This window comes from Rattus rattus, chromosome 4 (assembly GCF_011064425.1).
Source record: "Rattus rattus isolate New Zealand chromosome 4, Rrattus_CSIRO_v1, whole genome shotgun sequence".
NCBI lineage: Eukaryota > Metazoa > Chordata > Mammalia > Rodentia > Muridae > Rattus > Rattus rattus.
The window spans coordinates 177,480,497-177,768,854 of NC_046157.1; the positions used below are offsets into that span (position 1 = coordinate 177,480,497).

A 288,358-nucleotide genomic window follows, 5' to 3' on the forward strand; every position below is an offset into this window, starting at 1 on the left:
CCTCCTCCCTGATGTCTCCATACCCAGTAGGAAATGTTCAATGGTTTTCTGGGCTTGCCTTCCTGGCACCTCTGTGCCTAGCGCAAGGACATTAAAGTTGCTCTTTTTACCTGAGAGCTATGAGGACATGGAAATATTCGTGTGTTTTATGTGAACGAAGTGATAGAAAATTTAACAGAGAAGCAGAAAATGTAAAAAAAATCAAGACGAAGGTTCTTTATTTTTTTTATTTTATATTCTGCTTACGTTTGGGGGCAGAGTATCACCACATGGCCCCAGATGATCTGGAGCTCACTATGTAGAGCAGACAGAGAACTGACTCTGATCCTGCTGCCTGAGAGCTGGGCTTAAAGGTGTGTGCCAACACTCCTGGACAACAAAGTTCTACAGGTTCAAGAATCACATTAAAGCATCATAAAGCTAAATATGGCCAAACCACAGGCGACGCCATACTAAGTATTGAAAGATGAAATCGCTCCTTTAAGATCTGGAGGAGACAACTGTGGAGTCCACTCCCAGTATTCCCAGTCAGTGCATGGTGGAAGTCTGAGCTTACCAGTTAGGTAGTCGAACAAGAGAAGGGGCACGTAGACAGGAAAGGAGATGTTCAAAGAATCCTGTATTGTAGAAAAGCACAAAGGTTCTACCGAAAGACTATCAAAAGGGATGAATTCAGTAATGTTGCAGGTTATGAAACCAACACGGGAACGTCAGTAGTTTTCAGGCCAGTAACAAGAATCAAGAGGGGAAAAAAGTGAAAATAATTCCATTCACAATCGATCCCAAAAAAGAGGGCGGGGGAAGAAATGGGGACTGAATTAAAATACCCACGACATCCTTCACAGAAGTAGAGGAGATAATTCTGGAAAGCATATATAGAAACACCAAAGAGTCACCAAACAATCTCTTTTTTTTTTTTTAAAGATTTTCCTTTTTTACTGATGTGTGTGTTTCTGTTTGTGGGTATCTGAACTGATCAGAAGAGGGTATCAGAGCCCTGGGAGCTGGAACTAGAGGTTAATAGTTCTGAGATGTGGGTACCAGACATTGGACTCAGGTCCTCTGCAGGAGTGGCAGGCACCTTTAACTGTGGAGCTCTCTCTCTCTAGGTCTGCAAGCTGGAGAAAAAGACCAAAGCTGAGGTCATTATAATGATTCACTTTGACATAAAAACAGAAACAAACCTACTGGTTGCATTAATTTCCACCCCCAGTAAACCTGAATAAAAACACACAACCCAGTCGTTCTATTTATAAGCTATGAGTCTAGAATGGACAGCGCTATCATCCTACCAACCTCTTCCCTAGCTGTGAGACCCTTGCTGCTTGCGATTTCTCCCAGCCACGTGGTGGTTCTGCTTCATCGTCTCTTCCTCCTCCTCTCCTTCCTCTCCTCTCTTCCCCTTTTCCTCTCTCCCAGACCTCCCGTCCCACTTTTTACGTCCACTGCCCAATCACAGGCTCTACCCTTTAGTTGACCAGTAAAAATGAGCAAAAGATTCACATGATAGCACCTGAGTATATGAGGGCAGCCCCTCTCAAGGAAGCAAATTCACATCCAGAAACATCATCAGGGCAACCCAGAACACCTACACATCCATAGCCACCATTTCTTGGTAAAAGTACCAAAAACAAAACAGTATGGGAAAATGACCCTTTCAAGAAATGGCGCCTGGAAACTACATCCACATGAAAATTACAGAACTTTGACTCTTATCTGTAATGCTGTGCAAAACCTAGCATGGACCAGATGTCTAAATGCAAGGCTTAAAAAATGGAAGTCACTTCAAGATACAGGTGTTGATAATGGATTCAAGCGTGGTGTGGAATGCACAGGAAGCAAAAGAGAAAACGCGATTACACAAACCCAAAAAGCTTCCCAAAGCAAACCACGGAGACAATGGGGGGAGGGGGTGTATTTGCCAGGCACTTACCAGACAAAGGATTACTGTCCGTGATACATAAGGTCCTCAAACAAATAATCCAATGTAAAAAACGGGGAGGGGGCAAATGATCTGAGTGGACACTTTTCGAAATAAATGCTTATGCCAGCAAGTCCATCTTAAAACGATCAGTCTCGTTAGCCAACAGGAAAGAAGCAAATCCAAGTCAGCCCAATTACAATACCTATAGCACCCCTCAAATTAGGCGAGGTGAAGTAAATACTGTCAATGAAGTGGAGAAAATAGGAATCCCCATTCCTTGTTGGTGAACCTATGAATTTGCATAGACAGCAGGACCATCCCTTTCTAGTTCCCACGCAAACTCTGTTCCAAGCACCAGACCTGCCCGCCAGCAACTTAGTCCCTCTCTCACTGGGCCCTCTCTGGGTTGGCTCCACCCTTTCTGTAATAGCCCAGACCCCAATCAGGTTTGAAGAGGGTGGAATGGAGTATCCTCCTGCTGACCCCGTCTCGGCAGGTCAGCTCCTCCCACCATAGTCCATAGGCTGAGTGCTCCTACCTGGCCCGCACCACTGGGCGTGGCCTTAGGAGATGAGCTACTACCCTACCAAACGTCCACACAACAAACTCAGAGCCAATTGATATTGATATAAACTGCCCACCTAGATAAGAAAAAATGTCCCGTAATTATCCATCCCTTATAAGATATTCATAGCTACCTGTGGCCACAAGAATCTGGGTCGTCCTTCCCTTCCTCCATGTTGGTTCTTCTCGCTTCTTCTCCTTTCTCTTGCACCTCTCAAAAACTCTGTGCCCACCTTCCTTTTACACTGCCCAATCACAGGCCTTGCCTTATCTTGTGCCTGCGCTCCCCGGCATAGACATCAACCCACACTATGTCTGTTCCTGCTCCTTGACTTTTAAATCATTTCCATCTTCAACACGGGCAGAACATTTCCCTCGACACCAAAGGAGGCTGCTACGAGGACTCCACTGAGGAAAAACCTATGGCGCCCCTCAGAGAGCTCGGATTTCTTGTGGTTGTGAGGCTTGCCGGAGAACAGAAGTCATAGATTTCCCAGGAGAACCGGACCCGCTTCTGAACCCACTGCCTGCTAATTCAAGGAGCCCTAGAGCCCCTTGTGTTTTTACAGACCACAGAGGACACTGTGCAGACGCAGCTGTAGCCCTCTTAGGGGTGGTAGCCTTTGAGACGTAGACGCCACCTTACCCAAGAAAGGTGTAGACACAGGCTGAGAGAGCGTCTGCATTTCTCCCTATTCTGATCTTCTGCCTCTCTTAAGAGAGGCGTCTCCACGGAATGTGCCCCCTTGAGAGCAAAGCATGGTGAGGCTCAACCCCATACAATTTTGTGCCCTGCTCCCTCCTTGGCTTGCACTGAGGCTCCATTGAACACCCAGCATGAACAGGGGCAGCCTATGACTTGCTCTGTCTTTGTCGTGGTGACACGATTTGCTGATGATTGTAAGACATCTCCAGTGTCATTACCTAACTGGGAAGCTAGCTGAAGAATCACATTCAGTCATAAGTGAAATGCAAGCTTCTGGTCCTCTCACATGCCCGACTGCCTGCTCCCTTAGACTGCTCTCCAGGTTACACCGCATTTGCATTTTTCTCCTGCATCAAGCTTTATTCCCATCTTAGATGGTTTGGGTTTGGCGCCCAGGCTCTGTCTTAGAGTATGTTGGAGGTGGGGTTCTAGATGCATTTAGATGTTTAAGGGACATTGGCCACGACGATGGATTCACTTGAATCCCCAGGGAAAGCCGATGTGTGATATCTTTTTATTTAATCAAATGTTGTAACAGATTGTATCAGGGGGAAATACAATCTTACTAACGACACTCCTAGTCTCACTGATAGTGATACCTCTAATATGATGCCGGGACTATCAAGCCTCACAATACACGTTGAGGAAGCATTATGTCTGTGCACACATGTGCCCCATATGCTAGGGGTTGACATTAACTGTCTTCCATTGTTGTTTTCCATCTTTCGTGTCCAGGTCTCTGATACTGAACCTGGAGCTCCCTGATTGGCTAGGCTAGCTGGCCAATGAGCTGTGGCGATCCACTTATCCACGTACCCCCATCTCCTAGTGCCACAGATTTGCCACACCCACGGCCAGGTAGACATTAAGGTCCTCTTGCTTTTGTGGCAGGCACTTACTCAGTATTCACCAAATTTTCCTCCCGGCTTCAGAAAATATCGTCCTTCATGACAGTCTACGGATCTGTACTTTTTTTCTATTGTGGGGCAGTTTCCTCCATATGTTCACTGAGACTCAGGACACTCTAACATGAAACAGGGTTAAACTCAGGAAATAGCACATAGGTCCTAGGAAGTTCCTGAAATTGACCGGATGCATGAAGTCCTCCCTTCCCTCCCTTAGACGCTGCTGAGGCCACTCACAGGAGACCAAGCTTCCGAGGAGAGACCCTAGCCTGTTACTCCTGCAAGCCATAGAGAAAGCTGCAGGATTCCAGTTTCTGTGAACCCTGCCCATACTGGGGTGCTTTCCGTGATACCCCCACTCCTGTAACCTATTCCTCATGCTCATATATGGAACGCCAATAAAACAATTTGTCCACCAAGCCTGTGCATGTTTGTTGAGTACTGTACAAATTACATCTCTCCCAGTGGGGTTTGTCCAGTGATGGAGCAAGAACTAAGCTATAAAATGACTGACAAGTTTTCTCCTGTGGGCAGGTCTTGAGGGCTGCAGGTTGTAGCCCCAATATTCTTTGGGAGACAGGGGCTGTTTGAGCTGATGGTCACTATATAAGGGTCAGCATTCTCTGGCTGGTCCTCTCCTTGACTGCATTCTTCTTGGATGCCCCACCCTGAGTGAGCTCTGGACTGATGATAACTCTGTAATAATGTACTCCAGAAATTTACCGACCACCACCCGTGTAAATCCAAATTACAGACCTTTATTTTGACTACCACCCAGAGAGACTCTTGGTGTCCAAGTTTGTGGGTACAGTGATTTTAAAGGCAAAAGACCACAATTTTATCAGCCTTAGATATCAGAGTAACCTTGCACCATCTATTTTTGGTAGAACATAATTTCCTGCATACAACAGGACAATTTTTATTTACGCCTGTTCCAGTTATTTTTATGTTTGCTTTGTATAAGCGGTTATTTTGGTTAATACATCTGGATCATGGTCAGGGACCTGGACAATCTCAGATGTGTTACCAAGGTAAACATGCTGGGTTGCAGAAGAGGGTTGAGTAACCGGACACAAAACAGAGTCAGGACAGGGTCTGTTGCCTTAGTCACTTTTACTTACCCAGCCTCCCATGCTAGTTGTGGAGCTCTGCGAGCCTGGCCACTTTGAGTTTTGGTACTCCAGGCCTGTCTTTGGTCACCTCTGATTTCCCTGCGCCCAGGACTTTCACTACCCTTACTGTTTTTTTGAACTGTGCCCTTGTTCTGGGCGAAGAGACTGAGCATGCGCTGCAGGGAAGACGCGTGGGAAAAGATGCTGCTGCCTCCAGCTGAATCTGGGATTCTGCCAAGTAGTCCATGGAAAGGCCTTAGAGGCTCTCAGCTGAAGCCTCACTAAGAGGCCCTTAGTTGTACCCTCTGCTGGAGAATTCTTAACAGCAAGAATCCCGCCTTACGCAAGCAGCTCACGGTCGAATCACATCCTCTGCTGCCCTCTCGTGGCCGCAGCTGGGAAGCACAACATGATTGAAAGTGGAAACCACTGTTGACTGTGTCCAAAGCACCTGCGCTCAACTGCCAACCTCAAAACCCTAGAACAGAGTTGTGGAAAACAAGGGAGAAGGAGCTGGTCTATAGGTACCAAGATAGAATTAGGAGGGATTAGGTTAATGATGCAGATTCAAAATAGAGAGAACGGGGGTTGATATTTTCAATCTGAAGAAATTCTTGTTTAGCGAGATAAATGTGTTAACCTGTACTGATAATCACACAATGATTGTGTGTATGTACATGGATGTACGTGAAATTGAACACCCGATGTCAATGGGGAATGAAATACAAGTAAAGAGTTCTGTTTAATCTTCTCTCACAGCTACCAGGTAACGTTTAAAACACATTGTAAAAACCGTGCCAGGGCAAGTATACTCAGTTGCATTTTCCCAGTGGACACAGCTGTTGAGCCTTTTCTTAGTGGATTGGCTGTGGTGGTTTGAATGAGAATGCCACCCCCGCCGGCATGAGTTTGAGTGTTTGAATGTGTGGTCTCCAATTGGTAGTGTTGGAGAGGATAGAGCCAGCCTTGGAGGATAGAGAGTCACAAGGGTGGGCACATGGAGTTTTCAGCAGATTCCTGCCCTCTTCGTGCTCTGCCTCCTGTTCGGTGGTTTGACATGCAAGCTCTCACCGTTCCTGCCACTATGCCCAGCTATCATGGACTCTACTTCTCTGGAACCACACCTCCAATGAACACTTTCTCTTTTACACCTTGGCCACGATGTTTTATCACAGTTACGGTAGAGTCACAAACACACGCTTTGTCCCTGAACAGTGTCTGCTCCGTTCCTTTGCCCTGTCAGTCATGGAAACGTTTGCCTGTTGGGTGTTTTATAATATTCAGATGCTACAGACCCATCCTGTCAGGGGACTACCCAGGAAAAATACTGCCACTCTGTCGATGTCTCGTCAGCCCTCTGCTCTGCATTGCGGGAAACATAATTTGATGCCAATCCCCTTATCGGTGCCTGGCTTCTCGACCTACTGCAATTCTCTTCAGAAACTGCCTGTCTGCCTCCATTTGAAGATTCCCTGCTTATCTCCAGTGTTTTCACATTCTCCCACCATACACTAAGGTTATTACTCCATTTTTAGTTGATTGTTGTTGGTTTGTTTGTTTTTGTTTTTTTAAATCAGGATGAGATAAAAGTTTCATTTCTCTGCAGGGGGAGAGCCAATCTTCTCCACACTCTGTGTTGGAAGGTATCTTTCCTCCAAGGTCCATCTTTGTCTCCCTCGTTGGAACTCAGGCAGCTGTTACTGCGTGGGTTTATTTCGGGGTCTTCTACTGCACCCCACAGCTCCATGTATCTGCTTTCGTGCCAGTATCATGGATTGTTTTGCTTTGTTGTTTTAACTTGGGTTCTATACCATAGTTTGAAATTGAGTTGTATGATCCTATCGGACAATATTCAATGTTGCTTTGCCTCACAAGCCTTGTCTCGTCCCTGACCTTAGTGGAATTGCTCTAAATTTCTCCGTTTAATTTGAGGTTGGCTACTGGCTTGCTGTGTATGGCCCTTATTGTGTTTAGGTGTGGGCCTTGCATCCCTGAGCTCTCCAAGATTTCTAACATGAAAGGGTATTGGATTTGTCAAAGGCTTTTTCAGCATCTAATGAGATGATCGTGTGGTTTTCTTTCACTTTGTTTATATGATGGATACGTTGATGGATTTTTATATATTAAACCAGCCCTGCACCACGTGGGATAAAGCATGCTTGATCATGGTGGACGATGCTTTTGATGTGTTCTTGATTTCCGTTGGCGAGTATTTTACTGAGTATTTTTTGCATCAATGTTCATACTAGAAATTTGTTTGAAATTCTTTCTTTGTCGAGCCTTTGTGTGGTTTAGCTATCAGGGTGACTGTGGCCTCATAGAATAAGTTTGGCAAAGTTCCTTTTGTAGCTATTTTGTGGAAAAATTTGAGGATTTTTTTTATTAGCTCTTCTTTGAAAGTCTGGCAGAATTCTGCACTAAAACCATCTGGCCCTCCCCTATTTTTGGTTGGGAGACTTTGAATGACTGCTTGTTTCTTTAGCAGTTATAGAACTATTTCATTTGTCTACCTGATCTTGCTTTAACTTTGGTAAATGGAATCTATGAAGAAAGTCACCAGATTTATTTAAGGTATTTCCAATTTTGTGGAGTACTGGCTTCTGAAGTAAGACCGAGTGATCGTTTGGCTTTCCTCAGTGTTTGCTGTTATGTCCCCCCTTTCAGTTCTGATTTTGTTAATTTGGATATTGTCCCCCTGTCTTTTAGTTAGTTTGCCTAAAGGTGTGTCTGTCTTATTGATTTTTTTTTTTTAAAGAACCAGCTTTGGGTTTGTTGATTCTTTGAATTGTTCTGTTTCTCATTGATCGGTTTCAGCCCTGTGTTTGATTATTTCCTGCTGTGTGCTCCTCTTGGGCGTGTTTGCTTTCTCTTGTTCTACAGCCCTCAGGCGTGCAGTTAAGCTGCTGGTATGAGATCTCTCCAGTGTCGTTATGAGGGGACTTAGTGCTATGAACTTTCCTGTTAGCACTGCTCTCATTGTGTCCCCCAATTCTGAGTATGTTGTACCTTCATTTTCATTGAACTGTAGAATGTCTTTGATTTCTTTATTTCTCCTTTGACCCAGTAGTCATTGAGAAGAGAGTTGTTGGGTTTCCATGAGTCTGTGGGCTTTCTGTTGTGTCTGCTGTAGTTGAAGTCCACCCTTAATCCATGGTGATCTGATAGGATGCAATGTGTTAGCTTAGTCTTCCTGTATCTGTTGAGGCTTGCTTTGTGCCTGATTATGTGGTCAATTTTGGAGAAGGTGAGGCGAGGTGCTGAAAAGGTATATTCTTTTGTGTTTAGGTGAAAGGTTCTCTAGATATGTTAGGTCCATCATAACTTCTGCTAGTTTCATTATTTCCTTATTTAGTTGGTCTCTGTTTTGATGACCAATCCATTGGTGAGAGGGGACTGTTTAAGTCTCCCACTATTAATGTGTGTTCCTTGATGTGTAGTTTAAGCTTTAGCGATGTTTCTTTTATGAATGTGTGTGTGTGTCCTTGCATTTGGGGGGCATAGATATTCAGAATTGAGAAGTCCTCTTTGTGGAGATTTTCCTTTGATAAGTATGAAGTGTCCTTCCCCAGCTCTTTTGACTAATTTTGGTTGAAAGTCAATTTTATTAGATATTAGAATGGCTACTCCAGATTGTTTCTTGGGCCTGTTTGCTTGAAAAATCTTTTCCCGGTCCTTTACTCTGTGGCGATGTCTATTTTTGTCGCTGAAATGTGTTTCTTCTATACAGCAGAATGATAGATCGTGTTTATGCATTCACTCTTCTAGCCTGTGTCTTCATATTGGGGAATTGAGCCTACGGAGAGATGTTAATAATCAATGATTGTTAATTCCTGATATTTTTATATTGGTGGTGGTGGTAGTGTGTGTGTGTGTGTGTGTGTGTGTGTGTGTGTGTGTGTGTGTGTGCTCTTTTGGTTTTAATGGTATAAAATTATTCATTTCTTGTCTTTTCTTGAGTGTAATTAGCATCATTGGATTGGAGTTTTCCTTCTAGCATCCTCTGTAGCTGGATTAGTGGAAAGATACTGTTTAAATTTGGTTTTGTCATGGAATATCCTGGCTTCTCCATCTATGTTGATGAAAACTTTTGCAGGCTACAGTAGTTTGGGCTGACATCTGTGGTCTCTTAGGGTCTGTATGACATCTGTCCAGTCTCTTCTGGCTTTCATAGTCTCTGGTGAGAAGTCTGGTGTAATTCTGATAGGTCTGCCTTTATATGTTACTTGATCTTTTCCCCTTGTGGCTTTTAATATTCTTTTTTTGTTCTGTGCATTTAGTGTTTTGATAGGATTATCTTTTCTAGTTCAATGTATTGGGTGTTCTGTAAGCTCCTTGTATGTTTTGTAGGCATTTTCTAAAATTTACTTCTATGATTTTTGCGAAGATGTTCTCTGGACCTTTGATCTGAGTATCTTCTCCTTCTTCTATATCCTTAGGTTTGGTCTTTCCATAGTGTACCAAATCTCCTGGATGTTTTGCGTTAACGGTTTAGACTTTGCATTTTTCTTGACCAAGGTATTGCTTTCTTCCACTGCATCTTCCACACCTGAGAGCCCCTCTCTCATCTCTTGTATTCTGGTGGCCATGCTTACATCTACCGTTCCTGTTCTCTCCCCTAGGTTTTCCATCGCCAGGATCGCCTCTCCCCTTTATTGATTCTACTTCCACTTTCACTTCCTGGACAGTTTGACTCATATCCTTCGCTCATATGATTGTACTTTCCTGTATTTCTTCATACTTACCCATTTCCACTTTAAAGGCCTCTATCGTCTTTATAAGATTGGATTTAAGGTGCTCTTCATGTGCTTTGGCTGTGTTAGCATATCCAGGCCTTGCTGTAGCAGGACAGCTGGGCTCTGGTAGTGCTCCATTGCCCTGGCTCTTGTGGATTGTGTTCTTACGATGTCCTTTAGGCATCGAGTTTTCTCTGGTGTTGGCTGGATGATGCTGATGCCAGCAGGACTCTCGGGAAGGCAGGGAGAACCCTGGGTCAGACAATGGAGGTCAGGGGACCCAACTCTGCTGGCTGTGCCCCAGGAAGACCCAACTGACAAGGGATTGTTGGGACAATGTTCCAAGCTGGTTGTTCTTGCCCCACCCCGACCCCCTGATGGCCTCCATGGGGAAACTCTTAGGGTCCCCTAGGGCTCCTTGAGAAGGCCTTCATGGGGAAGCATGATGTTCTTGGGGTCCCACAAGGCTCTTTGAGATGGTAGGGTGAGTCTAGAGCCAGAAAATGGAGGTCAGGGGTCCTTCTCTTTTTATTTGGTAAGATGGCATATTCTAGATCTTTAACATCAATGCATAATTTTGTGATTAGTTTGTCAATTTCTACCAAGAATCCTACTGATGTTACAATTGGGATTATATTGAATTTATAGATGGATTTTTGAGTAATTGATATCTTGTCATTTGTCTTTCAGTCCCAAACATGGCACAATCTACATGTATTTTATATTTTAACTTTCAAAGAAACACCTTTAAAATATGTTAAAACTATTTAAAAAGTATTTTATTGATGCTATAGTAAAAAGGTTTAAAAATGATTTCTGTATGTGCTTTCTGCAAATAGGAAAGTTGATTTCATATAATGATCAATATGTCAAGACTTTGCTAAATTATTAGAATGATGATGTATGATGACTTCCTTTATCAATAATAGAAACAAATACATTGCAAATAAAGCACTTCATTTTTACTGAATAGTGAGCCAGCCCAGGGCTTCACTTATGCCAGGGAGGAGGTGTGTTTTTCTACTGACATCCACACCTTTGATTTCCTAGAATTTGTTTTCCATGTTTTCTGGTGTGTGTATGTGCATGTACCTGTGTGGTGCTGCCTGGTGTGAACATATGTGTGTATGTGTTGGTGGTGTCTGGTGATACATGTACATATGCATGCGTGTGTATGTGTATGTATATGTATGTGTGTGTGTGAAGCTATTTGGTGTGTACATATGCGTGTGTGTGTGTGTGTGTGTGTGTGTGTGTGTGTGGTATCTGGTGTATACATGGCCATGTGCATGTCGTGCTGTCTGATGTGTATATGTGCCTATGCACATGTATGTGGTGGTGTCTGGTGGGTACATGTGCATATGCATGTGTGTGTGCTGGTGTCTGGTATGTACATGTGCATATCCGTGTGTGTGTTTGTGTGTGTGTGTGTGTGTGTGTGTGGTGCTGTCATGTGTGCACACGCAAGTGTGTGTGGTCCTTTGCAGGCTTCGGTGTTGTTGCTGGGGATCCAGCCTGAGGCCCACATACGTGCCCAGCTCCCCTCCTTTACATTTTGATTGCGTTTGCCTAGGATATGTAGTGAAACATTGAAGTTTTTAAAAGGGAATGCTAACTAAACTTTATCAAAATATTTTCTGTACTTATGAAAACATTCATACATAAAAGATGCCTTTATTTTACATGACTAAAATCCTGCCTAGGCAAGAGCTAACCCAAGCAAAATTGTGAAGTAGCCGGTGCTAGACCACTGATCTCCCACCCCACTCATCCTTCTCTATGACAGTGGTAAGGAGCTTTTGGGAATGCCTGCTGTCCGTGTTGTGACGGGCTAGCCTCAGACAACTCCTGTTCTTCTACCAGCCTCACTGTGCAAGCAGGTGTAATGAGTTTTATAAGTCATTTTAGTTTTGTCTCCTTAGTTTTATGGATGGGAGTCAATGTGCACAGCCTATTTAATGAGAGCTGCTGGAACAAAGACTCAGTATTCTTATGTTGAGGAGAAAACACACAGTATAGGCATTTCCACCGATGTTTCTTCTTTCCCCTAAATAAGTTACAAAGCATTAGAAGATTTGCCTAAAAGATGGTATATTCAAATGATATGAGTGTGTAAAACTGTAATATATTTGAAAGGAACACTTTAATCCCGTGTCATATTACTTTTTATTAAATGACATATTTATGGAAAATAGTTGAAAATGCCTGTCAAGAGGAGTGTTCAATCCCCTAACGCACAGTCTTTCCAGGCAAGTCAGACATACACATGAAAAAGAGTTAAAACACACTTGCTAGAGAGAGAGACATTTTCATCTCCTCCGTTTTCAGTCAAATGAAATCCACAGACAGCGTGGGAAACACTGTCAGAAAAGAAGAACACCAGTTCCCAACAACCTGTGTCCCTGCATGGTTAGAAACACAAGCAACCCACCAGGGACACACACAGACTCTCAGAGCACAGCGCAGGGCACACTTCCCAGGGTATTTTTGTCTAAATGCTTTTGCTAAAACTAATTTACATCGTGAATGACATATGATGAAAACACACACTAAAAACTAACTGCAGTGACTTGAAGTAAGATCCAGGGACAGCGGAACAGACAAACAAAAGAAGTTAAAGTCCACTTGATTGCTTTCCCTCAGAAAGGCTGGTGAGGTAGTTTATAGTGCACATACATCGTAAGGAATCCGCATTCCAGGTTGTCCAAGCACTGGCTAGAACCACGTCCCAGCTGAGCTGTCTCAGGAAGGGCCTCTCAGGAGGTATGCTGGGTAACAAAGGCAGTTGTAGGAGTCTTCCTGAATGTGTGTCCCACAAGTCATTTCCTTTAGTACTTTCCTGAATGATACTACTTAACGACTAGTTAACATTTCGGCAGTGATAACAATGTTAAACATTGTATCGGTCTGGCTTCTCAACTTCTGTAAACCAACTCTTAAAAAGGCCAAAAGTTCTTTCAATGCTTAGGTGGCTGGCATCTTAGATTTAATTGAAAGTTTATTCTTCCAGAGTACAATTAATAAAAGAAACCCCTTAACCATGCAAACATTAGTTCACGAGTCTACTAAAACTTCTCTAGTCAATAACTATGAGATGGAGAACAAAAAGTCACAGCCAGCACTGACCTTGATATGAACACTGTCCTTCATGGGACACAGTTATTTGGAAGTTGTCACACTCCTGAATAAGCTTAAATAATTAATCCCAACTTACTGCTAAGGCTTTGCAACCGGAGCTACACAAAAGTGGGTCTGAAGCGCCCAGCCTCATGTGGCACTGCCTGCTAATGCATAGGTCCTAAGGGGTATCCAGTCAAATGAAATGGAAACTCTTGAAAGGAGTGCATCTCCGATGTAAATATGACAGGACTGGAAGACCCTAACACAAAGAAACACATGGAAGCATAACAATGTTCTAGAAGGACGGCTCTTATGCCGGGGCAGGGATTCCTGCCAGTGATGCCCTCGGACCCGGCAGCCATACAAAGTGATATGTTCCCTCACTGCTTGCATTGAAACATGATAATGTGGTTGTGGAACCCACTTCCTGGCCCACTGGGCAGGCTAGACGCTGGTCAAGCACTGGGGCACACAGAAACCTCTGCATACAGGCTTGATTGATAGTGGGCTCTTCAGGGGTTTTCAAACGAACTAGCTTTTTGGTTTCTAGAAAAGTGCAACAAACTCCTGAAGGTCGGAAATTATGACGATCTGCCCCCTGGGTATAAAGAGTGCTTTGCTTCCACAATCAGATGATCTAACCATGGGAGTGAAGACTGTTTTGTTTCAGCATCAGGCAGAGCACAGCATAGATCTCTGCACATGCGCATCCAGTGTCCTTGCATTACATCCGGACACAGGGTATGTAGGTAAGGGAACAGTTCTGCGTTTGTAACTCAGCTTTGTTCGAACTGACCGACAGCCGCACCAGTCTTAAATGTTGTAATCGCTGTTAAGTCCATCAGTGTTCAGCCTGTGGAGTCCAAGATGAGGCCCGTGGTCTTGGATGAATGAGGACTCTAACTCCAATCTCTGAGATGAAAGGCGGAGCTGTCCTGTCCCTCGGGACATTTTAGATTTGTTCCTGTTAGAACCACAAGGACTGAATGTCTCCCACTGCACATCTAGACATTGGGTGTACAAGATGCGGACATAAGGCGGTCTCCAGCTTCCACAGCCCAGGGCCAATCCACAGTGCTTGGTCGCATCTCTGGCTAATGATCAGAAAGCACAAAGAACTTTTGCAACTTATAAATTTTAGGTCTAGTGGCATTTTTCAGCACTTATGGGTAAACACACTTCTGTATTTTTTGGTTTGGGACTGCAGACATGGGTAGAGCTGTGAAATGTTAAAAAAAAAAAAAAAGACAATGCGTTTTATCTGTAAAGGAAATCCATGCTGAAGAGTGAAAGGCAATTTATTCAAGGAGCACCATAACTGAGAGGGAAAAGGAAAGACACCATGGCTGTGGATCACAGGCAAGCTCTAGATGCACAAGATGGCCTTTGCCAAACGGGGCTTGGCAATGAGTACCCGTGCCCATGAAACATGGAGTCATAAAGTAGCATCTGGACCCTCAGGGCTTGGGGAAATGTCCTTTGCACCACAGTGCGAGCACGTTCTCAGAGTGTGCTGTACAGTACGAAATGATCCACAGCGGTCTTTACACTGATGGCCCTCCTCCAATCCAGGAGCAAGTCAGAGCATAAATATTGTATGTTTCACATCAGAAGTGCAGCCTCTTCCCCAGCCGCAGGGCCAAGTCTATTTCTGCTACACAGATAGCTCCTCGGTGAGTAGCGCTGGCCTTTCCTTTGGGTCCCACCTTCTTATGGGGTAACTGTGACAGGAGGCTTGAGCTCAGGGTGGACCAGCTCCTCACTCTGTGGTTCGTATGGCAGGAGCTGGCAACAGCACCCCTCCAGGAGAACCAGGGTTACAGGAGCAAATACTTCAGGGCAGTGCTCTCCCCCACAAATGCGGGATCTTCTTGGCATATAATACAAGGCAGGAACCATCCTGGGCATATTTTAAAGGCTTGTCTAGGGCTTGATGACCCATTCTGCATGAGGATTTACATGATACACATCCAAAATATATGCATCGGGGTCTAAGCAGTGTTGTCCTGAAATAAAGATAAAATAGAAAAGCTCAAGTCAAGAAAGTGGTCGTTGTGGGAGTGGGACATGGGCTCTAGACCCAGAATCAACCTAAGAAAGAAAAAGAAAAAGAAAGAAAGAAAGAAAGAAAGAAAGAAAGAAAGAAAGGAACGAACGAACCAGGTGTGGTGGCGTAGCACTGTGTCCTTATAATCTAAGGAAAAGCAAACGACAGGAACAGACACGAAATGAGTGACATCTCATGATGAAAACAAACCCTTCGAATTAGAGGCACAGAGAGGAAGGAGGGCAGCAGCAGAGAGATTGGTGAAAGGAATGGGAAGCCATGATTATTAAAACACAAAACATCATCGGAACACTAACAGCAACACCAAAAATCAAAACCCCACTGACAACCGACAAGGATATCCAGCACAGAGTGATAACCCTACGGGTGTTGTAGAGGCACATGTCTCTTGGCAGTAGCTAACAGTTCTCTAGTCAGACTTAAGACTTGCTCCTAAGGGGCAAATCATTCCTGGTACTGAAAACTTAGTCAACTTCCCAGAGCTAGTTAAGTCATGGATCCTGGGAGAGAAGCTACAACCACCACTTGACTAAACCAGCACCATCCCTAACTTCATTCAATAATTGTCCTTAAGCCCACAGGTAAGTGCATTTCTCACACCTCATCAGCGAAATTCGTCTTTGTAACACACACACAATTGCAGAAAAACCACAGCCAATCAAAATGCAGAACTGTAGATCTCAGCCCCAGCAGATACACCTACGGAACAATTCCCCGCACCTAAACCTAAGGGAGCATTGTGGAAGAGAGGGCACAGGTAGGACTGTAAGAGCCAGGGGGTCGTGGAGTTCACCGGGAAATTGTGTCTCTTTATAGTAAGGTCAGAAGTTATATCCATAAAGTCTCACCGACATGACTGCCTGAACATGAGCTGAACCAAGTCTACAAGGTCAATGGGCAAAGTTCTTGGGGGGAAAGACCACGATTACAGGCAACAAAGGAAAGCTGAGACTGAGAGAAGGGGAGATCACAGGGATTGGATAACCAACACCAGATGTTCAGCGCTGGTGACGTACACACAAGTGACGTAATGCACTCGGCACGTCATATTTAGGTATATAGCTGTATATACATATATACATGTAATTAGAAAGAGGCCATGGATCTTTCCAGTTTGAAAGAGAGCAAGGAGAGGTTTGGAAGGGTTTGGAGGGAGGGAAGGGAAGGGGAAAACAACATAATTACAGTCTCAAAAACAAAACATTATTGTTAAAAAGAGAAAAGAAAAAGAATGGACATTTTGTTGCTTTCTGCGGAAGTAACTTAATGGGCACCATTCAGTGTCGCAAGACTTTGCCTGTGGGTGCCTAGATAGTAAGTACATATATGAAATATAAAATAAGTCTTGGTGACAGGAATATCAGAGGAAAGCGAAGCAGGAAGGGTTTGCTCGGGGAAGATGTCACTGAGAAGGTGGTGTATGCGCAAAGGTATGGAGAAGCTAGTAGGAGATGACGTCAGTTGGAGGAAGAACGTCCCAGGACAAGTCAGCCAATGGGAATGGAGCAAGGATGTCCCAGCCAATGGGAGATGCCCAGGCAGTGAAGGTGGCTGACTATAGAAGTGCAAGGTTCAGAGGGTAGACTGGGAGGCCAGTCTGAGAAATATTAGCAGGTTTTAATAGATAAAATAGATTTAAAGCTACGAGACAATTAAGTTCACCTAGGAAGCTGTTTACATACCAAGACTTCCAAGGACTACGCCCACCAGAGCTGAGAAGGAACAGAGACTCGGAGAGGTGGGAGGAAGCTCAGAAACTCATGCTGCCCCCAGCAGCAGGTGGAGACAAGTGCTTTTCTCCGCAGGGACACTGAAGCCAGGCAGTTACCTAAGAGGGAGGCAGTGCCTGTGTCTCAGTGCGAGCTTTTGGGTGCCTGGGATGAGAGTGTGATATGGGTGAAGAGTTGGGGAGGACGCTTGACTAGAGTGGTTTCAAGAGAGAGGAAACTGGAAGAAGAAATGGAGGAGAGACGGGGCTGAAGACGATGTGGTGTGAAGTAGACAAAGTGGAGCAAAGAACTGGGAGAGGATTGAAGGCATTGGGAGTTTTCTAAAAACAGACATGATTTTTTCTTTCTTTCTTTCTTTCTTTCTTTCTTTCTTTCTTTCTTTCTTTCTTTCTTTCTTTTTTTTTTTTGAGCCATGGGTCCACCGTATTTTCTAAGGTGTTCTGAAACTCACGATTCTCCGGAGTTCCAAGCTTCCCTTGTGTGAGACCGTTAGCATAGCGGTACAGTGCATGAGGCAGGTGGCGGTGTTGGCACCACAGCCTGCTTGCTAATCCCGTGCTACCGGCTGCGCTTCTCTCCATTTAAAAGAAGTTAGGTTTTATTTCTGTGTTCTGTGAGAAATGGATGTATCCCTCCTCAGCCCGTATCACAGTCCCAGTGTTCCTTGGTGCTCTGAAAACCATTTTAGGTGGACATGATGCTGATGGGAAGGAAAGGGTTATGGTGAACACAGGGGTCATGGTGAGGCACAGATAGAGCAAGGCCCTGATCGGGGAGGAAAGGAAATCCCAGAGAAGAGAGCAGCACTGACCACAAATAAGAGAGAACACAGAGACCACATCAGCCGCAGAGGACACAGACAAAGGCACAATCACCTTTTGACCTGCTCACCTGGGAGACAGAATGACCTTGGTGGGTAAGCCAGAACAGGGAGCAGATCTCCAAGTTCTCAGCTCTGTTCTGTGAGTCCAGCAAGAGGCTATTTCTAACTTTTAAGAGTCACACTAAAAAGGCCCCCAAATCTTTGACCTCACTTCGATTTTGAGAATATCAGAGAAAAATCACGTAACTACTTTTACATGGACTCACAAAACCCCCAGTCATTTGATGACCTCATTTTTATCCAGAAAACCTGTAAGAAAGAATAACAACCAGGACAGCCCACCCTTACAACAATAGCAACATATCGTGGAATGTGGGCGTAGAGATGGTTAAACGATCCTTACCTATATTTCCTCCAACTTCGTATAACCTTTGGTTCTGCATCTTAATACGGTCAGATGAACCGTGACTGAAAAAATAAACAGAGAAGGCAGCAGTTTACGTCTCTTTCTGGATCCACAGGGAATACTGACAGGTCATTGTGTCTTGATGAAACACATCCCATACAACTTTATCAGGACTGATAGCAGGACAACAGCGACAAGAACCCGAGTCTAAAGCAGCTGAGACAGCTGTCTATCAGTGGGATGCTTGGGAGGGGCGGCCGTCTAGAGTGGCTGAGACAGCTGCCAATCAGTGAGATGCCAGGGGCAGAGGGCTGTCTAGGGTGGCTGAAACAGCTGCCAATCAGTGAGATACTTGGGGGCGGGGAAGAGGGGAGCCTATGGTTACAATACACATCCCAGCCAGGAGTCAGCAGTGTAGGAGAGAGGAGGCGGTGTGGGCGTGGCTACCTGTTCAGGCCTGCCTTGTCACTGGCCATGAATCTCTCCATTTTAAAGAAGCCAGGTTGATTTCTGCGTTTGCTGAGTTTGAACGGATTCCCTCATTACCCTCGGTCACCCGCCCTAAGCTTCCCTAGTGCTTTAACAATCACACGAAGGCCATTTCTTTCCAAGTCTGCCGTATAACAAAAACCAGTCAGAGAAAGCAATTGCCCAATTCAACTTTTCCATCCTTCAAAATGTCCGTGTGGATCACGGCGAGCAGTCTCCAACTCCGTTAAGAAGAGGAAGGTTCTTGCCCCTCCTTCTTTATTACTATCTTTGTATTTTTAGCAAAATGATCTTTCTTAGAGGCAACTGTAGATTTGGGCATCATTTTTAGACATTATACACGTGGACCCCAGGTATCACTCACAGGAGCGCCTTGAGAGAACTTTGGCATTGATTCAGTCAAGATGTCGTTTCCACCTACAACACCCACTGCCGCCCTGTTAGGGTCTCACTTACCATTCCATCCTTTCTGTGCCTGAACCTGATCCCTCATTCCCCGCAAACAAGCATTAACTAGTCTGTACTTCTACAAGTTCTTTTATAAGTTAGGTACGAAGGAGAGAACAGCTAGGAAACTGTTGTCCCACTCTGCAGGAATCCCTGGAGACCCAGGAACGTCTTTTTTGTTTTTGTTGCAGAGAGTGTCCTTGGATCCGGCACCGTTTAGTCACCTATGCACTGAAGGAGTCTTAGGGGGTTTTCTGGCTTTGTTTAGCAAGGCTGTTCTGGGGTCTGTAGATACTGTCTTCAAATCTGGGGATTAAGTGTCCAGAACGATGGATGCTAGACCACATCCTCATTCGGGTTATAGCAAACCACCGAACTGCTTTAGGCCTTGCTCAATTATTTGCTATTGCCCACACAGATAGCGAGTGACTCAGCTCTATATCTTTGCAGTATCTGGTGTCACTGGAGTGCCATTTAGAATTCTCATGGGTGTGCTACAAGGTGCATTTGCGGTTGCCACTGAGGCTGTAATTCGTATTTCCTTAGCGGCTATTTCTGACCGTCTTCCCACGCGTGTGTTTCTCATCTCTATACTTCCTTTGGTCAAATGCCATTTACATGTTTCTGCTTTGATTGGGTTTGGTCTATTGCTATGTATTATAGTGCTAAATACTGGTTTGGTACCCCATGTTGGTTTGGTCTATTGCTATGTATTATAGTGCTAAATACTGGCCCTGGTCACCCCACCCCCATCCCCCTCAGGGACACGTAGATTCTCACTAGACCCAAGAGATGCTACAAAACCTTGCCCTCAAGTTATCCCTGATTGGTTGAATAAAGATGCCTACAGCCTATAGCAGGGCAGAAGAGAGGTGGGCGGAGTTTCGGTTCCCAGGGTTGGGGTCTAAGGAGAGACCAGGGGAAGGAGAGGAAGAAGGTGAGAGAGGAGAAGACACCATGTGTGTAGGTGAGCCATAAAAACATGGCCATGAGGGCTGGCCAATTGGAGTTAATAGCTGCTTCAATAGAATGTGGCAGGTTATAACAGTGTCATTGAGAAGTAGATTTTAATAGCTTAATAGGGTCCATATCCGCCCAGCTCTCGTGTTGATTAAGGCTTACTATAAATATAAAGGTTTTGTGTGCTTTTTAAAATCTGGGAACTGAATGATCAAAGGTTGACACCCCCAACTGAGATGAAATAATTATTACAACAATCCCACGAAGGTCCACATGTGGGAAGCCTGCAGACCTCTAAGAGGGGTGGTGTACAGTGCTGGCGTTCAGACCCTGGGATGCACGCCCTCAGAGGAGAGTGTGTGACCCCAGATACTACTTCTTCTCCTTCAAGGCCAGGGGGTGAGCAGTTTTGTTTCAGTGTATCGTCTCTCCATTGTGATGAACTGCCTTGCCACGGGCCCAGCAGCAGCAGGATCAACTGAAACCCCCACAGTGGAAGCAAAGGAAGCCTTTTCCTTTATAAGCAGGCTATCTTAGAGATTTGTTGCAGCCGCAGAGAGCTCCCTGTGGTAAAACGCCTGCCTGCCCGGTGCTCTCCCCTCGAACCTCCCTGACTGGCTGTTTCTGCCGAGCATCGAGAGACACAGGCCCCTTTACATTCTTCACTATACGTTCAAGTACACGGTCCATCTTGAATTAATCTTTTAATTAATGAGATTGAGTTTAAAGTCATTCCCCCCATCTCCCCGGCCTATAAGGGGTCCAGTTGCTACAGCATCATTTACTGAAAAGCTATTCTTTCTCCACTGAATGCTTTGTGGTTTTTTATTTATTTATTTTGTTTTGTTTTGTTTTGTCAGAAATTTGCTCCATGAATAGACAAACAGAGGCCATTAAACAGAAGAGTGTGCAGCAGTTGGTAGAGGCATCTTTCGTTACAACTTACAATTTTTAACCTTTACCTCTCTGAGCGTGTATTTATGTATGTGAACACACATGCACCAGGGGCACGTGCATGAAGGAGTTGGTTCTTTCCTTCTGCCATGCGTGTGCTGGTGATTGAGTTCAGGCCATCAGACGTGGTGGGGACCACGTCACCTGCTGGGCCTTTTCATCTACTCCAGATTACAACCTTTCGACTGGGGTAGTCACGGTTTTCAGTGAAAAGTTGAGGCTATGGATCTCCTGAAGTTTCCTCAGAGGATTCGAGCCCATCCTATAGTCACCCAAACTAGTTTATCTTTATTAGGAGTACAGTCTCTATAAAATTCTACATTTACTTGGGGCTTCGAAGGGATGCATGTGCCATGGAGCAAGACTGGAAATCAGAGGGCATCTTATGGTCTCTTTATAATACATGTGTCCTGGGTATTGAACTCAGGTCAAGTTTGGCTGCAAGCCTCTTTAACCCACTAAGCCCTCTTATTGGACCAGGGTATTTTCTTTCCACAAAAAACGGTCTAATTGAGGGTTTTGTAATTTCTTTTTTAAATAACTCAGGAATTTACTGGATGCCAACATCCTTGCAATGAGATTTCAAATTTTTGTATGGTCCCTTATATATGGGCTAGGCCAGCAGTAGGGTCACATGACTCTTCGGGCTTCAGTTAGCCTGTCCACTTTTCCTTTCTAATGCACCTTCTTAAGGATGTTTATTAAAATTATGTTTATGTACAGAAAACTCAGTAGCACGCATTTAACCCAGTTCAGTGGCCTCTGCCTTTCCCATCAATGGGAGCCACAGATTTAGGACCCAGGATGCTCCCTGCTCAGTGGCGGTGGATGTCATTGTGTCTGTCCTTGTAATTGGGCCTGATAGCTTCTACCAGCTTTGCCAGAGCACCACTGTCTTCCAAGTGAACCTAGGTGAAGAGACGGAGGTGTGCATCTTCCTGTAGACCAGCTGCCCCAGCCTGATCTTTGCCTTGATGATGCAATGGGGGACCCCATCTTGTTACACAGGATGGGCTGGAAGACCACTGACTCCGTGGGTGTCTACGTCACAAGTGATCAGCACCAACTGAGCCTTCCTGCTCTCCACCAAGATGGTGGCTGTACCAACCCCTGCTTCTGTCTCAGCATGGACCAGCAGCCTTTGCTTCTTCTCCTGCTGTCTCCGGCCTGTACTTGTGGGCAAGCTTAAGCAGCTGGGTATCTGTTCAACAGTCCAGGGCCTGGGTGAACTGGTTAATGGCAGGAGGTACTTTGAACCGTTTACAGAAGACGGCCCTTTGTCGCTGTAGCCTGATGTGGTGGGGCCATTTAAGGAAGCAAATGAGACTCTTTGGGGCTGATGACCTGTTCAATGCTAAAGTTCTTAGGCATTGTATCAGAAAGAGGATTCTCAGACTGGAGAGATGGCTCAGCGGTTAAGAGCACTGACTGCTCTTCCAGAGGTCCTGAGTTCAATTCCCAACACCCACATGGTGACTCACAACCATCTGTAATGGGATCCGATGCCCTCTTCTGGTGTGTGGAGACAGCTACAGACTCATATACATAAATAATATTATATTATTTAAAATAATATTATTAAATAAATACTCATATACATAAAATAAATCTTTTTAAAAAAAAAAAAAAACCTTTGTAACTTTGAAAAAAAAAGAGGACTCACCACATTTTTGGCCACATGATTTTTCATGAGGGTGGAGCCAGGGTCTCCTTCTTCCCTTTGGCTCTCTCTCCTTTGGGAGAGTTTCCTTGGGTGGACTTAAATTTTTTAACTGTGTGTGTGTGTGTGTGTGTGTGTGTGTGTGTGTGTGTGTGTGTGTGTGTTGCCTACACATAAAGCAGGTGAATCACAAGTATACAACTTGAAGGATTTAGAAAATGAACACGGCAGGTGAGCAGCCCTCATGATTAATAAAATAGCTCACTGAAAGCTAACACATGCTTTGTCAGTTTAGACCCCTCCAACCCCCCAAACCAGCCTCATGTCTACCGTTCCAGCCTGCTTCTGGCTTCTGCGTTTCTATGTCCTATCCCCCTTCACCCCCACCCAGGTAACTCTAGCTTTACGTAAAGCTGTGAGAAACAATACAAATTCTTTGTGCACATTTTCACCAGTGGCGGTGCTTTGGAAAGCTGTGACATAACACCCCAATCAGGATATCAAAATCTATTCCTTGTATTCAGAAAACACCAACATTTGTTGATCCCTGTGCTTTAAGTTCAACACACTGTCAGAGAGGCTCGTTAACGCACCTCTCCCCATCCCAGCCAAGAGTTCAAACACTACAGGCCCCTTCGTGTTGCCCTTAGGACCATGTCTACCTTCCCCAGTCATACTCACTAACTTACCTCCCATGCGTAACAAAACTGTCTTTTCAAAACTATCATACGAATGAAGGCACAGCCCTTGCAGGAGGAAGTACTCTTTGCCAAATGAGATGACCTCATTTGAGTGTGCTCCAAATGGTCAAGGATGCACATGAACTTCACTAGAAATAATGCAACGTTCCACACCCATGTTCCAGCTAATAAATTTGGGCAGGTGCTTCTCGTCATCTGTACACTGTAGGGTCAGCTGTTTCTATGTGAGTACGCATTCCTATAGGGTCGGCTAACGCTCGTTTTTATGGATACGTCTGGGAATACGTGCTAAGAGCCATGGGCATCGTTCAGACTGTTGAGTGAGGGCCTACAGGCTTTAAAAGGAGTGGTCATGGTGTCCAGGGAGCCTATGTGGTACTTCTAGAAATAGATCAAGATATGGACAAAACCAATGGCCATATTTCTTGTTTTAATGGAAGATAAGACCCATTGATTAAATCACATTTTCAAGGAAAGAGTCATGGGGCTGGAGAGGCTACTCGGCCATTAAGAAGGCTTGCCTATCTTCCAGTAAACTGAGTTCAATTCCCAGCACCCGCATTAAGTGGCTCACAACTGGGCCTCTGCGGGTACCTTCATACAAGGCAGACACATGTATGCATATATTCAAGATCAAAATAAATCTTAGTAAAAGAATCCCGTAGCTCCAACACCTTTAGAACCTGGCCTGTTGGTGATAATCCTGTTGTCTGACCATCCTCCCATCTTAACCCGTGGAATCCACACGTAAACCTGCAAGGCAACAGCTGCAGGAGTGTGGGTGGCCCACCTGGTACACGCCCATCTGCAGGCGTGGCCTGCACACTGGTGCACTTACCTGTTCTCATACTGAAACTTCGCCAGGATATCTTTGGCTTTGGTCTGACTGTTGAGCTGAATGGCCATGGACACTTTGGACAGAAGTGGAGCGTGGACCCTTATGACACCTTCTGGCACATCAGACTGTCAGGGAGGAAGGAGCAAAACTCAGTCAATCTAGGGTGAATGTCAGGTCGGTGACTGCACTCGGGAGGTGGAAATCAGGAACTTGCAGAAGAAGGAGCACACAGGACCAATACTCAGCCAGACTAGAGCTCGCCTTCCTTCTTTACCAGAGGACCAACCACCACACTGACCTGGGACTCTACTCCCGCTGCACATGTGGCATCTCTCAAATGCCTGGGGACCACAGGGAAGAAAATGTGGATTCCGACAAATATTGGAGGCTATTTATCAGTACCTTTATTGAACAATATCCTCGGAACCTTAATTTAAAATATACACACACTTATGTATAATGAAATATATATAATATCTTTATTGAATGTATATATAAACCTAATGATACTTATCAGTATCTTTATGTGTACATATCTATTAACCTCAGAACCTCAGAAAATGTGACCTGATTTGGAAATAGACTCAAATACTAAAGAGTATTAGTAAATTAGTAATTAGTGATGATGTAATCAACCCTAAATATCTTACTCTGATAAGAGCTGGGTCCTAAGGAGTGGAGGAGAGACAGAGGACTCAGCGAGGACACCACAGGCAGACAGCGGTGGAGACCAGAAAGGACAAGCACACAGGGCACTGTGGGAAGGCAATGGTGGAGACCGGAGGGGGCACGCAGTGAGAACACCATAGGAAGACGACAGTAGAGCGAATCATCGGCCAAGGACGGTTGGCATCACCAAAGGCTAGCAGAGGATCCCGGAGTAGATCTTTCCCTCACAGCTCTCAGAAGTAACCAACTGACTAACATTTTCACTTCGATTTTAAGCTCCAAAATCCGAAGAGCATAGGCCTCTCCTGTCTCGGCCATCCCCTCTGTGGTACACATCCCCTCTGTGGTACATTGTTGTGGTAGTTGTAGGAGCACAGTGTGTAACACTGGGCCAGTCCTTACACTTCTTCCTCTCTAATATCATCACCAAGAACTAAGGTAGTTGGTCACGTGGAGGGAATTGAGTTGGGGGAGCTTGGACAGAGACCACAGCTTACTGCAGTCAAGGCCACATTCCTAAAATATTGTTTCTACCATCTCAGGAGCTTCTCGTCTGAGCTCCCCAGATGTCTCTGTAACATCAGTTCATACTCACACATTATTGTGCCTCCTAACAGAACAAGCTCACACCTCTTATAATTTTGATGCCTTGGTACCTTGTATATAGGACGTGTAACTGTGCACCTGAACCATCAGCTAACGTTCCTGTATCATTGCTTCAGGTGCAGACCGGAAGGAGCAAGCTTGAAGCACAGATTAAGACCCACATCAGACAAGAATATAGTGGGAGTGGGGAGCTATGGGGGCTGGGCATGGTGGCACAAGCCTATCATCTTCATATTCAGTTCAGAGGTGAGATAGCTGTCAGTTTAAGGCTAGCCTTGGCTACATGGTGAGACCATCTCAAAGATGAAAAATGGAAAGAATGATAGAAGTCTTCCTGTTCATATCCAGCATCACACACACACACACACACACACACACACACAGGCACACCTACAAACACACACACACACACTCAAACACAAATACTCAAACACAGGCACACATACAAACACACACACACACACACACTCAAACACAAATACTCAAACACAGGCACACATACAAAAACACACACACACACTCAAACACAAATACTCAAACACTCACACAAAACACACACACACTCACATTCAGACATTCACATACATCACACACATATGCACACTCAACCCCCCCATAGTCACCTTCACACATCCTCACACAAACACACACATAAATAAACACTCACACATACACATACTCAAACATGCACCCACATAACCCTCACACAAACACATATATACAAACACATACTCACATACACATTCATACATTCACACATGCACACACTCAGAAACATACATACTCATGTTCTCTCACACAGTCTCTTTCACACATTTCTCTCTCATGTATCTCTCTCTTTCTCTCTTTTCACACACACACACACACACACACACACACACACACACACACACACACACACACACACACACTCAAAAAAAAAAAAACTTACCATTCTTCTTGAGGAAGGTGATTTTTGTGGTACCTTTGAGGTCTTGGGGTTTGAAACCTAAAGAAAACACATTTCATCTTTCAGATTGACTCCGAGAATCCCACAGTCCTTGTGGGAAATGCTTGGGCATTTATCAAATGATATGGTGCTTATGCACTTTGACCCCACAAGTCCTCATTTATAAATTCAACTTTGAACATACATCAATTTTAAAACAGTGACACACATGCTAGTTTAGTCACTGAAACTCAAATCACGGAGAACAAATCGGATGCTACGGGGCAGGGTTCAGTGATCTGGCCTAACGAAGCTATTGCACATCTGTAGAGGAATACAGAGAAGAAGCACAGGGGGTTGGGGGCACTACGATGGAGTACAGGCTACTGCCTCTTAAGCCTCTGAAGCAGGACAAGAGACAGTGTTTCCCGGAAGCAGCCAGTCACGTGAGGTAGGGGGAGTGCATGTAGTCACCACTGGGATTGGCAGAGCATTGATTCTAAAACCCACACACGCCAGAGCCCACTGGTCCTCAAGCAGAGCCTTGTAGAACATGACCCAGGTACACCTCAACCACGCACGTCCTCCTGAAATGCTTTGCCGTGTTCAGCTGGATTATCCTACCTTACGCTAGGTACTGCGGAGAGAAAAGTTGACACAGAAAGGGTCTACACATGCTCAGAACCAAAGTAGCAGTGACTTATGGATATTTCCAGTGTCCACAGGCAGAGCCGATCCATACAGAGGATTGGGCACATTCATGTTTGTTGCATGAGCAGAGAGGATCTGGCATGCACACACGTGTGAGCTTCAGTGGATGCCCTGCTCTGGGTGCTACCGTTTTCTCCAGGATGGAAGTTAGCAGTGACTAAATTTTATCTTACAGCCTTTCCAAAGTTTGATTGTATTTATTTATTTACTTCTTGGGGGGTGTATATGTTTGTGCAGGTCAGAGGACAGCTTGTGGGGTCAGTTCTCTTCTACCATGTAGGTCCCAGGGATTGAACGCAGGTTCTCAGGGCCAGGCAGAAAGCACCTGAGACGCCTCACTTCCCAGCATTTGTAATTTGATGGTTGATGGCTTGTGATCAAGATTACGCACGAAGGTGTGGCATAATGGAATGGAAATGTTTTGTCTTTAGGTGCTTACGTCTGGAGAATGTACAGCCTGGTGTTCTGTAGACCATCAAGGCATTAAGATAACCAGCATTCCTACAGCACTGTAGTTTGTAAGCAGAGTTTATGACGTGGTGTGCAGACACTGTGAGAGTCCACTCCAATGACCTGTCTGCGGAATGAACACCATGGTCTGTCCTGGAATCTGTGTGATAGGGACACTGGGGCTCCAAGCAGGCGGTGAGTTGGGCCAGGCCCTTCTAACTGCACTGGGCTCTTATAACTGTGCCATTCTTTTGCCTTTAAACCCTCCCAGAGTGAAAATGACAAGCGTACAAGCCCACAAACCATCACTATCAACCTGTCAGACCTCTGGACACTAACAGTGCAGCCAAGGAAAGCACCAGGGTGGATTCCACTGCACCCTTTTGAGATCAGCAGGCTGCAGCAGGCTGTGAGTGGAGGAAACTGACCCCACCTTCCTAAGACCGGCAGACTGGGTGGTATTTTACTGTTGCTGTTTTTTTTATTATTATTATTATTTTTTACTTTTATTTATTTTTTGGAGACACGGTCTCAGAATGTAACCAAGCCAACCCTGACCTGAGCATGTAGCTCACAGTGACTGCCACTTCACAACCCTCCCCTGACCTCAGAGCGTGTTTTCACTTCCACATCCCTGTCCTGGTTCCTCAGATCTGGAGGAGCCTATGTCTGAAGACTAACAGCCTACTCCCTATCCTGATGCCTGTCACTGCCCATGTCCTGGACGTAGGTCCTAAGGGAGCAGAATGCCGTTCGTTCTCCAAGAATCCAACTACTTGTGATCTATCTGGCTCAAATGTCCCGGCTGCATGTTACCTGTCTTGGAACTTAACAGAGCTTCAGGCACAATGCTAGGGATGTTTCTAGTATGTGCACGGTTACTGTCTACAATAGGTAAGAGGTAGGGAACACTACATCACTGAAAAGGCTGGAGCGCACACATTCCTTAGGAGTCAGAGGGCTGTCCACACATGCAGGCTAGATTACACATGTGAACAGCAGGAAGGCAAGCTAGAGGGGAGGCTCCGTTGCTTTGTTACGCCTGTGCATGCATGTATGTAAGTGTGTGTGCATGTATGTATTTGTATGTTGTGTGTGTACATGTGTGTGTGTGCTTATATGTGTTTGCTGGTGTATGTGCATGTATGTGTGCAAATGTGTATGTGCTGGTATATGTATGTCTGTGCACTTGTGTGTGCTGTATTTGTGTGTGTATGTGCTTATGTGTGTATATGTGTACATGCATTTGTATGTGTTTATATGTGCTTGCATGTGCATATGTGTATGTGCTTATATATGTGTATGTGTGTGCCTGTGCATATGCTTGTGTGTGTAGGTTGGTTTGGAAGATTAAACTTAAGTCCTCCTAAGTAAGAGACAAGCTCTCTACCACTGAGCTCTGGCCCAAGCCCCATGATCTATTTCTAAGGTGGCCACACTGGTAATATTGTAACATTCAGAATGTCTATTCTTTAATAAAGTTACTACCCAGTCAAAAAAGACCAGCTCTATCTATCCTAAGTATTGAACAAAGCTGCTTCAATAGTTTCTAAAGGAACTGTCTCTGACAAAGTCCGAATGTTGGACTTAGGCTGAAAAATCCGTCAAATTAACTGACCCACTGGTTGTGCTGAGCAGTTAGCTTGTCCTGGAGTGACAGTCCAGCTGCCTAGCAAGGCAAGGTCCTGAGTTTGATCCCAGCACAGAGGGAAAAAAACAGGTTGGTTTTCTTCAGGAAGGCATCATTTTTCATGTAATCAATAAGTGGAATACAGACATTAGTTGTGATTTTGAGTTTATCAATGAGTACTCGTCTCTGACCTCCCTGCCTTGGCAAACACTGCACCCTTTCTTCCAGTCTCCCATGATTGTCTTTTCTCTCTTCAAGAGGGAGCTTAGAACTCACCTCCTTCACTGTTATGCACAAATTCACACTGGCACCGCTATCTGTATCACTCTTGTACCCGTGGCCCTGGCTCACTGTCCCCAAAGCTGGTCTCTCGATCTTGCCTACTCCTGAGTATTCGTGGCACTTAGATCCCTTATCCCCTCAATGGCAAGCTTTGGCACTCTCAGAGTTGCATAAAAATCAATGCCTGGATTGCACGGCCACCCCCACATTTAATTAAAGCAAGGTAATTATTTTGAAAAACACTTCCATGTCTACCCCCACATAAATAAGTGTGCTCGATACGAAATCTCTGGGAGTGCTATGAGTTTAATGTTCTTTTTTAAAAAAATTGAGAAGTATCTATTGCATTTTTTGATCACCAAAGAAATCTCTTTTCCCTGCTTATTTGATATACCGTCCCAGGTACGTTCTTGCTGCTGCAGTAGAACACCCTGACTGAACCAGCTGAAGGCAGAAGGGGCTCATTCTGGCTTATGGCTCCACAGGTATGCATGCACCATGGCAGAAAGGGCAGGGCGGGACAGCAGCAGCAGGGGCCTGGCAGCTTATAGTGCAGCCTCCACTCAGAGCAGAGAGGAGGTGAGAACGGGAAATAAACCCTCAGGACCCCACCTCGGTGACCCACTTCCTGTAAGTGGGCTCCACCTCCTAAAAGTTCCACGACCTTCCCAAACGGCCACCAGCCAAGGACCAAGTGTTCTTTGGAACCTTGGGGGACACTTCACATCCAAGGCTGACAATCTGCCTTCGTGTAGACCACGGAAAGGGCGTTCTAATAAGTCATTTGCAGAGCACCAAACAGTCTTCGTGAGAGTGACATTTCAGGGACTCTGACCCCAAAGCATGTAACTCCACACGACAGAGAGACCATGGTGCTCTGTTTGTTGGGACTTTCCACGATATCTGTGTGGTGTCTGAGTGGCACCCTCCTTTGAGGAATGAAAGCCGAGACGGGTGACCTGCCAGTCCTGCTGTGGATCTACCCGTTGCCCCACCGATGCTCTCACCTCCCGCTCTAGGGTCTTTCTCCTGAGTAGCTTCCTCATACTTGGGAGCTGCTTCTTCAACAGCATGGTGGCTTCATTCATCCTTCTTACTTGGGTGATCAAGAAAGATGGGACCTGGAGAAAGAAGAGACCCTTCAGTGGAAGCACCCAGTAGGTTCAGCCTTTGGATATGGAATTGTCACTTCAGCGCTCATTGTCCTGGAACCCAGAGCTGTGACATTTGTCCCTGAGATTGGAAAAATGAGGAGGGATTTAAACATGCTTCGAACATGTCTAAAGAGTGTCCTGCTGTCCCTTGGTCTCCAAGGGGAGCTGGTTCTAGGAACCCTTTGGATTCTCAAACCCTTGGATGCTCAACCATGGTATAGCGTTTGCACATAACCTGCATGGGTCTTCCTCTATACTTAAAGTCAACTTTCAATGATTCACAATGTCTGTTCTAATGCACATGCGGTGTAAGGCACTACTTTATTATGCTTTTTAGGGACTGGTGACAAGAAAGTTTGGTACCTATAAACAATTTTGGGATGCTCTTCGGAGTTATGCTTGATCAAATCCAGAGCTGAGGAACCCATGGATGGGGAAGGCTGACTGTACGTGGACGCCACAAGCAACCGTGAATCGTTTGTCTCACATCTCTGCCTCTTTCTGTCTCCAAGAGTCACTTACTCCAGAGAGCTCTCACATCTCCCTGCAGCTGGTGTCTTTCACAGGGACACTGGACAGCCCTCGGACCCTTACTCACCTTCCACAGAATCTTCTGGTACGTCAGCATCAGGCGGATGATGTGGGCTGCAGTGTTGGCCACCAGCAGTTCCTCATAGTCGGAGTGCTTGCTTCTGCTGAAGAACAGGTTGGGCGCCATCACCGTGGAGATGTTCCACAGGCTCATGCGGTTCTTGGATTCGTTGGCGATCACTTTATTGAAGAATGTCATCAGAGCCTAACAGGAGACAGGAGAACCGCGTCACAGCCCTGTGAACCACTGACGGGCTTCTCCGACGGTGACCACACACCCTACAGCCTTCACTGTGTTGCTAGGAAGGTGCCCAAAGGCAACGGTGAGCAAACGTGTCCTACCTCCCCTTAAATTGCTTAGAGGAGGAAACATGAGCAGTTAATTCAGCTGTCTGCTTTATGAAGTAATTCCCTTCTTACGGGCATATTACTATGGAGTCTGCAGATAATAGACTTTCTTTTTAATCCTAAACAAGTTTGACAAATATTGAAATTAAACATCAACCAGGGAGAGGAAAACACTGCAGTTCAAACAAAATAAATGCAATTTTGCCGTGCAGGAAGGAAAATAATTCTTTATGTAAAAACGCCCTCAATTGAAAGCCCTGCTGTCAATAGCAATTTACTGTTTCCTTGAGGAAAAAAAAAAATTTAAGCAACAGGAGTCTCTCCTCCCTCAGCCCAAGAGCAAAGGCAGGCGAATGTCTCAAAGCATGACTTTAGACCTATCGCCTTTCTGAAGTTGTTCCTGTGCTTGTTTTGTTGTTCACACTGGCCTCCAACTTGTGATCCCCCTGCCTCAGCTTCCTAAGTGCTGGCAATACTTGCATGCGCCACAATGCCTGGCTCTTTTGACTGCTTTTTGTTAATTATAAAATCTTCACCTGGAACAGCAGATATTTACGTGCAGCTTTTGTAAGCATTAAAAGAAAAGGAAAGGAAACTTGGTAATTTTCAAAGTGCGCTAAACTCCCAAGGTGCAGACCCTTACGAGAGAACCTTTGGCACTTCACCAAGAGGCTGAAGAGCCCAGAGGGAAGCTCTTCACTTTCTCAAGTCTGGATTCTACCACTTGGTGTGTCTGTCTGTCTGTCTGTCTGTTCACGATCTGTTGATGTTCAAAAGAGTTCTAGAATCTCCATCCTTCGTGTCTGCCTCACGGCAACATGATGGGGAGTATGCAAGGCAGTGGGGGCTGCACCATGCAGAAGGCTCCGTGAGCTGTCACACTTCTGCTTCCCCCAGGTGAGCCCCACTTACCTGGGCTGTGTCCCTGTTGGCGTCAGGCAGGGCCATGACCATGAGGTGTAAGGCTTGAAACTGCACTTTGATGTCAGGTCCTCCTAACAAGAAGACAGAAATAATCACACGCTTGACGCCACCCTGATGCGTTCTGACAGCCATCGTGCGAACATCTGGTTGCACAGGAGGGCCCTGACAGCTTAGTGGGAAGGACCCAGCTTTTGAGATCAACAACGTTAATTTGTTCATTTGGACAAGAGCCCCAGTCTGTCACCTCCCTTTCAATCCCATGATGCCGGTTTACGGGCAGGGAGCCAAAAAGATCCTTTAAATCATTACAGGTTTACAGGACAGTTTCCTTTTCCCACAGACCTCACCTTACTCTATGAAACAGAGGACAAAGCTCAACTCAAGAGCAAGTAAGCATTGCGCTCAAGGACATGGCAGCCCGAGGCCACTAAGGACATATGTCCTAGAGCTAGGTTCGCACCCTGCACTTAGTGCTAAGGCATTCACCCGTTTTGCCCATATGCGGGGCTGGCATGAGGATTGCACACGTACATGACATTCAAATCAGTACCCAAAATTCATCGCTGTGCACGTGGGCACATTGCTTATATGACCAGTGCTACTTATTCCCTGTCTCACGGACATCTGGGAGGTGGTTAGTTTTAGAGGCTGTTGAGAATGTTATTCCCTAATGACACAAGATGGCGCCAGAGGGCTGGCTTCACCCTCAGGGAGTCCATCCACGCAGGATAATGTACAGCCATCCATGCTGAAAATTTAAAGTGCCTTCCGCACTTCCAAACAATCTCCTGGTGAAGAGTGTCTGCAGAAGCATGGGATCTGGAGTCCGGGGAGTTCTCAAGCTGGAGGCTACCTTTACGACCCTTCACGATCTGGCTGGAGACCATAGGTTGTTGGTAAAAGCACTGAGCAGCATAGTAAGGAAAACCTCAAGTGAGAACCTACTGCAGCAGCGTGTGTGTGTGTGTGTGTGTGTGTGTGTGTGTGTGTGTGTGTGTGTTAATGTTGTAAAGGCTAACATGCACTGATGTGAGCTTGTAATGTATAAATACCAGGACCTAGAAGAACATATCCAGTATCACGCTCAGATGAGACATTCTCTAGAATTGGAGAGCCTTGTCTCAGGTGTGATCAATCCCAGAACATCTCAGAGTGAAAGACAAGAGATGCGGGTGCAAGTGTAGGTGTGCAGGCATGCACGAGTGCAGGCGTGTAGGTGTGCAGGCATATAGGCATGCAGGCGTGTAGGTGTGCAGGCGTGTAGTCATGCAGGAGTGCAGGCGTGTAGGCATGCAGACATATAGGCATGTAGCTGTGTAGCTGTGTAGCTGTGCAGGTGTGCAGGTGTGCAGGCATGTAGGCATGTAGGCATGCAGGCGTGTAGGTGTGTAGGCGTGTAGGCATGCAGGTATGCAGGTGTGCAGGCGTGTAGGCATGCAGGTATACAGGCATGCAGGTGTGCAGGCGTGTAGGTGTGCAGGCATGTAGGCATGCAGGCATGTAGGCATGTAGGCATGCAGGCGTGTAGGCATGCAGGCATGTAGGCGTGTAGGCATGCAGGCGTGCAGGCATGCAGGCATATAGGCATGCAGGCGTGCAGACATATAGGCATGTAGCTATGTAGCTGTGTAGCCGTGCAGGAGTGCAGGTGTGGGAGCTCTTTCCATTTCAGAGAATTACGATGTCCTTGTCTCAATTAAAACTGATTTGGCAAATGTTCCATTTTCATTTTACTGATGGAGCTCGGCCATACACTGTCTCATTAACAGTTTGTGGCTAATTTATTTAATGCCTCCTAGCACAGAGCTTTCTCTCTCCTGTCTGACAAACCACCTAGTCCTTTAACTGAACCAGCAAGTTGGAGGCCAAGACCAAAAAGAGGAAGTAACTGCACATGAGTGGTAAGTACTCTGTGCCCTCTGAATTCCATGTAGTATGAAGAAGATAGTTCCAACACACACACACACACACACACACACACACACTCATACACTGAAAAACATACACTCACACCTATACACAGTTACTCTCACACACATACTTAGACATACACTTACACATTCATACACTCTCACACACTCAGACACAAATACACACTTATACACTCACCCACATTCACACAAAAAGACACACAACACACACTCATACACTCACACACACAGCACTCAGTCATATACACACACACACACTCACAAATACATACATATTCACACACACTCACATACACATTCATACACTCCTCACACACTCAAAGACACACACTCACACATATGCACTCACAAATACATACACACATACACTCATATACTCACATACCCACATATACACACAAATACATACACACTCACACACACATACATACTCGTACACTCCTCACACACTCACACATGGATACACACTCACACACACTCACACACACACAGCAAACACTCACACGGACACAAATACACACACACACAAATGCTGAGTCACTGTACTGATGATTGGTGGCAGCTTTGGTCTTACCAAGCAAATGACCTATTTAAACACCGCAGCCGAACATGTCATCCAGAACAGAATCTAAACTAACTACACGCAGGCAGGAAAGGAGGAAGAGTGTTCACCCACTCTGGAGAAGACCCAGATCATGAGATGACACAGGGGCTGGAACTAGTGGACAAGGTTTTAAAGCAGTTCTCAAAGTACGCAAACAGTGTGAAGGCAAAAGCAAGTACGTACAATGAATGGGGAGACAGGGCCTGCCAACAGGTGAATTAAACTATTGAAAGGCATCAACTGGAAATTCCAGAACTGAGAAAATTACCTTAAAAATTGAAAAAAAAACTATCCTTAAAAGAACCAAAAGGTTTCTTCCTCAGCAAATTAGAAAGTTAAGAACAACAATCTGATTTAGAGATGCAAACCCAGGACCACCATAAATGGCCTTTCACCCCCGGGTCCCACAGACGCCAGCAGTCAGCACAGTGTAACCAACCGCACTTCACGGTGCACCCCACACCTCCCACGCTGTGTCACCTCATGTCTGAGTGTATTTAATGCTATTTAACTTCTTCACTTACTTTCCATCAGAGAGATGAAGGCGGGGATATATTCAATGGGGAAGAGAGAGGTGGGCAGTTCTCTGAAGAATGCTTTCAACATGACCGCAGCTTCTCTGTGACACATTTTGTCCCATTTGAACTTATCAGTGTTGAACCTGGCATCCAGTTCTTCACGGTACTGCTGCAAAGCAAAGCAGTTGGTCAGTACTCAGGGAGGCCGAACGGCAGGGCCTCTTTCCCACCACCACTACACAAATTCTTTTTGTCTGCAACTTGACAGCTAAAGTTAACACCTGCTAACCTTAACCTTTCCACCAGACTGAACTGGAAAGCCTGTTTGTGAATTAATTTTTAAGAGCATTTCCAGAGCTATCCTGAAAAATAGTCATAATTTTGAAACAATTGGCTGATTCTGCAGATATAAAACCTCTTTACTGAGTCGTAGCTTCACTTCTGTGGTTTTGGTGGGATAGCACAGCCCCCAAATGATAAATTCTTTGCTCAGTTTTGGCAAAACTGCCATTTTCCTTTCATCATAATCTTGCTGCGTCCTCTCTTCTGTTGCTAAGTCAGGCCGTGAGCATATGCCTCCCGCTCTTTCACATGTGGAATGAGAGATGCCCCAATAAAGTAACTCTGACTTCACTGCAGGCACAATAATGACTTTCCTGGAATGGGTATGGTGGCTGTCTGCCAACACACAGACACACAGACACACAGACACACAGACACACAGACACACACACACACACACACACACGCACACACACACACACACACTCACACACACACACACGCTCACACACTCTCACATGCTCACACACACACGCTCACACACACGTCTTCCACATGTTGGTATGCCTGCCTGTCCCTTTGCTCCAATACACTATGCAAACAGCTTGTGTTAAAGCACCAGGCCTCTCTCCATAAGTTCCACTCACATTAAGTTCCTACTTGAAGAAGTCTGTATTATTGGTTCATTGTTTATCAGTGGGAACCATTCTTTAAACTTCTTTACTGTGGTCAAACTCATTTTTTTTTTTACCATGCCTTTGAATGTGAGGGTTACCTCAAACAATAGCAGTTGGAATCACCTCCGTCACTGATACTCACTGCTCTAAAGAGATACTTAGATGAGACTCCAGTAGCCTTGCGCTTTTTAGAGCCTCTGTCTCATTCTTCTGAGAAGCCTACTTTTAGCCTTGAGAAGGGACAGCCATTTTGTTCATCTCCCATCAAGAGCAGTTCACTAACATGCCAGACACAAGCACTTCCATGGCTTCCAGAGGCTGCGAAACTGAGATCTGTGTCAAGCTTGCTGAGTTGGGTGCCAAGGCAGGATACTGATTAAGTATGCAGCCAGCCTGGGTTCAAATGGTGAGATTATGTCTCAAAAAACCCAACAGACAACCAACCAACCAACCTATCAACCAACCAACCTATCAACCAACCAACCTATCAACCAACCAACCAATCCACCAAACAATCCACCAGCCAGTCCACCTACCAACCAACCAACCAACCAACTAACCAACTAACCAACCAACCAACCTACTAACTAACAAACCATCCAACCACCAACAACCATCCAACCAACCAACCAACCAACCAAACAACCAACCAACCAACCAACCAACAAACCAACCAACCAACCAACAAACCAATCCACCAAACCAATCTACCAGCCAGCCCACCTACCAACCAACCAACCAACCAACCAACCAACCAACCAACCAACCAACCAACCAACTAACCAACCAATCAGCCAATCAACCAACCAACCAGCCAATCAGCCAGCCAGCCAACCAGCCAACCAGTCAGTCAACCAGACAACCAGCTAATCAATCAATCAATCAATCAATCAATCAATCAATCAAAACCTATTTTTTGTTTACCCTTAAGGAGAGCACAGGCAGATCAAAGCCCTGTCCTTAAGTCTCCTTGGAGCAAAAACAAGTTTACATCGATTTCTGAAGCATCTTCACTAATAAAGCAAAGACCCAGCCTGAAGCTACCAGGTCCAGAAGGGAAACCAACACACAAGGTAACGTAACTCCAAAGCATCTACAGCCAAACTCGGAGCGGGCGGCAGGGGAGAGGAGAGCTTACACATCGAACAGTCTGCCTTCTTCCATAAAACATGTCCCCAGCGTTTGGCTCAAATTTCGGCGATGTTTTGAAAAGAAAATCACTGAGCATTCCAAAGCATTAAATTGGTTCCAAATGATCTGTGGGCCTCAAATTTGGGAGCTGGCTTTGCAACAATGCTCTCGTTTGGCTCTAGGTGAGCAGCTTCATCTCAGGCCTGAGTCCCTGTCAGGCCCACTAATCATGTAGAACGCAAAGCCAAGGCTGGACCATTCAATATCAGCATCCCTCACATGGCTGCTGTCATTTACTTGGCTCGAATCAAGAATAATTAGGATGGCTTTTTAAAAACTGCCTTCCCCCCAAGCTTGTTCTGTAGGAAATGTACTTCAAGGATGAGAAAAGCAAAGTAGAAAACTTGACAAGCACAGGTACTGAAGGTTTGACTGAATAAAGGAGATGTGAAGTCCTGGGCAATGTATCACGACCACTGTCTCTCTAACCGCAGCATTTCCCCAGTTTCTGCTCACTGGCCCAGATTTCTTCCATGCTTGCTTTCCTGAAGCCACAACTACGAAAACATCTGGATTGTATTTGTGGACTAACAAGAGGCAGAATAAACCGGCTGACACAACACCAAACCCCATAAGGGAAAAAGACTTTGCCCTAAATTCAGTTTGGGAATGTCTGTGTCTGTGGACACGCTGAAGGGTGATCAGCCTCTGGCTGGCAGTTTTCACAGAAAGGGTAGATGAAGAAAGGTAACTTCCACTCTAAAGTCAAACGTGGGGCACATAAGAATCTTTTCACAGTGGATTTGCATATAGAGGGACTTAGAGGTACGGAGTTTGACTCTGGTTGGAAAGCCAGACTCTTCGGCTCTCTTTGGAGACTCTGACTCAGCTGATAACTTCAGACAACCAAAGCAGGCCACGTTCCATCCCCATTACTGCGTGCTTTCCCCGGGGGCTTGCACGGGGAAATGGAAACAAACTCAATTCAGGAGCCACTGGGAAGTTATCTGCCTTCCAAATGAAACTGTGTTAGAATTTAACTGGCTCCTCGCTGAATGGAGTCATAACTCCCAACATGCCCAGCTTCAGACATCCCCTCAAATGAGAACTTGGCCACATTCATTTATAAGAGGTTCAGGTGGCTGATCCTGTCAGCTGGTCAGGCCCCAGCCCCTGTGCTAGTCTGTGGCTGAGCTGGCAGATGGTCCAGGCTGCCCCATTTAGCCCAGTGTAGGGGCCCCCTGTTGGGAGGAAGTGACAAGCTTGCACCATAGCCCATGTCCTACTGTCTCTTTCTCCATCCACCTTTGCTCTGGAGGAGCCAATAGACACAGCCTACTTTTCTTTCCACTCAAGAAATATGCTACCAAACCACTGAACTGAGAATAGGACCCCCATTGAAGGAATCAGAGAAAGAACTGGAAGAGCTTGAAGGGGCTCGAGACCCCATATGTACAACAATGCCAAGCAACCAGAGCTTCCAGGGACTAAGCCACTACCTAAAGACTATACATGGACTGACCCTGGACTCTGACCTCATAGGTAGCAATGAATATCCTAGTAAGAGCACCAGTGGAAGGGGAAGCCCTGGGTCCTGCTAAGACTGAACCCCCAGTGAACTAGACTGTTGGGGGGAGGGGAACACCCATAAAGAAGGGGGGGGGGGAGGGGATGTTTGCCCGAAACCGGAAAGGGAATAACACTCAAATGTATATAAGAAATATTCAAGTTAATAAAAAAAAAAAAAAAAAAAATGCTACCATATTTCCAAATTTCTACCTTGAGCCTTCTCATAGGAATAGACGCCCCAAAATGTGTGCTTAAGTGAATTAATGAAGGGATGCCTCCCTACCCCTGTGCCTTTTCTTTCACTGGCTTATCACAATCATTTCTTCACTACCACATGCATGTTCTTTTCAAGGCCCATCACTGGGTGTCCGCAGACTGGGGTGACCAAAAGGTAGTCATGGACTCCTCATTGTGTGTGCCCAAAAGGAAGCACAAAGATATTTTACTAGAAACTTGCCAGAAAAAGTTTTCTCTTTAAGGACCCTTTGCTTTTCTGTAGCGCTTGCCTGTATGGGTCTAAGAAGGCAGAGCAAAGGGAGTCATTGCTGCTGCGTTGGGGTTTCATGTAGATGCTGACATTACCATAAATGGAATTGGGTTTCAGAGCAGCCGAGTGTGTATTCTGGTGGTCACAGGCACTGCTATGGATTCTTAGACGAAATCCGACCCAAGGAAGAACCTAAGAATGCGTCTCAGCTGAGAGCAATTAGCAATGCACGTAAAAGCCAACGGGCCATATTCTCAAAGACTCCCAAAGGCCAAAGAAACTTGGCAAGCCGAGACGGTTGATCCCCTAAACAGGGCCAGGTGTAGACGAGCAACAGTTTGGATGGAAATGGTTCTCTATTCTAGGTTCTAAGAATCGCAGCATGGAAGAAACGTATAACCCGAAGTACCGAGGAGTATTGCGGCAAGCCAAGCGATACTATCGAAGGAACAATGACAGCCACAAAGACTAGATTTCTGATGCTCACTGGAACTGGGTTGTGGTAGCTTAAGTAAGAATGTCCCCGATAGGCTCATATATTTGAACGCTTAGTCCTCACAAAGTGGCACAGTTAGAGAAGGGTTAGGAGGTGCGGTCTTACGAAGGAGGTGTGGCCTTATAAAGGAGGTGTGGCTTTCACGAAGTAGGTGTGGTCTTGTGAAATAGGTGTGGCCTCACAGAGCAGGTGTGCCCTTATGAAGGGGGTATGGCCTCATGAAGGGGGTGTGGCCACACAAAGTGGGTGTGGCTTCACGAAGGAGGTGTGGTCTTGGTGGAGGAAGTGTGTCACTGGAGGTGGGCTTTGAGTTTTCAAAAGCCCATGCTAAGCCTATTTTTATTCCGTCTGCCTTCTGATCATGATGAAACTCATAGCAACTTGCTGCAGCATGGGAGCAAATTGCTGCTCTCATGGTCTTGCCATGTCTCCACCCTGCCCCCCCCCGCCATGATGACAACAGACTCACCCTCTGAAACTATAAGCAAGCCCCCAAACAAATAGTTTATTTTATAAATGTTTCACTGGTCCTGAGCGGCTGAACACTGACCGAGACAGCTTGTGTCTTTATCTAGGAAGAGAGAGAGCACTGAGTACCTTGACTTTGGCAGTACATCCAGACAGTCGAAAGATTCCTTCCGATTCCAGACCTGATTCCTCGACTTTCTGAAAAAACTAGAAATCAACAATAAATTACACAAATGAACTATCTCTGTAGGGTGACAAACATTCTGAATAGTGAGGGTAATAATTGGAAGTCAGCTAACTGTGCCTAGGAACCTGATACAGGAGTGATGTCTGAAACACTAATGACTACTCAACAAGGTTAACGCTGCCTCTGGCTTGCCAGCCAGTGAATTCTCCATTTAGTTCTGGGCTATAACTTCTCCACATCAAATCCTACCCATGGACGCTGTTGGGTATGTCCTCTTATCTACTGTGATCTTCTTCTGGCCTGACTCTTTCAAACATGATTATCGTTTCTCTTATGCAGATCAACCACTAGGATCAAAGGCTAAATCACACTGTGTGTCTACTACCACACTACCCTGCATGCGCTCAATCTCACCCAAATCTATCCTCATTGGCTGCAAAGGACCTGACTACGAACTTAAGGAATTCTAGAAGACTAAATAAGGACTTTCTTAAACGCTCATGGCAGTAATGGTGATGATGGTGACTGTGTTGATGGCGGTGAAGACATAATGGTGGTGGCAGTGTTGACCTTCCCTGCTATTCTCTCAACCCTGACCTGTCCTATTCTTCCCCCTTCTGAGGCAGGCTGAGGCATGAGGGAGGTTGGAGGGAGCCGCAACAGCACACCGCAGATTCCTTCAGGGATGGGGAAAGAAGACGCTCTTGTCTTGTAGCGGCTGAGGGACAGCGCCTCAGATTGCCTTAAGTGAGGCAGAGGACAACAGCCGTCAGAATGGCTGCTGGTTGCTGAGTTGAGGATGTAATATGAGTCTACACCGTTCACTTAGCATCTATAAGCACCTCACAATCAGTGCTGTTGCTACGTTCTGGGCTGGGTTTTACACCTATGCCATATAAACTTGTGCTGAATTGTCGTGGTTTTTTAAAAGTTGATTTTTCCAAATCCATCCTTGACATTTAGGACAAAGCACGTCATTTGTGCTTTAATTTCCGAGGAGGAAGGGCAGCACAGTGACAAGGACTCCGGGCTTGGCACATGAGCTCAAGGACTCTGGGCTAGGCATGCGCCGTGTTACCTCTGAAATTAGCTCATCCTTTCTGCCCCAGTTTGCAAGGAGATAAAACAAAACAAAACAAAAAAACTGCCCCTTGGGCCTCTCCATGCTGATGACACAGGATATGTATGACACCATTGGCACAGCCCTTCCCCACAGAAGGCCCCTGTGCACAGAGAGGTGCCAGCATCTTCTGGCTGTCACCGCACCCTCCCTGCTCCTTCACTGGCCAGTTGATCACAATACTCGAGGAAGCAGCTCAGGATGAAGCCCCGAGAGCCACTTCCATGAGGAGAAGAGGGAGGATGCAGAGCTGTTCGTGTGGGTAAATCAAGTCTGCTTCCCCAGCCAGGGTTTTATGTATCCTTTACAAACTAAAATCCAGCAGGGTCTGTGATAAAGACCTGGGGTGTTAAGTGTGCCACCGGGAGGCACTGTTGAGTAAATGCGGACTTAGGTAAGCATGGTTCAGTTGCAACTCGTATTTAAAAACGCACAACTTAACAGTAAATGAGTAGTGGGGCAGGAGAGACAGCTCAGTGGTTAAGAGCAGACACTGAGTCCAATTGCCAGCATCTTCAGAGGGAGGCTCACCTCTGCCTGTACGTCAGCACAAGGGATCTGATATCATCTCATCCCCTCAGGAGCTCACACACATGTGTGCTGGCACACACAGAGACAAAGACACACAGCCCTCTGTGATAAGCAATGGTCCGACCTCAAGGGGGCTCGGCCATCTTTAACTCTAAGAGAAAGCACCCACTGAGCTCACTGTCTCCCTGGTCTTTGGCACATGACTCACTTTTTGTAACACAAGGGGAACTTTCACGGCAGGGTCCTTCTTCCGGTCATTGTCCAGGAGGACTGTAAGTGGCACTCCGAAAATCCCATTGTCTGCAGTGAAAAGAACCAAGGGAGGAAGAAAACGTGAGAGTCAGGAACATGTCCTTGGGTCCCAGGGTGGCACTGAGGACGGCAGCCTGGCCTCTTAGTTACCTCGGCCTCTCACTCTCTCAGTCTTGTTTCTCTTCAGTTGTATCCGGAAAGCATCGAAGAAGGCCGTCAGCTCAATCAGAGAAAGATGGCGGATTTTCTTCATGTCTTCGGCAGACAGGTCCCCTGTCTCGGTCAACCCAAATCTCGTTTTCTGAACAATAAATTTCTAAAAGATACATTGAAAGCGTTCATTTTTTTTTTAATCAAATGAAATCAGGACACTCTAAATTTATACAACAAAACCTATTGGTTAAATACCTACGAAGAGAGTCCTGGGCCAAAGAGACAGTGAGTGAGTAGTGGTTTAAGAACACGAATAGAGCAAGGCTATGCTAATTAGAGGCAAAACAGCACCCTGAAGGGTAGATATAGTAGCTGTCATGGTTGTGGACATGGCCCAACCGCAGCTGTGACAGCAGCCTCCTCTTCTTTCTCCATAGATCTGTGCTCGAGTGTATGTGCACATTTCTGTGTGTAAGCATAGTTAGGCTCGCCGTATAACAGGAGTGTGGACGTCAGAAGCTGTGTGTATGTACACATTTCTATGTGTACGCGTAGGTGGGCTTGCCATAGCAGGTATGTAGGCGTCAGAGTCAGTCCTTGCCTCTCACCCTACTTGACACTCGGTCTCCTTAGTGTTGGCTGCTGAGATTGTAACACTAGCTGGCTTATAAACTCTGGGAACCTGAACCCTGAACTCCTCTGAACCCCTCCTCTCATCTCGGCAGGGAGCTCTGAAATTACAGATGAGCTCTACCATGTGCATGTTCGCGTGGGTGCTGGAGGGTCATGGTGCTTGCCTGGCAAGTGCTTTCACCCACTGAGCCATCCCCACGGCCCAGCAACTGCCTTCTTACAAGGCCTCTAAACGCCACTGTTCTGAAATCAGGATTATGTGAGGCGCACACACTCAAAACAACACATCAAGGCATATCCCAGAGGACGCACAGTGCTGGTGCCTGGCCTCCCCAGCTCCCTTACACATACAGAAAAGAAAAAACAGTCCACAGGTCGACACAGAAGGCATGTCGGGAAGTTATCAGACTGACCGCAGAGGCTTTACTCACAGGTAAGACATAGTCTTCTTTCTTAATGTCTGACTTCTTCCATTTATTTCTGTCTGGGGTCTCTGTCACCATTTCTGAGTAAGACACCTCAAAGGACAGCTCTTCAGCCTCTGGTGGAATGTTCTTCTCTAGATAATCATCATCTAAATGAAACAAGAGTCAAGAAATGCAATACGCCCTTGAGCCATCCTCGGAAAAGTCAACTACCAATATTTACAAGGTATGCTAGGGTACCGAGATCTGGGACACAGAGCCTGGCTCCCTAGTGACACAGTGTTGCTCCGACCTTCACGACGGACACACGTCTACCAGTGTCCGAAACAACCGTCCAATCCAATTTTTAACATTTTAAGCTCTTACGAGTAATAAATGTTTAGAAGGATTAGAGGCTAAGTCTGGAATGTATCTCTGTGTTCCTCTGAGGTTAAAAACTCCCCTCTACTCTCACAAGCACAATTGACTTTTAAGATTATCCAGTGTGAACTCCACCGCTGGGTATGCAGAGAACTTATTCTCCATTTCTATAATTTGATACCAGCCTAGCATTCGCATGACGCACATTAAGTAGCACCTGACTGGGTCACGTGACAGAAATGTCCCACAGCCGCCTTTCTCAAGCCAGGCTGTGAATTAAGGCAAATGATTTCTTGGTGCAAACCAACTGTCCAACACGAAACTGACTTCAGAGTAGGAGTCCAACAGGATATCTTGTTCCTTTGCCTGCCAAACGTTTTTACGTGCAATGTAAAAGAATCATTTGATTACAAACACCTTTTATTTCTGCTGCCTCCTTAGAACCCTGACTAAAGGTCAAGGAGATCAGAATGACAGGACGCAGAATTAATCAGTAAGATTAACAAGAGAGCTGCTTGTGTCAACATTAAAATCTGGGGGTGGGAGGGAGCTTATAAATGAACGCCTTACAGTTTTGAGTATGAACAGGAGCTAGAGCTCAGCAAAGGGCTGCAGAGGAGTTAGGAAGGGGCAGAGGGTTGGTGGGTCAGGGTTGACTTCTGCAGAGGCTTGTGCTGTGCACGGGGGAAGGAAGGCTAGAACCTTTGGAGAGCAGCGACCAAGAAGGGTGGGTGTCTGTCTCCGATGCTATGATCACAACCAGAGCCTGGGCGGTAAGTAAACAGACCGACAGGAAAGCTTTTCTGTCAAGTCTCTCCTCCTGCTTATTTTATTTTCGGTATTAGCAACATTGAAAAACAATTCGCACATCAGGCAATTCGATGAAGTCGATGGACTGTGGCAGGTCACAGCTGGGCAGCCATCGCCATGATCAATTCTGGGATGCTTTCATCACCGCCTCTTTGCAGTTGGATGTGGACGGTGAAAGTGGAAGCTGTGCTTCTCCAAAGAGAGAATGTGCCATTTCTCAAGAGAGAGGAATCCTGAAGGCATGGACTCGGGGGCCCGGCCTTGGACTAGGGGGATTCCACTGTGAGTGTCTCCAGTGTCAGAAGTTCAGAGAAGAGTCAGCACTGATAGCCTGTACATCAGATGCTGCCCAAGTTCAACACACACTTACTCCCTCAGTAACTGGGAGCCTTGGATGAGGCAGCTTCGAAGCCTCCTTGTAACACTGGATATATGGTCCTTATGGAGAGGCAGAAGTCAAGGCCAGTGCCCCAGGGATAATCTCTTACCATACTTGTTGGAAATGAAGGAAGGCTTCACTTCCCATTTATCTGGGTTAACACTGTCTGTGGTGACAAAATAGGCTGTCTGAAGTGGGTGAGGGAGGGAGTGCGGGAAGCAACAGAATCATAACACATCATGCAGAATAAAAGTGAAAATGGGGAGAGCCATGAGCACCAGCAGCAGAGCACAGTTAGATAAAACTAAAGCGTTCTGAGGCACCATTGCCAAGCATGGTGACCGACCACAACAATCACGTGCTACATGATTCAGAAACTGGCAAGAAAGGAACTTAAAAGCTTCATCAGAAAGAATGTTGTACATGGTAAGATATGCTTAGGAGTTAGATAGGCTCAGCCTGACACAAACACTATCCAGTATATGTATACAATGTATCCATCAAACATTACCCATACTTGTGTACCCTACTCAAGAATCACCAGAGGCAAGTACTATGTACACATTTATGGTGTTAGACGTAAGTACTATGTATACAGTTATGGTGTTACACATAACTACTGTGTATACATTCGTGGTGTTAACACAGTCTGTGTTAAAAGTGGATGTGTTACATTAAATACTGAAAACAAAATTAACTGCTAACTGCACTGGATGGCAGATCCAAAGGGAGAAGGCGCAGCACAGTCTCACCAGGGGACAGCACAGTCTCACCAGGGGACAGCACAGTCTCACCAGGGGACAGCACAGTCTCACCAGGGGACAGCACAGTCTCACCAGGGGACAGCACAGCCTCACCAGGGGACAGCACAGTCTCACCAGGGGACAGCCACTTACCACTCAGCGCACGCTGAACCGACTGCTCAGTATCTGCAGATCCATTGGTATGAACGGGAATATCTGGGATAGCCTCAAGTATTGACTGCCAAGCAAGGAAAGAGGAGCAGAAAACATTTATTACAAATACAGTGACCCTTAATCTTCTAAATTCTTGGTTGTAAACCTAGCTTTCAACAGCTGAGCCATCTCTCCAGCCCTCCGTTCATCTCGGTCAGATTTATGTTCTGTAAGCTGTGTGTTTTTTCACAAATATAGTTCTCATCTCACAAATGGTTTGCAATGATCACAGTTGTCTCCACAGTTGGTTTAGATGGGTGCGGCTTGCCCAAGTTTCTCAAAGGAACTCTGTAGAAGTATTCATAACTAACTCTACCTTCTTATTCATAAGCTGCTTCTGCAAAAATGTAGCAGCTAGAATGCTTGTTGATACGTATTTGATAATTACATCTGCTAATCTGGATACATTGTTCCAATTACAGTCATAGTGCTAATGTTAGCATATCAGTTCTCTCAATGTGAGATACAGAATCACAACTACTAACAAAAACGTTAACTATCATGCCAGGTGTGGTGGGTATCTGCCTGTAATCCCAGTACACAAGAGGAAAAGACACCAGCTGAAGTTATAGACCAGCCTGATCAATATAGCAGGTTCTAGGCCAGTGTGGTCTAAATACTGAGTTCCAGACCAGGCTGGTCTACAAAGTGAGTTCTACCAGCCTGATCTCTATGTATAGAGGGCTTTAAGCCATCCATCTTTACATAGAGAGTTCTAGACCAGTCTGACCTACACAGTAAGTTCCAGGGTAGCATGGTTTACGAAGTAAGATCCTGTCTCAAAATAAACATAAAACCAATAACACCAAAAGGTTTTTCCAAATTAAGAAATGATCTTTTAAATCAAATCCCCATTCTTAATCTGGCTCCTTCCACATAAAAACCCTGCCACACAGCTTGGTGCCCTGTTTGTTCCATTAGAAGCTGAGTTTTACAGAGTGAGTCTCTGCTCATGTCTGGAAGCGCGTGCCAGAGAGAAAGAGAGGGAAAGGGAGAAGGGGAGAGGGAGAGGGGGAAGGGGAGAGGGAGAGAGAGGGGGAGAGGGAGAGAGAGGGGGAGAGGGAGAGGGAGGGAGGGAGAGAGAGAGAGAGATTTTTCTACCAAAAAATTTCACTCAAAACTACGAATTCTAACGTGGAGTTATTATCTACCAACATCCAACACGTGTGACTTCAAGAAATTGCTGTTCTAGGAAGCCGTTATAAGCAATTCACACATAAAACCTGTCCTTTCCTCCCACAGACCATGATACCTCATCTTTTATTCTTATGTGTGTTTAGCAATCACTGAATGCTTGCAGAAAGATCCTGTATCACGTGCTGCAGGTGGCACAAGGGAGTCTCGGATTCTCAGCCTCCTGGTTTCTTTTGATCCCTGCTTGATTTCAAATGAGATTTAAAAATCTCTGAATGGTACAAGTCCCATGAAAGTAGGTGGCCAAGTCTTGACATGCAGATGCCTGTACACTGCAATTTCTAGATGAAAACACAGGCTCTAAAAACCTATCACTACAACATGTAGACCACCCACAGCTATAATTTAATATGCTGCATCTTCCAAATGCCCACGTCTTGGTCTTCTATTGACAGGTGATAGATACCTTGACAAGTAGAGCCTATTGGGATATTTTAGGTCGCCAGGGGCTGATGCTCAAAGAAAACTGTACAACAGAATAAAACAAAGCAATAGTCTCCTGCTACGACTGGGGGATCATCTGAGAATAATATAATTTCACCTGCCCACCAGTGATTCTTGGGCAGGGATTGGCTCCAAGAACTCTTACAGATATCAATAGCATAGCATTTGCATCTGACCAATGCACATCTCTTGAGTTGTTTAAAGCATCCTGCACTGTGTACAGTACCTCACGGTGTAAGTGCTATGTGAAAAGCTATTACACTGTGCATCTCAGCTGTCAACGCTGCTGAGAAAAGAATGACAAGAAAAAAAACATCTGTGCACATCCAGTACAGATACAATTAAAACATCTCCCATCTGCAGTTGAGGAGTCTGTCATTCAAGACATTCATTTTGATAAATACTGGGTGATCATTTGATGTAATTCAACCTACAGTCTACAATAAAGCAATTATGAGGTTTAGAAATCCAGAACAAATATTCTGCTTAATTATGAAACATTAGAAGAAAAGCGCTAATGAGCCTTTCAAGAGGAAGGCATGACGTCTCTCTGAGTTCATCTGGCAGGAAGGATTCCTCAGAAGGGAAAAGGAAGACTTGCAGGTGAACTCCATTTTGGCAAATTTCAAAGACAGACCTCTAGGGATGTGGAGGTTTACTCATGGTCATTTCAATACAGAAAATGATAAAGATCTGGGTAACAGAGTACTACTGTACCAGCAAAGGTAAATCTTCCAGAAGAGCTAATGGGAGGTCACTTTATTGCACTCCACAAAACCAATTCTAGTGGACAAGGTCTCCCCCTATGGCAAAACTTGGGGGTCTTGGTGCATTGTGAAGCAGTACAGGCATTCAAGACATCTAGGTGCTGGAGATTAGCATCTGGAACGTCAGAGACCTCAGCAGTCTCTCAGCCAAGTGTCAGAAGCCCAGCCACCCCGGAGAGACTCACAGCTGGTGATCCATGCTTCCCTACAAGGAAGAACCACAGATGACATGCGGAATATGGCTCCTCACGGTGAAGGTCCAAGAACCTTCTAGCACAATTACGGTGAACGCTGTGTTGGCATCATAGGGAACCCTAGCAACCCCCACTTTAATCGACATCTACAAATAAAGACCCTCTGAAATAACAACCCAAAGTGACAGAAGTTGAAGACTGTTGTCAGGGAGACTGTCTTAGCCCTAATACTGTCTCATTTATATCACACTGACATCCGATTTTCACCAAAATAAATAAATAATAGATAGATAAGACTTTGTAAAAAAAAAATAAAATTAAGTGAAACATTGATAGATGAGTATATTCTGCTTCTAGCTCTGTAATCACCACGTAGGATTCAGTTCTTCTCCCACATCTTCCTCAACCTTCTAAGGGATGATGTATGGCCAGTAAGGACTCCTTTGGATCGACGTCCAAAAGGAATCAATGATGAGGAGAAACCAGAAGCAAAGAAGGAAGACTGTAAACTGTACCACTCCGACGGGACCCACAAGTGTATGCTCACAGAACTGCCACGGGAAACCAAAACGCACGAGGAACGTCTGCCATCATCTCCCGTGGGATCGGAGTGAGGGATCCGTCCTACTTCACACTCACTTGGTGCACCCTTCATTGCTGCCATGAACGAGGCACTGGTTTGCCATGAACAAGGAGTGTTTGAGGGCCAATGCAGACAAGTGATCATGTAGCGGGTCTTAAGCTCTCCTGTAATTGAGAACACTTCAGAGAGCCCCACGAGAGTCAAGCAATATGTGCAGTGCATCTTGGATGCACGATGTGCAGCTGTCAACATGGCTGCCTCAGCAATGAGGAAGGTGACCAAGAGTGTCAGAACTGAAGAAGAAACTGTGACAAAGGACACAGGTACAGATAGTCCACATGCATTCACAAGATAACACCTATGGGTCCCACAGATGGATGTGAAGAGAGGTGAGGGAGGAGAAGCTGAGGCTGAAGCACAGCGATGGCTTGGGTACCTGGGTACCACCAGCAGAGAGAGCAAACAGAGATTCTTAGTGAAGGGCTGAGAACGGGACATCCGAGCCAAATGGAACAGGCAGGACTGCTGCAGGTAACGCCTGTGGTCACTGAAGTTTCCAAGTGGGATCCTATTAGAAGGGGGTAGATTTCAGGTGATCTCTAAACTAGAGACAGCCTCACTGCATGCTTGTTCGAGATCAGTTTAGACACATGTGTGTAGCAACAGTGGTTTTCCAAATGATGGGTGAACCCCAGGGTCCTACATGAACATCCCTTCTCCTGTTCCTCAAGATAGGCAGTGACTAAGAAACTGTTGCCCTGGGGAATGAACAGGAATAGGTACCACCTCTTCTGAGCACCCACTGGGCTCACCCTCCCATCAATGGAGCACCAAGATCCCATCAAATAGGGCTCTGCCATTACTACCATTTCTCTGGCAGAACCGGCTCAGTGCACACTTGCAGTAGTGTAAGTGGAGGGAAAGGACACGGACTTTTGATGAAAAAGCATAACGTTTGCTCAAGGTTGGGGGTGGGTTATGCAAAGAGAGAGCTTGAGTGGGTGAGCCTTCAGAAGCAGGCTGGGAATGAATTCAGGCAGGCAAGGTCCAGCGCCTCCAGTGTCCTGCAGGAGCTCTCTCACTTCCCCAAGAAACAAAGGGACTTGAAGGTTAATGTGGGGGAGTGAAGGGAACTCAGGGAGCCGCTGGAGACTCTCTGTGGGAACTCCGTGAAGGAGATGACCGTTAACAACTCCCTCCACCCTTGACTGGAAGGAGCTCGCTTCGATTTTTACATATTAATCCTGTTGATTGGTCGAGTCCCCTTTCAATCCATAATATTTGCCATTCTTTTTTGTGATATTGCAGGTCAAACCTAGGGTCTCTTGGATGCTGGGTAACTGTTCTACCTTTGAGCTATACTTTAACCTTTTTGCTATTTCATATTCATTATTTGTGTGTGCGAGGTATGCATGTCTGTTCATGTGTGTGTACTTGCATGTGTATGTGTGTGAGCATGGGGCAAGCCTTGGCTTACTTCTCCTCAGGAGCGAACCACATTGTTTCTTAAGACAGGGCCTCTCCCTGGGACCTGTCTCTGACTCCCTGTTGCTAAGATGACAATCTCAATCCACCACATCTGGGATTTAACATGTACACTGGGTACCAAACATAAGTCCCCATGCTCACACACAAACACTTCTGGCACCTCCCCAGTCCCCTTTTCTAACATCTTTGGCATAGGGCTTCACTAAGCTGTTCAGTCTTGAATTTATTAACACTGCTTCGGCCTCTCATGTAGCTGAGAGGACCCAGGCTTGGCAAAAGGAAGATCTATTCGTTCCTTAGTTTGAGCGTCCTTCCAACTGCCAGACGGCGGTTAGGTAGCTATGTGTAATCCTAGTTCACGTTTTCTTCACCCATTGTAAAGAAATGGCTCTTCTTCCCTTCTGATATTGCTGTCCTAACATGCGATTGTGCAGACATTGAAGACTTACCACGGATCCACTCTGGAGGGCCACAAAACCACCTTCTTCATCCTGGGCACCGTTGGATAGGGTGGTACTATTGAGAGAAGCATCGTCTGGCTAAATGGGGAAACAAAAAAACCATTCTTACTCCAGAGTTACTTTCCCGTACATCAGTGCTTCCTGCTGCCCACAGGGGATTATGTAACAGGTGTGAAGTCACGATTGTCCAGGTATACACAGCTGCATACGGCCATTCATGCCACACCATGTGAGACCCTGAATGCAAGGCCCTCTGGCGATGCTGACATCTGTAACAGACAGACCTGCTGCTACCTGCCACATGTTCTATCTTGGTGTATTACTAGGTATTAAATCAAAACCCTTCATTTTTAGGTTCATGAGGCACTAAGAGGAATCCCGTAGCAAATGTGGGTAGTAAGGCACAAGTATAACCTTACCCAAGTGTTTCTGGGGAAACTAAGGCAGATCAGTTTCCTGACCAGTAGGGACAGAATCAGATGTGGTGCTTTTAATCTTAGCACTCAAGAGGCTGAGGCAGGAGGACTGTGAATTGGATAACAACCTGGGGTACAAAGGAAGACCTGTTTTAACAAATTTACTTAGACATAGACATCATACACACACACACACACACACACACACACACACACACACACACACACACACATGCACACGTCCTCAGTCTGCTTGTGAGAAGATCACAGAAGCAGCATGGAGCTGTCAAGTGCTCTGTACAGGTAAGAACAGTGGGTCAGACTGGGACCATGCAGCTGCCCTGTCAGAACAGAACCTCCCGTTCTAAATCTGAATGTAAATTAAAGCTACCTTCCTTTTCCTTTCCTTCCCTTTCTTCTAGCAAATTATATGAGTAATTTTTTTTGTAGAATTCACCTGCAATGATACTACATTTTTATTGATAAAGCTAGAGATTTGAAGGGTTTTTTTTTTGCTACTGTATGCAATACCTGTCAAAATGAAGACGTGAACTTTCTTGCATTAAGAAATGAGATAAAGTTGAATATACTTGAGAACTACAAAAACCAAAATACTTCAAAAAAAATATTCACTTGTCATTTTACTTGACCCTGTTTTCCCCAGACGCTCTTGGTTCCTTTAACAGTGAGCAAAGCGGTCGGTGTGGTGATACACACCCGTGATCCCAGTCCTTGGTGGAGAGAGGCAGGAGGATAAGGAGTTAAAGCCCATCCTCAGCTACCTAGGGAGCTTGAAGTTAGCCTAGGCTACATAGAGAGCTTAAGCTAGCCTGGGCTATAGGAGACCTTATTGGTCATGAATAAATAATAAATCAGATAGATGGATAGATAGATGATACGTAGGTAGATGACAGATAGATGATAGATAGGCTAGATGGATTACAGACAGATAATAGATAAATGTTAAATAAAGATGATTGAATAGACACAGAATGAATAGATGGTTGGATGGATAGATGATAGATAGATAGACAGATAGACAGACAGACAGGTAGACAGAGAGAGAGAGAGAGAGAGAGAGAGAGAGAGAGAGAGAGAGGGTAATAGATACACAGATGATAGGTAGGTAGATAGATGATAGATAGAGGATAGATAGATAGACAGATAGGTAGGTTGGGGAGAGAGAGGAGAGACGGTGGTAATAGATACACAGATGATAGGTAGGTAGATAGATGATAGATAGAGGATAGAAAAACAGATATAGATAAAACAGAACTTTTAAAAGAAACAAAAGGCACTCACGAACCGTCTGAAGGACGTCAATCAAGGTGGCAAAATAACAACTATCTGTCCCTCCCCCCACTGAAACCACCACAAATGACAGACGATTTTATATGGAACCAATTTTTCACAGCCCTGGAATTAGTTCAGCAAAGAATTCCACAATAGAACAACTGACAGCATTTTCCAGATGGAAAGTAAATGGTAAAGAGAAATATCCGCAGTCCAAGTAGCACAGAGGGTTGGAAAGGCGGATTCGAGGTTATGAGTACTGGCTGCTCCTTTAGAGGGTCTGAGGTCAATTCCAGGCACCCACAAGAAGGCTCACAAACATCTGTGGCTTCAGTCCTAAGGAGTCTGATGGCCTCTTCTGGAGTCCCAGACCACCAGATACACATACAGTATGCAAACACACTGTGGCCAAACACCCATACACAGAAATATTAAAAAAAAATTAAGTATCATGAGGGTGAATTTCTCGGAAAAGACGAGAAAAACAAGATAATAATGAAGAATGAACAAATTGGGGGGGAAGGGCGGATGCAGGAAATAATTAAGAATGGTTGCAAACATAGATGGTAGACAGACTTCTCCCTTACATACACAGCCCTTAAACACAATCAGAGGAAAATACAAAGCCTATTACCTAAATAAAGTCAACAGAGTGCTTTGGGGGTGAATGCGCTATTAGCACAAGAGAGAAGAGGTCTCAGGGGTCACAGAGAAAGGCACTGGAGAGAGAACAATAGTGACCTGGCTTTCCAGGAAGTGGGACAGCACCTTCCTCTCTCTGATTTTGCATCTGGGGAGGGCTTGCCTGCTCCCACCCACTTTACACACTTTAAAGCTGACTGCCACTAACACAGAAACAATTCTGCCTCTGAGGAAACCAAATCCACTTAGCTACAAAGGAAACGAAACGATTTCCTACATGAATCAATTGAAAAGTCAATGAATTCCAGCTCTGCTCCAGACGGTGCAGGAGCAATGAGTACTGAGACCTCCCTCCTGGGAGCCTGTGTGTGTGGTAGCTTCCCCTTGCTGTGCTGAGGGCTTTGGTTCACTGGGTTGAGGGGAGTGGGGATGTGGAAGGTATGGGAGGCAGACAAGAATAAACTCTAGGACTGCAGACTTGACCAGAGGTGCTCCCATCACTGGAACTCTAGATGCCCCCAGTGGGAGTGCACCAGTTCCCTCACCAGAGGGTGTTCACTTAGGCGTGGCTAGTTCCCTGTTTGAATTCTTCAAAGTTCATGTTCTCCACACAAAACATTTACCTTTGGAAAGTTTGGGGAAAGCACTAAATGTTCATATCTTAGTAGGCACTGAAGATACTGAAAAAACCATTTATGTGGTAGTTATTTTGTTTCTCACGTGAACTCATCATCCACGCACACCAGAGCTAACTGACAGCATCTTCCACACAAGATACACATAGAAACTATCCTGGGTGTGACTTCTGACTGTAGTCTTTTTGAATTCTGACGGAATTTTGCTCTGTCGGATTTAACCTATCAAATTACTCCCTGCTGACGGCAGTGTGTGCTGATGCTGTGTGTGAGGATGCTTGTGTGTGCTTAGCGATTGGCAACAATCTGAATCACGTGGGCTCTTTATACAGACATGAGTACACACCCTTCAGCTACATGGCTGTTCATGACAGCATTACTCATAATAGCCCAGACTGGAAGCAATCCAAACGTCCATCATCAGGTAAACAGATACAGCAACAGGAGGCATTGTTATCAAATGGAATGTTATCTGCTACAACAGAATATGTAACAAATTGGATGATCTTAAAATCATAATCATGAGGGAAACAAAGCAGATACAATCTTGTATGTAAAACTCTACTTCAACGGAGATGAAAACGACCAAAGATGTCAGTCATCACAGTGTGCCCGTGAAGCAAAGAAGGAGCGTCCACTGACAAGGACGGGAGAGCCTTTGGCGTGGTGATGGCCATTTTCTACGCTTACATTGACTGTCTTTCTGGGGAGAACATTTGTTAAAACCAGTTGAATGACACAACTAAAGTGTCATGTGTGATTTGTAAGTTCTGCGTCAGTTTCAAGATGGCATAGACATAACAACTTGTATCTTCAAAGATTTAAGGGGCCATTCTCATTCAGAATATATCACTACAACGGTTAGAGGAACTTAAAGAGAAGTTTTTTCCCCTTGGAAAATACAAATATGTTTTCTGAAATCTACACAAAGAGAAGGGAACCTAAATAATCACACAATTCTGAGCAAGAAAGGAATGTACTAATTTGAAGGACAATGTTGAAAAAGTATAAAATGCATGGCCAGGAGACTGACGTGAGGTAAAAATCAGCAAGCAGTAGCGTATGATTCAAGCAAAGCAAATGCAATGCTTTAAGATGAACCGCAGGAACTGAGGAGAAAAGTCAATCCAAGATATAACAGAAGAAAATCTCCAGAGGCTAAAGAGAGAAAGCAGCCCTCAGAGGGGAAAGACTCACTGAGGGTGACCAGAATGAATGAAAAAAAAAAGCAAGATCTTTGTCAAAGTTCAGACTCGCAAGACCCACAAAATACAACCGAACATTTAAATGAGAAACCCAGATAACTCATTTTTAAGAGAATAGAGTCTAAACAACTAGAGGAAGAAGCCCTCTGTCTAGGAAGGATGCTACAGTCTGACTGTGGAGGATAAGAGAAATTCTACTGTGCAAATTTTCCTAGGTAATGGAAGATCTATGTGAACACAGTTAGGTGGCCAATGCTCCTGGGGACATCGGCTTGGTTTCCTCAGCACAGGGTTGGGATAAGGACTCAAGCCACCAGCTGAAGGAGTCGGTTCCCATGCTGTTTGCAACTGCTGATTTGGGGGGGGGGTATTAATCATCAGTTTCTTCATCTGTGATTAAAACAAACTCCTACTTGTTTAAATAAAGGTTCCATATATCTTCTTCCATAGGAAACACACGCAGATGCAACTGGTGACTCAGAACAGATGGCGTGGTCCTATTTTTCAGTGAGTTATTAGTCAATGACAGGCGCTGGATTTGATTTTTCACCCAAGACACTGGCAGTAAACTAGATTGACTACTCTGCTCTTCAGTAAACTAACCTCTCCAATAAATACTTCATCTGTGTTGACTGAGCATAAGAAAAATGTCTCCTTTCAGCTCTCTGAGAAGTGATCTCTGGACTAGGATTCCAAAGATAGCAATTAGACTGTAAATCCTTTACGAGTACCCACTCCTAATGCCATCTGTGAGTCAGTCAAAGATCAACCGTACAGAATACGGACAGCCATTAACGCTCTGTAAGCAGTGGACTGCAAAGTAAATACCTGGGTTACTAATGAACTTATAATATTTACTATGGGCTGGCTTTTAACCAGTTGTTTGAGATACAGTTGATGTATAATTAACCGTACAAATAAACTCAACGTTTATGTATATAAAACACATAATTTGATGAAATTAATTTAAAATGTTGACCAACACTCAGATCCTATGGAATCAGTCATTACTATGGTCAAGATGGTGAATGTTGCCAGCACCCTAAAATGTGTTCATGCCCTCTGGGAGATCTGTCCTTCCCTCCTTTCTTTATCCAAGTCCCCAGGAAGTCATTGATGGTCTCGCCATCACTGTGGGTTAGTGCCTACTTCTTGTATTTTTATGCTGGTCGAACGCATTGTCTGGCCTCTCTCACACAGTATTAATTTGTGATCCATCTACACATGCTATGACTGTACTGTCAGTAGACACACATATGTGAAAAGCTCCAGAAAGCCTTATACGGATTCAGGGTTCTTGGCTCTACAGAGATGGAACCTTGGCTATTGCCCCATCTCACTGGGCTCTTCCATCGTGGGTGTGAGGTGTCATGTGTGACATGGGTATAATGACAGAAGGTGGGAAGCAGGCAAGGAAAGGGGAAGAATGGAAAAGAAAGGAAATCCCACCACCGAGTGACTACTGAGTGACTGAGTTGCATGTCTGTTTTTATAGAATGTGTAGTTGTGTAGTTACCTATTAACTTGGGCTGGTTTGCCGCTGAATGTTTTTCTTAGAAACCGATGAGAAGTAGGGACTGACCAGGAATGTTAACAGATTCGGCTGTCCAATCACTTCAACCACACTGCATTGTTTTAAAGTTCTGCAAGACTGTCTTGAAGAAATGGCTTCATTCGCATCCTATCCCTCCCCCCATAACTTACCAGAGGTCTGCTTGTCTTGGTAACGCCTGGCAGATCCTTCTCTTCCTTGGTACTGTCCAACTGAGTAGCGTGCTCACAAGAATCACTAGGCTAAGGAAAGCAAGTAAAAGTCATTTTCTCATTGCTGCAAACATGGTCATGTATTTCACTGTGTATTACAGCAGAGCTAACACACACACACACACACACACACACACACACACAAGTGTGTGTGTGTGATTCATATAATTGCACAAAGACTCACAGAGTTCATGGCTACCTGTGTGTACTGCTTTTGTGTCAACTTGACACAAGCTAGAGTTATTACAGAGAAAGGAGCCTCCCTTGAGGAAATGCCTCCATGAGATCCAGCTGTAAGGCATTTTCTCAATTAGTGACCAAGGGAGGAGGACCCAGCCCGTTGTGGGTGGTGCCATCCTTAGGCTGGTGGTCTTGAGTTCTAGAAGAGAATCAGCTGAGCAAACCAGGGGAAGCAAGCCAGTAAGTAACATCCCTCCATGGCCTCTGCTTCCTGACCTGCTTGAGTTCCAGTCCTGATTTTCTTTGATGATGAACAGCAATGTGGAAGTGTAAGCTGAATAAACCCTTTCCTCCCCAACTTCCTTATTGGTCATGATGTTTTATACAGGCACAGAAACCCTAAGACACTGTGTTTATATGGCACTTACCAATTCATGAACAATCATACCTAATACCATGGACCACAACAGAATTGGTCTAAAGCCAGGCACTGCCAGCTGCCTGCCTGCATTCTCTTTTCTTCTTTTGAGTGTATGGATATCATGATTTTGACCCATGATGCCGTCCTCCTAAAGACTCAGTGTTACTGTATGACGGTTATATCCAGTGGGAAGAAAATAAAATTCTATTTGGAGGAGTGTTTAGGAAGCTTAATAGATCTTCCTACCACAGATGGAACCATACACTTATTGTAGTGACATTTTCGAGAATTCTGGAACTTTTGTCTCTTTAAAAAACACAGAAATGATAAGAATGTTCTTTCATTTTAATCCTACGTGTGGAAAATGGGGCTGCTCCAGACTGTCCTTAGCAGCTGACCACGATCTGCCTCATGCTCTAGCAGAAGCATGGTTTTGCCAGCTGCAGATAGTTTCTGCGATTGTGTGATGTTTGAAGTCTGGGAACTTTTCATACAGTACATAAATGTGAGGGCCTGGAGAGGCAGGCTGGGTGGTTATTGGCCATTTAGGGAGGTTGGTTGTGGTTTGTTAGTAGCTGTGGTCAAAGAAGAAACAAAAGGAAAGAAATTAGATTCAGGAGTCTCTCTCCCTTCTATCCCTGTTTCTCTCCTATCTAATGTTAGGGGGCAGAACTGGAGGGGATGAAGGGTAGGATAAAGAAGAACCCACAAAGTAGCAGAGACCAAACTGCACTAAGTGCTACAGTGGAAACACAGACATGCTTCCTGTATATCGCATATCCTCCGAGTCTCTGCACTCTCCTCAACGCTGAGAGGAGCAGGACTGAAAGATGAGAGCTGGCAGATTCATGTTTGGCTGCTGTGTCAGCCTTGGTCTTCCAACCTTGAGACTTTAAAGTAGAAGCTTAACCCTGCCAGGATGTAGCTAATAAAAGCATGCTGCTTCAAACCTGAGCTTACAGAAAGTACGTGATATTTGTTTTTCGAGCCTGGCCTATTTCATATAACACTGTAATCTTCATCTTCCTCTGTTTCCTGTAAAGGACACAATTCTATGTTTTTATGGCTGAATAAAGCTCAATGTATATACGCATTAGTAACAAACAAAACTGGACATATGCCTGCATCCCACAGTGGTTTATATGTTCATGTCAGGAGGAGGCACATCTTGTATTTTTATCCAATTAAGACACTGGTATTAGGCTGAGAATTTTATAAACTCATAACACTGAACAAAATATTCCATCCCCACCTATGGAATACTGGAGAGTCACTGGTTTTCATGATGCATTAAGTGTATTGGTAGCTACGGTTTCTATTTGCAAAGGCCCTGTAGAGCCCATGCATAATAACCTCTAAGACTTAGCAATGTTTCTCAGGCATCATCCCAGTATAATATAAATATTATATTCCACAGTTGAATCAGCTTTCTGAAAAATTAAACGAACTAGACATCACTAGACAAAAGCTGTTCTGTCGGATTTTAGAAACTGCTGTTTTCATTAGCCTTCCCCATCACGTACATAGCAGGTAAATAAAAAAAAAAAAAAAAACAACAACACAGCTCATAAGTGGAGATGCTGCTCACAAGGCAGTGCAGGACGCCCCCCTAGTGTCATGAATAGTCACTTGCTGATGGAACACATTTTTATAAGGACAGATCTAAGCGGGACACTAGAAATTCCTGGAAAACTAGTGGGTAGTGTTACAGGCATTCTGAGCCCAAGAATAGCATAGCACCGCTTCCAAGCAAAAGAGAGATCCATGGAAATCAGAGAAGTGAACAAGTTCACAGAGAACAGAAAGAGCAAGAGAGTGGCCCACAGGACAGTTGGCGGTGAAGTGTTTCTCTGTGGAGAGGCCACACACAACCGTTCTCTGCCCGAGTACCCACAGCTCTCTGCACGGTGCATAGTCTGAGAGGCACCCAAGTGAAGTGGGCTACCTTCTGTGGGTGGGCTCCTGGGCTGGGGCAGTTGCCCTGAGTAAGGGCCAAAGCACATTATTCATGATCACACAAAAGGGATGAATGGGAGAATAAAAGCAAAAGACTAGCTCTCCATGGAACACACATCAAATCATTCTGTTCTCCTATGCAGCACAGATGTCCCGTGGTTGGCTAACATGTACTCCTGCCACGTGCATAACACTCACGTGTGTTTCCCACCACATACACACACACTCATATGTGCCTTCCACAAACATATACACTGGCATGTGCCTCCCACCACATACATACACACTCACATGTGCCTCTACCACATACATACACACTCATGCATGCCTTCTACTACATGCATACACTCTCATGTGTGCCTCCCACCACATGCATACACGCACATGTGTGCCTCCCTCCACATGGCATTTACCCTTAGAAAACAAAAGAAACACTATAGGTCTATTGAAGAGACCTAACGTACTAATGGGTGGTGGGGGAGGCAACAAAAGTCTTGCCTTTAAGTGGAGTGTGTGGGACCGTCACATGAATACATAAACTATCTGATTGTGGGAGCATCACATGTATACATAAACTATCTGGTTATCTATGCCTGAGTTTGCATCTCTTTTCTTCATTGTTTCAAAGTAAATAGACATTCTCCCCCAACTTTGCCTGATTGGCCATAAATAAATAAATAAATAAATAAATAAATAAATAAATAAATTCCTTCTGCAAGCCTCCTGATGCCCAATTCCCTTTACCTTACCAAAGGATCTTTTGTTCCCCAAGGATAACTGATAATCATTTCTTCAGATCTGCATCCCAAAATTTTTATAAACATGACCTGGTATACCACAAAAATCATTTGAATTCTGAGGTTAAAAAATTAAAGTGCATTTTAGTACAGAAATGACCTCTGCATTCTTAGTCAGGCTCACAGAGCTGACCTGCGCAGCCAATCATGGGTGTCGTGGCTATGGATGCATAACACACTCGTGACTGCGGTTAGGCATTATTTGCCTATCAGTATTGAGATCGGGTTAAATTCTAGGGATGAAAATATGCATAGTTTTCTTTGTGGAAGGGACAGTTAGCTGTATCCCTAATCCCCAGTCTGCTGTGTCCATGAATGGTATCTTAGACTTTTCTCCCCAGGAAGTTCAATGTCTAATTAAAGAGAAAAAAAACAAAACAAAACAAAAACAAAAAACAAAAAACCAAACCAAAACAAAACAAAAAAAAACCTCCCCAAAACCAAAACCAGCATCTCAGTTTTCTTTGAAGCTAAGGATGGCGTAGCTCTGAGTCATGAGGTACCTGGAATTCTCCCAAGAGGAATTTCCAGGGAAGTTAAGATTGGAAGGACAGAGCCATTGATGCAATTCCAGGAACTGCCAGGAACGTGGATACGGTGCCTGCAGTGGCCTGTCCGACTTGTCAGCAAGTTGGCGAGGGCTGTGAGTGAAGGCGGCAGTGTAGAGGCACAAAAGGAAGCCAAGTTCCCAGCAAGGAGAGGGGCTACCTACCTCCTGCTCCACTTGAAAAGAGAAAAAGTCCTGTTAGACCAGCTCACCATTCCCTGTGCTGTTACATGCAGTCACATGCATACATAAATTATACACAGCACAGCACGCAAAAGCACACTGCGTGACCATGTCTGTAGAGACGATTACCAATTAGGAATGCCTTTAGCTAAATGCTTACCAATTATGAAATTGGGGATAGATTAGATCAACGACTTCCTCATTAAAATGTGTCGTGGAAAGAATATTTATTCCTGTTTTCCAAACCCTAGAGCAATGCCTTTGGGTACAGACCATGTGCTAATCACCTCGAGGTGGGCTTAGAATTTCTGATTTAGAATGTCATGGCTGTACTCACACAAGAGCCAAACCCTTAATCCCTTATTACAGGACACCACTGGGAAACTAATTTGCTGCCTATCTGGTGAAATCATAAAATAGATTTGGGCCTATAAAAATAGTTCTTCCTTAGCCTGCCTGACCCATGTTTTCTGTTTCCAGCAAAGATCATAGAGTTCTTTCTAAAGGGGGAGAAAAACAAATTAGGGTTTAAAGGAACTAGTGAATACTTACTAGAGAATTGGATCAAGTGAAACACACACACACACACACACAGAGACACACACACACACAAACAAAGACACAGACACAGACACACACACACACACACACACACACACACACACACACACACACTATTCTCTTCCTCTCAGCATCGGAAGATACAGTATCCTTTGAAAGCTTAGATCTGGGAAGCACTCCACATTTCATCAGCATAAAAGAAGTTATAGGAAGTTCCTGGAAGATTACAAAGGAAAAAAAGAAGTTTTGATAACGTAGGGAGAATCTCAGCCTGGACAAAGGCGCAAAAGAAAATGGAAGAGATCAACACTGAGTCCCTTATACCTGGAAAATGGCTCAGTGCTGTTGGGAGATCCTCAACCTGGAAAACAATATCATAGCCAAATGATCAGGAGTTAAGATGTTCAGCCCTCAAACCCTTGCCTTCAGAAAGAAATGAAAAAAAGTTCAGATATAACCTAATTTTAAAAACTGATGAAAAACAGAAACCCATTTTTCTTGGCACAAGGCCTTTCCCTGCTGGACTGCTGAAGAACCGTATACTCCCGCAGTCTCTGCCCTTCACTGGCAGGGCTGTTCTGATGAGGAAGCCGTGTCCTTGGACAGCAGGGCAGCTGAACTGTACCTCAGCTGGGGCTCTTTTAACAGATAGGGACAAAAGTACAAAAGGGGAAGTTAGCTCTGCCTGTAAAGGAAACAAGAGTTCTTCGGGCATCTTGTCACTCAGGCGTCGGTGTCGTCATGTGACTTAAAGCAACAGGCGGCAGGCGACTCACTTGTCCATCCACAGGACACAGATCCTTTACATTGCGACGTTTCTGTGCGAAAGCAGTCCCTTCTGACCACGTAAGAAGCACTAACTCTACTAATCACAGGCAATCAATGTAGTGTTCCATGAAGAAGCACACATCGAAAGCTGGGGATGAAAAATCAATTTAACAGTAACAATGGAAATGCAAAACAATGGCTCTAAAAGTAAACACACCACCCGGAAGGAAACGGCTCACAGAAAAGCACAGGCCTTCGTGGTTTAGGCTGGAGCTGCTGTCCTCAGACCACTAATTGGTCCCTACAGCCAAGAAGCAGGAATGGGGGAGGGAAGCCAGGGTAGAATGCTTCTCTGGCCTGTGTAAGCCCTGGGTTCAATCCCTGTGCACAAAACCAAGGACACCAAAGGACAGATTACTCTAATGAAAGAGAAATCAAGGGAAGGGAGAACCTTTGTAGAGGAATGAGTACTAAATTCTGAAGATTTGTGAAATCCCTAAGTGCAAATTCAACCATGGCCAAACTGCTGACTTTCACAGATGAGGTTTGTCAAGAATGCAAAACAAAGGCATACAGCAAACGAACAAACAAACGAACGAACAAGCCCTGGAATCAAAAGAGAATCAAGAGACACAGAGATTCGTCCAATCCCAATGACCTTCCAGCAGGTGCCCGGGAGACCACGCGCCAGCGAAAGCAGCTTATAGCTATTCAACCGTTCGTTAGTGCTCAAAGTCTTCATTTGATGCAGACAGGAATTGTGCAGAAAGGTGGAGCTGGCACAATTTCAGATCCCAAGAGGAAAATAAAAATAAACTTCTATCCAGTGAAGGAGCAGGGCTCACCGACGTAGCTGTGACACCTTCCCAGGGATGGCTCATAACAGAAGACCGAAGATTGCAATTCAGAAGGAAGGTGAATTTAAACTTGGAATTTGATGTAGGAAAACTTTAATATAGTTTGAGCATCTATTTTTTCAAACTATTCAGTTCATGTCTCCACTAGTTAAGAACAGTGATACAAGCCGCGTGTTTAAGACCAGTGCAGAATATTCCTATGAAACTGAGAGGCTCGGGGACAGTGAGCTGGCTCAGCAGGTAAAAGTGGCTGTGGCCAAGCCTGGTGACTTCGGTTCACTCCCCAGGATTCACAGGCTAGGAGAAAATCATGGGAGCTGTCCACTGACCGCTACAAGCACAGCACACTGTGGTAACTACGTCGTGGACACAAGCACACTCTCGCAAATGCACAAATAAATATACATGCATGCATGCATGCATGCAGGCATACAGACACAGACACACACACAAACACACAGACACAAACACTCATGTGCACAAACACATAAACATGCATGTGGGCACACAGACACACACACACACACATACATGCACTCAGGTGGGAGGCATATGTTTTGAAAAGAAATGTACTGAGGAAGTGAAATAGAAAATATTAGGTGAAGATTCAATTGATGTTGACACCAAAAAAAAAAAAAAAAAAGAGAGGAAAGGAAAGAGGAAGAAGGAACCAAAGTGAGAAAGAGAAAGGAAGGAATGGGAAGAGAGGAGGCAGATTCAGAAGCAGCAGAGGGAGGGAGGAGGGAAGAGAGAGCAAACCAACCAGGACAGATACGAAGCAAGGTGATAGAGGGAAATTGGTATTTATATCATTAAATTAAAACGAAAAGTTGAAAGAGTCCCAGTGCATTCCTTACAAGGTTCTGAGTTTCTTTATTCACAGAAGATGCTAAAATCTTTTAGGGAAAGCACCAGACCATGTATACCCAAAAGGTGTTCTTTCAAACGCCAGGTTTACTCGACATTTAGCTGTCTGGTAAGGAACAGCCTGGAGTTTTAAAGCAGCACATTCAATACTGGGCTCCTTGGCTCTTTTTTTTGCCTGCAGCTATCCGCCCCTTACCTCATCCCCCATTCTCATTTCTCTCTGGAACTGGGGTATACCTGAAGACTAAGGCAGAGAGAAGGAAGGGCTCAGAGGCCATGCTGTCTGTGTGTGATGAACTAGGTTCATTGGCCGCTGGGAAGTAACAGTTAAAAGCAGGTTGCACCTGAGAAAAATTTCACTGTTTGCACTGAAAGACCCAAGGTACAAGTGTTCCCTTTAAATGTTCCTTCAGAGAGGGTCAGAATCAAAGACGGAGTTGGCCACAAAGAGCTCTAGATCTATTTTGTATTATTGCTAGAAGTTCAGTCTGTGGTATTAATTACCTCTGTCTGTGAGCATATCCTAACTGTCACAGTGTAAAGAACAGTGATTTGGTCTCATGGTTTCAGCCCATCATGGAAGGAAAGGCATTGTGGAATAGTTCAGCTCTTGGTAGGAACACACAGAGAGTCTGTATGCCTCTTGGCAAACCAGGAAGGGTGTGAATAATAATCTTCAAAGGCCTGGCCCTTTGACCTACTTTCACCAACCAGCCCCAACTTCCTAAAGGTCCCTCTGACTCTCAACAGAGTACTACCAGGTGGAGAACAAGTAGCCAAGCAGGAGCCCACGGGTGGCATTTTCCATATAGAATTCAGGATAAGTCCATAGATCCATGCTACCTCAGTATGCTGGAGTAGAGTTGGAAATAGTTGTTTTTTTTTTGTTGTTGTTGTTGTTGTTTTTTTGTTTTGTTTTAAAAAAAGCGGGTAGGAAAAAATTTAAAGACTATTGTAATCCGATCCCAGAAACAACAGAAAAGCAACCCAGGGAATTGAATCATCAGGGCAAATTTTTCATTGGCAGGCATCTTTGCCAGGAAACCCACAGCCGAAGCCCTGGCTTCAAGGTACAGAAGCCATCTTTACTCTACTTCTGGAGAAGAAAACAATCCTTCCATCCTGAAAGACTTCAACGAAGCTGAAAGGTCAAATGTCACAGAACTCACAGCACCCAGCCAAGGTATCGAATTGTAACACATGACGGAAGATTCTAGAACTCACTGCCCAACACATGAGTTACAAGTCATATGTGACTGTTTTGATTTCGATCAATTAAGATTAAACAAAATTTCAGCTTCAGTTAAACTGCCTTTTCCAAATGCGCTGGAGGCTGTCACATTAGACAGAATAGAAAGCGACCATTGCTATCATTCTAGGAAGTTCTGAAAGACAGTTAATGTCATCACAGCTGTGTGTGTTAACAAGGCATATATATGCAAGCTCCCTGGCAACTACTTTTTCTGATAAATATATCTAAGAAGAAGATACAATCTGAAATGATTCTAATTGGAGACTTCGCCCATGATTGCTACCCATGGTGGCCACCAATGGTTCATATATTTGATGGCTTAGTTACCTGGCACTATTTGAGACCAATCAAAAGGATTAGGAGGTATGGCCTTGTTGGAGGGGGTGTGGCCTTGTGGGAGGAGGTGTGGCCTTGTGGGAGGAGGTGTGGCCTCATGGGAGGAAGTGTGTAGCTGGGGTGGTCTTTGAGACTTCAAAGTCCACACTAGGCCCAGCAGATCTCTCCTCCCTACCCACCCTCAGCCTGCAGATCAGAATGTAGCCCTCAGCTACTTCTCCTGGGCCATGCATGCCACCATGTTCCCCACCATGATGATAATGAACTAAACCTCTGAACCTGTAAACCAACCCCACTTAAATGCTTTCCTTTATAAGAGTTGCCTTGGTCATGGTGTCTTTTCACAGAAAGAGTAACCCTAGCTAAGACATTTGCTACCATCCTTGGTGCCTTTAAATTATGTCAAGACTGATACTGCAATATGATACACAAGAATCCTAAATCTGATGCAATAACTGAATTTCCCTCCAGCAGAATATTAAATCTCTGTGCTGTGGCACAGTACCAAATTTCATTTATTCCCTGTACTTATGAACCCAAAGTCTCATGAATCCTCTCTGCATAGCATCTGTTAAGGGATCATGCACACAGAATGCATTCAATAATTATCTGTTGGGATCGTGCATACAGAATGCATCTAATAAATATCTGTTGTACCAAGACACACTGTCATGCAACTTTGAAATGGCACAATGAGAGAAGGAAGAGTACACTGGAAAAAACCATTAGTCAAGGAAGAGTACACTGGAAAAAACCATTAGTCAAGGAAGAGTACGCTGGAAGAACCATTAGTCAGGGAAGAGTACACTGAAAGAACTATTAGTCAAGAAGAGTACACTGGAAGAACCATTAGTCAAGGAAGAGAACACTGGAAGAACCATTAGTCAAGGAAGAGTACACTGGAAGAACCATTAGTCAAGGAAGAGTACACTGGAAGAACTATTAGTCAAGGAAGAGTACACTGGAAGAACTATTAGTCAAGGAAGAGTACACTGGAAGAACTATTAGTCAAGGAAGAGTACACTGGAAGAACTATTAGTCAAGGAAGAGTACACTGGAAGAACTATTAGTCAAGCTGACATAGAAATGGGAGAGTGGGATGACTAATGGCATGAGCAGGGGCACTGAACCCACAGAACAACTATGGTCAAGGTGGAATGCCAATCAGTCATTTCTCAAAAGAACCATGACACGTCCCTCTCTTTGTTTTTAATCATTCATTTGATTGGTTCTCATGTCTTCCAGTTTTTTATCATATTGGAATTTCTAAACCTAGAGGTTCTCTATTCATCTCCCCACCACCATTTAAAACAACCCACTTGGCCTTGCTTACATGCCTTGGATATTTCCCTAGAGCCTCTGTGCCTCGCACAGAATCTCCTGAGCCTCCCAACCCTAAAGGTTCACTTCACCATCAAAGAAGTGATTCTCTAACTTCAACATAGTAGGGAGTAAACGGGGTCTGCAGGAAAAGCAGCCCTAAAGACAACTGATCACTCAAGCTCCAGAGTGTAGGATGCTGTGAGCCTGCTGTTAGTTCTAGCTCCCTCTGAGAGTTAACAAGGACCAGCACTACCTGAGGTGTTTTCCCATCTCTGCTACATGCTCCCACCCTTGGCAAACGCCTTCTGAGAACAAAACGGTTGCTACGTACAGGAGATTCGCTGACTCCGAAGACGTCTCTGACATCCCTGATGGCTTGCTTGTTCTTTTTCCTCAGAGTCTGGGTGTACGTGTTGTATCTCTTCTTCACTGCAGCTGCTTGTGTCCGAGTCAACGTGGACAGGAGGGCTTTACCGTCTTCCTCTTCGTCACCGGAGATCAGGGTCGACAATCCCACATCTTGTAGCCACTCTGCTTCAAGTTCTCCTTCTGGGGAACAGCATGAGCGAGGCAGGTTAGGGTCTTTTCTAGAGGACTGACAACACATGCCACTACATCTCTATACATCAGTCAGATGTATCAATAAATTCTATAAAGTCGTCTTTCGGTTGCAGCTTTGAGACAAGGTCTTGAACTCGAGATCTTCCTGCCTCTAGCTCCAAAGGCTAGGATTGTGCCACTCCCCACCACAGCAGCTAAGATTGTCTGTCTTTCTTCTGCATGAATTATTATGAAAGAAAGAATGAAAAGCTCGTACCCTGTTTTTTACATGAGCAAAATCATAAACAACTGCCTAGGAGCAAGGTACTGTGGCAACTATGAAAGGCAGTTTTCCTCATCAGAGGGCTGAAGACAAGCCAGATGGGGACTACCAATTTCAAAGAAAGATAAAATCTGGACATTTTGAATAAAATCGTAACAGAGAAGGCATGGGTTAGTGGGAAACAGTTCATTTTCTGGTCATATCCACCCCTCAGTAGCTGACTGACATTGATAAATGTTGTCTCCAGTCCTCAGTTTCCCTTCAGTAACTGAGCACCACACATTCCCCTTCCCTGACGCTGCTCCAGCACCCATAATGAATACAGGTTTAACTTTCTCCTATCGGAAGTCGGGCTTGGTCACCCTGATAAATTTCAGCTTTCTTTGTCTTCTCACTGCCTACGTCTTGTCTCCCGTTGACCATGTTGTGCCGGACGCCCAAAGGCAACCGAATAGACTCTCCTCGTGGGCTGTACAGGGCTCCTGCTGCTAAGCCCACCTCTGTCATATGCTGACCCCACAAAGTGGAAACTCGCTTGCTTTAAACTCAGTAGTTTGAATCCTGGACTCCAGTTAAGGCCTTGTCCCATACACATCACATACATCCCTCTGTCTAGATTCCTGTCTACTGCTTGAGTATTAAGGTCCTGGATGGCCTCCCCTCTTCCCTTTGGCCCTGGAAGATAATGGACCTTTTTTCTCTGGGATATATAGATAATACACTGCTTCTGTTAATCTGTGTGTCTGTGGTATTGCTTCCCCCTTGCATCTCCTTCCCAATGAAATAGACGGAAGTCAGCCCAGAGCACAACAGAAACACAGGTTCTTGTTCATTGCTGTAGGCACTTGGCCATCAAGCCAAGCCCTGAAGATGAAGTACCCAGAGAAAGGCACACTGAAAACATCCACTCCCACCTCCCCTGGAGCTTCATCAGGGCGAGGCCACGGTGTATAGCCACCATCCTGAGAGAGAACACAGTGCCCAACTAGAAGACTAAACCACAGTAGGGAAAGCAATAAAAATAACACGGAGCCACGAGCATGCTTTCTGAAGAGTTGATTATGAACTTGGCACAGAACCTGGAACGAAAGAGTCAAGAGATGGTCCTCTTCCGGAAACTCTGAACATGCGGCAATCTCTCCGGTTTTCAGAAACCAATTCAAGCCCCGAGGTTCCTCTGTGAACATTAGTTGTCAGTGTAGATAAAGTGGACGAAGGCTAAAGGGGTTGAGGATAATAGCCCCATACGGAAAGTCCATTGCACAGGCATCGCCGGGAGCTACGCCAAGCAGGTTTACCAGGAATGGGGCTGCTTTAAGGAGCAGAACCGACTGGTGTGTAACCAGGTCCCAAAGTCCCAGCCTATAAGTAGTGAACACTGCTTGCACTGGTGGGTCATCTGTACAGAAACAGACGCAGTGAATGCGCCCTCCGAGTCTCATTCTCTAACGTGGCGGGCGAACTTCTTATTTACAACTCTGCTTTCATTTGCTTGCTCTCTAAACTGTCCCTTTAAAAGAGGAGCTGATGATGTCAGCTTCAATGGGAAGCAATGACACTTGGGCTACAGTGAGCTCAAACCTGGAGGACTTGGCAGGGCAGGGCATAAGCCTTGGATGAGACTTTCGCGTCTCAGGATGAAGATAGAAACGCAAGTGAACACTAATGTTTTAAAAGCTGAATTGTGTTACTCTCCACTTACATGAGTATTAATGAAAGAATGGCAGTTGTGGGTGGGTGACAGAGTTGACATAAATCAGGATTACTGATGGTCTAAAACCTCAGACCCTTCCCTGGGGCAGAGCAAAGCTAGCATGTTTTCCCAGATGAGAAGTATCCACGGCAGGTGAGAATGTAGCCCATGTTAGCTGGATTCTGAGGAACTCAGGCTCACCTTCCTTCTCCCAGCTGTCACTCGTGTCAATCCAGAATACTCCATTGATTTGGGCTCCACATACACAGTGGCCTACTCTGTGTCAACTTGACTCTATCAATCATGTACTACTCAACGCATCAAAGCTCGGGTTAATAGTCCTCAGACCCTGCTCTGGTCTTCTTTCAATATGCACAGCCCACCATCAACTACTGAGGCAAGGGGAGAGATCAAGCCCAGCACACCACCAAGAATTCTTGACGCTGTTTCCCTATTACAGTTTGCTACAACCTGCTCTCTTCGTTTTGCTCTGTATGGTTTTGTCAGTGTAAGGTCACATTCTGTATTCAGTCCAGCCTAGAACTGGCCATCCTCCTGCCTCAGCCTTTTGACCACTGTATTGCAGGAATGCACCACCAATGATTCCTGTGCCTCTCTCTTTGCCTTCTATTCAGCATGGCCTTTGCCAAAGCCACCGTCATCTCTCGTTTAGACATCCACCACAGACTCCCGACCACTCTTCCTACAGCAGCCCCTTCCAAACCATTTTCTACAGCATCAGTAAACTAGTCCTTGCAAATGTACTCGAAAACACCTCTTCCTTCTGGCCTCGACAGTGCTCTGTAAGATGCACTGATACGCTATTCCTCTCAGCTGTTCTGCAGCAACACCAGGCTACTGTGGTGGTCTCAGAAGCTCTGCGATGTGTTTGAACGAGACCGTCTCCTTTGGCTCTGTCCGGTTGGCCTCAGCTCCTCTCCTCAGCTTTTCTCCTGAACCCAGGAGACAAGGTTGTGCCCTAATGCTATCAACCTCGGTTCTGCCGTTTCTTTTCCCCTCAGGTGGGTCTCGATCTCGTGTCAGTGAGCTCCTTTGCTGCCTCTGCTAGGTCAAGTCCATGAGGAAAGGGAAGCTTCCCGGTGAAGGAAGTGCCTTGGTGAGGGAAGGCCCACCCACTTTCTGAAATGATTAGTTGATGAATTTACGCTTCAAAGGAAGAATATAATTACAGATACTACTCTCACAAGTTACAGAATTAATGAGTATAAAAACGCTGACTTCTTTTGGCTGTGAGCCTAAGCCTTTAACAGCTGAGCCATCTCTCCTGCCCAAGACATTACTTTATAAAACAAGCCTACCTAGCTGGCACAGCATTTTACACAGGAAGTCTTGAATTCTCAGTGTGTGTGTGTGTGTGTGTGTGTGTGTGTGTGTGTGTGTGTGTGTGTGTGCATGTGAGTGTGTGTGTATGTGAGTGCATGTGTTTGAGTGTGTGTGTGTGAGTGCGTGTGTGTGCGTGTGAGTGTGTGTGAGTGCATGTGTGTGTGTGCGCGTGCGTGTGTGTGTGTGTGTGTGTGTGTGTGTGTGTGTGTGTGTTGGAGACACATATTAAAAAAGAGAATCAAAACTTTCACGGGAGTTGATATGACTTTTACCAAAACAGCATTACGTTATAAACTTTAGATAAAACACATAAGATAGTTATATATAGATATCTGAAAAGAATCACAAGTGGGTGAAAACCCCAGAACTTCTATTTAGACAATGTATTAGTATGCCTTTTCAGCTAAGGTCATTTTTTAAGCCCGTGGTACAGGGTGGCTGCACACACACTAGCAAAGGAAGCTAGGAGGCTAAGGAGATATGCATGAGGTCAATATTAAAAGCTACTCTATTTCTACGTATCTGAAGCACACTGAAAAGATAGGCCCAAGTGAAGAATAAGAACAGGAACTGGAGAGATGGCTCAGTGGCTAAGAACACTTGCCTGCTCCCCCAGAGGTTCTGGGCTCAGTTACCAGCACCTACGTACCAGTTCACACCAGCAGATCCAGAGGGTTCCACAACCTCTTTTAACCCTGTAAGGCACTAGCCACACCTGTATTTCACACACATACATGGAGGTAGGCGCCCAGACACATTACAGAAACATCTCTTTTTAAAAGAAGAACGTGAATCGTTAGGTCACAGCAACACTTGCAATGCATACACCGTACTGACACGCCTGGAGTGCGTTAAGAATTCATGCAAGGCAGTAATGAAAGGATGGTGTTTTAGATACGCAAAAGATTTCACGGCATGCACAAAAGGATGGCAGAAACGGAGGGCAGCTCAGCATCAGTTATCCATGCCAGGGAGTCTGAGTTCCTCCACGTATCTAGAATCCAAAGTCCGTAAAGATGCGGGAAGAGAAACTGTGTCTTAACCAGCAGGAAGGCCATGAAAGGACACAGGTACTTTGGGAGAATCCTGGCGGTTTCTTACAGTTAAACACATCTCATGAAAAAGGCAGGTATCTGCGAGAAATAAAAAATATATGTTTGCAAAATGATGTCTACGGGATTTCTAAAACCATTCATCAGTGGGGAAACTGTAGATTTAAAAAGTCCGCAAAGCCATTAGCGGGTCAGGAAAACTCATTCAGTGGACCACTGAGGAGCTGACCTTTCCCCCAACATCTCCTGAAACCAGGGCCTCAGCACTGTGAGCGCGGCCTTACTGGCGAATGGCATTTATAGACAAGTTACGGGCTGAATGGGTCCATTAAAACACGTGTATCCTAAAGATGTGCAATTCCAACTTACTTGTATATATACTTTAATATTAAAGATAAACATTAGTAATGAAAGAAAGGACAACTCCTAAAATACACACGTATACAGGCTGAGGCGAAGCTCAGGGCCAGAGCACCAGAACATCATGGACAAGTCCCTCGGCGCCATCCCAAGCATGGCAAAGCAAAACCCAAACAGACGCCTAGCCAAACCAAATTACAGTGAGACCATACTGGAACAGAGCGAGCCCTTTGTCCGTTACAACCGGCACCTTTGAAAAGGAGAGAGACACAGATAGCAGCACCTGAAGCGCAGAGAATGATACGGTATGTGGCCAAGGCACACCAATGGCTGCCAGCTTCAGCCCAGCCCAGAAAAGCAGCAGCAACAGCAGCAGCAGCAGCAGCAGGATTCTCCTGACAGCTCCAAAGAGCACAGCCCTGCTGGCTTTCAATTTCTACCTTCCGGAACCGGAGAATACATTTATGTTGCTAAAAATGACCCAACAGTGCTACCTGGCTAATGCATCCCTAAAAACAGATGGCAACTGCCAGAGACCGGAAAACAATGGATTTACTGACACACAGTCCGAACCTCATAATTACCACGCACAGTGACATGACACTATGACACACAGACATGGGAACTGGGGCTACCTTTGGCGCTAGAGAGTGTCACTGGCAGGTGTTAGACAGACGAGGATATACCAGGAATCTTCCAGCTTAAATGAAATTCTCCCTCTCCCTCCTCTTCCCCTCCCTTCTGTGTGTGTGTGTGTGTGTGTGTGTGTGTGTGTGTGTGTGTGTGTGTGTACGCATGCGCATGCACGAGTGTCTGTCTGTCTGTCTCAAGGCTGAAAACTATACAGCCCAGGTTGGCCTCAAATTAGTGGTCCTTCTGCCTCAGCTTCCAGAGTGCTGGGATTGTAGACATGTACATCTACACCTGGTGAAAATGACACTGCTCCCTTTGGGGTTAAAGAAGGTCACACTTTTGCCTTTGTCAAAGCCACTTTATCATTGTGCACTGAAAACCCTTAGAAGTACTTTCAAAGTAATGCCTGCAAATACATATTGACTCTAGTTAGTAAGTCTGCATTTTGCAGTTTAGGCTAGCAGAAGGTATGTCCCAGACCCCTGGGCTTGAACACACGAGTACTTACATGTATGGTGGGAGTGGGTAAGGGAGTTAGTTCTAAGGGGGTAGCACCAGGCAAGCCCGAGGCCTCGGTTAGAATTGGGAGGGTAACTGGGTTGCTGGCAGGAGAGGCAGGGATATGGGACAGGAGGCGCGATCCTTCCCGAGTCTGTCTGAAAAAGAGCAATACGAAAGGAAGGATGGGGGCAGCGGCACCAAGCACACTGTTCACCACAGAGGACCACTTCCTGGAGTGGATGCTCATGAGGGATGAGAGAGGGCAAGTTTGTATGGTGTGGGATTCCAACGGAAGGCATAGAAATGATCAACTGTCTCAGTGTTGGAAAGGAGTAAAAAGAGAATGAAAGGATGAGAAGGCATTGGTCTAAAGGTTAGCTTCTGATTAATGAGATCCTCCTACGTGAAGGCAAGGGCTGGGCTGGGCTTTAAATCCATGACCCTGACCTCCAAGGGCTAGGATCCATTATGCCCCTTTTCATTTGTTTCTGTCTGTTTGCTCTTGGTTTTGTCTCAAAAGGCCCTCTATGTTTAACATGATTTTTATTTTGTGGGATAGCAGGCATTCTAATATATTAATGCTCATGAATGTTTCAAAGTAACTTTCTCCTTTAAAATCCACAGGGCAACCCCCGCCCTTCCCTCTTCCTTTCCCTCCCCTAAATGTCATGTACACAGACGTAAATGTCAGGAGCATCAGCATTTCAGGTCTGTTTGAAGAAAAAAGACTCCAACCCACGGGAACACTACCCCCAGCAGGGATACCTAAGGACTCTTGCCTGGATGTTTCTGAGGACTGCCCTCCCCCTCAGCTCCAGTAGCTACCTCCACCTCTGATCACAGGCCTGGTAGGCTGACTTCTGCCCCAGCGACGATGTTGGGCGTCGGGCATCGGGATGGGGGAAACCCACAGGGTAGATCCAGCACCACCTTACCATCCACAGGTTTGACCTCAGCAGGGGCAGTGGGTGACTGCTCCTCCTGTCCCCCTATGCTGCTCTCTTTGATACTCTCGATTTCCTTCCAGAACTCCTCCACAGATGTGCTGCTGTCAACAGAGGCTTGAGAGTTGGAGCGACTAAAGGTGGGGGGATGCAGGGATTCATTGGAGAGCATCCTGTTGATTCTTCGGCAGCGAGGAATGGATTTTCTGCGGAAAGAGCAACATTCAAATGAAACTGGGTGCCTGTGTAAAGTCACAAGTGCGCACATGTGCACACATGCAAACCACTCAGTTGAAAGTCAACAGAGAGCAGTTACGGCCATAGGGTGAGATTTGAAGGAATGAGCACCATTCAGTGGGGACTCCTCACCCTGCCATATTTCATCATGAGTCTAGATGGTGATAGGAACATTAACAAGATTTTAAAATTAAAACTTAAAAATAACTTTCACACGTGATATGGGAAGTCACATCTGTGAGAAATAAAGCTTGTTTCAGAGGTCTCTGTAGACTCGTTTTTATAGCACGCGGTCATTAGTGGGCAAATGAATGTAATGGGTTAGTATGTAGAACAGTACTATACAGAGGTGGTGGCTCCAAGGCAGAGCGTTTACCTAGAATGTGTGAGGCTCTGGGTTCAATGCCCAGCTGTGAGGAATGTAACGGGAAGGACATTTTGAAACATGCTTCAATATGGATAGACCTCCATGGTGTCGCTATAAGTGAAGCGAGAGGTCACGCACGGACGCGAAGGAGAACGTGTGAGTCCATTGATATGAGGACCAAGTGCGATCACATTCGGAGTGGCAGCTGGGAGGTGAGTAGTTAGTGTTGAATGAGACTGAGTTTCAGTTTTGAAATGTGCAAAGAGCCAGAGCAGAGACCACTGTGAGGGAAAAAAAACGATGCAAAGTGCTGAGCAGGGCGGTGTGGCCCCTCCCATTAAGTGTGGGTCCAATGGCTGTGCAAGGAAGTTGGCCCCTCCCACTGAGGGTCAGTCCACTGGCTGAGCAGGACAGTATGGCTCCTGCGGTAGTTACTCATTGCCAGGCAGCAGCCCCTTTGATGAAAGGGAGCAGAACCTGAGGTCAATCACAGAGTGATGAGGTGGGTAAAACACCCAGATCACAATAGAAGTAGAAGGAAGCTTGCTTTAACAAGAGACACAGTGAGCTATAGAGATGCCAATATGCCGCCTCAGAGATGTTGATGAATTACACAAAATAAACGTTTGACTTTTATGATCTCTAACTGACAAATAACTACGTTCCCTGAGAGCAGACTGTTCATCTGAAACACCTTCTTCCCCAACCATGAAGGCTAAATTTATTTATTTAATAAAATCCTGTGCTTTTATTTGCTAGAGTTTGGGATCTTAAGTCACCCCTAAAAGCCCATGTGTTACTGGTGTGGGCCTCAGCTGGGTGCTAAGGAGGGGTCATGGTGCCTTCAAAATAAGAGGGCTAGTCGGAGGTGTCTCTGGGAGCACACCCTTGAAGGGGAGATCGTCAACTTGACCCCTTCTTATTCTTTGCTTCCTGGCCATGATGTATGAACAAACCACACACACACACACACACACACACACACACACACACACACACACACACACACACATTATACACATACAACGCACATGCACAGACACACACACACACAGGCACATGTATACCACAATAGAGAAGGGTAGACAGAGCAAAGGCACAGCAGGGGCCAACTCAGGGTGTTAGGGCTCCCAGGGCAGCTACATTTGATAATCAGGGGGGCAGTGGGCTGTCATAGACTTAGCCATGGCCTGCAGCATCAGTAAACTCCCTGATACATATGCATGAGACTGCCCCAGAGAAGCGGACACACTGCTCTACTGACAGGACCAGAAACCCCTTCTCTTGGCATTTGCCAGACTTGGGCATCTTTGAGAGAAGATTCCGTACATGTGTCACTGATTGATCGTCTTCTGGGGCCTGACCAGAAACGGTTTAGTTCTGACATTAACTGGTGGCAGAAAATTTACTTTTGAAAGCTTAAGGCGTTTTAGAAGAAAATAGGAAATACTCAACTCTAAAAGTGTGTTGTGCAATAAAAAGGAACTTTAGGCAGCTTTGTTTGATAACTTGATGATAAGTTATTCTGTGAATTCCTTACACTTGGGGAAGGCAGACACTGGAGCAGCTGAGACTCGTACAGTCTATCAGAGGAGGAGTGCTCCCCATTAAGGCTTGAACGATTGTGTTTCCCTTTTCTAACAAGACTATTTCTGAACGCCTCTAACAAATTCACAGAGTACTGTAAATAAACACAGGTTTCTTGTAATGCTCCTAGGCCACTGTGCTCCAAGTATCCTATTCCGAGAAAAGCATATGGTTATCCAAAATATAGTGAACTTATGGATTCTGCAGTCTAACTCCATCAGAAAATAAATATGCAGGCATGGGAGCATTAATGGCCTGGCAGAAGACGACAGCATAGCATGCATGGGTCCTGGGTATTAACCCAGACCCTGTGAGAATTACGTAAAATGAATGGAGACTCTTTCCCCACTCCAATTACATTACTGTGTATAACAATTCTTTAAAATTTTAAATTATTATTTATGTGCGTGGATAGTTTTGCCTACAGGCACAGCGCAGGCAGAGTCCAGAGGAGGTAATGGGACCCAGCAGAGTCCAGAGGAGGTAATGGGATCCGCTAGAACTGGGGCTACACAGTGGGAGCCACCCTGTGGGTGCTGGGGATTGAACCAGGCTCCTCTACAAGAGCAGCCGGTGCTCTTTACCACCGAGTCATCCCTTCAGCCCTACATAACAGCTTATATTTTCTTTACTCAAAAAAAAAAAAGAATAGAATAAACAATTTTTTACAAGCTATGTTTAATGGCTGCAGGTGGTAGAAAACCTCATCTTGGAATCTAAGCAGATGTGCATATGTCCCCAAGAACTGAAAAATAAAAAATCGAAATCACAATACTTGAGAAACAAGAAAACCACAAGGGGAGATAGGCTTAGGGCTAAACACCGTCAGCCTGATTATAGTAGAGCTCCCTACCCCTGAAAGGATGCATCAATGGAATCTCAAGGGGACCTTCAAGAGGCACTGCTAGCAGCAGAGAGAACGGGTGTGAGACACTGGCCTTGAACAGCTGACAAAGCCAGTCATGCAAAGAGTCCGTTCCCTGCAACCAGCAGCTATTACTTTTGGCAAAGAAGTCAGACGGCACTTTTGGGACAAACAGCCCTGGAAGTGCTTTGTGCATCTGTGGGAAGGGTTTCAAATAGTTCATCTCCATCCTGGGTGGGAACAGACCGCAGCGTCCCCTTGACACATTGTGCAATGCTGGCCCCCAGAGCCATTCAGTGGTTTGACGGGCCTCAGTGTGAGCTTCAAACCTCACCATATTAGGGCAGAACCGTGCTCCGGTTTCATCAGATGTTTGCATGTTTTCTTCTAGACCAACACAATGCCAGGAAAACCTTACACGAAATCCAGAATGTAATTGTGTCCCACAGCAACTTTAGCTAAGAAAAAAAAAAACCTACTAGGCTTCAAGGGGATCTTAAAGGCATGCAAACAGCCATATATTCAAAATGAAATTGAAACGGGAACGATTGCATTCCTCCTTGCTTTCATCCGTTCACGTCTGTAACGCCTGCCGACGGTATCTACAGCCGTACAAGTCCCCACTGGCCATACAGAAGTGGTACCCACCCCCGAGCATTCACTACCCCACGGAACCCTACTCTTCCTCCAACCTTTATATGCTTGCACACTGTTTCTCCACATTTCCATCTTAATAATTATCAGTGTTGCTTTAAAATAATCAGTGTTCGTGCTCAAGTTAGTCTTTCTATTTATCCTGTCATGGGCTGGCAATTCTCTCCTGCATGTTCATGCACAGTGCATTGGGCCAGCTTTGAGCATCTCCTCTATGTGCATCAGGCCAAGTTTGAGCATCTCCTCTATGTGCATCAAGCCAGCTTTTAGCATCTCCTCAGTGCTTTCTGTCTGGTTCCTTGGTGTCCTTTATTGGAGTTTTGCTCTAAGCATATTAGTTCACTCTTCTCTCCTGAATGTCTTTATTCCCAATTTTATATATAACTAATCTGTCTGTCTGTCTGTCTGTATATCTCCTATCTCTTATGTATGATGTATTTATCTATCTATCTATCTATCTATCTATCTATCTATCTATCTATCATCTATTTATTATCTATCTATCATCTACCTATCTATCATCTATCTATCTATGATGTGTGTTGGTACAGGCCTGTGCATACCACCGCATACATATGGATATCAGAGAATGACCCCAGGTCCTAGGGAATGAGCCTTAAACCTCATCCGAGGCAGGGTTTCCTTTCGTTGGCTGCTGCACATGCCAGGCTCCCTAGCCTTTGAGCTCCTGAAAATTCTCCTGCCTCTGCCTCCCATCTCATTGCAGGGACCCTGGGAATACAGACGCACAGCACTGAACTGGGATTTACTCATTCATTCATTCATTCATTCATTCACTCATTCATTTTTCTGTAAGACTATCTTCTTTCTCAGCAGCACAACTATTAGCCTATTTCACACTCTCCCAGATTTTCTTCATGATGTCCTTTGCTTTATATCTCCAGCCTTCTCTGCATTTATCTAAGGAATTTTTGGTATCTAGTACATGTTTTTCTCACTTCTCTCTATCTAATCCGTTGTATCTGTTGTTAGGTTCATTCAACAAGTGTTTGAATTTGCACTTGATATCTTGCACATCAAGGTATCCCATTACCTCCTTTTTTAAAGATTCCATTTCTTTGTGGACATGACTCATAATGTCACCTTTTAATATTTGTCATCTCTTCATCTAACTTCATTAATGTACTTATCATTTCAACTTGAAGAATTGCTCTCTCTCAGTGCCAACCACCTGCCTGTTGACACGCTGCTAATGGGGACTGAAAACAGGCAGTTCCTACGGGGTCCCTCTCACATGCTGTTAGGTGAAGACTATTTAAAGCTCTCCAGGAGGCTGGAATAAAGGGAGCTTTACCCTACAGAAGGCAACCACCTCTCTCTCTGGGAGCTGAGGTTAAGATTTCTTTGGACCCATCAAGGGTTGAGCTGAGTCCAGGCCAAGTTGAATTTTCTTAGTTTTAACTTTTTCCTGGCTTTTTAAATATATGAAGGGGAAATTTGTAGGCACTTCAGGCCTGTCCTGTTCAGAGGGCTTTAGAACTCTGTCCGTCTTCCTCCTCTCCTTCTCCCTCCTCCTTCCCTTCTTCTCCCCCAACCCCTGCTGTGTGTGTATGTGTGTGTGTGTGTGTGTGTGTGTGTGTGTGCATATGCATGCATGTGTATGTGTGGGTATGTGTATGTGCATGTATGTGTGTGCATATGTGCATGTGTGTGTATTTGTGTGTATGTGTGTGTGCATGTATGTGTGTGTACATGTATGTGTGTACATATGTGCATGTGTGTGTATGTGTGTGTGCTTTATAGTTTGGCCTCATCCTCTTCTGTTACTGAGGTGTCAGCAAAATTAGCCATGGAGAGAACTCTCAGTGAAAACTAGATCCACAGAGACTCCAATCTGTTGCAACAGGGCGGGCGGCCAGCACAGCTTCGATGACATCTCCCTGTCACAGAAAAGTCCCGTGACTTAGGCACAGATGACTTTCTGTCTAATAGGACACAAACTTTGGGTACACATGACCAGGAATGGCAGTGACTACTGGGTTCTACTGACCTAAGGAGACTGACTGCCTCCCATATTGGGGCTTGGCTCCCACCCATGCTTTGTATCCATTGCTCTGCGGTGGAGTTTTTAAAGGCAGGGTTCTTCCATTCCCCCTTCTCCTTAGCAGTCACCATGGTAATCACAGCCCATCCCTAATGAGTCTTCATCCCAAACGGAGACTACTGTAAACCCATCAGGCTTTAAGACAGATTGTAATGGGGCTAGGGAGATAGATGGCTCTGTCAGTAAAAAGAAAAGTGCTTGCAAAGCAGGCAGGAAGACCTGGGTATAATTGAGAGAACCCACAGCCAGCTATGGTGGTCCACATTTATGACTCCAGGGCTGGGGAGTCAAGGGCAAGCAGATTCTGGGAGCTCGCTGGCTAGTCAGCCTAACCCATGTGATGAGGTCTAAGCCAGCAAAAGAATTCTGGTCTCAAACTAAGAAGAAAGGTGGACTGTAGAAGGCATGTGAGGGTGTTCCCAGGCCACCATACGAAGCAAACTTGTGCATGCAAACACCTACAAACATGTGTACCTGTGCATACATGAACACACACACACACACACACACACACACACACACACACGCACGCACAGAGGTAATAATTGTCTATGTTTGGTATTGTTTTAACAAACCCCAAATTCTCTTGTAGAGTAAAATTCAAAAAAATATTTAAAGAACTTTTAGAAATATTTTACTATACAACACTTTGTGAGCCTTCATGTTCTTTCACAGCAGATTTTTCCAGGTGACGTTTGCTCTCACGCACACCATTGGTTTACGTCGGGCCCTTGCAGCTGTCGGCCCCAGTCTTACACATGTCCTCACATGATGAGGGCATTCCTAGGAGGCAGGCATGACATAGATTCCTGATGAATGATGGATTCCTCTCCAGACTTAAGGCCAGCCAGCTCTCTCCTAGGTTCCAGGACCCACCTCCCATCAGTCACCAGACATACCACCGCTCCTTCACTTTGCTACAAAGTCACCCTCTCTTCCCGGGGGACACAGGCTCTCTCAGTCTTTTCCACCTGGAACACTGTGTTACCTGGGCAAGCATGCCTGTGTTACCTGTATGGTGTCAGTAAATCCTAGAGACTCAGAAATACTTAGAGTGAATGAGTAGTGACCAAGGGGCAGGGGATCAGCTCAAACCTTTGAACTCTCCTCCAAATATTCCCCAAGAACAAACTTTCTTAATTCCCGAAGCCCTTGAGATAACGGCCTATCAACATGTCACAGTACGTGTTCTTGTGGTAAAGAATGAATACCATATAGTGACTTAGAGGAGGGCTTGGAGGCCAGCCCGCCAGACTTTGAATGCAGGCCCTGTGGCCTCCAAGCTCTACAACCTGGATTGAGCTTTGAACCACTGTGCCCTTCCTTCCTTTCCTAACCTGGGAAATGGGGATTTAACCGTACAGTCTCCATGGGGTTGCTGTAAGGATTAAGGGAAGTTAGGGTAAAGATCAGGAGACACAGTGAGCCCACACAGTGGTAATCATCATGTCCTAATTTACTAGTGTGCATGGAGCTGGGCTGGAAGGGAGGCAGCCACAGCACAAGCTGAAAGAGCAGCACACTGCCATGTCACTGAAACCACGATCGCCAAAACAGCATTGTCAGAGTCTCACGGTGACCTGGGTCCATTCCCCAATTTCCCTGAACTACACCTGACCCTCTGACCCAAATCGTGTAAGCATAGTCCTCTCCTGGGTTTAACTGAAATGTGCTATTATTCTGACACAGGGGCCACCCCCTTTGTCTTCTGCCTTCTGCCTTCTTTCTCCTTAGGAATGTGGACAAGAAGACCAGAGCTTACGCAACCTATGAGACAGTGCTTAGACACTCTAGGGACTGGCACTGACATGCACGCCAGATACTGCTGACCTGTGGACTTCCAGAAATGTGACGGGGAGGGGGAGAAACCCACTTTATTTTTAAAATCTACTTTATTTTTGTTATTGTTATCTGTAGCCAAAATTTTTTCCAGCTGCTGTAATTGGAAAGAACACTTGAATAAGCCATTTGGGCTAGGGCAGGATGAGATTCTCTCCCTGCTAAAGGGAATACCCAAATAATAATACTCTCCTACTTATTAATATTCTACTCAATGTACACACAATGAATACACAAAGAAGGTTCTAGGAGTGTTCCCAGACGGCAAGTCCACCGAGCTGCTGGCCTTACCTTGGTCTGAGCTTGGCCAGCCGAACCCTGAGTATCAGCTCTTCCGTAAGTGGACAGGAAATGCCTGCTCCACATTGTCCCAGACTAAGCAACTCCTCAGTTTTCGGGACAAAGTACCAGAAGCATAAATCCCTTCTTCCTCTCCCTAAGGAAAAGGAGGACCCAGTGCAGCCAGGGTCTGTTGAAGGGTCTTTAAATGACAGAGGAGGAGCACAGTGTGTACTTCTGAAGAAGTTATCTGGACACCATTTCCAGAAGGGCTGTTATAAGACAACACTGGTATCTGGGACAGACCCTGGGCACAGCCTCAAAGACACAGCATCTGCCCTCTAGCCTTTCTCAGGGGGCTGTGTAGATAAATCATACACGTTTCTATAAGTTCATGCAAATAGTCCCTAACTTCTGCTGGCTCCATTTAATGATATTTTGATTTTACTATGGTACAAACATGGGACAGTCAGCCAGCTAGGCATGGTGGTGAAGGCCTGAAGTCCTAGAGGTGGGAAGGCAAGGTTTCATTCTCAGCTGTATAGGATGGCTACACAGCTCAACTACTGGTTCAGTGCTGATCTGGGTCACATGAGATCATGTCTCAGAAAAGCAACAACACCTCCACTAACCCCCGAAAATCCCCAACAATAACAACAAATACAGCGGGTACAGTCAATACAAATGATGCTTTTGAGGTGGTCTTTGTCTATTCTAATCCTCTTGTCAGTCTGGGCCAGTGCTGTGACCATAAGAGAAACAAGCAATATTCTGCAGTATATATAAATACAGAGGCAGAAAAGTCAGGTATATCCAATTCGCTCTCAACTTAACACTACTCGATGGTAGCTGTGGGTTCGCCCAGACTTCATGGTAAGCTGAACAGTGTATGTCCAAATACGGCACATACTATACACCCTGCAACATACGAAGACATTCCTCCACTCACAGTAGAGTACATTTCCCTTCAATAAGCATCCTTACCGAGTCCAGCTTACCTCAAACAGGGCCAGAAGTCTCAGATTAGCCCACAGTTGGGCAAGGTCATCCAACAGAAAAGGGATTTGTAACAAAACGATTGACTTGCTCATGTGATATATAGAATACTGTAAGGAAAGTGGAAAATAGTCCTGACTAGTCCTGTCACGTGGGTCTATACGCCCATGCCTCTGAGAGGAAGAACAAGCTCTGGAAAGAGCACTTTGCTCTCTGCTTAGCACAAAGAGTGCGCCAACTCCAATGTGTTTCTTAAGACACTCTTATTTTGGCAAAGTGGGGGGGGGTTGGGTGGGGGTGGCAGGGATTGGCTGTCACTAACTACAAAGAAGCCGAGGGAACATAGAATAAGTAGTAAACTCCACCAATACCGCGCTCGGTGCAAACGACAAATTAACCTCAGCTGTAATTTCTCTGAACTTCAATAATTAGACGTGCTTTGAGATTGTAGACAGCTTTGAACACAAGAAGCAAGGAAAGGAGAAAGTGGACACTAAAGAGAGAAAAGGGAAGGAATGAATTCAGGAAGGAAGGAATTCAGGAAAGAAGGAATTCAGGAAGGAAGGAATTCAGGAAGGAAGGGAGGAAGGAAGGAAGGAATTCAGGAAGGAAGGAAGAAAGGAAGAAAGGAAGTTATTTCTATAAGTTACTGATCAGCTGCTCTCAGCAAAGAACGGTGTCAGAAACAGCAAATGGTTTCCCTCCCTGTTCAGTTAACTCACCTAAACCAGGGACAGACCAAGATGCAGACAAAGTAAACCATCAAGTGTGAACCCTTTATGTTCTGCCCGTGTTCAAACTAACATGCAATTTATAAGCTTGACGCGCCTAATGATTTGGGTGAGGCTCAGTCCATCTCACAAGTCACTCTAACCACATTATCCCCTAAGATAAATTAAAGCTATGTGCAGAAAATCACTTAGGTGACGCTAGTTCACTGTCTCCGAGGCTACGGTTTTTTAATCCAATTAGGAAATACTGGGGGAAGAATCTATAAAACAGAATGTGGACACAGAAAAGGTATTCTCTCGGCCTTTAATGTATTCCCCACTTTCAGTGGTGTCTGAGTCTTGGTCATCTATGGTGGGTTTTTTATTTTTTATTTGCTTCTGGAATTGTGCTTTGTAATCAAGATTTTTTTTTTAAAGCGGCCTTTTATGGCAATGGTTTATTTCTTATAATGTTTAGGTATATGTGTTTAGGTATATGGGAGTGACATCTGGCACATGCATGCAGGTATGGGTAAAAGCCAAAAGACTGTGTTGATTCTGTGGAGATGATATTCATTGAGAGTAGCCCCACGTGGGTGCTGGGAACCAAACTTTGGGTCATGTTCCTTTGGGGATTGAATGACCCTTTCATAGAGGTTGCACATCAGATATCCTGCATATCAGATATTTACATGACAATTCACAAATGTAGGAAAATGACAGTTATTAAGTACCAATGAGATAATTTTATGGTTGGGGTGAGGGGGGGGTCCTTCCATTTTAACTTCAAATGTAAGTTATGTATTTTCTCTATGGGATTGAAGCACACCGTGGTGTACATTTTTATTACGTGGTTTTGTGGGGCCTGGTGCACTGATGACATTTGAGGCTGTTCTGGCAACAGTCAAGGATTCACCTCAATTTCCAAGATCCCTGTCTGTCTCTGTGGTGCTGTGAGGTATCCGATGAGATGACATGGGGAGCCACTTCCAATACAGGCGTGGTCTGTATTTACAACCATTACCACCGCTGCTGATGCTCAATGAGTTGTGAGAAAGGTGTACCCTTGCTTTTCCTTTTCTGTGTGTCTGTTTTTCCCGTTCAGCTCCAGAAGCTTCACACTCACAGGACATCATCACGAGCGAGCTCACCAGTACCACCCCGCAGTTCCTTTGCCTGCCTTTCACATGGATGTTCTATTAGAGAGGTGATAACTAAGCTTTCTGGTCGACCTAGACAGACTTTCCCCAAGTGGGAATGGTCTCCTCCAGGAAACCCACATCAGCTCAATTTCAAACTAGAGTTTCAAACCACAAGAGCACACTTAACCCCAGCACCAGTGAGGGGGGCTTCAGGATGACAAGAGATCAGTGCTTCTTGATCAACCCTCTTCCATAGCAACCTTTTTGCACACAAGGACACACATTGTATGATGGCTTTATTTCTGGACTGTTCCCTGCGGTGATAACCATCTGTGTTCCATTGTTTTCTTTGGCTCAGACATGGCTGACCCCCGACACATGCACAGTCTGAAGCTGCAGCACTCCACAAAGAGGGTTTCTGAGGAAACCGTGATCTTAGAATTAGAGAGAGAAGGGGAAACTGTAGAGGTTTTCACATAAGCCAGCACGTTTTGCAGATAAGAAAGAAGCCCTTATAGGGTTAGGAGCAAGTTTGAGGATGCAGAGCTGTCTTGAGAACGGCACCCTCACGGTGGCCCACTGATGGCTATGTTTTGAGAACCAGAACCACACAGTGGCCCACTGATGGCAGGTCCTGCTGTTTCCTGGACTGCCTGTCTCTTGAGCTGTTTGCAATTTACAATTGTCCTTCATTTTACAAAAGAATTACAGTCTCATGTCCGCTCATTAGAAACGATCCCCTTTCTTACCTTAACATGTTCCTGGAAAACCAAAAGCACATGACAAGGTAAAGTAATATTTTTATCATAAAATAAAGAGTTATTTCCTTCATCAAAATGTGTATTAAGGAGAAACGAGAACAATATATTTAAAAAAAAAAAACAAGCAAACAAAGGAAAACTTGGTAGTTTAAATGAGCAGTGTCCCACTCAGGCGCATGTGTCTGAACGCCTGCTCCCCAGATGGCGGTGCTGTTTGATAAGGCTGTGGAAGATGGGGCCTTGCTTGAGAAGGAATTAGTCCCCGGAGGCAACCTTTGAGGTTCCACAGCCTCTCCCAGCTTCCTGTTCACTCTTCCTACTTTCTCTGTTCGGATGAACTGATGTGATATCGGACTCTACACTGTGCCTTCCCACCATGAAGACCTGGAACTGCTCTGGAGTTGTGAGCCACAACGGACCCTTCCTCGCCCAAGTTGCTTTCATTAGCGTACCTGATCAGAGCATCAGAAAGGTAACCAACACGGGGGTCAACGGAGAAAAGTACAATTCTAAAATAATTGAAACTGCTTTGAAATTAAAAATTAAGAAATTTTTATTAGAGGAAAACAAGCTTTGGCTCTGATGTTATGAAAGTAATTTAATACAGGGTCAAGATAGCAGGCCGAATACCCCAGACGTGTAGGTCGTAGGTGTGTTAAACATAGATAACAGACGACATGTGAAAACAATGTCTGTGTATCTGACCTAAAGGAACCACTTGGTGCTATTCCCTGCAAACTCTGATGGCATGAACTCTGCTCTTAGTGATAACAGTACAACTGAGGGCGTTTGGAATCCGTCCTTCCATCTTCTCCAAAATATCGGCAAGCCCTGATGAACCTCACACATTCCTACAGCAAACCAAGTGACCGTGGGCTTCACATTAGGCCTCTCATAATGCCCCTTAGGCCTAGGTGAAGGAAGCCACGGGCCAGCACACTCAGCATCTGTGGCCGATGTGGATTTTGCAAATCAAGGTACTATGAGTTCACCCAGAAGACGGTGGTGGAAGTAATGTCGTGCTAGCTAACACCGAGCACACTGGGGCCCCCTGTCACCAGAATCCCTGAGGCTCTTCCACGTCCAGGAGTCAGCTTTGGTGGTTCAGTATCCAATTCCTGACAGCAGACAGGAAACCGTAAATCCCAATCGATAGGTCATGCCATAGAGGGCGGGGTTATTTCTCTCCTGCCATCTTCACTGAAGCCTTTTCTTTCAGAGAGAAGTAGCCCACCCCAGGACACTTCCTTCCCTTTTGACTCCCTGTCTGCTCATTCTCTCGCAGCGTCACCGTCATTCTTTGCTGCTGGCAAGAACTCTTTATGAGAATCAATGATGTCTGAATGGACTCTGCATGACCAATCCATCCATTGAGCTTCAGACGCGTTTTAAAAGATTAACGATGGAAGGAGTTAGATTTCACATTTCATTGCATCTACTTTCAATTATATTAAAAAATGGCTGCCATTTAATAGTCTGACTTTGATGAATGATCCAGAAATATCATAGGGTTTGCCATTTCTGCTTTCATTTTCCTTTCTAACACTGTCTTTAAAGAAAAGAAAATTGCCTATATTTTGCTTATCAGAATATCTATCAGAATAGTAACAGGAAGCCCTACCAGGACCCTTGCTTGTTCACACAGCATCTTTGCTGTTTTGATTTCTTGAAGGCGGGGTGGGGTTTGTTTGTTTATTATCTATTGTGTGTGTGTGTGTGTGTGTGTGTGTGTGTGTGTGTGTGTGTGTGTGTGTGTGTGTGTGATTGTTCAGGTGCCTATGGAGACCAGGAGAGACCTTGGATCCCTGAACTCTTCTCTGGGAATATAAGGTGTGCCTATAGGAACAAGGATGGATCTTAGAGCCCTTCCCTCTCAGCCAACAAGCAACCTACACAATGGCGGTATACACAGACCCTGAATTCTACTGAATGATTCGCTGAAACCTGAGTAGCAGCGTACGCCTACAATTAAAGTCTTCAGGAGGCTGAGACTGAAAGACAGTAGGCTCAACTGCAGCCTAGACTCCACAGTGAGAGCTCGTCTTAATAAAACATACATGTCGGATCACTTTCATTCGTTTTTATTACAGAATAACAGCAAAGATGTATGCCTCTACAAAAACTTTTAACATCACATGCTTTGGGGGGAAAACCAGTCATATTCCTCATGTTCAGTAAATGTCCTGATACTAATTCATTGATTCGAAATTCATAATTGCTGGAAACGTTTGTGAATATTAGCTATGTCTATTTGAATAACCTTTTGAGAAATTAGCTCTTTCGTTAATTCTTTTAAAAATTGTATTATCCTTGGCACTTCAGAGATGGGTTAGTGGACTGAGGTCATGGTAGGCTGTAAGCAACTACCTGTCAATCTAGCAACAGGAGACTAGACACCATCTTCTGGTTTTTACCTGTATCTGTGCACGTGCATGCACACGTACACGATTTAAAATAAACCTGACCATTTTTATTACCCTATACAGAAGAAAAATGTAACTTTCAAAAGAACATAAAATGTAATAGAAGAGAATGGATGTGCAGTGTCAAGAACTCTGAACAAAAGGTAAATTTCCTGAGTCACACATTCCCTTGTAGCCCTGGGATGCAGGAAGCCGCAAGTTGGGTTCTGCTGTATTTGGAGACCTAGTTGTGCATACTTCATGGAGATGTAGCACATGGCATCAACACAGCAAAACCAAGGCAGTGTCTTTGGAAGGGAAGGGTGGCTAAGGACATCTGTGATGATCAGCAGTGACAACACTGGCTTGGTGACAGGCTTCTGCCCTTCCCTTCAGTCTTTTCTTCTCCCACCTCCCAAACTAGTTATCAACACTGTTCATGCCAAGGACCTTTCTGATGACTTAATTAGTAAGCCAATGAATGTTTGTTACAGTAACGTACCACAGCCTTGTAGTCACCTGGCAAAAGTTGGACCTGGTTGAAACAGCCACAAGATTCAAAATCTAGGGGCATCCATAGACACCCCAGACACTTTGACAGTGCGACTGGACTAAAGTTGTTAATGCTATATTTGACCCGACCGACTTAAAACCTTACTGAGTGGTTCATAATAAATCTCTTGCTAAAAACGTTCTTTGGGGGAGGGGGGCCTCCAGACGTTGGCCTTTGAGCCCTACTGGCTGGGATTTCACTGCAGGAGATTTGGAGAGAACTTGTATTTTCACACACACTCATTCTAGCCTCTACCTTCCCAGTCTACACAACACACTGCTTATCACCCAAGACATTCCTCGCCACTCAGAAAACCTCTAGGATCTCGTATCTGTGAGTCACAGCCGGCGAACAGATTGGTCCCCTCCCACAAGAGTTCATTCTGTCTGGGATGGACGGATGTCTGCTGTCTGCTTTGGAGCCCCCTTATTTAGTAACCCACTGCTGCTTTTACAGCTCTATGTTCTGCAGGAGGTTCTCCCAGATGCCATTGACTTTAGCAGTAACCTACATGCTGGTACCTCCCACAAGTGGGATAATAGCCCAGTAGCTCTCCCAACCCAGTCAGTAACTACTTTCCAGTTTCCAGTTCAAAGCCTGTTGCTGTCAGTCCTGTGGAGGTTGTGAAGAGGCTTCAAGACAATGGTACATTGTTCTTCAAAGCCGTACCCTGGAGAGAGGCTCAGGCTGCCTCTGTTAGTGAGATCATTCCTGTGCTTGGGACCCTCCCTCCCACTCCTCTCAGACTTAATTTAAGACTAACTCAGGGTGGTTTGTGCAAAAGGAAAGAATGCGTCACACTCATCCGCATTCCTCTGAATGTGAGTGGGTGGTGAAAATCCTTGTTGTTAACTTCAGATGTATTTACTCTGCCTGTAAGTGTATATGTGGATTACACACATGACTGGTGCCTGTTGGGGTCAGAGGAGGGAGTCAACCCCCCTGGGACAGAAGGTAGTGATGGCAGGTAGATGGTGGGAGCCAAACCGGGGTCCTCTGCGAGAACCAATGTTCTTAATCGCTGAGCTGTCTCTGCAGCTGCACGGATGGCGATTTGAAAACATTTCTATCAATGGATTTGGTGGTAATTCATGAAGGCCACAAATCAATAAAAACAAATAGTCACTTTTATGGGGACACCTTAAGATATAAAGATGCAGGATGAGACAGTCTGGTCTACTTGGCTCCAACTCTCTCAGCAAGCAGCACACTCTCTGGCTTAATAACAGCAGGAAAATGAATGGGGTTCCTGTCAGGTCTCTCCGAGGTGACTTGTGAATGAGGGTGAACTCAGACCAGATGCAAAGAGGTGAAACGCTTCAGACGAAATTACTGGCTACAACAGGATGCTGACGGCTAACGAGTATTTCAGGGGTGGTCACGAATGCCTGTGAACACCAAGTACTCAGAGACCTCAGACCCTGCTTGAGGGGTTCCTAACACATCTGTGAACAAAAGGGTCCAGACACTCCCGAACTGTCATCTTGAAGAGCAAAGAGAACCAGAGTAAATATTGCCGATGGTCACATGGGTGGATGTGTAAACTCGGCACTCGGGCTGCTTGCTGTTTCTACTCTCAGCAGAGACACAGAATCCAAGGCAACCCTCTCAAACTCGTATCAGAAAGGACTAGAAAAGGGCCAAACGGAAACAACCATTGTAAGACTTGCCATCAGGTAGCACCGGGCGACGACGGTGTGGGAAGAGCAAACCGGTGAAGTGAGCACCACAGAGGGATGTGGCTTTCTGCTGCGTCCAGGCTGGTTCCAGAACACAGTGCACAGAAGGGCACCCTGTCCAGATCCCATCCATCATCTAAATAGATGAAGACCCAGAGATCCCATCCCGGGGAAGCTAAACCAGTACGAATCTGCCAGTCAGAGCACTGCTAATGTTAGAGCACCAGAGAGAGACATCTTGCAATTGGCAGATGGATTCATGGATTCCTAGTGGGAGTTTTGGGGTCCACATGTTCACAGGATCTGGTCAGAAGAAATTCATGGGAAAAGAGCTGAAGAATAATAAAAATCTCAAGAGCTCTTGATAGAGGGTGAAGACCACGGATGCTCACGTGAGTCTTAAAATACTTGCATTTATTATCCACACTTATACACATATTACCATGTTGGTATACATATTACAATAGTGGTGTACTGATTACCACATTGGTGTATGTATTACAGTACATCGGGTACCACAAGCTTCCGCTTTCCTCCATGACTAACTAGTGGAAGTCGTGCTGATTATCGTAAAGAGATATGGCCGACCCAACACCAACAACACAGCGGGAACATGGGCGGTCACACGTGTTATTAGTAGGACATAATTTCACCTATAGAATTTCTAAAAGGTACCCTTCCACCTTCCTTAAAAAATCCTTATCTATAATTATCTGTAAAATTATCTATCAATCAGCTATAATTACATATCTATAGAAATACAGCTGTACACTCTTTAAGGAAATACTACTTACAAAACCCAACCCTTAAACACCTGAAATGTCTCAAACCCTAATACACAGCCAGAAGAAAAGGTGACCTTCTGCAGCCAAAGGGTCAATAGAAAAGACACGGGCATGGTGGGGCTACCAAAGAAGTAAAAGTTCAGATGTCCCGGTTACCTGTGGATTTAAAATACGGCAGGAACGTAGTAAGGAAAATTAGAGGTTATGAAAGATGAAATTCTCATACATAAAAATGAAATAGGAAGTAGAACGTTCTCTGGGTAAAACGAACAAAGACCAGTGAACCCGAAGACAAATTAGCAGACACAGCTACACAAAAGCACCCAGAAAACAAGTGACAGGAGCAGACCAAGGGTCTGTGACCAAGAGACCAGGTGGTCTAATAAATGCGTCTATTTCTACCCTGGATGGAGTTTGGAATCTCTCTCTCTCTCTCTCTCTCTCTCTCTCTCTCTCTCTCTCTCTCTCTCTCTCTGAGTCTCTGTCTTTATCTGTCTGTGTCTCTCTGTCACACACACACACAGACCTCGCAACACAAATTTATAAAGTGATTCTTAAGCTACTGAATGTCAGGAAACTAAAACCAGCAATCTCTCAGAGACAGGAAATGTAAGAGAGGGCCCGTAATGACCTCAGCTCAATGTGTAGAGAGAGCTGCCAGCTCACGGTACAGGAACAGAGACTGACTGGCCCAGGCTGCTGGGAAACTTGAGTTTAGAAGATGGAAGTAGGTTATCAGGAAAGCATACGTGTTCACGCTCGGTGAGCAGAGACCAGCAACTGGCTCTGGAGACCCTCTGAGGGTCCTGTCCCCTGCAGTCTTCAGCTGAAAACAGTCCTGCCACAGTGGCGAAGGTCAGTATTTGTAGGACCTGGCGCTAAACAGCACACAGGAGGGCTATGTCAATGGCAGGAAAGATCTGAGTCTAAGGTCTGCTTATGATTTGCTGTGAGGCATAGAAGAACCCAACCGTTTCAAGTACCGCATGGAAACTCAAACACGTTTACAGAAGAACAAGAGGACGAGACTAATGTGAAGAGAAAATGCAATTCAAGTAGACCTAAAACATGGCACAGAGGACGGAGCAGACAGGAGGACTAAAATCAGGTATAGGAAGGAAGGAAGGAAGGAAGGAAGGAAGGAAGGAAGGAAGGAAGGAAGGAAGGAAGACTGATGCCTTAGACATTCGGACCAAAAGTTGAAATCCCAGGCAAACCAAAGCCGCAGATGCAGACATTCAATGTGCCAATGATTTAAGACACAAAAAAATGTGTGACGGTGTACCCAGGTAAGCCTACACAATGCAGCCAGAGGCAGGATGGCCCTGAGCTTGAGGCTAGCCTGGTCTACAGGGCCACACACTGTCAGAGACTTGAGGGAGGCCGTGGAGAGGAAGCAAAATGGCAGTTGGGCCATACAAGACACATCCTAAGTGGCGATGCATTGTTTGGTCCGGTGATGAACAAGCCAGGGCATCACAGGAAAGCTCAAAACACACACGGAAACAAAGGAGGCGGGTGCCTGGCCGTCTGTTTCTGTTCAAAAACAATGGAATCCCAAAGACAATGGGACAGCATTTTTAAGTAGTTAAAAAAAAAAAAGAAAAGAGAAGAAAATCAAAGGTCAACTCAGAAGCACAAACCCAGTGAGATAGCTTTCAAAAGTGACAGGGAAAATACACATTTTTTTTTAAATATAAAAAAGGTAAAAGGTTATGCGGCAACAAGTTCTTCCCTTAAAAACCATTAACAGAAATTCTTCAAGTAGAAGAAAAAATGTGACCATGTGAAGGAACAAAAGGCAATGGTGAGGTAAAACGGAATTGTTTTCTTATGTCAACACCTTACAGCTGATTGGTCATTAAAAATTACTAATAATGAAGTGTGGTAAGACCAGGAAGACCTGCAAGGGAGATAAAGACCCTTCCTACTCTAGGGTTTTACAAGGACTGTTTTCCAATTACTTGAACATCGTAAATGACGGAGTAAGGTACATACGTCTGGGCTGTGGCTTGCTTGCTTGCTGTTCGTTTTGAGGGAGGGTCTTGCTGTTTGCACTGAGTGCAATACTCACGAGATCCCCCTGCCTCAGCTGTCTAAAGAGCTGGGCTACAGTTACACCCTTCAGCAGCCGACATCGAGTGTGGGATTTCATAGAGACATTCAATGTTTATCGATATCAGAGTAACTATCACACTGGCCACATCAAATATTCCTGATTTTTGTGTACTGGGAATATTTGAAATCCCTTATCCTAGCTACTTGGAGAGAGATAGCCACTTCACTGTGTTACAGAGCGCTAGAACTTAATTTACAGACTTTACAGATCTTTAAATAAAAGTATAAAAATATTACAGATATCCTCACACTAGGAAGTTCAATAATTTAGGCATAATTGATAAAGATCAAACCTAGGCAAGCAGAAGAAATGGATGCTTTGTAAAGCTCTACACCTAATGTGAACCTCTATACAAAATCCTTTCTCCACAGAAACCTCAAGATCCGGATGGCTTTATTAGAGACTCCAACAAACGTGTAAGGAAGAAACAACGCCAGCTCCTCACAGATTTACAGAAAAGTGGTGAGTGGGAAATACTTGTCCTATAGGCCGACATTACTCAAATTCCAAAACAAGGGAAGAAAAACACAGGCCAGTGCTCCCTGGGTGTAAAGAAGAAAACACTCTAAGGTTTTAGCAAGTCAAACCCAACAATGTATGTAACAAACACAGCACATCATAGCCAAACGTGATTAACTCTGAGGCAAGGGCGATTTAAATAATAATCAGTGGAGCGCTTGCCTAGCAAGCGCAAGGCCCTGGGTTCAGTCCCCAGCTCCAAAAAAAAGAAAAAAGAAAAAGGAAAAAAAAAATCAGTGGGACTCATCATATTAACAGATTGAAAACATTTTACGTATCAAGATTATTGAAATAGGTGCCCCAGAAAGGTACTTAACAAAATGCAGCACCTACAAGAACAACTCTTGGGCAAATTAAGGACAGACCCATTACAACCTTGACCAGTGAGGGAGTGTGCCTGGGGAAATGGCCACACTGTATCTAATGAGAAAAGATAAAATAAAAAGTTTGCTCTCACCAATTGCACTAAATATTCTGGTGCAGACAGGCAAGAAGAAGAAAAGATACCCACACTGTAAATACAAAGGCAAACTGTTTTCCTTTTTGTGGGTATCATGATCAAGTACATAGAAAATTCCTCTTAAAAAAAAAAGAGCCAAATAACCAAGACTAAATGTGAGGGCTGGGGAGATGGCTCAATGGCTGGAGCACTCACTGCCCATCCAGAGGTCCTGAGTCCAGTTTCAGGCAACCACAGGGTGGCTCACAACTGTCTATAATGAGATCTGATGCTCTCTTCTGTGGTGAAGGCGTACACATGAAAGATTGCTCATACACATAAATAAATAGGTCTTTTTGAAAAAGTGAGCTTAGCAAAATGCCAGGACATGCTAGCTGTATGTAAAAAGGAATCGTATATCTATGTGAACAGTAATCAACCAGAAAACAGAATTTAAACAAAATAGCATTCAAAATAGCACCCAAAAATGGGAGGTTGCCTACAAGAACGAGTCTGGGAAAATGGGCAAGCTTTTCATACTGAACGCTACAAACACCACTGCGAGAAGCTGAACCCCGAATTGTTGGATAGATGTACTTTTTCCCCCATTGGAGGACACGAGCATCTTAACGTGTCAATTATTTCCAAACAGATGAACAGACTCAATGCGAAACTCCCAGCAGCCTTTCTGTGCAGGAATGTGACGCTTCCTACAGTTCATAAGAAATGAGATCCCGGAACAGTCAAAGTGACTGTGAGGAGAGAACGCGTGTGTAGCAGCCACGAGGCAGGACGCCACTCCCGTATCAACAGAAGCTGCACACCCTTAGCAAAGCTGCACGGCGGGGTGAGGGGTGGGGACGCTGTCTATTCGATAAATATTGTTGAAACAACTGAATCCTCACACACAAAACCAACCTAGTAAAGCAAACCAACTAGAACCTAAGGCCTGACACCATATTAAAAAATGAATTCCAAATGGACCACAGGGGTTGGGTTGGGAAGACCCTCACTGGTTACATGCTTCCTGCACAAACAAGAAAACCTACGTTCAGGGCCTGGAGACGCAGCAAAATCTAGGCAGGTGTGGTGGCTCTGCTCTAATTCCAGCCTGGGAAACCAGAAATGGGGAAACCCGGAGCACGCTGGCCACATCGGCTCTGGGTTGACCAGGAGACCTGGCTTCAAGTGGGAAGATAGGAAGAGTGACTGTAGGGGGGCCCCTGCATCAACTTTGGGCCTCTACATGTACATACATGTATATGTATAGACAAACGCACACAAATATCTACTCATATACACAAGCACACCACACACACACACACACACACACACACACACACACACACACACAATACAGAAATGACAGAAACAGCCATAACAATGTAAACTAAAATCTTTTAAACCTCCTATGCTGGACCTGGTGGAGCATGTTTATAATTTCCACAGTCAGAAGGCTGAGGCATCTAGGATTCTAGGCCAGCCTGGAACAAAGCCGCAATAACAACAACAACAACAACAAAAAACCTACTAGAAATCAAAGTCTTTGTGACCTTGAGAGCGAAGACTTCAAACAGGTGGTAATGGGGATCCTTTCTTTAAACAGACTTTATTATTTCTATTCTTCTAAGGACACAGAGAAAAAGATTGAGAAACACTGTAAATAATCACAAGATGAAAATGTCGCTCCTGTCAAACTTGCGCAAAGAACCTCCCAAATTAAATAATAATGAAAGAGACTGAATTTTCACAAACAAGTCACAACTGTCCACATTTTCAGAATGAGATGGCGCAGCCTGGGAGCCAAGAGTAAGTACAATCTGAAAATGAAAAAAAATCTCAGCAGATATAAATGACCTGGGCCTGGTATCCCATGGACTTAAAGGCAAGTTTACCTTCAGTATTTCATCTTGAACTACTTGAAATTTGAAAGACATTTGATTGGTGGTTTTCAACATGTGGGACGGCAGCCCCTTTGAGTTGGAACCACCCTTTCACAGAGGTAACCTAAAACCATTGAAAACACAGACGTTTACATTATGATTTGAAACACTAGCCAGGCTGCCGTTATGAAGTAGCAACAAAAGTAACTTTGTGGCTGGGGGTCACGCAACATGAGGAAAGGGCTGCAGCATTAGGAAGGCTGAGAATCACTGCTCTCCAGAATCTCACCCTCCCCTGGTCTGGCCCAGGTATTAGGAGTAAATACAGTGAATTTTAAATTCTTCATGTAACTAACTTTATTTAAGGACAAAGCCTCACTTTGTAGCCCTACCTGCCTAGAATGCACGGCACTATTAACCTTCAACCTACAAAGTGCAAAGACGGCAGATGGCCACCACCATGCCCAGAGCATGAATAAATATCAAATACATGCGTGTGGCAGAATCGTATACACAGGGATGCTGTCTAAGATGGGTGTTGTACTGAAGAAAGGCTTTCAGAAAATTAGCTCATACATCTGCTAGTTTATCAGCCGTCTCTATATGTCTAAAAATTTGCATTTTATTAAGCCAAGTAAAGACCCATTTTCTTCCTCTTTCCAAACTTCATCTTTTTCCTTTCAAGTCTCACGAGAGGAAAACAAGTTGTTTTTGAAAACTTATCTAAAGTTGGCCACTCTCCTCTAATTTCCCTTCTCTCAGAAGCCTCCGAATTACAGAAATTTGTTCCAGGCAGGTTCAGCGCCAGAGAGATAAGGGAACTATGCTGTATGAAGATCAGAGAAGCAGACGTCTATGGAGGGGCCGGGTAAGTTCAGAAAACCACACCAGGAATCCGGAACCCTACATGAAGGAGCACTATCCCAGAGGCAACTGTTGGGAGCATTCAGGCCTCAGATGAAGAAGCAGATGGGCTGGCATGGAGGCACAAGAGAGCCCAAGTTAACAGCCGAATTCCCACTCCCATCTCAATCTGACAGGGAAATGAGAGAGAGAGAGAGAGAGAGAGAGAGAGAGAGAGAGAGAGAGAGAGAAGAAAAAAAGCAGTCAGATCTACCTTGTAGCAATGCAGCCCCACTGTGGTTTTGGAAAACATGCTTTACTCACATCCAGCTTCTCTCACGGTTTATATAGACCAGACCTGTGCTGACTTAGCAGGAGCTACAGTTTTCACAGAGGCAGAAACCCCGAGCCAACACAGCTGAGAGCATCAACACCAGGCTCTTTATAACTGTGCACCTGCCTGCTTAGCCACAAGGAGAAAACCCCTCCTCTTCCTCAGTGTGGAGCGACAACAGAACCAACCATACCATCCAGCTGCCTGAGCCTACAGCACAGACATGGCCTCTCCTGTCTGGGAAGCATTTCTTCTTGTGTCCTCCTGTCCTCCTGTGTCCATCCTTCCTGGGCCTTGGGAGGATGGGAGGCTTAATTAGACCCTTTCTTTTATATGCTGAGTCAGAACTTTTTTCCCCAAAGGTCCACTTGCCTAGAGAGAGAAACGAACTATGACCCACTCTTGGCTTTAGTAAGTTAGTCTCTTTTTTTAATTGAGTATTTTATTTATTTACATTTCAAAAGTTATTTCCTTCCCCAGTTTCCCTTCTGCAAACCTCCTATCCCATCGTCCTCCCCCTGCTTCTTTGAGGGTACTCTCCCACCCATCCATCCACTCCCACCTCCCCACCCTGGCATTCCCCTATGCTGGGGCATCGAGCGTACACAGGACCAAGGGCCTCTCCTCCCATTGATGCCAGACAATGCCATCCTCTGCTACGTATTCGACTGGAGCCATGGGCACCTCCATGTGTGCTCTTTGGATGGTGGTTTAGTCCCTCGGAGCTCCGGGGGTCTGGTTGGTTGATATTGTTCTTCCTATAGGGTTGCAAACCCCCTTCAACTTCTTCAGTCCTTTCTCTCACTCCTCCATTGGGGGTCTTTAAAAACAGACAAAGCAACAGAAAAGTATCTGGGGAGTGTGTGAAGCTAAAACTGTGGTCGCTCTGTGCATATATCCAGATACCCACAGAAACCGGCCTTGCCTTTCTTGTACCTGGCAGGAAATTTCCAACTGAAAAGTTGAGTTGACCACATGACTTTAGACTTCCAAATCTCACGTTCAGCTACACAAAGGGAGAGCTAGATGCGGAATAAAACCATCGGATCCCTAGAACCAATCTGACAGGGAACTCTGAAAGACAGGATCTTTGACAGCACAAGTCACAGGACACTTTAACCCAAGCGACTGGGGCTGACTTCTGTCCACCAGACACACAGAGGGATGGTGGGGACATTCTCTCCATTTTCCCGTTAGAAGCCAACAAGCCAGTTTTGCCAAGTCACCATTTCTCTTGAGTTCTGAGGCCGACAGAAACATAAATCAGGGCTCAATGCAGCTTACAGCTATGAAGGAAGGAAGCACAGGGAAGCAAAGCTGGCGGTCTGTTAAGACGCTGGCTTCTCGTGCTCACTGGTTTTCCCAATGGCAACCCAATGGACTTGGTTACTACTGTAACCACAATCAACTCCCCAAGTAATCTGTCTGGTTTACAACATCTGAAGCCAGGAACCCCACACCATTCTCATGTACCTAAAATATGTGTGTGTGTGTGTGTGTACATGCATATGTATATGTATAAATGTGTATAATACACATGTGTTTATATGTGTAAATGTATGTGTGTGCACATATGTGTGTGCATACATATACATACACACCCATGCATATAGTTTAGCACTAGAAAGACTACAGTTTAGCACTGTTTGGTACTAATATTTTTCTCTTTTTCATTAAAAACGAAAGAAGCATACACTTTATCACTAGAAAGAATTCACTAGAAAGCACTGTTCTTTATCTTTGTCTGTGTTGTGTGAATGACCTAAGGAGCCATGGCTGGGAAACTAGAGGCTCCCATATTGACAATTAAGTTTGCGTGTAAATATGCCCATCTATGGCCTGAGGAGGTATTTCAGTCTGAACCCCAGTACTGAGGAAGTAGAGACAGCAAGGTCTCTGGAGGTCCCCGGCTAGCCGGTCTAGTTGAATTGGTGAGCCCCGGGTTCATTGAAACACTTCAGTAGAATGACTGAGGAAGACATTGTATGTCAACCTCTGGCCTCCACACACATGCTCACATGTACAGGCCAGCAGGCAGACAGACCCCACACAGACACACAGACACACACAGACACACACATACACACACACACACACACAATCTCTCACACACTCTCACACATTCTCTCTCACACACACTATCTCTCATACATACACTCACACACTCACACACATTCACACACACTCACACACACTCATACACACTCTCATACACACTATCTCTCTCACACACTCACACACACTATCTCTCACACACTCACACATACTCACACACACTCTCACACTCTAACACACACATTCTCACAGACACACTGTCTCTCTCACACACTCACACACACTCTCACACTAACACACAGATTCACACACATCACACACTCAAACACTCTTACATACACTCACACACACATTCATACACTCACACACACTCTCTCTCACACACACACACATTCTCACACCCTAACACACACATTCACACACATCACACACACACTGTATCTCATATATACTCACACACATAACTCTCTCTCACACACACTCTCTAACACACTCACATACACTCATATACACATTATCACACACTCACACACACACACACTCACACACATTCACTTCCATCTATACTGTGAATTTTCTAATGCCTTTTGCTATTATTCTCCACCGAATGAATAACAAGCCTGTGTGTGACTTCAGTACATTGGAAGTCACCACATGCTCCTGACCAATGAAAGTAGGCAGGCAGACAGTGGTCTTGGCCCTCTGTCTTTTAAATGTCACCTCATCAAAATATTTCACAATCCAGTCCACCTTCAAGTTTGGGGAAGAGGAGCAGTGTGACATTTTAAAAGTTCCCAGAAGGCCAACTTCTCTTTCAAGCAGCCCATAAAGCCCCAGGATTACCACCCACAAACCTGTCCGCTCCCGTGAATAAGTGAGAGCAGAAGGGCCAAGAGACAGACAACCCGAGTGAAGTGAGATAAAGATGGAGACGATAAGGACATCCACAGCAGAAACTCACTTAAAGAGACGCTAGCCCACAGCTGGGTGTGGCAGACCACACCTTTAACCCCAGCAGAAATGGCTGGGTCTCTCTGGGCTCCAGGCCAGCCAGCTTGTCTACATAGAGAGCTCTGGGACAGACAGGGCAAAGAGACCCTGTCTCAAAAAAGACAACAACAAAAACCTTGAGCAGAGACGCTCCTCAATTTTTTCCTTAGCAAAGCCAGACCTGGCCTAGCCTAACGCCCTATCCTCCACACTCAGACTTGGGTAACCACAACATGGAACTAACACCCTCATCCCCTGGACCCTTACCCTGCCCTCAGGAGGGGGCCACCACAATAATAGCCCTTACAGTTTCAGCATTTTACAGTTTTTCATTTATCGTGTCTCATAAATTCTCTAATGAGGAAGAAACAGAAGATGAGTTTGAGCCAGGTAGACGTAAGTAGGAACTGACAGAGGATTGGAGGACAGGCGTTATTCAGTAGTGAGATGGGAGCAATGAGAGCAATGCCAAGAGGAATGGCACCCACCATGCTAGAGCACAAGGAGTTAAAGGAGAGCCTTTCTGAAAGGGGAGGGATGACAGCAATTTATGGAGTCCCAGGGGATGTCCAGGACTCCAGAGTTCCACAGAGGTCAGCCAATGCTGTTCCTATTTCCCCGAGTCTTGGGTAGCCAGAACATTGGCCACAAAGAATTAAGGAGGAACCTTTGAAGGAGTGACCTCACGCTTCTCCCCTCAACTGTTGCTCCACAGGGAGTGTTCTGGAATTCGGGGAAGAATTTTCTGCATGCCAAAATGAGAAGCATTTAACTGGTCAGGCCAGTTATGGTAGGCAGTCTGCACAAGAAAGAATGTCCCTGTGTCACGCCTGCTTTTCAAACACCTGCTGACTGGACTGCAGGAGGAAACTTGTACAGAACTATTAAAACCAACAGCTTTCCTAGGTTGGTGTGTGTCTCTCCCTGTGTGTATGTGGGGGTGTGTGGGGCATGCGCGCGCGCACACACACACACACACACACACACACACACACACACACACGCAGGCACTATTCATATGTGTGCGTGCAAGTGAGTGTGAATGCACTCGGAGGCCAGGAGTCAATTCCTCTATTGTCCTCCATCTTGGTTTTTGACATGGTGTCTCCCTTCAGCTGGAGCTCACAGACTCTACAAGGCCAGCCTGCTATTAAGCCCAGGGACCCTCTATAGTCCACCCCACCCACACCCAGTGTATGTGTGTGCCATCATGCTGGATTTGTATCTGAGCACTGGGGATCTGAACTCAGGTCCTCAAGCTTGTGCTGCAAGCACTTTACTGGCTGAGCCACTTCTTCAGTTCCTTGATTTTGGTTTTAGCTGTAAGAACAAAGTATTACATTGTTGCTCTGTTTTGTCCGGCAGTAAAAGTGTTACATTGTTGCTCTGTTTTGTCCAAGTGTTACATTGTTGCTCTGTTTTGTCGGACAGTAAAAGTGTTACATTGTTGCTCTGTTTTGTCAGGCAGTAAAAGTATTACATTGTTGCTCTGTTTTGTGGGACAGTAAAAGTGTTACATTGTTGCTCTGTTTTGTCGGCAGTAAAAGTGTTACATTGTTACTGTTTTGTCAGCCCTAACTTTCCAGCCAGGCAGTCACAGAGTAAGTGGGAAGACCACACTCTGTCTTACCAAATCAGCGGTGTCTTAATTAGGGTTTCTATTGCTGTGATGAACACCATGACCGAAAAGCAATTCAGAGAGCAAAGGGTTTGTTTGGCGCACACTTCCATATCACATTGTTCACCACCAGAAGATGTCAGGACACTCGATCAGGGCTGGAATGTGGAGGCAGGAGCTGGTGCAGAGGCCATGGAGGGTGCCGCTCACTGGCTTGCTCCATCCAGGAGGCTGGATGTCTCAGCTGTTCTATCATAGATGCTGGAATGGGAGACTAATGCCAGTGAGGGAATGGATTTGCTACCAAGGAGGGACCAAGCAGGCAAAGAGCAAATTCTCCGTTCCTCCATCTTTTATACAGACTTCTGGCAGAAGGTGCAGCCTAGATTAAAGTTGTGTTTTCTTGCCTCAAGATCTGGGTCAAAGTATGTGTCTTCCCACCTCAAAGGTCCAGACTAGAAGTGGATTCGCCCACCTTAAACCAGGCAGAGAATCTCACAGGCGCACCCTCCATTTCTGGATTGCAGTTCACTCCAGGTGTGACCAACTTGAGAGCCAAGAAAGCCATCACTGTCACCATTCTGCAAACCCAGATCTTTGGCAGCACAGCTCACATGGGCCATCTCTATTATTAGCGCCCCCACAGGGGTAGTTGCCCCTCAGAGATCCCATCTGATCCCTTCACACTACCAGTTCCTCGACTCAGTTTATACATCTAAAAATGCGTTATGTAAAATATCCATTCTTCTGGGTTTTTCCTTTGCATTGCATGAGGCTGACCGTAGCATGAGAGGATAATTTAGGAGTTTCATAATTCATACTTTTCATTCCAGCATGATGGAAGAGGACACAGGTCAGGCAGTGCTGAAAACCGATTATGCAGAGCCCTTGTTCTTTCCCAAGGAGCCTCTGAGGAGGCTCTCTCCTCAGCTGCTCTGTATGTGCACAGGAGCTGTGTGTCCCAGAACTTGCCTCCCTTCCTTCTTAACTGTTCGCCTCATCTAAGACCTTCCAGAAGTCTGCTGAGCACTGATTGGATGAACTGCTCTCAAATCTAGGCCTTGACTTTCTGGGTCTCCCTAGCACACCCTCCTTCCCACTGTGAACTGCTTGAATTTTGCAGTGTAGCATTTCAAATCCAGCAAGCAAGCGCTCAACAGAGCTCCTTCTCTGTGGATCTAGGTTTGGTATGTTCTGTTTTCCTTGGTTTGTGGTAATGCCACTTACTGGGACTGAGTCTTCTGAACTAGAAACCTGAAATCACTGTAGTCTAATTTATTATCTTTGATTCTTCTAAAGCAAATGTTTACCAAGTCCACCCAAATTATCCGTCACTGTAAATCTTGCTTGTTACAATCTAAAGCATATGCTTCATCATTTCCTGAACCCACGAGGCAGTTACAATCTTAATGACAAGTTTGATTTAACGCATTAATTTTACTTAACTATCTAGCATGGGAAAATAACTTTAAATAATTGTACGCAAATGTATTAACTAGAAAGTTACTTATAAAACTTACAATGATTTAAGGGAAGAATTGGGCACTTTTATTGTGTGTCCATTTAAAATGACTTTGAAGTCATTTATGCTAAGAGAAGAATCATTGTTACAAACAAATGGTTTTCATATGGTTAAGTTAAAACTGGGGGGCTGTGGAGATGACTCGGTGGTTAAATACTTGCCACGCAAGTGTAACGACTGGACTTCAGCTCCCACAACCACATAAGTGCCAGGTGGGCATGGAGGCGGCCTGTACCTCCAGCCTTGGAAGGTAAAGACAGAATTCCCCAGAGGAAGCTGACTAATAAGACTGGTCACATCAGCGGGATCTGAGTTTGATTGACAGACTCTGCCTCAAAGAATAAGGTAGAAAAATCAAGGTGATACCTGACACCTCTGAGCTTCCACATGCACGGGCACACAGGTGTATGTGCACCCATGCACATCCAAACAGGTACACACACACACACACACACACACACACACACACACACACACACACAAGAGAAAAGAGGAAAAAAAAACCCTAAAAATCAGACTCTGTCCTGGATCGTGTGTTAGGCCTGAGACTCCTTTCGGTCCTGTCTGTGGTTCCCACTCCACACTCCGTTGCCAGTACGTTTTGCCTTCAGACTAACCACCATGCTGCCCTGAGTCTAAACTTCCAAAGGGTGGAGCTGTTCATAGAGCCACGGACCAGCACCTTGCAGTGCCCAGGCTGAGGAAATCCAGGACAAGCCAGGAGAACACCTGGGGCCTCTTGCAAGTCTGTGTCTCAGCCTTGTCAGGCTTCCTGCCCTGCACAGGCCCTTGCTAGCACACATACCTGACTGCTGACTTTGATCTGAACTCTCATTTTTCACATTTTTATTCTTAACAGGAATGGCCTGTCTCTTGTGACAGACCTGTCCTTGAGAACCTAATTCAAAAGTCACTACCCCTGGGCAGCCTCTTCTGACTTAGCCAGTGGCTACTGGTTCCATGATGTGGAATTATTTTCACAAGGTTCTCCTGGTCAAGGACAACATCCACAGGAAATCCACTAACTGGCCAGTCCTTTATCTAGGGGATGCAGTGGTGGCTCAGTGGTTAGAGAACTGGCTGCTCTTCCAGAGAATCCAGGTCCATTTTCCAGCACCTACATAGAGACTCACAACCACATGGAACTCCAGTTCAAGGGATTGTGACATCATCTGCTGCTGTCCCTAGGCACCAGGACATACAAAGTGCACATTCACGCATGAAGGTACTCATACATACACATGAAATAAAACACTAAAGAAATAATTGTCTCAGTTGTCTTTGTATCCACAAAAAGTGGCAAACCATAGACCCTCAGAGATGCTGGAAAAGGCAACATCATGTTTTCCACTGAAAGCTACAAGAACACTAGCAGAGACATGAAGAACTAGAAACGTCACTAGCAAAGCAACACGAATATGAGTGAAGCCACGAAGACACCAGTAAACCCACATGAATGTTACCAGAGCCACAAGAACACTAGCAAAACCACATGAGTGCTAACCAAGCCATGAGAATGATAGCCAGCACCCAAAAGTCATCTCTGCCCAAAAGCCAGGAGGAAACAAAGCCCCTTAGCAGTTTCTGAGTGACAAAAGCCAGAATGAACTGGAACTCCAGGGTAGAAGCAGAGCTCCTCCACCCAGCTCAGGGGGACTGACAGTGATGCTGAGAGGCCTTGGGTAACTGTCATAGAGATGTTGAGTTACACCCTAGGAAACACTCACCTGCCTACCATGAATACAGAAGCCGTTGAGAACTGTGATGAGTATTCCGGATTAACAATTATGACCTGGGAATGTGATTCGGAGGGACAGCTCTTGCTTGGTATGAATGTGACTTTGGGGTATGATTCTCAGCACTGAGCGGATATATTAGGACTGTGGTTAAAACTGGATTTGTTGGTAGTCACATGATACTGAGGGAAACGGGAGGCCACAGGCCAGGCACCAGCACACTCAGCGCACACAACTCTTAAAAATTATGATTTTTTTTAAAAATATCTGCCTGACTCATACCCTGGAGAAGCCGCACAATGCCAAGAACTGTCGAGAGAGTGTCTCCTTCTGCCCCAGGCAGAAGCCACGTCCTCAAAGAGAGAAATCTCTTTTCGTTTCCATTGACAGGGAGACTGGAAAAGTGAAAACGTGCAAACATAAGTAAATAGATAAACAACGGTAATGAGAGATGCCTTTCAGTTGACTTTGTTTCCATTCAGAAACACTGTTAACAGCTCTTTCCGACCCGGATGTACACACATTCCCTTTCAACTCTACCATAGGTGGGAAATTCCCTCCGATCATCCCTTAAGCGTGCAGGATAACACTTTTAAGAATCTCTGTGCTTAAAAAAAGAAAAACCAAAGGAAAGGCAGGGGAAAATCAAAGAAGGCTGAGGCTGATGGGCTCTGAGGGTAACCTGGGCTACATGGTGGGTTGGAGGCTAGCTCTCAAAACACTACAAATGAAAAAGGAAAGCACGCTGGATGTTTTTATAATATAAAGGCTGCGGGGCAACAGAGCTTTCTGTGCAATTCGGCTGGTGAAGGTGAATAATTCTAGATTTATTCCCTGCTCATTCGATGTCAAAATACCGTTTTGCTCAGCTCCCCCATCCATTTAAAGATATGTATTTCTTTCCCAACTGCTGTATTTCATACAAACAAAACTTTCTCATTATTCCAAATAGGGCTTAGTTCCTAGAGAAGTGTTCCTTTTTTAAAAAAAAAAGTCTTCAACATGTATCACTTAGAAATAATACAGGGCTGGAGAGATGGATCAGTGGTTAAGAGCACTGACTGCTCTTCCAGAGGTCCTGAGTTCAATTCCCAGCAACCACATGGTACTTACAACCATCTGTAATGGGATCGGCTGCCCTCTTCCCATGTGTCTGAAGACAGTGACAGTATATTCATATTAATAAAAACAAATAAGTATTATTTTTAAAAAAGAAATAATATATATTATATGACATATACATATAGTCAGCACTCGCATATATCATGATTGTGAGAGATAAGCATCTATAATAACCTCCTTACGTGTGCTGTTCTTTGACCTAGATCCTCTTCTTTCCTAATATTAACAGAGAGCAATAAAGTCAATCTTGTGAGCGGGGCTGTGTTTAGGCACCAGGAGAACAAACTACTGATATTCCTTGTTCAGTCTCAGCTCCAATCCACACCCAGGTTCATCCCTGTTTCTCCTTGCCTTGGAGTTCTCAGACCTATGGGTTGGTTTGTCTGTTTTTCTTCCCTGGGTTACAGCATGCCAGAAACCTTAGAATAAAAAGGCCACGCATAGCAAGGGCAGTCACTTTTACAAAGGTGTACAGAAGTTTGTCTGAGTTCTAGCTGATGACAAACACGGAGAACAGAGAACAGGAAGCAGTCTGAGTTAGTGTGAGGTACCTTCAGGCCAAGGAAGGAGGAGTGGGACAGAGACGGAGAAAGGAGGCTCAAAGTTCAAGAATTCGCAGAGGTAGACACATCTCACGTCCCAGGAAGAAGTGGATGGGGTTTAATTATGACATCATCCCTGGTCTGAATGAAGAAATGATCCGACCAATGAATGAAGGCGTGAAAGAAAATGGCTTATTCTTCATGGTCCTAAGCCAAGGTTTCCTTTAATATCTTAACAATATAAAGCGTCTTTCCTTCATTTCTGCCTGGGTAATTTGGAATCTGAGTAATTTTATTTATGTGACTGACACGGGGGCTTGAAAGGGAGTGCTGTTTACAGGTACTCAAAGACCAAAGAGGGGAACTAATTGGAAACTCATGTGAACACCCTTCTGAAAGGAGGCTTAAAATATGTAACAAGCACTGAAATGAATATCAAAAATAGCTGATGAGGCTACGATCCGTTTTTATTTTTTCTTGTGTTTTTGGACAGGAGCGAGCTTTATGTCCACCCCTTCGTTTCTCTAGGTTCTAGCTTCTCCAGGCCCTCCCATCTGCCGCTGTCTTCCTACAGAGAGCTTTGACTCTGTGGGCCACTAGATATCCTGGCAGAGACGCTGTTCTCTGTCAAAAACAACACCAGAAAAACATTTAAATACTGGAACCACAATCCGAGGCTGAGTTAAGCTTCCCAAACGTGACTAATACTGGATTTTTACAGAGAGACTTCCCAACATTCACCAGGCATTAACTCTGGCCTTTGCTCCCATGACCGTCCAGCATGGACTCCTTGGGTCTTGAAACTGACTGTGAGACGTGACATCACGCTGGAAAGGGTGGGGGTGTGCCACTTTGTTCTTTGTTGTATCTTTTACACCTACAACAGCAGGTAGAGTTTCCAGCGGATGCGTTTACAGGGAATGATGAACAGGAAGAAGGGAATTTGAACCTGACTTCAGGTGCAGGAAAGATTGAGAAGAGACTAGAGGTAGAAGAGGAGACACAGATGTTTCTCAAGGTGTTTTAATACATTCCCACAGAATGAAAGTCCTGACATTCCAGTGGACAGCTTAAACCCTGTGACGCTCCTGATATTTTGTCCCAGAGAAGGGGGTCTAGCCTCAAGCTGTGCTTCCTGTCAACCTAGGAATCCTGATACACACCCTGAGTCAGGAGTCCAAGGTGTGAGACAAGACTCCAGATTCCTGACAACACTCCCAGAATGCTATGCTGTCCAAACAGGCCAGTAGCAGCAAGTCTGCTCAGGGAGCTCTGCTCTAGGTATCTGTAGTCACATTGGCTCCTTCCTGAATCCTGAGGGGAAGCAGACAGCAAACTCAGGGAGGGCAATGGAGAAGACTTTCCTGGGAGGCTCACTCAGCTCCTAGGATGTGATCGGTCTGAATCAAAGTCCACAAGGAAAAGGAAAAAAAGGAAAGGTTTAAGGATCACAGAACTGAAGACTAGGGGGTTGAGCAGCTAACACGATCAGCAGAACCAAAAAACTTCAAAGCTGGAACAGGAATAGGAGTAGCAGGACTGGTCATGGGAAAGCATGGTTAATTTAAGAGCATCTTGGGTAAAGGCCTTGCCTACCCCAGGCCCTTCCATCCACCTAGAAACCAAAGGGGCAGTGGCGGGGGGTGGGGGGGACAAAGGAGGCTGTCCAACCAAGGAACTTCAGACTCACTAGGCAATTTATTATTTCCTAGGGTTAAACATAAATATCTTTCACATAGAGAGAACCCGAACTGGTTCAAAGGGCAGCATGAGGTGAGGAAAGCGTCCGTCAGCCTGTGCGCCTGTGTTCATTTCTCCAGAGCTTAAGGAGTCAGGAACCTCCAGGGGCTTGATGAGTAAGGTCAGCTCTTAAGATGAATGCCCTAGGCAAAGGCATAGGGGAAGTGCTCAGAAACCATTAGCAGCCCAGCGCCAGCCAGTAGAGTACTGCCTCCCTTGGGTCTTTTGGAGAAACAGGACAGAAACAGGACAGGCGGGTTAGTCTGAGCCAGCTAAGGAAACCAGAGGTCATTCTCCTCTCGTGCACTTTGTGTGGAAGCCTCTAGGTTGTTGGTGGTGTTTTAGAATTTAGATGCAGTCATTGGTAGAACTTCAGGATAGGACGGGCCAACGGAAATTCAAACCAGCAAGTACTATTGCTGAGTAGATAATCGGAAACCCGGCAGACAAGTTCTGGTTAGGAAGTGAAATGTCTTCCCAAAGGGCTCGCCATCTTTTCAGGTCCACCTACCATACCAAGAAGTCAGCCCTACCACAAGGACTCTAATCTCCAATGATCGATTCACTAGTTCGATCTGAAGGAGCCATTACAAAGTGCCAGTCACTTGGAGGGGGAGGGTGTTTTTGAAAACTTTGTCCCCAGACCCTTTCCCGCCACTGCTCTGACTACTGACTACCTCGAGGTGAGCAGCCTCCCTTCTGTCGCATAACCCTCCACCTTGAAATTGTCCCTTACCACAGTTCTAAACCAATGAAATCAGCCAGCTATAGTCTGAGACCTTTGAAATCCTTAGCCAAAGTAAATCTGTCGCTCTCTCTAAGTGTTCCTTTTCAGGGTTCTCATTACAGAGATGAAAACTGAACAAAATGCCAGCATGTGTACATATCTGTGTGTGTGTGTGTGTGTGTGTGTGTGTGTGTGTGTGTGTATGTGTGTGTATGTGTGTGTGTATTAGATACATAGTTAATTATATACATATAAATTCTATGCTTTATTGATGCAAATATACATGCAATATCAGCTGCATATAAATATTATGTATAATTAACATATGGACACTATGAAGATGACTGGTTCCGGGTATTTCTGTGGGTGTTAGGGCTCTGTGGTGTTCTGAGTCCCTTACACTGAATGTCACAGCATTTTCATAGAACCTCTGCATACTCTAAGTCATCTCTAGGTTATAACTATTGCCCAGTGCAATGTCAATGAATGCGAAAAGCTGTTCAATGGTATCATTTGGGGAGACAGAAATGCCAAGACAAACGGAATGCATATATTCAGTATAGGCATGTATTTCCCAAGCATTTTCAATATCAGATGGCTGCTGGAAAGGACAGAGAATGCACAAATTGGTAGGTCTCACTGGCATGGGCTTGCACACACACTCACATTCCTACATACATACATGCATGCATGCATACATACACACATTCCTACATACATGAATGCATGCAAATATACACTCATTCATAAACACATGCATACATACCTGCATGCATGCATAAAATATACTCATTCATACAAACATGCATACTTGCATACACACATGTATCCATACATACATACATGCATGCAAGCATACATACAATCATTCATTCATATATGCACATATACATGCATACTACATACATAATTGAAAGGAATTCCTTATTGATTCTCTAATCAAAGTTCTTGTGAATTCATTGAACATGGAAGCCTGGCATGGTGGTACTCATCTGTAGCCCCAGGCAAGTACGAGGTTAGATAGCTTGAGCCTGAGAAATTGAAGTCACCATGGCAAGATCTCACCTCAAGGAAAACAACATCAATAAACATAACAGAAGGAAAGTGTTTGTTTGCTTCTTAAAACCCATCATTAGAAAGTCACCACTGTTACATAGCTAAAATCAATGCATCTTCCCCAACCACTGAGGAAGAGCCCTGCCCAGAGACCTGCTGAGCTGGGGAAGACTTTTAAGCCAGCTAAGAATTTTGAGAATGAGAAACTCTGCAAGCTGATGAGTCAGATCAGGGGCTGGCTGCCCTGGTGACAAGACAGAGTACTGATGCCAATTCATCCTTCACAGGAGTCTCTAAAGCCATGTGTAATGGCTAGTCCTTGTCAAATTGACTATATCTGGAATGAACTACAATCCAGAACTGGGGGGCTCACCTGTGATCCAGATCTTGAGGCTGGAAGACAAAAGTTTCTGACCTGGATCTTGGCATGAAGGTTTTGAGGCACAGTGGCCGTGAAAAGCTTAGGCTCAGGCAGTGTAGTACACACCTTTAATCCCAGGAGACTGAGACAAGGAGACCTGAGTTCAAGATCAGCCTGGGACAAAACAAGTCCCAGATTCAGGCATGGTGGTACATACCTCTAATCTGGGCCACACCTTCTGCTGGAGACCCACATAAGGACATTGGAAGAAGGAAGAGTCCCTCATCTCCCGCGTGCACTGACTTGCCAGCAAGGCTGTTGAAAGCTACTTCTACAGAAGAGCAGCTGAAACAACTAGCCTTGTGGGACTGAGCAACTACTAGATCCTTGGACTTGCCATTCACAACTGAACATTGTTGGAGTGGTTCGACTACAGACTCTAAGGCATCACAATAAATCCCCTCAATATAGAGAGACATCCCATAAGTTCTGTGACTCAAGACAGCCCTGACTAACACAACATGTTCTAAGAGATGAGACATGGCTGGTTCAGATTTTTGCCTCAGGAAGAATTGAGAGTAAAACGTTACACAAAGAGATAAATAAATAAACAATGAGCAAAAAAAAATCTTTATCTAAATTCTTAGTTGTGGTTGAATTGCAAGATAAAAATAGTGCTAAGGGGATATTTGGATCAAAGGTGTCAGTTTTTATACCCCTTCGCCCCACACACTGAGGGGAAGAAAGATGTGGAGGAAAAAATTAGAGTGTGTGTTCAGTGTCCTACATCCAGGTGATAGTTGGGTCCTCCGTGCCCACAGAGCTCAGGGAAATCTGGTAAGATACTTGCTGACTGCCCCCCTTCTTTATGAAGAGGGGTCATGACCTCAGTGACACTTGGCATGCCATTAATAGGAGCAAGAAGAATAGGTAGAGAGGCAGCTTGAGCTAAGCAATGGGTCTCAGGGTTCTTCTCACTGCCTAAAGAACAGTTAATGAGAGAGAAGGAGGGAGGGAGGGAGGGAGGAAGAAAGGAGGGAGGAAGGAGAGAGTTGCTCAGAACTGAAAGCCAGGCAGAAGCCACCATGCCTGGGCAACGCCCCACTTCTATCCCAAGGACAATGCATCCAATTCCATTAGGTCAGGGTTCAGAGGGATCTTAGTCAGATGACAGAGAAGCCTGGACCACATAGGGACAATGGGGGTGGGGTACAGGGGGTAAAACTGCTACTATTCCTGAGTTTCATCCAGCAGCAATATCCAAAGAGCTAAATTGGATAGACCTGTCTAGCTGTGGCTAAGACTACATTAAATTTTTCCACAGTCTACTTATAGGGGTTGGAATTAGAATATAAATTACACCACAAGAAATAAAGAAAATTGCAATCTGTGACCATGAAATTCATGTGCATCACAAGGCTGATTGATTTTTCTCACCCTGAACTGCTTCAATATTATAAGTGACTATTTGGTTAAGGTCAAATTCTATCCAATGGCAGCAGCTTTGGCAATCTGGCTTTTGAACAGGACTCAGCAATTTTGGTCAGCTGTCTGGACTTGTGCATGGTCTTACCTGATCTCTGACCTAGCACTGGGATGGTTCATAGCTTCAGTTCATTCTCACCAAGCTGCAGCCCTCCCTAGAGGAACATGAACCATGGAACATGGTGCTGGGCCCAAGCTGAGAGGTAAGAGGGACATTAAGCCATACATACTCAGTACAGCTACTTACTGTGGGAAACAGAAATCACGTTCCATTCTCTCTATGACTCCTCTCCAGTGTCAGACTGCAATTGTTTGTCTGTCTGTCCATCCATTCATCTATCTAGATATCTGTATATTTACAGTGCTAGGGACTGAGCCCGGGGCTTAGTCATGTATGCAAAACAAGAACTCAACCATTGAGTGAGAATCTCCTTACTTGAGCTAGGGACCCTTTGCTTCAATGTTTGTAACATTTTGGTGTTTTATATTTACATTAGTTTAGCAAGGATGGCCAGATTTCTGCAGAATACTGTTAGATGGACATGGGTCAGAGCAATTTCGAAGCACTAAAAAAATTATCAGAAGTCTATGCAAGACTTGACAAATTGATTTTTTAACTATCCCCCAACAGATTTCATGATTATGGGGAAGACATTTAAAACACCGTATAAGGACAGAAAGATGTTTTCACTGGCAAGCAATGGAATGACCTCCATTCCAGAATGAGAGCAGACTTCATGAAAAGGCTGCTTGAGGAGCTCATGGCCAGCCTCTAATTTGGAAGTCAAATACCAATTTTTTTATGATTCTGGAAAACAAACAAGAAGGAAAACCCATTTATCTGGTGAAAAAACAAGCAGATGGAATAATAAGGCTTTGTGAATCCATTAGTATATTTTCCCAAATCCATTAGAGCAATATCCTGTGATGGTTCCATATTCCTCAGCTATGGGAGTTGGGGGAAGGATAACCCTGTTGGTAAAATGCTAGCCCAGCAAACATAAAGAAAACATTCGGAGATGGATCTGGACAACTGGTCTACCTGGCATGCTCCAGGCCATGAAAGACTGACCCCCAAAATCAAGACAGACAGTAATTGAGAACGGACAACCTAGGTTTCTACACACACACACACACACACACACACACACACACAGAGAGAGAGAGAGAGAGAGAGAGAGAGAGAGAGAGAGAGAGAGAGGTACTATTCTTAGGAAAGTCATATAAAACATTTCTAAAACAATAAAATTGAGAAACTGACCACAGCCCAGGTCTGGTAGTGTCCGGGAATTGTTATTATAACCTCTACAGTGTGCTATAATGGATGAACACCTGTTGAATATGCTCTACCGTCCCATGAGAAACCTTGTAGATACTATTATAATTTCTTTTATAGAAACAAAAACAAAGGCAACCAGAAAGTTCACCTCAGCCTAAACACACATCACCAGATAATGGAAACATTGCGAACTGCACTTCAGGACCAGGCAGCCAGCCGGACCTCAGCGCCAGGGTTCTGCCACACTTTGGACAATTTCCCACTGACTACTTGAAGTATTTTTGTTTTTCATGCAGTGGCTGTTGCCAAAAATCTACTCATGAATGAACAATGCAAGTGATTTCTTCTTACTGAAAGCAGACACCACTAGACAATTATGGGTCATGCAGGTCTTTAAGGCACTGGAACTGAGACACGCAGGACGCTTCAGGAGAAACCTGGAGATCATTAATGGGCTATCAAAATTCCAAAGAACAGCCGGAGAGTCTAAAGTAAGAAATGAATCGAGAACGAGCTGCTCTTCTCTCCAGACCACACAAATACTTGGTCAACAGACCAAAGGCAAACCCATCCCACTCTGACACTGACATTAGTGGAAACATCGCAAGTGCTAAGGCACAGGTGCTGTTTAAATCCACCTTAAATAATGCAGTCAAAGATTTAGGGAGAATCTACATCCAGAGACCTCCCAGTGTGCACTGCCCTGCAAGACAATGCCAAGCAGATGCTACCTCACAACTGCTGGCTTTCTTGCTTTGTTTTGCTTTCCTTCATCCTCCCTCCATCGGTTTACACAAACCTCTTCACACTGATCATAAGGGTCGTAAATTCTCTAAGCTTTGACCTCATAACACGAAGCCCCATTCTTTAGCATATCAAACTGCTATCTATTTTTCTCTGAAACACAACAGCAACCTTTCTCATGCCTATTAAGACAAAAGCATTAGTAGTTGACGATATTGTACAGTCAGGACATAGCTGTCTTGGGTACAGTAGAACTAGGATTCCATGTTGGGAAGCCCACTGAAGGGTGGACGTCATCAGGCCGATGACTTCAGGGAAACCTCATCTGTGAGGTGGAAGCTGAAAAAAAAAACCAAGCCAACTTGAAAAGAGTTCTAGAGAAATTCAGAAGCTCCAGAGAAACATTGAGTGTCTTGGATAATCAGTTATCCATGTTAAAGACAAGGACTGCAGATGAAGGTCGGCCCTTTCTAGTCTATGCAGGTGAGCGGGCTAGCCCAGCCGAGCAGGCTAGCCTAGGAAATGGAACAAAGCACTGAAGAAGAGACCTTGCAAAGTAGGAGATTACAAGGATACTGAATGGGAGACCCTAGCACTCTAATCTTCAGGAGAGTAACAAAGGTTGCCTGTGACTAGGGAGAAGGGGGAAGAATGTGGACCTGGTTCAGACCCAGGGATCAACAGATAAAACAGAGGGGCAAGCCTTCTGTAAACATTAGAATTGTAAGCAGGTCAGTGAAAACGCTCAAAGAATCCACTTGGAAGTTAAGAATGGACTGGTCCCTTTATTGTATTCTGATGAGATTATGATCCCTTTGCTGGCTTCTCTCAAAGCAGACACCTTGGCCCCACAGACAGGAGCTTTGAGTTGGAGGGAGAGAAAAACAGATCACCTGGTCCTTGGAGAGAGCAATATGGGAAAAGAATTAAATACGGACTTCGTGTCTTTCAATTAAGTTGGAGACAGTCCGCAGTCAGACTCTCTCTCAAGATACGGAATGAAATAATGAACAGAGAGGCTGGGGCTTGGGCGCGGCTCAGCAGCGGTGTGATTGCTAACAACTAGCACACAGGAAGCCCTAAGTTACACAGCACTGAAACACGAGGACTAAAAACGGAGCCCACAGGAGACTCGTTAATGCCAGAAAGCAGCCTCAGTGGAGAACGGAAAGATCCGCAACTATTGCCACCGCACCCTCCACGTTCTCCTACCTCTACGCCACAGAGAACACACTGGATCATCCGCTCGGCTCGGTGTAGGAAAGCGCACTCAATCCAACTTCCGGTTCCCCTTGACCTGATGCTGGAAATTATACTAACTTGAGCCAGACCCTTAAACTCTTAGGTTCCTCACCTACAAGCCTTCTTCAAGGCCATGATCAGAGACTAATGAAACCATGTTTGTAAAATGCTCGTGGCACTTCCCTTACACACCTAGAGAGGTTTGTTATGAACTGCACCCGTCCCCAAATGAGCTGCTTCTTGGGGATCAGAAGCAGGAAGGAGCCAAGAGCTCAGCTCCCAGGAAGAGCCGAAAGTGAGCCAGCGGCCGCATTTGCTTAGGACTTGATTACCTTGGGGGGTTAATTTATTTATTTTTCAAATAGTGATTTGGAAAGAAGCGAGCACAGAAAGTAGAGGGAGAAGCAAAGGGCTCTGCTGGAATCTTGGGGGGAGTCCAGACTCTTCTCAGATTCTCCTCCTCTTTCTAGCCTACCTTCTTCACCCCCAGAATCGAATCGGCACTTCTCAAAGCCAAGGCTGAGTGTACTGTGAGGCAGGGTGGTACATACCTGTGACCTGGGCATTCTGGGTATCCTGAGCTCTAAACAAGCCTAGAGACTACTAGCAAATTACTCTAATAGAACAAAATTAAGCAAGCGGATCGAAATAAAACACCCACAAAGTACTTTGCAGCAAGCTTTTAGTCTCACATTTCCCGTTTCAGCATGGCATTTAAAACCCACCCCTACCAATTCCATAAACCCCCACATGTTTCCAAACTATTCTGACATCTCAGGCACCTCTCACCCTTGCGAAGTTACCCTGTTTCTCAAAAGCAGTCTGCCACGGGTTGGCCTGATGCTGATTCTGCTTGCTTCTGTATTGCGGACTAGAATGAACTTTGGGATAAATTCCTTCTTAGGGATATGGGATAGCTAGCTACAGAATAACTTTAAAAGGAGGTGGGTGGGTTAATGCTGTCAAAGAAGAAGCTTGCAGGGAGAAATCAGAGGACCGAGACGGTGATGTCCTCACAGTGCATACAAGCAGACTCATTCCTCCTGAATTATTCATGGGTGGCAAAGTTGGAAAGGAAAGAATGACACACATTCCATTTTCTACTATGAAAGAAGCTCTGAGGCCAGGTACAGGGTGTACACCTGTAACCCCAGCACTTTGGGGGCCGAAGCAGGAGGATTACTAGTTTAAGGCCAGCTTGGCAAAAGTCTACTGTAAAAGGAAAGGAAGGGAGGGAGGGAGAGGGGATAAAAGGAGGAAGGGGCCAGATAGAAACAGAGGAAGGGAGCAAGAAACAATGGGTAAAAGAAAAACACCGGAATAAATACACGGTGAGTAAGAAATAAATGGGCCTCCGCTTCCAATGTCTTTGCTAGAGACCCTGCCTAGACTATTCTAAGGTCACTACGGATCTCTCCACATTGCTGCGGTTCTGGAAGGTTGGGCACACTCTAAAGTGCCTTCCAGAGTGCTGAGCAAGCCCCTCTACCCCTAGCTTTCCTCCCCAAGGCAATGGAAGGCATTCTGCCCAGAGTGAAGCAGGATGAAAACCAGGGCCAGGCCATCTGCACCATCTATTTCTCCGGGCTTCAGTCTGATACCGTTTCGGTGAACAAAACCAGTTGAACCATGCTCAACAGTCATCCTGCCAAACAAACCATGGGCTCCCTCTGCTCCAAATCACCACTGTGTCGGAAGCTTGGGTTCTTGGGAAGTCTACTCTGGTGGGACCTGGATGGAGCCAAGAAGGCAATAGGCTTACCTGTTGGGCTCCGATTTTGCCATGAGCGTGCATAAAGATGTATTCACTTAAACACATCTGGTCAGTGCAGAGGGCTCAGGCTAATCCTCCCAGACCGCAGGGCCCACCTTTACTTGCCTATTCCTTGAAATTTGTCTAGTGAGTGGGTTTTGTCCAAGCCTATTGTTTTTGTGTCACTGAAGTCATTTAACAATGAGTGTCCATCTGATCAACCTGCCAAACAATCTCCAGCGTGGTTTTGCTTTGTTTTTTAATCTTTTGTCTTTCTCCTTAAATACTCCACAGGCTTCCCTGCGCCTAAGAAAAAGCTCCCTTTCCAGCCTCTCCTTCCTTCTGCCTAGATACTTGCAGGGGCGATTGTTCTGAGTACAATCGTCTTTCTCTGGCTGGCCTTACTGCCCAGCCCCAGTATTACCAGAGCTCCAAGCACCTCAGCTCTCTCTCTCCTGACTCCTATGCCCTAACTGCCCTTCTCCACTGAACTGTTTCACCCTCATCTTTCAGAAGGTTCCCGGGCAGGGGTCTAAGGTCCTCTATGCTCTAGCTCTAATCATGTATTAAAACCTGCAGTCCTGCAGGCAGCTCAAATTACAGCCTTCCGGTAAAACCTGATTTAGTCATTCCCTTACCTTTGAGAGCTACAGGAATCCCTTCTAGTTCGTCTTATAGGCCTGCTTATTTATTTATTTATTTATTTATTTATTTATTTATTTAGGATTCAGGTGGACTCTTGGCAAATAAGCCCTGTTATTGTGCCATGGTCTTGTATCTGTAAAAGATGCTCCCCCCCTCCCCCCAGGTGCCTGACAGTGGTGCTGCCCCACCCCCACTCTTCTCTTCTTTTGTTTACATCTCCAGATCGAAACGCAGAGTCATATTTTGCTTTAGATTAGCTCAGCTGCTAGTTGACGACTCCTTTAGCTTAGAGTTTAGCAGGGGCCTTTAAAAAATTTTGTCTGTAGAAGTCGGACACTCCTGTCGGAAGGTAGTGGCTGGAAGGCAGTGGTAATTATATACGGAAGCACGGATGTGAGAAAAGGCCCATGTGAAGCAAATTCATTACTGCTTAAAGACTTAAGGAAGGGGTCCTGTTAGGAGATGCCCAGGAGCACGAGTCTTTTTTTTTTTTTTCTCATTATTTTAGTCATTAAAGTTAACGAATTTAATGCTAGTCCTTATTTTCAAAAATGAAGGCTTCAAGCTGATTACCCATCCTAGGCTCGTGCTGGAAATGTTTACGGCACCCTGGTCCTGTAATTCTCAGTTGCGTTTGTTTATGACTGGGTAGCACTAATACAATTTACCCTACCCTCCTCATGTTATAAACCAAGCAATATTTCATCAAGGGGGTGGGGGTGAGGGTGGGGGTGGGGGTGGGGGTGGGGGGATTCCTACTACACTTTGGGAGACTCCAAAAAGAAGATGCTGTGGAGTTCAAGCGACCTTTACTTTTGGATTACAAAATGCCCTACTTAGAATAATGTTAAAACAAAGTAACTGTTGGATGCACTTCTTAAAATATAAAGATAGTGTGTGTAAGTTAAAAGAAAAAACTAACAGGCCATCAGAGGATTCAAATGTAATTTAAAGGAAATGAAATTCAACCCCTCGGCTGTTCTGCCTCCCCTGACCCCTGTGCCCTCCTGTACACAATGCAGACAGGACCATGGAAGGTTTGCTGAGAAGAGCCAAGGTTTGTGTTTCTGGATCTAAAGTCCCTACAATTAAGCTCAGTAGGCCTGGGATTCACTAATTGATCTGGAGGAGCCTGCACACAGGAAGCGAGGCAGAGGCCAGGGAAAGAAAGGTAGGATGCAGTGAACAGATACCCATCACCCAAACTCCAAGTCCCAAACCCCAGGGCAGAAGTCTGCCCTGTGGAGCAGCACGGAATGAAGGCCCTACCCATCCACCTTCTGTGGGACCAGAGCCAAGGCCACTCCTGGATAGTGATGTCCTTTGTCCCAGAACTGAAATAAAGGCTTGTTACCCTGACTAGAGAAGATAGTACTTTCATGCGGGGGTGAAACACCTGGCCTGAGGAATGGCGTCAATTTAGTAAATATTACTAAAATTAGACAGCTGCCTGGGAAGATTGGATTAGATTGTTTCAAGCTACTCACCTTAAACCCGAAATTGGAACAGAGAGTCTTTAAGACATTCATTGCTAAGAATCTATTAGAAACCGGTCTTTCAATTTAGTACCAAGATTTACTTTGTTTCTTTCTAGAGTACCAAGATTTACTGTGTTTCTTTCTAGACCAAGTATTAACAACTCACACTAATAACATAAAATCTTAAGACAACCTGCTTTAAGGGACTAAAACAAAGATCACAATTTACAATCATCACACGGTGTACCTATAAACTACCAAGATGGTTATCACCAGAGCCACCAAAGCATCCCCTGGAAACCGGACTCCACAAACAGCCCTTGTAGCCAATTTTGCTCCTTCTTTTAAAGCCGCAGAAAGGAGTTCAAAGCCTGAGTCGATGCTGTTAGAAGCCTCGGAAGACTTACCGGTCAGCAGGGCAAAATCTCTTGGACAGCACTCTGAGAGAGGCAGGGTCCAGCTCTACCATGCTGTGCCCTCATGACCTGGAGGCAGGGAAGCCATCTCCAGCCAGCCTTCACCACACACCACCAAGTGCTGCCCTGTGCCCACAGAACAAGCAGGGCTGGGCCCTGTGGCCTAGGAACAAAGGACAGTGGTGTCTCTGGGCTCTGTGGACGACTGATTCTTGCTTCAGCTATTTAAGGAGGTTGTGCTTGCCGGACAAATGCTGCCTCACTGTCTTCCTGTTTGTGTCTCAGCTCAAACTTCCATCCATTTCCCCAAGGAAGACTTACTTTCAAAGTGCAATTAGCAGTCGGAAGGCCGATCTGGAGAAGCGTGGCAGTGGGCAAAGGCTGAGATCTAGAGCCATGCTTCCCCTAAGTAGACACGGGCTCCATTAGAAGTTCTGTAAGAGTCAGAGGCAAAAGCTGGATGTCTTGTGATATAGAAGCGTTTCTCTTTTCAGACTTTTAATGTGAAATGCAGAAGGGAAAGAATTTGTGGCTGATTAATTCAATATGTGCGGAGCCATAATGCAGACACAAACTGTGCCTATGGTCAGAAGGTAGGGGTCTGATTGCAGAAGGCTTTGCCACTGAAAGCTTCTAAAGCCCTGACACAATTCAGTCTCTTCTGGACCTCAATTGTTTTCCATCTGAATTCATGGGACTAATAGCGGGCACTCTGCAAAGCCACTGTGAGAAGTGCGAAGTGGGAATGTAAAAGACCTCATGCTTAGGCTCATCTAAGGTCAGACTGGAAAACCAGGCTTGGCATGCAGAAAGCTCTGGGTTCCATCCCCAGCGACACAGACATAGACACAGACACAAACACACACACACACACACCCACACACACACACACACACACACACACGCGCGCGCGCGCGCGCGCGCACACACACACAAATGCTTACACAACACACAAGCACATACACACACATATATGCTCACAACACACACACAAGCACACATTCACACACATGCACATATACACACACACATATACACTCACATAACACACACACATGCATACATACACTCACATATATACATATATGCTCACAACACACAAGTGCACATTCACACACATGCACATATACACACACATACACACATACATAACTTACACAACACATACACTCACACACTCAAACACATGCAAATCACACATACACTCACACAGCACACACACACGAACACATGATCATCCTGTAATTACAGCATGATGCTTAACTTCCTGTCTATTGTTACTGACTTATCAGACAATAATAGCTAGATTTTTAAAAGCTATTTCCTCTCAAAAAATGTAGACCAGAGCTGTAGCTAAGTGGTAGAGCACTTGTCTAGCTTGCTCTGGAACTTGGGTTCCATTCTCAGCACAGGGAAAAAAAAGGATTTTAATTAAAAATGGTATTTTTGTTTATGCCCTATGCAACAGCCCCAAGAGCATGAAGGTTTAGGGAGAGGTAGAAAGCTCGCTTACTATCCAGTTTAACAGTCCCAGTGTCTATTACATGTCTGCGGATAGTAAATAAATTGCAGTTAAATGAATGAGAGCATAAATGCATAGTTTCTGACAAAGCCAGGCAGTGTTCGACTGATAGTCGAAGTCTGATTGACGTGAGTTCAGGCTAAGCATCTATCTGAAAACCCCAAATCTGAACAGCTCCACAAACTAGAACCTTTAGAGCATCCCTTTGAATCTGGCTTTCCAGTTTCAGATGTTCCCATCAGGGATGTGCAAATGTCCCAAAGCTTTTTTTTTTTTTTTTAAAGCAAGCTGAGCTTTAAAATCTTAGAGTAGATCTCAGGTGTCTGGAATACGGGATATGAGGTGTGCCCACACCAGATGAATGAGTGCAGACAGTCGCTTCCATGGAGGAAATCCCAGGGGAAGTGAGAGGAAAAGATTTTGAAAACAACTTCAAAATCAGAGCTGCACATTCACTTTAATTTTTATTACTTAGTGTAAGGTTTGGATATCATTGCGATTTTTAAACAAAGTTAATTTTAGTGATTCTCCTTCCTGCACATCTCCCCCTTCACTTCTGACCCCTTATGACCTCCCGCCCCCTTCTCCTCTCCTCTCCTATGTCCACCCCCATACTTTTTGATCACCTCCTGCTGCCCTTTGTTGGTCTCCTTCCTAGCGTCTGTGAGACTTTGTCCACATGAGTGCACACATGCACACAGCACACAGCAGGGCCAGCGTGTGAGGTAGCTTGTGAGAGTGAGCATGCGGTTTGTGTCTTTCTGAGCAGGAATCATCTTGCTCAATATCACGCTCCCCACGATCTGTCCACACTCAGGACTGCATGTTCTGTGGGGTCGAGTGAGGAATGCATGCAGGGACCTCATAGGTGCAGCGCTCCCGTGTGAGTTAACTCACTGAAGAAAACTTGACCTTCGAGTTTCTCTCGCCTGCTTCTGTGAAACCTCAAAGCTTGCTCTCTGGAGCCCTGTCTACCCTGGAGAGGGTGCCAGGAGACTCACTGGTTTTTTTTTTAAGAGTATTACCCTGACATGAAGAATAAAGATTTGGGTCCCTTGTGGCTCTTATGTTCCCCTTACTAATGTTTGATCAAGCGTGCTGGGGGAGAAGAGAGCATATGATCAATACATAGTTCAGGTCTTCTCCTTACTGCCTGACACTAGGTCACAGCAGACACATTCCTTGATGCTATTCATGAAACCACGTGTGAGGAAGACAGTGGTTCACTGGGTATTTGTCCACTTGATGCGACTAAGAGAGATCGGACACATTTCACAGTGTTCGCATGAAAAGGTCATGTGATACCGTGTTCCCTACTTCTGGGGAGGGGGTGGGTCTCTTATTTCCTCAGGAAGAAAACTTCCCAGTCTAACTCTTTTCCCCTGGACTCTTCGGGCTCCCCCATTTTAAGGTAAGATGAGACCAGTCCCATTAAGTCCTTGTTTGTGATAACAGTGGAAAATAAATATTTATAATTGCTAACTCTGAATGACGTCAATTCAGTTCCCAAATAAAAAGAACTGGTTGCACCTTATACCTAAACGCTCTACAGATTGAGCATGATATGTGTCTCCAAAGAACAAATGGAGGTGGTGAGATAAAACCAGGCTCCACTGAAGCCAGGGGTTCACCTCTGTGGAAGGGCAAGCACGTGTGGAAGGAGACAGGTAGCATCCTCAGCGGCAGAAAGAAACAAGCGTCAGGAGAGTCTCTGTCATCCACAAGGACCTGCTCTCTGAGCTCACCTGCTCAGAGAGGAAAGGATCTCCCTCTTCCTCCCCCCCTTTTCTTCTCTCGCTCTGAGTTGCAAACGCCCGGGGGCGTTTTTTTAATTGAATGATTACAGGAGTTCTGAAATTGATTCTGAGCGGTTCCTGGGTTTCTCAGCTTACATTTAGCTTCCGGCCTGGAAAGTGCACAGAGTTTGTGAACTCTGCTCCAGGAATGTGATCAGTGGCACCAACTCTGCCTTCCAGAGCAGGAACTTCAGCCTGAGGCTGGGGGAGGGGAGGCTGGGGCTCTGCAAAGTACCCAGAAGCTGGGTATGCTGCTCTGTGGCCAGGTAGCTGCAGTAGAAATCCTTTTCTGTCTCATTCTGACTCACTTAATCAAGACCTGCACTGTACCTAAGTGAATTAAGAAGATGACTTCAGGTAGCCAGCCAGGGGCTCTGGTAGGCCATTTTTGTCATTATGCACGCGTTACTTCAATGCGATCTATTAATAACTGGGGAGCATCTAACATTGCTAGTACTAAATAAATGTTTTCTACAGGACAGAACATATAAAAATCTGTCTTGGAGGAGAAGAGAATTTTATAGGTCTGACAATAAAGGAACAAATATCACAGAACACGGTGCCCGCCGTTCGCAGATCCCAGGTATGTACACTTCACAATAAAAAAACAAAAGAACAAAAAACGGTTTTCCTTGTTCTTGTGTGCTGCCTTTATTGTGAGTAAAACTTTCCTACTACCTGGCTCTGGTGATTAACCTGTGTAAGGAATAAAGCGGGTAAAACAAAGTCACACCGGAAGGTCAATCTCGACAGAGAAGTGTTTCAATGGCACATAATTCCGAGAGTGCACAGGGCTATTTTTAAGGTAAGAACAGTAACAGTGTCTCTTGCTCTTTTTCTCCATTCCAATTTGCTGTGGGGAGGCTCGGCTGTGCTTGGAAGACACAGACTGGTAAGTTAACCTTCATATTCTACAACTGACTCAAACACTAAGAAGACAGACAGAAATCACCATAGCACAAAGGTAGCGTGTGATAAGGGAGGGACATTAAATTTGATATCAAATTTGCCAAGCACACAATCTAAGGCTGCAGCTCAGCTGGGAGAGTGCTTGCCTAGTAGTTATGGGCCCTGGGTTCCATCCTTACACCATATAAAACGAGACCTTGTGAACAGGTCTGTAACCAACTGCACCTGGGAGGCAGAGGCAAGAGCACCAGAAGGTCATCCTCAGCTAGACAGCGAACTAAAGGCCACCCTGGGATACATGCGACAGAACACCAAAGCGAGAAGGGCATGGGTTCAGATCCTGGCTGTACCACTTCCAGCTGTATGATCTCAAGACAAACTTCTCAATCCCTCTGAACTGTGCTTTCTCCATGAGTAAAAGAGAAAAGGTGGATAGGTCATGGTGATAATTAAATACACTATAAATGCAAAAACTCTTAACAGGGTGCTTCTAGAAATCCTCAGTCGGCAGCTCAGATATAGAAGAAACAAAAACAAACAAACAACACATTCGGATTGAGGAAGATATCAACACCCATACGATAGGAGATTCCTTCTTACAACTGGGAGAGTCTGAACACACAAGCTGCCCCCGATCCACATACCTGATACATGAAAGTTACTTAGGAGAGGGTCTCAGAAAGAGTGGGAGTTCCAAGCTGTCCCTTACCTCCCAACCGTTAAACCCCCTTACCTATCTGGGATGTGACCCCACAGTCTTAGGTCCACTCTCGGTACAACCGATCCTGCATCCAGTGACCTCCAGTGCTATTCCGTAGAGAGTCTCCGAGGGTGCCTTAATGTCTAGAGGACACTCAGCATGTCCTCATAAACTGAGGAGTTTGTCCTTTCAACTATAAACAACTACGAAACCAGATTAACTCTAAGAAACTGTTTACAGATATCAGATACAGCAAGTACAGGATGAGGTCCAGAGAGGAGGGACCAAGAAGGGCCTTAATTCCAGCTTTCTCTCTGTCTGACAGGAGGCTCCAACTGCACAGGAGACCAAACCCAAGAACGCCCGTGGTCTCCTCCAGCTGGGGACTCGCAATGGCATTCTGGGAGGCTCAGGCAGAAAGAATCTGCGAGGGAAAGCACCAAGTGCCAGACAGGAAGGAGTGAGGCAGACAAAGAGCTCAAGAATCCACATGGCATTTCCTTGGGTTTGGGGCTGAATATCAGGTCACAATGTTCAGGGTCAACTTTACGGAGTCTGACAAAAAACAAATGAGTTTCTATAAGTTCAGCAACCCCCCTGAGTCCCCTTTCCCTGGCTGACATGCAAGCCTTGTCCAGTTGGAATAGAAAGTCTTTGTCAGAGAGTCTGGGGCTTTAGGTCATGACCTCAGAAGTCTACTTTGGTGAAGCTGGGTCATCTCTGAAAGGCTAGTCTAGGTCTGCCCTAAACACTTTAATGGAAAGAAAACAAAACCTCCAGTTATCTTGCACTAAACAGTAACAAGAAGAGTACAGGCCCAGCACTCCAAGCAAACATAACTCCCATGCAAGGGAAGAAGGGAAGAGTCTCGGGAATTTAGACACAGCTGGATGGAGGACCTCACACACCAGCAAATGGAAGCACAAGTGTAAACAAACTCAGATTACGAAAACCCCTAAAAAAGAAACATTTGGGGGGACAGCTGGGAGATGGGAACCTTGAGACTCTCTGGAGAGGAAAGATGTGTCTAAAATGAAGAATATATTAGATGGGCTTATCAGTCCATTAATAGCCACAAAATAAGAGTCCAATAAATTTGAAGACTAAACAATATGTAAAAACATCCAGACAAGGGGCAGGGGAAAGATTGGAAAAATTGAAGAGTTTCCCGGTGACCTGTGGGACAAAGAATAATCTAATGGACCTGTTAATGGAGTCCTGAATAGGACCTAGAGTACGAAACGAATTTTAAAAAAATAGTGGTTGAAAACCCCCACCCCAAATCTGTTGAAAATTATAAATCACAGCTTGAAGAAATTCAATGAACTCAAAAAAAAAAAAAAAAAAAAAAAGACAAAGGCGTCTTGTTGCATGATACCCTACTGAAAAACAAATAGAGAACAAATACCAGAAGCAACAGAGTTGACATAGAGAAACCGCCCACAAGGACACAAGGACGAGGGAAGGGGGAGCATAAAGCAACATCAGAGGAAGTCGTAGTGAAAGTCAGACAGACACCTCTAGAGGGTTGAAAGGAAAAAAATGGCTCAGCTTCTAATTCTACATCCAATGGAATAAAGACTGGATAAATAATGTCTTAGACATAGCCACAAGCACAGAGGTCACACAGGCAGCCACTCTGCCCTTCAAGAAGGGTTGGAGAGAGTTTTCTTAAGTGTTGGCAAAATGATACTCAGTGGAAACTTGGAATAAACACCAGAGAATCAAAACTGGGTGAAGGGGGTGCAGACACAGAAAGAAACTGTTTTCTTGCTTCCTATTTCTTTAAAGTAAGAGTGACTTAAAACAGAAATAGCAATGATGCATTGTACAGTGTATGACGGATGCGGTTAAGTGCATTGTAGGGCGATGGCAGCCAACAGTTCACAGTGAAGAAAGCGAAATCCCAAAGACATCAGGATCTTCCATTGCATGTGAAAATGATACTGAGAGTTGAGATCTGGTACTGCAAAGTATAAAAGCACCGAACAAAGAGATGGATCGTGAAAGACAAGATAAAACAGAATAAAAAAATTTTCAAGAATCCAAAAGAAGGCCAGAAAAATCGGGGTGAAATGAGAAGAGGAAACAGTAGGCGACTACAGTTGCACATATCCACCACCCACAGGAAAGACACTGTGACTGTAAAACACAGACAGCAGTCACATCCACCACCCACAGGAAATAGACTGTAACTGAAAAGTCACAGACACCACACGCATCCACCATCAATAGAAAACACACTATAACTGTAAAATCCCAGGCATCACACACATCCCTCTCCACATTAAATACACTGTAACTGTAAGGACACAGGAACCACACCATCCACTCTCCACACTAAATACACTGTAACTGTAAGGACACAGGAACCACACCATCCACTGCCCACACTAAATACACTGTAACTGTAAGGGCACAGGAACCACACACATCCACTGCCCACACTAAATACACTGTAACTGTAAGGACACAGGCACCACAAACATCCACTGCCCACACTAAATACACTGTAACTGTAAGGACACAGGCACCACACCATCCACTCTCCACACTAAATACACTGTAACTGTAAGGACACAGGCACCACAAACATCCACTCTCCACACTAAATACACTGTAACTGTAAGGACACAGGCACCACACCATCCACTGCCCACACTAAATATACTGTAACTGTAAGGACACAGGCACCACACCATCCACTGCCCACACTAAATACACTGTAACTGTAAGGACACAGGCACCACACACATCCACTCTCCACACTAAATACACTGTACCTGTAAGGACACAGGCACCACACCATCCACTGCCCACACTAAATACATTGTAACTGTAAGGACACAGGAACCACACCATCCACTCTCCACACTAAATACACTGTAACTGTAAGGACACAGGAACCACACCATCCACTGCCTACACTAAATACACTGTAACTGTAAGGACACAGGCACCACACACATCCACTCTCCACAGAAATACACTGAAACTATAAGGACACAGTGGAAGTCAAAGTGTAGACTACTGTACCCCATAAATGCTAATCCTATGGATGCCGGGATGATCACACTTAATGAAGCGCAGTAGACCTCTGTGTCACCTACATGTAGCAGGTGTAACAAGGTTAATAGAGACTGGCAGAACAGTCACGGGAGAGTATGCAGCGCCAAGACAAGACCAGAAGGGACACACACATGAGTGAAGAGCTGCAAATGCAGAAAGGGAAAAAAGGTGACTTGGGCAGTAAGAGTATGCCTTGGATGTGAAATGTCCCAAGCAGACTCATATATTCAAGTCTTGATCCCCATTGATGGTGGGGTTTGGAAGCATGCTCGAAACTTGGGGTGTAGGACACAGTCTGAGGGAGTAGGTCACTATGGGTGTCCTCAGGATCTTATCTTCTCTGAACCTCTTTCTGAATCCCTCCGTGGGCCTCAGGATTGCCATGGCTTCTACCCTGATGCTCTGTCTTATTACAGGCCAGGGTCACCAGGAAAAGGTGCATGAGCTGAAACTTTTAGCCAAAGCAAAGCCCTCCTCCTACACACACACACACACACACACACACACACACACACACACACACTGGTGCTTATATTGTTCTCAGATATCTGTCCAACTTCGGGTCTCAATCGGCCATACAGGGCCCCTCTTCCAATCTCAAACAGTTCCATGGGCAGAGCCTAGCATAGAAAGGCTGGTTCTGGGCCGACAGGCTCCAGCTCCAAGATCATGTTGGGAACAGTCATGGGAGTAGAGAAAAGATAAAAACCATCAGTATCAGGAAAGAAAAGAGAAGACGATCCCCAAAACCTACAAATGGAAAACAGATGATAATGACGTATTCTGAATTTCCATGCCAAGAAACCCCAGTTCATATGAAAGAGATATATTCCTCACAAGATGAATTACTGGAACTGACAGGGAGAAATAGAATCCACTCATATTTTTAAACACGTTGAAACTGATAACGTGGGACACTCCCGCAGGGAAAACTCCAGGCCCAGAAGGCTTTCCTGATACACTTACTCCCCAGCAACATGCAATACGAGTGTGCACAGAAGACACTGGCACAGGTCTGCTTTGTTGTGTAAAAACCAGGTCTACCTCAGAAAACCCATGCAAAGTGGTTATGAGAAAGGAAACCTAATAGATGGGCCTCATTCACGTACATGCAGGAAAGGCCTGGCATCCGTGGACGACACAGGTCCTGGCAGCTGAGGTCTGTGGCCAGAATTAATGTTGAGTCTAAAGTTTTGTTTTCTGTTTTTCTTGAACACTATCACTTGTCTGCTGAATAAACACCTGGTACCCAACCAACACCTACGATGTCTGATATATATATTTATTTATTTTTATTGGGGTTGGTGGCCTCTGTGGTCACCTGTGGAGTCAGAGGACGATAGGAGTCAGTTCTCCCTTTGCACCACTGAACTAAGGTTGTCAGCCCTGGTGGCACGTGCCTTTATCTGCCAAGCCATCTTACTCCCATCTACAACTATTAATACTCATATCTGGCTGTGTAGGATGATGTCATTATGCAGCAAGGTGGGCCCAGGATAAGGCGAAGCCTATCATTGGATAAGAAGGAAGGATGGGCGGGGAAAAGTCTAGGAAGGAGAGTGGAGGAGGAGGGGCCGGGGGAATCAAGATGGAGAGGACAAAAGATGATTCCTATCCAGGTGGCCTAGGTCAATTTTATTTTGTCTAGATGGGTGGTTTCTATCTTTATTAATTGGCAGTGGATTTATTCTGTGGATGTATGGTAGATTGAGAATTTAACACATAAATCTGATTGTTGGGTTACAGTTTGGTGAGTCTTGATGTTACTGGGTAGCTGGGACCAGAGTTCCCGGTTGGCTTGGACTGGCCAGGGCGACTAGCAATGGGAACGTAGAGACCGCTAGGCCTAAAAGATAGCTCTGCTAACGTGGCATGGTGCCACATCAGAACCAGCCGCCACTGAGATAAATTAATGTTAGTTTTATATGGCCCTACAGTGCCAGAACTAACGCCGCCTGGGTCCGAGAGTGCAGGGGGCCAGCATAGAGCGGTGACTCGCGGGCACTGGTCGTGCCCTTTTGTAATTTTTACTGCAACAAGGCTGTAGCATGCCAAGTCCAACAAACATCTTCAGACTTGAGTTGTTTAGACATAGGGATTGGATGCAGAAGTATTGATTCGAACACTAACATGACTTAGCTTGCTCACTGCCAACAGTCATTCTCCATTGGATTTCAGCCTCAGAGAGGCCAACCAACTTGAAGTCTTGAAGGCAGGATACTCAATGTCTGGACCAAGTTAAGTCCCTGGCTGAGGCCTTCTTTGAGGCAAGAATCATTTTCCTGTGAACTCTTAACAATATTTGAAGCCTCTCTTCAGTGTTTATTATTCTAACTAAACCCAGCGGGCTCATATGTTGGTGAGCACACCACAAAACTAAGCACAGCCAAGACACGCGAGCAGGAAACACTTTCCCACCTGCAGCAGTTACTACCAAAGCGGTGCGCTCTGGAACTCAGGAGACACAAGGACTCTAGTCAAGGGATCTGTACATACGCCCATAGCGGTGGCTCTCCTGAGCTTGCTGAGTTAGGCAGTACCTTCCTGAGCATGCTCAGTGTGAGGGTATAGCCGCAGGTAAGCAGGCAGGCACGCAGGCATGCACGCACGCACGCATAGCTGGGCTCCTTATGATTCTCCCAATCAGAGAGAAGTGATAGTAACTTTCCTTGTTCTCCTCTCCTCTGTCCAGTGGGTTTTCTTCTAGTACAGTTTGAAGATTTATCCAAATGCTCAGATTGTCTGTCCTAGAAATGCCCCTCCCACCAGTCCCCGCCCACCTGTGCTTCTTTCTTATCCTAACCTTAGCATTCTCGGACTGTGTTCAATTCTTCCTTTCATTTGATGAAAACGCCATTGAAATAATGAAGGCATCACTTTACTAAAACCAAACCCACAGTGGCCGTGTTTACCTCATGTAACACACAATTTGAGTCTCTAGCTCTCTACCCGAAAAACTTTTCCAATGAGGCCCTCACTTCTCCTTCGCCTCTATCCTCTCCTCGGCACTCGCCAAGAAAGTTTATTTGTACTCAAACAGCAGGAGGGAAAAAAAGCAACTTACATAAAGGTTGGAATTCTGGCCAGAGATTCAGAGTCACCCTTACGCTTGGTGGAACCCCATTAATCACCATCAACACACCTGTGATGGAGTGTGCCTGTGATCCCTGACCTATGTGTCTATGAACACAGTTCAAAGAATCGTCCACGTCTCGCTAAGCCTAAATACCAATTTGAGCTCCCATACAAGGGTACAGTAAAAAGAGACTAATAGCATTAAATACCATAGTGGAGGGCAGGCAGAATCTCAAGTGTTGTTATGCATGAACTAAATGTCCTTATGCAAACAAGTCTACAAGGGCAGTGATTCAGAGAGGTGTCATTTAATAACCTGACTCATCTTTGGAAGCAATTTCCACATCAGAAGGTCTGATCTCAATATCGGGGTAATATGTTTATCTCGTTCAAAAAAGCAAAGGCCTGGATGGTTTCAAGTGCATAATGGAGCATAATAGGCATGATATAAGCCTTACATCTTCTGAAATAGGGGAGGCAAGAAAGTAGAGAAGTCAGGTGACTCGGTAACCTGATGAAGTATTACTGTCCGGTGATAATCTGACTTCGGTATTTTCTAACTTCCCCCCTGTTTTCCGTGGCTGCACAGCCAACCTCCAAGTTGATACTCAGTAAGCTGTGTGTGTTGTAGCTAGAGAAAGGGGGGCACAGAGAGGCGGGGGGAGCTGTGTGCACAGCCGCCTCATCTCAAAGCATGAATACAATGTTTGTAGCATGCAGCACGCTTCATCCTGGCCCAGGCTCGCACTGAGATATCAGAAAGGTTTCCTTCACTCGACAAATATTTTTTGAGTGCCTGACCATACCCAGCCCACAATAGAGACACGAAGCAGCAGGCAGCCAAGATGTATGTGTCCTCTGCCCTCAACGGCATGGCTGTCTAAAAGATAACAAGAGTTGGCAAGGATGCGGAGGAAACAGAACCCTTGCGCGCTGTTGGCGGTGCTGCAAGCTACCATAGTCCTTATGCAAGACAGCATTGAGATTCTTCAAAACATTCAAAACAGAACTAACACGGGACCCAGAAATCCCCCTCCTAGGCACACAGCCAGAGGAAGTGAGATCTGTATGGAAGGAGACAGGACCCCCACGTTTATTACGAGGCCACACCTAAGAGCCAAAAAATGAAAACAGCCAAAGTACCCACCAACTGATGAGTGGACACAGAAAAGAGGGCTCATACACAGGCTGGACTACCACACAACCTTAAGCAAGGAAGGAAGGACGGAAGGACAGAAGGAAGGATGGGAGGAAGGAAGGAAGGACAGAAGGACGGAAGGAAGGACAGAAGGACAGAAGGAAGGAAGGAAGGAAGAAGGAAGGAGAGAAAGAAAGAAAGAAAGAAAGAAAGAAAGAAAGAAAGAAAGAAAGAAAGAAAAGTCTTTATTTGGAAACAACTTGCTAGAACTGGGTTGTGTAAAATAAGTCAAGTCCAGAAAGATAAAACGTATGATCTCACTGAACCCACACCTCACTGATTTGCCTAGTGAGCTCCAGGGACCAGGCTGTGTCTGCCTCACCAGCACTGGGGTTATGGGAATACCAGACCCTGCTTTTACATGGGTGCCAAGGGAGCCAATCCCTGGTCTCCACGCACAGGCAGCAATCGCTTTACCTACCAAGCCACCACCCCACCTGCCACAGGTTTTGATAACTGTGCCCTTCTTTTTTTCTGGGAGTGAAGAAGCCTGCAAGTGAAGCTCTGGCTTCCTTGACAACTTGAGCAGTCCCAGAATGGCTGCTGGGAACCAAGCCAGCGGAAGCAACAGTGAGAAGGGCTCGTGCCCTGAGCATAGGCTGGCAAGAAGACCTAGTTTACGGAGAGCTGTGAACAGCCAACTACGGCTACTGGTCGGTTCCTGCCAAGGATTAGTAATCCCACCATGCCTACCGAAGACATGATGTCTCGGGGTGGCAGCTGCTTTCCCCTTGTATTTCTAGGGAGGCCTGACTGCCTTGCCTTCTTTCTGTGGCTTATCTTATAAGCAACTTTCTTTGATCGTTTCTCTACTGAGAATAAACAGTGGGGAGGACAGGAGCAGCCGTGGCCATCGAGTCACATCCACATCCGTAAGTGAGCAAAGAGACTGCCAAGGCTGACCGGGAGACAAGCAAGTCACTTACCTTACCCATCACACAACGATTTTCAACATTGTAGGCAATTCGTAATTATTGATAAACAAAACCATTTTTGCTTTCGAGCAGGGTTCATGTTTCATACACTGGGAAGCCTGTGTGATGTCTACATTTCCACACAGAGGCAGGTACATGGTCAAGATGTCCCAGGCTGGTTTGAAGCTCACCTAACGTTTGCCTGGTGTGCTTGAATCCCCAGGTTCCCATCCCCAGAACTACATAAATTGGGTGTGGTAGCATTTGCTTGTATGCTAGCACTGAGAAGGTGGAGGGCAACCTTTGCTATATAGAAGGTTTCAGGCCAGCCAGACACCTCGCTTTCCCTCACCCAGAGAGAAAAGAAATTAATTTGCCTTTAAAAATAATCACACAGACACTCACACAATGTGGGTTAAGAAGATGATGCTATACTTACATGCAAAACCTTGCCTTTTAAGCCCATTTCACAAGATGAGAAAAATCACACCTGCTCAAGTAAAGATCTCTTTAAATAGATCTGGAAAGGAAAGAAAATCATGGCTAGATGATATTCAAGTGACCCACAGAACCAAAAGGGGAAAACCGGGTATTGATCAAATTCCCACATTGGGTCAAGCACTGTGCGATGATGTTTTCCGGCCAAGTGAGTTAGTCAGGGTTTCTCTAGAGACTTATGCAATGTCTCTCTATATTGAGGGAAATTTATTGTGACAACTTAGAGTCTGGAGTCCAACCACCCCAACAATGGGCAGCTGTGGATGGGAAGTCCAAGGACCTAGTAGTTGCTCAGTCCCACGAGGTGAGTTGTTTCCGCTGGTCTTCTGTAGAAGTCGGTTCCAACAGATGTGCTGGCAAGTCAGTGCAAGCAGGCAAAGAGTGAGTCTTCCTTCTTCCATTGTCCTTATGTAGGTCTCAGCAGAAGGGTGGCCCCAGATTAAGGTGTGCACCACGGAGTTGGGGATTTAGCTCAGTGGTAGGCGCTTGCCTAGGCGCAAGGCCCTGGGTTTGGTCCCCAGCTCGAAAAAAAAAAAAAAAAAAAAAAAAAAAAAGTGTGCACCACCGCCTGGATCTGGGACTTTACTTTGTCCCAGGCTGACCTTGAACTCAAAATATCCTAGCTTCAGTCTCCTGGGATTAAAGGTATCTACTACCTCGTCTGGGCCTAAGCTTTTCATGGCCACTGTGCCTCAAGACCTCCATGCCAGGATCCAGGTCAGAAACTTGTGTCTTCCAGTCTCAAGAACTGGATCACAGGTGAGCCCTCCAGTTCTGGATTGTAGTTCATTCCAGATCTAGCCAGGCTGACAACCAGGAAGAGCTACCACACCAGGCTACTAGGTCTTGACAACAAATCCATTAGGCATCATCCTCCCTGCTTCTGTTAACACGAACAATGGAAGAGGCGACAGAAGGCACCTGGGTAAATCTTCAAAGAGGTCAGAATGAGTGACCTCTGACCCAGCAGACTCCACTGCCCACTCACAGTGGACCCTGCTCTCCCATCACCCCAGGGTCCCGCGCTCCCACGACAGTTTGGGGGAGTCTTCATAACGGCTAGTTTTGAGAGGCTAGACTGGGTCAAGAAACTCCCTTAGTCTGAAGCCCTGTTAGGTTGATGACTCTCTATGCAACTTGGTCAAGTCACTTACCCTGCCGGGTCTCTGTTTCCCCAGACATAGATAACGATGCCTGCTTCACGGCGATGCTGTAAATGTAGTCTGATGTATGTATAAAGACTCTGTGGTACATTTAGCATATAATGCTCAATAGAGGTTCCCCTTTATCATTCTCCAGCAGGACACAACATAAGCTCTTAGCCATGGCGCGCTTTGGAGGACTCGAAGCTCTGCTGATAAGAATGTGAGAGTGTGTCTCAGTCACACACTCCTTGCTCATACATAGCCACACTCTCTGAGAAGTGAGTAGCTAGTTGACTTTGTCACTGTGCAGACGCCAGAGGGTACTCACATAGGCCGAGACAGCAGTCTTGTAGGACGACTGTCCCTTGTGCTTGCCCATCACTGACAGAGACACTTGAGAGACTATGACCTGTTGGGCAAGTTTAGAAGCTTGTGGTTCATATGGCACTTTACGGAACCCATGATAGAAAAGAAGTGGTCAGTATAGCATGTGACATGCACTGAGCAGCTCTAGGATAACTGGTGAGAGCTCAGTGGTCGAGTGCCTAGCATGGATGAGGTACATGGGACTGGGGACGGCTCAGTGGTACAGCATGTTCCTAGCATGTATGAGGTGCCTGGGTGAGAACATCTCCGTAGTACAGTGTTGGCCTAGCACTTATATGGTGCCTGGGGCTGGGAACAGCTCAGTGGTTGGGTGTGTAACCTAGCATGTTTGAGCGCCACTCCCCCACCATGTTCACTTTCCAGCACAGAACTGGGAGACAGCACGCACGGCTACAAACCTCTTACATACCATTGCTTCCTGTATCTCCTCTCATCCTGTCCTGTTGCACCCGCTCCCAGGACAACACCTCACTTATTCCAGATGTCACACCATCTCCTTTCTGGGATGAATCCCACCCCTCTAATATTCTGTTTGAAACAATGGCGACCTTTCATCTAGTTCTCGGATACCCCAGCTCCCCTGATTCCCCTTCCCTCGAGGGTGGGGATCCAAAGCAGTTATTATAGAACATAAGACCCAAATTAACCATTTACTCACGTGCCCCGTCTGCTTATCTAGGGTATCTGCGTGAGTCGCCTTCACTTTGTGGGCCACCATGCTCTCAGCACCGAGAAGAGGGTGCGACACTTAGCGGTGCCACTTAATAAGTGACACGTTGTTCAATCACAAGTGAACAAACACATTAATTTATCAAACATTATGACTTCAGTTTCGAGTGGGTTAGTATAGAGCAGCACACGGTTCACATGCTGGGGAGACAGAACTCCTGTCTGGGCAAGGTAAGCCTGAGAAGCCATAAATGTTCCTTTTCTAGGAAGTTCCCAAATGGATACATAAATTAAGCTAGAAATTCAGTTCCTGTATTGCATGTGTATGCGTCAGAGTAGAGGAAGGTGTTTCTGGATTTTTTTTTTTCCTGGATTTTAGGAAGAAGGAAGAGAGTGTCCTTTACGAAGTTTGCACTGGTTACCTTTCATGTTACCTGACACATTTCACCCAAGTCACGTCTAGGGCAGCAACAGTCTGAGACTTCCTTTTTCAGACCTAACTTCCCAAGGGGGAAACCAAGTGTTCTGTGTCCTGACCGGGGACACCAAAAGTCGCTTGAGCAGCGGTATACAGAAATGCTCTGAACACGGGCGCCCATTCTTACCACCCTCCAGAGAAAACACCTGGGTTCGGCTTGTCTCTTCCTACACTGCGATTTTATTAGTGCAGATATAAAAATATTAAAGTAATATATACCATGTTAGTGGAAGCAAGGATTATCAGCCTCTCTACATACAAGTATTTACGTCTCCACTTTATGTGGTCAGGGTGGCAGTTCAGACACTTGGGCACTACGCTGGGCACGACACATCGATAGTCTCCACTTACATTGCATTTAAAGGCCATGACCATTTACTAGTATTTCATTAAAAAACAAAAAACAAAACCTCAGGGTTGGGATGTCATTCACTGATAAGAAGGCATGTTTTGCATGTACAAGACTGTAACGTGAACCTGCAGCACACATATATTCATTCATCCTCTCTCTCTCTCTCTCTCTCTCTCTCTCTCTCTCTCTCTCTCTCATTCAGTTATCTCCTAAAACATTATCAGTATGTTATTAGCTCCGTGAAATCTCGCCTGTTCGCTTATAAACAGTTTATTAGATGCAGCTCCCCTGTATTCTCTTTTAAATTATTATTAATCTTTCAGTTAGCAAACTAGTGGGTCCATATAGCATTTCCACACATATGCATCAGTACGCTCTGTTCTAGTTCACTGTCTTCCCTCTGCTGTGGCCCCAGGTGCCCCAGGGCCGATTCATTCCCTTCCCTGAGACAGCCCCACATCTGCTTTCATGCCTCAGGTACCTGATTACTCCCTCATTCCACGCTCCCTTAAAATCTCTTCCTCTTGTCTCTGGACCCTTTTTCCAGTCTCAATACATGTGTGCAGGTGCACATGACCTAACACTCACACACACACACACACACACACACACACACACACACACACACACACATACACACATCATTTTGTAAATTAATTTTACTTAGTTTTATTTTTGAGACACAGTCTCATGTATCCTAGGTTGGCCCTAAATTCACTAAGTAATGGGACATGGTTTTGTATTTCCGACTCACTTCTCCACCTACACCAGGAGTGGGACACGGCACCTAGCTTGAGTGGTTGTAGGGACGGAACCCAGGGTTTGTGCAGGCCAGAAGCACCAAGCCAACTGAGCTGCATCCACTGATCTGGGTTCTGCATGCAGAGGGAAACCTGTGGTAGCTGGTGGTGTGGTACAAGCCTTCAATCCCCGCACTCAGGAGACAGACAGGGGTGAGTTTGAGGCCACTCTGGTTTTCAGAGTGAATTCCAGGTCAGCTAGGGCTACACAAAGAAGCCCAGTCTTCGAAAAAAGAAAACAAAAACAAAAAATTAAAGAAAAAAATAAGAGAAGGCACAGCATTTATCTTTCCATCCGACTTGTTTCAATTCATAATAATAATTAATAATGTCTTTCCTGTGAACGTCAAGATTTGATTTTCTTTATGGGATAAGATTCCACTGTGTATACCGGTCTTCTCCTTCTGTTGATGGACGCCTAGCATCATTTTACTTCCTGGCTACTGTCAGTGACTAGTGAACCAACAGTCATGGATGAACATCTACCTCTCTGTTGAGTTGACTTAAAGAGTCTCTGGGGTGTATACCCAAGGCTGCACAAATCTACATTCCTATCAGTCGTATGTATGTAAGAAGCCCTCTTTCCGCACATGCTTGCCAGCATCTGATGTCATGTCCTGAGAAGAGCCATTTTCACCGAGATGAGGTGGGATTTTAAACAGCTTTCCCCACTGTTTGTTAATCCCGTTCGTCAGTTCTTGAGCCTCGTTGCTGTAAGCTGGAGCCCCTTCAGCAAGTCTTTGCCTATACCTCTCTCCTGAGGACTTTGGTTTATGTGTATATTTATACGTTGGCTTGTATGGTTTATTGTTTTTAGCAATTTTAGATTTTCGAGTTTTATGCTAAGGTCTATGGAGATCCAGCTTTCTCCAGAGCACACAGAAGCCTTGGTTATTTCCAGCACGCGTTTCTGACATGTTTGTCAGGAGTTAGGTGGCTGCAGCTCTATGGATTTATTTGTAGGCGCTCTACTTCATTCTGTGCGTCTGTTTTTGCGCCGGGATCATGCAGTTTTCAGTGATATAATTTGAGAACGAGGTTAGGATAATTCCACCATTGCCCCTTCTCCCAAAGAATGCAATATTACTTAACTCTTCTCATTTCTGACCAAAGCAATTTAAGAAATGAAAGGCTTGTTCTTGTATCAGATTTGGGGTTTTTGATAACTGCACCTGTCATGGCTCAGCTCCACCTTTTCCTGGAGTCTGGGGTCCTGGGATGCGGGACTGGGCTAATATACCAAAATCCAGGAACCTTGGATTATAAGGAAATCCTAGAAACCAAGTTGTCAGGGTTGTTTTTCTCCCAACCATGGAACTGTTTGGATTTGGGCCATTCCCTGAGGTACCACAATCGTTGGCATTTACAAGGATTCTTTCTACCGACGTTAAACTTAAACTTAAAAGGTGACGATCTGAACTGCATCCGCCATGCCTCCGTATGTCTGAAAGTTATGATACGTCAAAATGGCCGAGAGAGGGAGGGCCAGTCTGACTGGGACTTAGACTGAATCTGGTCTGTTTACAGATGATTATTTCTCTGCTTTAATACTTTCCCAATCTAATCCCATGTTATACTGAACCATGGAAGCTGGGGATTAGGAGCTGCTGTGCTCAACTGAGGACCCTGTCCACACTTCTCTCTCATGTCCCCACCCTGGCAAGACCTTGATCCCCCTGCCTCAGCACAGAAGCAGAAAGCATCAGCAGTATTGTGGGCCACACGTGCTGGAAACTGGCTGACAAGTGAGAGGAAGTAAAATCCGCACACAGACTTTGCTCCTGGGGCTTAGGAACCAGCGGCAAGAAAGCTAACAGGTTCTGCGACACAGTCCGGTGGTGGCTGGGATACAGGTGGCTTCTCTGCATGCAAGATCTTGTGTAAGAGCATTCTACCTAGACAGGCCTGACTCTAGGAAGAGAGATGAAGTCAACCGGTATGTGGTGACGTTTTGGGACTGCCTCATCCCTTCAGTTTTAGAATCAGTAAACTTTGAATGAGAGAACCATCTCCTTTATAAAAAGTGTAAATTAACCAGGGTGGCATAAGTGTTGGGCGCAGGGACTGGCATATCACTGGCGCTCAACAGAGCAGTCAGCCTCACTCGGTGAGTGTTCTGGGAGGGAAAACCAATTCTAAATTCAGTACTTAAGAATGAACGTTAATTCACTATGGTGTGTCAGTGTTGGCCTCCACGGGCTCAAGCTTGGACGCCCATTGCAGGTGGTGAGGAAAATCGGACTGTGCAGCTCGAGTGACCACCTTTTCTTTTTGAAGTTCAGGAAAGCTGGAGTATAGCAGGGTTGGCCTCACACAGGCCTCTTCCCTTGGTTGGCAAGGGGCCATTTTCTTGTGTCTCCATGCAGCCTTCCTTCTGAGCATCAACAGGTCCTCCTGTCTCTTGAGAACACTGGCTTTGACCTCAGCAGTTCCTCAAAGGTCTTATGTGTAGCCAGTCGGATGGAGGTACTGAGGATCACAGTCTCAACATAGGAAAACCTGGGGATCCTGTGCATCCGACCCACAGGGAAGGCAGAGAAAGCCACAGGGAAGAGGGCTGTGTCCAATGCTACTGCAAAATGTACGGTAGATCGTGGGAGGGAAGGAAAGGAAGTTCAAACTGGAGTATGTAGCTACAAGATGGTGGCAGCATAGCACGCTAGAGCTGGACACCTCGAAACTCCTTTGCACCCATATGTAACACGAGCCGAAGCCACACAGGGCAGTGAAAGCAAACAGGCCCCATATGGCGTCCAGGACAGGAGAAATATTAAGCAGCTGGAGGTGCTCTCGGGGAATCGGAAACTGTCGCAGAGTTTCAAGCAGAACGGATGTGTACCATAAATGAACTTACGTTTCAGAAAAGTCCCTGTGTGCATGACAAGGAATTGCTGGGGCAAGGGGAGCATCTGGGAGGCACACGCAGCAAGACGGGCAGACAGAGAGGACAGCTCGGGACGTGTCAGGGAGTGGCAAGGCAGTCATGTGCTCTGGAAAGCTTGTCAGTGGACAGTGAGGATGCAGGGTGGGGAGAGAGCAATCCCTATGCTCCTGGGAGATGTAGCTAATGAGGGAAGGAGACCAAATCTAAACTGGTCAGCACGTGTCTGAGGATCCATGGAAACGCCAGGACTGCTGTCACCTGGGAGTTCCTCCTACGCTTTCAAAACACTTCCTGTTGTGACAGCTCTGCAGAAGCACACATTCAGAAGAACACATACAAAATCACACATGCAGGAGCACGCATGCAGAAGAGCGCATGCAGGAGCACACATGCAGGAGCACACATACAGGAGCACACATACAGGAGAGCACATGCAGGAGCACACATGCAGGGGCACACATATAGGAGCACACATTCAGAAGAACACATACAAAATCACACACGCAGGAGCACACATGCAGGAGCACACATGCAGGAGCACACATGCAGGAGCACACATGCAGGAGCACACATGCAGGAGCACACATGCAGGAGCACACATGCAGGAGCACACATGCAGGAGCACACATGCAGGAGCACACATACAGGAGGACACATACAGGAGGACGCATGCACAGATACTTATGCGCAGCTCTCTACAGTGAGGAAGTTAAGCCTCATGAGATCACACATCCCATTTACAGGAAGTTATCTTTTCCACTGGGAAGGCCTAACAGTTCCTTTAGAAAATGGCCTTAGAAAGAGGTTTTTGATATGTGTGTGTGTGTGTGTGTGTGTGTGTGTGGTCAGTAGAAAATTTTTTCTAAAACAAAAACGTCACAGATGTCCTGCATTTCACGTTCAGTATTTTACAGCTTCTTTTTTTTAAACTTTAACTTTTACGTCCATTTAGTAACACTTTGCACAGTACTCCCTGCATTCTGAGTTCTCTCCCAGCCGTGTCTAAGGATTCCTCCGTTGCCTGGAGAGGAGGGCAAGGACTTGAATCCCCCTCTCACCTTATGAACCACAGGACTTTTGTTTTCCATCGCAGCAGGAGATCTCGAGCTTTAAAGTTCAGACAATGGAAACAAATACATCTCTGCGAACTGTGTACCACGGAGCTTTGAAGCCCTCCGGAGTCTCTCAATGAGACAACATCTACTCAGGTAGGTCCCTCCGACAAGTGACCTTTGTACTGTCAGCTTCCTTTAAGTTTACCTAGGTGAGCACGGTTAGGGCTTGATGCCAACAGGAGGGCATTCTTTGTGGGATGCTCCCCCTGTGAGCCTTTCCACCAGGAATGCCTTTGAAACTTGTAAAATTCCTCATTATATCCTGATGCCCCTTGACCAAGAAAATCACCAACCATTAATAGGACCTTCTCCCACCAAACAAAGTTCTGATTCCAATCTTGACAAACTGTCTTTTCAGAGAAGTATCAGCCACCTGAGACCACAATTTGGCCTGCAGACATCTAACTTTAAGCATGATGGGAAGAGTTGACCCAGACAAGCTGGGGTGAGACGCAAGCTGGCTGTATTAGTAGAACTCCTTGGAGGCTTCTTTCCCTTATCCCTTAACTGCGGGTTTTCTAGATAAAACAGTCCACAAAAGTGCTCATATTTTAGCCACCTTCTACCTGTTGTGTTTGCAACTGTAATGTCTATATTTACATACTGCCTTAGCTAAGGTTATATTATATAGTTTGTTTTATTCATTGAAAACTGGTGTGCCATGAACATTTCTTGCTTATTTAAAATCCTTAGAATTGCAGGGTACCAACCTCCAATGCTACAAGATATATATATATATGTGTGTGTGTGTGTGTGTGTGTGTGTGTATTGTATGTATTATATGTATGTACATATATATAGATGTATAGATATAGGTATAAGTAAATATATGTGTATACACACACACACACACACACACACACACACACACACACACACACTCACACACACAAAATCACCTAACTGGGATGAACTGATGGTTTGATGGTTAAGAACACTGGCTGTTCTTCCAGAGGAGAGGGGTTCATTTCCTGTACTGGCTGGTTTTGTGTGTCTATTGACACAAGCTGGAGTCATCACAGAGAAAGGAGCCTCTCTTGAGGAAATGTCTTCATGAGACCTAGCTGTAAGGCATTTTCTCAGTTAGTGGTCAAGGGGGGAAGGACCCAGCCCATTGTGGGTGGTGCCGTCCCTGGGCTGGTAGTCTTGGGTTCTATAAGAGAGCAAGCTGAGCAAGCCAGGGGAAGCAAGCCAGTAAGAAACATCCCTCCATGGCCTCTGCATCAGCTCCTGCTTCCTGCCCTGCTTGAGTTCCAGTCCTGACTTCCTTTGGTGATGAACAGCAATGTGGAAGTGTAAGCTGAATAAACCCTTTCCTCCCCAACTTGCTTCTTGGTCATGATGTTTGTGCAGGAATAGAAACCCTGACTAAGACAGTTCCATTCCCAGCACCCACTTGGTGACTCACAACCATGGAGAACTCCATTCCCTGGAGGGAAAAAAAAAAATCCGATGCCCTCTTCTGGCCTACATAGGTACTGCAAGCATGTACACAAGATTTCATGCACACAAACATCCATGCATATAAAACTAAAGGTTAAAATTATTTTTAATCAAGAAGCGACGCTTTCGCAGCATGTTAAAAAGTTGTGTCATTTAAGAATGAATTTAGTGAGTCACAGAAACAAAGATACCATCCCACCTTTAGACTCGGCATAGACAAAATGCGAAATGAAAACTGTTCGGCCTATGATGACTCTATTCTCGACCAATACATGGGTTTTCTAGATTTCCTTACCCATACTTAAGCCTCTCTTTCCAAAAAAACCTCAATTTATTCCAAATCTGCCTAACAACTCCCTCATCAAGTTTCTGACCACGGACAACCATCTCCAGATGATCTGAGGGGCTGAGGAGAGGGCTCCACAAACAGGAGTTCTTAGTGTGAAAGTCTGAGGACCCATGCATGGCCTTTAAGATGATGGAAAGAGCCACATACACCTGTATGCACAGCACTGTGGACACTGAGATAGGAGAGTCATTCGGAATTGCTGGAACTGCTGCTCCAGGTTCAGTGAGGCACCCTGCATATGACCAAAAGTCAAAGCACAGGGCACCTCCTGTCCTCCTCTGCTCCCTGTGTGCACAGGTGTACATGTGTATATATACCCACACACACACACATACACAAACTGACTCACTGTCACATCACACACACACACACACACACACACACACACACGAGAGAGAGAGAGAGAGAGAGAGACAGAGACAGAGACATAGACAGAGAGACAGAGGGACAGAGAATGCACATTTGAGAACTAAGTCCAGCCAACACACCTGATAGACCTCTATCTGAGTGACAGTAAGGTGTTACTGATGAGATATGGGTCACAAAAAGACTACCGTCATCTTCTAAAATGCAAAGCTGCTCCACACATGCTCAGTATCACATGTAAGCTGCTTTAAAACAATTACTCCACTAAAGCATACCTCTTGTTAAATTTGACATCTATATAAGGAAAAGTTTCATCAATAACAAGCCACCTAACAGAGCAACAAAAATCCACATTCTATTAAAACAACGCTGACCCTACCTACCAGACACAGAAGGGACCTGGCCTTTGATTGTTTCTGAGTGAGAACCACACTTCCGCTTCTGTGAAACAGTGAATACAGGAGAGAGAATACGGCCAGTGCCGCGAAAACTTCTTGTCAGGCTGTCTGTCTATGTCTGTCTTTGGGTCTGTCTTCAACTAGACCACCTGGGCTGGAGGAGAAAAGAATAGAGTTGGTTTTCCTCCTTTCCCTTCCTATGCAAGTGGTAGTATGAGAGCAGAAGGGCCGTCCTAATCAAAGAAGGGAAGAGTGGCCTGGATTGCTCTGCAGGGTTTAAACCTGTCTTCTCTCTCACTTGACACTCCAGTCCTGCTGTGTTTGCACTGGGAAGTGTTTTACTCGGAATCGGTGGCCATTTGTTTCCGAGAGCACTACATATGACTCGGGAGCATTTATAAAACAGCTTGGGTACAGAGTCACTCAGGTCCTACCCCATGAGAAGTGCCCCAGCCCGGAAGTCCTCTGCTGAGGTAAGAGTCTCACACTTCCTCCTACTTACGTGTCTCAGAGCCATTCTCAGTGACTTCTTAGCCCTGGCGAGACGATACCTGTCATTAACGAGTTTACCAACAGTGATCAAAAACACATAACCTCAGTCTCTGGTCATGGGTCCCACTGATTTGGGAATGATAGTTGGATGGACAGAGGGGCAACAGAGGCCACACAGTGCTTTAGAAAATTCTCCACCCCATATCCTTGCCGACGTCTTAAGCCAGTGAGGCAGGCAGACAGAACCAGAGTATCACCCGAGTGTTCCTCTTACCAAATGTGCGGGAATTTTGTTTCCCTACCCCATTAGCCACCTCACGATAATCACAAACCCAAGCTTCGCACGAACCGCCCAAGGGCCATTCAAACATGCTCCAACATGCAAGGCTAGCATGACTCATCACTGGGCTCTGCCTCATACACACTTTCTAGACGTAATTTTGCTTCTGGTCCTTTTTATTTCATCTCCCTTCCCGTCTTTAAACTCCACCTCCCCGTCCGTCTACGTCGAAGGAAGATAAGCGGGACTTTCTGCTTTCTCCTCAGCATCGCCACGTTAGAGAAAAGAGATTCCTTCCATTAGTTGGTTCCCACTTCCTTAAAGCAGTACCACTTCTCAGTCTCGGACACTACAAAGAGCTGGAGAATGTTCTCTGCGCAGTCACGGGGGGACCCGCTCCCTCTCAGGACAACATCTTCAAGGTAGGGCAGGAAGAGAGAAAGGAGGGGAGGGGTATGGGAGTAATAAAGGCCAGGCAAGAAGAGCAGTGTTTTCTCAGAACATGGTGAGAAGAGTAAGGTCCAGGCTTACCTAGTCTTGGTCCGAGGTCTCTGCGTGGCTGTTTCTAACCTTCGATGAGACTGAGTGAGATAGACGCTGTTATTCCGAGTGAGGAAGTGACAGACTGAGGCGTTCCCCACAACCACCCTGTTGGTTGGTGGGAGGGTTGGTCTGTTTCGATTCTAAAGGACTCGGTGAGGCCGAAAGTGAAATCAACAGGGACTGACCGCGCCAATGCCCTGATCCTTCTGTGGTTCTACATTAAGACCGGGTAACTGAGATAAAGACTGATTGATGTTTTGATGCTTTTTAGTAAATAAAGGAGATGTCTGAATGTTCTTCAAGAATGACGCTGATTTCAGGGACAATAAAAGGGCTCAACAATACACTAACTGTATATCTGTATTTGGTCAGAAAATTCATTTTCGCGAAGGCCCACGTGTAACTCTTAATGTACTCCCCCTTAGCCGGTCCCATTTTGAGCAACCTTAAAGGTCAAATGGAGGCTTCCTGGAAGGGAGCCACACGGCTCAGCTCCCTCTCTCATCAGACTTCTTACGCGTCTTGTCTCCCGTTCTGACTTGCCTCAAAGACCGAAGTTTCTTTCACACAGCTTCTAATTTCTGCCTTCTTTTGACCCAAGCCCCAAACATCCCTAGATGAAACAGTCACCCAGATGCACTGCCTAGGTGGGGTGGGAAGTTAGGAGTGGATTAAGCTCCTCAGCCACTAGGCCTCCCTCACCAAGTTGCTTATGAAAGTCTTTGGGAAACTGGCCCCCAGTAGAAAGGGAGGAATCCTTGACCACCTCTACTCCAGGGACAATCAGAGGTCTCCTGAGGCACTGCTCAGGACACTGTCCTATCCCTATGACAAAACCAGAGCTGCTGGAAGACAAGGTTGAGTAACAGAAGGCTGTTCACGCAGGCAGTGAACTCCAGGGATGGGGACCAGCTCCCTCGCTGTATGGCCAGATGAGGTGCATCGTGCGAAGGCTCCCTCTCCTAATGGGGTCTTAGCATTTATCCTTATTTTGATACCCAACAGAGAATGGTTTTCATCATTGATTTCTCCCTCAGTTCTATGATTTGGTGACATTAGGCTGTCTTAGCTATCCAAAGACAGGTTTAATCTCAGTGTGAGTGGGGCATTTCACCACAGGCCCTCTATAGAAGCCACCAACCAGTATGTAGGTTGCGCTGTAACAAGAACTGAAAACGCACATCACACACAAAACGGAAGGAAGACAGTGTCACCACCCACAAAGGAAAGCAATTATGACTTCAGAGTCATGTGACCAAGAATGATCGACACATTCCACTCAGCGGTGATGTTTTTTAATAGCTTCTTCCCAGCTACCTTATCCTCCCACACAATTAAACGGGTACTGAGGACAAAGATAAAGTCATCTACTGTGTGGCCTATTTCAGAATCATAGAGGCAATGCGTAAGGGCAAGTCCATCAATCCTGACAAACATTTGGCCAAGTCCTCATCACAAAGCGGGGGTCAGCCCTTCGTCAGACTCCGATCTCCAACAGATTCTTCGTCTTCTACGCCACAGGCTGTATCTATTAAGTTGAGAGTTAGCGTGCTTTGGGGTAAGATATTTGAAGCCTAAACTGAACTCCTGGGCCTTTAAAAACAAAAAAACAAAAACAAAAACACAGACTATCCACGTGGGAAAAACTCAAATATTTAAAACAGCCATAAAAGAAGAAGCCCCAACAAATCTAATCTCACTTCTCCAAACTTACGGAAAATTAAAACGTGCCCATTTTCTGGGCATAGTGGCATAACCATCAATCCCTAGTATTTGGGAACCTGAGGCAGGGCTGTACATTTAAGGCCATCACAGACTCTGTTTAAAAATGGGGGGAGGGAAGAGCAGCACCTTGGAGGTCCTGTGGGTCTGTGTCTTGTTTCAACAGTGTTTGGATGGAACAGACCCGGAGACGCCCACTTTATTACCTTCCAGTCACCTTACGAGTCTCTCCAGTCGCCGCCTCTGGGACCATCTTCCTGCTGCCTTCGGCTCCTAGAACCAGCCAGTACCGTCCTCGAGGTTAGCCCCATACTCCGGATCAGCCATGACCTCTCAGATTCGTCAGGATTATTCCACCGAAGTGGAAGCCGCAGTGAACCGCCTGGTCAGCTTGCACTTGCGGGCCTCCTACACCTCCCTCTCCCTGGGCTTCTTTTCTGATGGGGATGACGTGGCTTTGGAGGGCATAGGCCACTTCTTCCCCAAATTGGCTGAGGAGAAGGCGAGGGCACTGAGGGTCTTCCCAAGTTGCAGAATGATTGTGGGGGCCGTGCTCTTCCAGGATGTGCAGAAGTCATCTCAAGATGGATGGGGTAAAACCCAGGAGGCCAGGGAGGCTGCCTTGGCCCTGGAGAAGAACCTGAACCAGGCCCTCTTGCATCTGCATGCCCTGGGTTCTGCCCCACCCTCATCTCTGTGACTTCCTGGAAAGCCACTTCCTGGATAAGGAGGCAAAGCTCATCACAAAGATGGGCAACTGCCTGGGCCAACCTCCGTAGGCTGGCAGGGCTACAATAGGTGTGCCCCAGCATCTCTGGGCGAGCATCTCTTTGAGCGCCTCACTCTCAAGCATGACTAGGAGGCCTCTGAGCCTTCCAAGGGGCTCCCTCCTCTGCTCTGCACCAGCCGCCTCAGGACCTCTACCCGAATGAACCTCTAAAACCACTAGGCAGCTCTGTAACCGCCCTGGAGCCTCTCCCAAGCCTTGGACCAAGTAAAAATAAAGCCTTTTGAAACAGGAAAAAAAAGAGGAGAGGGGAAGGGGGTATAAGCAAAATATCCACTTAATTAAGAACAACTTTAAAACAGCAGTCTCGACTCAGACTTCAGACTGAAGTTACATGTTATGTTCTTCAAACCATGGTCAGCCATGGGACAAACTTAAATTTTGCTCAATTATAAGCGGTCAGTCATCATGACATTGAAGCATGAATCATAAATTTAAACACAAAACAGACTCGCTACCATTCTGCCCTCACAGAACACTGTTCTTGCTGTGGTCCTGCATTTGATGAGACCGGAAGATCTAAATAGCCTACAGCCCCCAGACCCAATGCGTGTTCCAAAGGGCCAATTTCACAGAGTTTGTTTTTAGGCAAGAAGAATGGCCCTCCTCCATCTCGTGGTCATGTGCGTGGTCATGTGCAAGGCTTTAATGACTGTGATATTATATACAAAGCAATGGGAAATGTTTACATTCTCTTCCAAGGATTCCTTACAATTTCAGACTGGGTGTCTAGATGCCACAAGCTCCCTTACTTCTCTGTTCCTCTTCCTAGTCCCAGTCTGCACCCAGAGCAATGACAACTGGCACTTCTGTAAGAGCAAAAGCTGTTGATCTGTTAGGAGCGATCGAAAGTATCTGTGTCACATCACCTGAAACCATCGCAGATGTCGCCTATAATAAAATTAACTGCATTGGTGGTGGGCGTGGTGGACACACCTTTAATCTCAGCACCTAGGGGGCAGAGGCTGCTAATCTGTGAGGCTGAGACTGGTCTGGTCTAAGGATCAAATCCCAGGCTGGTCAGAGTTACATGGTAAGACCCTGTCTTATAACAAACAAACAAACAAACAAACAAACAAGCAAACAAGCATTGTCAATGAGCCCCAAACTAAATGAAAAGAATGATTATAAGCACATAAAGTTGTTGTGGGTTTTTTTTTTTAAGTCACCTGGCCCTATGACACTGACCTAATTTCTCACAGGCTTAACTTCTGCATTCCTAAACTGTGACCGTGCTGCAGGGCTAAGAGGAACAAGGGACTTCTTTGTTATGCGTCTACACTCCCTGAGAGGAGGAAAATCCTGTCATGTCACCACACCATAATTCCAGTCTAAGAGCTGACCTTGAGAAATTTCTAGAACCGATTCTATTTCTAGAATCCCCTTCCATAATCCTCCTCATACGGAGGCTCACACAGGGTTGAACAATTGCTGCTTTTGCTGAGCCTGGGATCTTTACAACACTGCTCAGTCTCGATTTTCCTAAAGTCACACATGACCTCCAGTGTAGGCAGCACAATCTGAGGGGACCAAGCTTGAGACCAGGACCAATAGGACCAAGAAGGGGTTGGTGAGCAATGGATGGAGTTGAGCATCAGTGCTCTGTCAACGGTGAGACGCCTGTGGTGGAATCTGCAAGGGCAGGGAGCTGTGTCTCCCTTAGCGGTTTAGACGAAGCTCTGAAGACTTCACAGTAGCCTATGCTCTGCTGAGGCAATCCCATACATTGTGATCCTATAACTCGAAGAAGAGGCTGCCATCTGGCTACCCGCATGGTCTTTCTCTAAGAGCAGTAATGAGGATTAATCCAAACCACGGCTGAGCAGAAATGTTATTAGTCTACCAAGGGTGAATGGGCATCGGCCAATTTGTAGAGCAAGCTAAAATTAAATTCTTAATACAATCTCATGTCAATGAAAGGCGTATAATAAAGAATGGCCACCCTGGAAATTAATCTGTTTAATACTTAAATATAATCAAATTGGTCTGTTCTCCAAATATAGCTCTCTTTCCTTTCTAATTAAACACTCATTTATGAAGTTGGATTTTCGAGATGCCTGGGTTTGTTTTTTTTTTTTCTTTTAGCTCTGTAGGCAAGACTTCAAAAATGGAAGGAGTTTGCTTCTTCTTGTAATAAGAAAATTGGCCTCTTGTCTTAGAAATTGGCTGTTATGTTCATAACCTTAGGAAACTTCAAGGACAGAAAAATCAAACTAACATCAGAAAAGAAAATTACAGGGTAAATGTTGTGATTTGCAAAATTACAAGAGTCGGCGCTATTGTATTTTGAGATTTAAGATGCTGCCGGGGGCAGGGCTCCAAGTCCCCTGAGTAGTCAGAGCGCCCGCTAAGGAACCAGTTTGTGTTTGCCCAGGAACAGAAGGACATTTCTTCTCCCCAACCCAGTGGACACAGAGCATCCTGCTTCTCTCTGTTCTGGTGGCAACGATTTTATTTTTGCGCAGTTTCTGTAGCTGTCATGTTCCAGTCTTTAAAATTACATTATCTGATTTTTCTCTGAGTCACCCCAAATATGAGCCCTCAATTAGATGTTACCCTTTGGGCAGGAGACAGATCATCTCAGGCTGGATCGCTTCACAGTGAGGTCACCCAAACTCCAGCCCCCCACAGTCAGCCTCAGAAACAAAAGCAATTTCCTTTCTCTTTCACTTCCTGGGGACTTTTTAATCTCCTCATTAGAGATAAAAAATCCGACAAAGTAAAAATATAATCAGCTGGCTGAGAGGAGCCGGGTCCCAGATTAGCATTTGAATCTATTTCTTCAGTGTCTCGGGTTCTGTTTCCCAAACGTAAAACTGATTTTTGAAAAGTTTCACAGGATAACCATATTGTTTCCCCTGTGTCGGAAAAGAAAATTCACACACAGCCTCCCTCCCCTGGCTCCAGAAACAATGGGCCTGTTGCTAGGTACAGAGATCCCAAGGATAAGCCCTAACTCCTGCTCCCAGAAGCAGTCCAGCTCAGGGGCAGGGCCACCTACTCAAAGGTCACACCTCAGACCCCAGTGGGGACAGTGACTTGGGCTCCTCTAGGCTGGGTCCATTAGCAACATAAAGGTCACCTGAGCAGCACTGGAGACAGCAGCAGAAGGCATTAGAGGAAGCGTTCTGCACAACAGAACCTGTGGCCTACACCCTGGGGACAAGGGGACCTGAGCACGTAGAGACCAGGGGTCAACAAATTAGGGCAGATAGAAAGGTGACCAGGCACCAGGCACGATGGCTCAGGGCACAATTTCTTCTGTGGAGCGTGCTGCACCACAGGTCTGAAAGGACTAGCAGTTAGCGATATGGGTTTTGGAATGAGAGTACCATACTTTAGGTGGATCAGTCCGGTTTACTCGTCGCCTCGGTTACTGGTTCTATAAAATAAGATGCAAAGTAGCATCTGGCTTACGGGAATAAACCTCCTGGAACCGTTAGACACTGCCACAGAATGTCATCTGTAAGGGTCCCCAAATCAAGCTACAATACACAAACAAACAAACAAAAAATAAACAAACAAAACCCCTTATAATGTTTTAGGTATGTTTACAAGTTTGTGTTGGGTGAACTGACAGGTAAGTTTGGCCTCACACAGCTGCAGGTCTGAAAGCAGATGTGGCCGCGTAGGCAGTCAAAAGTGCTCAGTAGGGAACGTGGATCGATCATTACTATACAGACCAAGGACAGAGGGAGGATGGAGAAGGATGCAGGGAACCTCGAAAGGCATGGTGAGTGCACATTGCCTTCATCAAAAGAAAAGGTCCCATAGAGAGAATGAAGAAAGTCATCGCAGAGGACAGAGCTGGGGTTCATCAGGGGCCCCTCCTTCATGTCTGGAGTCTACTCTTGACGTCGCTCATACCTTCCGAATTGAGAATCATCATCAGTCAGTGAAAAGTAATTGCGTCTCGACGTTTATCGTTCTAGAGTAAATCTGTAGTGCTGGGGGCTGGCCGCAGGGCCTCGCGTGTGCCGAACAAGACTGGTGCCCTCATCTATATCACCGGCCTTCACTTTTCTGAAATGGGGCCCGGACTGAGATCAAACTTTTGATTGCTCCCTCCCCCCATCCCAGGCCAGCAGCAACGTGCACGGCTATGTGTTGGTTTCTAACATAAAATACTTCTTCCCACCAAAATACTCCTTTTCAAAGGACAGGGTGGTGACACGTTTGAAAATGCGCCAACATTCCTGACACCTAGGCAGTGGGGACCTAAACCCAAGAACCCGTATGAGGTCCATGAGCCAGGTGACACTCTGTAGATGACAGAGTAATACACTCAAATGCCGCACATCACGGGGGAAGTCATGAGGACCATAACATGAACCGTGGTAAGCAGTTCTTCCCATTAAAAACATGCAGTAGTTTGGATCTGGATGGTCTCCCACAGGCCCAAGTGTTAAAGAGTTGGCCCTTAACCTGAAGAGTTGGCCTTTAACCTGGATCTGAGGGGAGGTGACAGACCTTTGTGACGGAGCCTAGCAGAGTCCTTGGGAACGTGCCCTCCAGGCAGACTCGGAATGACCGCCTTTCTCTCTTCCCTTCCACTTCCTGGCCCTGGTCCCAGCTTTGTTCTGCCTTGCTCACCCAGGCAGGCTGTGCTGACTCAGCACAGGCCCAAGCCATGGTGCCAATGTCCACAGGCTGAAACTTCCCATGCCACACCACCGGGAGCCACGGTAAATCTGCGCCTTTGTGTCCAGATCCTCGATCTCAGCTGTTTGTTTGACTAACAGTTAAGGAACTAACAGAGCTGTTCAGTCACTCAAGGCTTGGGTTGCATACAGCTTCAGACTCCTGGCATGGAAAGTGAGGTTATATGGTTTCTAAGAATTCTTCTGGCACGAGTGTCCTGGAAGTGACAGATGGAAAGTCCTCCTGGGATTGAGGAAGAACATGGAGCTCCGTGTAAAGGGACATTATGTCTGAAGCCCAGGAGCTGGTCTGTCAGTGTTGCTGTGGGATGCTTGTAGGACAGAGTAATACCTCGTTTGTGTGTTTCTGACTTCTCTATTAAACTGTGCCTCTCTATTTAATACTCACGATGCCTACTAACCATTGCTCAATCCATATTTTCAGCGCGCGATGACCTATTGGACAGACAGCAAGCTAATGGGCCACATCACTGTGTGCTCTGATTCATTGTTGGCTCATTCTTTCGTCCCGTGTTGTCACAACACAGGACATATGTGCTAGAATTTATCTCCATTCTCCATATTCTCTCTCTCTCTCTCTCTCTCTCTCTCTCTCTCTCTCTCTCTCTCTCACACTGTAACACACACACACACACACACACACACACACACACACTCCCTCCTCCACACCGGGAAACAAGGCAGACAGGTAATCTCATATACAGAACACATAAGCTTGCCCTGGGCATCCAACACAAGTACTGGAAACACTAAACAAACACCTACTTAAGAACGGGCCCTGACTACGGAGGAGGCGAACCAACAATGCATTACTTTCCCTTGTCCTCCTACGAGGCTACAACTGAGAGAGGGCATCACATATGTGTGGGATACGAAAAGATTCCCATTCATCTGGTCTTCCTTGAGAAATGACTAGAAATCTGGACCCTTCTGACCTTGGGAATATTCAACATTTTGTACTTCAGAGAACAGAAACGCATATACCTATGAGGGGGTTACTTGTACACCCAGGGCCCTCAGGGTCCCCTAGGGCCCCCCCAGGGCCTTTGGTCTACTGATTTTTTGACACAGCCCAGGGAATAGTGTCCCAGTCACAGCAGCTGCTAATTAAGGTCACACTGCCCAGAGACATTCTGATTATAGGAGAGCATCTAACGGCAGCCTCCAGCAGGCAACAGTCTCTATTTTAGCTCCACACTATTTTTACATTGAACTTGCCCTCCACTTGGTTAAAGTTAATCTCTAGGCACTAAAGAAGCACTCTTAATACTGGGAGAGGTCTCTGCAGGCACAGTATATGGCCGTGGTAGCTATAAATGTAAAGATATCCCAGAGGCTAAATACATTTCTCAAAATAGATAGGGACGTGGCAAAAGGCTCGTGTGATTGGACACTTGCTGAATTTAAAGTTCGATCACGTTCTAGAAACTGGAAACATCTATGCCGGTGGGTGGCATCATCCCAGGAACGCAGAAGACCTCTAACTGAATCCCTCTTGCCACTTTACTAGAACATATAAGGGTTCGCTCCATAACACAGCTAGCGATAAGCTCAATTGCACGCAACCAGGTCTGAGGTGCCCTCTGCGATCTCCTCTGCCTTTGTGGCATCACCAAAAAGCTTAGGAGAGATCATGATGACATTAGACTCGTCTCTACCCTTTTTTTTTTTTTTGCACAGCACCAGAAAACTATGTTAAATACAAGACCCAACTGGGTCACTCAACCACAAGCCAAGCTAAACTCAGAAACGGTCTGACTCACAGAGCAAGAGTCACATCTGTGTGTGCGGAATATGAAGTTTGGACACAGGGGTTTAGGGTGAGCCACTAGGATTCCTGTGTGTGCTTATGATTAGTTAAGAACACAGTTGCTGATCCTGGCACTCCAATGATTTTTTTTTTCTGGGAGGATAAAATCTTCAAAGTTTCTAAAAGAATGAAAGCTCTTCTTCCATTCTTTTAAACCAATTCTGATTTTTAAAAACTTAATGACATCCATGAGAAGTTGGGGACATCACCCCAAAAGCAGTCAGTATTTTTTATTAGCTCATTTAACTGTTATTTGGCTATTTATAGTTGAAGTATCCCTGACAATTTGTCTATTCTGCCAATAACATTCTGGATTTAATTAAAATCTTACCAAATAGATCCACAGAAGCTACCACGGCTTCCCACACTAACATCTTAATGTATCTGACCTGAATGGTTGGCCCTTCCTTCCACCCTCCACCCTATCCCCACACTGATGGGCATATAGTCTCACATAGTAGGTCATGCAAGCCACTGACTATCACTTCCTCCTGAAGCAAAGACGCTTTCTCTCCAGAAAGTGCAGGACCAAGCAGGATGCCACTCACAGTTCTCTGGACCACGATGATGAGCTGTCACGAGAGCAGCATCTTCCTCAGCTTTCGTCTTTTGTTATTCAAGAAGACAACCCAAGAGTGTCTGTGGAGACGAACTTTAAAATAGAAAGAATGGATGGACGAGCTGAATTATTCTCGTCCACTTCTGATTCTAACAAAATCGTTGGATAAGGTGATTGACATCCTTGACTTTTCTCCTGTGCTTCTTGCTAAATGTGCAGCTAGCATTCTCGGCCGAACCCTGCTCACATTTGGAATGCCATCTCCTGAATCTCTACACCTCTCTCTGCCCCTCACTTCCTCTTTTATGTACATTAAAATACATGAGTCAAGAGAGCTCCCGACAAGGTCAGTCTGCTGTGTCTGGCTGACGTGACTTGTCCTCCACAAGGACAAAGAACATAACTGCTTAGGCATCGCTCTTCTGCTGACTTGTGGCTGAGAAGTTAGGACTAGTTAGGACTAGGAAGTCAGTTGGTGTTCTCACCTGAAAGATACAGTAATGGGGGCAGGAGGGCTCAGCATGTAATGGTGGCTGCCACCTAGCTTGATGACCTGAGTTTGATCTCTAGGACATTCATGGTAGAAGGAGAAAAAACTCAGAAAGGTGTCCTCTGACCTCCGCATGCACACCACATCACACACACAAACACAGACATATACGCACATATACACACAGACACACATATATATACACACATACACATATACATGTAACACATACATGCATACACAGATACACATACATAATACACACAAATACATATACACATACACACATACATACACATATACACATGTATACCCATACATACACATGTATACACACATATACATATACAGATACATACTCCACAGACACACATACACATATTCACACTATACACAGATACACATATGCACACATACACACATATACATGTACACACATACATGCATACACATATACACAGACATACACACATACATACATACATAGACACACACATATAAATGTGTATATATATATGCACACACACATACATAAATATACAAACATACACACACATGCACAGGCATGCACATGCATGCACACGCATGCACACACACACACAATGACATTGGCGATGATCCTACAGTAACAAATCAAAACCAATGGGCTTACTTTTTTTATAAAAAGGGAAGCTATACCAGGCACCACTTCAGGATCCACTCAGCCTTCCTATTTCTAGAGAGTAATCCTTTGTACTTTCCAGGACTGGCTTCCCACAGGAGCTTCATGAGTGGGCCCTGCAGGAAGCTGCCTAAATCAGGTTGGATTCTAAGCCAGTGAACCAACTGTAGCCCACTCCATTTCTGTAAACAAAGTTCTAACAGAGTACAGTCAAGCCGACAGCATCAGCAGCTGCTCTCCTACTAATACTGCATCGGAAACCATGTAAGCAGTAAAGTCCAAATACTCAGTCTTTTCAGGAAAAGAAGAGAATCTCACCAATGTGAACAAATGGCACCTTCCTTGGTAGCAGGGGACTCTGTCTAAGACAGGCCTTTGTGCTGCAGTGTGGACTGACTCACTGTGTGACCCACGGCTGGCCCTGAACTCACAGAGATCCTCCAGCCTCAGCCTCCAGCCCGATGCTAGGGTGCTAGGTGTGAACCGTCACGCTTCGCTCACCTTCTGGAGCTGTGGGTCGCAAGCCCACACGGGTTCTCATGACTAAATGTGGAATCACAAAGCACTTGGGGGCAATCAAAGGTTTCTGAATTCTCGACAATCTAAATTTAGTTGAAAATGAGACCCAGCAGGAACCCACGATGCTTCTGCACCGCATGCCTGTGTTGTGGTACACAGCTGCTCTGCAGCCTTGGTTCTGAACACACAACACCCTGCGTTGTGTGTGTGATTAGCCTGCAAGACTCCAAAGAACACTAACAGAAACTCAGCTCAGACACAGCCTGTGGAGGGCCTGAGAGGCAACGTTCCTTCTGTACACACAAGGTTTTCTGATCTTGTAGAAACGTATGGTTTAAATAAGGAAAACAGATTTTTTAAAAATTTTTTTTGTACCATTGTTCTGCCATGTGTATTAATTCAGTATGTGTCTGCGGTCATAAACAAATTGCAGCTTCATTAAAATTGTAAAATGAATTTTGGCCTAAGATTAGGACAGGATTTCCAACAATTTCTAAAATGGACCTAAATATTTCCGGTACCATGTTTTTATGAAAAGTCACCCCTAAGAAAAGTGGATGGTTATAAAATTGAAATATCAGTCAACACCGAAATGCACCGAAGATGCCTTATGTCCAGTAGTTGACCCTCTCTATCCGGTGGTTGACCCCTATGTCTTGCAGTTGACCCCAAGTCCTGTGGTTGACGCCCTATGTCCTATAGTTGACCCCATGTCCTGTAGTCGACCCCCTATTTACAGGAGTTGACCCTCTATGTCCTGAAATTGACCCACTATATTCTGCAGTTGACCCCCTATATCTAGTAACTGACCCCCCTATGTCCTGTATTTGACCCTCTATGTTCTGTAGTTGACCCCATGTCCTGTAGTTGACCCCCTATATCCTGTAGTTGACACCGTATACCTAGTAGTTGACCCTCTATGTCCTGTAGTTGACCCCCCATGTTCTGCAGTTGACCCTATGTCCTGTAGTTGACCACTCTGTGTCCTGCGGTTGACCATGGAGAGACAAATCTCATGATTCAGCATCCTGAAAGGGTGCATGAGTTCGATGCTCTGACCCTGTGGTGGGTGCTGGCCCAAACATGTTTCCTTGCAGGATGCCATCCTCCTTAGCTGGATGACAGTTAGAAACAATAATTGAATAAAAGCAGCAAATGGTTTGCGGACATCATTACCACCCCTTTCAGCTTCTGACACAGCATTATGTTCAAGGTTCAGAGACTTTGATGAATAAAGGAAGCCGGACACAAAGTAATGCAGAATATAATAGTCTCTGTACAACAGGCCAAGCTAATCCACGGAGATAGATGGCAGAGGCATGCTGCCTGGCAAGGGGTGGGGATAGGAGAGAAACATGGAGGCTAGAGGAAGTCGGCTGTGTTATTTTGAATGTAATCACACGGGCCCCAAATCATCAGACTGTATCCTTCCTTCTTATTCCTTATGGTTCTGATCCAGAAGGATTTAGAGGGTAAGAGACAGGTAAATATGACCTAAACACACTGCATAAAATTATCAAAGAATAACGCTTTCAAAAGGGAGGACTGATGTAACTAAACAAATGGTTTAGTTTCCAGGTATTATCTCAAAAGTCCTGGAGGTGTTGGGACCATTACCAGTAAGTGATTTCCTCTTGTCCAGATTAGAAGAGAAGATGTAAACGGGACAAGGTTCATGGAGGTGGGGACTTCCTTTCAAGACTCTCTACCTATTATCTTCACAGGCATATTCTTATACTTTCATCAAGTATCAACACGAAGACCCAGTATATGGGAAGGGGACACCCAAGAAAAGGACAAAATGAAGGGGAAGTAAAATGATTTATTTCATAAGTTGCATATACATGTGCTCTACTAGGCTATTAAAGAGGAAATAATCGAACAATATCCTCTTATGTTCTTGGACATTTCTGTGTGAACTGCATTAAATTCATCCTAATCTTATACCAAAATAGGATGCAAATTAAATAATTTTAACTAGATTAAATATAATTAAATTATACTTTATAAAGTATTGAGACTACTACAGACAATATTAATGTAATTTATCTTTCAAGAAGAGGTTATTAGCGAATCCTCTCCTTAGCTTTGAACAATAATAATAATAATAATAATATTATTATTATTATTATTATTATTATTATTATGCCATTAAATAATACACAACACTCCTATTAATTAAGATCTTAACTTATGAAAACCATCAATATCAGTCCTGCTTCTTGGGTAGATGTGTTTGGTGGGAGAAGCTTGTGCACACAAGTCTTTCCGACACAGCACTCGAAGTTGTGCTGCTTGAGTAAAGTCAACCAAACTTTGTCAGAGTCATGGAACATCATAAACCACTTGCTGGGTAAGAACATGAGAGGCCAATCAGATAAGCAAATCGACAAAGTTAAATTAGAGAGAGAAAGGTATTATTATAAAATTAGTGCAGGTCTACAGTCATGTTTTGGTTAAAATTCTACAATTACTGAATTACCACAATCCCCAGCCTAATCATAAGGAAACAGGATGTAAGTGTTAGTGGGGACCCAGAGGTCAGCTAATGGAACCTCTTTGCTATCCAGGGAAGACAGGAGGCACACTGCTGACCTTACTGTGACCCTCTTTTATCCAAAGTGCACAGTAAATTCCCCTTCCCCTCCCTCAGTCCCTTGTCTCAGATCACAGGGTTAAATGCCTCCTGCCCTTTGCCCCTGTCTCAGATAGGAAGGACCAGCATTCCCAGCCACTGTGGCTCTGTTCACCAACACGGTGCCCTGTTCTTTAATGCATCTGCCACAGTGCTCTTCCTACTTAAACTCCCACACCCTCCTGTCAGGACTTCCCTGTGCCATCAGATCCTCTGTGGAGCCTCCTTAACTCCTCTCTCACCAACCTGAGTTCTTCCCGAGCAACTTACACATTCTCTGCCCCATCCCCTCACACACATTCATTCACTCACTCATTCATTCATTGTTCTGATGGTAAACGTCCACTCAGGGCCATTAGCCCAACACTTAAGATCCTGAAATGAAAGGCAAATCCTGCCCTCCCAAGGCTCCAACATTGAATGCTACAGTAACTGACTCTCAACGGGTTTAACCATTCTCATTTACCGATAGTTCCTAACCGTTATCTGTAGCCACAGCATTCAATATCTCACATCTCCTACGGCATACAGAAGCTCAAAATTATTTTTAAAATTCAGTTTTCTTGTTGCAAATATCAGGATTTAAATGTTTCTTGTCTTAATGAATGAAATGACCCTGAGGCAAATTTTACTGTTTTAATGAAATGGTAGAGATAGGCAACCTGGACGACATAACCACCCACAGTGCACCCTGTCTCGGGGGCAAGACACTATTATGACAACTGCTACCAGTGTGGGCTTCTACCCTTTGTTCTTCAGTAGACAAGCATTTTATCAAGACCTTGTGTTATCTTATAAATAAAGGTTAATATACCGACTCCGGGGGGAAACTATAGAGGAAGACATACTCCGAGTTCAGAAGATGTGCCCAAGAGTGTCTCATTAAGAGGCCCGACTTCTACGCTTCAGTTTCACTGTGCTCAGGAAGCAGCCATTGGCTGAGGCTCGAGCAAGTCCAGTCTCTGACGATGGAGGAGAGAGACAAAGTTAAGGATCCTGCAGTGAAGACTGTAAATGGTGCTGGTGCTAACAAAGCTTCATTTGGAAAATGAAAATGTAGTCTCCCAGTGTCTTTTGTGTCCCTCCGATCCCGGTTTTGTAGCTTCGTTGCGGGAGTGTTCTCGAAGGTCTGATCTTCTTGCCTCTGCCTCCCAGGTTGCTGGGCTTACAAGCGTGAGCCACCATGCTTGGTTCTGCCCCGTGCTGGAGACCAAATTCATTCACGTCAGGTACGCACTTCACCCATGGAGCTACATCTTCAGAAGGAAGCTGGCTGCTCTAAACTACAGAGGTTTGGCTGGCCCATGCCTCTGGAGGGTGGGAAGTCCAAATTGCAAGGAGTCAGATGCTCATGAGGGCTTGACAGCTGTGCCAGAGCATGTCAATGCCAAGAAAAGGGAGCTGACTGCATACAGAAGGGGCCGAGCATGGAGAACAGCCCTGCTCTATAACAGCTTATGCCAGAGAGAACGAGCAGTCCTTTGAGAACCACGTCATCAATCCTCCTGAGAACGTTGTAGCCGTATCTTCAATGCCTTCTTCTAGGCCCTGCCTCTAAAATATCTTCCTCTTTTCACTATCACTGGGGACAAGCGAAGGGGACCAAGCCTCCAAAATATAAAGCTTGGTGCTCCCTCTCAAACCACACCCAAACCACAATATGTGCTATCCAAGGATTTAAATGGAGGAGAAATGTACTTTAGAAATGCTAGGTTTCTTTCTTGGCTTTAGTCAGATTTTTGGTTCTTTGGGTCATTTGTTTTTGTTTTGTTTTGTTTTGTTTTGTCTTTAAGTTCCCTTCTTTAAGGCTAGGGAAGACCAGAGGAGGACAGAAAGTAGAAGTTGAAATGCAGAGATGATCAATGCAGAATACATGCATAAAATGCCAAAGTGAATCCCATTCCTATGCGTGATTAAACAGTCCTAACAGTAACACAGAAGCAAATACATAAATAAAGAGTTATGGGAAACAAATGAACAACTAAAGATGTCTCCTTTGCTCTGCTGCATCTCTCACTTGCCCTTCTCAAGGCTCCTCTGCACGATCCAGTTGCCTGCCGCCCCCACAGCTGTACTCAGTTCCCCCTACCCATCCCACTCCCCACCCCCACCCTCCACCCCCCATCCCCATGTGAGACTGGCTTCTGCCTCAGTGACTCCGTGAAACTCACAGCAGCCAAGTTTTCATCACACTAAAAATAGCCCATGAATGAGTCCCCATTGTCACCATTACTCAACATTTCACCACTGTTGATGCTATTGATGGATGGCATTGGCTTCCACATGTCCCTGCCCTCCTGGTCATTGTCATGGCTTTCAGGCCCTGCCCACCTCCTCCCATCCCCTAGCTAGCAAAACTCTTCAGGTTCCATCAACTGCTGTCTTTAGGACTCTTCTCTCCCACCCAATCCTGCCAAGTCCAGATGGGACTGTCCCCGACACTATCGTCTCTCATGAGCAAATCCTTCTCAAAACTTTCCAAATCTGACCATCCGGTGGGCATCCAAGACTCTCGGTCTCACCAGCCTACAGGACTAAACGCCACCTGTGAAACCCAGTGCTGCCCCAACCAACATTTATTCAACACCCAGAATGTCTAATCTTACTCAGTACTCCCAGACAGAACACAAGTCACGCTTCCTAATGTCCTTTGCAGAGCCACCCAATTATACAAACGTCTTTGCGGACGTCCCCACTTCATTCACAGCCACGTAACCTGCAGGACCTCTCCACCTGAACGACTGCATCAACCACCTACACCATCTGTCCACCCCTTCGTGGTCTACTTCAAAGTCGTATTTTATAGTCCAGAGGAATAGAGACTGGGAGCTCACCGGGCTGCAGGAAGAGAAAACAGCCAGGAAGTTGCAATTTTAATTTTATAGATTTCAACCCAATTGCTCTGAAACCAGATTAAGAGAGCAATGAGCAAAATTGGTTTTGAGCAGGGTCAGGAGAGACAGTGAAAGGGGTGGGCAGCCTGGGTAGGATTTGGTTAGCTGAAGGTTAGTGTTCCTGAACGGCAAAGCATTTCCCTGAACAGGTGCTGAAGTGTCACCTTGCATAGCAAGAACTTTCTGAAACACCGGCATCCGGGGAGTATCACGTTCGTTTAGGATCGGTCTAATCAGAATGTGCCACAGCGGGGCTTCTTATAAACAGTGAGTCATGTTGTTTTAGCTGGCCCTGACTCAGAGCCTCACAGAGCATGACACAGCTTCAAACACATGTACACACAGTACATGGCCAGCTCCCCCCTCAATTAGACACTGCCAGCAGCTGGATGAGGGCTCGTCCTCCAGTGTGGGGCTTTCTGAAACTAACCACAATGTGGACTTGGCAGAAAACACTCTCCAAGTAGACCTTGCAATTCCAGAGATGGTACAAATGAAGAATAAATGGGATTTAGGCTAAAAATTCCAGGGCCAGGGCATCAGAGCTCGGGTTTCCAAAGCTGCATGTGTGGAAATTTTCAGTCAGCTCTTTTCCCTCCGTTAACTGCTCGGCTGCTCCACTGAGGTCAGCGAGTGTTTTTCTTTCAGATGCCAACGAAACGTCATGAGTCTGTTTTCCAACTCTGAGTTACACTGGAGGAGATAACATACCCGGGGAGTCGGCCCCAGCACCGGAGAGGAAACTGAGGAAATGACATTGTCACAGATACTGCCTCCTTTTAAACCTTGGTGTTTCCCAGCAAGGAGCCCATTTTCCCTCCTTGTGGTACTGGCTCTTGGCCTGACTGAGCACTGCAGACCACATTAGGGGCCTGAGTGAATGCTCTGGTGATAGGAGAAGCTGACCAGCGAGCAAAGGACACAGAGCACAGCTCGATGGGGTTGTTATTGCACAGAAGCCCCAAGTAAAGGCATCCTTCCCCACCTTGCCTCTCTGAGCTTCTGCCTTACAGGCTCCAGTCTCCCCTGACTGGTCACAGGAAGCTTAGTTTCTGTCATCAAGATACTCAGAAGTCCCAGGCTGGCTAAGTGCAGGGAATGCCGCCTCCTAAGAGCTGGCAGTTAGCAGGAAAGTCCACACCACTGTTTACTTGCAGCTAACAAACTGTCCAATCAGGGGCCTCTGCTGTCATCAGAACTAAATGTTATCAAACTCGGTGCCCTGGAAAATAGACACAGGCAGTCAGAGCCTGGAGGCGAATGTGAATCTGGCTTCCCCAGAAGAGTCGAAGCTAGACCAAGAGTTCCAGTTTCTACATGGGAGTCTTGGAAGGCCATCTGAGGTCAGCATCCTTAGCGTGCAAGGATCGGTGATGGATAACGGTTGTGCTTAATAAGCTCACAGCACAGGCAGACGAAGGGAAACACTACCACACCCTCCCCTCTCACTGCTGTTATAAACCAGGTATTCCTGAGTTGCCTGGATGGCCTCAAATTCCTGGACTCAGGTGATTTTCAGCTTCCTGGGTATCTGGAACTCAAGATGTTCTCTCAAAATTATGTGGAATGCCCACAAGGATCTGGGACACAACAGAGCTTCGTAAAGTCAGAGCTGAGAACCCAGATCCTCAAACTTACAAGGGGTAAAATAACTGAATGGGTAAAAAAAAAGCCAGCAATAGTAAAAACATTTCGGGATATACTATAACCAATAATTAATTTAGAATCACACACACGGTGAACCACAGGTGTTTGTGGCAGTGGGGTCTCCTATTGTGTCCCTCTATGCTGCTCATGTTGGTATGACACATAATGCCAATGACCACCGACTAAAACACCTTGGCTCAGGTCTGAGACTGAGGACAGGAATTTTGGCACTTTTACTGTACACGCAAGTTTTTCCATTTATAAAAAAACTGATGATTTAAGTAGGGGAAACTTAATTTCCTACTTAAATTATTTTCCTACTGCCATTCTCCAACACGTATCACACCTTTGGCTTGTGTTATTTTAGAATGTTCGATTCTAAAAAATGCTGTTCGAATCCTACATAATAAAAGAACTGCTTGAGATATCACTATCCGCAGTCTCAGAACTAGAGTCATAAACATAATATGGTAGTGACGTGAAAAACCAAACATGTTCATCCATGGAATTGAACTGAAGACCCGGACAGAAATCTATACCCTTATGGACACCTGATTTGGGGTATAGAAGCCAGAAATACACACTGGGAAAGAAAAAGAAAGCATCTTCAATAAACGGTACAGGTCTACTGGAAGTTAGCATGTAGAAGACTGCAAATAGACCCAAAGATCACCCTGCACAAAGGTCAACTCCTAATAGATCAAAGCCATCAACATAAACCCAGATGCTCTGAACCTGATAGAAGAGAACGTGGTGGGGTAGCCTTGAACTCACTGGAACAGGAGAAGACTTTCTGAACCAAAGAACAGCAGCACGGGCACTAAGAGGAACAGTTAATAAATGGGACCTCATGAGACTGAAAAGTTCCTGTAAGGCAAAGAATACCATCACTTGGGCAAACAGCAGCCTGAAGAACAGGAAAAGGTCGTTACCCATCACATTATCAGAGGTGAAAGCTACACCCAGCTACAAACCCCTCCATTTACAGTGGTGACCTGTCTGTCTGATATGCTGGTGCAATGGTGGCACATACATTGTGGGCGCAACCAACCACTATCTGATCGGATTGTAGGCCCACTCCATGAGATGGAACCCATGCTTGTCACAGCTTGGGTGGCCAAGAATCTAAGACAAGATGGGCCACGGACCTAGGAGAAAACAAAGTACTGTTATTCTGCTTAAGGCACATAGCCATAAGATGACTCCTAATGACATCCTGCGATTCCTATAGATCAGTCTCACTCAGCCATCATCAAAGAGAATTTCGCCCGCAGCAGATGGGAACTACCAGAGACGCACAACCGGGCAATATGCAGAGAGGCAGAGACCTCGCAAAAATCAGACCTAAATGGGATGTCTCCATCAAATCTGTTCCCTCAGGGCTCAGGGAACTATGCATTAGAGGAGATGTAGGGATTCTAAAGTCCAAAGAGTATGATAAATACCATCAAGGACACGAGGCCTCTAGACACAGCAAGACTGACACACGCATGAACTCGGAAATGGTGGCGGCATGGACAGAGCCTGCACAGGTCCAAAATAGATGAGGTCCCACCACTGAGAGGGGAAGTGGACACGAGCTCCCGCCCCCAACCCAGAAGCTGTCTCTAATTACTAACCCCTCTCAGAGGAAAAATTATTTTCTTCAAGGAAGTCTCGCTGGTTATACAAACCAGAGGGGACTTCAGAGGAGGTCCCATGCATAGCAGCTGATGGTCAAACAATATGAACTCAAAGGTATTTCTGCAAAATATCTCATCTCATAGTTCTCTGTCTGGGCATATTTTTAAACCTCATTTGTTGAAAAATTAGTTTTTGCTTATATATTATGGTTTCCAGTTTTGAGTTTTTATGGGTTTTGTTTGAGAGTGTGTATATCTGTGTATATCTGAGTGTGTATATCTATCTGAGTGTGTATATCTGAGTGTGTATACCAAGTCTGTATATCTTAGTGTGAATAAATAGCTGTGTATATCTGAGTGTGTATATCTGAGTGTGTATATCTATCCAAGCATGTATATCTGAGTGTGTATATCTATCCAAGTGTGTATATCTGAGTGTGTATATCTATCCAAGCATGTATATCTGAGTATGTATATCTATCCAAGTGTGTATATCTGAGTGTGTATATCTGAGTGTGTATATCTGAGTATATATATCTATCCAAGTGTGTATATCTGAGTGTATATATCTATCCAAGTGTGTATATCTGAGTGTGTATATCTATCCAAGTGTGTATATCTGAGTGTGTATATTTGAGTGTGCATGTCTGAGTGTGTATATCTGAGTATATATATCTATCCAAGTGTGTATATCTGAGTGTGAATATCTATCCAAGTGTGTATATCTGAGTGTGAATATCTATCCAAGTGTGTATATCTGAGTGTGTATATTTCAGTGTGTATGTCTGAGTGTGTATATTTGAGTGTGTATGTCTGAGTGTGTATATATGAGTGTGTATATCTGAGTGTGTATGTGTTTCTCGTGGGTCTTTCTTAGCTTCTTTTTCTTTTTCTTTTTTGTCAGTTTGTTCGTTTTTTTATTCTGGTTTTTGCTTGTTTTTGCTTTGCTTTGTTGTTTGTTTTTTGTCTGTTACCTTGAGAGAAAGAAAGAAGGCATGGCGTTGAAATGGAATCTTAGAGGAGAATGACAGAGGAAAAGTGTGTTCAGAACATGTTATATAAAAACTATTTTCAAATTAAAAATTAATAAAATTGTTATTTGAGTTGGCTGCTTTAAGTTTCATTTAAAAACTAATAAATTTTGGTTTGAGCAAAATTTCTAACAATTTTGACATAGCCCTAAGCACAGTTCTGCCACTTTATACTATGTTTTTAGGCAATGAGGTATTTTCAGAACTTATAGTTATAAAATCAAAGTTTTATTTGACTCTACATCCTGCAATATCAATTATTCAGTCAACATTACTTACATAAAAATAATCACATATATCTCACTAGCATGCAGATTTGCTTTTAATTTAACCTGGTAATACTTATATGCCAAATAATTGTTTAAAAATATTTTTGTGATTGATTATGTTTGATTGGCATGCCTATTTTATCTATCAATATATTCAGACTTGTATAAAAATTTCTGACAAGAAAAAGGAGTTGTGAGAGGAAAAAATCTTCAAAAGCTTCAATAGAGGGATCTTGTGAGGGATCTGGTAAAGGATCTGGTGAGGATCTGGTTAGGAATCTGGTGGAGGAACTGGCAAGGGATCCGGTGAGGATCTGGTGAGATATCTGGTAGAGGATCTGGTGGAGGATCTGGTAAAGGGTCTGGTGAGGATCTGGTAGAGGAACTGGGGAGGAATCTGGTGGAATAACTCACAAGGGATCTGGTGGGGATCTCGGTGGGAGATCTTGTGAAGCGTCTGGTGGAAGATATGATGGAAGGCTAGTAAAGATTTCTTCATAGCTTCAGTCAGGAAGAGGTGAAAACCTGACTTGGTATTAGATAAGAATTTCACACAAGTGTAGCTTCTCCACTTTACCAAGACTTCTTGTAAGCCTTAACAAAAAGATTGAATTAAAAATGTGGTTTAATTTTAGCCACAAAAACCTATTTTAGTACTAAGGCAATTAGTTAACAAACTAAAAAGAAAACATGTGAGCTCTATGGTCTATGAACGCATGCCTAAGGCCTAAAGACTAGAAAGCACTCACACTCCTTCCCCTGGGGAAAGGGAGAGAAGGGATCCACAAGATTCCATGTTGCCAATGCTTGGTCAGTGTTTTAATGTCTTCTAGAAAGAATTTGCCTAAATATCGCTACCTAAACATGACTACACTAAGGTGAACAGCCTAGCTTTTAGGGGAGGGCAGCAGCTTCTGTTACTGGCCTTCAGGATAAAAAAGTTTCCAAACCTGATTTATATCCACTCACACTTAACTGCATGTTTATCCAATTAAAACAGGTTTGGGGCAGGTTGCTCAGTGGGTAAAGAGCTCTCCATGCAAGCATGAAGACTGGAGTTTAGATCCCCATTGAAAATGGTGTGTGTGTGTGTGTGTGTGTGTGTGTTGTGCATATGAATGTGTTGTGTGTGTGCATGCACATGTGTGTGTGCATGTACATGTGTATGTGTGTGCGATGCATGTACGTATGTGTACCTGTAAGAGAGTGAGATGCGAGAGTGTATGTGTGTGTGCGTGCATGTGAATGTGTTCTGTGTGTGTATGTGTGTGTGTTAACCCACTTTTAATCCCAGGGCTCAGCAGATAAAGGTAGAATCTCTGAGCACACTGGCTGGCTAGTCAAATTGGTGAATCTTGGGATTCAAGTGAGAAACTCCACCTCAATATATAAGGTGTAGAATCACCAAGGAGGACACATGACAATAATCTGTGGCACCTGCACCCTTACACATTGTCCACACTCATTCAAACATGCATACACACAGGCATGCACACTCCATGTGCCTGTGCGTGCCCACACACACACACACACACACACATACACACACACACACTCACACTAAAATGCATGCCAAAATGAACATTTAAATCAAAGCCGAACATTTATAACATCTTCCATTTATGAGCTGCTCTCAATGGCCCATCAGCAAACTGAGTTGGAAAAATGACATACACATAGTGCATTAATCAGTAGCATAGGATTGCAATAACAAGTTGAAGGAACAAGCTTTGGAGCAAGATGAGGCGGAGTTTTGCTGTGTGTGGTCTGAGGTGACTTCTCTGTACCGGAGTTGCCGTGTCACAGGACTGTCCTAAGGATTAAATGAGACTTGTGTGTCAAGCCCTTAGCCCGGTGTTAGCCCCAGAGTAAGCTCTTGGTGAGGCCTGGCTGGTGCGTGACTAATCGATGAAAGCTCATCAGTGCAGCGGGCTAAGATTGTGAGAAGTAAGAGCTGCTCCAATTACTACCATCAGAGAAACTTCCAGAAAATAAGTCTGGCTTCGTTTCTTTAGCTGCATGTGCTTTCTTTTCTTTTGTATTTATTGCTCCTTAAATATAGCTTGGATGCCGACCACTTAAACAGTAAGTTGGCCTACTGTGTGAGATTGAATGTTTAGAGTCTAGCTGTGAAGGTGAGGCAGGACATGTTACTGTGGAATTTTGAAGTTAGAAACAGTCTCACTGTGTGGCACTGATTGCTGGAACTTGCTCTGTAGATCAGAGCTGGCCTCGAACTCAGAGATTAGACTATTCTGTCTCCAGAGTGCTGGGATTAAAGGCACTACCTTGCTAGCATGTTATCATTTTTTTTTTAAGTTTAATATCTCTTTTTAGCATCTGTCAGATTTCTCACATGGTGCAAAAGCCTGCAGTCCTAGCACCAGTGAGAATGAATCAAGAGGCTTGTGAGTGAGGCCAGCCTTGGAGAAGAGTGGGAGGGGGAGGAGGAGTGGAGGAAGAAGGGGAGAAGGAGAAAGGGGAGGAAGAAGGGGAGGAGGAAGGAGAGGAGAAGGAGGAAGGGAAGGAGGGAAGGGAGGAGGAAGAAGAAGAGGAGGAGGGGGAAGGGGAGAAAGAAGAGGGAGGGGAGAAGGAGGAGGAAGGGGAGGAGGAAGAGGAAGGGGACAGGGAGGAGGACAAGCAAAACAATGAAGAAACCCACATAACTTCATGGGTAGCTTTTGTAGAAACATAGATACATTTTTTAAGGCATTGATTGGCATTCTCTGCGTTGATTTTCACAGATGAAGAACAAAGAAAAAACTTCTTCAAATGAATTCTTGTCTCTATACATTATAAATGTGGGGGGAGGGGAGAAAATCCTGTGACTCCCCACAAAGTTCACAGCAGATATAAAGATTTATCTTTCTACATAAAAGATAATGGGTGCCACAACCCAGAAGGGCTAAAATGGCTTAGATAAGTCCTACTTGTTCCATGGCTTAAAAATTCCTTTATCTTTGCTTTGCAGTTTCTCCTTCCTGCCCTCTGAGTTGTTTGTGTGCGGTCATCGTCCAGTCATTGGAGGGATTTCGAAGAATGCACAGGCTTCCTCCGCTGATTTTTTTTTTTTTTTTTTTTTTTTTTTTTTTGCAGTGTAACATGACACTCCCAGCTGTTCCTCTAAATGAGGCTTAGTGTGCTTCCCCCACCCTTGGAAACCTGGCACTGGACAGCTGTTAGACAGTTCGTCTGTAACAGTCCTTCACTGTGGTAGAACACAGGGGGTACCCAAAGGATGTGCCATAACCCACGTCCCTTTTAAGTTATGTTTTAATCGGTGTACAAAGTAACAGGTTTCCTCACCATACAAGGTAACAGGTTTCCTCACCATACAAAGTAACAGGTTTCCTCACCATACAAGGTAACAGGTTTTCTCACCATACAAAGTAACAGGTTTCCTCCCATACAAGGTAACAGGTTTCCTCCCATACAAGGTAACAGGTTTCCTTGCCATACAAAGTAACGGGTTTCCTCCAGCCATTCTCAGATACTAGTTTGGTTGATTCTCCAGCTCAACTTGTCCGTGGCCTTCCACTTTTCCATTAACATTCATACCATGTGCATCCAGCTGCCCTCCCCCTCACCAGTAAAGCCACCTTATTTTTTTTCTCCATCTCATGGGCCCTTTCTGGTCTCCTGACCTCTGCCCACACTTCCACAGGAACACACGCACATATCATCTGTATAGGAGAGAAAACATACTGTTTGCCTTTCTGAGCGTGGGTCACCTTCTTGAGTGTGACCTTTTCTAGCTTCATGCATTTTCCTGAAAATTATGTTAGTTTACTTGTCCTTAGAACTGAACAGAATTCCGCCCTGGAATACATTCCACGTCTTCAGTATCCGCTCATCAGGCTGGGTTCGTGTCCTTGCTATTGTGATCTGTAATACACACAGATATGCATGTGTCTCTGTGATAGGGCATGGGGTCCTTTTGCTGTCCAGGAGTGACAGAGGTGCACCATAGTGTGGCCTCCACCACAGAGTAGTTCTATTTTTCACCTTGGGAGAAGCCTCCACATTAGTTTCCTCAGTGGCTGAGCTACTGACACCTCCAGGGAATTGTGGGGCAGAGGTAACTGCTCCTCTCCACCACCTGTCATCATTTGTTTTCTGGATGGGATGAAATTTCAGTGATTTTAATTTTCCTTTCCATGACAGCTAAGGATCCTAAACTCCTTAAAATAGTTACTGGGCATTTGTGTTTCTTCTTCTGAGACCTGTTTACTCTGTTCATCCACCCATTTGTTGACTGCGAGTTTGGGAGTTTAAGTTTTGTCGTTCTTTATGCATTCTAGTTGTTAACTCCTGTCTGGAGTATAGCTAGTAAAGGTTTGCTCCCATTCTCTGGGCTGTCTGTTCACTCTGCTGTCTGTCCAGTCTTGTGTGCAGAAAGAAGCTTTTGAATTGCATGTAATACACTTAACAATCCTGTGGCCATTTTCCGTGCTACTGGGGTCTTGCAGAAACTCTGCCCCATTGTGCTTTCTCTACATCTTCTGGTAACAAACCAGTGTTCTCAGTTGGCATCAAGGTTTTTAATCCTGTCTGAATACAATTTTGTGCAGTGAGAGATATGGATCTAATTTTGCTCTTTGGCATGTGGAAAAACTATGAACAATAAACCGTCATCAGCCTGGTGTGGGGGTCCCTGCCTATAATTCTAGCACTTGGCAGAGGTTCAAAACTAGCCTGGGTTACACAGGGCCTTCCAGGCTACCCAAAGCTACATAGGAAAACAGTTTTAAAGAATAATAATTATTAACATTATTGTTATTTAAATTATAGAAAAATGAAACAGTATATGAATATAGGAAACTTTTTAGTAACATATGCATCCTAATATGTATTCTCTAAACTGTTGCATCTCATCTCAGTCAACATCACTTACTTACTTGATTTTACTTTCTGCATGCCTGCGTGCGTGCGTGCGTGCGTGTACACATTCATGTCCCATTGCATGCATACCGAGGTCAAATGACAACCTGCAGAAGTCATTTCTGTCCTTTCATCATGAGGCTCCTGGGGACTGAATCAAGTTATCAGGTTTGGTAGGGAGCACCTTTACCCTCTGAGCAATCTTTCTGGCCCTCATTTTTTTGTTTGTTGGTTTCTGGTTTTGTCTATTTGGTTGGTTGGTTTGGGTTTTTGTTGTTTGTTTGAACAATCAAGAAAAGGTTCATTGCCACACTATTTAAGGATGTGACTGACTTGGTATTTTCACATAAAGATATTTAAAAACAAATTCAAATTCTTAAATGGGCAGGATTTAATCGTGAAACTTCCTTCTAAGAAGCATTCCTCTTTCGCTTCTGTACCTAACATCTGCCTTTTATTCCCAGCTGCAGCCGATAGCTGGAGACCATATGGTTGGGAAATAAGACCGTGGCAATTACTCCAAAAGTAATCTGCTTGGCTTGAGGAGAGGGAAAAGAAGTTTTGATTATACGTAAATTGCAATGTTTACTTGGGTTAAAATAGATTTGCAGACATTCAGGTAGCATCTCAGGAAAGGTCCCCCAGGTGTCTAGAAACTTCTAAGAAATAAAGAGATGAGATTAATGACCACCGTCTCTCACAAAGCATTTAATCTAGCAACTCTGTGATATTTTTGTCCTCTCAAAGCTTCAGTAAAACTTCGCCTCCAAAAAATAAAGATAACTTGAAAACTTAGAAAAATTTTCCTAATATCCTCATGAAGTCAAGCCCGGTAAAGCTAAATCATTTCATTACATGAACACTGATGTCTATTTATATTGGTATCAGTGTGAAGAAGTGAACATAAGAGTTATAAATTTAGAAAAAATGGGGAATATATTACTTCATGGAACATAATTAAGCAAATCAAGATAAAACAAGAAAATAAGAACCATCCTCAAAACATCCTGGTAATAATTTTTGCTCTGTGATCTATAGACAGATGCTAAAATCAGTACATGATAGTTTGGAAAGAAAAGATACTTACATAAAGTATTTCCGGCCGGGGGGGGGTGAGGGGAGAAGACTCATTGCAAAGGGGAAAATGGTGACTCTGTGGTATGGGAGCCTAGCAACACCATCTTAGCCTCATCAACCTCCTTAGGACAGCCTAGTGTCATAGACCCAAGTGACCAACACCAACCTCATTAGGACAGCCTAGTATCATGGACCTAACAAGATGGTCCATTGTCAGAACTTTCTCATACTCTCACTGAATTCAGAAGAACAGATTGGAGTAACTCACTATAAGCAACTTCCTATAAACTCACCATCAAGTTGCCAGGGTCATCAAAGACAGATTACCACAGCTGAGAGGACCCTTGGGGGACGTAGTCAAGATCCCTGTGGGATCTTGGATTCAGCTATATAACCAGACAATTAAGTAGCGAAACAAGAATAGAATGTGTAGGTTAGTTCGCTGCCGTATGCCTCGGTCATTTTCTTCCGTTTTGACCGTTGCAATGCTGGTTTTGTAACGCGCTAACATTGAAGGAATCTGGGTGAAGGTGAGTCCTGGACTGGACTGCAGAGGAGAGCCCATGGGCAATCCTGGCTTGAGCATGATGTAACTGCACATCATGAAAACAAGACATCGAGGGGGTAAAAGACACTTCCAGATCACTCTAAACTTCCTGAGTATTTGTATTTACACTGGGGATTAAGGATCTGGGGAAAGGAGCAGGTTAAAAGTGGATAGAGCAACTGGCCAAATGTTTAGCCTAATGATAGCATCAAAGGAAATGCACCAGATGTTTAGCAGCAGCTCCACATATGGAGGTGACGCCATTCAGCAGGGAGTCCATGAAAGAAACCAGAGACCTCTGCTTTCAACTACAATGTAAAAGTGACCTCTAAATACCTACCCTCATCTAAGAGCTCCGTTTCCATTACTGCTTCTGAACCTTCTAGAAGGAGCAGCCCATGATTCCCCTCGAATCAGCTGTCCTTTGTGTAAGCTTAAACTCACATTGGCTCACATGCGTGTCATTTTAACAAGCGTCGACCTGTTGAAGCGCCTATCTTTTAAACTGATTTCAACCCAGAAAAGTACCCCCCCAATAGATCATTAACAATTGCTAAGTTTAGCTTTACCCAAAATATTTACTTCCCAATCGTCATCAGATCTCTTTTATCTAAGTGTTTTCATTATAAAAAGTGGTTGTGATGTTGAAATCCAACGTCTCTTTCACAAAGCCATAACCTGAGCTGCAGAGGGGAGACCATGGGGACCCCGGCTTAGGCTCCACTGGCTTTTGAGAAAGAGATGTTTTGTCTCCTACTCTGTTTTTGTTGTTTCTCTGGACGTTGATTGTATGACTAGAAATAATCAACACACACACACACACACACACACACACACACACACACACGAAAATGTCTTCATACAACCTAGGAAATTCTTGAAAACTCACGCAACAAGCATCACGGTTGGCTAAACCTCTTTATACGTGAAAGTATTTTGGATGTCTGTCAACATTCCCAGGGTTCTCAGAATCAGCTTGGGCCTTTCATGGTTCTGAAGCTAAGTTCAACGTTGATTTTTCATAGATCAGACACTTGCAGAATCTCATCTACTGGCCCCAGGAAAATAGACGGAGATTCTGTGGGACAGGCGCTTGCCTTCTGAGAAGTCAGAGCAAACAAAGACTTTAGAGTCTTTTAAATCAATTCCTAAGGAGATCATAAAAGACAAACGTTCCATGAGAAAACTATCATAAGAATCAAGTCTACCCAGGCTATGCCCAGTAAAGAGTCAAGGGACATAATGGCAGCAATCACAGACAACAACAAACAACGAGAATCCTGAAGGAAACACAGAAGGGTTCAAATGGAAACACAGTGCTATTTCAAATGCCCCAAACACCCCAGACAAATTCCAAGAAATAGGAACTTGTCGTATTCACCAGCACCTTGTTTACACTGACCTTCTTAGAACAAAACAAAGGATGGTCCACATATTAAATACCACAAACTGCTTATCTACATCAAATATTGATATTGTTTGCTACTGAAATCTGGAGAAGACGTGTTGCCAGCCATCCCTGACTGCAGGGTCTTTTAGGGACCCAGAAGTCCCATTAAAGTGCATGTACTTCTGAGGTTGGAGGTCGTCTTACTTATGATATCCCATATGTAGTTGTAATCCATCCATCCATCCATCCATCCATCCATCCATCCATCCATGCATCCAACAAGGTAAGAACAAGTGATTTCCTGAACTCTTCCAAAGTCTGAGGTGGGAGCTGGAAAACTCAGATATTTAAATGGATCCCTTTTGTTTGGGCAAGGTTGTCTGGGTCCTGATTACTTCCTCCCCCACCCCCACCCCCCCACTTCTCTCTCATAGGGAACCCAGTACCAAAAATGTCTACTTCACCCCAGGACACCATCATCACCATCAATGAGCACTTACACCATCTCTTTCAAGTTGGTCTATGTTCTAAGCAGCTCAAGTCACTCACTTGAAACAGGGTGGTCACACTCAAGGTCTGACACTCTTTCCCCAAGCCTGGCCTGACAGGCATATTTTGCTGCTTTCGTAACAACATTAAATAAACAAATGGCTGGCCCCAAAGAGATTTTAGTGGACAGCTGACTTCACTGCAGAGATGTAGCAGAAAGAGTGTGGCAAACAGGGGCTCCCAGGGCCGGCACAATGAGCAACCATGACTCTTCCTCAGCTTCGAATAGTGTTGGCAGGCAGCAGTGTGGTCCCCAGCTGCTATGCCCCCCACCCCCATTCTTAATTCCGGTTATACCTGAACATTCTTATATTAGAAAATGTGCTGCTTCTTTCCTTCCAGAGGTTCTATTGTCTCATCATTTTGCTGACAATTCTGTGGGCCTGCCCACATTTTCATGGCAGGAAGAACATCCCATTCATCCCTGTGTTTCCAATGCTTGCTGGGTTACTAACACAGTCTGTGGTGACAGGCTGCATTTGGCTCTTAAAATCCTGCCATTTTATCTTGGCCTCTTTGTAAATCTTAGTAGGAATCCATTAATTTCCTCAGGAAATATTTATTTCGCTATTACAATATACCAGATGCTCCTTTGGTATTTGGATATAATAGTGGGGGATATGTTTTGGTGGGAAAAAAATAAGACCCCCCCCAAACTCAAAACTAGGTGTACTAGAAGAGGAGGGAGGAGGGACATTTAGCTTTGATTTCCATCTGTGCTAGCAGGCGCTAAAGAATGACAATCTTTGGGAAGTCAGAGCCACATTCCCAGTGCCAGACTGCTCACTGCTCCACAAGTAGGCTCCAAATACATACGCAAGTTTAAGGAAAGCATGGTCGTGAAGGAGGGGGTGCTTCCTCCCAAAGCACAACAATACCGCCTTGTTTCTTGGCTTGAAGGGGAGAATTGATCAGTAGCTAGTAAGTCAAAGGTTAATAACTGGGTCTGATCATTTCTCTTATCAGACACATGATAGATGATGTAGTGTCCCCTGGCTCCCAGTAAACATAGGAGCCTCTATTTTTCACTGCTTCTACTGAGGGCCAAGGAGTTAAGCTTTCCTCTCATAATTCTGCTGTGGGAAGGGCTGGAAGGAGGGCTGCATACTCCCAGCCCCTGCCTCAGAGGAGGGAGAAACAGAGGGTCCTGTGGAATGCAAGGCAGCCAGCAACATTACAAACTTAGACCCAACTGGTTTATGGTAAAGGGCTGGCTACGGTAACAGTCAGTTCTCCCACTCTCGTGCCTTACCATTCCACAAGACCACATGCTGAGCTAATAAAAAAAAAATGTCTCTCTCCAATTTGCTTTCTGCTATCCGGCTGATGTCCACAAACAGCTGCTAGGAAGTCAGCTACACCCAAGCCACTTAAGAATTTAGAAAACCGGCGTTGGTTTGCATCCAATCCCCATCTATTTAGTCACTCATAGTGTAAGCTGCAGTGGTCCAAGATGGTAATTTCTTCTAAAAGAATTACACGCAAAGCACAAAGAGAGTCAGTGTCTTCAAGCGGCATTTAAATGATGTGCATGACTCCTGCCGCCGGAGGAAACTGGTCCATCTCTCACTGTCTGTTTTAAAATGAGATTTGACTCAACCTGCTCTCTCTGGAAGAAACAATAATTTCTTTGTTAGCTAAGACCAGTGTAGTTCCTGAGCCAATGTGATTGGTTCATCATGGATACCGTCCAAAGCATATTCTGTGACATAGTCACAGATCAATTAAATTGGGAAACAGCAGTAATTATAATCACATAAAGTTAAGAGTGTGAGGAAAAACAAGTAATTGAAAATAACAGTGACGTAAGGTGCCATTAGTGTAGGCTTCAAAATAAATAAATAAAACCATATAGTCAAAGTGGATAGCAAATAAATTTCCCCTAAATATGCCAGAGAACAAACCACCTCACATTTGGAATATTTCTGTCCATCCATCTTTGGTTCCAACTGACATTCGGTTTACTAAATGCACATGGTCACCCAAAGAAGTAAACAGGAATTGCGTTGGCTGCATACAGTCGACACCAGCACTCAACAAATGATGACATCACTGTATTTACACAATTGAGGGTATTTACAGTAGAAAAGAAATTGTTATGTCAGGGGAGGTTTCCTTTTGATAGAAACTTTAGCTCCAAATAGTTAATCCGAGTATCTGCGAGAACTTTTTTTTTCTTTCCATTCTGTTTGTGTTTGGTTTGGGGTAATATTTTAAAACTTCTCCAGTACCTGGTGAGAGCCACAGAAATGGTTTGTTTGTCTAACTCTCCATAAAGTTGCATCAAGACTACAAGTACCCCGCCAGCCTCAGCCAGCCACACACAGACTTGCGCCCAGGCCATTTCTCACCTCCAATCAGGACCATACAAAGAGCAGTCTCAGTAATCAACTCCACAAAAACTTGCCTAAGCGCTGCCCCCTTCCCGCCCCGCCCGACGCGCGCGCGCGCGGCCGGCGGTGCCGCTCCGTACCTGCTGAGCGGATGGCCGGCCCGGGACGCGCAGCGTGGCTCCGCGCCCTGCGGTTGCGAGCGCGCGTGCGAATGGTAGGCGGTCAGCACCACGCCGCCCGAGTCCTCCACCTCCATCCTCAGCGGCGCATGTCCCCGCGCCGACCCAGAACAAAGACCCGGACCAACGAGGACCAGCTCCGGGAACGGGTCAGCGGCCCCGAGCGTCCGGCGCCCCAAGGCTCTGCGGCTAGGACGGCCCCTCCCGCCCGAGGGCCACGCCCACAGAGTACAGCGGCAGATTAGCATACACTGAGGGCCACGCCCACAAAACAAGGCACACAGATTAGCATAACTAAGAGCCACGCCCACAGAGTACAGTGGACAGATTAGCATACACTGAGGGCCACGCCCACGGATCCCTGCTTTTAGGAAACTGGAAACCTGCCTGGCGCTTGTGGCTCCAGCCAGCTGCTCTAGTAAAGTTTGTGTTTTTCTTCCTTTGTTTCTCTTTTCCTCTTCTCAACCTCCTCCTCGCCCCCTTCAAACGGGAGGCTTATCCCATGGCTAGGAACATTTCCTGCCTGGCAGTCAGAAGTGAGACAGAAACCATGCCTTAGGCAAAGGGAGAGAGGCTAGGTCTGGAATGGGTGCTCAGGGGAAGAAAAGAAGAAAATGTGACACTCTCACTTAAACATCCGAATCAGAAATTGAAGAACTGAGTGGCACCAACGTTTGTTAGTCGGTGAATCTGATTTCCCTTCTGCCCAAGACATCCCTCTGCACGTGCAAGACTGAGCTTCCTTCCCATACCCTCAAGACTGCAACAACCAGACTCTTACCTCATTCCTAACATCCCTTTCCTCCACCCGGTCCTGATCCCTGACAGATACCGTTTCCAGACTGTCTGAAAACTACTCCTGATTGCCATGGGCTCAATGAATGGTATTTTTCAGGGGGGCTTTTTTAGGGGAGAAGTTATAAACACACACACACACACACACACACACACACACACCCCACAAATGTATATAACATACCCGGACGTGCAATATAATCTTTCTCCTGCTTGTGTTTCTGGCTGAAACTGCTTTCAAAATTCTCTCCCCGGGTCCCCTGTGAAACCTCTTAGAGATCATCAATCAAAGCTCCCTCCCCCACCTCTCACTCCCCCTGCCACTTTCTAGAAATTGCTCTTGCTTTGTTACAGGAACAATTTCATTCTGCTCTGTGATGAGGGCAGACTCCCCAGACCATGCATGCATGCCCTGTGTGTTTCTTTGCTCTGGCATCCACTTGAGTGATTGCTACTAAGTCCTGGTCTGTTTTTCCCCCCAAAGCCCAGAACCAGGAAACTTCTCAGAATGAAACACCAAGGAGAAATCTCCAGGGGAAAACCCATGGCTAACTCAAGATCAAATTACTGTTTTCCAGCAACTCGGTGTTTTCTGCTCCGCTGCAAGATGCTGGAATGACTGGTACCATTTTTTTTTATACCCCAGAGCCCCTCCTGTTTCTCGTAGCACATACTCCAGAAAGGAAGGTGTACTGCAGACTTACATATCAACTTGACACAAGCTCGGGTCATCTGAAGGGAAGAGAGCCTCAATTAAGAAAACGCCTCTATGAGATCAGGCTGCAGGCAGGCCTAATGATTGGTGGGGGAGGGCCCAGCCCGTGGTGGGTGGTGCTGGCACTGGGATGGCGGTCCTGGGTTCTTAAGAAGGCAGACTGAAGAAGCCATGGTGAGCAAGCCAGTAAGCAGCACCCCTCTGTGGCCTCTGCATCAGCTCCTGCCCTCACTGCTTTTGATGAAGAACTATTATATGGAACTGTGAGGGAAATAAACCCTTTTCTACCCTGATCTGCCTTTGCTCATGGTATTTCATCCCAGCAATAGTAACCTTAACTAGGAAAGAAGGCTTGGTGGAATGAACGAATGAATGAATGAATGAATGAATGAATAAACGAATGAATTGAACGAATGGGTGGAATACAAGAGAATTGGTAGAGGAGGTCGTACTCTTCAGGGTAGTGGTTCTTACCTTTCAGGCTAGCCAAAGGATTCTTAAAAAGTGACTCCTACTGCTTCACCACACTTAAACAGCCGGCAAAACCAAGTTCTCTTGTGTAGAACCATTTTCCAAATGTCTGTGCGAGAACAAAGCACAGCTCTCATCAGCATCCTTGAGCTTAGGGGTTTCAGAAAGATGCTAGACTGCACATGCTGTGTGGCAGAATGTGGTTTTCAAGCTACTTCTATTAGCCCTTCAGATTGGCTGAGCTGATGTGATGTACGGTCTCTAGAGGCCGGAGCAGGTCACCTGTAACCCAAAAGAGAAACCAGCAGGAAACCTAGGGGGGTGAGAAGAAAGGTTGGGCACCAATCTTCAGGCTTATTTGCTATGGGGAGGGGATTACTCTCCTTCCTGAAGGTGTGACTCCTGTGGAAGCCCTATGCTACTCTCTCTGGAGTCTGGTAACTACTACTTGGTAGGCAGATCTAGGGGTGGCGATGGCTAAGTGTTACTGAATCTCACCATACTTCTTCCTTTACAATGGGCACAGCTTTAGAGACAGCCCCTCTCTTGCTAAGCTGTCCTCCTCACCTGGGCTGAGTGATCCATCTCACCTCCTTCACTTTGGACACTGAGCACACACAGGTCTGCCCTGGAATTGGGGCTTAATCCCTTATGTGGAACTGCTAATGTGGCCGCACTGATATAATCCTGCTTTCCATTGAAGACAAAAAAATTGTCCATGCAGGTGTTTCGTCAGTGAATAATTTCCAGTCTAAACAGGTTTAGCCTCATAGACAACTATGAGAAGCATTTGGGGGCCTGGCTGTAGCTCCATGGTGGGATACCTGCCTGACATGTTCATGCTCCTGAGTTTGGTGTTGATTGATCCCCGGGATTGAAAGCAAAGAGGCAGAGGCAAGGGTAGAAGAAAACACAGAGACCTTCAGGCTAGGAATGGCCGCATGAGGCAGTGACAGTTGGCCAGGTGGTGGAGCAAGTCCACCTGAGGACCGTCAGGAAGATGAAGTTCTCTGGACCGTGGACCACGGGCATTCGCCCTGAAAGAGCACTTTCTGTTTGTTGGAGTCAGGGTAAATGGAAGGCAGTTTGAGTTCCCAATGTCAAGCTCTGGGATCAGAATCAGGAGACATGGGTGTCCACACCAGCCCAACACCAGCAAAACATGGGCCCCTGAGCAACATGCTAGGGTATGTAGGTTTGAGACTGGTTTCCGCACATTTGAGAGAAAGGAGCTTACCTTGCACTGGATTCTGTTCTGTTCTAGATGTCAACACATCAGCCCACCAATGCTTCAGCAGATGAAACCGAGTGCCCCTCATGGTTCATAGCACCAAGTTCCATCCGGACCTTCTTACAGCCAGGATGTAAGAAGGATCAAACTCATACTAGGCTGTCTGCAGTCTGAGTCCAGGCTCTTACGTGTAAGAGGCTTCCTGAGGTGTGCATGCCTCCTTACTTGATGTAAACAGATAAGTAGGACTTAATTTATGTTTCTTTGTGTAACTTTTCATAAACCCATTTAGTATGCTAAAGGTTAAATACCACTAGCATAAAAATAATTAAGTGGTAATTACATTTATTTTTCGGCGCATAATATTCTTTATAGGCATGTGTATAATTTATTCTCATTATCTGCTCTTAGAATGTGTTGAGGGTTACCAGGGTTTTTATTTTTATTTATTTATTGTTTTAATAATGTATTGTAGCTCTGTCAATAGGAAAACATCGGAGACTTACAGAATATGGGGAACCTGGGTGCGACAAGATGCCACTTAATCGATCAACAGGAGAACGGTCAAGAAAGCCAGAGAGCAGAGTCTCTGGGTCTGGGTAATGGGATTGCCCCTTACTGATTAAGATACTGCTCGAATCGCTAATTTGAAATGTGAGAACTGATCAGATATCCTCCCAGAACTGGGAGAAAAGCAAAGAGCTTACCTTTAAAGCATCTATCACACTACCAAACATAACTGAGCTGGTCGTGTGTCAACTTGACACAAGCTAGAATCATCTGACAGGAAGGAACCTCAGTAGAGGAAATGCTTCCATAAGCTCCAGCTGTAAGGCATTTTCTTAGTTAGTGATTGATGGGGAAGGGCCCAGCCCATGGTGGGCAAGGCCATCCCCACCCTGATGTTCCTGAGTTCTATAAGAAGGCAGGCTGAGCAAGCCATTAGAACAAGCCAGGAAGCAGCACTTCTCCATGGCCTCTGCATCAGCTCCTGCCTCCAGGATCCTGCCCTGTGTGAGTTCCTGTCCTGACTTCCTTCAGTGATGAACAGTGCTGTGGCCTTGTAAGCCAAATAAACCCTTTCCTCTCCAGCTTCCTTTTCTGTCATGGTGTTTCCTCACAGCCCTAACTAAGACAGCACTGTACACACTTGACAAATATGCGCACACTCCCTTCTCCCTTTTTTATTACTCCAGCCACTGGGGTCTCCCTTTCAACCCTTCCAGAAATATCCTTGGAGTCCACTCCTCAGTTGTAAACAACCCAGATTTAGAGATTCCTGAGACATTTCACAACCTCTAACTGAGAGAAGAAACTTACTGGAAAGACCTCAGCGGACACCAGGGTGCCCCAGCTCTCATAATTTCAAAGTTTGGCAGTAACCCAGCATGTCCAGTCCTATTAGGAAATACAAGAAAACAGGACATTTATGTAAAGCCTTTATGTGGACAGAAGGAAAGTGCCCCTCGTGGCCTTACTGCCTGTCTGGCAGAAGTGCTGTTTGGATGGTCACCTAGTGCCCTGATCTTCAGGAAACAAAAGCCCGGTTGTAATACAGCGAAAGAGTCCTGTCCACGATGCTCACTTCACCTCACAGTGACCTCAAGCCCTCTGGAAAGACTGAGACAGATGAGCCCACAACCATGTTTAGATGGAGAAGAAACACTTCAATAAAGTAAGTTTGTTGTTGTTTATTTTTGTTCTTGAGACGGTATCTGGTATCCTAGACTGGCTTTGTTAAACTTTCAAGTAGCCAAGTCCACCCTGAACTTACGATCCTCCGGTCGCCACCTCCGGAGTACCAGGACTACAGACATGTACCAGCACGCTTACTCATGTGCTGCTGGGGTCGAATCAAGTGCTTCATGGATGCTCGACAAACACTCGACCATTTAATGCACCCCTCCCCCGACCCCAGCCCAAGACAAGTATTTGTTAAAGTGTCTGAAAGGGGCTGTGTTAATTCTTCATCCTCCGTTAAGCTAATGAATCTCCCTCTTAAATATATCTGAACATTGATCAACACTACTCAAATCATACAACTGTCTTCTCTGAATGTTCTCACAATGATGTGATTTTATGAGCACTCTGACTTTCTCTATTGCTTCCTCAGCATCTGTTTCTGAAGAGAGATTGGAGCTATTTTTCTTCATTAACCATTCTGGGCTCTATGACCAATCTGGTAATTGGGTTAAGCAGATTATATCGCCATGAGAGCCAGTCAGCCAGGTCACAATGAGTTATTTATGTGACGGACATAACTGAGTCACATAAGGGACTTCTGCAAATAAATTGAATCATTATCGATTGGAAATAAATCACCACTAATACACCCAGGCGGGTGGGGGAGGGAATATGAGCCAGCCATAAACATGGCTAGAGAGAAAACTCATCGAAGAATACATTTCCTGGGGCTGGGGGAATGGCGCAGTAGATAGAGAATGCGCCACGGTAGCAGACAGACCTGCTTTTGCATTTCCGGGTATCCATGTAAAAAAGTTGGGTGTGTTGGCACACCTCTTCAATCCAAATTCTGTGGAGGCAGAGACAAAAGGTTCCCAGTACCTCACACATGCATACAAACACACACTACCACCACCACCACCACCACCACCACCACCACCACCACCACCACCACCACCAATGGGAGGAATTTTTAGCATTTCCTCTAGAGAAATTACCTGTGAGTTACGAATACTATATTCCCTTCGGTAGGACCCCAATAAGATCCCCAGCACCCACATGGTGGCTCACAACCATCTGTCATCCCAGTTCCAGGGATCTGACGCCCCCTTCTGGCCTCTGCAGACACTGCAGGCACATGGTGCACAGATCTATATCAAGGCAAAATTAAAAATAAAATTAAACTTTAAGAAATCATCCTAAGGGCTGGAGAGATGGCTCAGCGGTCAAGAGCACTGGCTGCTCTTTCAGGGGTCCTGAGTTCAATCCCCAGCAACCACATGGTGGCTCACAACCATCTGTAATGGGATCTGGCTGCTCACTCTTCTGGCCTGCAGGTGTACATGCAGCAGAACGCTCAGACATTAAATAAATAAAATTAAAGGGAAGGAAGAAAGGAAGGAAAGAAGAAAAGAAATCATCCTCAAAGATGAAAAGTTTTGCAGTTTTTAAGTAGATATCGGCAGTTGGGGACATTAGAAAAAAAGCCACTATCGTGTAGACTGGAAAAGGGTCATAGAAAGGATCCAAGATGGCAGCTTTGCTGGATAATCAAAGTGGAAAGTAGCGAGTATTAGAGAGTAGGTTGAGAAAACGGGCATTTTTCAGACCCTGGGTGGAACTTGGAAGAGCTTTAAACTTTATCTTGAATTCAGACAGGAAATTACCCAGAATCCCAAGCTGGGCAAACTAGAAGCTACTTGGCTTTTGATCAACCCACTGACCACTGACCCCTGGAGTTTACACTATGTTATTTTTACTCCTCTGACTCCTGTGCTCCTGTGCTCCCACCTGTGATGGTTTGTATTTGCTCGGCCCAGGGAGTGGCACTACTAGAAGGTGTGGCCCTGTCAGAGTGGGTGTGGCCTTGTTGGAATGGGGCGTGGCCTTGCTGGAATGGGTGTGGCCTTGTTGGAGTGGGTGTATCACTGTGGGTGAGTTGCCTTGGTCATGGTATCCATTGACAGCAGTAAAACCCTAAGGCATCATTCTCCTTCAGAGCAGAGTGAATATTGGGAAAGAATAAAGTCTATTGCCAGCATCCAGAAGCTGAGAAACAAATCATCCTGAGAGAAAGACCTTAGTGGGCTGGATTGAGCATCTGTTGGACAAGGCTTCCATGACTGTGTGACTAAAGATTCACACAGATGTCTGGAGTTGGAGCTGGGAAAGGGAACTTGGCAGTCCCTCTCTCTGTGGTTAGCTTGTTGTGAGAGGTCGGATGCTTCCTTGGTTAGCGGGAACCCTTGGTGTGATGGATATCCTGACCTAGAAGGTGATGTGATACAGATATAGGAGTTGCAGAGGGGAGTGGCTTCGGGACCCGGTGCAGCATGCAGGATGGCCAACAGAAAGGAAAGCCGCGTTATGAGAGTTCCTGGGTTGTAGCTACAGAAATCTGGCTAATTAAAACAGGAAAGAATATTTCAGAAGTATCCGCGGGATAGCGGAGATTTGAAGGTCGGTCCTGGGGTAAAAAGAGCGCAGTGCCAGAATACAGTCTTGCTGGCTGTTTCTTACAAAGTTCATGCATTTTTAACTTCCCCTGCCTTCTTCTCGGGATACAGGGAATAAGAACACTGCATCCTCTAAACACGATGCCTGGGCCACATGCTTATCCTCCACTTGGCGGTTGCTGGGTGCTGAGAAACGTGGTCCTTACAGACCGTTTTGTTTTCTGTCCGAGTAAGGTAGACCCAAGATCGCACGCATGACAAGGAGGGACATCTAGTGCTTCCACAAACCAGGGTTGGAAGACGAAGATCTGGCCTTTACTGGAATAGGATTTGGTGAGGCCTCAGGCAGTAAGACTCAGCCTGGCACCACTGGCTCAGAGGCCCTTTCGTGGGCGGTGGGTGATAGTTTCGACCGTCTGGGAAGAGAGCAGCTGTGCTGCAGAATGTCGACAAAGTGCGGAGCAGAGAAAACTTTGAAGTTTTGTCCAGAGTCCTGAATAGTGAGAGTGCTATTTCCAGACTGTGTTTGCAAATCAAGTAGTCCTGAAGGTTTAAAATAAGAAAAGGAGGGTCCCGATCTGTATCATCTAACACAGGCCACAAGCATTGTACAGTGGACACCATTCAGTAATGCTTCCATTGCAAGAATGAAGTCTCTTGGTCCTGGAGAACTGAAAGAGACTAAGGGACAGGGGAGGAGGGAAGAAAGGAAAAACAGCTGCATGAGGAAAAACTTGTAAGAGAGGCAGGATCTAAATGGCTGCTAGAAATTGCTACCAGTGGAATTACCACCACAGTCCTATTTTCTTTGGACAAGATTTGCAATCTGCAGGTAACAGGTTTTCTCTAATTTAGGAAATTCGTCCTTTCTCCCATGAGCTGCTGAGATGAATACAGAACAAAGGGACTCTAGGTTCTCTCAAGTGTTGCTGTGATAGGTCTCATAATTCCCTCTCTAATAGCTCATCATCTTAGGCCTCTTTTCAGTCACTTCGGAGAATGTTTTTAAAAAATTGCCAGATGTCAAGTGACCATTGCTCTCCCATAAGTGATAGTATCATCAAATCCAAGTCGAGGTCCATCCTGGTTTATATAAGAGCGAAAACCTGTCAAGTTTTCAGGGAGCAAGCTGCCACGATTTTACATGATCACCTTGCATCCAGACTTTCTAAGCAGGGTGTGAATACAAATGCACTTATTCCTACCCGGTTAGAATAGAGAAAACGGGATAGAGATCATAATTACAAATACTGTAACCAGTGCTGTATACTGTGTACATCGTCAAACGCAGTGTGGGATCCTTTATTCCTAATTTAGTTCTTGACCATGTTTGAGGGATTATTCTGGATGACTAAGAAGTCACAGTGCATAAGTTCCTGGATGCTAGTGTCAGATGACCTGAGTGAAATCCTACCCCAACTTCTTCCTGGGTCTGTGCCTTTGGGTGAGTTAACCTCTCTGGGCTGCCATTTTTTCTGAGAAGTAGTGAATATGAAAATAATAGTCCTAGGTATCCATGAGACCCCACCTCTGTCTGAGGCCCTAGTGCCTGCTTGAGACTGCTGTGGAAGGGGTTATCCTTTCTTCAGTTGTATAGCCACTGGGTGGTGTCTAGAATCACCCAGGAGTTGGGCCTCTGGGCTTGCCTGTGGGCCTGTGTGGAGTTATGTTCACTGGGTTAACTGAGGTGAGAAGACTTGCCCACTCTGAGCGGCACCATTCCCTAGGTTGGAATCTCGACCAACTTAAAAAGGAGAAAGTGAGTGAGAACAACCATTCACTGCTCTCTGCCTGACCGTGGATAAAAATGTGAGCACTTGTCTCAAGCTTCTGCTTCTTGACTTCACTAACAGGAAGGAATACAACCTTTGAACCCTGACCTAAAAGGAACCCATTCTCCCTTATGTTGCTTTTGTCAGGATGTTTTATCACAACAACAGAAATTGACAGCAAAGTAACTAAGACACATGCTTTCTCACACGGTGTGAACATTTGCTAGTGGAAACCTCGGCATCTCAGTGCTGTGTCTTCTCACCCTCAAGGAGCAGCAAGCAGATTCTGTGATTGCAACACGGCTACGTACCATCTTTGAGCTTCCAGTAGAGGGAAAGAAGAAAAGATAATCTTGGGATGGGGATCTAACAGAGGTCCCACTTTGGCCTGATTATCATCGTGAAACCCAAGCAATGACCCAGGGAATGCAGTATAGAGAGAGCTACTGACTTGCATAGTCTGGTCCTCAGACACAAAAGCACCAGGACGCAGGCATTGCTGTGGGTTTGTGAACAAGAAAGAACTTAGTTGGGAGAGCTACTTCAAGGGGTAGAGTGCTTGCTGTCTAAGGATTAGTAGCTAACTTTGGACACCCACAATCCATGTAGAATCCTAGGCTGTTCATGTACACATGTAACTGCAGGGTTGAGAGTGGGTAGGGCATAAAGACAGGTTAACCCCCCCCAAAATAGTGAGCTGATGTGTATGTGTATTTGTTTATGGTTCGTGATATATATATATATATATATATATATATATATATATATATATGCAGGGGGTCAGAGAGTCAGAATCTCATGCTACCCAAACTGTCCTTGAATTCTTATGTAGCTTAGGATGACCTTGACATTCTGATCCTTTTGCTTTGACCCCAAGTGCTGGGATTCCTGGACTGCACCAGCACACACAGTACAAGCAGAGCCCAGACCTCTGTGCATTCTAGATGAGATTCTACAGACTGACCCACAGTCCCAGACTACTGTTATTTTTTTATAGAAATTAAACTTTCCTCCTGAAATTTTTCATGTAGCGGAGTAGAGAGGCTGATAGATATAATTGGTGGAATGAACAAACGGATAGAACTCAATACATGCACCTCAATCGCTGGGCAGGATTTTATGTGGGTAAAGCAAAGGTTTACCACTAATTTAGTTGGTCACTCTCCTTGTGCTCAGCCTTTGACTTCTGAAGTTGGCACTTGAAGAGCATTCCAGAAAGAACAATCAAGAAAACCAGCCTTTTGATGGCCATAGTTAGACACTTGAATGGTCTCCAAATTCTGAAATCTTCTCATTAGTATCTATCACCAATGTTTGAAGACTGAAAATAGAGGGCTTAGCTTAAATGCTCTCTAGAAGGGTTGCAAATGCTCTCTAGAAGGGTTGCTTCTCCGTGGAGGGAGCTTGTGAGAGACTAACAGAGAAATATCTTGTCCAGAACACAGTCCGAGAGGATACCTAAGGCAGCAGCTCAAAGAGCCACAGACTTGCACAGCCCAGTCTTCAGATACAGAAAAGCCAGGACTCAGAAACATCTGTGAAGTTTAGGGTCAAGAAAGGACCTATACAGGAGAGACACTTCAAAGAGTGCTTGCTGCCTAAGCATGAGTAGCTAAGTTCAGATCCCCACAATCCATGTAAAAATCTGGGTTGTTGTTGTAGTATACTTGTAACTGCAGTGTTGAAGGTACACAGGGCATACAGACAGGTTGACCCCAGGGCTCCTGCTAAAATGGCAATGTCCAAGTTCTTTGAGACTATCTCAAAAGGAAGATGGAAAGGAATTTAGGAAGATACCCAATGTCAACCTCTAGCTTTCACATACCCTTTTGTAGGCAAGTAGACCTGTATATGCATGCACAGTGTACCCTCCCTCCCCCTCTCTCCCTACTCTGTTTCTTCTCCCTTCACACATATACAACTGAAAAATAATAACAAGGACCACACTGTAGCTAACTGTTATCCATCAATCCTTAGATGACTGAAATGTATAACATAAATATCTCAGTTATGTTGTCATTAAAGAAGAACTGGGACTATCTTTAAATAATAATATTAATGACGATGGTGAAAATAAATGCTTTTTAAAAGGCCTCACTTTGTCTCCAAGACTGTGAGCTATCAGCAGACATCTCAGGACACAGTAGATTGGAGTCACAGTAGCACAGAGAGGCTTGGAACTGGGAAAGTCATTCAGTCACATGGAATAAAGCATAGTCATCAATTCCTCAGTGAGAATGAAGTACCTGAATAAAACACAGTCCAGCTAATTTTCCGGGTTCTCAGTCACTCAGAGATCTTATTACAGAGTACAGGGTTAGAAGTTCTGGACATAGACTTTTTTGATGCTTCCATTAAATTTCAGGTTAAGTATCACTTTCTGGGTGCATTCTAACTGGCTATTAAAATCAAGATTCTAGCTTAGGAGTTCTTACAGAGTTTTTGATGATTATGCTGTCTAGGCTATACTTACTGGTTCCTGGGAAGTTGTTTTCTGCTATTGCCTTTCCAAGCATACAATCTCATTGTGGTTTGGACTCCATGTCTGTCGTATTCAGGCCTGGGGATGTGATCTTCCTCTGTAAGTCAGCAAATAAACTCCCTGTATTTACAGCCAGTGATATGCAGGAACTGGTTTGTACTGGTTCCTAAGAACCAATCATTACATTTTCAGGAATGCTGTGAGCTACGTGTTAAACATAGCTGTTTCTAAAAAGTGAATGGTATCAATTTGTGACTAAATAAATTAAAAGTAATTATGGTGGCCCAAATAAGCATGGATTCTGCTTGAATACTTGGTCTCAAGTTTGTGGAATTATTTGGGAAGGATTAGGAGGTGTGGCCTTGTTAGAAAAGGTGTGTCACTGGGAGTGCGCTTAGAGGTTTCAAAAGCCTCAAGTCAGTTCCATTAAGCTCTTTGCCTCCTGTGTGTTTTGATGTAAAAGAAACTCAAAGTAATTAAACTAATGTTATAAAGAGTTTATTAATACATTTGCTTAGGAGACATTAAGTACAGAAATGAAATTTACCTTAAGGAGCACTACTTCTAAAATGTCCCAAAGTGAAATAATATGCTAATGGAGCCTGTTAGAGCAAAGGGAAATTTGGGATGCTAAACTTTCATTAGGCCCTCTTCCCATAACAAAGGGGACAGGTCAAGTGGAGCATTGCTGGTCACAACCACCATTAAGTTCTGGTCTGCCATTGAGGCCCCTGTGCTCATAACATAATGCTGCCTTGTGGACAAAATGATTCTGAGTAGCAAACAGCTATGCAAAAAAGGATGATACTGCTGTACTTAAAAAACGATTCTTTGTTGTGTGAATCTCCTATTTGTTTAAGTGACCAGACTAGTCCTCTCCTGTCTCTGTCTAAATTATTTGTAGTGCAATCTAGGGCTAGGACCTGAAAGAGATTTAGGGATGACAGTGTGTGGAATGTAAAAGCATAGGGTGTATGCAATTTTCTGTAGTAGAATCTACTGTTTGAGGCCAGATCTTCTTTGGGCGTTAGCCAAGAGCTAGCATGATTAAAAAGCCTGTCCTTCATTTCTAAGTATATGAGATCATTTCTCACTGAGAAGGCATATTGTTTCTATAGTGTTTGGAGATGTGAGCTCTCAGCTGTTCCTACAACTATGCTTTCACTCTGCCATTAGGGACTCTAGTGCTCTGGACACATGGAATCAATTAAATACTTTATTTTATGAGTTGCTTTGGTCACGGTGTTTTATTACAGCAACAGAGAAATAACTAATACAGAAAAGAAAGAAATGTTTTCTAGTCATTTTTAATTTACTATTTCTTATGCCTTCAAGGATATTTGCACCTTTTCTTAGGACAGAAATATGATATAGCAGTCTGTTACTGCTCATGTCCCCCACTCCTGCTTCCAGCTGTGTTCAGGAACATCATGCTGTTAGCTTGAGATCAGTCTTGATAAGGGAATTTACATAAAAGAAACTGGCAGACTAGTCACTGTAACTGAGGTTCTTGATTGAATTGACCATCTACACTTGCAAAAAATCATGAACTAGAGAGTTAACCTGAAAGTGTGTGTGCAGCTGTTACACAGAACAGATAAATATGAGAATATTCTTACACTGTTTAGATCAAATTTATGACTCAGTAGAGTGACTTGTTTGTAGTGGGTGGTTCTGATGCTAAGGTCCTGTTCTCCAATTGGTTCTTGATCGAACAATAAAGATGCCAGGAGTCAACTGCTGGGTAGAAGGAAAAAGGCAGGACTTCCTGGTTGCCACAGGAGGCTAAGGGAAGCAGGAAGGAAAAGGGAGATTTTGCCATGCTTTGGATTGAGAAAAGATGACCAGTCACATGATATCTTAGGCTTAGTGACAATAGGCAACTTTCTTCCCCAGGTAGGAGATTAGAAGTGCAACTAAATAGAGGGAAGTTTGGGGTTGCTGAACAAGGGGAAGGTAACTGAGTAAGTAAAGTTGACGGCAGATTTAGGATGCTGAGCTAAGAGTATTGGGAAGGGCACACCAATCGTGGGAGATTAGAAGTACTCGGCAATTGAGCCAATAAAGCAGGTTGAAAAATAAGTTTGTGTGTGTGTGTGTGTGGGTGTCTTTCATCTGAGGGTCTGAGGGAACCTGTGTGAGGCTGGTAGCAAGGTCTGCCCTGAGCTTAAAGCAGTGTAGCAAAAGCTACATGCTACACTTGTGTGGTCTACAGAGAGCCATGTCCTACATATGTTTCTTTTATTCCACCATCAACAGCAACTCATTCACAGACACATGTGAAGCAACGTCTGTGATGGAATCACATACCATCCACTGTTGCTGTATGTTATCTGTAGAGTCAAAGTCTTGGTAGAAACCAAGAGCTTCTTCTGGGTGACCAGCTGTGATGTGGAGTTTACAAAGATGGGTGTAGTGTATTTTTATTTTGTTTTGTGTGCATGTATGGTGTACATGTTCCTGTGTCAGAAGGTACAGCCTCATGGGTGTTCACTTACATGTGGAGGCCAGAGGTCAACACAGAGTGTCATCCTCTGTTAACTGCCCACATAGTTCATTTGAGAGAGGGTCTCTAATAGGCATTGTCATCACTGATTTGGCAATAACAGTTGACTAGGCTGAGCCTCAGAGGTCCTATCTATCCCTACTTCCTTAGACCTAGACTTCAGGCATACACTACCTACCACCCCTGGCTGTTTACATGAGTACAGAGATCCAAACTCAATCTTCATGCTTATATGGTAAGTGTATAATCAACCATCACCCTGAACCCATCTTTAAATTTTGTAGTGCACACTTTATATATAAAGTAAGCATATGTAACACATGCAATTTTCCCCCAGAGAGTTAGTTATTAAACATTAGTAGGCACACCTCTTTTTGAGAAATCTTTTATGGGGAAAGAGACAGAGGTGAATCTTTTCCATTTTTCTGTTTGTTTGTTTGTTTTGTTTTTCTTTCTCTTAGAGAGAACTTTGTCTTTTGTTGAAGAAATACCCAGTTTCCAGCCTTTACAGACTGCTTCATTGTTCTTTCCCAGGTTTAAAAAGTAGCTTGGTTTATTGTCCCTGGCAAGGAACCTGAAGGCAACAATCTACAATTAAGTGGGTTTTGTTTATGTATTTGTTTGTTCTGTCTTTAGGGACAGAAACGAGCAGACTACATTATCTGTGCCAATGTAGACAATTGCTGTGGGAATACCACTGTGTCTTTGAGAGCAGCAGAGTTCTCCTTGGGACTCTTGCATGGGCTTGGCTCAGACATTAGGGTGCCGATCACTGATCACACACAGTCATGTAAAACTTTCACTGGATTTCAGATTCTAGTCTCAAGAATTTGAGGAATGAAATTCGTGTTCCACAGAGGGCAAGTTTCAGAAAGGAGGAATTTATTATAGGAGTTTCAGAGAAAGGAAGGAAACAGCGTGCAAAGGGAGGGGTTTAGGAGTCGGGCAATATCCAGCTGTTAGGTGGGACCTTTGGAAAGGACTGGCAGAGACAAAGGTGAAGTTTGGGGAGGAGGGTGAGCTGGTCAGGCTGGTTGTCCCAGCAGGTGTCTGTCCAGGTGCCTCCTCTGTCTGTGTCAGGTAGTCACCGCCTTCAGGCAGGGTTGTCACTGAGAAGAGACAAAAGTAAAGCAGCAATCAGGGAGTTCTCTGCCAGTATTGCCAGCTTCTAGGGAGGATGTTCTCAGGACTGCTGCTGTGGGGCCCCTGTCCTACTGGGGCCACTTTCTATCTCTTGTTTTCATTGGAATCATTATGTTTTTCCAAAACTTGTTTGTGGTGGCTTTTCGATTAGTTTAACCTTTGAAAACATTTAACTTTGTAGTATTTGAAGGGAAATGACACTAACAGCTTTTATTGTATTGCAATGAAATGTAAAAAATACATATTTTGTATATGTAATTTTGTATTCAGTGTGTACTTATGTGTGTGTTTGTGAGGGACGATTCTTGCCGTGGTACATGTGTGGAGGTCAGAGGTCAATCTTCACCTTTCACTTGTGTGAGGTAAGAGCTCGCTTGTTTCCTACCTGCTTTTTATAGACATCTCTCACTATTCTGAAGGTAGACTAAGTTGTGAAGAAGCAAGGCCCAGGGATCCTGCTGGAACCACTCTAAGCACGGAGGTTACATGTGCACACTGTACTATGTCCATCCTTCATGTGGCTTCTGGGATAGAACTCAAGCTTCTAGCAACTTTTAAAATTAGGAGTAGTGATTCCTCTGGGCAGGAACCTTCCCAGAGAAACATCTATTAAATCCTACCAAGATGGTTTCCAGTTTGCTTAAGTAGAAACCCAGGCACTGAGCTGCCTCACAAAATGACCTTTCAGTTAATGATGCCTTAGCATCAATCTCCCGTTCATGACTCATCTCCACCAAACACACCTCTCCCCCAAACCCATCCTCCTCCCCCAAACCCATCCCCCTACACCAAGCCCATTCCCCACACCAAGCCCATTCCTTACAACCAAGCCCATCCCCTACCCCAAGCCCACCCCCTACACCAAGCCCATCCCCCTACACCAAACCAAACACATCCCCCACCATTATAGGCCTGTGAGTGGCAGTCAGAGGTGAGATCTAAACTCTCAAAAACAATAAACAGCTTAGGAAAGGGATCACTTCGAAATCCTTCATCGTAGTCACAGTACTGTAGAGTCACAACTGTGTTAGTACGAAAAACTTCATTTTTCAACACTAGTCAGGGCTGAAGAGAGGAACAGAGCAAGCAGTAACTGGGGGAGGGAGGATCCAAACATATTTTGTACCCGACTCTTTTCTGACAAATTAAATGAAGAAGATTAAAATTATGTAAACAGACAAGTTATTAATCTCTATGTTTTGAAAATAATACGTCATAATGTTTGGGGAATCGTAGAATTAACATGAAAGTTTGTTCTGTTGAAAGATAGTTTGCTTTCTAAATAATGTTCCTAATTACTGTCTTGGTCAAAAAATGCCTCCTGGTTTCTAGCAGATTCTGAAAATTAACATGTCATTATGCGTTGGCTGACTAAACCAGTTGCCATGAAACGACCACTAACTCCTACAGGAAAATGACCAGTTTTGCTTTTACAATTCCTTGACTGATGCTTTATGGATGTATCGTTAAAACAAATGATCTCCAAGATAAAATGAGTTTGAAAGTAACCATTACTTTTGTGACATAATGAGATTCACACTCGAGCTGATGGATTGTTTGAAATCCATACATATCATTAATAATTACCTCTGCCAAAATGAAATTGCACTTGCCCAACTGCACTTCTCCATTCTATGATACAAGGGGCCATAGTAAGCAGTCTGCAATGGGCACAGTGGTTTCTCAGAGAGACTGAAGTGGGCACATGGCTAGAATCCAAGAATCCGGGAAGGCATGAGCAGCCTAGAAAGAATTCTGCCCCCAAAAGTAAAAGAAGAAAAAAGAAAAACAGAAGATGGTAAAACAAAAAACAAGAAAATACTCTGAGAGGCTTGGTGCCCCAAACTATGAAATTTTAGAGTCCTAGATTCTGAAGAGTATTTTGAGTGTCATCTGCCCATCAAATTTAGTCACTGCCTTCCATCAGGAGACTCCACCTGCTGTCCTCTGATCTAGTCCATTGGGCTTTGATGTGTGTGGTGTCTGAATAGCTTAGGTGAATCTGTCCATTGCCCACAGAGAGGACTGGTGTTCCTGTCTATCAGGAAGGCTTCTGAAGCCAGAGTCCCCCTTGGGTGTCCTGACATAGGGTGACACTCACTCATTGTACTGGCTGGTTCTGTGTCAACTTGACACAAGTTGGAGCTATCACAGAGAAGGGAGCCTCCCTTGAGGAGATGCCTCCATGAGATACAGCTGTAAGGCATTTTCTCTATTAGTGATCAAGGTGGGAAGGACCCAGCCCATTGTGGGTGGTGCCATCCCTGGGCTGGTAGTCTGGGGTTCTATAAGAAAGCAAGCTGAGCAAGCCAGGGGAAGCAAGTCAGTGAGTAACATCCCTCCATGGCCTCTGCATCAGCTCCTGCTTCCTCCCCTCCTTGAGTTCCAGTCCTGACTTCCTATGGTGACAGCAATGTGGAAGTGTAAGCTGAATAAACCGTTTCCTCCCCAACTTGCTTCTTGGTCCTGATGTTTGTGCACGAATAGAAACCCTGACTAAGACACTCATAATTGGGTGAAGATTATTACACACCTTTCTTAGTTTTCCCTGCCCCCACTCAGCCAAGGAAAAATGATGTTGTCACTCTTCCATGAGTCCTACAGTTCACGTTTTCTCAAATAGAAGGTCGAGAGGACTCCAATCCAATATCAAATCTTCTTTTGGTAGTCACAGAGTGGCAGCAGGCATGCTAGAAGTCTCAGCGACTTGATGTCCAGAAACACTGTCTCTCTTCACTTCCTGGACATTGCTCCTCTTTTAGCGTTGTACCCTTCCTTGCTCCCCCACTGCACCTTTAATGAAGTTGGCAAACTATAGCTCATGGGCCAATGGCAGACTGCCACCAGTTTCTCAAAGCGTAATCCAGAACTGATTAACTAGGAGGATGATCCTAGCCTCTGTAAGCCTAAACTATGGCCTTCTTCGTGTTTAAGAAAATAGTTCTTCATCTTGCTGGAGGTGGGGCAGGAGGAACATTCTCTCTTTGCTCCCTTTCTAGTGAAACACAGCATAATGAACAGGCCAGCCAGTGGCACTTCTGCACATTGCCAAGACCATGGTGACTGCTGTTGTGCAGTGAAGTGCTCCCTTGGTGGGGACGCCCTCCTTTTCACCTTCTCTTCATTAAGCCTCCGTCATCCTTTAAATCCAGTGGTGACATCACTTCCTATGAGATAAGTTTGTGTTATCTTACCATATAAATACACTGTTGATATTTTGGTCATTTAAAAAAGTTATTAATCCTTCTCTCATATATCACATATTGTCCTCTTTCTGTGTGTGTGTGTACATGTGTGTTCATGTGTGCATGAATGTATTCATCTTTGTGTACTCAAGCAGATCATTAAAATCAGTTGGAAGCAATTGAATTCTTCATTAGATTATTTCTCGATACAGATTCGTGATGTTTATTTACTTAGTTGTCCTTCAGAACTGCCCTGATTCTTCTCGTGAGAACACTTTGATGCTATCTTATACAGCTTTGAGCCTAGACTTCCACCTTAGTCTACCCCTGACACTCCCTGTTTAGGTCAAACCTATATGGTATAAGATAATTCCCAAGGGATAAGTTGTTAAATATATATATATATATATATATATATATATATATATATATATATATATATATATATATCAAGAACAGGTACAAATTACGAAGCAAATTTAAATATCTATAGATCAGGCTGGCCTAGAACTCTCTCTATAGATCAGGCTGGCCCAGAACTCTCTACATAGATCAAGATGGACTTGAACTCAGAGAGATCTGCCTGCCTCTACCTCTTTAATTTTGGGGTTAAAGGCATGTGTCACCTTACAAATGTAAAATAAGCTAGGTATGGTAGTGCACACTTGTAGTCCAGCTTCTTAGGTGGTTAAGGTGGGAGGCTTATTGACTGGAAGATAGCCTGGACATCCTAGTGACACTTTATTTAAAGTAATACAAACAACAGGCCAGCAACAGGCAAGCAACAGGCAAGCAACAGGCAAGCCCTTTGCCTGAGAACAGCACTGGCTTATTTTGCTCAACATGGTGGCCTTTGGTTCCAACCATTTTTCTTCTTTTTCGTTCTTGTTTATGGCTCAGTGAGACTCGACCGTGTGAACGTATCACTATTCCCCTGTTGGTGAACAGCAAAGCCACAACTCGGTTATTGCGGGTAGTGATAGATATACTAGGCAGGCATGGGCCCCCTCCTCCGGTCTGACCACATGGTAGACGTAAACAGATCTCCACTTCCCCTTTTCGCCCCCTTTCTTCTTCCAAGACCCAAGGCAGCTTTGTCTCTGAGACACTTTGATTTAGAGCCACACTTTCCTCTCCCAGTGACAGCAACCGTTTCCAGCCCTGTGAAAGGTCACACTGCCATCCTGAACTGACTGACCTTAAAACTGTCTGTCAAGTCCTATCCCCCCATGTCAGGGGACATAAGTCATTGCCTTGGCCTGTGCCCCAAACTCTGATACATTCCCAGGCTGCCTTCTAATTGTAAGTTCCCTTTCCACAACCTCAACCAAAAAATCAACTCATTCAGTCCTCTAGACAACTTCAACTCCCCATTGTTCAAAATGTCCCTCACCCTGTAAGGAAGATGATAAAATGTGGGTCTGGAACAGATTGGGAAAAGATCTTTACCAATCCTACAACAGATAGAGGCCTTATATCCAAAATATACAAAGAACTCAAAAGTTAGACCAAGAGGGGAGACAAATAACCCTATTAAAAATGGGGTTCAGAGCTAAACAAAGAATTCACAGCTGAGGAATGCCGAATGGCTGAGAAACACCTAAAGAAATGTTCAACATCTTTAGTCATCAGGGAAATGCAAATCAAAACAACCCTGAGATTTCACCTCACACCAGTGAGAATGGCTAAGATCAAAAACTCAGGTGACAGCAAATGCTGGCGAGGATGTGGAGAAAGAGGAACACTCCTCCATTGTTGGCGGGGTTGCAGACTGGTACAACCATTCTGGAAATCAGTCTGGAGGTTCCTCAGAAAATTGGACATTAAACTGCCTGAGGATCCAGCTATACCTCTCTTGGGCATATACCCAAAAGATGCCCCAACATATAAAAAAGACCGTGCTCCACTATGTTCTATCGCAGCCTTATTTATAATAGCCAGAAGCTGGAAAGAACCCAGATGCCCTTCAACAGAGGAATGGATACAGAAAATGTGGTACATCTACACAATGGAATATTACTCAGCTATCAAAACAACGAGTTTATGAAATTTGTAGGCAAATGGCTGGAACTGGAAAATATCATCCTGAGTGAGCTAACCCAATCACAGAAAGACATACATGGTATGCACTCATTGATAAGTGGCTATTAGCCCAAATGCTTGAATTACTCTAGATGCCTAGAACAAATGAAACTCAAGACGGATGATCAAAATGTGAATGCTTCACTCCTTCTTTAAAAGGGGAACAAGAATACCCTTGGCAGGGAAGAGAGAGGCAAAGATTAAAACAGAGACTGAAGGGACACCCTTTCAGAGCCTGCCCTACATGTGGCCCATATATATACAGCCACCCAATTAGACAAGATGGATGAAGCAAAGAAGTGCAGAAGTGTAGATCGCTCCTGAGAGACACAGCCAGAATACAGTAAATACAGAGGCGAATGCCAGCAGCAAACCACTGAACTGAGAATAGGACCCCCGTTGAAGGAATCAGAGAAAGAACTGGAAGAGCTTGAAGGGGCTTGAGACCCCATATGTACAACAATGCCAAGCAACCAGAGCTTCCAGGGACTAAGCCACTACCTAAAGACTATACATGGACTGACCCTGGACTCTGACCTCATAGGTAGCAATGAATATCCTAGTAAGAGCACCAGTGGAAGGGGAAGCCCTGGGTCCTGCTAAGACTGAACCCCAGTGAACTAGACTGTTGGGGGAGGCGGCAATGGGGGAGGATGGGGAGGGAACACCCATAAGGAAGGGGAGGGGGGGAGGGGATGTTTGCCCGAAACCGGGAAAGGAATAACACTCAAATGTATATAAGAAATATTCAAGTTAATAAAAAAAAAAATGTGGGTCTGGAAAACTGGCTTCAAACTTTAATTTACTGAGTATCTGCTTTCCCATGGTTCTCTGCACTATCAGGTGAGATGTGGAACTGAGGAACTCCAGTGAAAAAGACAGCAGAAGCCTTTAGGGCTGCCAGGAGAAAAATCAGTCAAAATGTAGATACAAGATTAAGAGAAGATTAAATTTCTGCAAGAAAACAGAAAGGAAAGAACTAGGGAAACAGTTCCCCCCTCCCCCTTCCCCCACACCTTTACCCCTCCCCTACCACTTTCCTCTCCCCTCCCCCGCCTTCTTCTCCCCCTCCCCATGCAGATGAGGTAAGAGCTGCTAAGCAAAATTCAGTGAGAGTCACTTTAGCTTATTTTCCCTTTGAAAGCGCATTCATGTGCTGCAGCTACAGTAGCAAGGATTCACAACCTCCATTATTCTTGGGGGGATACATTTTTAACACCCCCCTGGGGATGCCTCAGACAGCAGTTGACACCAGATACAGATGTGTGCACAGGAAAACTAGAATGATTCTTACACACCTCACAGGAATAATTTTCTTGTGAGATAGACAGGTCTCCATTTATAAATGCGTATCTGCATTAAAACTGCACTTAGTGTATTGTATATGCTTTCTCCTATACAGTGCGTGCAGACCCATAATACAGTTTATAAATTAGGCATGCTAGGCTTACTACCGTCACAGCAAGCCACCCCAGCTTAAGCACCGCGATGTCTTAATGATTGGTCTGATCACCGAGGCAGTACTGAGCACCCACAGGTGGTAGCATATACGTCATGGAAACTGTACAAACGGACAATTCCCACTCCAAATACAGTGGACAAAGTTTCACTGTGTTCATGATGGAAAGACTATCCGTATTTTTATTTCCGGAGTTTTCCCTCTCACGTTCTCAGATCACCATCAGCCACAGGCAGCTGAAGTGGAAGACGGTGAGGAAGAGGAACTGGTGTGTACCACAGATTGGGGTGCTGAGACAGGAGAAACATTTTGCTTATGTTATTGAACAAAGTCCATGTTCAACTGCCAGTCTAGCCGCTAACTCCTGATATCTGTTCCGGGGACTCGGTTCAAGTCTTTCATGTAGTCCCTAGTACGTCAGGACAAGAGCCACTGCTTCTTCCCTTCTTTGCCTTCATATGCACAGGACGATCTCCCTGTGTATATGCTAGTCTTGAAATAACTCTGTTTTATCCAGTACCAGTGATGCTGGAGAGTGGCCGCCCTATGGCTCTTCTTTTTCCCCCGATGACCTCGGCAATGGACACATCTCTAAGTAAGGCCTCATCCTAAGGAGTGAGCCTCAGACTGGGGCACATGAACCTTGTGGGAAATGAAGGGGCACACTGACCTACAACAACAGGACACTGAAACTGTACTACACGTAGATTAGCTGTATGCTCAATTGAAACAATGAAATGATAAGTTTACATTAATTTAACAGATCGTATATGACTGCTAGTCCAAAACTCATAAGCACATTATGAATAATATATAATATACATATATTGATAGTGGTCATCTTTATTGACTATTTACTACGGGCTAATTGCTTTCCCATCTTATTTCACAAAGCATCCTATGTGAAAGTCGGGGTAACTACTTGTTTGTTGCATGGTGGCAGAGAGCAAGCATGAAGATCATCGAGTGTCTATACCTTCGTTCTCTTAACAGCTGGCATCGGAACTCACAAGTAGAGACGGTGAAGTAACAAAGGAGACCCTCCAGATGCGTGAAAATCATGTTATGTTTACCCTACGTATTCTGTAGTCAAGCAAGAAAGGCTTGCACCACAAGAGTGTCTTCTGTTAGTCAAAATGTTGGTCCCCGCCAGTCCCACAGCATCGTAAACATCTCGAGTTTCGTGTTTTTAGATTCTCTGTTTCTAAAGAGAAAGGAGTGTGCTTTATGCCTAGAGAGCCCAAGGTCCCAGATGGGTTGTTTTCTTCCCACGGGAGGTGAGTGAAGAAAGGTAACTGATGTGAGGAGACACAGGAGGGAGGCGGTTCCTGGGTGGGCCATAAGGTCGAAGGCCGTCTACTCTTAGTGGAAGTATCCTCACGAGGACACAAGCTTTAAAGAGAGGCAAACGTTTTCATCTTTCCATCAAAGTAACAGAAGTTGTCCTTGGGAGCCACTAGAGGGGTGATGGCGGCTCAGATTTTCACAGCGCTCAAAGTGCGTTCACTTACTTCGTTTTAATTGGCGGTAATGATCCTGTTGGGTGGACAAAAAAACAGCGTGTAGTGATACCTCATTTCACAGATAAGGATACTAAGCCAGGGAGTTAGAGTGTCCCTCTGATGTTATCCAGTTAATGAATAATTAGAAACACAGTGCTGGATTCTTTGCTCTTCAGGAGTGGCCTTTTGTGGGCCTTTGGGAATACCAGATCTACAACAGTATGTCGCTCTTAGCGTTGGAACGGACTTTGGAACTTTTCCCCTTCAACTTTGTTACAAAAGTTACTTTTAAAAAAGTCTTTTCGGGGGGGCAGTTTTAGGTCCCTGGTAACATTAAAAGGTGCAGTGGTATCCTTGCGGTGGTTCAAATAAGAAATGGAGAAGAGCCTGAGGAAAAGAAGGTCCAGTGACAGGCCCAAAATGGGATCCAGCTCAAGGGGAGGCCCCAAGACCTGACACCGTCACTGAAGCCGTGGGACTTTTACAGAAAGGGACCTACCATGACTGCCCTCCAAAAGACCCAACAAGCAGCTGAGTCAGTCAGATGCGGATATGTGCACCCAACCAACGAACAGAAGCTGCTGACCCCTCTGGTTGAGTCAGAGAAAAGCTGGAGGAAGCTGAGGAGGAGGGCAACCCTGTAGGAGGACCAGCAGTCTCAATTAACCTGGACCCCTGAGCTCTCTCAGACACAGGATCACCAACCAGGCAGCCTACACCAGCTGAGATGAGGCCCCCAACACATATACAGTAGAGGACTCCCAGGTCTGGGTTCAGTCAGAGAAGATGCACCTAACCCTCAAGAGACTGGAGGCCCCAGGAAGTTTAGAGGTCTTGTGGGGAGGGATGGGGACATCCTTGTAGGGATGGGGTGGGAGTACAGGGGTGGGGGGTTGGGGAGGAGGTATGGGATGTGGAATTCTGGGGGTGGGGGTGGACCTGGAGGGGAATAAAATCTGGAGTGTAAAAATGAATGAATGAATGAATAAATAAATAAGTAGATAGATAGATAGATAGATAGATAGATAGATAGATAGATAGATAGATAGATAGAAAAGAATGTCCCCTCTAGGCCCTGGCACTTGAATAATTGGTGCTCAGTCAGTAGTACTGTTTGCAGAAGCTTAGGAGCTGTGGCCTTGCTGGAGGAAGTACATGACTGGCTGCAGACTTTGAGGTTTCAATACTACATGCCGGTCCCGGTTTGCTCTCTCTGCTCCCTGAGGCAGTTAGAGAGGTGAGCTCTCAGCTGCTGCTGCCACCATGCCCGCCCGCTGCTATTCTTCCCCACTGTGATGCCGATGGACTCTTATCCCTCTGGAGGCATAAGCCCAGATAAGCCTTTCCCTCTATAAGCTGCCTTGGCCGTGGTGTTTTATCACCGAGATAGAAATATGATTAGTGTATACCCCGTGTACCTCCTGCCCTCATGTGGGTACTGATCTCCATGAACAGCGCAACTGCCAGGGTGGTACCGAGCTGAGGTCGATGACGTCCCTGTCTCTCAAGGTCCACAGTTGACACCCACAACTCACAATCGGCATACATTGTACAGATGCACAGGACACATATCTGCCATCATGGTTCACACAGAATAGCCTTATCACACCAGGTATGTGTCACCTGCCTCTCAGGCTCTGGAAACCGTTTAACCATCTCTGTGGTTATACTTTTCCCACAGCGTCACAGAGTTGGAATTCTTCAGATTGGTTTCTCTTATGTAGCAATATTCTTGTGAGCGTTCTCCAAGCCCTTTCATGGCCTGAGAGCTCACTCCTTTCATCAGTGAATCATAGCCCACTGTCAGCGTGGGCCTCCGTTGGCCCATCTAACTGGCAGAGGGCATCTTGGTCAGCACCACTTGCTTGTCTTTGTGGAGATGTTTCCAGTTCTCAGAGGTGAGTGCACAGGAGTGTGAACACTGCATCATGGGAAGACGGTGATCTCCTAAGGAACCATGACACTGTCTGTCACAGATGAGCCTTCCCGTTGCTCTGTGTGTGCATCAGCCTCTGGTACTGTCAGTGATTTGGGCTTGCCCATTCTAACAGGTGTGTCAGGGCATCTCATGCTATCTTACCAGCTATGTCTGCCACACGTGTTCTCCTGGTCTGTGGCTTCCTTTTCATTATGATGACATGTTCTCAGGGCAAACATTTTCAATTTTAAGGAAGTCCAGCGCATCAGTTCTTTCCTGGATTGCTTTGTCCACAAAGTCACTGCTTGCTCATCCTGAGCTCCTGGGTGGTTTCTACTGTGTCCTCCCCCAGGAATTTTTACAGTTTTGTGCTTTATGCTCAAGTCTGTGATCAGTTTCAAGTTCCTTTCTGTAAAGGCTTGGAAGGTCTATGTCTAGCCTGATGTGTAGATGTCTACTGTGCCAGCCTCCTTCTCAGATGATGTTTTTAGACCAAAAGCTTAGAGATTCTTCTTGAGGTGTTCCTGATACAGCTTTGTATTATAAAGAATGAATGGGTGCCAGGAATCTGTATAAAGGACAGTGAACTACAGAAATAATAACAATGAGAGACTACGGCACCCATCCCGGGTGCTAAAAGACAACATACATTTCCTCGACAAACGCAAAGTCGTTAAACAGTGACCATTTGGTAGACTCTGGTATCCCTAGGCTAAATGCAGCAGATACTGAGAGGAGGCAAAGGACCATGGTATTTTCCTAACGTATGTTATGTGTAGTGTGCTTTTATAGGCACACTTTTATTTTTTTTAATGAAAAAAAATATGGCTTGAAAACATGTAACAGGAGAAAGATCTCCTCCAAATTGACAGACTGGAGGACTTAGAAAAGTTCTCTCTGATTAAATGAGGAGAGCTGAGATCCAGGGTGTGTGGAGGAAGTGTGACCAAGGCCGGATGTGTGGCCAGGATTAGTGGGGAGGTTCCAGGTAGGGAGATGAGGTTGCACAGAGGTCTCCATTTGAGATGATGTTCAGCTGATGCTTTCGATGTTGCTAACAGTTCTCCTTATTTCCCCACTCTGGTGTTTTATCTCTAGCACATCTCAGCTGGGTGTTCACCTCTCCCATCCCTGTTGTCTTAGTCGGGGTTTTACTGCTGTGAGCAGACACCACGACCAAGGCAACCCTCATAAGGACAACATTTAATTGGGGCTGGCTTACAGGTTCAGAGGGTCAGTCCACTATCATTAAGGTGGGAACATGGCAGCATCCAGGCAGGCATGGTGCAGGAGGAGCTGAGAGCTCTACACCTGCATTTGAAGGCTGCTAGCAGAGTATTGGCTTCCAGGCAGCTAGGATGAGGGTCTTGTAGCCCACACCCACAGTGACACGCCCATTCCAACAAGGCCACACCCACTCCAACAAGACCACACCCACTCCAACAAGGCCACACCTTCTAATAGTGCCACTCCCTGGGCTGAGCGCATACAAACCTTCACACCTGTAAAGCTGTTTTCCTAATGTCACATGACGACCAGACCCTTCTTGCTCACCTCTCAGCTGGCCTCACCTCAGCAAAAAAGCTGCAAATGGCCACTAGCTTAGCTTATCTCTCTCTCTTCTTTCATTGGACTTCATGATCTTAGAGCCCAGGGTTCAAAGCCAGACTCCCTGCTGTTCTTTTTTCATGTTCTCTCTACACAGGTCCTGGAGTCATCGTCCCACTCTCGTTCTGTTATAGCCCCATCTCTAGACCAGACCTTCGCACTGAGGTACAGCGTTAACGTATTTGTGAAATAAGCGGCAACTGTCGGTATCTATAACAAACACACCGTGCAATAGAAAATGGGAACACACTCCCATCAAAACACAACTTGGCACCAGCCAGCCGACCTCCCGTTTCCCAGCCATTGACTCCGGGCGTTCTCTCAGTTGCTTTCAGGTTACTTCCTGGATTTCACATATGTGCGGTATGGCGTGTCTTTGTGTGCCCGTGTCCCTAACCCAGCAAACTCAGTTCCAGCCGTATCCTCACAGCCTAACCTTTTCCTTCTTGTGGTCGAGCTGCATTCCGTCACACACGCGTCACGTTTTTTTCTTCCTTCAGTCGTCAGTGGAACATGGGCTTTTTCTCTTCCCTGCCTGTTGCTGATACTGTGACGGCGATCACAGGCACGCAAATGTTTCCCTGACCGATGGCTTCACCTAGAAAATAAAGTTTGTTGAAGTTAGTTTACTACCTAAAAAAGGGAATTCCTGGGCTGGGAGATCAGCTCAGTGGTAGAGTGTATGGTTAATATTCATTATGCCCTGAGCTCGGTGTTTCAAACAAAAACAAAACTTCAGAAAAACCTACCTGGAGGCCCATGCTACAGAATGGCAGCCAAATTCAGGCACCTGTCTCAGTGGAATGGGCTCGCCTCAGAATCGCCTAAGGTTCCGGAGGTCCCAGACCCCTTCAAGTAATTCTTCAGCCTATTCCATGGGCTGCCTCTGTCGCTCCCTTTTCTAGTAGGGAATCCTTTTGAGGATTCCCTAACAGCCAGAACATTTAAGCACAGGAGGTGGGACTAAGTAAATACAGGGTGTGTGTGTGTGTGTGTGTGTGTGTGTGTGTGTGTGTGTGTGTGTGTGCGCGCGTGTGTGTCCATGTCCAGATATCTCAATAGTTAAGAGCACTGAATGCTCTTTCAGAGAACCTGGATGAAATTCCTAGCATATAAAAGAAAAATACATTATTAAAAGAAAAAAGAATACCCAGGGCTCAGGGATTGAAATCTCTATCGCTCTTGCAGAGGACTGGAACATCCACACCTGACACCTCCACACAGACATACACATAATCAAAAATAAAATAATAATACAAGCAGTGGTTTTCCCCTGCTTTTGAAAGTCATTATTTTTCATTAAAATGTTCTCGTGTACGGGGTTCATGGCCTTACTGACAAAGTGGTGGTGGCCTTCCAATAAACTCGGGGAGAGCTGCAAAGGCAACTTCAGCATGAGGTCCAATTGCCTGAGAGCCTAAAGACTGGTGACACAGACAATACCAGCCAATCAGGAACTGCCACTTATAAGACATGTTTCCTTGGGACCAATGGGAGGTGGGTGGGTGGAGACTATAAGGGGCACTTTCAGAGGATTAATACATGAGCTTGCTGCAGAGTTCCCACCAGCTCCTGGAGTCTCTCAGCCATTATTTCCTCGACATCTCATTCCCAACCCCCAAAGGTGAGTATGTCAGGGTGGAGGGCCGTCCAGGGCCGAAAGCAGCAGTTCATAACTGATCTAAACAGGTTCATGTTCTTAATTTCCACCGTTTCATTTTCTAAGACATTACATATGGACGGAAAGTAAAACCCAGCTCTTGGTAACTTTTGAGTGTGTAAGTGCTGAACCCCAAGATTCTATTGAACTGTCCTTAAGACCTCCAAAGCTTTCTGCACACCTGGTCAGTGATCATCAACCTCCTGCTTTCTAGTCCTTGCCGCCACCCCTCTCTATAGCATAGAAGGCACGATGTACTAAAAACTCAGGATTTTCTCTTGAATCTGGGGGAGATGCCAATTGTTGCTCCAAATCTTGGTTGCCTGAATCTTTGCCGTCCTCTCAGAACTTTGTTCTACTTATGACTGGTCCCAAGGGCAGCTCTGTTCATTTTATGCACCATGGGTACTGGCATTAACTCTCTTGAAAGGTCTAGCTCAGTGCAGAAGCAAACACGGTGGGAGACTGGCCCGTCTGGTGGTGGAGAGAGATGTATCCTGGGGAGACTGATGAACACGGAGGTTGTCCTGGGTCTCTGAACAATGAGAATGACCCGAGTCCACATTGGTCGTGGCTACCATCACTGGGCATCCCGGGGGTGCAAGATTTACCCTGACTTCCTCTATATGGGAAAGATTCTGGCCTGCGGGTCTAGCAGTTTGCGGTTCTCTCATCTCATTAGACACAGCAGAAGAATCCAAGTTCAGATCATCAAAGCCGCACAGTCCTGTGAGTCTGCGCAGTAGAGACAGGTGGCTAGGCTCCCAGTGCAGCTGCCCAGAGGCAAACTCTTAACCCAGGGTGCCTCAAAAGTGCGCAGTCAGGAAGCATACTACTGCTGGCTTCTACAGGAAAGATTTGGCTGGTAGCAACCGGAATATATTTCTGTTTTAATTCTGTTTGGAGAAGGTGAAATAAATTGCAACAACTACAGGCACAAGAAAATGCACGTGGAAGAAATAGTTTGAGAGAGAATTGGGCTAGGCCAGGAGTAGAACCACCTATGGGGCCTGGGTTGTAACAACAAAGACAACGGATAGATAAGAACTGTTGGCAATATCAATGCATCTTTTCAGCTCCCGAGGAAGTACTGGGAACTTTTGGAGGCCACCCAAGGCAGGCATCTGAATGGGTACGAAGTGCTCCTGCCTGGCTACTCCAAAAGCAGTCAGTATCGAACAGCAAACCTCTCTGCATGGCCCTTTGAACACCCAGCTACCTTAGGTGGTGTGAACTGGAAATCTCATACAGCACGAAAGCTCCTGTCTGTCACAAGTACTGACTCTTGACTTAGACCTCACAAGTCCAAGCTTTAGCAGTGGTCAAATCCTTGTGCATCTCAGGGGAAGAGAGGATGGGAAACTGTGAGAATGTAATGATCGCTGAAGAGAGAGCTCAAATCCAAAGACGCTGATGAGACCACTGGGATGAACACTTAGCTCTGGGAACCTGATTTTCAAAGCAATTTGATCCTCTAGTGACAGCACCAAATGGACCACACACTCCACAACATTGACACTATCAGCCGTTGACATGAGTGGGCACCTCTGAAACTTCGAAGAGAGAAGCCCGCCTCAGAATACTGGCTTTCCAGTGACCAGTCTAGATTTTAAAATTAGCATCATTTACAATAACAATAATTAATAATAATAATAATAATAATAATAATTTTTTGATACCAAAGTAAGGCAACCAACAAATGGTACTAAATTTAAAAGACTATTTTTCAAATTAAGAAATTAGAGCTCTGAAATTCCTATTACTGATTTTCTGTAAACAAAGATGTTCGTCATATATGTGTGTGTTAAAATGTGTTCACTTACTGGCTACACAGTGTGACATTTACGCTTATAGCAGTTCTATATGTGTGTTGTATATGTGTGTTAGCTTCTATTATATGGATGAGATATATGTCCGTATGTATGTATATGGATGTTAGCTTTTAAGTCTTCAGAAGAAGGCTACAATTCATATCAGCACAGAGGTAGGCACAGAGTAAGGGACCAGAAGGAAAGAACGGGTTTCCCAAGGAAGGGGAAATAGAATAATAGAGAGAAACATGGGGAAGATGGCATGGGAGGACTCCATGGGGATGGAGAGAGAGGAATACATACACAGCAATGGAGAGAGAAGACTACACAGGGATGGAGTGGGAGGACTCCATGGGGATGGAGAGGGAGGACTCCATGGGGATGGAGAGGGAGGACTCCATGGGGATGGAAAGGGAGGACTCGATGGGGATGGAAAGGGAGGACTCGATGGGGATGGAGAGGGAGGACTCCATGGGGATGGAGAGGGAAGAGAGAAGCAAGGCAGGGAACATAAGAAGGGACAGATAAAACTAAGGGTCACTTGAGAGGTCATATGGAAGCCTACTGTAAGGAAAGCTTCTTAAAACATATACATATTAGAAATAAATTGAAATGAAATCACCAAATAACAGGGCAGAGAAGGCCCCATTAGATAGATCTCTTTTGTTACCTAGTGAAACCTCCCAGTACCAGGAATGAGTCACATCTAATGAAGTTGTTGGCCAAGGGGCCCTGTGGAAACCCCCAAACAACTCAGGTTATTGCCGAGGCCATTGGTTGCTCTCTGTGAACTGACGGTAAGGTTCAATTGCTGAAGTCACGACAGCTACACATCCCATTGATCACAGAAAAGTCAAGCCAGGGCCTAATGAGAGCCTTCACCCCTACTGAGGATGGTATTGGATGATACTTTGTTAGGAGAAAGGTAAATACCAGCCCAGCTACAAACCCTGTGTTCTACATGGCGACCTGCCTGCATGATATGCTGGGACCATGGTGGCACAGAAGTTGTAACAGTGACCAACCACCATCTGATTTAGGCAATCAATCACTGTCTGGATTTAAGACCTACTCCATGAGACGGAACCCATGCATGACAGTGTCTGGATAACCAAGAACCTGAGACTCCTCCGGCTATAGACCTAATGGAAAACCAAACACTGAGGAACAGAGCGAGAAAATGGCCCCTGATGACAGTGTGCTATGCTTGTAAGTCACTGTCTTGCTCAGCCATCATCAGAGAAGCTTCTTCCTGCTGCAGATGGGAGCACATACAGAGACCAACAACTGGACAGTGTGCAGAGAGTGAGAAACCTTGGAAAATGCTCAGTCTGAAGGAGGAGATGGTAAGATTGTAATTGCCTATAGGGTTAGAAGACTCCAAGGAAGTAGACGTTTTAGACCCAACAGGGACACGTATGAATTCACAGAAACTGCGGCAGCAAGCACAGGCCTATGTAGCTCCAAGCAAGGTGGGGTCCCACAGCTGAGAGGGGAAGTGGACACGAGGCCCATCTCTAACCAAGAAGCTATTTCTAATGAACAGCTACTCACAGAGGAAAAATTTAGCTTTTTCCAATGAAGTCTCACTGGGTTTACAAAACATACTTAAGGGCAGGCCATGCCCAGACGTAGACGATCAACACAAGATCAACTCAATGATATCTTTAGAGGGATTCTGTCTCATTGTGTGGGCTTTTTCTTCCCTTACAAATCTTTCACTTATATATAGCATGGTATCTGATGTGTCCTTATGGGATTCCTATGTGCACCAGCACGAACGTCTCTGCACTGCGTTTCTTGTGCCTCTTCTGTAGCTCATTTTTTTTTTTTGCTTGCTTATTTGTATTATCACATTCTGGTTTGTTTGCTAATGAGAGAGAAAGCATGTAGCTTTAGGTGGGTGGGGAGGATCTGGAAGGAGTTGGGGAAATCATAATTAGAACATATTGTACAAAAAATAATTTCAATGAAAGTTATTTTAAAAGAATAAAGCCATAGCAACTTACAGTTCCATGTGTCCATGGCTACTTGTAGAGTTAATCTTTGCGAGGCTACTTACATCAAAGCACCATTAACATTTTGAATAATAATCTTCGCGTTGAAAAGTGTGGGTGGATTCTTGTTAGAAGTTTCCAGATCAGCGGATGCTAAAGCTTTTAGTGTGCTTAAGAGCAAGGCCGGATACAGTGAACCTGGATTTTTATTTTTAAGATTTGCTTTTCTGAGCCTGGCAGTGGTAGGGAATGACTTTAATCCCAGCACTCGGGAGGTGGAGACAGGGGGATCTCTCTGAGTTCAAGGCCAGGACAGCCATGGCTACACAGAAAAACCCCTGTGTCTCTGTCTCTGTCTCTGTCTCTGTCTCTGTCTCTGTCTCTGTCTCTCTCTCTCTCTCTCTCTCTCTCTGTCTGTGTGTGTGTGTGTGTGTGTGTGTGTGTGTGTGTGTGTGTGTGTGTGTGTGTAGGCCAGACATTGGACTCCCTGGAACTGGAGGTATAGGTGGTCATACTAGGTATCAAATGAGAATCCCCACTTTTAATAGCTGAGGTGTCTTGCCTGCCTCCAGAATTATCCTTCTTGGACAACATGAATAAATGAAATAAAATAGGAATCTCTACAGAGCACTCCTAAATTTCGTCAAAAGCTTTGGGCATTTGGCAGCTGTTAAGACTGCATCCTGGCAACCTACCGGTAAGTTTGCCAGTTCTCACAAGTTCACCAGTTCTCCGTGCTCATGAGAATTGACTGGGTACGGATGCCTGTATGGTATGTATGTATCCAAGTCTTTCTATGTAGTCCCACTTGAGAATATAATGAGAGATTTAGAAAACTGTGCCCTGATAGGTATTTTGACATCCTAGAGACTCTCTCACCTTACCGGGTGGATCACAAACATTATCAGATAGACTTGACAAAGAGACGGAAACTGGGGGACTTCGATGGATGGCTGTGCTTTTAAAACAAGCAGCCAAAGGAACAGTCAATTTATCACCCTCTGCCCTGCAGAATCAGCACTGCACTGTGGGGCTAACATGAGCCGCGCCAGCCTGCTATCAGATGCTGGGTTGCACAAGGGAAATGTTACACCAAGTACATCAGGTCTCTCAGAAGATGAGAACCGTCACTGGGTTCTGCCTCTCTGGTTAAACGTTATCCAGATGTGATGGCTGCAGAAGGAGAGCGCTGAACTGGAAGAGGCTGAGAAGGGCTGGAGGATGTGCAGCAGGAAGGAGAGCCACACCCGTATCACGCAGGGGTTAGTGAATGAATGTGCACTCATGGCTCATGGGTATACAGCTCATGGCCCACGGGCTCACAGGTACTTAGTTTAAGTAGCATGATGGAGTGTGGATCCTGGCTTTGTCACTTCCTGGTAGACAAGATGGCTCAACCTATTTAATGAGGATGACAAAAATTCCATCAGTCACTTTTCTTTGCTGTGCTAAAACACCTGAGAGAAACAGCCAGGAGGAGAAAAGATTTGATTCTGGCTCCTGTTTTCAGAGGCTTCAATGCACCGTTAGCTGACTCCATTGCTCTTAGTGGCAAAGGAGAAACAACACAGAAGGACACAGTTGAGGCAAACAACTCTACTCATGGTAGTGAGGAAGCAGAAAGGGCCGAGGATGAGCTGTATCCTTCGCAGGCACTGCACCGGTGACTTAAGCCATCCATCTCAGCCCCATTCCTCACTCTCCTCCACATTCCTACGACAACATCGGGCATGAATTAAGTCATGATGTATCGATCTGTTGATTAGATCAGATCATTTCTCAAAAGACCCACTTCTGTGGGATTGGAGCTTGCTTACACCTTTATGAGTGAACCAGGGCAGGGCATGTGAATTGGGGATAAGGTTCCTATGGAAAGCACAACAATAAATGTCATGGGAGTCGACAAGGACCACACCAAGCTCTTGCCATAGAGCTGGGTGTGCAATGCATGTTCAAAAAGTACTTACTTGGGATGGTTCGGGTAAAGCCACCTGGAATTTAGTCTAGAGTCATTCCCCCACCAGAAGCGGGGAGCTAGACTCATCTGGGCCCTGTGAAAAGGACACTCGGTGCATGTGCAAACACACACACACCACACACACACACACACACACACACACACACACACACACCACACTTTTTAACAGAAGCAGAACGATCAAAAATGGCTGAGTGTCAGACACTAAAGGGGGATTCACTGAGCATGACCTCAGATGCAAGTCCAAGTGGAAATTTTTTTAACAGGTTAGTAGAATTCCATGTGGAAGGGAATGCTAGCCCTGTGTGCTTTCTCTCAGCTTACACACGAGCCAACTGCCATGCTACAGAGGACTAAGGGCCTCATAAGAGACTTCCACTGCCCATCCTTTTGCATGGGCTGACTTATGTGTGTCATGAGCTTTCAGCGTCTTCTGTGGATAGAAGGTAACAGGGTTCTGATCGATTGATTGACCAATATTCTGGATGTGTTTGTAAGGGAATGCAACTTAGAGAAATAAGATGAAGACTACCATTCTAACGTTTAAGCCCAGTGATTGCTGTGTGACAAAGCAAGCAGTCGGTGGGATCAGTTCCTGACTATAAGCCGGGGGCCGGGGGTGGACACATACCTGTAATCCCAGCAAGACCAACCAAGAGGGGCTTGAACTTGAGTACAGCGTAGGCTGCACGGTAAGTCTTACGGTGTCTGAGAAAGAAAATGTATCTGTACTCAAATCCAACCAAACCAGCACACATATCTACATGATATCCTCACGTGATTAGCAGGTATGAGCACTTACAGCGCCAGGGTGTTTGGTTTCGAGAGGCCCCTAGATCCCTGCCCAACATCTGACCTTGTCACTTTGAGTAAGCCGGGTTAATCTTTCTCTTTTGCTCTCTCAGCAAGCATTCATGGGCACACGCTTAGGGTGGCCTCTCCCACGGTACGCACGTCAAGACTTGGTAACAGAGAGATAACAGAGTGAGAGATTTCCTTCTTTCTTTATACTCATTATTTGGAACTAATTTCCCTCCCTGGAGATATTTTAAGCTTTTACTTCTCTCAGGGCAGCTCTTTTCATCAGAACCAGCCTAATGAACTCATCCTTCAACATCAAAAGCTACTGTGCCTTTTTTTTTTTCTAAAACCATCTGGGTGGGGAGAAAGAGAAGGAAAAGGAAAAGGAGAGGGAGAGGGAGAGGGAGAGGGAGAGGGAGAGGGAGAGGGAGAGGGGGAGATGACATTAACTATAGTGGGTTAATGCTATACCAACCTGACATAAAACGCTTTCCAGCAAACCCAGAATGATTAATGACAGAGTCTTGATTTAGCTACAGAGAGAGCTGCAGTGACTTGGCGTGTCTGTCACTGTCTTCAAAAGAAAGCCAATTTCTTTCTGTTTTTTTTTTTTTTTTAAATAGGAGCGACTGTGCCGATTACTATAATTGATACCGTGAGGCTACAATCTAGTGTCCCTGTTTTTATAGGGAGATAATTTTGCCTGAGCCAAAAGCCATGTGTTTAATATATTTCTGCAGCTGCACATTGTAATAAACAGCACCGTATATTTCTGCCATTTTAGGGAGGAAATGTATTTTATGGAGTCGTCCATAGCTGTTAGTTACTACTTTATTTCGAAGATTCAAACAGTTATTTATGTCTTAGATTTAACATGTACCCCTCCCCGTGGTAGTAAAAAATATGTTTTATATAGTTTCAATCCTAACTACAGACTGGAAATTCTCAAGTTTGTCTCAAATCCCTCCACACCACATATTAGGATTGGCCAATTCCTCAGACACGTTGCAGCAAGCGACCGTTTCTCATGTGAATTTGTGTTTGCAAAGAGGTTGGCAAAACGCACTGACTGACACACAGAAGGCAGAGTGCACTGGAGACGTAGATCAAGACAGGTTCTGAAGAGAAGTCAGGTCATCCTTTCCCACGGTAACGTTCTCATCAATTATTTCTTCTGAATGCATCGGTGAAATGACATCCACAAGGCTAAGCACAGAGGGGTTCGTAGTTGGGAGAAATGTCTTCGTGTATAGGTCATCCTGTGCCAAGGCTGAGATGATGGACCAGCCACACTCCAGGCGCTGAGCCCTGCTTGCTGAGAGGTTGCACCTACACTAAAGTGCCTGTTCATCTGAAGGACATTGTAGATTCGGGGGCATGAGTGGAATGTCTCCTGCAGTAGGGATGGGAGCACTATCCTCCTGACAGTCAGAAACTATGACTTCATGTTAGAAATAATCATCACATACACAGATCATGCTACCATGAAACATCCCCAGCCTTTCAGCTCCAAGGAAAAGGAAGATGGGTTAGACCACCCACCTGAAGCCACATGAATTCTTTCATGAAACCCAGGAAGCTCAGGCTATAGTAGTGAGGGAAGTGAGGGAAGATGAGCTCCTTTCCATCCAATGCCTGGCAGATCCTTTTGAACACGTCTTAGTTTTGCCCTTTGATTGGGACATCTTCATTTCTGTTTTTGAAAGTGATCCGCATCCCACGTCTCACCATCTATCCGAGGAAAGGAACCTGAAATGTGGTTTGTGGTTTGCACACAGTCTCGCTCGTCACACTGCTGGTCTTTTACATACTGACAATATCAAGACAGTCTTCTTGTCTTATTGAAGGGAAGTGTACTGCGATATCCTGCCTTCATCACAAAGGTTTTGAAAGGTAAGGATGAGCTGGGAAGGCCTCTACCCAGTGAAAGTTACACAAGAAAGAAAGCAAGATCGTCTAGCTAGTAACCACTGCATTTAACAGATGCATGCACACACAAATACACTCACACACAGACACACACATAGACACACACATATACACACATGCACATACAGACACACACATGCACATACAGACACACAGACACACACATAAACACATACACACATGAACATACAGACACACATACAGAGACACACATGCACATACAGACACACACAGAGACATACAGACACACACATATGCACACACAGACACACACAGAGGCATACACACACAAATACACACACACATGCACATACAGACACAAACACACACACAGACACACACACACACTTGGCTGCTTGGAAAATAGAAATGGAACCTTCCAAGATATTGACAGTCATTTTTCTGCAGGTGCCGGGGTGGTAGGAAGATGTTTCTTTCTTACATACATTCCCTTACACTTCCTAGAGTCTCTGAAAGGGTCCTGTATTGATTTTCGTAGTCAGAATAAAAAGCTCTTGATACCAGAATTAAAAGCAGTTATTAAAAAAATTGGAAATTGCTACAAAAAATTAAGTTACGCCATGCATATTGTCTTTCTAAAAAGTTTATATTCTGTTTCTTTTCCATGCATATGGGATGACCCATAGCTGACCTTTACGGAGTTTGCTAATCTTAGCTGAGGCATGGTTGTTTCTGACCGCCATCCCCGGCTACACACTGCACTGTGAGACTGAAATGAAGCTTGGACTCTGCCGTTCCTTCAGCCTCCTGGGGTTCTCCAGGCTACCCTGTGTGTGTGTGTGTGTGTGTGTGTGTGTGTGTGTGTGTGTCATTTTTGGATACACAGCCCCCAGGAGGTAGCCATGTTTCTCTCATCTCTGCTTCTTCCATTAGGCTCAGTCTGTGACGTTGATGCTTTATTCTCCTTCTGATAAGGGCCCTTTGAGATTACATGGTCTTGCTAGCGTAATCTAGGCTAATCTCCTGTTTCCTACGTAGTCGACTTTTTCCCAAATCCGCAACTTCTTTCCACTGTTTTTAGAGGTCAAGGTGTGGACATTTTTGAGCAACCATTATTATTTTCCCTACAGTGACGGATCATCCATTCATGCTAAGTAGGAAAGCCACTAGGAATTCTTGGTGGCAGATAAGAGATCTACAGCTGAAGACAGAAAATAACTGAGACTTGCCCCTGACAGTCACTGGAAAACGCTGAGAACGTCTCAGCCTGTCGGACCTGACCCCCAGGCTGGGGCTTCAGTAGAGACCGCGTGCGACACATTATAGGGATTTCTGAATTGATACATTTGATTGTTTTGAATCCTAGGTTGAGCCTAGGATTCTTTTTAGCCCCCTGAACCTGAATAAGTAGCTCATCTTCTCTGTTAAAGGTCAGTGTCACCCTTTACCTCATAACAGAGCTGAGCAAGGCAGAACAGCCACTATCACCACCGCCATACACCTCAGGTCTGACTTCATCCTCCTTGCCTCCAGAGAGCCTGTGAACTGCACTGCCCATTCCAGACAACACAGATGGGAGTTGCTCCAAAGAACCTTTCTCAACAGGTCCACTTCCCCGTATCCTTTCTTTTCCACTCCCTCTAGTGTGTGATGGACTGAAAGGGAGGTTAAAGCATTAAAGAACTATCATTAGAAATAAGGTTTGAAAAAATTAGAGTTAAAAGGATTCCGATATAATTTCTTGTGGTCGGCGGCAGTCACCTTACAGCTCTGCTGGGCACAGGACAGTGGTTCTGTGTTAAGTTTTACTTTAGAGTGGGAGGTAAACGTGAGTCTCACTTCTAGTTAGTAAGTAGCACACACTGGGTAAGGTACTGTGCAACTCTGTTTTCTCTTCCAAAATATGGAGTTGAATGATCCTCCAACCTGACTCTCAGGATTCGCCCGGCAAACAAGACACTTATACACAAACACGAAGCAGTATGAATGTACACAGTAAGTGTTCAGTGAAGGTAGGCCATGGTGGGCGAAGCTATCCCCATGATGAAAATGACGAATTTCATCATTTTCTGTGTTGACAGTTTCAATCCAACTGCTTTTTCTTTCTTTTTTTTTTTTCTTTTTTGCCAAATGTAGAAACTTCAGCTTTTCTTTGTAATTGTTTTTTGTAATTACTTCAAATTACAATAATAAAATCCCCGGGGCAGTTATGTAAAATTCTTACACAGCGATTACAAAAGTAAAATCCTTTGTAATTATCTCAAAAAGGAACACACCATTACTTTTGATTTGCAGGAACCTTTCCAGTACGGGGCATAGCAGAGGCTATGCGAGAGGAGTCAGACTCTGACAGAGCAGAGTCATGGGATACAAACCTCAGAGATTCTTCCCCAACTCGGTCTGCCCCGTGAACTCCAACGCTGTTGATAAAGATGCCATGAAAAACTTTCAGCTTGCACTTGGCGTCTCCCAGTTTTGTATAAAAGATCATTGAGCCCCCGGAAAGCAAGTTTTGAAAATGTACTCTTCAGCTCCTAGTACAGATAAGTAATGTTTCTATTTATGCAGAGTTTTTGAAAGATAATTTGAGTGATTAAAAAGTCCCTTCCTGGAGAAGAGGGGGGAGGGGATAGGGGGTTTCTGGAGGGGAAACTGGGAAGGGGAATAACATTTGAAATGTCAATAAATAAAATAACCAATACGAAAAAAGTGCAAAAAAAAAAAACCCTCCCTATCTGGAGACTGAAGGTTGAATTAAATTTCTCTTTCTATCTCATGACATATAAACTTACATAGAAAGCAGTGTTAAAACACATAACAAGGACCCATCCCAGGAGACACAGGGATGACCAGGAAAACCCCAGGTCAAGCCAGAACATTATGGGGCTGTGTGCCCCTTTTATTTCCCCGTGGAGAAAATTAACGATTCACTGTTTGGGGCAGCAGGTCGATGTCAGGAGTGTCGTCAGCCTTTTGTGGGTGTAGTAGGTCTGGGAGACTTCCAGCACCTTGTAGATTTGCTTCTTGGTGCTAAATACGGCAGTCCCCAGGGTAGGGAAGAAGGGCACTGAATCAAAGGACAGTGATCTACCCTGGGCGCTAGAAAAACCTCAGCTACCCTGAGGGAAAGAACCCTCAGTAGTCATCGGCAATGGCCACACATGTTCCCACCTACCAGCTGGTTTTGTGTGCCAACTTGATACAAACTAGCCATCAGAGAGAAAGAAGCCTCAGTTGAGGAACTGCCTCCATGAGATCCAGCTGTAAGGCATTTTCTCAATTAGCGAGCAGGGGGAGTGCCCAGCCCATGGTGGGTGGTGCCACCCCTGAGCAGTGGTTTTGGGTTCTATAAGAAGGCAGGCTGAGCAAGCCACGAGGAGCAAGCCACGAGGGGCAAGCCACGAGGGGCAAGCCACGAGGAGCAGCCATGAGGAGCAAGCCACGAGGGGCAAGCCACGAGGAGCAAGCCACGAGGAGCAAGCCAGTAAGCAGCACTTCTCCATGGGCTCTACATCCGTTCCCTGCCTCCAGGTTCCTGCCCTGTTTGAGTCCCTGCTCTGACTTCCTTTGGTGATGGTCAGTAAAGGCTAAACCAAATGACATCTTTCCTCCCCAACTTGCCTTTCGCTCGTGATGTTTCGTCCCAGCAATAGAAACCGGAAGACACCCATGATGCATGCTTGGGGACCCCCTTACCCCTTCTCCCCTTGAAACTGTCTGTAGTGAGTCACTCGTGCGCTTCATTCCCGATTTGTTCCTGGACTCACCCTGCTACTCACACAGTCATTCGGAGCCCACCTGAGGCAGGTTGGACAGCCAACTTCACTTTCCACCATCAACAAAGACCGCTTTGCCCATTGGGTGTATCTGTTTCCTGGAAGCCATAAGTAACGCTTGCATTTCTACACCAACCAGCCTCAGACTGGTCCTTTCTTAACTAACGGAAGAGAATCTTAACAAAGCAGCCACAACCACGCCGACCGACCTATACCATCCTTAGCAGAAAGCCTCTTTCTGGGCTTAAAATCCACTCTGGAGCTTAGAGGCATTTTCCTTAGTTTTTTTTTTATTTATTTTTTTTTCCACGTTTTTAAAACAAGTAAAACCAAACAATTCAACCCAGGGCCTTGCACTTGCTAGGCAAGCGCTCTACCGCTGAACTAAATCCCCAACCTCCCAATTCAAACTCTTAATTTATTTTTCTTAACAAGAATTCGGGGACGGAGGGCAGGGGCGAGGGTGGGGCTTTCTTCATGAGCGAATAGGTCAAGAATCGCGTTATTACTTTAAACATAATCCCTTAAACTGTGGCTGGGTCTGCTTGGCTGGCAGGGAAGTCTACTCGAAGTTGCTGTTGTGTAACCGGGCTGTGTCACAGGAAATGCATTTCCTTTTTCCGAGATCAGCATCGCAGCATGCACAAGAGAAAACTAGGTCCATGTGGATGGAAAGGGGATTCTCGGGGGCGGGGCAGGGGCAGTGAGAGAGCAGTCACTGTTTCTTGTGGTGAACACATCAACTATCTGAGATGGGAGCTGATGCATGGCAACTCTGCTTTGCAGGAGAAAAAGGAGTTCACTGTCCGCATGCCCAGGTCTTCCAACTTGTCTTAGGAATCTCCTCAGTTCCCTGTAAGATACGTCAGACCTGCAAAGGTACAAAAATGGGCGCCATATTGTTGTTAAAATAACAGACTCTAGAAAACAATCTCATTTTTGAGACAGAATCTCGTTCTACAGCCCACGCTGGTCTCGAACTTCCAGTATTCCCGCCTCAGCATTCTGACATGCAATACCGACTTAAGGAAATTCTACCCCAAAGTATGTAATCCAACTAACATGTGCATACACTGGAGTACGATGTTCCTTGACTTTAAATTAGGTTGCGTCCTGTATCTTCTTAAAGTTTACAGGCAAGCTTTGCCGCGCCCACACTTAACCACATTCGTGCTCCAGTCAGGTTTGCATCACCGACTGCAAGGTCAGCCCTCTGGTAGCTTCACCTGACGCAAAGTCCGTTTCGCAATGACGTGTTGAGTAGCTCAGGTGAAAACCGGAATCATCGCATGGGTGCGCTTTTGTACCGGTCGTAATTTGTGTAATTGTTGTAGGGGTTTGTACACAGGCACAGGGGTGGGTGCAGCATGTAGAGGAGGCCATTGGGTGTCTTCTGTTACTCTTCACCTTAACTTTTGAGATAGAGTGTCTCGCTGAGAGTGAGGCACACCGTTTTGTCTGGCTGGTTAGGATATGTCCCCTCACCCCACCAGCACCAACGTCACAGGCACAGCCACATCTGGCATTTTATGTGAGCGCTGGGGATTTGAACTTATGTCCTCCCACTTCCACAGCAAGAACTCTTCTACCCACCGAGCCACTGGCTTATTATAACAACACTTGATCTTCTAATAATTTTTAAAAGTCCATTAAATCGAATCATCATAAGTCAGGATTAGACATCTGTACTCTGTAGCTCTCTGAAAGATTATGGGAGAAAGATTTGTATAACATAATGAATAAAGTACAGACTGTGAAATAACACATACAAGTCGATTGTTTGAATCTGGATGCTTCTGTATGTGAAAGAACACAGAGATGCTTCCCCCAAACATCCAAGATGGCTCCCTCCAAGTGGTCAGGTTAGGAAAAGCATTTGCTTTCTTCAGACTATTAACCAACATCTAGGGTTCATTTTGCACAGTTGTTTTGTGATATGGATTTAATCAACATTAACCCATAGAGAACTTCCCACATTGCTTGAATTAAGCACATACTGTGTTGAAATACTAAAATCACCCTTATTTTAGAAAAGAACTGTGTGGGGACTTGATGGGGACTTGAATGCGTTCTCTCACTTCGACCGGGATCAAATGGGCTGCAGAGTCAGGCAGAGAGTTCTGCAAAGAGAGTGGCCTTCGGTGAGAGCCACGCACTGTGGTTCATCTTCCCAGGAAATTTGGCAGCAGATTTTTATCTGGCTGTTTCTACCCTAAGTTTCAAAACTCACATCAGCCATAAAAGCTAAAGGTAACCGTGGGAGAGCTTTAGCATCCCGCGTGTTTCTATCCTACAACGGTGGCAGAAGTAGGGTTAGAATGCGGAAGCCTTTGGACATCCTGTCCTCCTGCTGTTTCTTGGTGTTATTTGGGATGCCGCCAAGCACGTGTTGGGCAAATGCTTTGGACTCTAAATATTTTGCCCTAATGAGAAGATGATTGGACAGCTGTGATGGTTTCGGTGTTCTCTGTCTGTGCTCCAGTGTTGGAAATAGACGCTTTGTGGGGCTTTTGGTTTTGTTTTTGTTTTTAGCTAAAATCGGGTTCATACGTGTTGAAAAATGAAACGCTGTATACTTTCACGGTCACATTGTTATACTGCGATCTGTAAACGATTGCTGCAAAAAGTTAATAACCATGTGGCACAGGGTGAGAAGAAAGCTATATATGGGATATGTTTTTATAGTAAGAACATGTGATTTTGGTCAAGTACATGTCAAAGAAGAGTTGGAATTCATTTTCAGCCCTGGAATGCCTGGGATACAGGCGGCCAGATTATCCTAATTGAAAACACGTTTCACGTTTAGCAATGCTCTCGGACATCGAGTTTCCACTCCACACAGAGCTCTCATTTATCCGAAAAAGCCCCAGCTCTCCAGATCAACCCTGAAGATCAAGGCACACACTGAACACAGGTCACAGTCCTGGGCTCACCAGCCCTTCTTGCAGAGGTCTGTGGCAGATTAAGAGCCACAGATGCAGAAAGGGCTCTTAACAGTGAGCTGCACAGAGCCAGACAGCATCACTGCAAAGAGCATGAGGCCTGAGGTCCTTTCTTGTAAGACCAGCACACACTTTTTGAATCACTGTGCTGATTACACAGTAAAATAACGCACAGCGACTTCTTGCTCTCCCAAAGCACGCACTCCCGTGACGCTCAAGGTGCTCCAGCAGATTGCCCTGCCCGCTTTGGAGTCTGTAGACCCTGGTGCTAAAGGGAAGACTCTTTGAGGGTCAGTGAGATGGCTCAGTGGGTTAAAAAACTTGCAGATTCAAGACCGATGGTCTGGGTTCAGATGCTCAGGACCCACATGCAAGCTGCAAATGTCTGCAATCCCAGCATGCCATCGCTAGGAGATGGGAGGCAGAAGAGAACCTCAGGAAGCTGATACGCTACCTAGTGTGGCATAGAGAGAAGAATTTGAGAGATCAGGTCTCTAACAAGGTGGAAGTTGAGGGCTAAAGCCTGAGATTTTTCTCTGACCTCTACGTGTTCAACATGCGTGCCCGTGTGTGTGTGTGCATGCATACATCAACATACATGCAGAAGGAGAGATGGGGGGGGAGAGAGAGAGAGAGAGAGAGAGAGAGAGAGAGAGAGAGAGAGAGAATGAATGAGAATAGGATAATTTACCAGCATTTATTCTGGAACTGGTCTTATGTCTAAGTTTATATGAATCTGTAGGATGGAAATATTGTGAATACAATTTCAGTCCAGAATGATTAAAACATGGATCGAATAACTTCAGGATCCGTTCCTTTGTCTGCAAACCCAGGACTGAGTGTGTGGTTTTCAGAGTACTTTGGATTATGACCACATATACATGGTGAGATGTTTGGGAGATGAAGCTCAAGTGTATGTAGTCTGAATCCATGTTTTATATACACCTTGTACACATAGTCTGGAGGGGTCAGTAGTGCCCTGTGCTTTGGAAAGTGGACTCTGTGCCACCTGGTCAGTTATGGAATTTTCCATTTTTGCCATCAAATTTTAAAAGCTTCCAGTTTGGAGCTTTTCAAGTTTCTCTTCAATCCTGCCTGAAGTGTTTGCTTATTTATATCGTAAGACACTTCAAGGTTCTCCTACGGAAGAAACATTTACATAGCTGGTTCTTAAATGCAGCTCGCAAAATGCTACTGTGAGTGTCGTCTGCTCTTTATCAGGGTCCACCAAAGGGAAGCACATCGGGGAGTGTTTGTTTTCTGATCAACAAAGGTAGAAAAGAGTCCAGGAAGCGAAGCGGGAGCCTAGTTAGACGGACGCACGGTCTGCGGTGCCCCCTCTCTTCTCGCCTCCATGGCTGGGAACGCTCAGCTGTCTCCTTTGCCTTTTTATTACCCACAGATAACAAGTGGAGACTCCCTGGAATCAGTAAAGGAAGCTTAGAGAAAGTTACCCAGCACTCGTCAGGGACATTGGTAAAACAAAAGCATTTCTATTGTTAAATTATTTTGCAGGGAAAATATAAAATTTAAGTTAGAATGTATCTGCAAGTTTGAGACTTTACCAATACAAGCACCCAGCATTTGCCCATTTTTTTGGCTGCAAGGGAGAAGGCTGGTGCTATTCTATATATATATATATATATATATATATATATATATATATATGTATATATGTATATATATATGTATATATGTATATATATATTATATACACACATATATATACACACTACACACACACACGCATATATATATATATATATTTCTTTACTTACATTTCAAATGTTATTCCCTTTCCCAGTTTCCTGTCCATAAACCCCCTCCCTCCTTCTCCTCCCCCATACGGGTATTCCCCCCAATCCATCCCCTTTACTGCCCCCCATATTCTCCTGCACTGGGGGTCCAACCTTGGTAGGACCAAGGGCTTCTCCTTCCCCTGGTGCCCCAACAAGGCTATTCTCTGCTACATATGCAGTTGGAGCCCTGGGTCAGTCCGTGTATAGTCTTTTGGTAGTGGTTTAGTCCCTGGAAACTCTGGTTGGTTGGCATTGTTGTTCTTATTGGGTTGCAAGCTCTTTCAACTCTTTCAATCCTTCCTCTAATTCCCCCCAAGGGGGTCCTGTTCTCAGTTCAGTGGTTTTCTGCTAGCATTGACCTCTGTATTGGACATGTTCTGGATGTGTCTCTCAGAAGAGATCCCTTTCAGCATGCATTTTTTAGCTTTATCAATCTTATCTAGTTTTGGTGGCTGTATACATATGGGCCACATGTGGGGCAGGCTCTGAATGGCTGTTCCTTCAGTCCCTGCTCTAAACTTTGTTTCCATATCCCCTCCTATGGATATTTTCCCCCCTTTTAAGAAGGAGTGGGAACATCTGCATTTTGGTCATCCTTCTTCTTGAGTTTCCTGTGGTCTGTGGATTGCATCTTGGGTAATTTGAGCTTTTGGGCTAATATCCACTTATCAATGAGTGCACACCAAGTGTGTTTTTCTGTGATTGGGTTACCTCACTCAGGATGATATTTTCTAGTTCATTCCATTTACCTATGAATTTCATGAAGTCTTTGTTTTTGATAGCTGAGTAGTACTCCATTGTGTAGATGTACCACATTTTTTGAATCCATTCCTCTGTTGAAGGGCATCTGGGTTCTCTCAAGATTCTGGCTATGAACATAGTGGAGCATGTGTCTTTGTTGTATGTTGGAGCATTTTTTTGGGTATATGCCCTGGAGAGGTATAGCTGGGTCCTCAGGTCCAATTTTCTGAGGAATCTTCAGACTGATTTCCAGAGTGGTTGTACCAGTTTGCAATCCTACCAACAATGGAGAAGTGTTCCTCTTTCTCCACATCCTTGCCAGCATCTGTTGTCACCTGAGTTTTTTATCTTAGCCATTCTGACTGGTGTGAGGTAGAATCTCAGGGTTGGTTTGATATATATTTCCCTGATGATTAAGGATGTTGAACATTTCTTTGGGTGTTTTGGGCCATTCGATAATCCTCAGCTGAGAATGTTTTGTTTAGCTTTGTACCCCATTTTTTAATAGGGTTATTTGCCTCACTGGAGTCTAACTTCTTGAGTTCTTTGTATATTTTGGATATAAGCCCTTTATCAGATGTAGGGTTGGTAAAGATCTTTTCCTGTTGGTTGCTGTTTTGTCCTAATGACAGTGCCTTTTGCCTTACAGAAGTTTTTCAGTTTTATGAGGTCCCATTTGTCGATTCTTGATCTTAGAGCATTAGCCATTGGTTCAGGAAATTTTCCCCAGTGCCCATGTGTTTGAGGCTCTTCCCCACTTTTTCTTCTATTAGTTTGAGTGTATCTGGCTTTATGCGGAGATCCTTGATCCACTTGGACTTCAGCTTTGTACAGGGTGATAAGAATGGATCGATTTGCATTCTTCTACATGCTGACCTCCAGTTGAACCAGCACCATTTGTTGAAAATGCTATCTTTTTTCCATTGGATGGTTTTAGCTCCCTTGTCAAAGATCAAGGGACCATAGGTGTGTGGGGTGCTATTCTTAAAAGCAATCTCTTTCTCATTTCCTTGTGACTCTGGGGCACCTTGAATTCAAGCGAGGGAAACCTGTTGCCCCACTTGCTAAGTGGGGAGTCATGGGCCCCACAAGCCTGGGGTTGTGTCCCTAGGAGCAGGCACGGGTGTATAAGGGCTTGGCATTGTATTTGCATTGTTAACATTGTTTTGGATGAAAACGTGATACTCTGAACATGGAGACATTTTTATAGCAGGCTATAAAAAGGAGGCTTGCAATCTGCAGCAAACTTCAGACATTACAGTGCACCAGAGGGAAATGAAAGTGTGCCTTTCTCCTTCCCTTCCATTTCTCAAGCCCTTTCTCCCCAGAGAGCCATCCCTGAGGTGGTTAGACACCTACAGGGCAGAGAAGTTTAAAGCAGGCATTCATTCCAGTTGGGAACTGTACCCAGGGGTGGGGGTCAGGCAGGTAGAGAGGAGGACAGGGATTGGAGAGGGAGGATTGAGAGCTACAGAGGGAGTGAGCTGCCTTTCTGTGTACCCAGAAGAGCAGCCACTCAGAGTAACAGTTTGGATAGTGCCCTTTCAAGCAAGGCTCCTTTTAAAATTCTCTGTGGCTTAGATTCATCCCAGACTCACTAAGCCCTCATTTGCAAATGTTGTTTGTGCTATATTGTTGAGTCCCCCGTTTCCTGCATCAGGAGTTAAGAGAACATTAGTTATTACTTGAGATATTTTCCTGGACTAAATATTTTTGGCTTATGTTTCTAAGAAACTTGCATACATCCCTAACCACCCCTCCTCTTCCTCCTCCTCCTTCCTCCCCTTCTCCGGGTCTTCCTGCTTAGGTGTTATTTCTTCCGTATCTGGATTTGGTTGCTAACCCGTGTGCCTCCTTTGCAATCTGTTGATTGCGCTGTTGTGAAGCATTGCTATGGATGATCTATGTACTCCAAGAGGACAGGAGGCTGAGAACCGTGGGCAGAGACTTTGGAATAATAAAATACTCATGGTTCTGTGAGCCAAGTGTGGCTCTGAGGCTATCACGCGTGCTAACTCGTCTGTCCGACCTCCATAAAATAGGGAATGGAAGAGGATTCAGGACTGATCTCTGGCCATTGTTGTAGAGACCATGGTCTTTAATCATAATGTGATGCTAGTCTATTAAATTTATTAGTAGAATAAAGTCTGCCACTGACCAGCCTTTCAATCACTCACCCGTGGGTGAACATCAACTTTCTCATCTGAAAAGTGGGAATAAACAAGGGTGTTTACTTCGAGGCACACTCAGGGTCAGTGACACATCAACCTGGTGGGACATCTGCTCGTCCTAGACTTTGATGTAAAGCAAATGTTTCTAAGGGCTGTGTGCCCTGGATCAGATTTTTGTCCCCCTCCTCCTTCCCTCTTCCCTCTTCCTCTCCCTGTCTGCCTCTCCTCTTTCCCCTCCTTCCCTTGTGTTCTTCTTGCTCTTCAGAAATGTGCTTACAGCTTACAGTCTAGAGCTGACATATATTGGATGTCAGTGAATGCCACATGAACAAAGAAATGAAGGAAAGCATGAATGAATGAGTGAATGAATGAATGAATACGTGAATGAGTGGGTGAATGAATGAGTGAATGAGTGAGTAAACGAATAAATGAGTGAGTGAATGAATGAGTGAATAAGTGAATGAGTGAATGAATGAATAAGTGAATGAGTGAATGAATGAGTGAACAAATGAATAACTGAATGAGTGAATGAATAAGTGATGAGTGAATGAGTAAATGATGAATGAATGAGTGAATGAGTAAGTGAATGAATGAATGAATGAGTACCACAAATGGTTTTCTTGGAAGGTGATTTGCATCAGTCTTTCCTGTGCCATAGCTAATTTTTTTCCTTCAGCAAACTGACTGCAAGTGATCTGGGTGGGACTACTGCATCCCAGGATAGGGGATGGCATGGCAGGCATTGCTCTGTTCCTTCCTAAGAGACGGACACATCTACCACTGAAAAGCAAAGTATACCTGGACTAGAAACTTGTACCTTGGCCACAAAGCAGGTGAGCTGACAGGCTACCATGCTCAAGGCACAGAGGGAATACCCAAGGTCTGTCTGTCCAAGCCGGGATGCTCTAACACCGAGAAGTGCTATTTAGCTCCACGTTCTAAACCAGCTGCTTAGAACATTTTTAAAATGATTCCGATCATGTCTATGAAATTGACGTGAAGGACATTTCTAAATTTTGCTGCATTCAGCTCCTGTAAGCATCCTGTAAAGCCATCACTACTGCCTTACATTCTTGGATAATAATTTTCAAAAATTGAAATGAGACAGCTATTGTAATAATTGCTTGAATTTACACCGAATCGCTATCCTTTTTGATTTTCATGGTTCCAAAATAGTGACAACATGTTTAAATTACCAGGTTTTATTGGGCTTAACTGGATAAGCAGACAGCTTTTACTGAGCACACCCAGTGGTTAAACATTAGCCAGAAACTAACACCAACAAGTGCAGCTCAAGGATTCCAGATCCAAACCAATAACATCTTGGGTCTCCTAATTAGGGACAAACACCTCTCTCCTTTTTCTCCCCAGTCCCTAGTGTTTGCCACTGCCATTTCACTGCCATTCTGGGGGAATTTGTGACCTCATCATTCTGTCCTAAGATCTGTGCAAGATCCAGTTGCCATGCATTCTTGAGGTCAGTCTTTGCTGGGAGTGTTTAGAACTTGATCTGGTACCAGATGGGCATAAGGGGGATATGACCTAGAGACAGATCATGAGGAGTCAGGTCACCTGTGCACAGTCCATGTGTAAGTATAGGTGCATGTATGCTGCAGTACATGCACGTGCATGTACAGGTAAGAAGCCAGCCTCTCGGGGTTGGTCTTCATTCTCCATAATATGGGACACTTTCCATTTGCAGTTCCTGACTGAACGGACCTGGCCTGTGGGCACCAACAGATTCTCCTGCCTCTGCCTCCTTCTAGGAGTCACATGGTTGTGCGGCAAGCACTTTACCTGCTGAGCCATCTTCCTACACCTGTACTTCCTCTTTTGGTGACAGAGCCTTACTGTGCAAGTCTTTATGTGGTTTGAGTATCAGAGTAACTGTGGCCTCAAAAATGAAACTGGTAGTGTTCCCTTTATTTCTATTTTATGGAGTAATTTGAGGAGTGTGAATGTTAACTCTTCTTTAGAGGTCTGATTGGGAGACATTTAACTGTCTGCTTCTCTTTCACTAGGGGTAAATAGGTCTATTTAAATTGTTTATCTGATTTTAGTTTAACTTTGACAGGTAGCAGCTATTGATAATGCTGTCCCTTTCTTTCAGATGTTCCAGTGTGGCACAGTACAGGATCTTAAAGTATGTCCCTATTCTCAGTGTTTGCTATGCCCTACCTTTTGTTTCTTTATGATCCCTCTTTCTCTCTGTTAATTTGTATATTCTCTGTGTGCTGTTCAGTTAGTTTGGATAAGGCTTTATCAACTATTGATTTTGTTAAAGGAAAAAAAAAACTTTTTGTTTCATTGATTCTTTGTATTGTTTTCCCTGCCCTATTTTCATTGAGTTCTAGACAGTCTTCAATTCTTTTATTTCTGTCTTGACTCATTTTTCATTCAGTATAGAGTTGTTTACTTCCCGTAAGTTTGTAAGCATTCTGTTGTTTCTGTTGTTGGAATCTAGCTTTAATCCAGGGTGGTCTGATAGGATGCAGGGGTTGTTTCAATTTGTATCTGCTGAGACTCCCTTTGTATCCAGGTAAGTGGCCCTTTTGGTAAAAATTCCATGAGGTGCTGAGTAGGAGGAATATTCTTTTCTGTTCTGGTGAAACATTCTATAAAAATCTCTTAGGTCCATTTGTTTTTTAATGGCTGTTAGCTCCAGTATTTCTCTGTTTAGTTTTTGTCTGGATGGCCTATTCATTGATAAGAATGGAGGATTAGAGACTCCTACTGTTAGTGTGTGATAGTTAATATGTGATTTAAGCTGTTATAGTGTTTCTTCTACAAAGGTGGGTACCCTTGCATTTGGGGCATAGATGCTAAGAACTGAAATGTCATCTTGGTGGACTTTTCCTTTGATGAATATGTGATATCCTTTCATATCTGTTAATTTGTTTTGATTTGAAGTTTAATTTGTTAGATATTGAAATGACTATACCAGATTGCTTCATGGGCCCATTTGTTGGGAACATCTTTTTCCACCCATTTACCCTGAGGTGATGTCTACTCTTGATGTTGAGGTGTGTTTCTTGGATGCAGCAGAAGTATGAATCCTGTTTTTGCATCCATTCTGTTAGTCTGGGTCTTTTTTTATTGGGGAATTGAGAATACTGATATTTGAGAGATATCCATGGCCAATGATTATTGATCCCTCTTATGTTGGTATTTGGTGGTAGTGGTGTGTTATGTGTGTGTGTTTTCTTTTCCTTTGATATTGGTCTGTGATTATTTACTCAGGGTTTTCATGGATATAGTTAGCCTTCTTAGGTTGGAATTTTCCTTTCTAGTACCTTCTATAGGCATGGACTTATAGATAAATATTGTTTACATTTAGCTCTATTATAGAATATCTTATTTCCATGACCTATGGTGATTGAACGTTTTGCTTGGTGTGATCTGGGCTGGCAACTGTGGTTTCTCAGAGTCTGTGGTACATTTGTCCAGGCCATCCTAATGTTTAGAGTCTTCTTGAGAAAGTCAGGTGTAATTCTAATAGATCTGCCTTTATATGTTATTTGGTCTTTTGTCATTTCAGCTTTTAATATATTTTCTTTTTTCGGTATGTTTACTGTTTTGATTATTACATGGCAAGGGGACTTTCTTTCCTCCTCCAATCTATGTGGTGTTCTGTGTGCTTCTTGTAACTCTATAGGCATCTTAGATTAGGAATTTTTTTGTATGATTTTGTTAAAAATATTTTGGGGCCTTTAACCTGGGATTATCTTCCTTCTTCTATTCCTGCTATTCTTTTCTTTAATTATTCCTACTGTTTTATGTTTTATTTTTTTATTGTGTCCAAATTTCCTGGATGTTCTGTGACAGACATTTTTCAATTTAAAAAATTTCTTTTGCCTCTCTTCCATTCAGTTGGTGAAGTAGTTCCTGTTGCTGGTGAACTACTTGTCTCAAAGACTCAAGAGAACAATAGAGCAGCCAACCACTCCACAAGATGGAAGCCATGTCTGCCTGCTCCCGGGGTCAAGAATAATCTGAGACCAGATAGGTCATGTGCCTAGGGGAAAATCGAATACTATTATTCTCCTAAATGAACATAGCAATAAGATGACACTTGAGAACATCAACTATAACTGCCAATCACTGCCTCGCTCGGCCATCATTGGAGAAGCTTTCTTTTACATTAGATGGGAACAAATATAGGACCCACAACTGGGTAATGTTCTGAGAGTAACAGCGGTTGGAACACTTGGTCGTAAATTGGGATTTCATATATCTTTATCAAATTCCTCCTTTGGGGATCAGGGGGTGATGTGGAAGTGATGGTGAGGTTATAAGAGCCAGAGATGATGGATGACACCAAGGACATAGGATCTTCTAGACACAACACACCAGGACTGATGCACCTAAGAACTCATGGACCGTGGCAGCGTGCTCAGGGCCTGCACAGATTGAAACTAGAAAGGAAAAGTAATTTTCTCCATTGGAGTCTCACTCAGTGTATCAACTACCTTTAAGTGCTGGCTCTGCAGCCAGCAGCAGATGGCTAACACAAAACGAGCTCAAGGGTATGTATGTAAGATTTTTGTCTTATGTAACTTTGGTTGTTTTAAAATCTTACTGGTCTTTGTTGTATGCTATGGTTTCCAATTTTGTGTTTTCATGAGTTTGTTTTTGTGTCTGTGCTTCTGGTATTTCTCCTCTTCTCTTTCTTTCTAGATTTTTTTTTTAATTTACATGTTTTCTTCTAAAGAGAGAGAGAGAAAGACATGGAGTTTGATGAGTGGGGAGGTGAAGGACATCTGGGAGGAGAGAGATAGGGAACGGAAATCAATCAGAATATATTATAGTTAAAATTATTTTCAGCTTAAAAAAGGAAAAAATGTTCATGCATAGGAATCAGCTTCAAACATAACACGTTCCTGGCAATCCCTGCTTATTTATTTTTCAGTGTGGAAATGAGTTTATCCAGAAAATGGAATATTATTCAGTGATAGAAGTCAGCTCTTAACCCACAAATCAGGAGATAGGTTAAATGCTTATTTTTAGGGAAAAAAAATTCAATCTTTATCCAATATTTATAAAAATAAATATTTATTTGTTTGTTTATGGCACTGGACTTTGAACATGTTAAACAATAACTCTACTTAATTCTACCGTCTTCACCATAAGATGCAGGAAATCTGCGGGGAAGTCAAAGAGGTGTGGTTACCTGGCTGAGGAGGCACCTAGGAATTTCAGTCTAAAAATGCCATGGAGGCAATTATAAAGTGATACAAGTCATGATAAGGTATATGTTGCTTCAGCCTTAGGGGTCCAAAACACAAAAAGTGAACCATATGTAAGCCGTGGACTGTGGTAGTTGTGGCATGACCATGGGGTTCACAGATGATGCCTCACGCACCATCTTCAGAGAGAGTTGATCATGGGAGCAGCGGTGTACATGTGGAGGTGAGGCAGGTTCATGGATGTTCATGCAGATGCCCCTGCCTCTCAAGCAGCTCTTCGTAGTTTTGCTATGGACCCACAAGTGCTCTCAGAAATGACACTTACACAGTCAATAGAGCCATGATGTAGATGCAGGAACCTTCTGAAGCTACAAGCACGGCTACCATATGATCCTGCTATCCCACTTTGGATATCTATACAAAGAGAAGACCAGCAAATTAAAATAAAAGGTGCCAGCATTTAGCATAGCGATCCTCACAATAACTAAGATCTGGCATCATCCAGGTGCCCAACAACAGATGAATGGATAAAGAAATTGTGATATTATGTGTATATGGTGGAATGTATTCAACTGTGAAGGAGGAGGAAAATGCTATTTCCAACAAAAGAGGTGGAGAACATGGTGCTTCATGAAATAAATCAAGCTCAGAGAGGGAACAGTCACATGTTCTACATACATGGAAGATAAAAAAGAAAGGAAGGAAGGAAGAAAGATAGGAAGAAAGGAAGAAACAAAGTCAATAAAACGTAGAGCATAATTACTAAGTTGGGGTATAGTGTGAGTAGACAAAGGGAGATTGGATTTAATGATTGCATACCTACTACATGCCTGCATTAAAAACACACTGAAATGTATAATTACTACAAGCTAATAAAAATTAAAATTAGATTAACTGAACCATAATTAGTGGCTCACATTTTACTAATGTTGGTTCACATCGCCAGGGTGTAGATCTATGCTAAGTTTCAAAGTCAACTTGAAGAACTGGGCATGATGCTGTGTTCTTTTAATCCTAGACAGAGGCGTGCAGATTTGTTTTACATATTGAGTTCCAGGACAGTCATCTACACAGTGAGACCTTGTCTGAAAGAAAGAAAGTGGAGAGGGAAGAAGGAAGGAAGGAAGGAAGGAAGGAAGGAAGGAAGGAAGGAAGGAAGGAAGGAAGGAAGTCTTGTTTAGATTGAAGGAATATCTTAGGAAATTAGGAAGAAAGCCTCTGAAGGTCTGAGGCCGTCCTCTGGAAAAAAAACTCATCACTGTCCTGCTGTGCAGTGGGACCAGACCCCTACAAAAGAAAAGGTCTCTCTACCAGAGCTGTAGAGTGGGAGGGAGTTCACAGAATGAAGCCTCTCAGACACACACGATGTCAAAACCGCTGCCTGTGATAAACCACGTAGAAGGAAGTAAAATATGGACAAACCACAGATACTCTTAGCCAACGCACGCAGATTCTGCCAGAGCTGTGACGGAATGTGTGTATAGTGAATGCGTCTGGAAAGCAGCAGATGCAGCCTGCAGGGCAAGAAGAGACGAGCTGACTGGCAAGTCGGGACCTCCACGAATCGAGTCTGGATGTAGCTGCCTTAGTGTTCGCACTGCTGTGATAAGACACCATGGCCACCGGAGGGGAGTCAGGGCAGGAACTCAAGACGAGAACCTGGAGGTGGGAGCTGATGCAGAAGTCATGGAGGGTGCTGTTCTTTGGGTTGCTCCTCATGGCTCACTCAGCCAGCTTTCTTATACAACCAGCTGAGGGGTGGCACCATGCATAGAAAGCCATGGTCCTTGTGCATCGATCATTAATCAATATGTCCAACAGGCTTGCCCACAGTCCAATCTGGTGAGTGCATTTTCTCATCTGTGGTTTCCTCTTCCCAAATGACTGAATCCTGTGTGAAGTTGGCAAAAAAAACAAAAACAAAAACAAAAACAAAACAAGAGACCTAGCCAATGGCGAGGACTTTTAAAGTCGCCCTGTTCTTCAACCATTGCCCCCTGCATACACTAAATAATAGTTAAATAAAACGTGGCTGGCATCTGTTCTCGCTGCTTAGTGAGGTGTGAACCCTCTCTACCAGAGACTCCTCAAGTGACTGTTGAAGCTCCCAGCAAGCATGTCTGCCCTCCCGCCACAGCCCTGTTTGACATTTTGTGCTCTATGTTTCCTGAGGTGATATTTTTATTCTGTTTTTTAAACCTGGTTCATTTTCCCCTCTTCATCCTCCTCTTGTCAGTTATTCCCATCCCTTAAATGGTTTTTGAGATGTTGGAGAAACGGCTCACTGGTAAAGCACTTGCTTAACGTGCATGAGGCCCTATGTTTAACCCCCAGTAGAGGAAAAGGAATATTTCAGAGCATAGCATTATAAATCATGTGTTTCCCAAAGATACTTGCTGGGAGCTTTAGATTCAGAATAGATAACCTCCATTGATTCATACATACACATATAGACACACACTCTCAGGCAGGCAGGCAAGCAGACAGACAGACAGACAGACACACACGCACGCACACAAGGGGGTAGGTTATCTCTCTTAAGCTTACATAGTAAATAGCAGGCCTTAGGCCTTGTTGGTAGAGACCACATGTGTTTTACTATTGTTGTTGTTGTTAATTGTAAGATGTTGCTTACCGTAGAATAGGGCTAGTCTTATTGCCTTTATGTTGTTTTGTGGTAAGTTTTACTCTGTGATTTGGGCTAGCTTGGAACTCATTCTGTATCCTAGGCTGGCCTCAGATCTGGCCAATCCTCATGCCCTACTCTCCCAAGTGCTGGCATTCCAGGACTCCTAGTCCTTACAGGCATCACTTCCTCCTGAAGAATCCTGAAGGTTCCAAGTAATGACTCTTTCGGCTTTGCCCATTGGTGTAGGGAAAGAATCCATCCACCTGGAAATTTTAGCATTTGCAAAGGAATAGCCAAGTGTGTAACACATCGATTCTGAGTTTAGTTCCTCTTGGAAGAGACGAACACCCTTGAACTCCAAACACAGGGCATTTGAGGAAGCAGGAGGCACCTTCCCCTGGGGCACTTGTGCTCACCGCTCTTGTGTTTTTAAGATTCTTAAAGATTCTTGTGTTTTTAAGATTCTAGGCTCTCAGGACAAGAAAAAGAAAAAGTTTGCAAAATGGCAGTCTACTGGCTGAATCAGACCTTTGACTATATTGTGTAAATCTTTCTTTGAAGGGCCAAAGATACTTTAATTAGTGGCCAGCATTTTCAAATGAAGACATTTCACCCAAAATATTGGATTTCTGTATCTTGAAGAGGTAGAAATGACAGCACTGGGGTCTTGATGCTTCTGGTGATGTTCGACAGGATGTTTTGGGAACTCCTTCCTTTCTGCAAGCGGGCAAGGAGGGCTGGGCTCCCTGGTAAATCTTAGGGTAGTAGTTTTCTTCCACTACGGTCTTCTCTTGGAACTGTTGCTTCACCTAGCTAAACACATACCCAACTCACCATGTGTCCCAGGGGACATAACCAAGAACTCGGGGAGAATAGAAGGCACCCTCCCTCAGGTCTGACTCATACATTCAACCTCCGAGGACTGAAATGGGTAAAAGGAGTTCCAGCCCACCCTGTTAGCACACCTCCACGTTTTGACCTAGGGACTCAGTGGTGCATTATTCCAGGGATGCCTAACCCAGATTAACACAGAGGGCAACAAGTTGAAATAATTGCTAATAGGCAAGCACATCGACACCACTAAAAGAGAAAGGAATTGAAACTGGGGACCTTAGTACTCAACGGGCCAGGCAACCCCTGCTGTCTCCAGTTCCAGCTCCCTGCTGAATTACAGAGAGGACGCTGCAAAGTATTTAGGAAATCTTTTATACAAAATGGCTCAACGCAGCTGTGTTTTCCATATCCAAGTGGAGAGGAACACATTACCAAGAAAGTCCTCTGTGTGGGGACTGTCACTGTGCCTCTGGGTTTCTCTGTAACAGGAACCCGAAGAAGGAGGTAGAGAGGCTGTGATCCTGAGAATGAGTTCTGCTTCAGGGTAGTGCCCAAGACCCAGTAGGATGCACGATTCAAACACTCTTGGTTGCTTTCATGGTTTAATGCTGTGGAGGTGACAGGAATTTAAAGTCTGCATTTGCATTATCAGCCTTCAACCAGTGATAACTCTAAACACACCCCTTTTCTCTTCTCCTGTAAAGATTTACAGTATCTTCTCAAGGGTTCCGTCATTTCTTGAGATAATTAGAAGCAATGAACGAAATGGCGTAATAACTAGCTCATTTTAGATTTAGATTTTTTTCCCCTACTTGTTACAATGCCATTTGCCATCTAGCAATTCAATATACACTATTTAGTGTTCATATTTTCTGGGTACTGGCCCCAGATGAGAAAGTTGGTTCCTAAATGACTCCAATTGAGACAGAGTTTGGGGCCCCAGCATGGCCAAGTGCCTTGTGGGTGGTGTCTGGCTATCCCCGTAGCTCAGTGTCAGGGGTTAAAGGGAAGCCTTCTATTTCAAGTTCTTGCTTTCATTCCCACCTCTCGAGAGTAAGACCATTACCACAATTAAAGCCAAATCTGAAGCAAGCTTTAATTAAATCCTGACTTCACTGATGAACTCTCTGGCCAGGTCCCTCTCTGGGTTTCCAGAAAAAGTCCTGAGTCATGGTTTCCAGAGGCTTAAAAAAATGTGGCAAACCCCACAGTTCACCACATTTCCCGTCAGGACCAATCAGGCGTAAGCAAACCTATAACGTATTTCCTGCCTAAGTACCTCCCACCCACATGTGATCAAGCATGGCCGGTGCAGTTGAGTCAGACAGACTTGTTTAGAGGAATGAAAGCATGTGGCTTGTTATTTCCCATAAACAGTCTCCAGCATTTTAGGGGTATCTGTCCTTGGGCAAGGGCTTACAGGTCCAGCATATTTTGATTCATGGATCACTTAGACACAGTAATTAAAACTTAAAACATAACTTTGGCCTCTCACACTAGAAGCCGCTCACTTTAAAATGCGCTCTAGGCTTTGCCGCGCAGCTGTTTCTTCTGGGCTGGCGATGATCAGCGCCACCTTCTACCAGCCTAGTTAGGGTCACTTCCAGAAGACCTGGGTTTGTAACATTCCTTCCCAGAGGATGCAGGGTGGCTCCAGACTCACAGCGCTCTTAAAGTTCCTGAGGCTCCTCCCCCTCCCTAGGGCTGGAAAACTCTTCTTTAGTGTAGAATTAGCTACACGAAGGATGCTGAGGTGCTAAGGTTTTCCATGACTCACTTCTGCTGTGGGTGGAACTCTTTAGTGTACAGTAACCTTAGGCTGCCCGGAACACTCACTGACTCGGATGGAATCTTCCCCTTGGTCTGTTGGGAGTCTCGATGTCTGGGATGACTAGAGGTTTGTTCACATCTCCTCAGGTAATGTCACATAACACGCTCCTTTGAATGAAATCGAACAATGAGAAAGAAAAAAGACATGCAACAAAAGCTTAATAAAGGAGAAATAATCAAAGCCAAAGAAAGCATTTTGTGTAAGGTTAGTGTAATGGATGGACAAAGATCGCTACCTGAAATCAAATTTGGTCCTGACTTTGTAGCACTGTGACCTAAGGAGACATGGCAAGCCACACTTGTCCTTCGGGACACTGAATCTTGGCTCAAATTCTAATACATTTGAATCTGGAGAATCACGTGGGCATCACAGGAAAACGCTACAGTTTCCTTAAGTAGGGTCTTGTCAAAACCCAAAACGAGCACGTGAGCAAACTTTCCCAAGGAATGTGATATATGTAACGGCAACTTGGTGATCATGGTTAGGTGAAGGAATACCAGATGTGTGTGTTACCACCAGCGTTTCCCAAGACGAACCTGCTAGTACTCACGGCACTTCCACGGTATCCCAAGAAGCATGAGCCCTATAAAGAGCTGTTCGTCAGAATGCAGCATCTTCCATTTTTACGTAATTGGAGGAAGCTTCTTTCTGTAATTACAAGGCTCAGCGAAGTACAGGCTATGTTGCTTGTTAGAAAGCGCTAGTAGAGACCCGAGTAGCAACTCACTGGGAATGACACAAAGTCCTGTAATCTAAACAGTTACCATACATTTTATTTGGAAAACAGCTACAGCAACAACAACAACAACAACAATGACAACAAAAACCAAATCTCCCTAGAGGCTAACAGCTTGGCAATGGCTCCATGGCGATGGCTCCATGGCAACTGTACTGAGTCTGACAGCACAGACCAGGAAGCACAGTGGGTGGAAAAGAGGCATCACTGTCAGGAAACATGGCCGATAGGGAAGAGGCAGCACAAACCTTTAGTTAAAGGGCTCCAGGGCATGTTGGAAGTCTTTCCAGATTTCTCAGAGTTCCAGCTGCTCTATCCTGTGTTCTTAAGCATAAGTGACAGAAAACTGGACATCCGTTTATTGTACCCTCCTTGTGAACTAGGTGTTGAACCCTTCACAGACAGTGTTCCCCAGAGTGTTTTTTAGCTCCTCTAAGGTTTCGATATTGTCAACACTTTTGCAGAGATGAGGAATCTGAACTCTTGTTCAGAAAAGACAATAGCCACAATGAGGAAATAGAGGTATCAAGGTTTAGTAAGAAATTACAAGTTTGGGGTCACCGGGTAGAAAGCAGAAGTATGGCTGCCTTTTTTTTTTTTTTTAAACCACATCTGATTTCCGAGGCCATGCTCTTAAACAGCTACCTTATACTGCCTTTCCACTAAAACAGTGCAAGCGATGAGTGAGACTCAACCGTGGAAGGAGACGGGCCCGTTAAATTTCTTGGTCCCCATCATAAAATATTAAGAGGGTTGAAACCTTTCAGCTATGGAGTTTGCAGATATAATTAGGCTGAATGAAACCATAAGGGTGTATTTGAAAAATAGAGACCTGAGCTAAGGTGGTTTGAGCTGAGGCAGGAGAGTAAAGCAGAGTAAGATTCAGGACAGCCTTGCATGGAGGCTGCAAAATTAAACCATGAGAAACTACGGCTGGCTGGAGCACCTCCGTGATGGCTTTTTGCAAAGAATATGCTCGATGGATTCACGCCCACGCCGCTTGCTCGCTTCCTTCTGTAAAGCATCCCATGTGAGCAATCTATTGATCATCTGGATCAGCAGTTCTTGGTTCTCAACTTGTCTCGACCCCTTCGGCAGTTGAATGACCCTTTCGTGGTGTTGCCTAAGATCACCAGGAAATCAGAAATACATTATGATGCAAAGCAGTAGCAAAACTACAGTTGTGAAGTAGTAACCAAAATAATGTCATGGCTGGAAGTCGGTAATACCTAAGGAACTATGAAGGGTTGGCAGCCTTAGGAAGGTTGAGAACATTCTGGTTCTAAATCCCTTCCATCACTGGACTATTGTTCTGAACCAAGTCCCGTCTTCCCCTTCCCTCACTGACTATCAATTTTCACAATCAGTCTTGTCCTGGTGCCTTTTTCTCTCTGTGTGTGAGATGTGTGTGTCTGAGGAATGGAGTTTGGTACATGGCTCATATTGCTATCAAAGGACAATATCAGGCCTTGGCCCCTGCCCCCCAATCCCTTGAAATAGAGTTTCTTGTTTGTTATTCTGCATGCCAGGCTAGCTGGCCGTGAGCTTCCAGGGATTGTCCTGACTCTGCTGCTCATAGTGGTAAAGGAACACTGGAAATATTGTCATATGCTGCCGTGCCTGGCTTTATGTGGTGCTTGGAGTTTGAACTCAGGGTGTCATACACAAGTGTGCAAGGACACTTTACCTACAGAGCCTGCTCCATAGCCCACTCAGTGGGAAGATTACATGCTTAGTCCTTTTAGGCCTGTCTCTGTTCAAAAACACTGAGATGGTTGAGGTAAAGAATCTCTTACCCTCAGACCTGCCCTGGACCTAGACTAGAAAGAACAAGTTAAGTCATGGCTTGTGGTTTTAATCATGAAAGTCCTTTTATATGAATTCGTCGTATAAAGGACCACATAGCTGATGGAGAAGTGAGAACGACTCAGATAACCTCACTGAGTCAAGTACATATAAGTTCAAATATGTACCGGCTTCCAAACAGAAACTGGAAATGTCTTGTGGTGTGAGTTTTGTGTCTTGCTGAAACACTAAGTCATGTTTAACAAAGGAGACTGAACCTCAGGTTATGCGCGTTCAGACTGCTTTGGGTAGCGTGGCTTTGCCACACCCTTCCGGTTAGCACATCTGGTGGACCTTCCAGGACCTCATCCCCTCACACTGCCATGTCCTCGTGTTTAAACTTGAAATAGAGTCATTTTGTCAGCTATCCCTACATTTCCTCTAAGACTCTACAAGCTTTTTTGCAAATCCATGCAAGTCTCCAATTTAATTGCGTTTCTTCTCACTAAATTGCTATCAGTAAAACATCCATGGAAGCTGTCTATTACCCAAGGACACCCTCTCTGTGTGTTCCCTGATTGGAGTCTACCTCAGAACTGGCCCCAATATATTCTTGAGTCTCAGTATCTCTTGGAGTCCCAGGGCGGGGCTACCTGAGAATGAGCTACTTCCTGTTTCCGGCTATGCTGTGACGCTGTTTCCTGTTTCAGAAGCGCTTGCTCCTTTTTGCCTGTTGAGGTTTCCCTGTGTCCCTGCAACAGCTCTCTTGCTTCCCATACTCCTAAAGCTCTGGTCTCATTTTCTCTTCTGATTATTTATGCTGATGAATATAACTGCTTCTGCAAGAATTCCAGGAAACAGTGGTTGCATGTTTTAGAGACCTTCTGGACACAACCTAACAAACCCAGTTTTATTTCATCGAACTGTCTCTACAGGTGGTGTCGCATACATATGTATGGTTGACAGTATATATTTTAAAACAAAGAACAGTTTTTAAACAAATTGAGTTAGTTACAGTCTTAGGTCTGATTTTTATATTTTGCCCCTAAACCAGTGTGTATAAGAATGAGGCAGTGTAGTTTGGCAGTGAAGATTGTTCTTTGTCGAGAAGTGCCAGAAAACATTGCTCTCCTACCGTCAGGAATGAGTCATGTGAGGCAGGAAGCTTCTGTGCTGGGCAGCTCTCATAGTGAAAGTTCTGCAGACCTTGGAAGCCAGGGCTGAGCTCGGTGCCAGTGCTCTGACCCACAGTGCACCCAAGGATGAGGAATGATGGAAGTGGAAGGCAGAGAATGAATCCCAGTGTTCGTTGCTCAACAGTCTGGCTTCTCTCTGAGCCACAGCTGGCGATTCTGTCTGAAGGGAATCAGCCAAAGTGAGCTTCACAGACTTTGCATCAATGGGGAGAAGGAGAGCGTTCATGTTATGGACAAGTCTCCCCAACAACATTTGCATGAGGAAAACTAAGCCAAGAGGGTCCAGTTGCTCTCTGTGTCTGGAATGTAAATACAGTATCTTGGGGAACTTCCTGGAGCCAGCTCCTCCAGGGATCTAAGCAAGGAAGAGTCTGGTGCTAGAGTAGCTGGGGCTCTCATACCTTCCTGTATGGATGCAGTCAAGCTCCTGCCTCAGCTTGTGTGCTGGTTTGAAGAAGAATGCCCCAATCGACTCATATATTTGAATGCTCAAGTCCTCAGTAAGTGACATTAGATAGAAGGATTAGGAGGTGTCACTTTGTTGGGGTAGGGGTATGGCCTTATTGGAGGACGTATGTCACTAATGGGGTGGACTTTGAGGTTTCAGAAGCCTAAACTAGGCTCGGTGACTCTTACTCTCCTAGCTGCCTGCAGATCTGGAATTCAGATGTAGAACTCTCAGCTACTCTTCCGGCATCATGTCTGCCTACTCGCCTCTGGGCTTCCCACTGTCGTGACGATGGACTAAACCCCCGAAACTGTATGCCAGCCCCAACTAAATTCTTCCTTTTAAAAAAGTTGCCTTGGTCATGGTGTCTCTTCTCAGCAGCAGTGACCAAGTAGCATGGTCCTCGCATTCCTGTTGCCTGCAGAGATCACTGTGTCCGAATGGTAGTCAATAAAGAGCACCCTAGAGTTTTAGAAGCTGGGGACCCCCCCCCCAAGAACTGCTGCAGAGAAGCAGCAGGAACATCTCACTGTTCCAGTGAAAATCTCCAAAGACAGGAGATTCCAGGCAGTCATGGGAACAGGTATAAGCAGGGTCTGGATGTAGTAGGCTCAGTGAGGTGAAGCGAGGTCTGGATGCAGGCTCAGTGAGGTGAAGGGATGGCTGTAGCTTTGCTATGGCTATATCACCTCAAGGAGGCTGTGCTACCTCTTTACACAACTGGATCTGTGGATACTCAGGAGGTGATAACCCCAACACTGAAGGAGCAGCACTAGAAGGTCTCTTAAGATTCCAGAGCTGGAAGGGTCTACTGCAGTCTGGTCTGCATTCTCAATCATGTGGGGAACCAAAAAAAAAAAAAAAAAAAAAAAAAAAAAGGCCTGGGGCTTTTATCCACAGCAGACATATTCCACATTTCAAGCAAGATTTATTGCAGATTCTCCCAGGTGTAGATTTTATGAGCCATTATATATGTTTCCTATACTATATGCATCTGTGATAAAGTATGACTTAGGAATTTAACACAGGAGACACTACGATGTGCAAAAATAAAGTGGAGAGGGACAAGAGGAATGGTTTGAGCATGATGAAGAGAGGCAGAACCGGAGACTGGAGGGTGGAGAGAAAGAGACTGATGTGAGTAGCCTTGTTGTGGTTTGCCTTGGAGTTTTCTCTGAATTTGTGGAATAAAGGCAAGAGCACTAGATTTGGGCAGAGGAAGGAGTCAGGAGCAGGAGGGGGATTAGATTCAGAGGTTAGGTTGAGAGAGGACAGTTGTTGACAGTTGAGCCAGTGGAACCTGAGCAGGTGGGGGGGAGGATGGTACAGTTTAAAAGAGTGAGCGGAAGAGAAGGAAGCGAGGAGAAAGAAGGGAACGGTTTAGAGACAAGATGGGGAACTGAGAAGGGTTAGAAGAGACAAGAGATGGAGAGAGAGGAGAAGCTAGGAGTCGTTGTAAGAGAAAGAGAAACTAAAGCATAAAAGAGTTGATATATTTGGGAGAGTGAGTAAAGAAAATAGGTTTAGAGACAGGAGATGGAGAGAGGAGAGAAGCTAGGAATCGTTGTAAGAGAAGGAGAAACTAAAGCATAAAAGAGTTGATATATTTGGGAGAGTGAGTAAAGAAAAGAGAGAGAGAGAGGAGAAGCAAGGAGTCATTGTGGGAGAAGGAGAAGCTGGAGACTTGGTAAATAAAAGGTGCAAGGGATAGATGGTACCGGGCTTTGTATGTGTAAGTGGGCAATTATATCCTACCAATTGGATCAAAGATTATTGTGTGGTGTGTCCTTTTGTGTAGGAGTCTCAGTATAAGAAAGTGTGTGGCTGGGCTGAGTTTCTGCCCAAGATATCCAGCAGATATCTGGGGCACTGAGGTGTAAGAACCCTAGCAGGGTAAAAACACCAGTTGTATGCTCTTTTGTGTAAGAGTCTCAGTATAAGAAAGTGTGTGGCTGGGCTGAGTTTATGCCAAGATATCCAGCAGATATCTGGGGCAGTGAGGTGTGGAACCCTAGCAGGGAAGAACACCACGGGGGAAAACATTCCCCCGTCTTTGTTTTTACTTTTACTTTTATTTTTAAATTTTTACAACAACATAGCCTCACCTGCCACCCGAGGCAATGGTGAAGCCCATCCTGTGCTGCCACTGAGGGCCTCGTCTGAGTCTCTGTCCATATAGCAGCAGGAGTCTATAGATGGATGTCTGTGACTCATATTATCACCAACGGCCATGCGGGCTTCCCTGGTCTGGGCTGCCACCTCAGACAATGTTGATGTCCAGGGCTGTGCGGAGAAGGGCCTGCCTCTTACTGGTTGCAGCATTCCAGAGAGCAGGCCCTGTACCTTGCCTGGGCGGTACAGGAAAGCTGACCATGGAAGTGTGCGTGTGCATGTGCGTGTGCGTGTGTATGTGTGTGTGAGGAGTAGAGGGACAGGCGGAGCGTGGGTGAGCCGGCACTTAAGAGAGTGCAGGAATACTCACTGATAAGTGGCTATTAGCCCAAATGCTTGAATTACCCTAGTTGCCTAGAACAAATGAAACTCAAGACGGATGATCAAAATGTGAAGGCTTCACTCCTTCTTTAAAAGGGGAACAAGAATACCCTTGGCAGGGAAGAGAGAGGCAAAGATTAAAACAGAGACTGAAGGAACACCCATTCAGAGCCTGCCCCACATGTGGCCCATACATATAGAGCCACCCAATTAGACAAGATGGATGAAGCAAAGAAGTGCAGACCGACAGGAGCCGGATGTAGATCGATCCTGAGAGACACAGCCAGAATACAGCAAATACAGAGGCGAATGCCAGCAGCAAACCACTGAACTGAGAACGGGACCCCCGCTGAAGGAATCAGAGAAAGAACTGGAAGAGCATGAAGGGGCTCGAGACCCCATATGAACAACAATGCCAAGCAACCAGAGCTTCCAGAGACTAAGCCACTACCTAAAGACTATACATGGACTGACCCTGGACTCTGACCTCGTAGGTAGCAATGAATATCCTAGTAAGAGCACCAGTGGAAGGGGAAGCCCTGGGTCCTGTTAAGACTGAACCCCCAGTGAACTAGACTGTTGGGGGGAGGGCGGTAATGGGGGAAGGATGGGGAGGGGAAGACTCATATAGAGGGGGAGGGGGAGGGGTTAGGGGGAAGTTGGCCCGGAAACCGGGAGAGGGAATAACATTCAAAATGTAAATAAGAAATACTCAAGTTAATAAAAAAAAAAAGAAAAGAAAAGAAAAGAAAAAAAAAAAAAATAAAAAAAAAAAAAAAAAAGAGAGTGCAGGAATGTGTGGTTGTGTGGGCAAGGTTGAGGTGCGCCCCCTCCAGGCTATCTGAGGCAGGCAGGCACTGGTGAGCCTGCCTGGAGGGCGAGCAGAAGATTTGGCCCCGCCCCTTGCCAGCTGTGGCATTGGTTGAGCTAGCTGACTCAGTACTGGAGATAGCCATAGTGGTATGGGCGCATGAAGGCTGGTGGGTTGACCAACTCAACCTACCACCTAGGCTCAGATCGAGGGCTTTGAGTTGGCCCACCTCAGCATCCACCATTAGGAACTGATGGGGTGCTTGAAGGGGCTGGTCCTGCAGATCCGAAGCTGCATGACATCTCCATGACACAGGCAACAACAGGAGATCCAAGTGGAGTCTGGGTAAGGATCCACTGTTGACAATGTAACAGAAGCAAGATGCCTCAGACTAGACCGATGACTCATTGTGGCGAACATTTGCAAACGAAGATGTATAGACAAAAGGGTGCAGCGTAGGTACACACTGCAGCTTCCACGACGAGAGTTTTTGTTGTTGTCTTGCTTAATTCTTATTTTCTTTTGCAGTGGGATGGGGGTGGGGAGGTTGTAAGGGGGAAGGGCAGATATGGAGGGAGGGGAGATGGGCGGAATTGGGGTGCGTGGTGTGAAATACACAAGGAATCAATAAAAGTAGTTAAGAAACAGAGTTTCACACAGTAGCAGAGCAACAATGTTAACGGACATTCTCAGACTAAGTCTCTAAGACTCAACGACTTCATCAGTGCAGTAAAATAAAGTGCCAGGGTTGCTGCTCTCGGACTATGGGTTTTATTAAATAAAATAAGAGTCACCTGAACACAGGCGCCATGGCATACAACAGTCAGATAGCAGTCATACAGCCAAGATGGCCGTCAGCGATGGGTGGATGGCAGATGCAGAGGGGACACTCTGGACAAAGGATACTCATTCCCGAGAGTGGCAGTGTAAGATTTCGCCGTGCTCTTCAGAATGTATACAGTGAGAGACTTATGAATTGTTTATCTCTGGAAATTTCCATTTTACGTTTTTAGTTCTTAGCTGACCTCTTGTAATTGAATCTGGAAGATAAACCTTGGCCAAGAGGCTGATGGTGTATCTCCTATTCCGGTGGTGCTTATGACTGCTGAAGAACTTTCACAGGAGCAGAGTCTCTCAGTCTGTGTCACAGTACACAGAGTACATTTGATGAAATGTCTTTGTGTCTGACTGCACTAGAAATGGACTCTGAGTCTGTGTTCCAGATGAAGCTCTCAGACATCTCATCTTTTCTCATGTTCCTGTGAGCTCAGTGTAGCTTGACTTCCTGAGGCATAGGCATTACCCGTCGCATGGTCTCCTTTCTGAAAACTCACCCAGAGTCAGTGTCTGGAGAGCTGAATGTGCTTCAGGTATCTGGAGAATGTGCCTGCTTGGTGTGTCCTGGTAGGTGGTCCGTGGGGTGGACCTGGGTGGTGTGAGCTTCACAAGCCGCGTTGTTACAGAGAGAACCAATCTGTTATCTGCAGATTTACAGACGACAGATTTGATTGAGTCCAAGCCAGAGTGCTGAGAGTGGATCCGCTGAGTATGGCTTCAGGGAAGAAGGATGGTGGATCAGAATCAGGGAGGGAGAGCGACTGGGCGGAGAGCCATCCAGAGGTAGTGGTAGGTTGTAAGCCACTCTGGAGTGCACGGAATGGCTCAGAGGAGCCAGTTTGGAGACCCAGCCACAGAGTATATTTTACCCTACACTGAAGGCAATTCTGAATGTGGTAATTATCTATCTTGCGCTTATTCTGTTTCAACACTGAAGGCTTAGTCCTTAAAGTGATTTACATTCCATGCAGAAAGATAAACTGTATATACGTCTTGCTGAGCTAGTGTGAGGAAAGTACAGGGAATACTATAAACAGAACTCTAGTGACCTAGAGGGCCAGCAGCTCTTACCTTGCAATCCACAACCAAGGGCTTCTGCAGAGAGCATGCTGGAATCATCCCCAGAAGTCCTAAGAGCAGAGCAGGGATGCAGGACCCAGAGAAACCCATCAGGAGATGTCAGTAAGAGTTCTGGACATGGAGAGCGGGTTTTAGTGTCAGCTTCAGGAGTAAGTAGATTATACACATTCCTCTTTAACATCACCTCCACGGGCTCTCCAACCAAAAGCAAAGCAAGCTTGATAAAGCGCATGTACCTCCTTAAGTAGACAGCTGCGCAACCGAACCGAGCCAGTCTCTCCACCTGCTTGCGACGGCTTTGGATTAAAGAGCTGGGCACCGGTTAATGGATGATATATATGGGAGACCAGCTGCTTTTGCACGGTGAAATAGCAAAGTCCTCGTGGATTTCGAGTTGGACACATCTGGGGCCAAATTTCCAATCCACTTCCTAGTGTTCAATCCTGGGCACATTACCTCAAGGTTCGTGAACCTTGGGTTTTTCGTTGATACTCTAGGAACAACAATACCTGTATGGTTGTATTAAAGAAGGACTTAAATGAAACTGTATAGCCTTACCGAATAGCCAAAAGGCTAGAAACCTACCTCTTGCTACTGCCTGATCACTCAGCAAGAGAAACTTCTGTTGCTGTACACACTACGTGGTTCTGCAACGCTCCTGGATGGTTCTAGATCCTCGTCCTGTTACGTACAACTCAAATCTATTAAGAAGCAAGCACTCCATCTACTTGGTTCGTGATGTGAACGTTGGTCTGAGGACATATGTTTCTCATTTTTGCAATAACCAAGCCAATTTAATATTCGAGGCAAAGTAATTTTAAATTAATGTGTTTTTCCCCGCTGAAGCCTCTGACATTTCCAAAAAAATTGGTTTTTGAAAGCTTAAATGAAAACGTGAGGCACAAAGCACGTACTCGTGCTGGGTCTTCTGGGAAGCCAGCTTCCCTGTGTGCGCATGCGCATGCTCGTGCGGACGCACAGGCGTAGTTTTGGTGATTTGATCAGAGACTGGTCTGGAAGTAATTAGGCCAGTGGGACTGTGGACGAGGATTACCTGTTTCTCCCACGGTGTCACGGGACTAAGCCCCGTGGAGAAGATGTGATGCCTGAGAACTGAGAAAGAGTGCTTGAGGCAGAATTAAGGCTCCGGGGGAGGGAGATACATAAAGGCCAAGAGAAACAGGAGCTCAGGACCAAGCTATGCTGGTCTTGATGACTGTTCTGTTTGCTTGCCCTGTGGTCCGCCCTGTAGTCCCTAAGTGGGCATCCAGCTCGAGACAATAGTCCCATTTGGTGTCCCCAAGCCCTCCCTTAGGAAAGACTGACTGTGTCTCTCCCTTCTCCCTTCACCGAAGTTGGCTCCAAACACACGGAGACAAAGGAACCTTGTGGTGATTTCAACCAGAGACTCAGAAACTATTTATTTTTGTAAGGCAGCGCTAGGTTTTATTCAGAAAAATGAAAAGAATTGCCCATAATAGCCTACAGTTTTATTCTTTTTTAATCACATCCTCACAGCCCTCTTCCGTGAAAAGAACAAAAGAAAGTGTGAGAGTAAGCAGGACCAAGTTAGGGGACTAGAAACACGGAGTTAAACATGTAGGTTCCAGCCCCTTGTAAGGAGGTGCATTGCAGATCCCTTGGCTCAAGTTGGGCATCAAGGGACAGAGAGCAACAAGAGGAGCGGCCTGCAAGAGCCTGCCTCATCAAACATCTCGCTGAGCACAAAGGAGAGAGTTTAATGATCCGTGACTCCACCAGGCATGGACCACCTAGTTAGCACCAGGCCTGCCTTTGATTAGCTTGCCGGGGAGAAGTAACCTTCCGTGCCCCACGGAGATGGGCAGACAGAAATGCAAACATCACCCAAAGCAGCAACGTTCTGGGTATTAACCTTCCACAAATATTTATTGAGTATCTGGCAGCCTAGACATGCTCTCTCCCGGAGGAGCTGACAGAGGAGAGAGGGATGAGCACGTGACTGGCCACGGTTTATTTTCTCAAGCCGCACATCGAAGAACAAAGAGCTGGAAGGGGGCTTTTATTTTCTCAATAGGTTCTGGCTCGGAGTCCTCTGGAAGAGCTCCGAGAAGTGGTGACATTCAAAGGAGGCTTAGGAAGTGCAGGAACTCACTAGGCAGAGTGGTAAGAAGGGGGGAAAACCACAGCCGTGGCAGTGCGCTACTCTCCGTGGATGCAGCATCAGCTGTAGAGGCAGCCAGTCGGAAGGAAGATTAAAAAATGGCACTGCGGTCACGTTCTGAAGGAGTCCAGACACCCTGTGGACACGTTTGGGCTTTATTCTATGAGTCTTATGAAATCATTTGAAATGGCTGCTCAGAGGACCTACTGTATGCTAAGCGTTCTGAAAGCCTCCAAAAATTAAAAGCAAAAGAAAGCCCAGACTTCTCCGAGGGGCATCACAGTCTGGTGGGGTAGGCAGGCAGACCGTCATGAGAATGCTAAGAAAGAGGTGGGATGCCTGGGAGACAGAACAAAAGGCTAAACCTGCCTGAAACGCAGACGGTGCCCAGGACACCATGTCCTTATCTCAAATGCTTCTCTCTTTGCCCCTTCTGTCCTCGCCATTTTAGCCTAAACGGTGTGCCGTGGTGGAGCCTGGGATGCTAAAGGCTGGTTATAAGAGGATACGAGCCTTACACTGAGGATAACTTAGCAAGGCTCATGAGGACCAAAGGCATCAGAGGAGATAACCTCCAGCATCCCCCACAGTTACCTTGAGCTTTCTGTCCTTGAGGTAAATCGAGAATATTACTGTGTTGGTTGATAGCTGACATCTCTATAGCTCTCATGCAAGTTTTAGTCCATGATGACCTCTAGTTGAGCTGATGAAATTACATAAACCAACAACCTCCGTTGGATGGGAGGATGGGGGAGCGGTCCATAGCTCTGCTCCTACAATGCTCACCCCCATTAAAACCTCTTCCTTCCTTCTTTCTTTCCTTCTCCTTTTTACTTACTCCTACCCTCCTTCCCTTGACCCCTGTTCTTCTCCTTTCTCCTTTTCCCTCTAAATCCCATTACAGTTGTGGCCTCAAAAGAGTAACATGGAGATAATATTGAGGAAGACATTTTGATGTCAACCTTGGTCTCCATGTGTGCTTGCACATACATCTCCTCATGCCATGCACACATGTAACACACATGTATACAATACACATGCAACACACATAATGCACACACACATATAACATGTGCACATGATATAATCCACATAGATCATAGAAATAACATGCATGTACCTGCATATAACACATACACATAGTACACGTACATATAATACATATACACATATATAATACATACATACCCATAACACACATACACTTTGTACACAGACACACATGCACAGTTTTCTTAAGCTAAAAGTTTTAAAGAGAGCATCTAAGACAGAGCTACAGGAAAAGGCATCCCCAACCCTCGTCTTTCTCTGAACTAGCTGTGACTGGTTTCGGCTGAAAGACTGAGCAATGTTAACAGAAAGCTGTTAGCAACAAAGGGCATTTAAACATCAAAACGCCTTGAAGATTAGACAAAATTGATAGCTAATGGAGTGTATTCAGGCATGGTGTGGGCATGAGACAGTGGCTGGAGACAGAGGAGCCTGCATTAAGCCCACATCAGGTACATGACTCCCAATGTCTCTGAATACAAACTCTTGACAGCTACTGTCAGGTCTCTGTAGCACATAAGCAGACACCTTTAATCCCAGTGCTCCAGGGGCAGAGGCAGAGGCAGAGGTAGAGGAGGCAGAGGCAGAGGCAGAGGCAGAGGCAGAGGCAGAGGCAGAGGCAGAGGCAGAGGCAGAGGCAGAGGCAGAGGCAGAGGCAGAGGCAGAGGCAGGCGGATCTTTAGAGTTTGATGCTAGCCTGTTCTACTTAGTCAGTTTAAGGAAAGCCAGGACTACGTGAAGAGCCTATCTCAAACAAAACAAAACAAAATAAAACAAAACAGAAAAACAATAAAACCCTCAAGAATCTTACAACCTAGGATTCGAACCTAAGCTTTGAAACTTGGGAGCCGCTGTGCACTGAGGAGAAGCTGTCCAGAAGCTCACTGGGATGGTTTGTACTCACTGTCAACCTGACAGCATCTGGAATCCTCTCAGAGACCAATCTTTGGAAGCATCCATGAGGGACTTTATGAATTGGGTTAACTGAGGTGAGTAGAACAGCCCTAAACAGGGACAGCATGGTTTGACTTGCTGAGATCCAGGACTGAGTTAGGGAGAAAAGAGAGCTGAAAGTCAGAGGTCAATTCTTCCTGTCTCCTTATGCCACACGACCAGAGGCCTCACACACCTACAGCTATGCCTCCCCGCCAGAGTGGATGCTGGATATGTGAGCCCAGGCAAACCATTCTTCCTTCTGGTTGTTCTGGGCAGGCAATTTTGTCTCAGCAAGGACAGTAGCTATGGAATCAGACCCTAGGGAAGGAGTGTCCAGGTTGTTCTTTTTCTGTCTGGACCAGGTGCCTAGCCTTACCCACTGCTCAGGTGCATAAAGTAATACACAGAAGCACGGAACTCTAATGGCTGTGTGTGGTCACTACGTTGTTAGGAAGGTAATTTGCTACAACAACAAGAAAAAGATACCCGAGAGGTGCATCATCGTTGAAAGGTGTTCAGACCCAAGGGTGACCGCAGAGATGTGGATACAGAAGGCCGGCCATACAGGGATTAAAGGGGGAGGGCACACACGAAGTAGGGAGGAGGGCTCAGAAGAAGCATCCAGCAACAACACCTGGATCTTCTGTCCCCTGAAACTGTGGGAAAGCAGGGTTCTGTCATTTCAGCCACTTGATCTGTTTTACATTAGAGCATCCTTCGCAAAGGAGCGTGACATGGATGAGAGTGGTTAACGGGCCAGAAAAATCCTTTAGCTGGTATAATGAGAAATTAGTCAAGGGTTCCTGAAAATTAATTTCTCAGTAGACCTCCACCAAAGGGCTATGCGCACAATCGTGGCTGGTTCCTTAGAGTACGTGCATTAAGAGGTACAGGTGACAACGAATGGAAACGAGCTGAATACTAAAACCAGGAGGGCACCCCAGACTGGACAGGGTCTCCCTCATCAGCCTATGCTACACCCAGCCTATGCCCTGGGAGTTGCATCTAAGTGAGGCTTGCATCTCTAGACAGGAGGTGGGAGAAACTACAGCCCACCGCCCACCATGGTCACCAACTTTTCTTATCTTCTTGGGAACTGGTTGAAGGCCCTGTCCCTGTGGGAGCACACACCCACTGTCACATAGATTATAAGCCTTGGCTCTGACGAAGCAGTCCCTCTGTCACGTGAGCATGTCCCTGGACCTGACACATCACCCAAGTCCTGTGATGTCAACCACATTTGAAACTGCTTGGAGGTGTCCAGAGAGTCACGGAGGCACACGGAAGGAGTTAAGACAGCGCTGCATTCGAAGGCTCTGAAACAATGTTCTCCAAGCTCACACAGTCAGAATCCACCTTTACTCTCTGTCTTCTGTCTCCCGTGTAGGGATTTATAACGAGACCTGGGACACATGCCAGAAAATGCTGCAGAAAAAGCTGCAGTTGATTAGATCGCTGCTCTCTGGAACCCAGAAGGCCCCTGGTGCGTCAGTGTCTCCTAAGTGGTGAAAATGAGCTAAGATGGGCTCTATGTTCCTTTCGTATTGACTTGATAATTTTGTATCTCTTAAAAAGTATGAGTGCACATTCAAATGGAAATGTGGCTTCCACTCGTAGGGTTAATTCTGCACAGTATAAAATTTCCAATTTATATTCATAATTTATCCATTTTCCCATGCAAAACGTGTCCCCCAAGTGATCCTGTAGAAAAGCTGTCAGGTTCTGCCAAACCACTGCGGACACTGTTAGCCACTCCAGCTCCATGGTCTGATGGGAGGACGGAGCTAATTTGCTTTCTCCCCTGACACTAAAGGTAACATTTCCAGGAATATCGTTAAGGTCAAACCACGGACCATTAGAAGAATATTGAGTGATTGCCTAGCATGGTGAAGGCCTGGCTTTGATCTTCTGCACCTAAAAAGTATAAGAAATTAATGCGTTAGAATGATAGTCTCTGGGAGATAGCATGTTCTTTTTCTTTCTTCATTCCTTTTAAGACAGAGTCTTGCTGTGTAACCACAGCTGGCCTTGAACTCCCTACTCTCCTGACCCTGCCTACCAGATCCAGGGATGACAGTCATGACCACCATGTCCCTTGCTGGGTCATCGTTTAAAGAATGACAGAACCCTGTTTAATCCCAAGCCGTTGTCTAAACACTAAACGTTTCCCCTGCATAGCCAAGATTGCATGCGTGATCTAGCATTTTGGATAGCTTTCTTCTTTTAAAACTGAAAATATTTTTCCTACAGTATATGCTGATCATGGGTTCCCCTCCTCCGTTTGTGTTTCTGAACGAGAAGGGCACACACTTCCTTCTACAGAAGAGGTTAGCAAGGGAACCCTATTAAGAGGTGCTTAGATTAACTCCGTGATTTATTTATTTGTTTGCCACATAAAGTGTAACTTCCATTTTATTTTTTTCAAGGTATTTTTCCTTCTGCCTTCACGAACCCACCTCTTTACGTGAGCTTTGGTGGAGGTCGTGGTGCAGCGCCAGCAGGTCTGAATCGTGGTGGGGGCGTCTGCCCTTCTGGAGCTTCAGGAAATCGATTCCTGGCGACCTTGCTATGAATGGCACAGCTCACACAGTAATGCAGCTTGACATAGGGCTTGGGAAGCCCATAAGCGTCAGAGACGCTTGCTTTAGATATGTCCCTGACTGCAGTGGCTTCGACAATGTTCCGAGTGACGCACTTCTCAATGGCCTTATCCTTGGGCACGCACCGGGCGCAGTTTGTGCAGCAGCAAACTGGCCGCACATGGCCGCGCCCTTTTTGGCACAACTGTTGTTTCTTCTCTTTTTGATCATCTTGGAGCCAAGGCTCCTCTGCGATTTATTTGTATTTGTAATTTTACATGATTCTTAGGCGTGTGCACCTGCTTGTACACACACACACACACATGCACGCGGATCCTTGGACCTGGAGTAGCAGGCACCTGTGAGGCCTCCTGTGGATTCTGGGGACTGAACTCAGCCTCAACAAGAGGATCAAGGACCCTTAACTACCGTGCCCTCTCTCTGGCACCTGTATTTGTATTTTTAACTTTAAGGTCAATTCACTCTACCCGTTAGTTAGATCCCATGAGCAGCTTTGGAAAACACACATACATGAGGTCAATAGAGGACAAGGTTGTATCAATTTGAACACAAATGTTTCATGAGAGTTCACATGTAAACCCTTACCGACATTTCTTTCCTGCATGTGCCCCATGTCAGTGTTTGCCATAACCCAACTGAAAGTGGACAGTATCTGGTGTTCAGAGCTACAGATGACTGGTGTTGTACTCGGATATCTTAGTACTAAGCCAGGAGAAACCCTGAACTTGAGAGAATTCATTAGGAAATAGAAGAGACATCACTACTGAAAGTTGGCACTGTGATCGCGACTGAGGGCGGCCATCACACAGACCTTACACCACTGCAGATCCGGCTCAAGGCGGAGCGTGGAAGGCTGTGGAGGGAGAGGGCTCCACAGTCCAGGGCTCTCGGAGTAGGTTCTGAAAAGCTGGACTGGCTTCTCCGTTGTCCACAAAGATGGCAGCGCACCTATCACACAAGAGAACGGGGAAGTTTGCGTTGGTTTTGCACAGTAGATATGTAAAAGCTACTTTTTAAAGTGCAGCCTGAGCTGGAGAGGTGCTCAGTGGCTAAGAGCGGTTGCTGCTCTTGCAGAGGACCGGAGTTCTGTTTCCAGTACACCTGGTGGCTCACCAACAGCTGCGAGTCCCGTTCCAGGGCATCTGACGCCCTCTGCTGGAGTTCTGCAGGCACCGAGCAGGCACACGTGGGTAAAACGTGCGTACATATAAAATAAATAACAGATCTTTCCAATGTGGTCCTTCTTCCGCATCACTCAGACAGCAGGCAGGACCGTCTCCTCTTGGAAGATTAGAAGCTTTGGCTTTGGTTCTGATATAACTGGTTTGTTTTCAAAGGGCTCCTTAATTTAAAAAAAAAATGCTGGCTATGTTGCCTATGTTGAAATGTGTTTATAGTTACAATCACTACCTTGGTGTCTCTGCATGTTAAGATGACTTGCCATCTATTGTCTGTAGGCAGTCCATTTCAATTCCACCCTGAGTCCTCATTGGAACAAGTCTGGGTGCCTTGAAAGAACACCGGGCCCAGAGTTTCCCTAGAATGAGGACACCTACATTTCAAGAGTATTAAGTGCTATGCGAGCCTTTGTGTTTTGTAAAGACTTCCCTGACCACCTCCATGGCTGCATCCCAAGAAAGTGCAGATCCCTTGACTGACAATTCTTACCACTCAAGAACGACTCCACGAATCTGTGCAAGGTATCTAATAACACATTTATTTGAGACAGATTCCATTAGAACAAACTAAAGTACACTAAACATTTTTTTAAAAGGTTTGCTTGGCTGGGTCACAGTGGTCAGGGGATCCTCAAATATTCCAGTTATTACCCTCACCCATGTTCCCTAGATCAATTTTTTTTAAAAGACTGAAGACTTGTATGTTAATGAGACATAAATATATGTAAATTATATGACTGCATAATTAGCACCTTTAGATTCTTTGGGTAACTTTCTCTTAAAAAAATGTAGCTATAGGGCTGTCGGTTCTTAAGCTGCCTGCAGAGATGGGTGCTTGCCAATTAGAGTGTTTTTTCTTAACTCAATAACTGAGAGCTCAGTTGATTTTAACAGCCTGTGGGTAAAAAAGAAGAAAACATGGTAATGTCCTCATTAGGCAGTAATATGTTCATGCACGGGAAGAATTAACAAGAATTCACACAGATGAAGGAGAGAAGGGTGGAGATCGCTTCTACAGTACGGTGGCTCCTGAGCGGAATGCTGCACCCAGGCCATCACTTAAAGCAATAACGGAATTCTGGTGTCTATATATTTGATCTTATTCCAAAGTGGTTTCATTTTAATTCCAAATGTACCCCTCATTTGCATCTATAGTGATTTGAGAAAAAACATTTTACTGGCAATAAAGTGGGTCCTCCATGATGCTTGCTTTACTTTGTGCTACAGCTGTCTGCTGTGCTCCCAGGGCGAGGTCACACAGCCCTGACCTTGAGGTACCAAAAGAGGGACAGAATTACTCCGAATATTGCTTGTCAAAATTTAGACTTTCTTTTTGGGCCATATTTCCCTAGTTATTTTTGGAAGTTATAAAAATTCGCATAACTAATTTGCAGGTTTCACTAGCTGGGATGTTAACTTGTCAACCGAGAATAATTGCAGAGCCAAAACTCTTGATACCAAAAATCTCTTTGAATTGGCCAGCTCAGTTTCAATTTATGTCATTCCATGAAAGATTGCAGGTTAATTAAATAGCTCATCTGGACGATATCCCAGAGTTCAAAGGACACGGTTAATCCCACTTTCAAAGACTCTGAACCAACGACATGATAATCAGAAGGAGACAGAAAGGAAATGACCATAAAGTGGTGCCATATTTCCCTTTTATAACCTCGTCATGCTTCTTTTCAGGTGTCACCTCTTGTCTTTTTCATGTTCAGGATGAAAAGATAAGGCAATCATGGAAAAGACACTCAATTAGTCCAAATTAAAATGCTGCCACCTGTTTCATAACAGAAGACTTTGCTCACCCCATGCCAAGGCCACAGCTGCCAGCATGTGCCTCAGAAAAGACACTCAGGGAACAAATACTTCTCTTCTTTGCATTGTTCCCCTTCTCTGACTGTCCATCTGTCTGTATGTCTCTCTGTCTAATCTGCCATCCATCTGTCTATCTCTCATCAACTGTCTATCATCTGTCTGTCCTATCATTCATCTACCTACCTATATACCTACCTACCTACCTACTTACCTACTTACCTACCTACCCACCCTCCCATCCATCTATCCATCCATCCATCCATCCATCCATCCATCCATCCATCCATCCATCCATCCATCCCAGACTTTGATCCTTATTGCTCAGGAAAGAAAAGAAAATATTCATAAAGGAAATAAAGTATACTGCCTTAGTTAGGGTTTTACTGCTGTGAACAGACACCAAGACCAAGGCAACTCTTATAAGGACAACATTTAATTGGGGCGTGGTGGCTCTTCCTCCTCTTTGCCTCTCAGCCCCTTTGCTGGGGAATCCTAAAATCCCGCCTCTGTCTCCCTGCCCAACCACTGACCTCGGTCAACTTTATTTACCAATCAAACCCAACCGAAGGCAGGGACCCTCACTATCTTACGTGCAATTCTCATGCAATTTGGGGGACCCAATTAACATAATACAAACATTAGACCAAATCCACAACAGGGGGACCGGAACAACTCATACAGAACTAGAGAATAAAGTCCAAAGTATAAGAGGAATACACGGATTGGCCCAGGGTGGCACAGGGTTTGGGGCTGAGCATAGCCTGTGATGTGCAGAGTAGGCGATGGCAATGTTATTGGGGGCCCAGATGAGGTAAAACTTTGTAGAGCACTAAGGACTGATTCTGTTTGTTTTATTTTTGCTTTGTATCTTTATTTGTAAATGATATGGAAACCAGCTGGGGAATTTTAAGCAAAGGAACAAAATGATGTTACTAACTGTTGTTCCTATGAAATAAATGGTGAGACAAGGAAAGAGGGCCTAGTCCATCTAAGGGACAGTGAGGAGGTGGATCTGAACGCTATAGATAAAGTAGATCCTCATTAAATAAAGGTTTGAATAAAAATGTTAACATGTATAGAAAAACATACACATTTGCTTGCACATCCAAGAGTCTGGTGAATTAAGTTGGATAGAGGTGAAGAGGATATTACTTTTTAATTAGTTAATTTTTTACTCTTTCACTTTACATCCTGTTTGCTGCCCCCCTCCCAGTCACCCTGTCCTACAATCCTTCCCCCATCTCCCTCTTCTTCTCCTCTGAGCAGGTGGGAGACCTCCTGGGTGTCTCCCCACACTGGTTCTTCAAGTCTCTGAGAGGCTAGGGATGTCCTCTCCCACTGAGGCCACACAAGACAGCCCAGCTAGAAGAACACATCCCACATGCAGGCAACAGCTTTTGGGACAGCCCCTGCTCCAGTTGTTGGGGACCCACATGAAGACCAAGCTGCACATCTGTTATGTATGTGCAGTGAGGCCTAGGTCCAGCCCATGTATGTTCTTTGGTTGGTGGTTCAGTGTCTGAGAGCCACAAGAGTTCGGGTTAGTTGATTCTGTTTGTCTTCCTGTGGAGTTCCTATCCTCTTAGGGGCTGCAATCCTTCCTCCTGTCCTTCCACAGAGTCCCTAAGTTCCATCTACTGTTTGGTTGTGGGTGTCTGCAACTGTCTGAGTCAGTCGGTTGGTAGAGCCTCTCAGAGGACAGCCATGCTAAATTCCTGTCTGCAAGCATAACAGAGTAACGTTGGTAGTGTCAGGGATTAGTGCTTGCCATGGGCTGGGTCTCAAGTTGAGTTGGTTATTGGGTTAGCCGATCCCTCAGTCTCTGCTTCATCCCCTTTCCCTGAATTTCTTACAGTTAGGATAAGTTTTGGGTTGAACGTATTATGGGTGGTTTGGTGTCCCTATTCCTCCACTAGGGTTTCTGCCTAGCTGCAGGAGACAGCCTCCCTAGGCTCCATATCACCAACGCTGTGAGTCACAGCTAAGGACAACCCCAATGATTCTTGGGTACCTCCCCTATCCCAGGTCTCTGTCTCATCCTGGAGATACCCTTTACTCCCCACATCCCATCAGTTGCAGATTTCCATTCATTCCCATGGCCATCGGGCCATTCCCCCGTCCCTTCCCACACCCAACTGCAAACCTCCCGGAAGTCCCCTCCCAATCCCTCTTCCACCAAGTTCCTTTCCTCCATCTTAACTATTCCATTCCCCTTTCCAAGTGAGACTCAAGCATCCTTGCTCGTGGCCTCCTTCCTGACGCCTCCTTGGGTCCATGGAGTGTAGCATGGGCATCCTGTAATTTATGGCTAATATCCACTTATAAATGAATGCATACTGTGCATGTCCTTTGGGGTCTGGGTTACCTCATTCAGGATGATATTCCCAAGACCCATTCATTTGCCTGCAATATTCATGATATCTTTGTTTCTCGTAGCTGAATAGTATCCCACTGTGTAGATATACTACATTTTCTTTATCCATTTTTCAGCTGAGGGACATCTAGGTTGTTTCCAGTTTCTGGCTATTAGGAATAAAGCTGCCACGAACATAGTTGAGCCACTGTCTCTTTGAGAGACGATGCGGCATATTTTGGGGATATGCCCAGGAGTGATATAGCTGGGTAGAACTATTTCCAGTTTTCTTAGAAACTGTCAAACTGATTTCCAAAGTGATTGTACAAGTTTGCACTCCCACCAGCAGTGGAGAAATGTTCCCCTGCTGCACATCCTTGCCAGCATGAGCCGTCCTTGAATTTTTGATCTTAGTCATTCCTACTGGAGCAAACAAAATGTAATCTCATAGTTGTTTCGATTTGCATTTCCATGATGACTGAGGACTTTGAACACTTCTTTAAGTGCTTCTCAGCCATTCGAGACTCTTGAATCCTTTGCTGAGAATTCTCTGTTTGGCTCTGTGCCCCAATTTCTTATTTGGGTTGTTGGTGTTTAACTTCTTGAGTTTTTCTTCTTTTGTAAATTTTAGATATTAGCCCTCTGTCATATGTAGGGTTGGTGAAGATCCTTTCCAAATCTGCAGGCTGCTGTTTTGTCTTATTGACAGTGCCTTACAGGGGCTTTGCCAATTCATGAGGTCCCATTTATCAATTGTTGATCTGAGAGGCTGAGCCATTGGTACTCTGTCCAAAAGATTGTCTTCTCTACCAATGCATTCAAGGGTATTTCCCACTGTCTCTTCTATGAGATTCAGTGTATCTGGTTTTATGTTGACATCCTTGATCCACTTGGACTTGAGGTTTGTGGAGGGTAATAAATATGGATCCATTTGCATTCTTATATGTATAGACATCAGTTAGACCAGCACCATTTGTTGAAGTTGCTTTCTTTTTTCCATTTTATGGTTTTGGCTTCTTTATCAAAAATCAAGTGTCCATAGGAGTGTGGGTTTATTTCTGGGTTGAAGAGGATATTATTAATTTGGAAACTTCTATGACAAGCAAACAACAAAGATAAGTATGTGCAAACGTGAAAGGCATTAAGGACTGATCAAGGAAATGAAAAGATATCAACCAGCCCCCAGCTGAGAAGGCCAAGAAAAATGGCCGCCAAAATGAAAAAGTTACCTTAGAAAAATTCTGAGAGATTACAAAACAAACTTAGATCTGATCAGAAATCCCAAATATGAAGCAGGACTACACTTTTCTGCTTACACTCACGGGAGTCACCTCAACAGAAGGTAGCCTGGAATTTAAGTTTTAACTAGAACAGTGTGAAAACCTGAGAGGATAATAATAATTAAAAGAAACTCATTAAAGAAAATCAACAACATAATATAAAACAAGCCAGCATACTAAGCAGAACAATGAAATTTGCAATGAAACATGCAAATTGTATCTAAACTCATTAAAAGATTCCCCTTCCTCTTCAAATTCTTGGCTTTGATGATGCATCATTTTAAAATAAAATCACTGTGTACATGATTACCTAAGGGCATTTTCATACAAATAGATACTATTTGTTGAACATAAAGGAAAATAGGAAAAAGAAAAAGAACAGAAATGTGGGGAAAAAATTGCTCTCAGCTTAAAAGAGTAAATTAGAATAGAATTGATCAAAACAATAAACACTATTCAGTGTCTTATACTTTTCTTTAAGGGGGTGATGATGAAAGTTTATGGTGCCGGAGGCTGGGAAGTCCAGGAGTCTGCTGTTGACATCAAATGGGTCTGCCCTGGGTCATAATACTGTGATGATTTCATATGATGGGGGGGGGGAATCAGGTGTTACTTATATTTGCTTTTAAAAATAACTGAAATGTAAATACATATAAAACAATACTAGGTAAATTTTAAAAATTAACAAAAATGTTCTTTTAGAAGATTCCATAGTAGGTGTAAATTATTTTAATAGGAAGCGTTATTGGGTATTGAAATATCAGCATTGCATACACGTTCTCACACGAAATAGTAGGAAAAAATGGTAAAGGCGGAGTTATCCAAAAATAAACGTCAAAATTCGAAGCATCCAGCTGGGAGCATTAGTTGGGTAATCTTCAAAACACTTGAGCTGAGATGTCCTTGAATTTCCAAGTGAGATTTCAGCCTATGAGAAGATTCAGAGGAACCTTGCTGAAGGATGAGTGAGAAACAAAGCACATGTCCCCTTGCTGCAAGAGCCCTTGATTTCTTCAATCCAGTCCTGGGATGGGAACAGATGGGCATCCCCATGGCACAGTGACCATCACCAAGTTCAGATACCTCTGTTTGTAATCTGGTGTACTGGCTGGTTTTGTGTGTCTACTTGACACAAGCTGGAGTTATCACAGAGAAAGGAGCCTCCCTTGAGGAAATGTCTCCATGAGACCCAGCTGTAAGGCATTTTCTCAGTTAGTGATCAATGGGGAGGACCCAGCCCATTGTGGATGGAGCCGTTCCTGGGCTGGTGGTCATGGGTTCTATAAGAAAGCAAGCTGAGCAAGCCAGGGGAAGCAAGTCAGTGAGTAACATCCCTCCATGGCCTCTGCATCAGCTCCTGCTTCCTGGCCTGCTTGAGTTCCAGACCTGACTTCCTTTGGTGATGAACAGCAATGTGGAAGTGTGAGCTGAATAAACCCTTTCCTCCCCAACTTGCTTCTTGGTCATGATGCTTTGTGCAGGAATACAAACCCTGACTAAGATATCTGGGAGAGATATTCTCAGCAGTTGTTGTTGTTGTTGTTGTTGTTGGGAAGCAGTGACAGAATTAGTTTCATCCAAGGGAAACTGTTGACCTTCTTTAAGTTTGACATAATTCTTGAAGATAGATGGGATTTCACCTGGGTATGACTGTCAGCAATTCCAGCTCCATTGATGCTATGCCTCACACATCTTAGAGACTAACTACTGTTGCTACAGACATTTTTCAGCACTTAACAGTCATGGGTATATGCTAGCTCAGACAGACCTCAGCTTCCAGACCGTACAAAGTCTTGTAATTAGTGATTTTGAATTCAGGATTCTGGGGTTCCCTCTAAGGTTCATAATCTCCTTGTGGATGAACTCAGAAAGAAACTGGAGTAGAATTGTATCATGGTTTTAGAGAAAAACACCAGGATGCACAACCAGTAAATAGCAGCATCTGTTTCGACACAGAGAAGGAAGAAAGAAAGCCAAGGCTATGTGAGTAATGGTCCAAAATAGCCGGCATGTTCAGCAACAGAGATCTGGAATACTGCTGTAGAAGGAAGAGGAGTGGAGACTCAGAGAAAGTGGGGTTTTCTAGCCCAGAGTATGAGGGAAACCATTTGTTTGGCCAGTGTCCAAACAAAGACACAAAGGGAAGGAAATTAAAGCCATGTTTCACGCCAGTCTGTGGTCTTGTGTCCTAGGCCTAAGGATATGTGGTTAGAAACAGAGACCCTGTACTATGAAACAGAACTCCAGAGAGTAGGGGTGACTTACTGAGCTGAAGAGCCCCAAACATTGAGCTTCAGAGGGCATAGCCCTTTATAGGACCTTCTCATAGCACCAATCCCTGGAGATAGCCTCTCCTGTCTTGTGACCGGAAGCCCAGGTGACTCAAGGCATCCAGTCTTACTCTGTACAATGGCAGCTCTCTAATGTTGACCTTGACTTCTCAGTCTTGAGTCCCTTCTCTCCTACCACATTTCACTCATAAAAGACAGGATATGCCAGAAAATGGGACTTAAGCAGTCTGACATTGAACCTTGTCTCACTCTCATTTGGTGATGATGGTGCTCTGCAGGAGGGCTAGAGGAGTGCTGAGACAGGAGTATCTGCTGTGTTGGCCATGTTAGAGTGTTGCTTTGGCTGGGTGTGGTGCCTGCAAGCCCCATACTCCAGAGGCTGTGGCAGGAGGATTCCATGAGCTCTAAGTCATCTTAGATAACGAAGGGGAAGGGCATCCATGCCTCTGAATCCAAAACAAAGCATTCCTCCTGGTTTTCCTTCGAAGGGAAGATGTAAACCCTCCTACCACAAAACTAGAGGTCAGATGACACCAATGAAAATGAGGTTTTAATGACAGTGGCTAAAATTGTGTCGGGCACTTCAGAGTTGTGGATAGAAAAGATAGTTATTTTTAAAGCAAGGTCTTATCAGCTCTGCTATTCTTTCTTGCAGCATCAGCATAAAGGCAGGACAAAAGGAAGTTTGGGGTGGGTGGGATTTAGCTGTGCTAAGGGTATGAGTCACACCTCCATCATGGTGGCACTTGATTAGTGAGTGACAGGGTGGATGAGTCTTTCTTCCCCCTTTCTTTTTCTCTATCTTTCTCTTTCTCCTTCTTTTTCTCTCTCCCTGTCGCCTTTTGCCTCTCTATGTTTTTGTGTACATGTATCTCTGTGTCTCCCTCCATCTCTCTGTCTCTGTCTCTCTCTGTGAGTCTCTCTGCTCATTCTCTGACTATGTATCTGGGTGAATGTGTCTCTGTGTTTCCAACCATCTCTGTCTCTCTGTATGTCTATGTCTATGTCTCTGTCTCTCCCAATGTGTCTGACTCCCTGTGTATCTGGGCGAATGTCTCTGTGTCTCTCTGTATCTCTCACTGTCTATTTCTCCTCCTGCCCCATTCTCCCTGCATATATGGCATATGTGCTTTCCCCTATTGGAAGACAATTGGCTAAAACTGTTGAGAGGACCTGAGGATTGGCATATGAACATTCTTCTTAATAACACATTTATCAGACCTTATTTCCAAGATGAAAGACAATTTACTGCCTTTCATGTGGCCTGGGTTGAGTATTTTCAAGAAATGCAGAAAATAGAATTAGACCTTGAGATAACAGCAGATTCGGGGGCTGTTATTTTTCAGCCGCCATTGCTCAGAGCTTGCTGTCACACTGAGACCCTCCAACCCATTTCACATTCCCCAACAGGTTAAGTAAATGGCTTCCTGAGGCCCACCAGCCTACCACACACATGCCTGTTAGGACTGGACATTCAAACCCTGTCCAAGTGACAACAAACATTAGGTCTGTTTTCTCAACACACAGGGATGATTGATCTCAAGGTCAGCACTTTATAATAATCATACAATAAAATAATCTGAGGAGGGGACTTTTGAGACAGAGTCTTGCTATGGTCTGTCTAGCCAACACCTTGTGATTCTCCTGCCTTGGCCAACAGAGAGGGGTGCAGAGTAAAACCCATCATGCCCAGCTTAAAATAAAACTTAAAGACAACATTTTTTTTACATGGCCTCTAATCATTGGCACTTAAAGAATGGAAATAGAACATTTTTATCACTTAGGAAAAACATGGAATTTGGTCTTGAACTCCCAAATTACTCACCTGATTTCGGTTATGTGATGGAGTGTTCTAGACTGAGGAATGTCTTATACTAGATTGTGTCAGATAAAGTTCAGAATCAATGCTGTGAAGAAAAGGCAGCCATAGAGTGGCTCTTGTCATCTTTTAGGTGACTTGTGCAGACACCTCTAATCTGTAACTGACTGGCTTCACTAATGAGGGTTGATACATATAGAGAGATGTAGAGAAAATCTTTATGTACTGTGTGGGAGCTTCACCTGTCAACGATAAGCCAGTGACCAATTAGACACAATTCTGTGACAGAATCGTGAGACAGAATTAGATGGTGGGACGCCCCACAGAGGTGGGGGGCAGGGATTCTGGGAGATAGTCAGGCACCAGAGATTCACCCCAGACACAGAAAAGCAGGGCCTCATGAAACTGAGGACCAGGTGACCAGCCGCTGGCATGACTTCAACTGGAATAAACAGGTAATCAAATTATGAGCTAGTCAGGGAGCAAGCAAAGCTTTTGGCCTAGGCATTTATTAAGTCCCAGAGTTGTAATTTCTGGGAACAAAGTAGATGGGTGGAAAAATCCAAGGTTACAGATGCATTTAACGACAGATGCCACTGTAACACCTGGAGCCTTGTCAAAATCCAGCCACGCTTAACTCCTGGAACATGGAAGCTTCTGGAAGGTCTGTGCTGAAGTCAGCTTACCTCTGCTGACGGGATATCTTCCTTGTTGCCAGGTTTCCCATCATCCAGGATTTCAAGGCCATGAAGCTTGGGGTGGCAGTCCTCATGTCACCATTTGACCTTGAGTAGGACACAGAAGGGTCTATGTTCTAGAAGTAAACAACAGTTAGTGTAATCTCTAAGAACCTGGAACATTTTGAGAAGAGGGGTTAGATCAATATATTCTAGTTCAGAGAAAACCACCTGACCCTTTTTTATTTCACTCCTGCTTAGAGGACTAGATGGCTAATTGGTTGATTGGTAGATGTCGATTTATCTGTCTTGTGAGTGTGGGTCTGAAGATACAATCACAACATGAATACTTCTCATCTTGCAGATATAAAACAGTAAGATTGAACTTGCTTGCTACTTGTCTTAGTCAGTGTTTCCATCACTGTGAAGAGACACCATGACCACGGCAACTCTTATAAAGGACAGCATTTGCTTGGTGTTGGCTCACAGTTCAGAGGTTCAGTCCATTATCAATCATGGTGGGAAGCATGGTGATGCACAGGGTAGACACGCTGTTGAGGAAGGAGCTGGGAATTCTGCATCTTGATTGGTGGGCCCAGGGAGTGATCTGGCTTGAGTTTCTGAGACCTAACCTAGGTGGATGGGGGCCATTTTGGTCCAAACCACCACACCACCGAACGTCTATGTTCTCTTTTTAACATTGGGTGTTTACTCCTTTCGAATTCCACGTTATTTCCATATGTATTGTACAAAATGTGGTTCCAGAAATTCCTTAGTGGCTGGGAATTATGTGGATGATACTTTTACCTTTGTCGAAAGAATCATTGGATGGTGAGACACCCAACACAACACAAACTTTTAGTCTCCTGGTGGCTCATAGGACATGTTTTCTAAGGTACTTTAGCCTGTAGGAAAGATTGCTGAACAAAACTGGACTCTCTGGCTAAACTGATTTCACACGTGTGGCAGTTGTTCCAACTGGACAAGGGAGGGCCGTCCTAGGAGCTGCAGTGCAGGGCCTAACATCCATGGGCACTCAGCATGCACACACCTCCAGTGATCCTGCAACCCAACACAGAGCGATGCCTGCGGGGGAAGTGGAGGGGGGGGGAGAATGAAAGCCCTGGGTGAGTTGAGCATTTTCTGTGCCTGGAAAGTGAGAGAAAAGCAGACTGTCCATTAAATCTCACATTCTTGTGTCCCCTTGCCCTCCAAAGCTTACTCTACGAACGGAAAGATGCCTGGTTCCTTAGAGATTCCTGCCTGTTACTTAGATGCTAAATTATGAAATCGATGTGTACCTGTCTGGAAAGAGAGCCATCAGGTCCCTTGGTGGATGAGTGTTTAAGGACAGCAAATCATGTTTGCTGAGCAGGGAAGGGAGAGAGAGACTGCTGTGGTGGCAGACATGGCCACATACCTCCCTAGAAGGGCGTAGTGGTCTAAGTCTCTCATTAGAATTTGGAGACTCCGTAATAAACAGTTGGGGTTCGACTTCAAGCTAGTTTCATAAGATCCATATGGAAGCCAAGTCACAAAGCAATAAGGAGATTTAAAAAAATGCAAACCCATATCCCGAAGCCACCTGCCAGCTTCTTGGAAGCTGCTGCTCCCAAACCCTGCAGCTGAAGTTCCCTCAGCTCAGCCTTCCCTTCCATCGCTCTATTTTATTCTAGAAATACGCTCTGGGCCAAAACCAACCAACAGGCTCTGTCTTCTGTATAAATGGAAAGCCTGAAAGACAGCTTCCAGCTGTGATTCCCTTTACCTTCTCAGGCAAAACAAGCATCTGAAAGTGCTGAGGTTTGCAGAAGAGTCTCTGAAGGAACCCTGGGGTCCCTGTATTCTCTCATAGAGGATGCGGAGTGACTGGTGTAAGGTTTGGAGTTCAATCCCCACTCCAGCCCTTCAGATACACCAGACCGCCCTGCAGACACACCGTACAGAGACCAAGGTCGTCTTCCAATCCTCTGTTGTCTTAGACATCAGCTCCACCTCTCACCAACTGAGCGTTAGTTGGACGGACATGATTTAGTTGGACTAATAAGGATGCTGATAAGTGGCAGAGAGGGAAATCCGACCTCTTGCTAATGATGCTACTTTACCAGAAAGCCTTTGTGGCAGTCCTTTGACTGGGAATGGCTTGACTGAATTCAGATGATTCTTGTTTTAAAATAATTTATGTTCAATTTATCTTTCTTCTTCCTTTCTAGCTCCCTTCCACTTTGCTAAAGGGAAAACTAATTCACTTGGATATTTTCCTTTTTATGCCAGCCTCTGCCCACTTATGCAAATTGGTCTCTCTTCGGTCTTGTTTTCTTCCTTTTTCTAAAATTTCTCAAAGAAGCATGAAGCATATCATGCTGAGAGAGAGAAAAAATTCTTTATGAAGCATCTCCAAGAATCTGACAGTTTTTGCTCCAAGTTTCGAAAGTATGTTTCAGACTCTTAGGACGTTTTCCCATGTCACCTCAGCCTTTCTGTGGAGACCCTGGCACCTCTATCTTTGCTTGAACAGCAGATTTGAAATGTCAACTACAGTTAATTCCATCTTAAGTAAAGGATTTTAACTTAATATAGAGTCTTTCAAATCTCTACATCTTCCAACCAAGACCCCGTGGCTTTCCCCTAGCTGGCTCCAGGTAGACATCTATCTTTCCTTAAGCTCTCTTTGCCCTTGTTGACCTCAAGGGAATCTTCAACTTCTGCCTTCTGTTGTGGAATTGTGGCAGTCACTGGGACTTCTTTCAATTTTTAACACTTGCTGGTGGTGTGTACTACACGGAAATCAAATATACTATCATGAACAGATCCAATATACCATCAACAACAAACCACATACACTTAACAGAGCAATATACCACACCAAAGTACCACTGACAGGCAACAGACCAAATGCTTCATCAACCCCAGACCAAATGCACTATGTCAACAGACCTTTACAGCATCAGAAAAACTGACTCAAGCTGAGAGCTACAAAACTTAAAAGAAGCCCAAATTCCCACATCCTTCTAAAATGACATACCTTTTTTTTACACTCCTAATTTGTTCCCCGTGTCTTGGATAGCCAGGGGAGGACAATTCCCATTCACACACAAAGAAGGGAACAGGATATCAAGGTTGGAAGGGATGAGAACAAAACAGGGCAGAAAACCAAATCAAGAAAGAGAATGGCAGGGGTGGGGTGGGGGGATAAGAGATGGAGGGAGGAACGTCAAAGGTCCGTAATTAAATGACCCTTCCTTACGGAGTTGTTCATCCTTTGATGGGAGGACAAAGAGGCTGGGATGGGGACAACAGGAGGTACTAACTGAGCAATTCTACTCCTCCAGGCATTTCCAAGGGAGCCCAGGGAAATCCCACAGGACCTGAGCGGTACAGGTGACATCACTGTGGGTAGCAATGATCAGCACTTTGCTTTTCTTCCTCAGCCGTCTAACGGCAGCTGCAGAGGTAGAGTCTCTGACCCCACCTCCCTGATCTGAGTTCCACACCTGAGTCCTGTGCTACTTTGTCTGGGAGAGGGTTTGCTTAAATTAAAAAGTATCAGTTTTCCTCAGAAACATGGATGGATGTGGGCAGTGAGAAGAGACATTGTAGCTTGTAGCTCAAAATGTTTTTGTGACTAAAAACAAAACAACAGAAAAAAAATCAACCGAAAACCACAGTGGTTCTATCTGCAAGCGGGCTGTAAAGTCCCCACTGCTTGGGTCTGCACACTGGCTCACTGTGGCTGGCTGGCAAACAGCTTCATTATACAAGGCTCAGAGATGGCAACTGAATCAGCACAGCAAAGGGCACGTGTGAGTTCCCTTTGTTTATTAATGTGACCCGGGCTATCGCTTCAAAAGATTGCCAAGCACGAAAAGGAAGTAAGCCTTACCCAAGACTAAAGTCCCCTATGTTGAAAGGAGAGAAAATGGAAAAGTTAAGGTCCAGAGACTCATTCTCAATGGAGCGATGCTGTGGTTTCTCATCTCGGCTCGTTCGTATTTGTGTCCTGTATCCTTGCATTGAGGGCCTTCTGCTCTCAGCAGATACACAGGAATCCTTGCATCTGCCCATGGACCTGGACATGGAGCAAACCCGCTGGTTATGATGGGATCCTCTGCCCACCTTGAGAAATGTGAGAAGCAGCTGATCCTGTGCCAATCTCTGAGAGCCACAGTAGACTGGTGCATGTGAGTGAGGGCGCGAAGGGAAAGTGAGGACTGTGAGGGCATCGGCAAAGTCAGAACGGAAACACACATGCATTGCTAATTATCTTCCAAAGGCATGCTTCTGCTTTGTGATATTTTTTATATGCTAGGCCAAGGGAGTGGCACTTTTAGAAGGTGTGGCCCTGTTGGAATAGGTGTGGCTTTGTTGGAGTGGGTGTGTCCTTGTTGGAGTAGGTGCGGCCTTCTTGGAATAGGTATGTCACTGTGGACGTGGGCTTTAACACCCTCATATTAGCTGCCTGGAAGCCAGTATTCTGTGAACAGCCTTCAAATGAAGATGTAGAACCCTCAGCTTCTCCTGCACCATGCCTACCTGGATGCTGCCATGCTCCTGCCTTGTAGATAATGGACTGAACCTCAAAACCTTAAATTAAATTAATTAATTATATGTTGTCCTTATAAGGGTTGCCTTGGTCATTGAGTCTGTTCACAGCAGTAAAACCCTAACTAAGACATGCTTAGAGATCCGAGTCCTTCCCATGGCTGAAGATCAAGCCTTGATTCCATGACACTGGGTTGATTGGTGAATGGAACTAACAATGACTACCAACAACCTCAGCACTCACAATTATCTTTAGTAAACATTGTTAAAGCCCATTTTACAGATAAAAAAAGAATTGTTCTTGTCTAAAAGAATTGCAGGGACAACAATGGAGCAGAGAGTGAAGGAAAGGCCACCCAGTGACTGGCCAAGCTTTCAATCCATCCCATAGGCAAGAACCAAATTCTGACACTATTACTGATACCAATGTTGTGCTTGCAGACAGGAGCCTAGCATGGTTGTCCTCTGAGAGGCTCTACCAGTAGCTGACTGAGACAGATGCAGATACTTAGAGCTAACCATTGGCCTGAGACTGGGGACTCCTATGGAAGAGTTGGGGGAAGGATTGAAGGAGCTAAACGGGATGGCAACCCCATAGAAAGAACAAAAATATCAACTAACCCAGACCCTGGAAGCTCCCAGAGAGCCGTCAACCAAAGAGCATACATCTGGCACACTTGTAGCAGAGGACTGCCTGGCCTGGCCTCAGTGGGAGAGGATGTGTCTAATCCTGTAGAGACTTGATGTAGGGAGGGGGAATGCTGGGAGGGGGTTTAGGTGGAAGTGGGAGGATGGGGGAGTACTCTCTCAGAAGCAAAGGGAAGGGGAGATGGGTGAAGAACTCTGGGAAGAGGGACAGGGAATGGGGCAACATTTGAAATGTAACTAAATAAAATAACTTAATAAAAAAGATAGAAACGTGAAAATTAAAAAAAAATAACAAAAGAATATAATCTCAGAGAAATGGCTACATAACCTTGACCACACTAGCAACCTTCTCACTGACTGCAGAACTAGGCTGAAAAATAACCAGAAAGTACAGGTTCCAAATGGGAAAAGAGGGTTCAGCCGAGGTGGTGCTGGGCAGCCTCACTCTGCCATCATTTTGGGGACACATTTCTTCTTTTCTACACTAAATTTTTTTATAGATCAGTAATCCCCTTGTTAAAAAACAAAGTGCAGATTATCTCTGACTGGCGATAGTTCCGTTTAGGGTTTTTTTCATTTTATGATGGTTGAAGGCATACATTTAATAAGAACAGACTTCGACTTTGAATTTTTATCGCTTCCCAAGCTAGCAGTGTGCTTGCAGTCTGGTCCCTTGCCAGTGCTAGGCAGCAACAGTCTGCAATCCTGGGTCAACCCCACAATGGGAAACGGTACTCTGCGGGAACAGCGGCAGCAGGGAAAGCTGGGATAGCACTGGTTAGTCTGTAGATTTTGACAGTGGCAAATACTAACTGACGTTTTGGCTTACAAAATATCTGACAACTCAAAGGACGCAAGGGTCATTTTGGCACACGATTTGGAAGGATCCAGGGTGTGGCTGGGTGACCCCATGTGCTTGGGCAGAGCATCACAGCTGTGGGACTTTGTGGTAGAAGGGAATCTTCCTCTTGTGGAAGACGGGACAGAGAGAACCCTGGGTCAAGACACATCCTTAAGGACAAGGCACACCAGGTGCTTTCCCCAAGAATGTGTTACCTCCTCAGGCTTTTAGAACCTCCCAATAGTACCACCATCTGGTGACCGAGCATTGAACAAGCAAGCTGTGGAATTGTTCACATTCAAACCTCGTCAGGGCACCCACCTGCCAGGATGTAGACGGAAGTGCCTCTGTGTAGCTGTGCCTTGAAGAGCTATTGCTCTCAGTCATTTGTGTTGTTGGGATGACTTGAGATTCTCATTGGCTCTCCTTGAAGGGAGATGAAAGTTATGGACCTTGAGAAATGGATTGTTTTCTTGTTGGGATAGCACGGCTCAGGACAGGTCTGTTTTACCCAACCCCAGAGATCTTGGATGAGAACGAATGAACAAAGCCAGGTAAAAGTCTTCCCTCCAAAGTGGGATGGGAGACTCTGGGCATTTTAATTGGAGCAGAGTTGGGGCTGATCCCGGAGTGTCACAAGGGGAGAGTGGTTCAAGTTTTGTGATGCCCCACAACCTTAAATCTCTGCTGCTAGCAGCCGTTTGCTTTATTGTTTGTACTGGGAATCGAACCTGGTGTTCTCACATTCTAAACACCAGTGATCCACATCCACAGGCCCCTTCCCCTTCTCTCTTGTAAAACAGATTTTTTTTTAAAACTTCGATTTCTTTTGTGTGTAGAATGATTACATGAAGCAGTACACTTCGAGTGCACATGATAAACTTTGATCACATTTACATCTGTCACCCTATCTTGCTCCCGGCTTGTCCCTTCCCCTGGTCTTCATCTTTCCAAATAGTTTCCCTCTTTTTCACCGTTTTTTAGAACCTAGCTCTTCTGTGTAAGAAAAGCACGTGGCATTTGTATTTCCAAACAAGCCAGCCCCCTCCTTTCTATTATTTACTCCAGGTCTAAGTGCTGAGTGACAAGAAAATAAACTATTTGTCCTAGAAAGGAAGAGTCCAGTAGCTTAGGAGTGGACCCAACTACCATTTCCAACATAGCGTGTGGCAAATGGCGTGGATTTTCAGCCTGCAAGCCTCTTTTAGCTCCTGAGTTCCTGACCTGCTCCTCGGGGGCAGTAGAATCTGATGTGCACAGTCCAGAGTTACTGAAAACAGCCTGAGATGTTGGGGATTCACCAAGGAGAAAGGAAGGTGAGGGAGAAACAGAAGCCTTCCTGCTGGTCCCTGAAAGAACCCTGTTCTTTCTGTGTTTGCAAAGTTGACATGAGGCCAGCAACCTCCTTCTCTATTTTTACCAAAACAACCAACTTCCAGGGCTTGTTCTTCTACATGCTGTGGGATAAAGCTACTGAGAGACTCCAAGAGGCTGGGAAAACAGCCTCCTTCGGAAATGATCTTCCCGAAGAGTAAGTCCGAGATCGGAAGAGAAGAGTTGGGAGAGGAGTAATCTGCAGAACACACCTCTGAGATTAACGTTTATGCTAAAAGGGAAAAAAAAGTGTGCATGCCATTCCTAGAAGCTGCTCCAGTGAAACGAGTCTTTTCCCTTTCCTATGTGCTGCTGGGTGGCCTCTGTTCCAGTTGTGTCCTTATTTTTCTTAATTGGAAGTGTTAAAATGCTTCCCAGTTCTCTTTTGGCTTGAGGTAATACTAGAAATGGTTTGCTGGATTCTTTTGTGTTCTTGGGCCCAATTTCATCTTTGTAGAATGCGTAGATGAGACAAAATGTTGACAGGCAGTGGGATTCAGTTTACAGGGTTTACTCCACACTTCCAAAATTTGCTTTGCTTTGCTGGGCTGGGGGGTTGGGCCAGGCTGGTCTGATCTGGTCTGAGCGGGGCTAGGCAGAACTGGGCGGGGCTTTTCTCTGACTCCTCCCCTTCTCATGTAGCGGTCTCTGTGCTATTTCATACCCTGTATGAGTTACTTTTCTATTGCTGTGATAAAATATCATGAGCAAAACAATTTATAAAAGAAACCACTTACTGCAGCTTACAATTACAGAGAGCTTAGAGTTCATAGTGGAGCAAAGGCAACAGGGACAGTTGAGAGCTCACGCCTCAAACGGCAAGCAGGAGGGAGAGAGCACACTGGGAATGGTGAGAGAGTAGTTTGACCTCAATGCCTACTCCAGTGACATTAACATCTTCAAACATCCACATCTCCCAGAGGCCAGTCTCATTCAAACCAGCACGCACTGGACAAGCAAGCTAGAAGCCTTGCCTCATAGACACTCAAGGTGTTGGGGAGGTGTAATTCTAGAGACAGTGGGTTTTGGGGCTGTCTCTGCGACTTTAATTCCTCCTCCATTGATACCCGATTCGTACTTTAAAGCTGAAACCAATTCTTCTTAAAAAGAAAAAGGAAAGCAAAAAGCCTTGAAAAACGTGTTTGGGACATACCCACTCTTCTGAGATGAACTGGGCTCAAGGCTGACAACTGACTCAGGGAAAGAGTGATGCTCTCCGGTGTAGAGGCCATAGCTGATCTTCACAGGGCTGTGACCACGCCATTACTTATACAGAAATATACTGGATCCTCACAGGGACTTTGCAGGATTCTTTCTCAACCCAGCTTTGCTGGCGAGGAAGCTTGGGCTTTCTTGAGTTAAACTGACAAGCCCCAAGCCAGCCCTGGAACCGGAAAAGCTACAAAGTCAAATGAGAAAATGAAGAATCCGCACTTGGGACTGCCATGCAGCCGTGTGGGCGATTGGACACTGTTCATGACTTTAAGTTATTCTGTTGCTGGCTGGCCCAACAGTGACCCGGAGATTTATTTATGTGTTTATATGTTTGTGTATTTGTTTATTTTACTGAATATCCAATAATGTCCTGCTGGTGTCAGAACTGTGAGAGGGAGAGAAGAGCTGGGGCAGGGGATTTTGCTCTAGAGTTCGAGCAAGAGCCTGGAGACCTTAGAAGCGGGGTGGGAGGGGTTAGCAGGGGGTGGTGGGGGTGGAGTTTGGGGAGGGGTTGGGGAGGGCAGGATTTGCAGGGTAGGGAGCCAGTAACCAACCACCTCGGGACCCAGCTGCCTGCCTGATCCAGCTCAGGTTCGGGCAGAGTTCCTGCAAGTCTGACTGGTGGAAGGGCAGAGAGGAAGCGTCCATCTGTTGGAAGTGCTTCAACACTGGAAGCGTAAGCTGTCTCAAGTTTCCTCCTGGCTCCTCGAGTGTTTTCTTAGCACAGATGGCCAACTTGGGATGCTAAGAAAATATTATTTTCTTATGGAAAGCCTTTTTTTTTTTTTTTAACTAAAAGCTTTTGTTCATTCCGTGTGAGGTTCCTGAACATGTAGGGCCTTTTAGTTCCCAGAAGGCTCCTGTCACACACGTGGGAAATTAAGACGATCTGTGGTTGTTTTGCTTGGATTTCTGTCTCTGGGATGCACCGGGAGAGTGAATTATTCCATTATAGAACATAACGGTATCAAACCATATAACAAACATACTGGACTAGGAAAAGAGAACCCTACCCACGGTTACCAGGTCACCAATACGAACACGCTTATCCTCCTAATCTGTCCCTCCCTAGCTATTGTTCATAGGGATGTCATGGTGCTGTTTACAAGGTTTTACAGCCCTCCCTGGGCGCACTCTGCTGCTGCGACTCTTTCGGTGCACAGTTCTGATGTCATCCTTTTAGACAGATTCCAACGCTGATGAGCAGTTACAGCGATTTTCTTAAATACTCTGCTGTTAGAAGGCATGAGGTGGTGGGCTTGTAAAAGACAAGGTGACTGTTACAGGTTGGACACTGTGTTAGTTAGGGTCTTACTGCTGTGAACAGACATCATGACCAAGTCTTATAAAGGGCAACATTTCCTTGGGGCTGGCTTACAGGTTCTGAGGTCCAGTCCATTATCATCAAGGGGGGGGGGCATGGCAGCATCCAGACAGGCATGGTGCAGGAGGAGCTGAGAGTTCTACGTCTTCATCTGAAGGCTGCTAGTGAAAGACTGACTTCCAGGTAGGTAGGGTGAGGGTCTTACAGCCCACACCCACAGCGACACACCTACTCCCAACAAGGTCACACCTCCTAATAGTGTCATTCCCTGGGCCAAGCATAGACAAACCATCAGAGATACAAAATAAACAGAAACCAAAACAAACAAACAAACAAAACCCAGCTTATGTGTTAAAAGCTCATCACACTGTTGGGAGGCTGCAGAGCCTTTAGGAGGACCAAATGGAAGGAAGTCAGCTCATCAAGGATGTACCCTTGAAGGGAATCTTGGACTCTTTGTCCCCCTCCTCTCTCTTCTTGGTTAATGTCTGACAGGAGGTAAGCATCTTTCCCTACTCCATGCTTTTTATTGTGATGTGCTGTCTTGGACCCCTAAACCAGGAGGCCACCAGCTGACCATGGACTTGAAGCCTCTGAATCTGTTGAGTGGAGGTCAACCTTTCTTCCTTTGAAGCTCATTGTCTCTGGCATTTTGTCACAGTGACAGAAAGCTGGCAAGTAACCATGACAAGGCAGAAAGCGGAAGTGCCTTTGAAAGTAAAACCATGGTGTTCTTCCAAAGCAGTCCTCTTTGATTAGTAAGCCACTGATATTAATAATCAGTCAATCCATTAACCATTAATAAATGGTCAAGTCTCACCTCCTTTGTGACAGGCGTATAGTCTAAGTGGTTTTAGTATCTGCTGACTGGTAACTGAGGGGAGTTCTGTTTGCAGACACCGAAGGCACACTCTGATGGAGCCAGTGATGCACCGAGGGCTACAGCTCCAGGGTCAGGTTGTTCAGCTGAGTGTGGGCTGAAGCCCATGCTGTCTGGTTCCACGACGTGCTATCTTACCCACCATGCTTTTCTTTATTTGTTTGCTTTTGCTGTTGTTTTGAGACAGAGTCTCACCGTACTGCCTGGAACTTGCTCTGCAGCCTAAGCCCTCCCTGCTCCAGCTTCCCAAAGACTGGGGTAATAGGAATCCAACACTGTGCCTGGCTTGCTTTTTTATTTAGTGTCCATTAACAAACTGAAATCATGTTGCGAAGCAGAGAGTAGTAATATCTTTATATATGGTGGAACGGCTCCACCAAGCCACATGGCATTGTCTCTGATACTTACTGGTGTTTTTAAGAACACTTAAGTATTTCTTAGAACATTTAACAAGTATACAATATGCTGTATCAAATATAGTTGCTAGGGTATACAGTAGTTTTCCTGAGGTTACTTTCTGAGTAAGTGAAACTTTGGGTTCCTTAGTTGGTATCTCCCTGACCCTTTAGCTCAAGCCTCCGGTAACTCATTTGACTCATTTTATACCCTGCTTTTATTTTTTTAAAATGGGTCCAACTTTTCCACCCTGTCATTATGTACACATAAGTGACATCATATAGCATCTGTCTTCCCGTAGCTGGCTTAATTCACTTAGCACAATGCCCTTCACTTTCTACCCCACACTCATGAACTCACAGATGTTCCTTCCTTTTCAAAGGCTCAAAGGTGTTCTCTTGTGTCTGTGCACATTGTCATATGGGCATATTCATTGATGGGCACTTATCTTGGCCCTTGTAGGTAGCACAGCAGCGAACACAAGGTTATAAATGTGTCTGCAATGGGCATGTCGATTCTGTGTTCTTTGTACTCTCTCAGTTTGATGGCTGTGTCATATGATATTTCTAGTTTCAGTTCTTTAAGAAATTCCCCCGTACAGGTTTCCATAACAGCTGTACTAACATACAAAGGTTCCCTTTTCTCCACGGACTTCGAGTTTCAGTAACGGACATTGTAAGTGTCGGTCTGTTCTTTACCTGTTTTAATCCTGTTCTTGCATAGTTTGGATAAAGCTCTCCAATGGTTGCATACTTTGAAAACATCTCCTCCCATCCCTCAGGTTTTCTTTCCAGCCCATTGTTTTCTCCTTTGCTTACCAAAGCTTTTACATTGGAGACCCCAGTCCCTTTTTTTCCTTTGTTCTCATCACCTAAGGGTCAGAGGCAAAAAGGTTTTGACAGTCCAGTGTCAGGGAGCTTCCCTTCCAGCTATTCCACAAGCCCAGGACCTCCGTCTAGGCCATTACTACACTCTCTGTTAGTTGTTTGTATGCTGTGTGAGTTGGAATACAGAGTCACTCTTCTGCACATAGACGTCCATCTATTGAAGAGACTGGCTGTTGCTTGTATGTGTTATTGACTTCTTGTTGACACGAAGCGTGAATTTATTAATTTATTCCCGGGCTCTGGGGTCTTTTCTATCTACATGTGTCTGCTTTTATATCAGCATCTTGCGCTTCAACTGTTAGACGTTTGCAGTAGATCTCAACTCAGGCAGTGTGAAGCTTCCACTTCTACTTTTTGTTGTTGGAGTTTTGTTTGTTAGTGTGTATGTTTCTTTGTTTTTGTTTTTTTTGTTGTTGTTGTTTTGTTGCTAAGATTGGTTTCCTATCAGGCTTCTTAATGATTTCCAAGGAACTTTAGCGTTACTTCTCCATTGCTGTGAAAATAAAAAAATCATTGACTTTTCTGTAGGGATCACAGCAAGCCGGCCAATTATTTTGAGTAGTACGCACATATTAAGAATATAAACTCTTCCCACCCATGGCCACCAAACACCTTCCCATTTGCCCATGCCCTCTTCCATCCATCCCATCATTGTTGGGCAATACACGATGTTAGGCTGTGTGACTTTCCTATGCCCCCTTGTCTGTCTTTGTCACCGTTGTAAATGGATCCATTCAATGCTGTTGTTTTTCTGGTTAGTGTACAACTGGGATTTTTATGCTGTCTTTGTATCTTGCAACTTTACACATGTTGCCTGGCTCCAATGCTGTTTTTAAGTTGGCAGGAAATCCTTGCATGTTGAGGGGAAGCTCTTGGCCTAGTCGTTTAGGCAGATTCAGGCCCAATTTTGATTCTTCCCTTTCTGAGTCCTATGTTCTTAGGCGAGCTTCTCTGGCCTCAAGGTTGGTTTTTTAAATCTGTACAGTAAAATCAATAGAGGTTACACAAGGCACATCTGGAGTGACTTAGCCAACTCACATTTGCTCAGTGTTAGTCCTCACTCCTTCTTCGCATCCCTCAGAAAAGCTACAAGAGTGAAGGATATGGACCTTGCATTTAATCCAGAACAGGAAGAAGTTAGATAAACATAGGATTTCAATACGAGTTTGAGGTTGGTGTTTGTCCCGACCTTTTAAAAGTCTTGAAACTTCACAAGAGGATCTGACAATAGAAGCAGTAGGGTATTCAATGGAGAGCGTCAACTTCTAAAAGGCTGAAGGAAGGCTCAGACTAATGAGATGTGTTCAAATGCCTGCCTCTCCGTACATGGCAATATCTTAGGACCTAGGCACCCCTCACTCACAGGAGGTGCACATAAATACATGTAGGGTTAATGGATGAGTGAGTTACTGATGCAGACAGCTGCACATTAGATAGGAGGACTGCAACTTTCCCAAGCTGGTGTTCGGAGACAATTTAAAGTGGTTGAAGTTTATTCACACCAAGAAATTATTCATGAGTTCTGCCTTCCTTTTCAGCAGCTGGCTTTAGGTTACTGTCTTCATGGATCCCAAATACTTCATCTAATGTGTCTTCCAGACGTGTCTTGTCTCTGCTACACATGGCTCTCTGCCCTCTCTTCTCAGCCCCTCCCCTTCGTGTTCCCCTCTTTGCTTCTCTCACATCCTCCTCTCCTCTCCTCTCCTCTCCTCTCCTCTCCTCTCCTCTCCTCTCCTCCCCTCCCCTCCCCTCCCCTCTCCTCTCCTCTCTTCCCCTGCCCCACAATTCTCTCCTCTTAACCAATTTGCCAGTCCTTCACCCTGATACCTCTGCCTTCCATGATCATACTGGGAAATCCAACTACCTGAACAAACCTTACGTTCTATGACTGGGAATGACTAATGGGACTTTCCTCTCCTGGTTTTTCAGTATCTGGGAAGTGTCAGGGAGGACATTTTGGATGTCAGACCTTCCCATTGCATAGGAACCAACCCACCTTCCGACAACCTGTATTTTGTTGATAGCAGCGTGATAATCTGCTCAGCTCTCCATGTAAGGAAGACAGAGAACCTAAAAACAACAGGATGATTTTACAGAGATCGTAAAAGCATCACTTTAAAATAAGAGCAGCATAAACATTTACCCTGAGAGAGCCAGGGCCTCTTTACCATGCACTGCTCTGGGCTCCACTGAGATGCCAGTCGTGCAACTCCAGCTTTTCTGGTTTCCAAAACATCCAGCAGCCTGTTCGATGACTGTGGGAGAGTGAGACCAGACACCAGAGAAGATGTCACAGGCAAAGCTTTGCCCCTAGGAGCCACTCGAGGAAAACGTGCGCTCTCTTTGTCTAGGGCTGAGACAAGTCATTGCACTGAAATGGCAGCTCCATTGTGGTCGCTCCTAACAGTTAAGGAATGCCTCAGCCATTTGCTTTTGCCATTGTTTGGTCATTCCTGAGGTCAGATTAGACTAAGGGAGTAATGACCCTAGAAGAGGAATAGTTCAGGCAACCTCAAGAACAGTGCTTTCCTGGAGTCTGAGTTCTGCTGGATGGTAAAGGGTTAAGGGTGAGGGAGCCATGCCCAGCATAGCAGCAAATGTAAGAGTTCACCCATTTACCTCAGATCCTTCATGCTTTTGACAGATATCCTTGACCTTGGGGTGGGGAGGGCTCCCCAGGCTCCTTTGACATTCGATGAAACTTTATGTCACATCTCTCTTTCTCCTGGGCAGACTGGGATGGCAGTCAAGTTAGGACTAATTTTTCTGCTGAGAAGTGAGCATCACGTGAGCTATTCTTTCTTGTTGGCGTGTGAGCAAGCCAAGGAGAAAAGGCCACAGTCCAGCCCTGCTGGCTTGTCTGTTTCTTTCCCCAAGGTAATTTGTTCATGCTGGCATGCTTTGTCCTGGCTGAATCTTCAAGTGTCTGGCCACATTGTCTTCAGGCTCGAGGTTACCTATTCTGACCCTGTAGAAGTTATATTTTCCCCAATCCATGACTGAGAGGAAAGCCAGTCCCTACTAATAGAACAAACCCCTCATTTGTGAGCTCATTTCCTTTGCACTGCTTCCCTTGGTTTGAAACTCACTGCTGACTTTGTGTAGAGTGTTGACCCTCCAGTGAGTATTGATGGTGCACATGGCATTTTGCCTCCAGGCAGCTGAGTGAGCTCCAGGCTGCAACTAGCCTGGTGTGCATAGTGGCTTCCAGCTGTGTTGGGCATATTATGGGATATGGATTCAGATTGCCATGACTCTGGAAACTTGAATTGGTTTATTCTTATTTTAGATCCAGGGTGTATATAGTAAGCTTAAGAAGAAAGGAGTGAGGGAAAGGAAATTCTTGCACTTTTATTGATACTTCTGCAAGAGCCATACTTTTACTGTGTGTTTGTGTGTGTGTGTGCATGTGTGCACATGTGTGTGTAGCATACATGCACATGTGTATGTGCAAATGTATATGTATGTACTATATGTGCACATGTGTGTAGTGTTCTTACACATGTGTGTACTTTATGTTCACATGTTTACTGTATGTGCATATGTGTGTAGCATACATACACATGTGTTTACTGTATGTGTGCATGTGTACATGTATGGGTGGGTATAGTGTATATACACATGTGTGTAGTGTATGTGCACATGTGTGCACATATAGAATATGTACATGTGAATGTAGTATATGTGTTCATGTGTGTTTATGTGTGTGGGTAGTATATGTGCATATATGTGGGTGGGTGTAGTGTATGTGCATATATGTGTGTGTATAGAATATGTGCACATGTGTGTATGCATGTGTGTGTGTGTGTGTGTGTGTGTGTGTGTGTGTGTGTAGTGTATATGCACTGTGTGGGTGGGTATGCTTGTTCATTCATATGCTTGGAGACCAGAAGAGAAAATTGGGTGTTCCTTCCATCACTCTCCACCTTATCACCTTGAAATGGTGTTTCTCACTGAACCTGGTGCCACCCTGGCTTCCAGAAAGCCTCAAATTTTTATAGGGGTTCTGGGGGGCTTTGATCCCAGGTCCTCAAGTTCATGCCACAAGCCTTCCTATATGCTGAGTCCTCAGCCACCGCCACGCTATAATTGTAAGATAAAACTGTGATAATTTGTGTTGCCTAGATGAACATATGCCATCATTTCTGGCACCCAAGAAAGCAAGACTGACATTTATACTTCAGCCCTCATGTTCAGTGGGGTGCTGCTCCCCAGACAGCCCTCCCCTCTGCCACACAAGCTGCTTGCTCTTTGCCCAGTGGAGCTTTAAGGTTTCCATTTTTAGACATCTTCATTCTTTACCCAATGCCTATTCAAACAGCAGCTCTTCTGGGTGTGCAGCATGATTTCCAGAGGTGGAGGGAAATGCTCCTAACGTGAGCTTTCACTGAGAAGGCAATGAGCAGAAGCAGCGTAGAAACCTCATCAGGCACCACTGCGAGGCATGTGTGGGCTCCCGTTAGATGTATCAACAGATAATGTCTCCAAAGCAGCTCTGTAAAAAAGCCAGCTGGGACAGTGATACAGGGAAAGACCAAGTACTTCTCTCCTGTCACCCAGCAAGTGATAGGTGGGCTCAGGCAGGTAAGACACATCTTACTGCCACACTCCACTGGGATATGTTTATTAACCTTTCCCCTACTTTGCTAGACTACGGCCATTTTCTCTTTCTCTTGTCCAAGAGCACGTAATGGTGGCCTGTGACACGTGTTCATGAGGTTTTTCCTAAGTAAATGCAAGTCAGTCTTCTGAAGACAACACGAAATATTCAATCTTTATGGCAAAATTTTATTACTTGTGCTAATTTATTTTCTTTGCCACCCAAATGGTTTTCTCCACTTTGCCTATCATGGTTATCTGTAACTAGCTGGTGGGAAAGAACTCATGAGAAATAAACAGAAACTAAGATAAAGCTGTAAGCCACACCCTCCACCTCTCTGGAGAAGAATTGATTTGAAGAGGAGGCCTTCGAGTGGCGTGAAAGTGGTGCTACCTCACAGCTCAGGTGTGGAACCTAACTACCACTATGATGGGTATTGGGAGGTGGGGTGCTTAGGTCATGGTGTCTGTCTGAAAGAGGCTCACCCCTCCCTTATATGAGCACATTGTGATAAGATGCTATCGGTGAGGAGAAGGCCCTCAGGCAGTGCCAAGCCTGCTGACACCTTGTTCTTAGGCTTCTCCATCTATGCTACCATGAGAGAAAAGTCAGCGTGCCCACAAGCCAGGCGCTGTGAAATTTTGTCACCCCAGCCTAAATAGACTAAGACAGTCCTTGATGTTTAGCCACTTCCCCTTTGACAATTTTATGTTTTTTGAAGACTCTCAGGATTGAACACAGGATTCAGGATAACAGACCAGCTGGCAAGATACTCGACTTCACCCCCACCCAATTCTATTTTAGCAGAGATTGTCCATCGACTGTAGGGTTTCTGCCCTTCTGACTTTAAATGTAATCTCAGGATCACTCCTAAGAAGCCAATTAAAATTAACATCTAAATAAAGTGTATTTGCCACTAGTGTCTGGTCATAAACAAAGCATAAGGCAGAAGTCTCGAACAAGGAAGTGCTAAAAGATGATTGCCTTGACCCCTGTCATGCACATATACCCTGGCCCTTGGACTCCCAGTGTATACTTGCTTAGCATCAGCTGTGACCTGAATTCTTTGCCTGAGAGTCTTTTGCAGCAAAGGGACCCAGTTTGCCTACAAATGCTGGGGAGTTAATAATAAGTAGCTGAAGGGATGGAAGGTTGGCCAACGAATGCCCCAGCTTCCCCATCCCTTAGACAACAACTGTTTGCTGTAACTCCAAGATGAACTGTGCTCCAGCTACTTACTGGACTGATTTGGTTGATAATGAATTCCCTTCTTCCTCCATCTTCTCTACTCCCTCCTGTTTTCTAGGAATCCTCTACCTAACTATTTGCACTTGAAGTCCCAAGGTCAACTTCTGGGAGAACCCAAATTGCGGTGACACAAAGGAGGAGTAGAGTTTCCTGTGTGGAGTAATTACTTTTCCTATCTCTGTGTTTGAATTCCTGATGAGAAGAACCTTATTGGAGGAAGGAATTCTTTTGGTTCACAGCTTGAGTGGGCCCAGCACGTTATGGCCAAACAGGGATGGTAGCAAGCAGCTCCATAGTGATGAGAGCTTGTGTATGGGCTTCCTCACTTCATCTCAGCACAGTAGAACAGGCAGAAGAGATGAGACAAGAAAAGTCACTGGGCTATAAACCTCTGGGCCTACCCCTCAGGCAAGTCCCACTTCCCAGAGTTTCTACAACGTCCCCAAACAGTGTCAGTAGATGGGGACCAAGTGTTCAGACACTGAGTCTATGGGGAAGATTTTGTGTTCAAACCATAACACCCTTGTTACTCTCCAAGCATGTTTATTGAGAGAATGTGCTTCTGGTAGTAGGTCATGAGTAGAAAAGTCAGTGAGGTGTAAGGGTGAGAACTAGGCAGTCTGGAGCAAAGGAAGAAGATAGAGTATTTGTCAGGTGTCTCTAGAGTCGCAGAACATAGGGAATTTCTCTATATATTAAAGGAAATTAACTTTAGTCCAACTAACCCAACAGTGAATGAAAAGAATCTAGTAGTTTCTCAGTCCCATGAGACTGGGTGTTTCAGCTGGTCTTCTGTAGAAATAGGTTTCAACAGTGTGCTGGTAAGTAAATGTGGGAGGCAGAGAAGATTGAGCCTTCTTTCTTCTATTGTCCTTATGTAGGCCTCCAGCAGAAGGTATGGTCCGGATTAAAGGGATGTACCACCATGACTAGACCTAAGCTGTTCTCTCCTTGAAATTTGCTCTGTCCTAGGTTGGCCTTGTATTCAGAGATCTGCCTGCCTCGGTCTCCTGGGATTAAAGGCGTGTACCACCTTGCCTGGGCCTCAGCTTTTCCTGGCTATGCCTCCAGATCCAGATCAAAAGCCTATGTCTTCCAGCCTCAAAACCTGGACCACAGGTGTGCCCTTCGTTTCTGGATTGTAGTTCATTCCAGATTTGATCAAAGGGGTGACAACTGGGAATGGCCATCCAGAGAGGGAAGTGGTTTGTTCCCAAGAAAGATGCTTCTCTTGGAATCTGGAGGAAAGTTAAAGAACAGAGAGAGAACTACAGAGGATGTCAACAGAAAGTCACTGAATCTCCCCACCTGGAAGCGGTAGGTCAGATTCCTGGAGACACCCACCATCTGCAGAGGACGTTTCTTATGCTCTCTTGCTTTATTCTTGGGGGAATTTGCATATTTCCTGACTTTCTGAAAGAACTGTACAGTATCTTGGAAAAAATAGTGATAAAGAAACCACTGTTCAAAGCTTTCGTTCTGAATAGCAAGAGTCCTATTTTCTCCTTTGTTCTGGAAATCTAATTGAACATTTTCTATGAAAAGCTTGAGGAAAGCACTTGAAATACATCTCTGCCAGCCATGCACCTGATGTCATTATTTGCCTGTGTAGAGAGCAACTATATCAAGATAATGACCTTGTGACTGACAAGTAAAATAATATGACATTATTTTTATTTGCTGTATTAAATGAGCTATTGTCTTTACTATAAAAGAGATTAATAGGCCCAAATAGTTAACTATAGCCACTCAAATCTTTTGACATAAAATGATACAGTCTTTTGATGTACTAAGACCAGGAATAAAGTGAATAAAGAGAATTATTTCTATGAGACTGCCTTAGTTAAGGTTTCTATTGTTATGAAGAGACACTACAGCCAAGGCAATTCTTATAAAGGACAACATTTAATTGGGGCTGGCTTATAGGTTCAGAGGTTCTGTCCAGTATCATCAAGGCAGGAGCATGGCAGCATGCAGAAAGACATGGGCTGGAGGAGCTGAGAGTTCTACATTTTCATCTGAAGGCTACTAGGAAAGGACTGGCAAAGCCCACTGTATTATTCTCTAGAGTCACAGAACTTATGGAATGTCTTTCTACATTGAGGGAATTTATTGTGATGACTTACAGTCTATAGTCCAATTCCCCCAACAATGGTCAGCTGTGAATTGAAAGTCCAAGAATCTAGTATTTTCTCAGTCTCACAAGGCTAGTTGTTTTAGCTGGTCTTCTGTAGAAGTAGGTTACAACAGATGTGCTGGCAAGTAAATGTAAGCAGCCAAGAAAAGCAAATCTTCCTTCTTCCATTGTCCTTATGTAGGCCTCCAGCAGAAGGTGTCACCCAGATTAAGGTGTGCACCACCACGCCTGGATCTGGGACTTGTTTTGTCCCGGGCTGACCTTGAACTCAGATATCTCCTTGCCTTAGTTTCCTGGGGTTAAAGGCGTCTGCTCCCTTGTCTGGGCCTAAGCTTTTCATAGCCACTGTGCCTCAAGATCTCTGTGCCAAGATTCAGGTCAGAAACTTGTGTCTTCCAAGATTTGGATCACAGGTGAGGCCTCCAATTCTGGAATGTAGTTCCTTCCAGATATAGTCAGGTTAACAACCAGGGATAGCCTTTGCAGTGACACACTTTCTCCATCAAGGACATACTGATTCCAACAAAGACACATCTTCTAATAGTGCTACTCCCTGGGCCAAGCATATTTAAACCTGAGTCTACGGGGCCAAACCTACAGAGACTTAATGTGCCCACTTTGATTTTATTTCCTCTTGAATGCTAAAGAGAGGAGCAGAATGACACTGACCATAAAGATTGAGAAATCATTGGAATACTTCTGAATTTTCTTAGATTTACTTCATTATAAACTTTATTATTTTAAAACATCTATTATTCTCTAATTATTTCATACAGATACAAAATGAACTATGAGTGTGTAACCTCTTTTTCCTTCTCTAACTCCCTCTGAACATGTCCCCCTCCCAACTCATGAGAGCTCTAGAAGACAGCATGTCACAGCACCCTTCCTCATCCCCTCTTACGTTCTCCCCACCTCCTCCTCTGCAATGGGTTCTGTCATCTTTCCCACAAGCTGCTATCAGGACTTCCTGTCTCATGTCTGAAGCAAGGGCTTGTGCCTGCAGAGATTCTAAGGGTACAAGAAAGTGTGTGTGTGTGTGTGTGTGTGTGTGTGTGTGTGTGTGTGTGTACCCTTTGTCTCTATAATAATTATTATTATTACCTGAGATAAATAACCTTATAAAGAGGCTATGCTTACTTGACCCATTTCTTTGGAAGTTTCAGTGATAGTTGGCTGTCCCTGTGCAACAGGGTTGGGAGAACCACCTAGCTTTTGTCCCTTGGTCCCCCATGGTACAGTGAATTGCATTTCTTTGCTGGAAGTCTGGGGCTGCTTAACAAGCAGACCACAAGGTTCCTAGTGTCCCACTTGTCATAGTGATGGATACTTTCCCTCGGGTCTCACCAGACCTGACGTCTGCTTCGGTCCCCTAAAGCTGTGCTGTTGATGGATCTTGTTCTGATGCTGGGAGACAGACCAGATCCAGAACTTCTTTACTGGGACAGATGGTGGCAGACAGAATCTCTGTCTTTTTGTCATTAGTGAGGGAGAGGTTGTCACACTTTCACACAAGCTCTGTGCTGAAGTTTCAGGGTATGCTTGTTCTGACAAAGTGACAAACCAGTGTTTTCTTTCTTGGTTTTACCCTTCTGCTTTCTGATGGGTGTCACTAGCCAGTGTGCTGCTAAACTTGCTGGATGTGGCACCATTTCTAGTAAAAAGTTATACATTAACCTGGAGTGAGTTTTTAGTTCCCTTTGGGTGCGCTGTCAGCTCATAGGGTTGAACTGCTCTCCTAAGTGCCCATGGTTATGAACCTTACTCATCACAAAGCAGAGAATTGCACGACTTCTAAAATTAATATAGCCAACAGAAATGAAAGGGTTTGCAAGATACTAGAAACTAAACTTAAGGAGCCTCCATCTTTCTTGTGGGGATTCGTGACCACAGCTTGCACCACAGGGGTCACGTGGTCAAACATACAAATCCTTGCTTCTCTTAGGTTCTGACCAAACCCCGCTTCCCCATGAACTCTGTCTGGTATCAGACAGGCATGAAGTCAGGGCTGGGTTTTGCCACTTGTTACTGGCAAAAGGAAAGTCTGCTTTCATCCTTTAGTGCTAGAATGTGGCCTTCTGGTCCTTTGGGTCCAGCCCATATAGAATACTCTCCAGAGCAATGGGGAGTCCCATGTCCCTGTCCACCCTTAATTACACTAATATGATCCATTGCTGCAGATTTTCTTTTTTTTCAGGTTCTAGTGGTCTATGGGTCTAATGTCTCATGACTAGCCATTTGGTGCTTCCAAACTGAGATCTGAAGTCACTTTTCTGTCCTAGGCTTGCCCCACTCACATATTTCACAGTAGTCACACTTTCTGCCCTACAACACTCCTCCATCTCTGTTTCTGTGCATTCTTTAATTTTTTATTTCAAGTCTTCCAAAATATTGTCAGACAACTGAAGCCAGTAGCCTTAATATTTTCTCCATATCATTTTTTTTTAAAAAATGAAGCTTCTTGTTGGACCCCACCTCTATAGCTTTCCACCATTACAGAGTAGGGAGAGAGGGGGGGAGGGAGGGAGAGGGGGAGAGAGAGAGAGAGGGAGAGGGAGGAAGAGAGCAAGAAGGGAGAGAAGGAGGGAGAGATCAAGGAAGAAGAGGAGGAAGAGGAAGATGAAGAGGAGGAGGAGGAGGAGGAGGAGGAGGAGGAGGAGGAGGAAGAAGAAGAAGAAGAAGAAGAAGAAGAAGAAGAAGAAGAAGAAGAAGAAGAAGAAGAAGAAGAAGAAGAAGAAGAAGAAGAAGAAGAAGAAGAAGAAGCCACATACAATAAGAAACTAACAAGAACCTCTTGAGACTAGGGCTGTGTTCCTAGATCAGCCATTACTCAGCTCTGAAGCCTTGGAGAAGTGAGTTGACTCTTGTAGGTTACTGTTGCTACATCAAAGGCCACAGTATTGCCAGTATTATTTGCACATGCTAGATGAGTAAAAATCATATATAAGAGAAATAGTACTCACTGGAAAGGTTCAGAGGATTATTGTGTCTAATGCCTTCATTGAGGAACACAGTCGAGACTGAGGTATTGAAAGTCACTCAAAGTCACCCTGAACAGATTATCTGCAGCACAACAAAACTTTTGTTTGTTTCTTTGTTTGTTTAGCTTATTTGAGCTAACGGCAATTCATAAGCCAAACAGCATCTACCCAAAAGTGTTAGGGGCTCTGTCCAAGAGCACGAGGAGGGGGAAGCCTTCCTAAAGTGTACACATGAGTGAAGCGAGGAGAGCATATTTGGTTGGTTCAGTTCCTGGAGTTGCCTCATTTGCCCTACCTTACTGGGAGGTTCCTGGTGGGGTATGCTAATTGACAGCTTCTGATTGGTTGAATTTAACTTTATTTTTTCCACTTCTAAAAGCAGCCTGTGTTGGTGACATGCTTATTGCTGTGACAAAATGCCTGGCTAGAAGCAACCTAAAGGAGAAAAAGATTTCCTGTGGCTTGAGGTTGATGGTAAGTCCGTCATGGCAGGGATGGTGTGCCCGCAGCTGTGGCAGCTGGACCTTGGCCGTAGCTCAGTGCATCAGGAAGTAGAACAGGGGCCGCTGGTGATGCGGTGGCTTCTTTTGTTATCTTTTT

General features: G+C 45.0%; 1 protein-coding gene and 1 pseudogene across 2 annotated transcripts; both read right to left on the bottom strand.

Moving 5' to 3' along the window:
• Positions 1–13,600: 13,600 nt before the first annotated feature.
• On the bottom strand, positions 13,601–178,177 carry Arhgap28 (Rho GTPase activating protein 28). Of its 2 annotated transcripts, XM_032899643.1 has the most exons (18): positions 178,062–178,177; positions 74,878–75,092; positions 67,868–68,085; positions 57,429–57,518; positions 51,522–51,611; positions 46,343–46,427; positions 43,904–44,046; positions 42,837–43,002; positions 42,643–42,734; positions 40,726–40,803; positions 35,493–35,655; positions 32,422–32,504; positions 31,169–31,366; positions 30,424–30,537; positions 26,347–26,403; positions 24,141–24,265; positions 18,089–18,153; positions 13,601–15,070 (listed from the first exon to the last, which is right to left on the bottom strand). In XM_032899643.1, exons 1-18 carry the CDS (start codon positions 178,175–178,177, stop codon positions 14,988–14,990), a joined length of 2,181 nt encoding a protein of 726 aa, XP_032755534.1. In that variant the 3' UTR covers positions 13,601–14,987. The 2 variants fall into 2 exon arrangements, with proteins under 2 accessions (XP_032755534.1, XP_032755535.1); XM_032899644.1 differs by lacking the exon at positions 178,062–178,177 and having other exon boundaries at positions 14,503–15,070; positions 35,493–35,652; positions 74,878–75,058.
• A 74,952-nt stretch (positions 178,178–253,129) lies between these two features.
• LOC116898593 lies at positions 253,130–253,479 on the bottom strand (annotated as a pseudogene).
• Between the last annotated feature and the right edge of the window lie 34,879 nt (positions 253,480–288,358).

Bases quoted from the DNA above. Each gene is read 5' to 3' on its own strand.
- Arhgap28 (XM_032899643.1), bottom strand. From the start codon at position 178,177: ATGGAGGTGGAGGACTCGGGCGGCGTGGTGCTGACCGCCTACCATTCG. The intron at 46,428-51,521 runs GTAAGTCTTCAA...CTTGCTTGGCAG, and splicing joins CCCTCCAGAGTGGATCCGTG to TCAATACTTGAGGCTATCCC. The intron at 26,404-30,423 runs GTGAGAGCATCG...TGTTTTCTTTAG, and splicing joins GAAAGACCCTAGAGCGGGAG to GTTTCAAACCCCAAGACCTC.